General features: G+C 39.2%; 14 protein-coding genes across 35 annotated transcripts in view; 10 read left to right on the plus strand and 4 right to left on the minus strand.

Annotated features, from left to right (window-relative positions):
- The first annotated feature begins 30,872 nt into the window (after positions 1-30,872).
- On the plus strand, positions 30,873-57,417 carry tlcd4b (TLC domain containing 4b). The gene is made up of 7 exons (XM_036589466.1): positions 30,873-31,205; positions 35,996-36,148; positions 41,417-41,506; positions 51,438-51,496; positions 51,635-51,729; positions 51,878-51,951; positions 53,458-57,417. The coding sequence occupies exons 2-7, from the start codon at positions 36,003-36,005 to the stop codon at positions 53,786-53,788; spliced, it is 795 nt and encodes a 264-aa protein (XP_036445359.1). The 5' UTR covers positions 30,873-31,205; positions 35,996-36,002; the 3' UTR covers positions 53,789-57,417.
- Positions 57,418-69,000: 11,583 nt separating this feature from the next.
- cnn1b (calponin 1, basic, smooth muscle, b) lies at positions 69,001-82,504 on the plus strand. The gene is made up of 7 exons (XM_036589527.1): positions 69,001-69,315; positions 74,420-74,541; positions 75,408-75,474; positions 77,547-77,684; positions 78,544-78,660; positions 78,899-79,045; positions 79,780-82,504. The coding sequence occupies exons 1-7, from the start codon at positions 69,253-69,255 to the stop codon at positions 80,020-80,022; spliced, it is 897 nt and encodes a 298-aa protein (XP_036445420.1). The 5' UTR covers positions 69,001-69,252; the 3' UTR covers positions 80,023-82,504.
- Positions 82,505-84,630: 2,126 nt separating this feature from the next.
- Positions 84,631-88,096, minus strand: elof1 (ELF1 homolog, elongation factor 1). The gene is made up of 4 exons (XM_036589528.1): positions 87,969-88,096; positions 87,276-87,406; positions 85,257-85,327; positions 84,631-85,093 (listed from the first exon to the last, which is right to left on the minus strand). The coding sequence occupies exons 2-4, from the start codon at positions 87,389-87,391 to the stop codon at positions 85,029-85,031; spliced, it is 252 nt and encodes an 83-aa protein (XP_036445421.1). The 5' UTR covers positions 87,392-87,406; positions 87,969-88,096; the 3' UTR covers positions 84,631-85,028.
- A 2,553-nt stretch (positions 88,097-90,649) lies between these two features.
- Positions 90,650-96,322, minus strand: LOC118821386. Its single transcript, XM_036589969.1, has 9 exons — positions 96,218-96,322; positions 95,629-95,656; positions 95,458-95,525; positions 95,278-95,359; positions 94,963-95,188; positions 93,855-94,380; positions 92,006-92,079; positions 91,545-91,659; positions 90,650-91,410 (listed from the first exon to the last, which is right to left on the minus strand). Exons 1-6 carry the CDS (start codon positions 96,236-96,238, stop codon positions 94,203-94,205), a joined length of 603 nt encoding a protein of 200 aa, XP_036445862.1. The 5' UTR covers positions 96,239-96,322; the 3' UTR covers positions 90,650-91,410; positions 91,545-91,659; positions 92,006-92,079; positions 93,855-94,202.
- Positions 96,323-96,446: 124 nt separating this feature from the next.
- Positions 96,447-102,216, plus strand: tmem205 (transmembrane protein 205). Of its 2 annotated transcripts, none has more exons than XM_036589709.1 (4): positions 96,447-96,559; positions 97,898-98,006; positions 98,116-98,279; positions 99,472-102,216. In XM_036589709.1, the coding sequence occupies exons 2-4, from the start codon at positions 97,907-97,909 to the stop codon at positions 99,772-99,774; spliced, it is 567 nt and encodes a 188-aa protein (XP_036445602.1). In that variant the 5' UTR covers positions 96,447-96,559; positions 97,898-97,906; the 3' UTR covers positions 99,775-102,216. The 2 variants fall into 2 exon arrangements, with proteins under 2 accessions (XP_036445602.1, XP_036445604.1); XM_036589711.1 differs by having other exon boundaries at positions 96,453-96,559; positions 97,883-98,006.
- A 1,321-nt stretch (positions 102,217-103,537) lies between these two features.
- Positions 103,538-118,798, plus strand: rab3db (RAB3D, member RAS oncogene family, b). 4 transcript variants are annotated; one of them, XM_036589915.1, is made up of 6 exons: positions 103,538-103,742; positions 104,224-104,573; positions 107,972-108,211; positions 114,201-114,319; positions 115,887-116,011; positions 116,179-118,798. In XM_036589915.1, the coding sequence occupies exons 3-6, from the start codon at positions 107,972-107,974 to the stop codon at positions 116,364-116,366; spliced, it is 672 nt and encodes a 223-aa protein (XP_036445808.1). In that variant the 5' UTR covers positions 103,538-103,742; positions 104,224-104,573; the 3' UTR covers positions 116,367-118,798. The 4 variants fall into 4 exon arrangements, with proteins under 4 accessions (XP_036445808.1, XP_036445806.1, XP_036445807.1 ...); XM_036589913.1 differs by having other exon boundaries at positions 103,727-103,782; XM_036589914.1 differs by lacking the exon at positions 103,538-103,742 and having other exon boundaries at positions 104,012-104,573.
- A 2,006-nt stretch (positions 118,799-120,804) lies between these two features.
- Positions 120,805-126,804, plus strand: epor (erythropoietin receptor). The gene is made up of 8 exons (XM_036589858.1): positions 120,805-121,140; positions 122,051-122,186; positions 122,811-122,974; positions 123,160-123,311; positions 124,227-124,380; positions 124,665-124,752; positions 124,931-125,018; positions 125,175-126,804. The coding sequence occupies exons 1-8, from the start codon at positions 121,053-121,055 to the stop codon at positions 125,922-125,924; spliced, it is 1,620 nt and encodes a 539-aa protein (XP_036445751.1). The 5' UTR covers positions 120,805-121,052; the 3' UTR covers positions 125,925-126,804.
- A 1,077-nt stretch (positions 126,805-127,881) lies between these two features.
- swsap1 (SWIM-type zinc finger 7 associated protein 1) lies at positions 127,882-130,097 on the minus strand. The gene is made up of 2 exons (XM_036589859.1): positions 129,683-130,097; positions 127,882-129,035 (listed from the first exon to the last, which is right to left on the minus strand). Exons 1-2 carry the CDS (start codon positions 129,944-129,946, stop codon positions 128,436-128,438), a joined length of 864 nt encoding a protein of 287 aa, XP_036445752.1. The 5' UTR covers positions 129,947-130,097; the 3' UTR covers positions 127,882-128,435.
- A 405-nt stretch (positions 130,098-130,502) lies between these two features.
- Positions 130,503-144,701, plus strand: znf653 (zinc finger protein 653). The gene is made up of 10 exons (XM_036589962.1): positions 130,503-130,803; positions 131,921-131,961; positions 133,796-134,113; positions 134,462-135,000; positions 136,288-136,468; positions 138,662-138,737; positions 139,005-139,119; positions 139,534-139,648; positions 139,731-139,830; positions 140,437-144,701. The coding sequence occupies exons 1-10, from the start codon at positions 130,508-130,510 to the stop codon at positions 140,612-140,614; spliced, it is 1,959 nt and encodes a 652-aa protein (XP_036445855.1). The 5' UTR covers positions 130,503-130,507; the 3' UTR covers positions 140,615-144,701.
- Positions 144,702-147,084: 2,383 nt separating this feature from the next.
- LOC118821797 (tetraspanin-1-like) lies at positions 147,085-163,473 on the plus strand. 3 transcript variants are annotated; one of them, XM_036590524.1, is made up of 9 exons: positions 147,085-147,284; positions 147,624-147,687; positions 153,645-153,721; positions 155,354-155,569; positions 156,792-156,866; positions 157,013-157,120; positions 160,010-160,132; positions 160,385-160,477; positions 162,879-163,473. In XM_036590524.1, exons 3-9 carry the CDS (start codon positions 153,665-153,667, stop codon positions 162,936-162,938), a joined length of 732 nt encoding a protein of 243 aa, XP_036446417.1. In that variant the 5' UTR covers positions 147,085-147,284; positions 147,624-147,687; positions 153,645-153,664; the 3' UTR covers positions 162,939-163,473. The 3 variants fall into 3 exon arrangements, with proteins under 3 accessions (XP_036446417.1, XP_036446415.1, XP_036446418.1); XM_036590522.1 differs by lacking the exon at positions 147,624-147,687 and having other exon boundaries at positions 147,098-147,284; XM_036590525.1 differs by lacking the exons at positions 147,085-147,284; positions 147,624-147,687 and adding an exon at positions 152,487-152,531.
- A 2,228-nt stretch (positions 163,474-165,701) lies between these two features.
- LOC118821775 (tetraspanin-16-like) lies at positions 165,702-177,297 on the plus strand. The gene is made up of 8 exons (XM_036590502.1): positions 165,702-165,773; positions 166,049-166,243; positions 167,607-167,681; positions 168,177-168,284; positions 168,390-168,545; positions 172,723-172,806; positions 173,244-173,314; positions 177,003-177,297. The coding sequence occupies exons 1-8, from the start codon at positions 165,702-165,704 to the stop codon at positions 177,295-177,297; spliced, it is 1,056 nt and encodes a 351-aa protein (XP_036446395.1).
- On the plus strand, positions 177,104-205,557 carry zgc:158403 (tetratricopeptide repeat protein 39A). The gene is made up of 18 exons (XM_036589905.1): positions 177,104-177,398; positions 182,688-182,792; positions 185,097-185,228; positions 187,254-187,312; positions 187,526-187,593; positions 191,769-191,833; positions 192,202-192,301; positions 192,410-192,475; positions 194,383-194,491; positions 195,021-195,088; positions 195,267-195,326; positions 197,509-197,670; positions 199,009-199,100; positions 199,295-199,415; positions 201,166-201,277; positions 202,525-202,639; positions 203,347-203,463; positions 204,968-205,557. Exons 1-18 carry the CDS (start codon positions 177,364-177,366, stop codon positions 205,077-205,079), a joined length of 1,698 nt encoding a protein of 565 aa, XP_036445798.1. The 5' UTR covers positions 177,104-177,363; the 3' UTR covers positions 205,080-205,557.
- Positions 205,558-207,304: 1,747 nt separating this feature from the next.
- Positions 207,305-209,382, minus strand: gadd45gip1 (growth arrest and DNA-damage-inducible, gamma interacting protein 1). The gene is made up of 2 exons (XM_036589906.1): positions 208,966-209,382; positions 207,305-207,733 (listed from the first exon to the last, which is right to left on the minus strand). Exons 1-2 carry the CDS (start codon positions 209,352-209,354, stop codon positions 207,436-207,438), a joined length of 687 nt encoding a protein of 228 aa, XP_036445799.1. The 5' UTR covers positions 209,355-209,382; the 3' UTR covers positions 207,305-207,435.
- Positions 209,383-249,541: 40,159 nt separating this feature from the next.
- The window catches only part of nfixb (nuclear factor I/Xb), a 163,834-nt gene continuing 125,017 nt past the window's right edge, over positions 249,542-288,358 (plus strand). For 3 of the 16 annotated variants that reach the window (XM_036589740.1, XM_036589736.1, XM_036589744.1), the window contains exons 1-2: positions 249,565-250,409; positions 257,677-257,760. In XM_036589740.1, coding sequence (XP_036445633.1) covers positions 250,407-250,409; positions 257,677-257,760 — 87 coding nt within the window. In that variant the 5' untranslated portion in view covers positions 249,565-250,406. Of the gene's footprint in view, positions 250,410-257,676; positions 257,761-261,420; positions 261,773-288,358 lie in introns of those variants that run through there. The other 13 variants (XM_036589730.1, XM_036589742.1, XM_036589738.1 and 10 more) reach the window with 10 other exon arrangements.

The raw sequence follows: 288,358 nt of genomic DNA on the forward strand, positions 1-288,358 counted from the left end.
AGCTGGCTCCTTTTCAAGTTGCGTCTGTTTTCATAGTTCATAGTTTGCGATTTTAGCTTTGAAGAGCTGCAAGGAAAAGGATTCTCTCTCTTTCTCTCTCTCTTTGTTCCACGCATTTATTTTCAGATGAATGAAGGGAGACCTACATGAATTCTTCAGAAAAATGAGTTCAACTGGGGCAAGTCAGAATGAGCATGATGTCTGGATGAATACGCCAATCTCTTTCATCCAGCTCCCTCGTTCCCTTCATTCTCTGTCCGTTCTCACTCTCGACAGTGTGTTGTCTGTGTATCTTGCAACTCCCGGCTCTTCTGGACTGGCAGCCACCCGAAAAATGTGTGTGTGTCTATGTGTGTGTGTGTGTGATTGTGTAATGTGTGAGTTTGTGTGTGAGCCACACTCACAGCTAAATGCCAGAATAGTTGTTGACAATGCCTGGGGTTATGATAGTCGCAAACACTGAATTCTGGATGGCACAACTTTACTTGCGCAGTGGTTAAATATGCGGCAGAATTTAGCTCTCGCCTGCAGCTTCTCTCTCTCTCTCTCTCTCTCTCTCTTTCTCTCTTTTTCTCTCTCTCGCCCTCTCTCTGCCCACGAGAGGCTGCTGTGGTGCCCGACTGTGCCAGCCTGGCATCATGATGAGTGGGGGAGGAAGAGTGCTCTCCTCATCAGTTCTGCTGGTAGTAGGTGGCCACGTTCCAATCCCCACTCGCACACTTCCCTGCATCCCACTTCATAATCAGGGAACATGATGGAAAAGTCAGTGGACGTGGCTATCCTACAACTAGAGCTGCACAATATGGACAAAATGTTAGTGTTGCGATTATATTGCTACATTTTACCATTGTGATATGCTTTGCACTATATTAATGCAGTGGTAAATCTATGATGCAGCATGCTTAAAAGTTGTGCTGCATGCCAAAATAAACCTAAATACAAATAAACACATAGTATGTTTCCTTTTAGGAATTGCATTTCTGTCTGGATAACATTTAAGGTTCCTTTGGGTGTAATTCCGTGGTAAAAAAACAAACCAAAAAAGTCCAATCAAAACAAAATATAAAATTTGTTAGCATAGAATAGCAGTACTCATTAACCATGGGTTAATTAATGTTATTTGTGCAAATTTAAATAACATAATAGTGTGATAAACACAGATGAGCCAAAATATTATGACCACCAGTCTAATATGCTTTTGGTCCTCTGTGTGCCACCAAAACAACTTCGACCCACCAGGCCATGTTCCTCAAACCATTTATCAACAGTGTGTAGAGTGTGGCGTCCACATGAATGCTTAGACCCAGGGTTTCCCAGCAGAACATTGCCCAAAGCATCACACTCCCTCCACTGGCTTGACTTCTTCCTACAGTGCATCCTGGTGCCATCACTTCTCCAGGTAAATGGGGCACATATACTCAGTCATTCATGTGCTATAAAAGAAAACATGACTCATTGGACCAGGCGACCTTCTTCCATTGCTTCAAAGTCCAGTTCTGATGCTTGCATGCCCTTTTGACAGTGGATTGGGGTTACCATGGGCTTTTTGACAGGTCTGCAGCTATACCCTCCATATGGGCACTGTGTGTGTTCCCCCATAACTGTCATTTGTCATGGTCATTGCCCTTTTCTCAGTTCAGACCAGACAGGATAGCCTCTGTTGCCCTCATGCATCGATGGGCCTTGGGCGCCAAACACCCTGTTGTGGGTTTGTGGTTTGTCCCTTCTCTGACCACTTTTTGTGTGTACTCATCCCTGCTGACTAGGAGTACCCCATAAGCATTGCCCATTTAGAGATTCCCAGACCCAGTCAGTCCCAGACCCTTGGCCATAATGATTTAGCAATTGTCAAAGTTGCTAAGGTCTTCACACCCTCCCACCCTCCTGTTTGCTTACTACCTAATATATCCCAGATCTTGACATGTTATGAGATAATCGTTATTCGCCCCATCTGTGAGTGGTCATAATGTTTTGCCTCATTAGTGTACATGAAAACTACTGGGATAGGTGGATACCACTACCACCTAGCAGTAGTTTTGTCCAGTAACACTTTATTTGCCACATAACGCCAACATAACACCATGCCATAAACAGCAGCAGATGTCTTGTGCTGTAATGAGTTATCATGACAGATTACGTCCAGTAATATAACATTGTCCTGTTACCATTATGGTAATTGTCATAGCAGATGCCAGAAAGTTTGATATAATAATACTAATACTAAAGTATACAAAGCAAAGATTAGCATGTGATATAAGCTGTCATGACATTCAAACATTATGGCAATTGTCATCACAGTTAATGGTAATGGCAACATGACCCTGTTATATTACTGAACAAAATGCCATGACAGTGTATAATAACTGCCATGACATGTATAAGGCACTGTTATGTTAATGTTATGTAGTAGGGTTCAAGTAGAGTGTTACCGATTGGCCTGCATTACTTAGACCAAAATCATTTACTTGATTGAATTGCATGAATAGCTCAATTCATTAAATCACCGTAGAAACATTCTAAACTCACCACACACAGCAAGAAATATTGCGATTGGATTTTCATACTGCAGCAAAATGCATAGAAAATAAATAAACAGTAAATTTCCTGTTTAAAAAACGACATATTGTGCAGCCCTACCTGCTCCGCTCCTCATTCATCTATGAATGTCACAGCTTTGGATCTATGTGGGACTTTTTTTCAGGTTTCGTTGTTTGGTGAAATGAATATGTCAGTGAGCCACTAAGGGCTCAGAAAGGTACCCATGTTTTAGGGATGTAAAAGTTTGTCCAGAAAGTGGTGCTTAAAGTGAAGGAATTAAAGGAATTTTAGAATCAATTGATTATAAAATACAATATAGTGTGCGATTATTTTTTGTTTTGTTTTATTTCGCATATTGCACTACTGTGAAAAGTGATAAAATTTGAGATTTCCTAAAGAACTGTTATCACTGTAAGGTCAGAGATGTGCACAACAACTGTGCACCTTTTTAGTAAATCTTTTAGATTCCCAGGCTTATTACATCCTAAGTCTTATTATTCAGAAGAGAATGCAAACTGACTAAGTTATGGGAGCTATAAGAGGAATGGAAATCTGAATCTGCCTGTGGATCTTGGGAAATATCTATCCTTTTTTATAAGGATGTTGCTAGATATTTTAAGACATGGTCCCGCAGCTGTAAGTAAAATCACATAGAGTTTCCCATAAGGAAGCTCCCTCCTGGTTAAAGAAGTGCTGGGCAGGATTGATAAAATTCAGTATCATCTAGTTAAATTTTTGAAATATACCACAATATCATTTTTTATGATATTTAAGGTTGCAGTCATAAAGTTGATGAACTCATGCGTCCTGAGTACTGGCTGCAAGAATATCTCACAAACCTGACATCGCTTCTTCTGATTAAACAGTTTTCTTCTCTAACACCAGAGGGAATATAATACAGTACTGTAGACAGAAGGCACATTTGAATAAAGGAAATTTACTGTTTATTTATTTTCTATGCATTTTGAAATGTTCTTTCAAAACAATATGAATCAATAAGGAAATTGAAGTTCATTTAAGGGCCCATATCTACTCCTCATTTTTTAGAAATAAAAGACTTTGATGTTGTATGTAAAACATTGTTAAACCTTCAAACCTTTAAAACTCCCAGTACAGTCCATTTATGGAAGTATACCTGCAAAAACAGACATTCATTGTTTTTGTGACTTGGAAATCAGTGTATTTCCATATAGCCACCCTTTCAGCCTAGAGCAGTTTAGCCCCACCCATTCATGCTGACGTTATATGGAGTGTTTCATCCCAGACTGCTTTCTGAGTGAAGCACAATATAGGCCAAACAGAACAGAGCTCATTCAAATACATGAGTCTTAAATGCACAGTAACAAAAACAGTCTGTTTAATTCTTAGGCATAAACAGGGGTTGGAAAATGGAAATGAATTGTAACTGTTTTTGATGCATAAATCTCATGAAAGGACTTCAAATAATAAAAATCTAAGAATAATGTAGGATATAGGCCTTTAAAGGATGCTTCTTTAACCGTGCAACCTCAGCAAGATATCTTAGTTAGTGAGTTCAACATCATGTTAATTTTACAGTGCTTCTAAGGTATGAACTGCACTATTTGTCTCTTTTATATTCAGGATTATTTGTATTTAACACCAAGGAACCGCAGGCCTGCTTCTCACTCTCATAACTACCCAATATTAATTTAAGCTTCATAGTAGTTACTGAATAATTCATAGTAGTTGATAAATAATGAAGCTGGTGTAAATTGGATTAAGGATTTTGAAGGCTGGAAGCATCTTTGAGGTATTAATTCATTTAGAAATTGGATTGGCTCCTCCTGTTCAAACATCATATTTCTTTTTTCTTTTTATTTCTTTCAGGCCATGGATGTTGCTTCCAAATCCTTCATTCTCCCTGCCCTCCCACCATCTAGAGGAGTCTCAAGTGCAAAGAGAGAGGAAGGAAAAGTGAGGGATAAGAGAGAGATGGGAGAGAGAGAGAGAGAGAGAGAGAACAAGAGAGAAGAGATAGATAGAGAAAGAGAGAAGGTGGAGGGAGGGCGGTGGCCCCATTCGTGCTCCTGTCTCGACCACGGGTATTCTTGGGTTGATAATACAGATGTCGATGTTATTGCTTGAGAATACGCGTAGCTGAGTGGAAGCCATATTCACCTGATGCCTACTGTGGAATACGTGCTTTCTGAAAGAAACGCCAAGACAACGAAAGAGAAAAGCATCCAGGTTTTCTTCTTCGAGATGGGTGAGTTACATTCATAACGGGATGTGCAATTTCATTTTCTTTCTTTCTTTCTTTCTTTCTTTCTTTCTCTTTCTTTTCTGTTTTTTGAGACACGCACACTCATCTCTTTTACTCAAGAGTAGGTATTCGATTTCAAAAAATCAATTAAAATTACAATCTGAATGACTTTAGTGATTAGTTTGCAATTTAAATAATAAAGGTGTCTGCAAGTCATTATAAACTCATGTTTAGCAGATTCTCCACAAGGGGGTGCCAATTTGCTTCTACGTGCATCATTGAAAGAGAGGAAACCCTGACTAGTAACACATCTGTATGTAGTAGAATGTATGCATATATATACATTTTTGTCAGATGTATATATGTATATGTATGTGTGTGTATGCATAAAGTATTAAAGATTTCCTTTTTATCTTTTGTTTATTTAAAAAATGTTTTGGTGTTTTTGGAATCTTTGAAAGGCTCTGCACAGTATGATATTGTTCAGTTAAGCCTGTTTTTATTGTTTGGCCCTATTACTCGATTAATTGTCAAAATTATCAGCAGATTACTCGATTACTAATATAATCAGTATTGACTGCCCTACTATAAGTGCGTTAGAAAAAGCTTGGAATTATCCTGAGTTGCTCTGTCATTCTTTCCTTCTTTTTTCTTCACCCTTGAGTCTCTCTTTGACAAAGGCATAGGAAAGGCCTAGAATTATCCAGCAATAATCTTTCTTTCTTCTTTTTTCTTTCTTTCTTCATTTTTCTTTTTTCTTTCTTTCTTTCTTTCTTTCTTTCCATCACATTCATCTCTTTTTTTCACAAGAGCCTTGTAATAGGTCTAGAATGATCCAGCATTGTTATCTTTCTTTCTTTCTTTCTTTCTTTCTTTCTTTTTTCTTCACCCTTAAGTCTCTTTTTGACAAAGGCATAGGAAAGGCCTAGAATTATCCAGTAATAATCTTTCTTTCTTTCTTTCTTTCTTTCTTTCTTTCTTTCTTTCTTTCTTTCTTTCATTCTTTCTTTCTTTCTTTCTTTCTTTCTTTTCCATCACATTCATCTCTTTTTTTCACAAGAGCCTTAGAACAGGTCTAGAATGATTCAGCATTGTTAGCTTACTTTCTTTCTTTCTTTCCTGTCTATCTGACATATACATAATTTTTTGTCTTACTAAGGAGCATTTGAAAAAGTTTGCTGTTATTCAGCAATACTCTTTCCTTCCTTCTTTCTTTCTTTCTTTCTTTCTTTCTTTCTTTCTTTGTTTCTTTTCATTAGTGACAGTTCTTAATGTTACACACTGATTTTCAGACTTTGGGACACATTCACATCAAAACAATGATATCTAACTGCTCACCATGTGGCCATGAGGGACAGGTATGCAGTCTCACTTCCCGCTCTAAAATACAGGGGTGTGACTAAAATAAAAGAATATTGAAAAAAATGCAAGGTTTATTTTGGCAAGTTGAAAATTAGGGGTTAAGGTTTGAGACAGTCAGCTCTGAATAGAAAGCACCATTTAAATGATGATTTTGTATATATATTTAGCTCACTACTGTCTCAGTTCATGCCTCAGGTTTAAATAGATCATAATATGATCCTTGTAAATATCTATGGTCCCAATACTGAATGATCCTACTCTTTCTTTCTTTCTTTCTTTCTTTCCTTCTTTCTTTCTTTCTTTCTTTCTTTCTTTCTTTCTTTCTTTCTTTTTGACATGCACACTCACTCTCTCTTCCTGAAGAGCTGTAGGAAGAGCCTAGACTCATCCAGCATGGCATCATGTGTTTTATTGTGTGGTGATTGGGCCTGGAGTGGACAGGTGCCCTTATCAAAGCTTGTGGACCAGAGAGGAAATCCAATAAGAGTGTGTCTGTGTGTGCGTGCATGCATGCGTGTATGTGTGTGTGTGTGTGTGTTTGTGTGTGTGTGTGTAAAGAGAGTAGAGATGGTCCAGCTCCCCAGGCTGAGGTAAATAAGGTCACAGTGAAAGAGCAGCTCCTCCAGGAGCTGCTGCATCAGAGCCCAGAGATCCATCACAATGGCACAATCCCTCACGGCTATCCCGGCACAGCTCCCACAGCCTGAGCCCAAGCCAGGGGCACGGCAACAAAGCAGGTGGCATACTACCACTCCAGGAATTACTGTACCAGGAGAGAGCTATTGTTCATGTATAGAAGGTTATGCTCAATAAGATCCAGTGTGTTGTTTGGGATTGACTGAAGGCTTGGCCAGGAGCATTGTAATGAGAGTGACGGCTTCCTAATAGGTAAAGCATGGATTTCTTTTCAAATTTAGATAATGCCCCAATTAGGAATCAGAAGAGAACAATTTCTCTGTCAAAATGTTTAATATACACCACGAGCTCTGTTTGGTGATTTTCCTGTTCAAATACACCTGATTGAATTCATCAGTTAATCACCAGGGTTTGTATGCTTGCTAGAGCAGGAAAGTCACCAAACTGAGCTGGACACTGGCCCTCCAGGTCCAAAAATGGGCAGCTCTGATATACACCATTTACAGTTCTCTTTGCAAGTGGCTTAAACTCAAGTCCAATCATGTCCCAACATTGGCAATGTCTGACTAGGGTTTTAAATGTCTCCATACTGCTTTGTATAACTTTCACAGTTACATTAACTTAATGCTGTATTAAATTGGACTTATTTCTGTCCTACATGGAGTTAATGCTGTGCTATATTGTAAAATCATCAACATATTTGATTTCCATAGTGGAGATGGATGATACCACTTCTTTTCCGATACCAATGCCATTGTAGAGTATCAGTGTTAGTAGGTTTAAGTTAGATCAACATATTTTTGTTGAGTTATTATTGTGCTGCTGAGCTGTCATAGAATTACGCTCAGCAGTAGATTACATAGTAACTTGCACAGGCGGTTAACACACAAAAAGGGTGAGTAAAACAAGTAAAACAATTTGCAAATAGATGATGCCAGAAGCCAAAGGAAGAGATTACACTGACCAACAAACACTTATGAAGTAAATCTGACAAGTAACTTAATTTCATTGAAACAACACAAGTAACTCAGTTTCACTGACTTGCATGCATTTATTAATATTAACAAGAAAAAAACTGATTAAAATCAACAAAAAGATTTCTTTTGACTTCACTTCAGATCTAAAAGAAGGTTATCATGCTCAAACTGCTCAAACATTCTGCTACTCCTCAGGAAGAAATACACAGCTAACATCCTACTACACCAAGTGAGTGTGCGCTGTTTCCTGTTTCAGGTTAGATTTGTTACAAGATTGGATCAGATTTGATACTGATATGCAATCTCCATTTCATAGCAATCTAAAGTTGAGAACTGATTGCTAAATCAAATTGTGACCAGTTTTCTAACACTGATGTAGCAGCATTCTTGGAAAAAATGCTGACATCATGTAGGCTGTACTCAGAGGACCAGCTCATCTATTAGCAGATTAAGAGTGTCACATTTGGGATCTAAACTAGCAACTCTTTGAAGTTTGCAAAAGCTTCTAGTGTGCAGCCCAAACCACTTAGCCATTATTGCTTTCTCAGAGCAGAGCTAGCTCAAAGATGCCTTAGGCCAAATCTGTCTTGCCCTTGTCCTGTTAAAGTTAGACCTACATCATTGCCTTAAGTTATTACTTACGACGTAAGCTGCTTTTTCCACTGCATTGTACCGGCTCAACTCATCTCAACTCTATTCGACTCGCTTTTGGTACCAGCTACTTCATTTTCCACTGCAGATACCCCCTCAATGCAGCTGATCGTCGATGCCACATGAAACCGCTGCGACATGAAGAATTTTTGGGAGTTCAGACAACAAGATGATTGTGGTTGCTCAAAGGCGATGCAAGAGGGTACGCTAACCTGGTAGCTAGCCAACATTAGCATATGTGTTTAGGGTGATAGTGACGATTCTCTCTGTCCAATCAGTAGTCTGTAGTTTTTCCATGTGACCTTCTGCTGTCAGCTTAGCTCGCTTGGAATACCAAATACCTTGATATCAAAAGGCACCATGTTTGCTTAATGAAAAACCAAAAAAGGTGAGTCGAGTCAAGTTGAGCCAGTACCATGCAGTGGAAAAGTGGCTGTAGAGTCACGCTTAGCAGGTTACATGGTAACATTCTCAGCCAAAAGCCATGTGGCTAAGCGATTAACCATTGAGTTTAAGACAGATGTACACATAATAAAACCTAGACTGAGGGAAAGACAACACAAAAAGGCTGAGTAAAAGAAATAATATAATATACAAGTAGATGATGCCAGGAGCCAATGGAAAAGTTTGATTACAAGATTACATTGACTAAACAAACTGAAGTAAATCTGACAACTTGCTTAATTTCATAAAAACAGCACAACTAATTGACATACATTCGTTAAGTAATATCAAGGAGAGAAAACTAATTATAACCAACAACAGAGCAATTTTTGAGTGTGGCTGAAAAAATACTTGTGTTCAAAATGTGGGACATTGTCAGGTGAATTGATTATTAGATGATTATCAGATGAATTTTCTAAGATGCCTCTAATATAATTATTTGTGTTTTATTATATTATACTTTTTATAATATTATACTTGTGTTTTATTAACACGCCCCAAAAGCAGACAACAGTTGGCTAGAGAAGCAGTTTGGCTCGCTGTAAGGAGAAATGCAGTGTTAACTAATTAAGTGCATGGCTACTGCAGTGAATATAAAACAACATAAAAATGCCAAACACCCTAAAACAAGCATATATAGATCTTAAACATCTTTTATACTTCAGCTCTTTTTTTTCCCCAATTTTCTCCCCAATTTAGTACTCTCCAATTCCACCCACTTGTTAGTACTCCCCCAATCACACGATACCTCCAGTCCTAGGAGGGCGAAGGCTAGCACAGGCTTCCTCCTAGACCTGTGAAGTGCCACCGCATCTTTTCGAACTGCCGCTAACGCAACGTCATTGGACAGCTGAAAGCACCAACCGCCAGATCTGTTACATCACCTAACAGATGCCTGCGTGGACTAGCATCACACTGGGTGATGGCAGGAGAGGCGGGGCCATCCTGCCCACCCAGAGAGAGCGAGGCCAGTTGTGCTCTCCTGGACTCCTGGCCACGGATGTCTGTAGCATCACCAGGGATTGAACTCACGATCTCCTGATGATAGGGCCAATGCTTGGACAGTTGCGCTACTCAGGAGCCCACAGCTATTTTTTGTAAATCATAATCTTTTAATTTATTATTTTTAGTTGTTGTGGTTTAACAGTCCTGAAATCTGGGAAGCTGCAGCGACCTCAGCACCCCCACTTCCCTCATCCATGTGTCTAGGTAGTTAGTAATTCTATCCTTTAATACTGTCTTTTACTGTGCGGTACACATCCCTGAGCCATGTTTGTTGTCCATACACTCTCTCCATGAGTCTGGTCCACTTCAGTTATGTGGCTGAAAATGTCTCAGATTGAATATGATCCCCTGGGCTTAGGGGGACTGAAACGTGTCCCCCCCATTTGCCTGCGCTGTGCCTCTGATTGTGAGGCCAGTGTTATCTGTGGCGTTGTATTTAATGGGGTGTAATGCGATTATCTAAATCCTCCATTACGCTGTGAGAGGAGGGAGCATGAGGCCTGTGACAGCACACACACCCCTGCTTTCGATCCGGCAGGAGGAGCGGCGAAGAGGATTCTCCACGCTGTCCTCCGCCGAGAGACCGCACAAGTTCTGCCCGGCCGTGTGGCTGTTCATGTAGGACACAAGATATAGTACATGAGCAGGGGTGGAAAGTAATTCAGTGATTGTACTTTGGTTCTGTGCTTCAGTATTATTTTGAAAGATTTGTACTTTATACTCTGTTGTTCTGTTGAAATTGAATACGTCAAATCAATTTCATATCAATGTAAAATGGAAGTGCCCACAACTATGCTAACTTATTCTTGTGCAGTTCCAACCAGTAGTTACCACACCACTGTTAAGAAAGATGAGCAGGAGTGTTGTGTGTTAATACCGTTAGGAAAGTGTATGTGTATACATAGACACATTCGCACACATTTATGCATTAACAGCTAAATTTATTTCTACGTTGCTCTAAAAATTCATGCACATGAAGATAGATCTAAACATTGCTTTCGTGCGTAAAGAAACATTTCTTATGAGAGGTCTGATCTCATACTGGAAAGAGAATTTTCTGCTTGCACCTGTATGAACAGGACCTAATGAACTCCACTGCAAGTACTGCTAGACCCTCTTCCTCCATATGTTCCTAAATGCCACTGATCCCGCATAGAATTCCATGCATTTCTGAACAGCAGTGAAGACCACCAACCAGGTGATCCCAAGGACACCCAGAAAATGCTTAATTTTTAGCTTGAATCATTAAGAGCAAGCCTGAGATCTTAACCCTTTGAACCTCATGGGCCATATTTGGGCTCACACTATAATTCTTGTAACTACGTTAGTTACATATTAGTTACATAGTTATTACCAAATAATGCATAGTAGTTATTGAATAATAAGTCTTAAGATTAATAGCTGAATAATGAGCCTAAGGACAGATTAGATTTGACCAATGTTTCAAAAGCAATGTATTAATTGCCCTCCAAAAGTACATTTATATAAATGGCAAATATTGGATATCTGCATCGGCCTGCAAGTCCCATATAGGTCAATCTCTGAAATTTATACCTGACAGGGCCTGTGTCTTGGGATATGGGACGCTCATTGCTTTGAAAGATGAGGTAGGAGTGCTGGTATTGTCCTCTCACTGGCCACTTTATTAGAAACCTGCCTTGCTGGTGAGACAGTAACCATGCACATCAGTTATCAGTCATCACATGGAGTCATCCTCCAGTCATTCGTCAGTGGTCAGTTTCTGACAACATGACTGCTGATGACTGAATTCTACTTGGTTGGTGGTCCACTCTTAACCTAACAGTGACTCTGATTTTGCAACACAACAGTGCCTGATACATAATACCAGCACCACACACACTACCATATTAGTCTCACTATAGTGTGGAAAATGATCTGTCAAAAATAATATCTAGTCAACACTGGTCCTGTGGTCAGAAACTGACCAATGATGGATGGGGTAAAGGGTGGCTGACAAATTTTGATTGATCACAGATGGGCTACAGTCTAATTGCAAACCTATGTAGTGGATCTGTAAGGTGACAATAATAAGTTTCATTTATTTTGTGTCTTTTTTCAAATGTAAGGTTACATTACAGTGGTAACAAAATTTATACATTCATCAAAGAACAAAATATAACCCACAACACACACAGTTCCAGCTGGCAGAGGGACCACAGCTCCCCAAACCACAGCATAGAGTCACTTAGCTGGCCTGGAAAGAGTGGAGGCCTCAAGGTTGCGGTGTAGCATTGTTCAGGCAGCTGGTCCTGGAAGCCCTATAGGCTATAACGATTACTTAGCTGCAGGGGAAGGTCCCTCCCAGCCTGAGAGACCTCGTAGCTCCAGCGGAGCGTCGGTGAAGAGGCTGGCCTATGAAGCCTCATAACTCTGGTGTAGCACAACTTAGACGGTCAGCCTAGGAAGCCTCATAGCTGTGGTGTAGTGTCACTCAAGCGGCGAGCCTGGGAAGCCTCTTAGCTGTGGTGTTGTTGTGGCATCGTAGATACAGTGATAGCATCGCTCAGGTAGCTGGGCTGGGAAGCCTCGTAATAGTGGGGTAGCGCTGCTCAGGCAGTCGGCCTAAGTAGCCTCATAGTTGTAGTATAATGTCACTCAAGAGGCTGATCCAGGAAGCTTTGTTTTAGCATCATTCAGGTGACCGGCCTGAGAAACCTCTGAGCCTCAGAAAGTCATTCTTGGCCACCATCTTAGACTTCAAAGAAGGCATGTGCTGATATACAAATAAAATATACAAAAATGTAATATCACATTGATTACTTTTAATCATGGTTCACAATATTAGCACAATAGTATGTGAAGAAAATAATGTATAAGAAATTACATGCACAGACATGTAGTGTCCAGAACAGTTTTTTTAAATAGGAGTAATGTGTTGGTGGTTTTACATTTCAAGAATTTCTTTCTTTGAAAAAAATGCTTTTTGACAAACTTAATGGTCACTATGTCTTTGGTTTCCTGTAGATTTGTATGTACTTATTTTTCATTTTTTTGGTAGCACAGTAGGTATGAAAGGATAGCACTTTGGACCATTAGTGCAAACTGTGAAGGTGCTCAGACCAATAACACAGTAAAACAGCTGTACAAATATCAAATAAAGCATGAGATTATAATGTGAAAATGTAGTGGGAGCTTGTGGAACTAGAGGTAAAAAAAACTGCAATGTGTTTTGGCTAAAATGCAGTGACGGTCCACGATAACAATACTGGATGTATATCACGTTTTACCTTATTACTGAATATCGGCAGATGTCTAGTTTAAATACAAGGCCGGTGTTTCTGAGTGTCTGTGATGGATGTTGTTGTATTTGGGTTGTGATCTGCATGCTGTGTGGTTGTTATCTCGGTGTATACTACAGAGCAGAGTTCTCATATTTCCACCTGCTCTCCTCACATCCTCTCAGCCTCCGACTGCCTCCAGGCACGCATACACACGCGCACACACACACAAGCAGCAGCAGCAGCGTGTGTGAGAGAAGAGCCCCTGCTACTCTGTTTGTTTGCAATGCAGCAAGCAGCCACAGTATCCTATCAATAGGTCAGAGCACTGTAATTATCTTGTAGCATCTTGTGCCAGATAAGAGTGTGTCTGCATCCATGTGTGTGTGTGTGGGTGTGTGTGTGTGTGTGTGTGTGTGTATGTGTATGTGTGTTTGTGCAAATCTTTGTGGAATACTTCTCTCATCATAGTGCTCTTTATCTAAGAACAGGTGTGAACAGAGGCAGAAGGAAAGAGAAAGAGATGGATGAAATCAGAATGTGGGTGTGAGAGAAAACGCACACAGGGCCGCACCCTCCACATCAATACTGTTATTATAATGATAATCACTATTTGTCACCTGAGGATTCCATTTGTACCTTTTTACACAAAGCAGATACATTAGCTTGTGTGCGTGTGTGTGTGTGTGTGTGTTTGTGTGTGTGCATGCGTGCGTGCGTGCATCCGTATGCGTGTGTGCGTGCATGCGAGCGTTCGTGCTCACTCTCGCAGAATGAATAAATAGATAAAAGATATAAATAAATATATAAATAACGATTACATGCATAGCTCTGGGTGCTTGGCAACTGAATCCCTCGGTTGCCAGGGCAACGGGTGCTGCAGAATGGGAGGTGATTGGCAACTGTGACAACGAGGAGGGAGTGACTTTTGACCTCCTTCTCTGGCAAGGAGAAAGAGAGGAGGAATGGAGGGAAAGAAAGAGAGAGAGAGAGAGAGAGAGAGAGAGAGCACAACAATCAATACTATAAATATTCATTCAAAACAACCTCTCCTCTCCTCATACCTCGCCTCATTTGAAACCTCTCCCACTCTCCAGCGGAGGCACGTACACTCTCCTTCTTCAACTTAAACATACAAGTTTGGCACGTATAAGTGCACACGACCACACACACACACACACACACACAGGCAACAATCAGACACATGCAGTCCACGGGAGAAAAAACTGTCGCACACACATTTTTTATGATGCTAAACATATATGTATTGTATGTTGTATGTATGTTACTAACATTATGCAGTACAATTCCATGTAATAATAACCTGTATGTAAATAAATGTACCATATGAATGTGTTTGTGTATCTATACAAGCATATATTATATACTGTCAGCCACACTTTATTTGGATGGTCCCCTATAGATGCTCTACAGATGCTTAAATCATTAACAAACTTTCTGGTGATGTTCTGTTAATTATCAACAACATGATGATTAAGATTAGGAGTAGGTGTAGGTTTTGTCTTGAGGATAGCATTAAGGTTAGGTTCAGAGTTAGGAATAGATTTAATACAATCTTCCACACTGAACTTGTTTTTAGTTGAATGTTACTTAAAGACATACTGTGCGTTTACAAAGTATCTACAGTGGACCATCTAACGAAGGTGTTACCGTACTGTTTAACTGTCTATAACTAATAAAATGTCCCATGTGTAATATATATGTAATTACCTATATTTGACAACATGTCCCATATGTGTTATATATAGGCTATTCCCTACATGTAATGCCATGTTCCATGTGTATTATCTGCATATTGCCACCGATGTAATAAAATATTCCATATGTATTATATACATGTAACTAAAAGTCAGAGACCACTCTTCATTTATTTAATTTCCAGTCGAAACAACCATTAAGTACAATTTATTCATTTTTCAGCTTCAAAAAAAAAAGATGAAAACAGATTTAACAGAAAATTACACAGAAATGTCAGGAACTAGATGTAATATCATTTTTCAAGATTTAGTATGTCTATCCTTTGCTTCCATTTCTTTTGGATAACTTGCTATAAATTTTTTTTCTGCTGGATTTTTTTTCCACACAATCTGAAGTTCAGTCTATATTGGTTGCATTTTCTGCTTCTCACAAATTTTCAGACTCATAGCGTTGAGTTGTCTTCTCACAGTGGAAGGATGGACAGAAACACTTTTTTTTGTTTCAAGTCTGAAGCAAGAGTGGAGTTTGAATTTCTCCTCTCTAAGATGAAAGCTTTAAGTACTGTTGGAAGATCCAAACTATGGCCCAGTTTAAGTTTTGATTTTATTTCTGCTGGCTCTTGAGAAAGTCTGTGATACCATGTATCTGCAGAAGTTGTCCAGGGCCTTTGGAAGAAAAACAGCCCCACAGCATCACAGATCCACCACCATACTTCACAGTAGAGATTAGGTACTTTCTGCATGACTATCTTTGTGTCCACAGCAAACTCACCTCTGTTTGTTGCCAAAAACCTCTATGTTGGTCTCATCTGATCATAGAACATAGTCCCATTTAGTTTTATCTTTCAATAATTATACCTTAAATAAAGGTGAGATTTTTGATAATATTTTGAATGAAAGATCAAAAAGAATAAGTAAATACAAATATTTTTATGGCTCATTTTGCTTATGATTACCAGGAGTACCAATATTTGTGGAGAGCACTGCATATATACATTTATACTGCCATCCACACATATTGGATGTTTTGTCCAATAATTTTTAATGAAGTTTCTGTTAAAAGCATAGACTGTTTTGTTGGTCCTAAAGTTGGAAGGTAGTCTTGTTTTTCTCAGTTTTTCTGCATTTAAGATATTTTCATCCTAAAAATGTACGAAAACACACACACGCTATCTCCCACATGCATGCTCAGCAGTCTCAGTGATCTGTGAAGCATTATTCTCACAAATGTACTGTCTTTTCTGTCCCTTCCCTCCCTTACTTTCACACGTTCTCTCTCTTTTGCCTTAACACAAAGAGCTGGACCTATACTCACGTGCATGTTCTCTGTCTCTCTCTCTCTCTCTCTCTCTCTCTGCATGGCTAAACTAATAAGGATGTGATTAACGGTGTTGTAATTGCTCTATAATCAGTGTTAATTAGCAGTGAGATACTGCAGCAGGACCCAACAGTGGCAGCAGCATCTCAGTGGCTCAGAGTGGACCACTTCACCTCACAGTGGCCCCTTGGCCTTGGAACACCTCCAAACCTACGACTGCATAATAGACACAGACTGGGTGTGTCTGTGTAATGTGTAGTGATGTCCTGTCTGTGAATGCGCATCTCTGTATACTTTTACTGTTCTGTATTAGGCTTAGTTTAATTATTTATAAACAGATTAATAATTACAAATCCAATGACATTGGTAATATCATTTACCACTCTTGGGACATGATATACTACAGAAAGTTACAAAAAAAGTAGTGTCAGATGATGTCTAAACCATTGCATAGTTGCATTCAGAAGTGCGGCAGGGCTTTTCATTGGCTGTTTTGATGTTTTGATAACTTTTGACACTGTGATCTATCCACTGATGGACGAATTACGCTCACTAAACATTAAATGTAGTCAAAGACTGTAGCCCATTTGTTGATGCACAGTTTGTGTCAGCCATTCTGTAGTTAGTAATCAGTGGTCAATTTCTGACCACAGAACAAAGCTTGGCTGGTTATTTTAGGTGGTGAACCTCAATCAACACAGCAGTGACACTGTGAAAGTGTGTAAACATCTCCAGCTACATTGCTGGGCTAACCACTTCTGCACACTGTAACAGTGACAGTGTCACTGTTGTGCTAAGAGTGGTCCCCCACTCAACAGCAGTGCAGTGGTCAAAATCTGACCAGTGATGAATGGTGTAGAGGCTGGCTGACAAATTAAACATAACAACAGATGGGCTACAATCTGGAACTATGAGGCAGGTGGAACTGAAAAATATGTATTGAAGTCCCAACAAAACACATCAATGAGTGGGTCTGCATTGAAAACCACTGGAAGCAGGACCGTTTCTGAAGATTTGTGGGCCTCAACTGACATCCTACTTTGAGGAGCCCTCCACTCATCTCAGTCACATCATTTTCTTTGCAGATATAATCAATAATTAACACTTCATTCATTTTGATGGGAAAAAACATTTAACGAATGTTCTAGTAAGCACACTAAAACTATAACTGACTATACACAGGGCAAATATAATCTTTGAAAAACCAAAACCGACTGTACACATTGCAAATATAAATCTTTCAGCATACAGTTCTGTGCAAAAAAAATCGCATTTTGTTGCATCCTAATAACACACTTCTGCACATTTTAATTCAGCAAATTTTAATATAAATTACTGTTTATATGCTGAATTTAACATACTGGGGAAATAAGCATAACATTTGGTCTGTGCAAAAGTTATGGCACATTTTATATTTTATGTTCTATTTTTTTCAATATGTTAAACTTAAAAAATAAATAGGAATTGTGCACTAAAATTTGAAAAAAATTGTCATATTCAAGTTTATTCCCTGTAGAGGATGTGTTAACTTATTCTCACAACCAACAAAACATGTCATTTGACCAGGTATGCACAAACATTTGCGTTCTACTGTAAATAATAAATGTTAAATTAAATAAAAAAATAAACAAATAAAGAAGAAAATACAGTATTTATCAGTGAATCAGCCAATATCAGCCAATAGAACAACAGACAAAAACAATGTAAAAAAAAGTACTCCTGCTCACACCGCTTGTAGCAAGAAACGGCCCTGCTTGGGTAGACAGTGTTGCATCAACCCATTCGCATTTTGTCTGGAGGGTAGCATTATTATTACAAACATTACGGCTGATTACAGTGGCGTTAATATTCATGAGCGTTTATGTAAAGCTGTATACATATTTATATTTCAAATGCAATATTTTGCATGTAATAAGATTCTATGCAAATGCAACAGATAACGAATGTTTGTGTGCACAAGGGGAGGCTGCTGAAAATGAATGTTTTGCATTGTGGCTTGTGATGGAGTCTGTTTTAGTACGCATCATTTATCTGGAGTGTAAGTGAATTTCACTTCATCTGGTCTGATGGAGCTGAGATGGAGCCAGCCTCCGAGTCACGTATGGACCTGTTTTTGAGGGTGGAGGGATATGGGAAGAGTCAGCAGGTAAGCCCCTCTGACAGGTATTGTGCGCTGCAGCTGGCCTCAGGACTTCCAGCATGTGCTGCCTCTGTCATGCCACCGCTCGGCCTTGTCACTCAAACATCACACAGCATCATTGGCGCTCAGCTATCAAGGCTGTCTGTCAACTAGGACAGATGTTACAGACGGCTTATTTGGATTTGGTTCCACCTTTAGGCTGTAGCGTGAAATAAGCCTGATTGTTGCGATTCTTACTTAATAGGGATGTAAAAATACATTAGTGCATCCTTGTAAAGGTGGTCATTCAGGGGCATCATTTTACAACATTAGAATCGATGATAATGGGTCAGTGCCCGAGTGGGTAACTGGGGGAAATCCCAGTGGGCCGGTAGCGTGTTATATAAGGTACTGTGAGCTAATGCAATGTTACAGTTAATGCAGTTACATTCAGACGCCGGCACGGACAATAGCGTGTGACTGCTGCATTGTTTATGGTGAAACATAAATTCAAATAAGAAGCTGAGATCAGCCTCGAGCGAACAGTGTAAGTTTACAAAGGTGATGTGACAAGGATGAAAAAGCTACTTAAGGAGGATGAGGACATATCCGGGCAGGTGGACAGTGAGAAATGCTGATCTTAACTTACTTAGCTATCATTAGTTTGTCATAATTATGTCACATTTAAGACAAAGGCTTTCACCAGTGTTCATTTTATCATTAGTTAGCTATTTTGAGTATTTCAGTGTAGCATATAAATAATAGATCACAGTAAGAAATTATTAAGAAAATTGTAAGAAAATGTGCAGATTTTAGCAAAAAGTCATTTTCACAGAGGCAAAGCTGAGTGTGTGTGTGTGTGTGTGTGTGTGTGTGTGTGTGTGTGTGTGTGTGTGTGCGCAGTAGGAGAAATACAGTTAGAGTTTAGGGTGGGCTGGTTTGCATCATGCAACTTCCAGTCTGAAAACAAGTCCTACCTTGGCCCAGTAAGAGGTTAAACTGATACTTAATTGAATCAAATTGTTGTGAGGTCAGAAACTCACATCCTGATAACCTAATTTTCATTATACAGTACTTTGATAACAGATATCAAAATACAGTACTGTACTCGGCTAGGCAAACTCAAACCAAACGCCTACGATCTCTCACAGCTCAGTTGGAGGAACATCACTTCATTTATCGTCCTAAACTCTGAGGTGCTCATCAAGATGATATTGGTTAATGTTATTGTCAGATGTACATTTTTGATCATGCTTGTGCAAATGATAAGTGAGTTAAGTTATGAATTAAATGGTGTGTAAAATGTGCATTTGCATTTTAAAAATGCATATTGTAGGTATTCTGTGCATATACAGTGCAATACATGGTGAATAAATAAGTTTATATTTGTATCTTTTTAATATTTTTAAATAATGTTTACAGGCAGTTTTTAAAAAATCATGGGTTATAGTGGGTTCAACCAACAAATGGGGGCTAGTTAATGCTAGATAATTCATGGTACCTCTCAACCTGTTACTTCTTTAATCTGCATTTTATTCCCTCTGACAAACCTCTCTGCAGCCTTTACCAACAACATTTAGAGTATCAGTTTACACCCATCACCATAATGTTAAAAACACTGCAGCAGGTCTCATTCTGGAGATGCAGCTGACAGTGCTACCTTTTTGTATCATTTTTATCTTTTATTTAACTTAGTATTAAGATACTCCCTCAAGATTATGAGATCCAATATTCAGTTTTATTAACTTTAGACACCTCAAATCTTAGTGTTCTCTATGGCAGGCAGTGTTGCCAGGCCCAGCACACATCTCAAGCCCAAATTTTGACCTGGCAACCCTGGTGGCAAGTAGGTGTGTGCTGCGCAGCATAACCAATAAAAAGGGAAAGCACACGATTCTACATAAACACCTCTTCTGTAGGTGTGCATTCACTGCCCTGATCAGAACTTGATTGGTTTTACATGAAGAACCTCCATAGTGTGTGAATCTCACATCTGGATGGAATGAAATTATTGATGATCTTAAATCTTAGATCTTAAAGCTGCACTATGTAAGATTTAGGGTTTGGAGACCTCTCTGATGAAAATGTGTAATTGCATGCAATGTGCGAAAGAACGTTTTGCAACATTGGTTGTACGTTGGACCACTTCCCTAGGCAGATAAATCTCACAAAACCTGGTGAAGGAATGTCTTCTGAGGATTTAAGTGTGTTGTCAACTATTGTCATCATATCCTCATTTATATAATGTTGTTTTTGCACTTGAGGCCTAAATATTGATTATATCTTCTTTTTGAGACCTTCTTTCTGTGATGTGTAGCATGTTTTGTTTCTGCTGACTCAGTAATGCAACTTCTTTCAAGTTGAACAAAAAACTTGACATAGTGCTGTTTTAAGAGATCCAGAGCGGAAGGAGGAGTTATCATTTTTATAAGAGGGATGGCTTTTATCTTTTTTTGTTGTCTTTTTTTTTTGGACTGGTGGGAAGGCATCCAATTGCACTCCCTCCCCCCTCAAATAGAGCTGTTTATAGGCCTGGTAAAATAAACAGTTAACTATATTTTAATTACAGCTTATTGCTGTAAGTGTACAGCATAATACAGCTACATCACAGTAATCTTATGCTTCAGGATATTACAAACTCACAGTGTACAGTTGTTATTCTACCATTATGAAAGTAATGCAGTAATTTACTGTTATTTTACAGTGTCTGTAAAGCACTTTTAGATTTTACAAGCAAAAAAACAATTGCCATACAAATAAAGATTTGTTGTTGTTATTATTATATATTTTGCACAAACTTAACCGAGAACTAAGAAGCCTTTAGTACAATATATTTTTATTGGCATGATAGTAATTTGAAGCATCCAAAAGGCCAGTTTTCAATCTTTTTACTTCAAGACAAAAAAAAAAGATGCAGGATGCAGAGTTCTGAGTTTTTTTTTTCTTGCACATGGATATGCATTTGTACGTATTTAAATGCACCACTTTCCCCTCCGTGACTGTTTATTGTTTGCCTAGAGGAGAGAGGGCATAATTACTGCGAACTAGATGTAGATGTGTAAAATGTCATGAGCAGAAGGGGAGTCTTTTTTTTTTTTTGCACTGTGTAGGTGTTTTATGGCACAACGCTATGCATAGCACCACCAACAAAAACACCCCATGCTGATTTACACTCCTACACACACACAGACACATACACACACACACACACAGGCCGTGCTGAAACAGGGCTGCCTCTTTTCATGTAAGCGAGGAATTCAAACTAGATACAAGTGGACTGTTGTAGTCTTTTTTAAATATAGACTCAAAAGGATGTTTTCAGGTGTGGCTCTTGTTATTTAGCATTTTTTTTTCACTCAAGTAGACAGCAGTGCGCCTCCTGCATCAAGCATAATACAAAATATATCAGCATTTCATTTGTTCACTCTTTACTTTTGTGCAAACTCCTGCCGCTTTAACTCCTTCAAACATTCATACAAACAACTACCCAAGTTCACCTTAGCCACTCTACAAATTTCTATCTCATGTGCATCTAAAACAGCTAAAAGAAAAAAAAAAAGAAAAAAACAATATTACCTTACAATGTCAGGACCAACAAAACAGTTGTTTAATGCGTTTATGGTTTTAATAGCAGCTTTGTGTTTTATTTTGTTTTAACTGAAAGGACAAAACCTTTCACTTTTAATTACTGAGGATAAGGTTACGGTTTGGTTTGGAGTGGCTTAGACTTAGAAAACTCTTACTACCTTGAGATAGTTACATAAATAATACATGCATATACCACGCCATTTCCAAAAAAGTTGTGACACTGTGCAAAATGTAAATAAAAACAGAATGCAATAATGTGCAAATCAATATACCCTAAAAAAATATTTTACCATTTTTGCTTGATACAAGATTTCAGCCCTCAACAGTTTGTGGTCTCTTTTGTTGTATTTTCTGCTTATAATGCACCAAATGCTATCAGTGGGTAAAAGGTCTGGACTGTAGGCAGGCCACTTTAGCACCTGGACTCTTTTACTAAGTAGGCATGCTGTTGTAATACATGCAGAATGTGGCTTCATCTGCGTGGCTGCATATGTTGCTCCAAAACTGATACATCATTCAGCATCAACAGTGCCTTTACAGATGTGCAAGTCACCTTCACAATGTGCACTAATGTACCCCTGTACCATCACGGATGCTGGCAGATAACAAGATGGATGATCCCTTTCCTCTTTAGCCCAGAGGACCTGGCATCCATTGTTTCCAAAAAGAATTTCAAATTTTGATTCATCAGATCACAGGACACTAAATATGTGGTTTCTGCTTTTTTCTGATGCTGAAAAATGAATACCATTTTGGCCATTAAGTAAAATAAAGGGGGTCTCTGACTTTTGCACAGTACTGTAAACAGTGCTAAGGTTGGTTGCTACATGATAGGCCTAGTAGAGGAATTACAAACAGGATTTTTTTAGAAACAGACATTGAGTAAATAAATAAGATTTCTTCAGGTATGATTCTAATAAGAAACAGCATTCAGCGGTATCAGCATATACAGAGCTGAGATTGGTTATGTGGTGCTCTACATCATTTCAAAACTGTGCTGTTTCACATAAGGCTTATCACACAAACACGATTTCTGTTATGCAAGTTATTGGCAGGCTGCTTCTTGCGGATGCTGCAGCTGACAAGGCTGCCGCCTGGTGTTCATGTATTTAACTGCAGGCTTATTTTGGTCTTCGCACATGGTTTGGCCATTCAGTGAGTATATGTGGCAGTAAATAGCCAGCTTTACTGACCAGCTCACATTCATTCTCATAGTGACACAGATTCACCTCTTCTGCTGCTTTTAACATCATGATATATCACTGTGTTTCCTGTTTTCAAACAACAGTGATGTTTTCTTGTCATTTCTGTTGAACTCACATTTGCTTTAACATATTTGAATACATACATATGTACTGTCTAATGAGTGTTTTATAGTTATACAGATTGATTTCTCAGGTAAGTTTGATTGTACAGAGAGGGCCAAGTTCTAATTTTATGCGCTAAATGAAGATCTCAGATTGTACTGTAGGAGCCAAAAGATATTTTGGTTCCTGGGGGGAAAAAGGTGAAATGGAAGTGTGACTATGCAACCAGAAAAATAACGACCATATTTTATAACTGGCATTTTGTTTTGTTTGTGTGTTTTACTGTAAAAAGTAAAAGGAATATGCTCCATAAAACCAAATTAAAAACTTTTGAAGCAGAGTGCATCTATGCACCAATTTATGGGTGTATGTAAGTACACTTTGTCCAAAAAGTATCCAGACGGCCCTTCTAATCAGTCAATTCAACTACTGCAACAACAATGGAATCTAAATGCTTATCACGTGGCCATGAGGGACAGGCATGTAGTCTCACTTCCTGCTCTGAAATGCAGAGGTGTGGCTAAAATTAGGCTCTGCCTATGGACTAAAGCTCTGTGTCTCAGTAATGACATGAAAACATAGGACAGCATTTTTTTGAGTACATTTTTTATTTAAAAATTCAAGATAAATCAAAATCTTTCAAATGTAAAATAAAGATCAAAAAGATCTTTTAAGAAACAACATCGGAAAAAATGTTCAAATGTAGGGGTTAGTGTTTGGTACAGCCACCTACGGAAGAGAGGTTATGAGGTAATTATAATTTTCTGGATTGTTATCTTGAGATAATGAGTGATAATGATCTTGTGATCTCACGATAAAGTTATTATCTTGAGATAACGAGCTATGTATCTTGTATCGCAAGATAACAAAGGTGTTAACTGGACACAAAATAATTAACTTGTAATCTTAAGATAACAATCCAGAAAATTACAGCAACAGCTCATGGTCTCTCTGGACTTCAATAGCCTCCTCCCAATAGTACCTATGAAGATTGTGTATATATTAAGCTTATTACTTTCTCAGTTAATGCCTTTGGCTTAAATAGATCACAACATAATCCTCGTAAACATCTAAGATCTGAATACTTAATTGTTTGTGGGACTGCAGTTTGAACTAATTCGGTAGAATGATCCACATAAAAATTCTGATCTGCTTCTATAGTGGGTCAAAATGAATGAGGTTTCACTCATCTGCAGCAAAACAAGAACATATAATCCACAACAGGATTTGTCTGGACATAGAAACCGCGTCATAACGCAGCTCAAAGCGCAAAGTATGAAAGCAAAAAAAAAACTTTTGAATTTTTTGAATTTCTCCTGGGATTGCACTGTGTTTAACGTTAGGGACAGTTAACAGAGTTTCTGATGTTTTGAGGCGATAATGGCTAAGACAGAGAGACAAAAGAAAGAGAATAAAAACAATTAGGATTATTTATTTAGTCTAAAACACTGATTTCCCTTGACTTCATTACCCTGGAGCCACTGAATTCCAAACACTGGGTTATATTTGTGCTAAATGGTTACTTAACCCCTTAAAATCTCAGGCTTATTGCATACCAAGGCTCATTATTCAGTAACTACTCAGACTACGCTGCAAACTAGCTGAGCTGTTCTCATAGGTTATATAGGTTATAGAAGTATGTAGTACGCCTTTGGGCCTGCGGGTGGGCACTGGCCACAATGCTTAAAACACTACGTGACCAAGATAGCATTTAGCATTCTTGTGCTCACTCAAGTTATCAGTAGCATTAGTAATAATGAATCTGCTCATAGACAAAAAACTCTGTCCTTAAAGTAATTATGTAACGTCAGATCCTTTTCTGACTGGGTTGAAACCTTTAGGGCCAAAGGCTTTGTGAGAGGCTCAGAGAGTAACCAAACCTGCTGGTCATCTTCAGTCATGCTGCCAAGCTTGCAGTGGCAGGCAGGACACGACAGACCTGCAGCTTAACGCGGCCTCCCTCAACAAAGAAACAATAAGATCTCTGAGCAGGATATTTGTCTGAAGAACCATTTGGAGTCAAAGTAAGGTTTTCTGTACAGTATATAGCCTCTTTTGCTCTGAAGCAACATGTACATCCATTATTAAAGCAGAATTCCACAGATTTTTCACAGTTTAAATCATTGAATCATTGAGATTAAGTAATTTAGAGTGGTTTAATGTGAAATAGCAACCAAGATTTCTTTAGATTTCTCTACAGTGGTGGTGACAGAAACCAGGCATTGCAATGTCCACAACACAAGTACAGCCATTTTCTTTACTATACATGAAGGCCAGTGAACCTACATGTGTCTTCATACATTTTTTATACACTAACATTCAAAAGTTTGGAATCATTTGTCATATTAGTATTTTTGTTCGACTTAAAATAATAAAATTTGAAGAATTCTGTGGACAAGAATTCTGTAGACAGATACCTTTATCTATTTTTAATTAAATTTATTAAATTAGTTATCTGCCTTCTTTGGGGACTATCTTATCTTACAACACCCTTCTCTGCCATGAATGTGTTAAAAAAATATGTTTGAGGACAAAGACTTCTCCAAACTATTATAAAACAATATCAGGTATCAGGGAGTATTCATAACCATTTCATATAATAACTTCCTGTGAGCTAAGTTTTTGAGGCATTAAACACTGCAGATGTCTGGTTCCTCTCACCACCACTGTGAACAATTATAATGGAAACCATTTTTAATGATTTTGTTTACATCTTAAACAATTACTTATGCAGAAATTTTGAGAAATCAGTAAAGTTCACCTTTAAGACACTTCTTTTAGAAGGAAAGGGAAGGAAGGTTTTGTCTAACGTGCAAAGAAAAACATCAAATATGAGACATACTGTTGTCAGTATTCACCCTGTTGCTATAGTTTTTAGAGAGGTTTCGTTTCTTTGTCAACACTGGAATGCACTTTATTGTAAGCCTGTCGGCTGTGTCAGTTTGCCACTGCTGCCCTGAGCACAGAAGAAAAAGAGCAAATTACATCAACACTAAGATGATGACCCCTCAGGTTGGGCGTGAGGTGATGCTTATCCCAGATATTTTATCACATTAAGCCCAGGTTTTGTGAACGTAATCACGAAATCACGACAGAAAAGCAGATAAGCTTAAAGCCTCAAATGACAGAGAACTCTGTCTTTCTCCAACGTTAAACAAGACAAATTTTAAAAATTAACATAGAATTTTTTTTCTTTCATAGTGTACATTTTTTGTTGTTGTTGTTTTCTATGTCCAGACAAATCCTTTTGTGGATTATATGGTCTCGTTTTACTGCAGACGAGCTGAACTTCTTTCATTTTAACCCAATGTAGAAGCAGATCAGAATTTATGCAGACCACTCTAAAAAAAACTATTGAAAAACAATTAAGTATTCAGACCATAGAAATTAACAAGGACTATGACATGATCTATTTAAACTCAAGCATTAATAGTAGATAATAATATGCTAAACAAAATAAGTCATCATTTATATTTTATTTTTCTACAAAACATACTTTTGCAATTTCGTCCAATGTTGTTTTTTAAAGCAATCTCTTTGTTTTCTTTTAAAGTGAAGGTGAAAGACTATCATGAATTTAACTTTTAAATAAGAAAAACTTTTTAAAAATTCTGTTTCACATTTTCATGTCACTACTGAAACACAAAGAATTTTAGTTAATAGGCAGAGCCTTATTTTAGCCACACCCTGCATTTTAGAGCAGAAAGTGAGGCTGCCTCCCTGTCACTCATGGCCACATGGTGAGCAGTTAGATCTGATTGTTGAGAATGTGTGAATGTGTCCCTAAATCAGTGTGTAACAATAAAAACTTTCACTACTGAAATACATATTTTCTGCAATCAAGTAAACTTTTTGTGTTTAATGATAAATATTATGATTTTATGTGTGTACAGCTGTTCAAATCTGTGTTTGCTAGTGAAGTGCTGGCTAGTGTTTTTGAGTTCTCAGTGCTCAGCGTTAGCTAAAACTGTACTATGGAAAAGTTAGTACTGAAACATTTAGCAAAGTGCAAAATACAGTGGGATCTCCTAATTAACCTCTTGGACCCCCTGAGTGCCTCAAAATCAAAATTCTGGGGTCCGCTTCAAATAAATTTATGACGTTATGCTGTCCGTTAGGGGACAAATAGACACTAAAATACAAATTCAGGGAATGAACATTGTTTAACCTGCTTCACCCACAAAACTCTGAGATTCTGTATCAGTCCTTCATTGCCTAGCAACTGTAACTATGCTTGAGATACCTCTGAAAAACTTTACAATATGCTCTAGCTTATTTGCAAATCTGAAAACTTGCCCTATTTTCCAAGAGTTTGGAGGAATAGTGAATTGTTACTCATTTCTCAAACTGAAGACAGAAGATCTTAGTTAATGTGCTGAAGACTGCATTACCAAAATTGGAAAAAAGCATTTCCAAAAGAGGAATTGTTAAACTAAACATTTTGCTGCCACTGAAGCATCAACGCCTCTGTGGCGAGTGAGTTAGCATCCAACCAACACTAGAGTAGCCAGCCAACATGGCACACCCCTAATACCTGGGGAGTATTTTACACACTGACATCTGGTACAGTTTCAGTAGGGTTATGATTGTTTTGGTAGTGACTAAATGGAATGTTCAATCATTTGTTTTGATAAAATAAGCATAAGTAAAGTATAGCATCCTTCAAAGCAAAAGGATTTTAGTCTAAAGTCCAAGTCAGTTAAAAGTCTGAAATGTGTTTTGAACTCTGACTATGAACCGATTCGGTAAAATGGCCCATATGCATTTGAAGAGGCCACATGGTGGCTCACTAAAGTCAAAGAACAGTCTGTTTGACCTTAGTAGAAACTCACTAACCCATGAGTCAGTCACACAAAATTTATTAGACTAAGCTAAGTGATACAATCAGATTCAGAATCAAGCTTTATTGGCCAGGCATGTTCACACATAGAAGAAATTTGGTTTTGGTTACAGGAGCTCACAGTGCACAGTATCAGACAAACATTTACATGTAGTAAATAAAATAAAATAAAATAAAATAAAATAAAATAAAACAAGCATTCCCACCATCACTCACTCATACACACATACACATACACACACAGTTATACACAGTCACACATACAAACCACTGAAGTCCTATGGCCATACTCATATTAGGAATTGTCTATATTAGTGTCTATACTGTTTTTTGCTGTGACAGAAATGAATAAGACTATTTCAAAAACAGCCTTTATCATTCCCAGCAGTAAACAATAAGGTTCCGAAGCAAATACATTTTTTCCTGCTAATACTTTCCCTCCGAATGTCACTGGGTCCTCTGAACTATGAGGTGATATAGGATTCAACCTCAGCAAAATACCTTAAACAAACCAGCAAGGTTTGTCCACTGTGGTAGTTTATTATATAGTAGTGTTGAAGTTTAATAGTAGACTTACTTTCATGCAATTGATTATTATTTTGGTGCACAGGAGTGTAAACTTGCTAGCACAAATGTAGCAACGTTCACTTCAACTCCTTAAAAACCTCATTATTCAAAAGATTCAGAGATGTTTAATGGAAAAATGTATGTAGGACAACCATATCGGGTTTGGAACTTTTTTGTGTACAACAGAACACGATGGCAGTGATTTTTGAAATTCCTTTTCATTTTTGTGATAGTGAAATGTACCTGGAGTTCCTAATATGGGCATTGCATATTAGAATGACACAGACTTCAGTGGTCTATTGGATAGTCATTAGGGTCTCAGCTCATCATTATTAACATGAACATAAAGGATATCACCTCACTGCTTATGGGCTTATGATGATACTCAAGCATGACCTGTGACTATATTAGCAGAAATTGATGGGTCCCACCATGTTGTCACTTATTTTCCCATTTTAATTTAAATACTGTTCAAAAATGATCATGTACTGGATCATGAAATATTTTTAGGGGTTTTGGGTACAGAATTTCACAGATTTAAAAAAGCATCTGCATATTTCAGTCGTTATCATGTAGACAAAGTCATTTAGAGTGGTTTGATGTGAAACAGTGCACATTGTAGAGGCATTTATTAAGTCAGAATTCTTTATAATGGTGATGACTGGAACCAGGGGTCACAATGTCTACAAAAAATTAAAAAATGCTCAGTGAACCTGCACATGTTTTCATAGGTTGATATGTAATGCTTTTATATAAAATAGTGGTTAATGTAAAAAAAATATATTATTTTTGGGTTTACAAAAGCCTACACTTACCCCTCCTCTATTAATGTACCGTATTTTATATAATAATGCATTTTCGGCTAAAAGTCTCAGGCATCAGGCAGCATTTTCATAATCATTTCATGCAATAGCTTTCTGCACTCTCAGAAAAAAAAGGTACGAAACTGTCTCTGGGGCAGTAACCCCCTTGTCACTGGGGCTGTACCCCCAAGAGTACATACCTTTAGTCAGAGAACATAATTGTACCATAATCCACTGAAATTATATTTTCTAAGTTGTACTGACTCGGATCTTAAAACCACTGTTGTACCTTTGAGGTACATTTACGTTGTTTGTACCTTGATGAATAAAAAAATGCACCTGCGCAGAACCTTTATTTCTAACAGTGTAACAGAAGCATTAAACACTTCCGACATCTGCTTCCTGTCAACACTACCGTGAACAACTCTGTATCAGTAAGTTTCTCTAGAATGGTGCATTTGACATAAAAACACTCTGGTTTCTGATTTAATTATGTAAAAAATTTAAAAATCTGTGGAATTCCCCTTTAAATGAGCTACTAGCATCTGAAAAGGGTCTGCAAAACAAATCAATCTATGGGGAAAAAATGGGTTGAATCTTTAAGAACATACGTAAAAACATTGACAAAACATATTTTCATAAACACACATGATCAGCCATAACATTAAAACCACCTCCTTGTTTTTACATTCATTGTCCATTTTATCAGCTCCACTTAGGATGATGAGGTCAGGGCCCCTGCAAGATCACCACAGAGCAGGTACTATCTGGGTGGTGAGTCATTCTCAGCACTGCAGTAACACTGATATGGTGGTGGTGTGTTAGTGAGTGTTGCGCTGGTATGAGTGGATCAGACACAGCAATGCTGCTGGAGTCTTTAATCACCTCAGTGTCACTGCTGGACTTAAAATAGTCCACCAACCAAAAATATCCAGCCTACAGCGTCCTGTGACCACTGATGAAGGACTAGAGGATGACTGACACAAACTGTGCAGCAACAGATGAACTACTGTCTCTGACTTTACATCTATAAGGTGGACCAACATGGTAGAAGTGTCTAATAGAGTGGACAGTGAGTGGACACAGTGTTTAAAAACTCCAGCAGCACTGCTGTGTCTGATCCACTCGCGCCAGCACAACACACACTAACACACCACGACCACGTCAGTGTCACTGCAGTGCTGAGAATGATCCACCACCCAAATAACACCTGCTCTGTGGGGGTCCTGACCGTTTAAAGATCAAGGTAACAAAGTATAAGAGAAACAGTTGGACTACAGTGTGTAATTGTAGAACTACAGTGCTCATATATGGTAAGTGGAGCTGATAAAATGGACAAAGAGTGCAAATACAAGGAGGTGGTTTAATGTTGTGGCTGATCGGTGTTTGTTATGTATGGTCCTCTTTAGATGAATGTAACTGTTGTTGTTGTTGTTGTCAGTGTGGAGCGCCGCTGACAGAAGCCGCTCCTCTGTGTTTTTCAAGCTCGTGTCTTTGTTGGTAGGGGCGGGGCTGACGGAGGGGCGTGTGGTCGGGGGCGGGGCCAAGACTGCGACGGCGTCACCAGCTAGCTCAAGCTTTCAGCGCCCTGCAGGGAAAAAAATAGGCGAAAACTTGGTGCGTTGCGAATAAATATTAACTAAATCGGTCTTATTTTTGGAGGAGGAGCATGAGTTCGGTCCCCCGGCTCCTCCGCTGCGGCGAGTAGTCTGTGGAGGACGTGCTTTAGGAGAGGGGCTTTCGTGGGGGCTGCTGACTGTCTGCTAGCTGACCGGCTAGCTGCAGTAAGTTTGTGAAGTGAAGAGGCGGAGAGAGAGAGAGGAGACGGCAGCGGCGGAGCTACACCGACACTTATGCGACTGAATTCAGGTAGTGAGCATCTGCGTGTGCTCTGAGATGTTCACTTTTCTTTTCACGACCGTTTTTCCACAGTAAGCTGTCTTTATTATGTAAGTGAAATCTTGTGACGGCAACACGTCCCTGCCGTTACCTAATGACACTGAGAGAGAGAGGGAGAGAGGGAGGCTTGGCTGCTCCGCTCACTGAAGCAAATCAGCCTTAGGGCTCTGTCGTTCATAACCGAGGCGAATAGCTGCTTTTGTGCAACAGCTTTCAGTCAGAAACCCGCCTGTAGTGGCAGCGTGTGAATAGCTGTAAACGGTATGGCTGCCTTTTCCTCACAAAGCGCAGCCAGAGCTCAGAGCTCAGTGCGCGCCTTTGAGATGCTCCAGCTAGTTACGCATCGTTATTACATACAGTTCAGCGTAGAGATATGACACTGGAATGAGCGGCTGTATGTAAGAATTTGACCCATCTGTGCAGTATTATTCAGGTGAGCCAGGAGCTAAAGAGCATGAAGAGATGGGCGTCGAAGTCCCTTTCAATTAGATGGCATTCAGCTTTAATAGCCACCTGTCACAGTACGACAGGTATACCAGAGCAATTAGCCAGTCACCCAGCAGCTAGGAAAATATGCAGCCTATGTGTCGATATATAATTCATATTCTGTATAAAATGCAATGTGTATGTATAACATTGACACAGGAGTGGGCGATATGGCAAAAATAAAATATCACGATACTTGCAGACGTTATCACAATATACAGTATATATCACAATTAGAGCTGGGCTATATGGCAAAAATGTAATATCACAATATTTTTTATCTTTAAGATATTTTCGCAATAAATGATACACTGCGATATATTATTTTTTCCAGCATCTGGTCTGAATAGACAAAGTAGTGTAACATTGAAAGAAAAATACTTTCAGAAACCGTGAATCCAATGTTTTGTATTCAACTTCACACAATTTCAAGCACTGTGCTGCACTAAGTGCTGTTAAACAGGACTAATGATGCTCTCTCTGTGATCAAACATGTATTTGGAAAGTATTAAATACTGATGATATCCACAGTATGCTCAGAAGACCTCGTTTGACATATTGTGATGTAATTTATCACGATAACGATAAATGTCATTTTGAGGTTAAATGAGGTGTTATTGACAGAAAATCCTGTACTGACATAATTACAAAATACCGTTAAAGTCCATGAGTACAATCATCTTTATTCAGTGTTTGCCGATTAAACACCAATTATGCTCTTAGTAATGATACAATTCTTCTGTAAGATATCCCTAATATGCTCAGAAAATTATGACATAATTTATCATGATAATGATAAAATATCATATTGCCCACCCCTACATTGATATGTTTTTATATACTCCTACAGTGATTTTGAGGCCTGATGCTAAACTAATCTAGCATCTCCAGTGGTATACAGGGAGAATATGTTTTCAATCCAAGATGCCACATGATATCTTGGTAAACATGCCTAGTGGATGTGGACTGTCTAATTCTTCCCCAAGACGACTTCTATTACTGCTGGAGTCTGTTACAGGCAATAAGAAAGGAGTCCCACAGATTGGCTGTTATGATCGGCAGGAGGTTTTCCATGTGTAAATGTTTTATGAATGATGCTAAAGCAGCTCCCAGAAGCATGGTGGTGATTCTAGAACTGGAATTCTACATTCTGATTCCTCACATTCCTTCACTCTCCTAGTCCACAATTCAGACTGTCTTCCCAAACAAGAGGGGCTTGAGCAGTGTCTGGAAAGCACTTCGAAAACAGTAGTTACTGTCCATTGTTGCACGATTGTGGAATTTTAGGTTTATTTAGGTCATGTTGTTTCTTTTCACGTCTGTGAAACATCTCTCAGATGACTGTAGGAAACTCCATACAGTATCATGGTAATGCAGTAAAGAGCTGTCTCTACTGTTATTTTAGTAATCGAGTAATTTGATTGTTTTTGAGGATTATTTGATTAGTCAGCCAGATGATAAAATAAATTGAACAGTAACAAAACATGCATAGCCTTTCACAGTTTCCAAAATACGTCAAGGGGAAAAGATAGACTGGGAAGGCCGTTTCATTCTGCATTTTCTTGATCATCATGCAGACGGACAGCTTATCAGTCCTGATTCAATGAGATGAGAAATACCTTTTTAAAATTGAGTAAGTGAGTATATTCAAGCAGTTCAGACAGCCCTTATAGCACTAAAAAGTATCTCACTAGTTAGGACATTAGAGAAGCACAGTCATTACTGTCTCCACAGTATCTTACCAGTGTTCTGCTTTTGTGTCTTGTTGTATTGGAAAGTTCATTGTGTAAAAGTCATGGTGGACTTTTGTCTTCTGGGATAACACAGTGTCAGTTCTGTGATTAAGGGAAGAACTACATTGGGTTATCTCTTGAACTGGCAGCTAGTCACTTGATCGTTGGCCTTTCTGTACTGCTTTAATCAATGTCCTGTTGTTGCTGCATTGTCAGCTGCATACCTACCCGGATCAAATATTTAAACCTTTCTCAGGGAATAATGTATTCCCTTATGCATGCCCCCACTGATAATAGGATTAGGGGTGTTAACCACATTGTTTTACTGACATAACCTGATTATGTAGAGTTTTGAAACATAATACTTTGACCAGTTTGAGAGAAAGGGTTGATTGATGCTACACCAAGGTGGAAATATGCAAGCCTAGATTTGTTTTCCTTTTGTACCAGACCTAATTTGTGGGATTAGGCACTACTGGAGGTGATTGTATTTTCTGAAATGATTATGTCGGTGTATTAATGTGGTCGAGGTCATGAGATTAGAGGTTAGATAAGTTTTTTAGGCCTATAATAGAAATCTGATGATTGAAAAAAATCCTCATTCAGGAAATGAGTAGTTTTGTGATTAGGTCACAATTATTACTCAACTCTCTGTGTTGATGGTGGGGGTTTGGATCATTTGTTTTGTGCACATAATCTGACAGTTTTGCTTCTGGGTAAAGAAAAATTGTACATGGGAAAGTGTGCATATGTTGGCGCACATGAACGTATGTGTGTGAGTGTGCTTTGTGAACTCGAGAAACACCAGAGCTTTCAGCATAGCTCTGCAGAGTGTACTAAAAGACATTGACCCTACTCCTGTACAAACACAGTCATTTCATGTATCATTTCTTTATTCCTCCTCATTGGTCAGCACCTGCCCTTCTTTTCACATTTTCTCATAGTGTTTCACAGCATTTCACTCGCGCACAGGTTCTACTGTGTTCAAATATACGCACATACAGTACCGTGCAAAAACCATAGACCACCTTTTATTTAATTACTTTCCAGTCAAAATGGTCATCAAGTACAAGTTATTCATTTTTAGGAGGTATTTCTAAGGAGATTAGATGTACGAAAATCCTCTTGAAGATCAGAATCTCAAAGCGGCTCAAGCTGAGCCCAAACTGGATTACAAACGTCCGAGTTGCATGTAGAAGCACTCAAAGTTTCAGGTTCGGAATGTAGTGACGAAACCCTCTATGCTACTTTCACTTTTCCAAAATGGACAGTAGACCAGAGTCAGCGCTGTGTGACGAGCAAACGATATCAATTTGCACTTGAAAACGTTCAGCCTGTTTGTTTTGTGTGTTGTCTTGTGTGGAGCTTCAGCTACAAGAGCAGCTAAAACTGAGTCATGAAGATGCAAGCTATGAGTGGAAAAGCTCACCGAATTTAGCCAAAACTCACCCTTCTCCTTTCGCGTTTCCAAAGTGGAAAGCATCCTGCACAATGTCGCAATTTGCCCATTCCATAAGAAGGTGAGAAGACCTTTTGATAGATATTCTGTCATTTTTTTGTTCATGGTGTGAACAGTTTGTTGAAATTCCAAAAATAATTGCATCTGGTGTGTAGAGATTTGATGTGAAAAAATCGTCAGAATATTTTGCATTTTGTGTCATTTATTCGCATTACATTCAGTATTTAACGGCCTTAAGACCTGGTAGACCTCCAAACCCATCACCATCAGATAAACAACACTTAAAGTTTTCATCTTTCAGAGAGAGGAGAGAATCAAGCTCCACTCTTGCTTTAGGCCTGAAAAAATCCAGATGTTTCTGTCCATCCTTCCACTGTGAGAAGACAACTCAACACTATGTCTGAAAGGATGTGTAGCTGTTAAGAAACTCTTACTAAGAAAAGGAAATAAACAAAAATGAAGAACACATGCAAATCAAACAAAAAAACTGCTGGTGTTTTTAGAACAATGGACTGACCACCTCAGACCTCAGACCTCCTTTGAAAAGAATGGAAGGTGTAATAAAGGCAAAGAGACGACACTCTAATACTGAAAAAAAATAATATTATGTTTTCTATTAAATATGTGTTTTCTGTTGTACTTAATGGCCCTTTTGACTGGAACTTAAATAAATAAAGGATGATCTTGGATTTTTGCACAGTAATGTACACCCGCTAACTACTTCTACATTAAGATATGGCATCCTTTTTGCTAGATTGTCTGCAAGCTGCAGAAGAACAGCATAAAATCCTCTTCATATTAGTAGTGAATAGATGTTTTTGTCAGAGCTCTTTCAGCTACAGTTGCAGTAACATGTTCTGCTTGTGGAGAAGAAATGCTGGCAGAACCAGTTTGTGTTGTTTGCTGGAGAAAAATGGTCATTCTGCTCCATCTGGAGTAAATACTAGAGAGAAGAAATTCACATTTACAACAGTGATGACTGTGAGAGACTGTGAAGGAGAGAGTTCCTTAGGACAAAATAAACATGACATCTGTGCGTGTATGTGTTTGTGTGTGTGTGCGTGTGTGTGTGCGTTCCGCAGGTGAGTGATGGATACGAGAGAGTTGTCCGTGGTAGCCGGAAGCTTCATCGGGTTCCAGCTGTTTTTTTCTGGCATCAGCCCTCTAGTGTCATCTACCTTAACAGAAGGCTATGGAAAACTCCCACCTCATAAACTGAACGAGTGGAACTCCAGGTAGCGCACACACACATACAAACACAATAATGTTACATTCAGCACTCAGCAAATTATTTATTTGATTTATTTATTTTTTCAGTACTATATTGTGATTCTAGGGCTGGAAACATCGATGCAATACCACAATGGTAGCGATAACATATCAGCCACAGCCTTATGCATTTACTGCACTTACTGCCCTTTTTTTACATTTCTGTTCCTGACTAGATTAGTAATGTGGGTCTTGTGGTATGCAAATTGTAAGCAGGCTATCTAAACGTATCATTATACAAAACTAAAAGAGTGTCTACTGGACTATTACCACACACCGCTCCCCCTCGCCTGGCCACGTCACTTGATTCTTTCTATACCACGGGATAAAAACAAACCAATCATGAAATCATACATTCAAAAGAAAATTTCTTCTTAGACTGGTTCTAAAAAAAGTGTTTATGAATAAAATAGGTAAAGCCAAATATAAAGATCAGTTATTCATCATTTATATTTTTTCTATTTGCAGTAGCATCTAATGACATGCATTCCTGCTCAAATCATTTTTGAAGGTAGAGCTGGAACTAAAATGTATTGTTTTTTTCTGTCCATTTGGTATGCGTAAGTACTGTACGTGCTGATTTGCTGTCTGAAACTCCACAGAGAAAACATCAATAGAAACAGATTTTTCATGCTTAATTATAACTTTATGCTTAGCTGTTGTGAGATATTTTCATATCTACGGATTTAACACACTGAAACCTTGACATTAAGTCCGATGCGTTTTTTTAATTTAACAATAAGAATGCATGAAAAAGGCAAGGAGGAAGAAGAAATAAATTTTATGAGTAACAATTACGACAAAGTCGACATCATAGACATATATATCTAGCACCATAAGTTCCAGAAGCTCTGCAGCAAGGCTGTGAGTGTGTGATAGAGCCCGAGGTTCTGCTTCAGCTCACAAGTGTTAAAATGAGCTAATAAATTACAGGAGAAGCGATGAGTTGTCATTTAAAAAATTATGTTAGTGTTAAAGTGTGCAGTAATGTTAATCTATACGACACAGTGTGAAAAGGCCTTCAGGCTTTGTTGCCCTCTCAGGCGCAAATGAAAAGTGTCCTAGATATGCTGAATATAACCGTAATATACCCATAGTTTAAATAATTGTCACGAAAAAAAGTAATAATTTATCGAATTTTCAGAATTGCTTGAAACTGTCCTAGTTCAACAGTACTACCTTATAAATACTAGGGATTAGGGGTGGTGGGAAAAATCGATACTTAGATGCATCGCGATTTGGACGTGGACGATTCTGAATCGATTCACAAATGTCAAAAATCAGTTTTCTAAATTTTAATTGATAACATGATGACTGAACGCAAAAGGCGAAACTTGGACTTGCGGAAGTGCAGTACCCAGACGGTCTGTGGCGGCATGTAACAAAGACACAAATGGATGAGTGAGAAATCCGATCGACACCCTCTGCATTCAAAGCTAGGTCAGGGATCGGCAACCCAAATGTTAACAAGAGCCATTTTGTCCTTTCAACAGAAATCAAACCACCTTTTATCACCAATCACCAATTTTATGTCCAATATGTCTCAGTATGTGCTAATGTCCCCCTGAGCTAGTGAATGGAAGCACTTTGGCTTCTGTGAAGTTAAAGGGACAAAGGACCTGGACAGGAGCCATACTACATGCAGGTTTTGTCACACTAAAATATTTTGGAAACACGACAAACATGAGAAATATATTACATGTTTCCACCCATATTCCACCCGGTTGTACTTGCTCCAACCAGAGGACTATCGTGCAAGCGATGTCAAAGCTTCCACCCAGCTCGGAAAGGATGAAGCGAATTACAAACTCTGTCGCAACTTTTATTGCCAAGGATTTGCATCCATTCTTAGTCATAGTCATTGATAACCAGGGCTTTTGCGCTATATTGCACACTCTGGAGCCAAGATACAGCGTCCCGTCTCGAAGATATTCTACTGACACAGCGATCCCCCACTCTCTACAACTACACCAAAACCGAAGTTATAAAATCACTAAAGAAAACAGGTAGGGCAGAGCTGTAACGTGCTGCGTGGACATCCATTACCACAGAATCTTATGTTACTGTAACCGCATTATATCGCAGATGGCCACTCATCTGCGATATAATAGCCTGCGTCTGCGTCTTGTTTGGTGCTCTAAATGAGCAGTAAATGAGAGCCTTCCATTTCACTTGCCACATCACTTCAATTTGTTTTATTAATAAAAGATGTTGGAAGTAAATTCATTATGGATCATTACAAATACTTTGCTGTATATATATTGTGTATATATATATATATATATATGTAAAATATGTGTGTATATCATGGTGATACACCCAAAACATTGCCCCTATCATACTGATGTTATCTTGGATCCTTAACCAAATGCTTATATAACATGGCCTGGCTGACAGCTGCTTTCTCTTTGTTTTGCAAAGCGTTTACCACCCTCTTTCGTTGGCTTGGTACTTCTGTTCTCAACATCTGTTCTCAGATCTGTTCACTAGCATTTCCTACAACAGACAACGCAATAAAATAATAATATAATGTTAGATTAATCAAACAGTTCTGCACCCATATAGTCCTTTTATGCTTTTATTGGTGAATCATCTGTGTATGCACAGTTTGGTTAGCGTGAATACACATGTAGATCTGATATTAAACTCTTGGAAAGTAGACACATAATCACTGTATTGTGTGTGTGTGGCCTTCACAGCGAGGACAGTACTCGAACAAAGAGTGCATCCTCTAGTAAAGATGCAAAGGTCTCTTTTGGCTGTTGTGAAATGAAATGGAACACTGCACTCGGGCCCCTCCTGAAACCACAGTGCTTGCAAGGACACACATAGTGCTGAAAGACCCCTGAACACACTTGTGGTCTCAAAGGGTCTTTTAAAATGAAACCCCCATCTTTCTTCAACAAAAACACCTTTACTGTAATTTCTGGGCTAAAATTGTGCCTTCCTTATACTTCCATCAGTTTTACTGAGGCTGTAGTAGCTTGCCTTATTGCTTCCACACTGAGGAAGCAGGTGTGATATGACTCATATCTGCTGTTATTAAAACAAAGAATGGTTGTAACGTATTTCATGATTCAAATATCTGCACATTCAAGTAAATAAGATTGAAATATTTAACAGAGAAATACTTCATAATTCTGTGGACATAAAGTGTGTTGTTGTAATTGAGTCAGGTTTCGGTCTAAGCACCGTAAATTATCTGTCTTGGTTGTGATATCATTTATTAAGACTTGGTCTTGTCTCAGTCTTGGGGTAAGGTGGAAATTGTTCTCAAAACCAGGCGAGTGCAATGCCTCCGTCTGAGGTAATTATAGAAAGTTTTTGGTCAAACCTTATTCTCTTGCTCTTAGGGAGTTTTTTTCTTGCCACTGTCGACATTAGCTTGCTCATGGGGGCTTAGACCCAGATTTTTTTCTGTAAAGCTGCTTTGTGACAACAGCTGTTGTAAAAAGCGCTGTATAAATAAATTTTGACTTGACTGTTAAAGGTAAGTTTATTTTATTCAAGTGAATGCTAAATTGTTTATGCGACGCTCTGTGTATTTATACTACTACAATGTTAATATTACTAGTAGTACAGGGTAATTTAAAAAGATTCATCCGATTTTAAAATGATTTATTTCACTTGTAAATCATTACAGAACAATGCAGTAAATTGTAAATGGTTTAAGTAAGCATTAAGTTTATTATCTAATTTTACAAGAGCTCAATGTGACCTCCTCCAACTGTACGGACAACATCAACGCCATAGTCAAATTCATCCCATACTTGATTCAGCACTGTACTCACGGCTCTTTCAGTGTAATTTCGGAGGTCGTCCAGTGTTGTGGAACCAATGATGAATGCTCTGAGCTGTTGGAGTAGTAGCAATTGGTATGCGATTGGTTCCTAGGTGCCTCACGTTTGTAAAAACATGGTGCTTTGAAATTGGATGAATCTTTTTGAATCACCCAATAGTTTGTGGTGACAGAATACTTACTAAGCATGGACTATAATGCACTTAAAAGCATTTATATAGCTAAAATTCGCTTTTTCCCTACATTTTTTTCTACTGGCACCTCTTGAAGAACACCACCTGGCTAGTGGCCCCACGCTATTGGAATTTGAAACCCGTGCTCTACATGTATAAATAAAGTCTGCTGTTTGCTGCCTGTTGAGAACCTAATCGATCCATTATGTTATGACTTAACTGGGCTGACAACTGGTTTTGATTTAATAATAAAAAGTGGATGTATCCTGTATGATATATTCAATTGACTTTACTCTGGTGGTTCTCAATAAGTTTCATAGGAGAAGGAACAGAAAACAACCTCACCATCATTTGCTTCCATACATTACAACACAAAGCTGGACTGAGATTATAATATACTAATAATTAGTGATATTTTGATGCTGTATATTGTTGAATTTTATATTTTACAAGATATATAATAAAACATAATATTATGTATTAATGTATATCATGTATAATGAATTCATTTACAATGAACCACATACAAATTTCATTTCCCCCCCTTTCTTCTTTTTATTTTTATGTTCTGAAAAAATCTTAATCTAGTTTTAGTTTTGTCACAGTATCACTACTCCTGGTTTCTTGACATGGACTGTCCTCTAAAGGTCTTGACTACCACACTAATAAAGGGAAAACAGAAGGTATAACAATTTTTTTTTTTTCTTAGCAGCCTGTGTTCTAGTATGTTTTGTGGTTCTACATACACACGCTTAGTGAGTAACTATGAAAGAGATTTAAAAATAAGAAAATACACTCCCCCATCCGCCCAGAGAAAAACACATACACACACGGCCCACTGTCTGCCAGTTTAGACACACTTTGCCTTTTTAACATTAACCGATTAATTTAAATCACATATTATATAGTATAATAGTGAGTAATAACATTTTTAAAAAACTAGATCTCCTCTCGTTTTGAAAGTAGTTACTGTAAACACTCCTGCTGATCTGGGTTCATTGATGTTTCTTCCCTTTAAATAACTCTCACAAAAGTAACGTTCTGGAAATCAACTATAGATGCCTGTGGAAAACCATGAAGTATTATATTTTCAGAATTTTACAGCTCATCTGAACTATCACGACTCATAAGCTGTGTGAAAAATGCTGAGCTTTTTTTTTTTTCAGATTCTCACTCACTCTGCCCATCAGCTGTTAATTCTTGCAGTTAATTCTTGAGCTACTAAGACTTTCTGATTGATTGACTCTTCTCCATGTCTGCAGGCTGGTGTCCACCGTCCATGCTCTAATCGTGGGTCTTTTCTGCCTCTACATTTTGTGGTTTGATGACGCAGTCAACGCAGACCCTGTCTGGTAAGAGGAAGACAAAGAACCTAAAGGGGAACACTGCTTGTTTGCACCTTCATCTCAATTCAGTACACTGACCGTCATCCACAAAGCACTCTGAAGTCAAATCTGCTCATGTATACTGCCTGTCAAACATTTGGGGACACCTAGCTTTTCATTTTAATACAGTTGAACATGATTCCTTTGTGGGACTGCAGTGATTTAACATAATAACGGCCAATTTTGAATATCACATCATTTGTGACAGCACTAGCTTTGGGAATAATATACTCTGCATATTTTATCGGCTTGTTGTGATGTCTTCGTACACTGTGTGTTCAAAATTATGCAGAATTTATAGCAGATAGGATAGATTAGGGAGTTTGTCCCTCCCTTTGCTACAGTAACAACCTCTACTCTTCTGGAAAGACTTTACATTAGATGTTGGAACATTACTGTGAGGATTTGATTGCATTCAGCCATCAGAGCATTAGTGAGGTCAGATACTGATGTTGGATGATTAGTTCTGGATCACAAACATCATTCCAACTCATCCCAAACGTATTTGATGGTGGACCCTCACTTCAGAGAATGCAGTTCTACTGCTCCCAGGCCCAGTGCTGAGGGTCTTTATACCCTCTTCCCCCAGCTGACACTTGACATGGGCTTGGTGACCTTAGGCTCTGGTGGCCCCAGAGTGTCCCATTCTATTGGCAGTGCTTTTCTATGGATATTCTATGGAGATAAAACTTGTGTCAGCAATGGCTGCACAGTAATGTAACTGTAGTTGGACAAATAGTATATCAACACAGACACTTTGAACATGAAGCTGGATGCAAAATAGTTACAAAGTATTTACTATAAAAATCAAAGATTACCAAGAGAAATTCAAAAGATGAATTTCAGATTTTGACAGGCAGTGGAATATTTATAAAAGTCATGATTACCAGTTCTTTTCAATTTGCAGCTGAATGCCAAAAAATTACTATCAAATTGCAGTGATACAGTTCATGGTGTTTGTAATACTTCTGTTAAGAATTCTAAAAGACCCCTAATGTCTGAGTAGGTCAGAGTGCTATGTGGATCATTCAGTGCTTGGGGAATCAGACTAAACATGTTAAAATGAGCCTCGTTCCCCTTTATGTGAATGGCTGTGTTGGAGTGCTGCTGCATTGTGACATTGAGGCTGGAGTTTGGAGGTGGTCTTGAGGTGGTCTTGAGTTTCACACAGAACCGCTCTCATTCTTGTTTGTCCTCTTGTCTTTCTGTTCTTCTGTCCCTCTCTGTTTCTTTTCTTTTTGCCTGCTGCCTGTCTGGTCTGCATCTTTGCATCCTGAAAGAGAAGAATGGTAATGTCTCCGTTGTGGTCTTTCCTTCTAGCCCTCCATTTCTCCTTCAGTGTCCCTTTCTTCCTCTGTTGTGTCCTCTCTGTGTCCCTCCCTGCCCCTCTGCTTGTCCACTACCCCTGTTTTTTATACACTATTGCTTTAAGTATGATTGCTTGTTTCCACTATTCTCCCATCTATCTATCTATCTATCTGTGGCTGCAGGTTTTTGTTGCAACAAAGCAGGAGCTCACATGATCAGTTGTTTAAAGGCTGAGATTAACTGATTAAACGAGTGGAATCAAGTGTGCTCTTCTTGTTTGGAATGAAAACCTGCACCAACACTGGTCATTTGTGGATACGTTTGGACACCCCTGTCATATAAGAACCAGTTTTGGTTCTCTAGAGAACTTTTGCATTGATGGCTTCAAAGAACCACTTTTGCAAGCGCGTATATGTTACCATTCAAGTCCTTTTTAAGAGTCTGCGATTGTTCAGAAAACATTTCATTGCATGATAAAATCTGTTTAAACTGTTGTGGAATATAGACAGTAACAAAACACCAAGCTTTCTTTTGGGTTTTTTCATTTGAAAATTACATTTGAGGATAGCCAACTTTTGTACATGCTTAGCTGAGTCAGTTATTTTTTTATATATTAAAATTGATTACAATTGATTCTAACATTACAAAATTCATTCAGCCTAATCAGTTCAACTCCATCTATCTATCTATGTTAACAGGTATTTTCAAATTATGTCAAAAACTCAAAAATGGAGAAACAAGGTTTTCTTCCGACAGCAATATATTTATATATCCATATATCTGTGCATGTTTTCTTCATCCCTATCTTTTATGGCCGCGTTTATGGCTTACTCTCTGTCGTTTCAGTCATTTTTGGTCTCTCTGTCTTTCTCTTTTTCTGTTTCTCGTTCTGTCTCTCTTCCTCTGATCAGAGAATCAGAGAGCTCTTAGTTCTGCCAACAAGGCTCCTTTTCACACACACACACACATACACACACACACACACACACACACACACACACAGCCATCCTTTCTCTCTCTCTCTCACACACAAATACCATGTGACACTCTTCTATGCCCCCCCCTAACCCCCGCTACTCTTCTTTGTCTGATACTTGCTGCCTCTCCTTCATTGTCCGCTCAGTCTGCCTTGGCTGGCAAATGCTGATGAAGCAAAAAAACTGAAAGTGATGGAGGTAGAGATGCTGCATAAACCCCTTCACACCCCACCACCACCACAACACCATCAGTGAAAAAAGCTTGTCTTGTCATAGTCCTGAAGCTTTTGGAAAGCTTTTGGAAAGCTTTTAAAAGCATAAGCATATGCACACTCCCTCCTTTCAGCTGTCTGTCTGCTGCCAGACGCTTTTGTCATGCTTATAGTTTCTTCTTTTCTTTGTGTTATGCCTGCTGTTCTGATCTCCCTTTTTCAATTTTTTTTGTGAAACAGTCTGGTATAGTGCTCTCTCTTTACTGTCCTGTACCTCTCTGTATCTCTTCAGATTTTCTCATATCTTTACCATCTTCCTTTCCTCCCTTCCTTATATATATATATATATATATATATATATATATATATATATATATATATATATATATAATGTCAATGTACAGATTTGCAGAACCATTTGTACTGATGTAATGAACATAAATCAGGTTCTTTTGTTTATTTAAAGCGATTCAAGTCAAATTGGCACAATTTCCCCTTTCTTCAGATGTACTTACTACTTTAGTTTTGCACTGAAATTAGGGTGCTCACACACTAGACAACACAACGATGGAGCGGTAGACGTATATGCATGTAGATCGGTATGGAGCAGGGCTGGAGTTTGTAGGGTTCGAATTCCAGCAGGAAACAAAACATTTGGACCAGAAACAAAGAAATATGGACCATCAATTTTGGCAGTGGCCATATATTTAGCCAAACAGAGGACAGAAGTCATATAGAACAGGTAAAGAGTCCACAGTGTCACTAAGGATTAGCCTCTCCTCCATCTTGGATTTTCATTTGTCTTCTGCCTGTGCCCACCCATCCACGTTTTTATTGGTTGACATGCCCTCATGCCAGAATCCGTTGCAGTGAAAGATGAAATGGTTTGTACTTCTTTGATGCTCGTTGGAGCGCCTTTTCACTGCATACAGGCACGTTTGTAGTCTGACAGAGCTAATGTAGCATCCTGACTGAAATACATTGGGGGACTGCATTTCTGACCCTGCAGCAGCTTCTCATATGTAGGCACCCTTACTAGGCTAACATCGCTAACAAGTAATGGAAGCAAATGACCATATATTAAAAGAAACCACTTCAGATTATGAAGTAATCTCAAATGGACTTGCTTATATGGTTTCTGACACTGTGTGACATACTGTAATCTATAAAGATGAAGAAAGAGTATAGACTGTTGTTTTTAGCTATGTAACACTACTTTTGCCCATTCTGTAGATAACAAAATGACTTTTTGCATTATGTTAAAATGTAGCTTGCATAGTGTTTGCCCTATCTAGGGAAGTCACCGCCATCTATTGGTCGGGAGTCCAAGAAAGTGTAATTGGCCTCATTCTTTTTGGGGGCGTAGGATTAGAGGTAGGAGATATTTAATATCACGGTATTTCAAAACATTTTTATGACACACAGTATATCATGCTATTTTTTTGTCAATTAATAAGTAATAAATATTGTCAAAAACTATAAATACAATTATTTATATTCAACATTTTACATGGAAGGCTCTTATTGCACTCAACATGCATGTAGTCAACTTTGTAGTCAACATGCAGTTTGGAAGTGTTTTATAAGTACTGATGATGTTCACAGTATTCAAAGAAAAGCATGTTGTGACATATTGTGACATAATATTATCTTGATAACAGTAAATATTATCATATAGCCCAGCCCTAGGTCGGATGGTCCTCCCTCTTCCCCTAAGTGCTAGCCAAAGTGGGCATCTGTGAGCGGACATAAAGGAATTGGGGGTTTGCATTTTCATGACCTTGAAAAGATGTGGTGACACATCATGTATCTCAGAGGAATCTTGTGCTAGACTTCACACTCGCAGTTTGGTAGCATTGTGAGATGTGGGAAGCCTAGTTTGTCAAAAGCTAAGTGTACAGCAGCACTATCCACAATGTCCTCTATCAAATGGTTCCATATTGTAACATATTGCTGGAAGAATTGAGAAGATCTTAACATCGGGAATAACCTTTAAGGTGACCTCTCTAACTCATCTGTGGAACTCAAGCATTCCTGTTGAAAAACAGTGGAAATACTAGTGATGTAACAAGTCTGATTGCGACATATGTTTGTGTAACAGCCGTGGACATTCACAAAGTTCAAAATAATGTGGCCGTTCATTTCCTTTTGGGGTGATCTAATCAATACTCCTGTCTTAAACTGACTATATAAGGCATAATCAATGTCCCAGATCCTGTTTACTGTGTGATTGAAATTGTTTTACATTGCAGGCAGATTAAAATGCTGATCCCAAGCAGTGTTCCTCTGTTAAAGGGGCTATATTTGGAAAACCTTTCAATAAGTCATTAATCTGCAACAAGACCCTTATGTATACAAGCAAGGATCTGTGTCTGGGGCAAGGTTTAGAGTTGGCTTGCACACCTGTCCAGGAATTTGTCAAAGACCAAAGGTCGGCACAGAGTGTACTGTAAAAGTGGAGGGTTTTAGACTATTCTAGTTTTGCTTTCACAGAAATGTTGTTCAGTGAACCAAGCATGTGTAAATAGTGAAGTCATGTAGTAGTAAATTGGGCTTTTTGATAACAGTAGCTGTTGGCTAACGTTATAGGCTGCAGCATTGTCCAAGAAAATACTCAAGCATGCGATTTTCATGTAAGGACGCATTCTAAACCAGCTCTGCTCTTGAATGCACCTTCAGCATGTCGAAGTGTAATTTTTTTCCAAATGAGAACTTATAATTATACCCTCAGGGTGGGATTTAGTGTGAAATTAGCTTTATTATACAGCCATATTTTTTTTTAAAACAATGCTTTGAAAAATTCAGTAACAATTTGTCTGAAATGCCCATCTACAGTATGTAAAGGGCATTAGATGTCATCTTGTTAGTGTAGCAGTATTGTTGAGTTGCAAAAGAACAGCAAGCCTTTAGTATACAAGAAAACTTTACCTTTGTTTATCCCTATGATTCTTTAGAAATTTGAGTCACTCACAAATGAGTCCGGCTCTGAACACTTGCAGAGAACCAAATATAAACCACCACATCTGTTGAAACATTTGGTCCAGCCATACAGTGCACGTGCAATCAAGATGCAGTAGATCCTATTCACACTCACCCTGAGGTATAATCGACATCCTGTGAATACTACACACTATAAATAATAACCTTAGATATCCTGTGCAATCTAATAACTTTAGTCCAGTCCATTAGCTGAATCTGTTTAGCAGCGAGAGTGGGTGGATGGTAAAGCTTGCATTTAATTGAATTGGATTTGAATGGAATTGGTTTAACTGAAATGAAATGAACCTCAACATAGCTCCAAGGATGCGCCAAAGAACCTCAATAAGCTGAATCAGAACCGTTTAGGTGAAGTTAGGGGAGAAGTTTGCAGTCAAAGCTTTCTTCCACAAAGGCCACGGTTTACTTTTGACTTAAAGGTACTTTTATGAGTAACATTGCAATACTTAAAGACAATTCACAGTAAAATAAATGAATAAAATAAGATAATATCATAATGGACTGACATCCAGTCAGCTACTTGTTACTATACCGTTTATGCAGTTACTGTACACTGGTGGTTGTTGTTGTTGTTGTTTAGAGACTCGCTACAATTGGTCTAAATCTGTTTTTATGATACATGCAGTTCTTTAGTGTTCTGCAAGTACCAGCGATACCCATAAAGCATATCATGATGTAATTTACCACAATAAAGATAACACATCGTCAAATTGCCCATCCCTGTTGAAGTGCATCTACAAGGAGTGGAGTTTCAGAGCTCTAAGCAAGAAGTAATACACTTTGAAAATAATTAGGCCAAGGCTGGCTTACTAGTTAGGTGCATGGTTTAGTTTCATGTGTATAGTGAGTATAACATGTTCTAAGAAACAGCTGATAACCTTTTACGTGGCCAGAAAGACTTTGGAATGAACTTTTCTACCTGTCTGATATCACTGACTGATATCAGTCCATGCTGCGTGGAGGCTGGAAAGGAAGACAAGCAGATGGTACGTTAGTCTAAGTCAGTAGTGTAGATGGCCTTGAAGGCTCCAGATTAGCTTTTAGTGTAAAAGCACATGGTTAAATGTAGGTCTGCCAATACAGCATGTGTGTTGTCACTTACAGATAGGCGGGGGTAATTTGCGTCTGTTATGCTCTCTTATCTTTTGCTCACAGATAAACGGGGTTCTGCAGCTTTTTGCTGTAGTGAGTTATTACTGACTGAACAAACATCCAAATAAGGTTGAAGTTGTATTTTTTCCAGTAAACATAGATTTAATAGGACATTACACAGAAGTCTCAACAACTAAATATAATACGTATTTTTTACAACTTTTATTTCTTTGGGGGTCCTTTTAATCATTTTCTTAACTCCAGTTTTGGAATCTCAAATCTCCTCAGAATTATCTCCTAAAATATTAATATATTAATATATTAAAGGACATTTTGACTAGAAGTTAAGTAAATAAAGGGTGGTCATTTGCACTGTAGATTTATTATGAGAAATGGAGATTTAGTAGTTTGCGCTGTGGGTTAGAGGCGAGTGGTTCAATGTAGGTGTGTATGAGTGTGTGTCAACGTCAGATCTAGTGCAGTGAAGGCAGAGAGAGTTTGCTTGTTTGACCGAGGCCAATAGGCCAGTGAAGGTGACAGTGCTGCCATCCGGAGGATAACTGAGCCTCCTAGTACTCACTATGGAGTCTGGTTTCACACACACGCCGACACATACACCACCTCTGCTACTGGACACCTGCAATCGAGTGTGTATCAATTACAGGGTTACTTTACAATGATGGAAGAGCACAAGACAGACAGTGCACACAAGCAAAAATGAAAAGAACAAAGACAACACCATTAGAGTAGACTTCACATTTTAAAACTATAATTAGACAAAAAATATCTCATTTACACATCACTACTGCAGTGGGTCAGCCAATGCTTACACTATTATGTTGAAAAGTTATAGCCTGTGTAGGGAATTCAGCTACTGTAAGGTGTACCATTGATGGCACAGGTGTTGAACTGTGTGCACATATCCATATCTCCATATTAAAGCACTGCCAATGGAATGGGATGCTGTGCTGCTGCCACGCATGAGCCTAATGCTGCATTTACCTGTTGGAAAAAATGGAGGAATAAAAATAAAATGATGAAATAAAATTAAATAAATCACTTCACTTTCACTTTAAATTAAGACTAAGTTAAAAAGATATGTTTTCAAATGTCTCTTAAAAATGTGTACTGAACTCGACTGCCTAATTGAAAGAGGTAATGAGTTCCACAGTTTAGATGCATAAAAATAGAAAGAGGCCTCTCCACTGTTTCTATACATTATACAGAGTAGCTGTAGAAGGCCAAAATCAGTATCCAGTTTGCTGTCATCTGTCTACCGTCGTAATGTAAATGCAGTATAAGATTACCAAGTCCACTGCTGAGCATTGGCTAAAGGGGCCTAAAGCCCCCGAGCACTGGGCGGTGGAGCAGTGGAACTGCATTCTTTGGAGTTCTTTGGAGCTCTTTGGAGCTCCATCCAATACCTTTTGACAGTGTTTGTGATCCACAATTAATCATCCAACATTAGTAGCTGCCCTGACTAATGCTCTCATGTCTGAATGTAATCAAATGTTCACAGCAAGGTTTCAACATCTAGTATAAAGCCTTCCCAGAAAAGCAGAGGCAGTTATTGCAGCAAAGGGGAAGACAAATTCCCAATTAATTCCCCTAATTTCAGAAGAAATATTGGATAAGATGGTGTCTACAAACTTTTGGACAAATAGTATGTTTTGTTAGCTTCTTTTGTTTTGAGAAGCCAAATAGACTAATTTGAGGAAACAATTCAGGCTTCACGGTGGCACTACACTGTTTTTAACATACCTTTGTCCACTTTTATGTATATCGGACATGCAATTTACACAGTGGTAATTGGTGATGTGTGATCTTTTACTTTTTACTTACTAGCTGCATGAGTCTCATAGCAAATGTGTTGGCTGACTGGTTAAGGGAAGAATTGTGTTAAGTTTTTTTTTTCTTTTGGCAAACTTTCACTTTATGGTTGTTCACCTTTAGTGTAGATAAACAATCAACTTTATTCTTTCGGTTAACATACACACACCCCACCCTTTGCCAGTCACCATTTCTTTCTGGGTTAATATGATTTTTCTTTAGTAGCCGCTTAACACGTTACACAATAGTATTAATTGTTTCAGTTATGATTTCAAAACACAACATTGGGCAATTTGTTTTCTGTGCCTCATGTCATGTTCAACGACTTAGAGAAAAATAAGCCATATATGGCTATTGTTCTCTTGCTCTGCAAGACGTTAATCAGCTCAGGTATGGAGTCATCTGTTTTCTGGTCCTTTCCGTGGGTGGAACAGTGAATGGAGCAGCTGGTAGCCGAAAGCACAGTGTGACACATTGCCACACAGTACACTCGATAAACACACTCACACGCCCTGCCTTTGTGCTCCAAAGAGGACTGTCATCAACCTACTTGGATTGAAAGAGAGCTGTTCTGGGCTCAGTGGCGCAAGAGTAGCTGGTCACGCATAGTCTAATGTCGGTCACAAACTGACATCATGTGGTAACACAGAATGTTCATGAGCTTATGTATGTTGCACAAATAGCATTTACTTTCACATGCCATCCATCTGAAGGCCTCTCAGTGTTCAAAAAGAAATCTTATTGGTTGAAAGCCAGAGTAGGAAAAACAGTGTAATCTTTCTGAGGCAAGCTTCATCCCATGCACTGGTAATTTACTGATTTTCCTGAAATATATGCATAATTAAATGGTTAGGATGTAAACACCATCTTTCAGAGCGATTTGATGTGAAAGCTCCCTTCTAAAGAAACGTACCAACTCAGAATTGCTCATGGCGGTGGTGATAGGGACCAGGCATCTAAAGCATTTAATACCTCAGAAAGCTGCTTCATGGAATATTACTACATGAAAAGGTTATTAATATGCTGATGTCTGAGACTTTGTTTCATGATAGTGTTGAGATAAGCTTTTGGTATAAGATGTATTTTTTCAAATTTGTTCATGGCGGGGAGGTACATCCATGGTGCTATAAGGCAAAGTACCCCCCCCCCAAAAAAAATTTACCATTACATTTACCATTACTAATGTTACATATAAAAACTCAGACACATGTAGGTTCACTGGTCGTTTTGGATTGCAAATAAAATAACTATATTTGTATCAAAGACATTGTGACCCCTGGTTCCTATCAAAACTGTCACCTACACAGACAAAAATTTAATTTTATTGCATATTAAGATAAAGATTTACCCCTTTCAAATGTTCTATTAAGGAAGTTTTGCTATTTTTGTTTGCCTGTTTGTTTGTTTGTTTATACCCTTATATACCATGCATTCTATAACACTTATTAATGCAACTTTTTTTCTTTCTCTCTTTCTTTCTAGGGGAGACCCTAATTTGGTAAAGCTCAATGTTGCCATAACCTGTGGCTACCTGTTGTATGGTATGCATTTCACTGTAGCCTTAGGTTTTATCATTACAGAACTGAGTATAAAAATGCCTTGTTGTTTACATCTCTCTCTTTCTCTCTCTCTCTCTCTTGCTCTCTCTCTCTGTCACTGTCTCTCTCTTTCTCTCTCAGACCTTCTGCTGCTAGCTTGCAACTGGAGCACTATGGGAGACAGCTTTTTTGTGTGTCACCACTTGGCGGCACTCTATGCATATGGATATGTGCTGGTATGCTCAAGTCATTCAGTATGGAATGCTAAAATTATGGTCACTGAATGTTTGCTCGTATTCAAATATTCAGCTGTTAAATTTCAGACAATTTTTATTTTTGTTCATTAATGGTTTGCTCATTATTAAATTTTCTCCATTTTTACAGACACGAGGAGTGCTTCCATATTTCGCAAACTTCCGGCTCATTTCAGAATTATCAACACCGTTCGTGAACCAAAGGTGAAATATGACATTCTCTAAAAGCAGCAGTGATGGCCATGCCAATTATTCTCAGTCCTAGTTTTAGAGTACCCCACCAATTCGGTTCAGTTCAGTTCTGTTAAACTTTAATTATCACTGAATGACTGGTACATACATAACATAAAATAATAGAAGTAATAAAACCACATTTAAAAAAAAATACAGACCACCCAGAACATGATAATGCCATACAGCCATATAATACACAATATAGATTTCACTGCTGCTCAGTGAATTCTTCTGTTCCAGCTTTGTATAAGCAGGGATAAAAGTAGGCCTCCTGCAAATTATTTTACAGTAACAGCAGCGAATACACCGAACAGTGGCAAGCCATTCAAAGGCACCATGCAGGATATCATTAGCTTTCCTTAGAGTCTGCTGATTGCAGTATGTGAACAAGGAGCTGCACTGTATCTTAGAATCTTAGTACAAGTGTTCACACTCTGTTGCTGCCCCATTTTATCTTTAACATGTCTTTAAACCTACATATACAGGATAAAGCAAGAACACTCTCAAAAAAGGCCTAATAAAAAGTGCAGAGGATATCTTTCTTCACTCCAAAAGAGTTTAACTTCATTAAAATGGACTGCCTGTGGTGACATTTTTCTGTCATATCTGTAAATGCTTCAGTCTGTCATAAAAATAGTGCCCAGATGCTTATACCGATGTACTTATTCCACAATATCATCCATTAATGCAGGTAACATTCCTTTTAGGCTGCAGGTTGGAGTAAGTCACAATCATTTTCTTAGTTTTGGTAATGTTAAGTTGAAATCAAGCACTGTTACTCCACTTGACAAACTTAGAAAGGCCTGACTCTCCACACAACAGCAGGGCCACAATCACTGTCATCAGCAAATGTGTCATATGCATATTCTTGTGTTTACCTGCTTTAACACTTGTTCTAACTAATTAAAATAATTAATAAGCTCTTCCTGAGAGGAAAGTCTCCCCCAGGATCACGACTGGGATCACAACCTTATGCCATTTCACTTCTGTTTCTCTGTGAATGAATAACTTTTATTTATTGGCTCTAGGGATCCCATCATAACTGTGACCAAATGTTCAGTTTTCAGTATTAACATGTTATTGCTAAAATGTACTGAGAATGTTTAAAAAGCGCCTATACACACTAAAATCACTGCACTATTGGTATTATAATGATAAACTTTTCATTGACCCTCTTGTGTTTCTTTATAACATTAAAAAATTATCAAAAATAAATATAAAAAATGAACTCCTTTGACCATGTTTTCACAAACCAAGTTACCAAATTTATAGCACCTACGTTGTCCTTGTGGTCAGTTTGCAGTAAGGCTGTAGCAGTATCCTGTTTTGCCATGATTTTGTTTTTAAAAGATTGAATTTCTAAAATTTGATATCCTTTAATTATTAAATAATTATATTATTTAATTGTTTTATACTGCACTATATCATTAAAACCCATATATGTCCCATCCCTAACCAGCATGTTCTTTTCTCCAGATGGTTCTTCGATGTTCTGGCCTACCCTCGTTCTCACCGGCTGGTGGTAGCCAACGGCGTGGCCATGGCAGTGGCCTTCTTCCTGGTACGGATCGCCGTGATGCCCCCTTACTGGGCGAAGGTCTTTGGCACATTCGGCACTCCAGCCTTTGAGAGGCTGGGCCTGGGGGCCCAGGTGGCCTGGATCGTGTCCTGCGTGTGCCTGGACATACTCAACGTGGTTTGGATGTACAAGATTGCCCGCGGCTGCTACAAGGTCATCACCGGCTCAAGCGGCAAGAAGAAATGCAGCAAGGCTCAGCCCAACCATATGAACAACCACACAGACTGAAGCAAACAGGGAGAAGAGGGAGGGTGATGGAGGTTCGAACGGAGAGCCAGTGGTGTTATGGCCCATGGTTTTAGAAAAGTAGTCTCCCCTGCTGGATCAGGAAACTGCTGCTTATTTGCCATCATACTCTGAGATTAAAAAACTGAACTTCTTTGTTTCACTCATGGAGAGTGGGTGGAGTCTATGAATCCAAGCAGTGTTTTTCTCCAAGGTTCTGCATTGCTCTGATCACCTGCCTGGGTTGGTGAGCATCAAGTGGCGTATGGTAACAAACATCTACAAAAACATACAGTACAGAATCCCTGCCACTTCAAGCCACAGCCAAACGCCCAGTCCACTCAAGTGCCTCGAAACACAAGGACAAGCAATAGAACACAGATGGAGTTATACATATGAACAACCTGGCCATTACGTCTTTGGAAACTAAGTTCTCACTAGCTTCCCTAGTGAAGCTTTTTCCTTGTCTGTGATCCGGCAAGATGTGCCACCTTCTGTCAGAGACTGGCTTTTAAGAGGTCTTCCTGTTTCCTGTATACAATGAACATAGACACACCACTGTGCCTCTCACCCACAGGTTTTGGAGCTCTTCTCTTCAGACCTCACTCCAGCAGTGTGTTGGATGAAGCATGCTGTTTTCAGTAGCTTAAAGCATCCCCACATTTTGAAAGCTTCTCTGTTCGCATCTCCTTATCTCCCCTCCGCTGAAAACCACAAATAGTTTACATCTCATCTTAACTTCACACTACGTTCACGCCCCTGGTTTGATCCGTCCAATGCTAAAATCTCATCTTTACCTCTACTCCCCCCTCACTGAAGCTTCTATCAGTGTGGTGGTGGCTGCCAGGCACTGAAATAGACCCAGCAGGATCTCAGCATGGAGTAGTGTTCTGTCATTATCCGCCGACATTGATTCACCACCTCAAGTATTAAAACTCAAGTCTCGCTGTGACCACAAGACCACAGTGCACACTCAAAAGACCACAGTCGCTCTTTCATCCGTCTTCACATTAACGGGGTGTGAGAAACTGAAAGAGAAGCATCCTGCAGGTGCCTTCTCCAATGTTACAAGGTGCTGCTAATTTCACCATGGATGTCTCCTACAGGCGTGGAAGCATCAACGCCTGTGTAGCTCCATTAGATAATATTAATTCTGAGTGTAGAGTAGCTAAGGGGGACAGAAGCTTCTCCAAGCTTCGTTTTAAGCCCAGCGCTGTGGATCATTTCTCTCTGTTCACTTCAGTAGGGCATTACTGGATTTCTAGTTTTACAGAGTTTGGCTCTCAGTCTATTCCTCTGGAGCTACTCAAGCTTCTGTCTCTCTCTGCTAGTCTTCTACACTCGCTTCAGACCTACAAACCTATAATATGATCAGGAGTCTTCTCAGCTTCTGAAGAACCTGAGTTAACTCATAATCCGTAATCTCTCACATTCATTGTGTAATTCATTCATTAACTCACTGATGGACTCAGTAGGTGACATTTTTTTTAAATGTCAAGAAGAGAACTTGTCAGATTTTGCTTTGTTTGATGTCGAAAACGGCTACGATTCGTCCTCCGTGGTGCTTCTGTCTCACCAGCCAGTGCTTCTGAATGGTATGAATTTAAGGCTTGAATGCACAAACACAAGACTGTGTTCTTAATTTCGAATGTATTCAGTACGGAAGCACAGATAATCGGTATTTGCTTGTGTATATGCTAATACCGGTATTTTAGCTTATGTTACACTTAAGCATGAACATCAGCTGTAAGTTCAGCAGCTTTGCTGTGAAAATATTGCTATGACAACATGTATGCAGGTTGCATGAATTTTAAGTAATGGTACAAAAGCAAACTGCACACATCCTTAAGTATGTCCCCTCTACCATGATACGGGCTGATTTAACTCACCAGGATTTTGGCTTTATATATCAATCCAATTCATATGTTATTATTTTAAGATCTGTGATATGTATTACAAGACATTCCTAGTATTCAGGTCGTTGGACATCAGATCTCCTCATTGTGGACACTGGCCAGGCATGGCCCTTTCCGTTCCTGGGAATTTGGTACATTTCAGACAAATGACTGCCTCCAATCATCTTGATATAATGAACATATGTGGCATTACAGTATAGGACTGATTTTTTTTTTCACTCTCATAAAATTGCTGTTTCTCTTTGTCTCACTATTTAGTGCAGTGCTTTTTTCCTGCCAAGTAGGCCTATTACACAAGAGTCGATCCATGTTGGAGCCAGTATTTTTGTCTCAAAAACCAGGTAGAGCTCCCAAAATATTTTTTTTCTTTTTGCGTGTCCGGAATTGTACGCGACCATCCACTCGAAAAAAATGTGGTTAGAGAAGACCTTGATGCTTAGGGCTGAGGGTGGGCATTGTGGGAAATGTAGTTTATTGCCTTATGTCCACATCTGCCGCTAACCAAATACTTTCCCAGGCCTTCAACATTTTAAAGCTGTGACAAGAAAAGTGTATATTTTGGAACGTTTTGAGATGCAAGGGGAAGACGATTGGATTCTGCATGTGTAATTACAATGTAATTATGTCAAGTAATGCTGTCTGAAAGGAGTTATGGCTTGTGGTTCCTGTGAACAGAGGATGCAAGAAGGTTAGTACGCACAGTATAACGTCTAACAGCTGTGCCCTGAGATGGATCTGTTGCTTTAAGCCATGTACAGTTTTATTTTTCAGTGGATCTGTGGATGGATGAATAGCAAGTTGCACCACTTTGAAAATCACAGCGAATGACCACTAAAGATACTGTAACTTTCTGTGCAGTTATAGACAGTGCATCAGTGAAACAGAACCTTTTCTAGTATTTGGATTGTCGTATTGTTAGTTGTTTGTTATTTGCACAGGCATGCGGCTCTGTTTTTTTTTTTTCTTTTGGGAGAGTGATAAGTAATGTGATAACACATGGGCTTAGATAAGCACATGTTCCTCTGACTATCATCTGTAAGGTTAGCCTAATGCTAACATCTCATCTGTTTCATGGCAAAAATGGTACAACTAGCCTTCTATAGCTGTAAAGTTAGCACAGGGCTAACATTTACATCACTGCTTTTGACTTTACACATATAGTATGTTTTCAGAATAGCTACCTATCCTTTGTTTCCTCTGTACCTTTAGAAAGTCAATGAAATGCTGTCATGCTGCATGTATAGAACGCCTAATATACAATGAATCAGTACTGAGTTTGACTCGTCTCGTTGATTTTGTTCCAATCTCTTGGCCAGTCACGTTCCAGTATCCAAAAATCAGATTATGTATGAAATTGGAGGGGAGAGTATTTTGATATATAGGCCAAGTGTCAGGAAAAATAGACTAATGCCAGCAATAATAAAAAGAAACAAGTAATAATTAAGAATTAACTAATGAGAAGAACAGAGTGATTAATATAAAACCAATTAAATTGTAGCTCATTTTGCTTTCCAGTAAGTAACTCCTTTAATTTTGTCTTTTAATGGAATACTATGTATATTTCCCATTTGATTTTAATGTGAAAGTGTATGCTACAGTGGGCATTGCGAACCTCTGTCTCAACACTCATATAGCATGGCCACGACATGTCCTAGCAGCAGTTGAGTCTTACTTGAAAGTGTTGCTCTTCAATAAATTTGAGGGCATTGAAAACCAGTATGTTGCCTCTGTCTTATTTGTGATCAAGAAAGACGAGCCTTCAAATCCCTTCTGCCTGATCACACCGAAGAAAACTAATGACAGTTCTTGGGTTGTGTACACTTCTTCACTTGAATGTTGTCTCTAGATGTCAGTCAGGACTAAACCTCCTAGGTTTTGCTGCTGTTAAAGAAGTGATGACATTAATCAGTGTCTTAAAAGCAGCAGCAGAGCATTTTACCATCATAAACCATTTGTTGACATTTCTGCACTGTGATTGTTTATCCATTAACGTCTGTTTGCTTTACTAAAGCACAAGTCTCCAACATGGATCTTTAAGCCCAAAGTTTGGCTCTTTGGGTCCTTAAATGCTTCAAATTTCCTCATTAAGAGTGATTTAGCAGCACTCAGGTTGCAGTCAAAATTGAGATATTTGCTCAGTTGTGATGTTCATTGAAGATTCATTGAAATTAAGCAACTTTGTCAGCTGCTGTTTACTCTTTTCTGTGAAGAGATCAATTTCAGCAGACCAGTGATGCTGACTCAAACAATCTACAGGATTCTCCAGCCAAGTGTGTCACGTTTGCCATGGCCCCAAGCAATCTCGTACATGAGGACGGGTGTACAGCGCTGATGACAGGCAGTTTTGAGTTCCTCCAGCTCTGTAGTTGTTCACACCATCTGCAGCGTTAACAGCAAAACGGCCCTGTAGCCAATTTAGGACATGCACTTAATCCCTTGTTTATATGTCTGTGTCCATGCCCCCTTGTTAGCCTATGAATCAACAGGAGAGAGAGAGCCTTAAAGCGGCCCGATGACATCACGCATTCCCTCAGGTCCAGTCCTGAAGAGCCCCCTTACGTCTTCTTCTTAAACTCCTTTTGTAGACTTTTAACATGCCTTTAAACATGTAACATGACTAGCCACTAGCACATGTACTTCACATAGCTGGCTGTGAGCTAATGCAATTGCTACGAATTCCATTGCCTTTCTTTATGTAATACAGGCCTTGGGGAAAGAGGCTGAGGATTGGTTGTTTCTCCATGTTCACAGTGGAATCTCTTCAACAAGCTGCACTACCACTCAAAAGTTTACTGGTTTAAATTTTGAATGGGAATTCCACCATTCTTTTTCTGTATAATTAAACAAATCCATTTAGAGTGTTTTCCTCCATTCTAGAGAAACCTGTTGAGTTATAACTGTTCACAACAGTGGTGATAGGAAGTGTTTAATGCCTTTAAAAGCCACATCATGGAAAGGTATTACATGAAGTGCTTACAAATATGTTGCCAGATGTCTCAAAAGACATTATTGGTGGGGAGATACCTGCAGGGCATTGTAAGACAAAATAGTACCCAAAGAACTACCGTTATCAACGTTACATATAAAACGCAGAAGACCTGTGTAGGTTCATCATTTTTGGATAGTAAATAAAATGGTTATATTTGCGTAATATTTGGTTCCTAGCACCACCACTGTAAAAATCCAGGCTTGAAAGTTTCTCTACAATTGACCATTTCACAGCAAAACACTCTGAATATACTGAGAATATATATCTCAATTGAATTATGTAGAAATCTTGATAAATTGGTGGAATTCCCCGTTAAGTACTATAAATATATTTAAATATATATTCATATTTAAATATAAATAGACCAATTTTGAACAATAAATATAGCGCTAGTTCTCACAACGCTGAAATAAAGAAACTGCTGATGTGTCCAGAATGAAAAAGACCAAGGAAGCTGTATAACTTTAAGAAGAAAATAATCATAAATTATCCAGAACATACAGAATGTCTCGTGTTTGAAAAGTGGTGATCAAATCTTGAGGCACATAACAAGAACTTACTATAAATAGATAATTACAGTAGCATTTACATACATGACATTTAATAACATGCCAAAAAAACTTGGAATATGCAATAAAACATTTAAAAATAACTTCTGGAATTCTGTCTCGTTTATATTTCTGTTTTTTTCTGTCCAGTTTATAATAATCTATACTGTTACTATTCAGTAAAAAATACCACTTATTATGACCACTGATTCCAAACCTTTAAGCGGTAGTGTACCTGATAAAAAAACAGAGGCCCACCGGCCACCCACGGCTTTGTGGCTGAATGCAGTGGAATGCTAAGAGTGAGAGCGATAGAGAGAGGAAGTGAAGGTAAAGAAAGGAAAGATAGGTAGAGGGAGAGAGAGAGGGAGAGGTAGAAGAGAAGTGTGTGTGAGGTAGCGGCCAGGCCCTGATTGAATCCAGCCCTGTAAATGTGCGCTCCCGGTCAATGGGCTGGGTCAGAGTCGCTGTGCGTCTGCACTGCTTTTACCAAACATGGTCACATACTGTATCACAGTCTCAATGAAAATCTGCTCTGCCAAACACACACACACATACAGGCTCACTCCTACACACTAAATCCTTCACGTCATAGACCCCCAATATTTTCACAGTCAGAGCTGTTCAGTAAATCTGCTCTATGACACAGTGTACGCGTCATGTTAACTCGACATACAGTGTTTGTCACATTGCTTTGCCTTTTAATCCCATAGTTTGCTTTGAGATTAATATTTTGGGATAAAACCCTCAATCATGCACTTCAAATAAACCACATAACTGACAGTGATCTGATCTGAGCAATGCCAGAAGCTGCCAGCACTGAAGGATCACAGTGCATTTGTGCTTTCCATCACATTAAAAAACAGGAATTACACCACTAATCATGTCAAAAGTATTGATGAGTGAGGCTAAATGCAAGAGAAAGGGATCTTATTCATTTTGCCTTAAAGTGATGGACTGAAAAGGACCCCACAAGTATTTGGACACTTTAACAGTTGGTAAATGTTACAGATGTTCTTTAGGTTAATTCCAATAAAATGCTATTTGTTTCAATATTTCAATATTTCACTGCAAAATGTGCCTTGATGCACACAATATGTGCCTACAGTGTGGCTGAATTAAACATTTAATTTATTACGACTTCATTCAAAACAGCATATACTACTATACTATACATTCTGTACTAATGAATGACCTTCTAATGGTAATGTACTATTTTGACATACTATTTGATATGGTAGTAAGCTGTTTTGGACGCAGCTTAAGACTGCAGCTTACGCAAACTGCGTAGCTACACCCACTAACTGCTCATTAGTGAGGAGCTGGGTTTAATAGAGGCAGCCTTCAACAAGCTTGAGACAAAACACAAGATTAAAGTTCAGCGATGAACAGATAGTAGTGTTAATAAATTGTGGTGTTATTTTACTCCAGCTAAAAACACAGAGAAAAATTAATAACAAGGACTGTACAGGCATATTTTGGAGCATCATGGCACATTTTGTGCCATATCATCTGATCTCGAGAGTTTAAACAATGTTATTCTGATAGTAAATGTTCTTTCAGCACACGTTTGAGGCACATGCCTCTGTCTCTGTGTCTGCTGCCATTCTAAAGAAAGTCAACAACACATCTTTTGAGATTCTAAAGTAAATTTATGCCTGGTTTTGAAAGGAAAATCGCAACATTATCCTCTGCAAATTGCTCAAACTTCAGTAAATCAAGCAGAATATGTTAACATTGTACCAGGTTTTGCACAATCCTCCCATGTTTTGCATGGCCCTCCTTCAAATATATATGAAGTTTACCATTCACAAGGCCCATAAAGTGCATTAAGGTTTATGCACCAATTTTGTTCATAACACATGGGTGGAATGCTTCCGACTTGTGCCTGAAATTGGTGCAAAAGGTTTACAATGGGCCCTTTGTGTGGAGAATATCTAAATTCCAACCAGACTGCACTAAGGGTACTGTAAAGCATGGAAGAGCTGTTTTTCTTACAATGGTGTTGGTGATGGGGTCATGAACTCAAAAGTGCATTTGTCATTAACTCAAAAGTGCATTTTGGATGCAAACCTTAAAAAGCCTACAAAGCAATTGTTCAAACAATAATGATCTAAAACACAACAGCCCCCTTTTGGAAGAATACTTTGCCAAAAAGAAAATTACAGTCTTGGAATGGTCTTTGGAATTTAAAAAAAAAAAAAAGTTTCCTAACGATGAACTTCATACAGTTGTGAGCACAGCACAAACGTCCAAATACTTTTGGGACGACCGTATACGAGGTTATATCGTATTATAGAATGTATGAGGTATCACATTACATAATATTAAAAAATTCTTTTGCCAATTTACTCAAATGTATATATAAACTTATACATATATATATAAACACTAAATGTACTAAAACTGACTGCTGTGGCCCACATATTTTCTAATTATTTTTCATCCATCAGACTAAATTTACTTCTCCAGCCAGGTTGTAAATTAGTTCCATAAAGATGGTCATTGTTGTGAAATTAGCAGATCCTACAGTATTTGAGTTGAATTCATTCCCAGACCTGAAAAATCTGCATTCCAGACCTCCGAAAAGCTATAAAAAGTTCAGCTAACAAGCTATTAAAGCTTAACTCTGCTCTTTTAAGGATTTGACTTTTCAATCAGGCTCTTATCAAGAACTATCACAAAATGGTGTAGGCCTCTTGTGTACAGAGCTTAGCATTGGGTTTGGGGAAAGTGTGGGGGGGCATTGTTTGTGTTAGATCTGACATGTTTGACTGCTAGTTTGTTTGTAATGAGCGATATTATCACCTACTGTACGCACAGAAAACTTTAGCCTGAGGATTTGATGCTTTGAAGCCAGCCTACTGAATTCCACTGTGCTTTGTAGGTTGAGGGAGACTTCTACCATAAATAGCCAGGCAGACTAGCCGTAGCGAGGAGAGGGAAGGGAGGAGGTGGTTGGGAATCTCTGGAAAGGCCCCCTTAAGGTGCTGCAACAGCATTTCTCACTTTCTCAAGGAACTGCCATTCTTCTTGACCGTTCTCTTTGCTATGTGATATCCATACACCCTCACACACACTTTTCTCTGACCCCTTGCTACTGTGGTGTTAACTTTTGCAGCTATCATGAGGGCTTGCTAGCTTTCCCTGCCAAGCTTCATAACACATAACACACACTAAACAAAACAAGGTTTCGTCACTGTGAGTGTGATCAGAATTTTCTCTAATTTCACCTGAACCAACAAAATAGTTTGCTCTTCAGCTTTTCCATTCAAGGCGGCCAGTGGTCCAGTCCAGTACGCTACCTCAGTTCTTGAGACTTTGTAAATAAAAGGCAGTTGAAGGTTGTTTATTACACTGCAGTGGCACATTACACTTCAGGCATATACTCCATATTTATTAGCAACTAAAAAGTGACTGATTAAATACGCCTACAAGTGATTAAAAAGTGACAGACTGGAAAACTTGGCTACTTGACCACGATAGTTACGTATCTTTATCCAAATATATCAGCTTAAATGCTGCTAGATTAGTCTGAGTTTATTTGGATTTATGAACTTAAGTACCTCAATGATCCAAGCGTGAATATATGGACACGGTGTTAATTTAAGGCCTAAGCAGCCTGCTCCTAATGAGAGGCTGGTCCAAGTGGTGAAGTTAATTCTGTGGTGTTGATCTACGATAAGCCTCTTGGACTGTAACTATGCCTTAATAAACTCACATGGGTTTCAAAACTCTCTGTTGGAGGCTTCATGTCAAAGGTTTACAGTGGGACCAGCTTTTTGTCTTTTTTGCCTCCCAGAATGAGCTACTAGATACTCGGCCTCAGCCATGACCAAATAAAGAGTCCAAATTCCTCCCCTGCTTCATCTCGCTCCTCACAATGTTTACAAGAGCTTTGGATCGAGCTCTGGCTCATGCACTCACTGAGCATGTGCGGCTCTCTCAGTCTGTCAGAGAGCGTTTGGAGATGTTATGTAATCTGCTCACGCTCTCTATAGTAGGCTAGTTTGCGATGAAGTCTACAGAGGAGCAGCTGAGGTCAGCGAGTGCAGAGGTTTTCCGCAAAGACTGTCATTCACAAAGTCTACTACACTATGTCCAAGCGTTTGTAGAATACTTGCTTGTCAGACATTTCTTCTAAAATCAAGGGTGTTAATAGGGCGTTTGCCCCCCGGCTTTGATCTAGTAACTGACTCTACTCTTCTGGGAAGGTACTAGATGTTGGAACATTGAGGATTTGATTGCATTCAGCTACATTATCATTAGAAAGGTCAGGTACTGATGTTGGATGGTTAGCTATGGATAACAAATGTCACTCTAACTCATCCCCAAGGTATTTGATGGGGCTCCACAGTCCAGTGCTGGGGGGGCTTAATACCCCTTGAGCCAATGCATGGTATTCGTCATTTTCTATTTGCAATGCTTTTCTATGGAGATCATACAAGCTGTGTGTGCACAATTGAACACTTGACAACTTACAGTAGCTGAATTGACTAATAAGAATGGGTGTCTGGATATGTTTGGATGGGCCTCAGTATTAAAATATGGATGTACTTGTACTATAAATCTGAATCATTACTGTTTCTTTAAATATTTGATTTGTAGGCTCAGTTAGAATGTGTTGTGGTCATAAAAATGGTCAACATTGTCCCCTTAAACACTGAAAACACATTCAGAAGTAAAATTGAATTCTTAGTGAGCCACGAACACAGAAAAATGTGTAATAGCCAATTGCATAGCCTAAATTCATTCCCTGTGAATTAAGGTTATTTTGTCATATTAACTACTGTGTTAGTGTTGGAATAGACACCACCCTGTCTAAACTAAAAACATTCTTCGCCCACAACTGGCTAGACCTAAATAATTCTCTAGGCATCATCGTTTCTAACCTGGCTGATGAGATCAGAATCTAGCATTTAAAAACATTTATGGAGTGAATAAGTCTATTCCAAATGAGTCGCACATTTTTTGGCCTCACTTGCAACCAACAGCAGAGACAGCAGTGAATCTCAACTCTTTACATGCCTGTGGTTATTTTATTTAATAGAAGAATATAAAGGTGCTCTGAGTCAGCCTCCCTCTTCTGAACATGGTATGATTTTAATACAAAAATGAGTGATATTGTCCAGTCGACTAATAAATCAAGGCTACACAACCATCGGCCGAGCTACAGATTCTCAGGTCTCAAAATACTTTGTTAATCCATACAGTTGCTGTTGTAAGAAAACCTTGTGCGAAATGCTAAAAAAATGTTCTTGACTCTAACATACAGTACTGTGCAAAAGCCAGAGACCAACATTTATTTATTCAAAACTGCTATTAGGTACAAGTTAGGTACAGCATCAACAAAAAATGCAGGAAACAACAGAAAATGAAACAAATATTTCAACAACTAAATGTAATTCTAAGTTCAGTCTTAGAAATTGGTTGCATTTTCTGCTTGTCACAAACCAAGTAATCCTGAACACATTTAAAAATGCTGAGATCTGGACTCTGGGGTGGTCAGTTCATTATTTTGAAAGCACCAACAACTTCTTTGTTGAGCAAATTTTCATTTTTCATCTATTTCCCTTTTTCAGTAATGGCTTTTTGACAGCTACACATCCTTTTAGACTCAGTATTGAGTTGTCTTCTCATATCAGAAGGATGGATAGAAACATTTTTTGTGGATTTCTCACAGATCTGAAGCAAAAGCAGGTGCTTGATTTTTTCCTCTCTCTCAAAGATGAAAGCTTTAAGTGCTGTTTACCTGACTGAGAAAGTTTTGGTGGTCTACCAGGTTTTGCACTGTTGTTAGAGGAGTCCCAGTTTCTCTACAGCTTTTAATAGTTTTTTGAACTATTTTGGAATCTCCTGAATATCTTATATCTAATCTCCTCATAAATATCTCCTGAAAAATGAAAAATGTATTTAATGGCCGTCTTGACAGGAAAGTAAATAAACGAAGGGTGGTCACTGATGTTTGCGCAGTATTTCAAGTAATTTTGGGCCATTACTACTGATCTGCTTACATAATGTTGAGCATTACAAGATTTTCATATGATGATATTTAGGTTTCACAGGCACACACAGCATCTTCTACAAAGAAATGAATAGCATAATACATTGACCAACATTTTCAGATTAACAATTAAAGTAGTAGTTTTTTCATCTGTATTCACACAAAAAGTCAAGGTTAAGCAAATAAGCCATAGTAAATGAAGAGTTATCATATTATGTTATTCATCATCCCACTTCTGCCACAGATCCCAGTGAAGGGAGAATGCGAGCAAAGGAATGAGCTGAGCTTCCTGTGCAGCTGAACTCTTTATGGAATCTGACTTACCGACCATTTTCCACTTCTGACACCCCGACCAAGTCAGAGGTTATTCCAGGCAGGTCTCTCACACTGATGAAAATACTCTTTCAGTGACACCTTCATAAACGTCTACCCAGTATATCAGTCTTTAACAGACCCGACGGCACAGCGTTACCACTTCCTCTGCCATAAAACTTGCTGTCATATCGTGTGGCACATGCCCAGAATATCACCTGCTTTCCAGTGGTGCATGTCAAGAAACACTCTAAGACAGAGACAGGTTTTAATTCCATTTGGCTTGAGTCTTGCTAATCAGATTCTCCTCCCCTCTGGGACCCTGCTCTTATTCTCAGTGTTTGGCAGACGTGTGATCTTTGGGAATCTGATATAAAACACTCCATTCTTTGGCTGGGGTGAGGAAAGGTTAATTTATCTAACTGTAGTCAAAACATTTCCACCTTATTTCCTGACTTTTTGGGTCTATAATTGTTCCTCCATTTTGTTTCAAAGACAATATGGCCAAGACTATATTGTTCACAAACTCGTATACTATATTGTTCACAAAATCTATCATTGAGCAAAGTAGCACTGAGATCAGTCTCACAAGCCACACTTCTTCCTATCATTAGAGAGCCTGGTGCATTGAACATGGCCAAGGACTTTAACAGGAAGGGGCCGTTTGACTGACATGTAAAACAGCAAAACACAGACTGTCAATTTACCATGATATGTGGTAGCAGGTGATTTTCAAAATGGTGTTACAACATTGCAAAATTGCATTTCACATCGGGCTGATTAAAGTCAGTGCACATCGATGTGCAGAATGGAATGAACAAGATCTCGATAGTTGTGGCCAATGTAGTTTACTATAGATACCAAATACTGTCTGTCTGGCTGTATCTATGGTCTGATATCTTCAGTGGCCTTGTCTCAATTCCCATCTATTTCTATGGCTAATGACAATGGGCCTCATTCACCAAACATTATTAGGAAGAAATTTCTTCTTAAAATCTGTTTCTTCAGTTTTTATGATGATTCTGACATTCACCAATGTTTTCTTATTTGTGATTTGTTCTTAGGTGAAAACAGAATCTACACACACTCTAGAGCACAAAGGTGCAAGCAATTCTGCGGTTGAACAACATATCATGAATCTGATGTAGACTTTTTTATTAAGACTTTTCTGAAGAACAAATTTAAGAAAAAAACATAAAAAGATATTGGTGAATGAGGCCCAATGTGTCTGGCTGTATTGAATTGTGTACACCACTTTTGGCTAGTTTTACTCATCATCAGATAAGAGAAGAATAGCAACAGTTACCTGTTTTAAACAGAAAACAGAGGTGTCAATCTCACATTAGACTTATTTAGACTTTTTGAGTGTTCATTCATCATTGTGATTTTTTCTACAAAGCTAAGATATTGTCATGCTCTGCAGTCATTAGTTCTAAAATTCCCTGATGACATGCACTTGGCTCTGTCCCAGATCTTGCCCTAAGGCCTAAAGTCTGCCTTTGGTGACATGGATTTAACCCTTTGAAGTCTAGTCTTATTATTCAGTCATAAAGCTTATCTTATTAGTCAGGAATTACTATGAATCCTTCTGCAACTACTATGTGACTATTCAGTAAGTAATGCAGTTATGGAAAAGAGGAAGTGAAAGTCTTTAGGTTTTAAGAGATTAAAAGGAAGGAATGCTACATACTGGATAGATCTGTTATCCTAAGAAAAGTTAGGAATGTTGTAGGCAATTTTACTCACAAAAACACAAACCTCACAAAAATGTAGCTTAACTATCATCAGTTATTGAGAACACATTACAACCAAAAGAGGTAAATCAGTAAAACAAAATCATGACTGAATAACCTTTGACACTTTTTACACTCATCATAAACATTTACTTTGTAGGTCCACCTTGCTGGTGGTATACAGTGAATGACTGTAGCCCATCTGCTGATGCACTATTTCTGTTAGTCATTCTTTAGCTCTTCATCAATGGGCAGTTTAACCACAGAGCTGCTCTTGGCTGGACGTTTCTGGGGGTGAACCACTAACAACCTAGCAGTGACCAAAAAATCCAGCAATGTTGCTGTACCTGCACTGGGCACACTACCATGTCAATGTCACTGCTGTGCTGAGTATGGTCCACCACCCAAATAAGATCTGGTCAACAGTGTCCTATGGACAGAAATTGACCAGTGATCAGTGGGATAGAAGGTGGCTGACAAATAATGATAAATTACAACAGATGGGCTGCAGTGATACACACTAAAAAGATGTTATTTCAAGGGTTCTTTAGTAAAGGCAGTGGTTCTATTTGAAACCATGAGTCATATATAGAACCATTTCATGCATTCACCTGTTTTGCAGAGGGCCTACGTGTCCCGCAGGGATGGGATCAACTACTTTGGAAGGTCCTGTGAACGCAGTTTCTATTAAAAGAATATTTCACACTGTAGGATGTTCTGCTTGGATGTGGACTGAGTTTCCACTGCTGTATAGCACAGTAAAGTCGCCTGGTGGCTTATTTACACACTGATCATGTTCACTTATCATCAGTTCACTTTAGCCTGCTTTGAGCACACTCAAGCCTTCTTCATCCATATCTTGGAAGGCTTTACACAGCTAAATTCAATCACATGTGTGTCTGCCAAAGTGTTCATAGTCGTCAGGGGCTAGGGGTGTCACAAATCACAAAATTCAGAATTCGATTTAATACCATACAGCGGCGTCTCGTTCAATACATTTTTCAATACAGCAAAAATAAGGACTGGCTGAAAATGTGCCTTAATAATAATAAATATACTCCAGTAATATGTTAATTTTTCCATTTCCAGCTGATTAAAGCACACTTTCTCTCTCTTTGGTATTTCTTTTTAATTTGATCTGTGTTATTGCCTAACATGATTTTAAATTAACATTCATAGTTTCTTCTGTTACTGTTAAGCTTTATTACCTGTCTGTAAAGCTCTTTGAGCTGCCACGAGTATGAAAGGCGCTCTGTAAACACAATGTATTATTATTATTATTATTACTCAGTATTATACATGTACAATATGTTTCTCGTGTTCACAGCTTGTTCACTCCAAGCTGACACACTAATCTCAAGCTAATAATCGACTCAGTACTACAGCAGTCCACGCTGTGCTGTTCCATCCCTTTCAGCGCCAGATGTTGTATTTTCACGCTTCCAGAATCTCTCCTTTTTCTTTTCTCTTTTTCCCTGCAGTCCAGCGACCCCCTCGCCTGACCCGGTCTGCGTAAACAGAGCTTAAGAGAGCTCGGCTTATTTGAATGGGACATATAAGGGCCATCGGTAAAGCGAGTTCAAGGTGGAAAAAGTGACAGCGGCCGTTCTAATGCCATGCTGCTGACATCACCCAGAGCGCGACGTCACGGTAGCTGCGGCCAATCGGCGCGCGCTACGGCCACGCGCAGCTGGGAAGAGTTTAAAAAAGATTGAAAAAGTGTTGATGTGGTGCGAAGCGCTTTCTAATGCACATATAGCGGAGAGGAGGAGAGGAAAAGGAGGACAGAGGTACCTCAGCATCAGCGCCGTTCAGCGTGTACAGCCGTTGGGGCAGGTTAACTTTACTTCACGCCTTCAGCCGTTTTCCCACTTTTGACACCTCCTTCCCGCTCGCGCTCAGCTCCGCAGGCTCCGCGCTCCCTCAGGCTGGTTCAGCTCGACTCTGAGAACCGTCACCGTCAGCATGGCGCAGCAGCACTTCAGGAGCGGCCCGGCTTTCGGACTTTCCGCCGAAGTGAAGAGTAAGGTAGGGCAGGCCGCCTTCTCTTTCAGTTTGTCTGTCAGAGCCGTTGTTTTTGAGGGATGTGAGGGATGGGCGCGAGCGCAGGCAGCAGCACGTGAGCGCGCGCCGAGCTTTAAATGGGAACTTCGCCAATTTTTCGAATTCAGTGGTTGAGATGTCAACAAAGTAATTCAGAGAGGTTTGGTGTGAAGTGGTTCATTTGTAGAGAAATTTACCCACTCAGATTTCTTAACAGTGGTGGTGATGGGAACCAGAGTCGCCATGTCTTCAACACACATACAGCCACTTTATTTACTATCCAAAACCACCAGTGAGCCTACACCTGTCCACTGAGTTTAATATGTAATATTGGTGATGGTAAAATAGTCATAAATCTGAACAAAATCTGACTATTTTGCCTTAGAACACCCATCATATATCCCTCCACAATGATTCAAATAAATGGATTAAAATACATTTAAATCAAAACTTTATCACAAAACCACAATAAAACAGTGTCAGACATCAAGCAGCATATATCTACCCACTTCATGTATAACTTTCTTTGGAGGGAGATTAAACACCTCAGACGTCTGGTTCCCATCACCACCACTATAAACAATTTTGCCTTGGCAAGTCTCTAGAACAGGGCATTTCACACCAAACCACTCTGAATTACATATATCCCAGCCATTTAATTAAGTAGAATTTTTTAAAGATTAGTGGAGTTCCCCTTTATATGAGGAGGAGGCGGTGGCACAGTGAACGGACACTGAGGAGAAATAGGAACACACTCATATCTACACACAAGCCTACGTGGAAAGAATATAAAGTGGTGTGTGTTTGTCTGTGTGTGTGTGTGTGAGAGAGAGAGAGAGAGAGAGAGAGAGTCAGAATGTGTGTTCATGTGTGTAAGCTGTGTAAGTGTCTGTGGGGGCGTGAAAGAGAGTGAGCTTTTGGTAAATGATTGAGTCCTAAAAGTACTTTATTTTTCCTGCATAATTCAGTGGTTGAGATGTAAACAACGTCAGTCGGAGCTGTTTGATGTGAAATGGTTCATTTGTAGAGAAACTCATATTTCCTTACAGTGGTGGTGACAGAAACCAGGAGTCACAACGTGAACAATGAATATAGCCATTTTATTTACTATGAGTTTTCATATGTAATGTTGATAATGGTTAAAATCCAAAGCTTTCTTTGGGGACTATTTTGCCTCACAACACCCTGCATGTACCTCGCCACCATGAATGAATAAAAAAATATGTTTTCATTTACAAAACTATTGCAAAAGATTTCTGTGACGTTTCTTTCAGGGGTTTTAAAACTCTTAAGGTGCCTGGTTCCTATCACCCGTGAACAATTCTCTAAAATAACGCATTCTGTGTCCACATTCAAGCACTCTGAACAACTTTTACTACATCTTAACAATTTAATCATGCAGAAATGTTCAAAAATCTGAAATTCTCAAAATGCTATTATACTATAAAACGCTATATACAAAATGTTACTATATCAAAGCTGCTTAGGCAGCACAGTAACTAAATATGTTCATGCCACTAAAGCTTACTGAATCACACTGAAACAGACAGAACAAGAGGAAGACTGTGTGTGACAGAGACTTAAACCCAGTAAACAAAGCTGTTGTTTTTATGCCTTGTGCTTTAAGTGTAACTCGTGTAATTGTCTTAGGCCACGTCATGCTGAGATCTTGCTTCCAACTGTCATGTAGGATGGAAAATGAGAACAGGCTACTGATTAACACTTCGCTTCCACCTACCTGACACAGCTAGCAGGCTATCAGAAGGCAGCAACCTGTCAACTTCAGCTGTAGCCTGGAAGAGAACGAATATTTAGCCTGCCGTCTTGAAAATGAAGGGCCAGCAGCAGAGGCCACTTCACCCACATTTGCTGTGATGAATATATTTTGACATTTGACCCACAGCTCTGGCAACACATGCATGTATTTGTGGTGTGTAAGTGATCTTAAATGTGCATGGTTTTGTTTAAACATATTCCAAATGTAGTTTGTTTAGTCAGAGCACAAGAGATCTTGTGTCTCGTAAGTCTACGTGACTCTGTCTGTTTTTACTGTTTTTCATAATACGCTTTGATTTAGTGCCAGTCAAAATAATTAGCCTTTTCCCCATTGAACCAGCCTATCAACTTGTCAGCTTAAGTCTTTCCCAGTTTAGCAACCATATTATAGTCACTCATTTCATTATTTCCCAGCATACACTTTGGAATTATTTTCAGATAAATATAACCAACTTTGTTGTACATACTTGAAGAAAATGATTCTAATATGATGCTATTACTTTACATGAGTGGTCACCAAGCCCAGTCCAGGATATCTACCTTCCTGTGGAGTCTAGCTCCAACCACAGTTTGCCACACCTGCTCCAGCTAAAAGACTTCTAGACAAACATTTCAATAGGATGCATTTGTGTTAGGTGAGGAAGCAGGGGTAGCCTCTCCTGGAGGAAAGTTGGTGACCACTGCTGTACATCATAGGTTTCATATGTGTTGTAGGGAGCTGTAAAAAAAAAAAGAAGAAATGAGTTTAGATGTGTTTTAGAGCTGTAGTTGATTCTCTAATAATAATGACATTGTAATGAAATTAACTTCCAGAATGCCTAATATTTGTAAAGTGGTGATCAAATATAAAGACAGATAACTTGACAAGAACTTACAGTAAATAGATGAATAAAGAATATTATTTATCATTTAATAACTTCTTGCTCTTCCCAAAAAGCTCCATAAAACTTCTAGTTTAGAATATTTCTGTCTACACTGTGTAATAGTTTATAATATTTTAGTCTACACTGTATAAGTTATTATTGAATAAAATAACAACAATTATTAATATGACAAGTAAATCCAAATGAACGGTAGTGTGTTCTAAACCAGGACAGTGAGCACCACCATGAATGCAGTGTATATTAGTGATTTGGGTCACTGTGCCCATTTGAGTGACAGCCTTGTGGCTTACTGGTCCCCATATAAGGAAGAGGAGAGCTCTCTGTGTGTCTGCAGCCTGGGGAAAGTGGCTTATTGTAAACAGTTTGGGTTTTGAGGTGGAGCACCAACGGACATCCTAGCCGTAGAGAGGAGAGATAAAATACCACTGGGGAAAACCTTCAGTCCAAACTCAAACGAGTGCTCGTCACCTTATAGTTAAATCGGAAATCCAGTTTTCAGCAGACTGCAGAAGCAAGACTGTGTGTTTTCATTCTTTCCAAACTCAGAGATCATCTGGCAGTTTCGACACGGGCCGCCACACTGCCGTCTTTGTCAACACTGATTATATGCTCTTCCTACTCACTTCATAATCCTCTACTGCAAAGGGCAAGAGTAGATACGCTAAGCTAATGAATAGTTCACAGGTATTTGTAGCGCAATCATAAAGGGGGCCAAGCACATTACTCCAGCAGTTAGTTACTGTATCCCTGCTTCAGATAACCCGTATGGGCCCAGACACTATTTAGCAAGAGAGAGAGAAAAAGACAGAAAGAAAGGAGAGAAAATGGGCAGTGTTGATTGCATTCCTCATGTCCAGAGTGAGAAGGAAAAAAAGCCCAACAAATGGAGGCCCGAGCAAAATTCCTTGGCAGGAGACGACGGCTGTCCGTCTTGGCATCCTTTAATCGGACGTGGTTAGCATGTGCAGCCGCTTCGCTTTAAAAGGACAGGCCTTGGAGAGAGATGGAGGGAGAGAGAGCGAGAGAGTGAGAGAGAGAGAGAGAGAGAGAGAGAAAAAGAAAGAGAAGGGAATAGAGATGGAGGATAAAGAGAAAGATGAGTGGAAACCTGTAAGATGATGGATGGACAGTTGTTGGGGGGTGACATGGAGAAATGAGTGTGTATACATGAGAAAGAGACAGAGAGAAAGAGAGAGAGAGACAGTGAGAGAGAGAACAAGAGAGTAAGGCAGAGAGCTGTTTCTCCCAAGTTTGGTGTGCTGGAGTGGAAGCCAAGCAAACCCCTGCTGCTTTGAAATCAGTGTTATTGTTGGCACTCTTTCATTCTGCCTCTCTCTCTCTCTCTCTCTCTCTCTCTCTCTCTCTCTCTCTCTCTCTCTCTCTCTCTCCCCCTCTCTCTCACTTGTGTTGTCAGACTCAGGCAGCACAAACATTTCAGAAAGGAAGAAAGAGAAAGACTAGATCAGTTCCCCTTCAACACACCTCAACTTTCAGCTGTTGCGAGTCGACACAAAAAAATACAAGTAAAGTGAATATTACAGTTCTGTATGCAGGAATGTCCCCAGGCCTTTTTCATATTACTCCTGCTATTCCTCATTACCCCAGCCGCCCAGCCCGTCTCATAGGCATTATTTTGAGAAGTCTGCTGTTTCAAAAAAAGAGAAGGAAAGGAATGTCATTTATGGGGCTAGTAAAAAAGTAGCAGTAGAGCTTTGATCATATTTTGGTTTATAAACTATGGTAAATGCTGTTGTGCAACTGGATGCATAGTTTACATTTCTAGACAAATAGCATTTAGAATTTTTTCCTTTAATGAAATATTGGACGAAAGCTCTGGGTGATGGTTAAGGTTAGGTCTAGGGTTTGTCCTGAGTAAGTTGTTGTTAGTTTGCTTCTTTGTTCCATAAAACCTATTGTCTTTCACCATCTTTATGTCTCTTAAATGCTCTGGTGGTTTTGAGCGTGATGATGGCCGTCTTTGAGATTACCATATAACATTTTCAGCTTTTGGTGCCCTTTACTGTAAGTGAAAGATGTTTGCAATAAGTTTGTAAATAAGGTATAAATCTCTGTCATCATAATGATACACTAGTTGTTTTTAACTCTTTAAAATGTGGGCTTTACTGTTCCGTGACTATTGTTAATTATTCATTAATTACTATGACACTAATATGTAAGTATTTATAGGAGTGAAGAGTTAACGTGTGAGCCAGATACAGGCCCTTCCTGTCTAAAAGGGTAAATTTAACTGCATTGTCCCAATATAATTCATCTTATCCTGAGATAATAACTCTATTAACAGGAGCACATTTTGATTTGAGCCCATGCCCCATGGATCACGCACACTCCCTTGTAGAGAAAGAGTAACAAATATGATGTAGGTGTGTTAATGGCTTTCAGGTGACCTCTGTTTAACATCTAACCTCCAGCTGGCCCAGAAGTACGACCCTCAGAAGGAGGAGGAGCTCAGGCTTTGGATTCAGGAGGTGACGGGCCGCAAGGTTCCAGACAACTTCATGGAGGGCCTTAAAGACGGAGTCATTCTCTGCGAGTGAGTAACAGCTTCAGATGTTCAGCACGGAATTAACCCAGTTCTTCACAGAGATAACAATGACATTTTGTTTTATGGCTGAATGTTACAGTTCTGATAAGAATTTGGCAGAATTTGCCAAAAACAGCTTCTCAACAAGCACATACACAAGTTTGGAATCGTGTCATATTAGTATAGTTATTTTAAAGTAGACACCAGTTTTAAATGTTTTATACAATACTTATTTTTTGTAGCAGCAAGATGTTACTAAATGATTTATATATCGTAATTATCTGTTTATAGTAAGTTCTTGTCAAGTTATATCCTCAAAATTTGATCACTGCTTTTCAAATACAAGCCATACTGAATATTAATTTTATTATGATTTCATTCTTGATGTTATACAGCTTTCTCTGTGATCATGTTCATTGTGTTGGAAACATCTGAAAAGTCCTAAAACGTATGTCAGTATCATTTTATGTACTGTCCAAAGAAAAACGTGTATCTTCATGTTTGTAGATATTTATTTTTCTTCATCATTTGAACATGGTGGCTTTCCTTTACATTTTCTGTACATTTCATGATGAATGGACCAATAGAAATGCTCCAGTATCACATGGAATAAAATCTCTTTACATTAACTTGCATTAAAGGTTAAGAACATTTTTGCCCTCTCCTGTAAGGGTGCTATTTTGGAGATACTTGTTTTTCTTTGGATAGTAATGATATGCATCTGCAGCAAAATTAATTTTATAGCATTGAATTCAGAGCTTTTAAACCTTTAAAAAGCATTGTCTTTGTGCTGATCATATAGCCATGTGTTGTGCACAAGCTTTTTTAGTCCTGGAAATGACATCATTCTTTGTTCTTCATTCTTGTTTGTCCAGACTTATCAACGCTCTCCAGCCCGGATCTGTGAAAAAGATCAACAACTCCACTCAGAATTGGCATCAGGTGAACAGTACTATTCTGAAAACAGCGTACATCCCAGCAGATGCTTTCCTAAAAATCTCAGAATGCTCTAGAAGCCTGCGTCACACTGCGGCCCTCCCCGGCCACCAGGCACTCTGGAACGCCCCTGCTCTAGTGCAGCTGTTCGTCTCCCCCTGTCCGTAATGCAGTATAAAACCCAGCAGTAAGCCAACTTGCATGATTTAAGCAGCGTAAAGTGCTGTAACACATGCATATCTGGGTCAAACCTGCATCTGAGGATGTTCCCCCCCACTGAAACCATACTGAACTAATAAAAACACAGCTACACAATGAAATTAGGTAAGCACAGCATTTACTACTGTAGGCTGACGGCAGCCTTATAAATTAAGTCAAGACTGTTCAGCCATCAACATTAAGTGAACTCAATAAATGAGTGCTTACAGAATGTCAACTGAGACAGAATATTACTTGAGTGTAAATACAAAACTAAAAATAATATTTCACTTTAAATCAACTAGTTTCAGGTTTATAAATTTCATTAACAGGTTAATTTATTGGAGAACGTTTTATGTCAGATTGTACAATATTTCATCTTTGAAATTGTATATTTCAGTCAGTTGTCAGGTATTTTTGCAAAATAGGGATTCTTCTGTAGTATTCATATATTTCTATCAAACTTATGAATTATTAATTTCTTACAATTTCTATTTTATAAGCTGTTTCGACTGTGTATTTTCTTAAAAGAGACTAATCCTATTTCCTTCAAACTTTTTCCTGAATGCAAAATGTTGTGTCAGACTGACAGACAGAAAATGACAGATGTCCTTCAGGGTTAAATAATGTTTGAAACATTACTTATTTGAGAGATGTGATAGGTAATAATATGTAATATATAATAAAAAAAAAGTGTTTTAGTAGTTACTTCAAGCACAGCAGGTCTTTTGGAACTTTAATGGACTGGTTATAGAAACAGTGCTTTTATGTCAGAGTTTTTCTCTCTAGACTCTAAGTTCTAGATTAATTTGTGAGTTTGCATGTAATTTAGCTCTAAAAGACAAGCTGATTGGAGCTTTAAAGCTAAGCTGGCATACTGGTCGGTATTACCGTGAACTCTAAAACCTGCTACTGCTTTTATTTGACAGAAACTTAGCAAAATACTTGTCCTGCCTTCAATTCATCTCCAAGTCAGTGCAGTCCAATACACAACCTGCCAGTTCAGTAGCAGTTCGTTTAGTTAGCCGTGAGCGATGTGAAGGTTGCTATTTACATTCCATAGTGCTCCACCACTGAACTGTACTGATCTCATCGTGTGTCCACACCGCTCTCTCCTCCACCCACCCTAGAAAGGAAGAAACATTTCTATATGTTTAATACATCACTTCTCCGCTACAGCTGAGCTGTCATTTGAGCAAGGGCGATCAGATCTATTCTGTTTCACATGAAGATGGTATGTGGCTACTGGAACACCAGATAACACTGGAGGTTTTCGTGTTTGCTCTTTGACCATATGCCCATATGGGGTACATGTACAGTTCTGGTCAAAGCGTACAAAGTACACCTGCTCTTATGATACCAATGTTAAAGTTAAATGAACTTCTCTAAACCTGCCTATGTGGTTTTTATATTAGCAGATGATCGTAGGTGAGTTGTACTGAAGATTTTAATTTCTGAACACTTTTTTTTGGAAATCTCATAAATTCCAGTGAAATGATCATGTAAAGTCTGGGAAACATCTGGGAAGACTTGTTTCCCATGAAAGCCTGGACTGAATTTGTGTTCAATAGCAAAGGGTGGCTGTTTTAATGGTTGAAAAACAACAGTGATGTAAATATTATCAATTATGAAAAAAATGTCAAACGTTCGACCAGTAGTGTGCAGTAGTTCTGTTTTCAGCCCCGACTATAACATATGTTGTTTGGTTCGTTTGTCCATTAAGTGTAAGGGACACTGGTCATTACTTCCAGATTTGAATAGAATGTGTTGTGGCACAGATCTCATCCTGTAATTGAATGCAATACACCCATGTTTATAGATGGCTGTATTTCTGTTACCCAAATCATCAACCACAACGCAGTTTGCTCCTCTTTTCGCAGCTGGAAAACATTGGCAATTTTGTCCGAGCAATCCAGGAGTACGGCCTGAAGCCACATGACATCTTCGAGGCCAATGACCTGTTTGAGAATGTCAACCACACTCAGGTTCAGAGCACTCTGATTGCTCTGGCTGGGATGGTAAGTGAAATGCATGCCTAGCTAAGTACGCCTCCATGCAGGGTGCATCTGCATGCACATGTATTTCCTGAGAGCTGTCAAACATACGGGCTTCCACACTCTGCTAATCAGAAACAGTTGTATTGGAGTCTCAAAAACCAGATGAGCCGAATCAGAAAATCCACTCACTCGATGTGCAGGCCTGGCTGTGGGAATAAAGTAAAGAATGAAAGGCATTGGTCCCATAGGGGGGCTGTGGAGAACTCCAGTGTGTAACAAATTCCTCCTGACCATCAGCTTATACCAGACCAAAACAAATCCAGAGTTTCTAGAAGTGACTGAGCTGAAGTCCTTTTTGGCAGTTTTGGAGGGTAATAATATTTTTTTTGTAAAGTGCTTTTTCTATGTGAGTCATTGACAACTTTCACATAAATGAGATAAAATAATGAAAACTCCAAATGAAAAGACATTTTGTCATTTTGATGTGAATAAATTCAAAAACTCAGTTAGGTTCATATGTTTCTTATTCATTTTTATGCTAATAATAATGGAATACTGCAGTGGAAGACAGAAGACAAAATGCATCATATGCATGGTTAATAAAGCTTACAGTTATGGCAGAGTTGCTGTTTGGAAACTGACGCAAGCTGATGTAATGACCAGCACATTTATTTGCCATTAATAGTAGTTAGGCAGATGGGGGTTTTCTTTTAAGAACCTCAAGTCCATTAGTATCACAGTGATTCTATTCTTCAACAAGAATTTATCTAGTTCTGAAGCTGTTCTGAAGGCAATCAGCATTAGCTTTTGTGATAAATCCTCTTGTTGCATTGGTCTCCCATATAATGTACACTAACCCATATCCCTATACTATGTTCAGGCTAAATCCAAAGGCTTCCGTTCTAAGTACGATGTTGGGGTGAAGTATGCAGAGAAACAGCAGCGCAGGTTTGCCCCTGAGAAACTGAAGGAGGGACGCAATGTTATCGGCCTGCAGGTCAGTCCATGTGTGGGTCTGTCCCGTGTGTGTGTGTATCTTTGCTGTGTACAATTTTTAAAGCAAGTTTTGCAAAAAAAAAGTAATATTTAGTAGCTGAAGAGAATAGAATAAAAATGTTACAATGTTTTGGGTTTTTTAGGAAAATGTTTTTTAGTCTGTTTATAAGCTTGCTGTACATGCGAGGCTTTACCCTGTCATTCATGAAGGATTTTCCTTTTCTCGTTTTGGCACTTAGATGGGAACTAATAAGTTTGCCAGCCAGAAGGGTATGACATCATATGGCACACGGCGTCACCTTTATGACCCCAAAGTTGGCATGGAGAATCCCCTGGACCAGTCAACAATTAGCCTGCAGATGGGAACCAACAAAGGAGCCAATCAGGTGCTTATACTGTCTTTCCTGTTGTGTTCAGTTCACATGTGGTAAATGGTGACATATGTATCTGTATGTATATATAGAACAACAGAACTGTAAATTTAAAAAAAATGATAATAAACTAAAATAGTAAAATACTATAAAACAAGTATAAAATTAGCTAACATGAGGTCTGAGCTTAAGTCATTAGGCAGTGTTCCCCCATAGCAAGACCATAATGGCTTAAAGCACTTTCAGCTGTTCACTGTGAATATGACTAGAAGGCCAGTGCCTGGTGACCTGAGAGTTTTGTTTGATTTATACAGTGTTTGACATATATTCAGAATCAAAACCACTAAAAGCCTTGTAAACGTATACAAGTACCTTAAAATCAATTCGACTTTGGCTGGGAGACAAAAGGCATGAAGTAAGGATAGGAGCATTATGGACGGTTTCCTTGTTCCAGTAGGCATTATGAATAAGTTAAAGCATTAATATTGTCTTTTAAGGGTGTTCAGAAAAAAGAGTGTTAAAATAGCTTAACTGCCGGAGATGAATGCATAAATCAGCTTTTTGGCATCAGATTGGGTCAAGAAGCTTCTAATTTTGAAAATGTTGTTTAGATAATAAAGATCTGGTTCAGTAAGATTTGCAGTGTGAGTCTGAATATTAAGATCAACATCCATAAATCATATGAAAATATTTAGAGTAATCTGGGAAAATTTACATCTTGTTCAATAACTGTTCTCCTCGCTCTTCAGTCTGGGATGACAGCGCCGGGCACCAAGCGCCAAATCTTCGATAAGAAGCTGGACATGGAGAGCTGTGATACATCCATTGTTTCACTCCAGATGGGCACCAACAAGGTGGCTTCTCAGTCTGGCATGACCGTCTATGGCCTCCCGCGCCAAGTCTATGACAGAAAGTACTGCACCTACCCTGAAGACTACATGGACAACGGCCAGGACGTGCGGGAGATTGACGGATACCAGTATTCTGACTAAGCCGCATGGACAGCTACCCCGCACACTGCTTTTATTTTTTTTTTTTACATTCACCCTTTTCTTTTTTAAATTCACCCACTGTTTTCTTGTATTCTAAACGTCAACCCGCAACCAGAACTGTTAACAGGTGTCACAGCCATCAACCAAAGCTGAAAAGTAGGTCTGCTGACTTTTGAGAAATCTACGAAGAATTTTTGCTGTTTATTTTTTAATGTTACATTTTTTCTGCCACTGGCTATTCCTGCTTCTCACTCAGAATAGTACCTTTTTTATTTTATTTTTCGAGTGTAGCAGCATCTTATCACCTCATGTGCATGACATTCCGTTTACAGCAGAGGAAAGAAAACTGTGCTTCCTACCAGATATTACAGTGAAAAAAAATTCTTATTATTTCTTATGCTTCTATATTTATGATGCTTTATAGCTTTGTTTAGTTTAATTTAAGAGGAAATAGCCCCAAAAACCACTAATGCTGCAAATGATCACAAAGCTTGGGCTGTGAAGTTTGGTCAAAAAGAAAAGTAAAAATAGATATATTTAAAAAAAAAGAGTGTCCCACAAGGATGCTGTGCTACTAACCAACCACATCAACATGACTTCAGAAGCAGTGAACACTCACTAACATCTAACTAACAACCGCATCTGCCTTCTTTGATAGACGCCTCACTGCCTGTGAGGACACTGCAAACACATTAAGTTATTCCAGTTCGACATGCCGTTTTGATTTGGTCAGACTACTCTGTTCTCCTTCATGCTCGTTCCTACTCTTTCACTCCATAAAGAGCATCCGAAGACGGCTCTTAAACACATATCAGATCATCCAGCCGTGAGGCTTTAAATCAAGCTGAACTCCATAGGTACAGAACATGACCAGAGGAATGTACACTACTGCAGTATTGCATGGCTTTTGGAAGTGCGTAAAATTTCATATTCACGTTCCAATCACACTCTTTGCCTCGTTCTTAGTAATATGCAAAATGCCTTAACCATGCAAGGTAAGAAAATTTTAAGTGGCTTATGTGAGCTTATTATCAACGTATATGGTAGCTATATCCAAGTTATGGGTTATAGTTAATAGCAGTTGCAGATATATTTTAAGGAGTCAAGTCTGTTTGAATAGCCAGAGGTGCCTGATATGGTTAGAACTTGTATAGTAAGAAGCACCTGATGTAGTTTACAGAGAATGAGATTAGAATGAACGTGAGAGCTCATTGGAGACAAGCGGTGATTGTAGAGCAGAAGAATTCTTGGTGAAGTGGACGAAGGCAAATGCATCATCCTAGAATGCATCGTTCAGGTGCAGATCAGTCTTCAGCAAGGTGTGTAACTGCTGAGTACATGTGCCTCACTTACGAAATCCGATCCAGCATCCTCACATGCTGTTTTCTGGCTCAAATAGAATAGAGCATCCCAGTCTAAAAATGCATGAGGCAAAAGATTGCAATGATTAGATGTTCAAATATAACCACATGCACTCAGAACAGTGAGATCTAGGTTCAAGGCTGTTTTAACCTTTCCCCAAACATATGTGATCAGCCAAGACGTTTGGTGTCCGAAGTTTGCTTCTATAATGTCACTCAAAAAGACTTTTCAGCAGTGATGCTCATAACAAATCATTTGAATTGCTCAGCTGGAATCACATATCATTTACCGCCAGACACAAAAAAGTGAAACTTCGGTAAGATTAAAAAAGGGTCGTAATACCAAAATGTCAACAATGAATCTATCACATATTCAAAAACACTTTCCCAAACGATATTGACAAAAATGCAAAAAATCTCATTCATAAAGCTTTAATTTCATGTTAATTTCAGCGCTTTGTCAATTATTGTTTACAGAATCAGCAGGCCGCAAGTCATTCTGATTGGAGCAAGCTGAATCCAGTACGTGATAACGTAAGGCTTCCAAAAGAATTGAAATTTTCAAGATTGTTCAAACAGTCTAGCCAGTCAACTAAAGAAGCAAATGTTGATCACCAAACACGTCTTGGCAGACTTGATTGTGAGGCATTCCAAGTTTAGGCTAACTAAAGCTTGATTTTAACGCTACAGCAATTCATTTCATTCAGCATTTCATAAGCTACTTTGATTGCTTTTGCTCTTGCAAAAACAATGACATGACTGAATTGAAATGACCGATACACTCAAAGCCTGCATAGACCACTTTGTCTGTGGTACCACCCTACATGTGGGCCCTCCATGTCCTTCATTCTACAAGAGCCAGTGCGTAGATGAGTGTGAACACTAGGGCCCATTCAGACAAGTGTTTTAAGTGAGTGTTGCATCACCAATTATGAGGTCCGTAGGCCTGTTCTAGAGAGCCATCTAGTGGCCCGTTTGTGGTCTGACAAGAGAAAACTGTTGTGGTTGTAATCTGAACCTGTCTGTAAAACTAGATTTATGTGAGGTTTATTACATACTTCCCTTTCTATGGCATAGCTGGCACAGTAACTTTCTAAAGACAATAAAACGATGCCAAAGTATGTGTATACCAATGCATTATTAAGAGAGAAGGCGGTTATGCCTTGCACCTCGTAAAATGCAGCCACACACTTTTCTGTGTCAACCGTAAGCAAGCATTTGAACCATGCAACTAATAAAAGAGAGAGACTTCATACCAAACAAGACTGAATGTTACGTAAAGGGATCTAAATGCTGAGCTACTGTTTCTCTTGACACAAGGCATCAACAGGATATTATTTGATTATTGATTATTTATGTGGCTTACCATCAATGGCTGAGCAAGTGAAGGAGCATTAAACTACACTATTTTCAAAACAATGACTTTTTCTTCAGTTCTGGTGTGTTTGAGAAATACACATCACATTTACATATGGTTTACAATTACTATGGCTTACAAAAGTATGTGGACACATAACCATCCCATTCCAAAACCATGTGTCTGTGAGAACGTGTTCCCGTTCAGTCAAAATGTAATCAAAATATCAAAGTTCTGATTCATCCCAAAGGTATTCAGTGAGGTTGAAGTCAAAACTCCTGCAGGCCACTGGAGTTCCTCCACTCTAAACTTGTTAACCATGTCTTTATTGACCTTGCTTTGTGCACATGGGCAGTCACGCTGGAACAGGTAAAGGGTGTTGATGCCAAAAAGTTGGAAGCATGTAACTGTCTGAACTGTCTTTGTATGCTGTAACATTAACATTAGCCTTCACTGGGACTAAGGGGCCCAAAGCCTGAAAAACAGCCAGACCATTATCCCTCCTCCACCAAACTTGGTTGGCACTACACACTCCAGTAGGTAGCGTTCTCCTGGCTTTCGCCAATCCCATTTTTGTCCATCAGAATGCCAGATAGTGAAGCGCGATTCATTCAGAAAATGTTTTCAATGCTCCATTGTCTAATAGCAGTGTGTTTTACAGCGCTCCAGCCAACACTTGGCATGTATATAGTGATCTTAGACTTGTGAGCAGCTGCTCAGCCATGGAAACCCATATCAAGAACATCCTGAGGCACAGTTCTTGTGTTGATTTTGCTCCAAGTGGCAGTCTGGAACTCTGTAGTGAACAATGCAACAAAGAACAGGCTTTTTTTCCGCAGTACCTGCTTTAGTACTCACCGGCCCTACTTTGTGAGTTTGTGTCGTCTACGGCTTTATGGCTGAACTGTTGTTGCTTCTAAACATTTGCACTTCACAATAATAGTACTGACAGCTGACCAGGGCAAAAAATTCACAAACTGACTTGTGGCAAAGACTGATCAGTACAATCCAATGTTTGTCCATAAAGATTGCATGGCTATGTCCTTGATTGTATACACCTGTTAGCAATGTGTCAAACACCTGAACCGAATAATTAAGAGGGGTGTCCACATACTTTTAATCATATAGTGTAAGCAAACACTGTAGTTTGATAATTACAGATTACAGCCCATCTGTTTCTCTGTAAAATTTGTTTGTCCCCTTTTTTGCCATGTTTATCAATAGGACCCCCACTGTGCAAGCACTACTCAAATGGTGGTTCGTTCTCAGCACTAAAGTGACACTGACGTGGTAGCGGCATCTTAGTATAAGTGGTTTACACATACAGCAGTGTTACTTGAGCTTTCAAACAGGTCAGGGTCACTGAGAACAGACCACCAACCAAAAATACACCAACAAAAGCATCCCATAGCCAGAAACTGACCACTGAAGACATAATGATCAACACAAACCATAAAACGACGGATGAGTTATCATCTCTGACTTTATGTCTACAAGATGGACAAACAAGGTTGGTGTGTCTAATAGAGTGGACGGTAAGTGTGGACAAGTGTGTCCACACTTACCAGCACTGTTGTGTCTGATCAACCTGTCCCTGCTCAGAGATGGTCCTGACTTTGATGAAAGGGGTAAAAGGGGGCTAACAAAGTATGCAGAGAAACAGATGGACTACATTCTGTAATTGTAGATAGACAGAATGCATCTATATGGTGAAGGGACCTGAGAAAATGGTCAATGAGTGTACAAGGTAGACGTACCTAATAAAGCGACCAATAAGTGTACATGTGACAATTTCCCATTAGGGTTATTTGACAGTCACTACATGAAGCGGACTTGTAAAACTTGATGTGAAACTGAATTCAAAACATAAAAACAGAGTTCCAAACAAGAAACGATATGCAGATAAATTTATTGACACTGATTGCCCCAATCAATAATCATATAAAATCTAAATCAATAAGCAAAATGAAGACAAACTAAAAGTTGACAAGTTCTGAAAAGAAAACATTACATGTACACTGTGGTTACCAACTGTTAAATGGAACTCTAGATTCAGTATGTAAGAAACACTACATTTGTTTATTCACATTGTGTAACACTTAATAAAAGAAAACTGGGTGGTTTCGCATTTCGCAACACGGTCTGGATGATGTCCCATACTTCTATTTTCCCCATATGTGACTAAGTGAGATCCAGGATATTGATATTAGGTGATTTCAGGACAAAAGGATGCACCTCAGGCATTGGGACCACGCAGTCTTCCATGACTTCCGACCCCATATAATGAACTACTGATTTGCTGCTTCACAAGCATCTATCCAATCACTATACACATCCACTGGCTCTGAGAGATCTAGAGCAGAGGTTAAGGAAAAATTTTGCTCATTCATGCTTACTATTAATGTACTATAAGTTACTGTTAATGACAAAAATGCCAGAACATGTACTGCATTACAGCATGAACTAAATGCAGTTATTCAATGAAGAAAATAATTTTATGTTGATAGAAAGGATACAGGTAATGGGTGTCTGGAACTCCTCCAAGCACACAGAACAAGATATTATTCCCGTGTTCCGACTTCTCTCCCTAAAAGTGAACAAAAACAATGTCATTGCAGTACATGCATTCCCATTAACTGCTACAATGAGCACAACTATGTCTGGTTTATCAGACCCAGAATAAGCCTTAGCATAGAATAGACAGGATTCTTCACAGTGAAACATAATTGGTATTACAATTTCATCCAAAACCAGAATTAACCTTTGTCCAGGCAACCAGCCCCTAGTGTTTAGCTATGGAGTTGCTTAAAGCTATGGCACCTAGTGTCAATGTCTTTTTTCCCAAAACCTTTCAGTTACGTATTGAACTGTAAGAGATTTAGCCAGTCGTGGATCTAAATGTCAGGTATGTATTTCAAGTATTGTATTATGGAGAACTGCCTGGGTTACTTTCACTGGAGGTTATGAGTTTGGCTCCTACATTCATTCACAGAAATAATCAGTTTAGCTATATATGGTATCAATGGCAAATTTCATCTACATAAAGGTCCAGTAATAATGAGAATCCCAAATATCCAATGCAACATGTTCTCACTAACCAGCCAGAACTTGTTGTGAATTAGAAATCCTTCTTTTCTGCACTTCTGGGCTCATATTCCTGAGCTGTGTCGTTAATATTAATACTTAGCATTACTGAAGCATAAAAATACCAACAGAAATGCCTTAGCGGTGCAGGTGGGCAATATGACACCATATAACAATATCGTGATAAATTATGTGCCATTACGACACAATATGCTTTCCTTAGCATATCATGGATATTGTCAGTACTTTAAGAACACTGACCATCTGCAGGTTTCATTACAAAGAGAGCATAATTAGTTTAATCTGAGTGCAGTATGTGAAATGTGGATTTTACAGTTTTTAAACAGCAATTTTTAAATGTGGCATTACAGGTTCTTTATGCTGGTTTCAACTAATCGAATCTCAGGGAAACTAAACATTGTGATAATGTATTATGGATCAGAAAATATGGAGGGGAATTCGCGCCAGATTGACAAGCCATCGCCACAGTGGGAAAAAACGTGAAATGCAATGCACACAACAATACTTTTCTATAGTGACGTGAAAAACAATGCATGAGGATTGACAGTTTAAAAATGAAAAGCTGAATTCATTTCATAATATAGAAGACCTTGAAATGTAACAAAGGCACGGCTATCTTTCCATTTTGGATTATTTTCTGCATGTTACTGTTTAAATGCAGTCTCATATGCACATTGCATTTCACGGTTTTGGTTGCATTTCAATGAGTCAAACTGATTTGAATGACCAAAAAAGAAGTCAAGCGACATGAAAACATTTTGGCATGTATTCTGCATGTCATCTACGGAAAAATAATGTCATGTGTGCACTGCATTTTATGGTTTTCACTGTTATGTGTCGCATATCAATGAGGCAAACCTGCACAGTAGAAAAAAATATAGCTGTGCAAAATTGTATTCTATTTGAACATGAATTCAGCATTTCATTTTTAAAATGCAAGTCTTTGTGCATTGTTTTTCAGTAAAGAAGTCAAGCGATGTGAAAACAACGTAATCGATCAGAGGTGTACAACCTAATCCTCAAAGGGCCGATGTGGTTGCAGGTTTAAACAAGTGGGGCCAGGTGTGCTCCAACTTGTTTGGAGTGAAAACATGCAGCCATACCGGCCTTTTCTGGATAAGACTGGATACTCCTGTACTAGAGGGTTTGTTTTTCATTTTTCTACAGGTTACTATGGAAAAGTAATGTCATGTGTACATTGCATTTCACGTTTTTCCAACGTACTGATTGTTTTTTCAATTTGGCACGAGTTCCTCTGCATATAAATATGTCTTCATATTGTTACATTTTTTCTGCATTGTCCACCTCCACTTACAGGCCTACACAACAGCAAGCTACATTTGTACACGGTGACCGACCTCTTTAAAAACGAGGAAGAGGAGTTAATTAGCTAGCTTGCTTTCAGTAAATAGGTGCAGTTCTGTTCTTACATTTTAACATCGCAGGACTTCTCGTGGTTACAGAAAGGGCAGGTGAACTGAGTGTCCAGGTTCCCAGTCATTTTCTTCTTAGGAGGAGGCTTTCGCTTCGACTTTCTGCGAGCCATCTCTACCAAATGAGTCTGCAGAGAGAAATACGCAAAACATACAACATAACATTCACAAAGAGCCAACAGAGCTAACGACTTTACATACTCATACATCAGACAACATCTATTGTTTAGCTAACAAATACGTACTATAAGTTATAATCTCTTACCTAAACGACAGTTACAGAGTTACAGACGAAAAATATCGTTTATAGAACTTCACCAGCTAGCTGCTCTTACAACGGCCCTGAACAGAAGTTACCTGTTCAGACAGCTGTTAGCCAGATAAATACATTAAGAAAAGATCTGCCACTGGCTAGTTTGTACGCTTACTTTAAGTGTGATTCGTACGTTGTTTACATTAGTTCGCTAAATTACACATTCTTGTTCTTACGTGATAAGTAAACAGGTCACGCTTTGCTAAGTCGCTAAAGCTAACGTTACCCAACGGCGATGCAGAAGGCGCTGCAGATCTCACTCAGGCCGCGCTAACGCGAGCCAGCCAGACAGCTAAATTCGTCAAACCAGCTTTACACGTGTTTTTATCGTAAGCTGTAGTTCGTTAAGTTAAATGTGATCTGATTTAATGCCTTACTGTGTGAGCAAGAAATCCAAATAGCGCCGACCGCGGTTGGGGAACAACAACACCGAGTAAACAGAAAACAGCGAGCGAGGGAAACGTGGAGTGCCGTGGAGCGGCGCGCTACTGCCACCTGGCGGAAACAGCGGTGAACTACAGAGAAACTTTCAAGTAACAATGAGAATGCAGCCTGTTTTTCTCTGACGACAAACTTGTTCATGTGATTCATGTGTGAACAAAAATACATTTGTGATTGCTGTAAGTTACTAACTAGCAATCTGCTGCCATCTATCGCTTTGGCCTATTTTAGGGTGTCTTTGAACACAAATGAAGCAGAAATCAAATGGAGGTTAGTAGTCCATATTTATAAAGTAGGCTACTTTACTATTGCCAGTAATGGCCATTTGTACAGTGATAAATGATTACTCGGCCTTGATGGAGTGTTCGTTGTACCTGACTTCATATTCCGACTGTAAATGGGGGTTTCTGTTGTGATGCCCCTGGGTGGGAAACTATATTTTTTTTTCAGTAAAACGCATATCACATAAAAGAAGTGAATTCCACTGATTTTCAAAATGTCTGCATAATTAAATAGGTAAGATAAAAACACAATATGCAATTAGACATGGAACCTGAATAAGTTGCATTTTAAAAGCTACGTCACAGAAAGCTACATGAAGTGGTTACGAATGCTGCCTGATGTCTGACATATTTTTAATATAGTTCTGAGATAAGGTTTTGGCCTAAACGTATATTTCATCCCAGGTTCCTATCACCACTATTGCAAAGAAATCTGAGTTAGTTTCTCTACAAAGACCCATTTGACATCAAAACACTCTGACTTTGTTTACATATCAACTATTCAATTAGGCAATCCTTTTGAGAATTCGATGGAATTCCACTTTTAAAGCAGCACATTTTTGAGTTACAGTCTTAAAGAACTACTTTTTATTAAAAACCGAATTTTTGCAATGAAAGTCTAAGACATCGTTAACGTTTCGTAAACGTGCCGCTCGCGCAAACAGTCCATGTAATGAAAATAAGCTGCAAATACAGCCGGTTATGAACTCATCGTTTTGTAGTAGTTTTGTATAACTATAAACGTGCAGCAGTTTAGCCCCGCCCATCCACGCTTAAGTTATAGAGTGCTTCGGCCCGGACTGTTTTATGAACGCACACAACACAGGACCACAGATCAGTCTGTTTAGTTAAAGTGTTTTTTTAATTCTAAGTTCTGTATGAAAGGTACGGAGCCCCGGAGGGGACGGGAAAAAAATAATTAATTCGAGCGAACGTGTTGCAGTTCGTACGCACGTTTTCCTTTGTTCGTGGTTTTCTTTTAAACGTGCGCACGTTTTCTTTACTTCGTGGGTACGTTTTTTTTATTCGTGATCACGATTTTCTAATTCGTTCTCTCGTTTTCTTTTAATCGTTGTCATGCTTTATTTTTAACTGAACGCACGTTGTTTATTTTTTTGATTCGTGCGCAAAATCAGTGTTGTAGATACAGGTCGTGTTTTTTGTCTGGTGCAGAAGTAAATAACAGCTCCCTGACACTGTCTGACGGGTTTTGATGAGTTAGATTGATAAGATAAAGGACAGAGATGCTCATCAGGTCTGATTTTGATTTGGGCCGTTATGAGGAAACTGCAGCTCCTCTTCACAACAAACGGCCCACAGATTCATCAGTGCAGCTGCAGTTTGGTGGTGAAACGAAGGAAGACAAACTACAACCACAATCTTCACTAAACTGCGCTGTCTAATGATCATATTTAACAGAGATATAGACGCTTAGCGCTGTTTCTGCTCCCGCAACAAGCTGCGGTGTTCGAGATCATCACACAATTACAGGAAGAAATGATCAGCGTCAACTTTTCAACAAACTCAAATTAAACACACACAGAAACGTTCATGTGGGATGAGGTCAAATGGCAAGAAAGAGTTTAATAGATCTATGGATTAGATGTTGATATATTAATGTGAGGATGTTGAAACGCTGATCATTTCGTCTTGTAATTGTTTGATGGTCTCTAACACCGCAGCTTGACCGGGAGCAGAAACACCGTGGGTCTTTTGCTGTGAAGAGGAGCTGCAGTTTCCTCATAACCCCCCAAATCAGAATCAGACCTGATGAGCATCTCTGTTCATTATCATTCTAACTCATCAAAACCCGTCAGACAGTCTCGGGGAGCTGTTATCAAAACACAAACAACGAGCGTTCAGTTAAAAATAAAACATGACCACGGTTAAAAGAAAACGAGGGAACGATTGAAGAAATCGTGACCACGAATAAGAGAAAACGTGCGTACGAACTACAAAACCTTCGCTCGAATTATTTTTTTTTTTTTACCTCCGTCCCCTCCGGGGCTCAGTAGAAAGGAGCAGCTCAAATGGAAACGTAAAATCAGTCAAGACTGTTTTTGGCAGGGGTAGCCAGAACTTTTAGAATAGAGAAGTCAGGTAAGACCCAGAGATTTTATCAGAGTGGCACACTCCTAGCAAAAAAGCTAAATAAAATAGTGTCACTGTTTTAAAATTTCATAATAAAGTGATACATTGTTTTTACTCTGTACATAAATAAATTTGTCCATCATTTCCACAGAAATAAAACAGTACATCAGTACAAGTATTTCTGAAAATAAACTGAAAGGCAAACATATTTTAGTAAGCTATAAGGAGCATGTGAATCAAATAAATTAAATATACAAAAAGAACAACATTTCACATAGACAGACCATAGAAGTTACTCATTTAGGCTGCCCTCGCGACAGGTTATACATGAGTCTAACAAAATGCATTGATGCATTGTTTTTTACTCTACATAAATAAATTTGTCCATCATTTCCACTGAAATAAAATAGTACATCAATACAATTATTGTCTAGCTACTCAGACAACACTGTATAAAGCTGGCCTAACGTAGTACACATGCACATATTAATCTGTACAAAAATAAACGCTTACAGTTCACTTAAGAAGTAACCCATCTTACCATCACATAGCTTACTTTATAATGTAGCGCACAGAGCAGCACTGCTAAAGGGTGACCATTCAGTGCACATTCCCTCCCTAGTTTGCACAGCCTATCACAGCCAGATGGCAAGATACTCTTAACTACTAAATGCAGCGTTATCATACTCTTATAACTGAGTGGTAACCGCCCTGTAGCAGATTTTAACCATAAGCATACCTGATGGTTTATTGATGATGGTTGACTGCCTCACTTTCCAAAACTGGGGTGACCAAAAGCATGGCCATATTTCAGTCTAGGATGGCACTGGCCACCCCTTGGCTACACTTCTGAATAAAGACCCTTTAAAAACACGCTTTATGTTTTATACTGTGTGGACAATATATCAAACATGAATGAGGAAAAACTGTTGTTGCATTTTATTTTAGTAGTAATCTTCATGAGAAGATGAGATGAGCTGCCACATCCCTTGCAGTTCATTTTCTTCTAGACGGAAAACATTCACACTGAATTAGCAATCACAGTGTTCACAAGTCGTAGTCTAAGCAAAATATGTACAGCAAGCATTTTTATGTGTAAAATAAGAGAAAACAGAGCATGGAATCATTTTATGAAAATACCTGGCAGTTATGTCAACTGGCGCTTTGGCTTTTGCTGTCAAGTGTTGGGTATTTAAGCGTTCATCTGAGTCTGAGTTGGGCAGCAAAGGCCTTGGGATTGTTTTCATCCCACAACCTGGTACAGAACGTTTAAATATTATTGGTTACATGTCAAACATATTTTAACAGTGAGTGACTGATATGTCAATCATACTTTGTTTTGTTTTTTCTTGTTTGCATTCAAACTGATTACAATATTGCTAAAGAATAAAATAGATTTTTTATAACAGAGTAGAACCATTTAACCAGGTAAAGAACCATTTATGCATTCGAATGGTTATACATTTGAACATTTATTGTTTTATATGTAACCAATGTCTTTAATAAAGGACCCTTAAAAACACTATTTAAGGGTATATATTTGTTTTGTTACTCTCAATGTCCAGGAAATACAATGACATATACAGACTCTAAAATCCTACCTGTTTTCTTTGGAGCTTTTCCTTTGGATATGACTAGATTCTGAAGCTTGGTCTGGATTTCTGACACATTAGACCTGAGTTGGAATATAAAGTTTATTAAAACTCGCAAATCCAACATGACCAAAGACTTTCTATCATTTGAGAACTGTCTTTCTGTGTATAGTATTGTATAAAAGTCAGAAACTTTTTTTTGACTGGGAATATTAATTTCCATTCAAAAGTGTGTCCACCCTTTGCCTTTTGCCTTACAGTTTCCATTCTTTTTATGACACTTGCTTTCAGTTTTTTGGATAAAATTTTCCACACCTCCAAAGTTCAGTCTTAGTTGCTTGCATTATCTGCTTCTCCTGTTATAAGTAATCTTAAACACTTTCAGTGATGTTGAGGTCTGGACTCTGGGGTGGTCAGTCCATTGTTCTAAGAACAGCAGCAGCTTCTTTGTTTTGTTTGCAAATTTTCTTCTCTTCTCAGTAGGCTTTATCACACTGAGCACTTTATTGAAATTGTATTAATTTCTGAAAGGAATACTGCCATGGTTGTCCTTAAAGTGACAGTTCAACAAAAAAGTCTAATTTGCACAATTTACAATTTCAGCCAGGGCACGTTTGACATTCATAGTTTGCTTCTTTTGTTTCTTCTTTAGTAATCTGGCCTTTGTAGGGTTTTACAGTCCAAAAGTCTGAGACAACTTTGTAAATCTAGGATTGATTTCATTTAATCTTGCAAATAAACAACAGAAAGTTTTAGAATTTGGAAAAATGAAAACAAAGTTATGACAAGTAAAATAAAAAAGAAATATGGAATATTATCCACTAGTTCTAGGTCACTATTCAAATTTATGCAAATTCACAAAAATGGTTTGTTAAGCCCGTTATCCGAAAAGGTCTGATTTTTAAAATCTTTTTCCTTCTATTGAAGCTTGTGTGTAGGCGACTCTCTGGTGGATTTAATCTACTTATAAGAGGCTTTTGTCACTGTCAGTGATTAGAGTCTGTGCCAGCTTGAATGGACCCTGTCTGTAAAGCAAAAGAAATATACTAAGACTAACACTAGGAAATTCGTGTTAATATTGAAATACTCTTCTCTGCGCTCAAACTGTTATGCTGATAATATGAGTTGTAATGAAAAAACTTTGTATCAAATTAGAAAAGAAAAACAGAAGCATTTTCACTAGTGGTTTCAGACTTTTGGTCCCTATTGTATCAGTCCTTCACCCTATACCTGACTCTAACTGCATCATGCTGCCTCAGTAGCTTCTGTATGCTGATTTCCTGTGATTGGCAAGTGTCAATCAACCTCTCAATGCTCTACAAAAACACACAAAGCAAAATCATCTTCCTATTAATATGCTTAAGTATACTTAAGATTGTACCTATTATATGCATTATATGTTGAAGGGTTGATTCAACCATAAATCAAATTGACACAATTTATACACCTTTAGCCTAAATACAGCCAAACAGCCAAGATATGTTTGATATGTGAAGTTTGCTTCTGTAGTCTTAGAAGTTTGGCACTGTGTTTTCTATAAAAACAGACGTACAGAAATAATCCAAGCTTCAAGGTGTCTGCTTCTACTGTTTTAGCTCTGTGAACTTTTCCCATTTCTTAGGTAACATTAAGTCTGACATTGTCAGAGATCATATAAGCAACTATGGTTGAGATTGCTTAACAAAGTACTTTGCATGATACCAAACCGGTGGCTATAAGCCTCCATTATTGGTTTGCCTTGTAACTCCAGCGCAAAGCTAAAGAAGCAAACTCGAACAACACCCAATATGTTTTAGCCAATATAACACCCAATATAAAGAAAATGTAGGCGTGACCCAAGTGTCTACAACAGGCCTACCATGTCTTTGCAGTGTGACTCAGTCAGTCTCTTCAGGATGTCCTCCCTGTGAAGTTCTGAAGGCAAAGCAACATGTCAGATTCCCCTCACATCATCTTTTGATAACATTTGGGACAGTAGGTTTGGTAAGACCTGTGTACTTAAAGCAAGTATACTTGTAGTAAGTCAGCTAAGATACGTTTGGTGTCTGTGAACTATAAAAATGAACAAAACTTCACTTTGTAGCTGAACACTGAAAGCAGTATTAATAGAAAAAAGTTGACTGTGACTGTTGACAAAAATGTCTTGGTTGATCAACTACTTCTGAGGGAAAATTGTAGAAATTAGATTTTTCAATGAACAGTTCTTTTAAGGCTTCAGAGACGCTCTGCTGTCAAAGCACACTAGATTCAACAGGGTTGTGGTGAGGAGAAAATGGTTATATTTAAGTGGCAAAAAAGTAGGAAATCTAAACTTGCTGAGTTGGACTTGGATTCTGTGAACTGCTTTCCTCAGCTCTCCAATCTGCTCCCACAGGATTCTCCGACTACGTGGTTGAGAGAGAAACATGTAGTCACTAACTGGTCAATAGCATGACATTTACAAACACAAAAGCTTTTCTTAACTAGTGGTTTAAAAACACATCTGAAGTTGCCAGTCTATCTGCACTGATTTTATTAGAATCAAAGGCAGAGCGAAATTTTTATGCTATTATATACAGGTCCAAAAAAGCTTGATGTATTGTCCTATGATCTGTATTCCACTACTGTGTAAAAAATTCAACAGTCAGTGCAATTGAAAATAATTGTGGTGAAATTTGAGATTTTATGAGGTGTAAATTGCTTCCTAAAGAATCATAATTACATCAGATTGTTAGAGATTTACACCCCACTCTAGAGTTGTTCAATCCTGGTTCTGGGGATCTATCACCCTGAAAAGTTCAGCTCCAACATAACTGGCTGTAATCATCAGATACTCCTGAAGGCATTCATTACCTGGATCAGATGTATTAGATTAGAGTAGGATCGAAACTCTGCAGGGAGATCTTCAGGACCAGGATTGGGTACCCTGGTATAAGGTTTGGGTTAAATATAGCAAACAACACACAAGTATACTTTAAACGGCCTACCTGTGATAGAGCTCCTGGGAGATGTGGTTGATGGCGGCCTGGTTGCGGAGTTTGGTGGGGTGAAGACTAGAGCAGGAAGTTGAGGGACAGCAGGGGCCGAGCCCAGGCCAAGGCAATAGGAGGCTCCGCAGGTAATGAAGCTCAGTGGTCACCTCAAATCGAAGGGCTTCAAAACGCTTCTCCAGGTTCTGGCCCTTCAGCTGCCTGGCCATGTCGTATAGCCCAGCTGGGACATACAAAAGACAGTGGTACCATGGATTTATGGCATATGTTTAGGTTATTAGGGGAAGATGAATCAGTTTGTGCTTCACAGACCTTGGAGATGTGAGAGAGCACTGACTGTCTGACTTCTCTCTGCTTCCAGTACAGCTATGGTTTTACTCAAAGAATCAATGACCTGAAATACACATTTTCAGGCAATCTTTTAAAAATCTTTTTGAAGATATCAGCACATTTGTTGCTTTAGTTTTCATTAAGCCCATGGTACATCAATACCTTTGCTTGAAGGTCTATCTCTGCCCTTAGTCTCTCAATGTCACAATGGGCAGTTTGCTTAGATTCACCTTTTGAAGCAATAAATGAATAATATAATATAGCTTCATGTAATATATTTATTCCAACTATATATAGTACATAACTGTACAAAATAATAAAAAAGACCTCTACCATCACAAGCAGGAGTAGTATCCATACTCTGTAACAGAAAAGCATATAACTACATTAGTTGTCATTCACAGTTAAAGGAGGATTCTGAGTTTTCAAAATGTCTGCATAATTGAATTAATGATATGTAATCAAAGTCATTCATAGTGTTTTGATGTCTACTGGTGCATTATAGAGAAACGTACTGACTTGATTTTCAAGTGGGGTCACTATGTGTACAACAAATATGTAGCCATTTTATTGAGTGTCGCAAAGTTGATCATGGTAAAATAGTGCTATTCACCTTGAATGGATTTTTGAAAATATGTTTTTGATACACCAAAAAAGCCAAAACCTAATTTATCCATAGAACAATGTCTCAGGCACCAGGCAATGTATTTGTAACCAGTTTGTGTAATAGTTTTCTATGAGGTAGCTTTTAGAGGAATTAGGAAACTATTCAGACCTATCCCCACCACTGTGAACTATTCTGACTGGTTTCTCTATAATGGCGCATTTCCCATCAAACCAATCTGGATAATTTCATTCGCAGACAGTTAGAACAATAGGTGGAATTCCCCCTTAAACAAAGATCTTGATTATCTGAACTCACTGTATCTCCATCGTCATCCATTTTCTTTAGTTCAGTTGGTAACTTGGAGTAATGAGATAAAAGGAAACAACTCAAGAAACTAACAACTGAACAGATTATGACATTTTCCCGATGTCACAATTGAAGGCGGTGCATAAGACACTGTTCGGTTCTTCTTGGCTTTGATTGGATAAAATGTCACAGATGTATTTGAAAAAGAATATGATTCGCGGGTTTGACTTTGTGGGCGTGACAACACAAGAGGGCGTGTTTGGGTAATGAGGAAAATGCCTGTTCGCCAAAACATCAAGTTCGAAGATTAAAATCCGAAACCTAGAGCCGCCGACTTAAAGAATCAAACAGGTATGTGTTTAGAGAGGTTCATTTTTGATGTATGGCTTCAATAAATAATCAGGCAGTGTGGGTTGAGTAACACCAAGGTCCTGTTTATTATCGGTTTCATAACGTTGGAAATTGCTCTGCACCCTCGCTGAAGTTCGATAAGGACGTTAATGTGACGCGATAGACTCGATACAACAGTAACACTGTTTAAAGCGCATGCGGGTGAAGGTTGCTAGCATATATCACATTAGCTACAATAGAGCTGTGATATAGAAGCTGCTGTCAGACATAAAGGCTTCGATGGCTTAGCTGAGCTGCGAGCCTGTATGTTGAACTCCGAGGGTAACTGTTAGCTTAACGTTACATATTGACATAAGCGACGACACAGGCCTTTTTCTGTTATCAGGGCTAAACACTCGGCTTATCTTCGCTGAATGACTCCTGCAGTTCGGTTTTTTTTCTTAAGCTCCCTGCAATACAATAAAAACCTGTAGTTTTACTGTGAAATAACTGTTGATAAATGATTCAAGCTGTCAGCAGTTCACTAAATGACATATTGGCGACCAAACGGTGCGTAAGCTCTTGTAAACTCAGCACACTTGTATTGATTAACGTGTTTCCCTTAAAGGGGAATTCCACCGATTTTTAAAAATGTCTGTATAATTCAGGCATTGAGATGTGAACAAAGTCATTCAGAGGGGATTTAATGTGAAATGAGTAATTGTAGAGAAACTTGCCAAGTTAGATTTCTTCACAGTGGTGGTGATGGGAACCAGGGGGTCACGTTGTGCCCAAAGCAGAAATTGCCATTTTATTTACTATCCAAAATGGCCACTGAACCTACACGTCTTCTAAGTTTTATATATGCATGTTGGTAAAATAGTGGTAACCCTGCCAAAATAAGTTTTCCTTGTGGACTATTTTGCCTCACAACACCCGACATGTACTCCTCCACCATCAATGGCTTTTAAAAAAATTTTTTTTTTTTAAGTTTTTGGCCAAATCATTTCCTCAAAACTGTAGTAAGACAATGTCTGAGACATCAGGCAGCGTATTTGTTACCATATAATGTTGTAACTTTCTGTAAGTGAGCTTTTAGAGGCACTGAAGGCCACAGATGTCTGGTTCCTCTGGTTTGTTTACATCTTAACCATTCAGTTATGCACAAAGTCTGAAAAATCAATGGAATTTCTTAAGCATAAAATGCTGTGTATGCTTGGGTTGGATTTTGCTAATTAGTTTCTACTTCAGGAGCTGGTAGCATCCACATTTCAGAGGGTCCACATCTGTACTGTTGACAGCTACTGTAAGACTATTAGCTGTAATCTATTGACTTATATTCAGGTCACTGTTTCACAGGAGACTGCCATGGCCACTGAGGGGGACCCAACAGACCTGGTGAAGGTGCTTCACCTACTGGTGATTGCTTTCTCCTGGGGGATGCAGGTGTGGGTGTCGTTTATTGCAGGTAATGCCCTTTCCTCTCCCACAGTGCTTCTCACGACAGCTCCTCACTGGTGAGGCCATTCACGTCCATGTCATGTGATTCTTTATTTTTTTGTCTTGGTTTCCTTCAGGGTTTGTGCTGGTGTCCCGGGTACCTTTGCACACATTTGGCCTGGTGCAAAGTAAGCTCTTCCCCTGGTATTTCTACTGCCTGCTGGGCAGTAACGCAGTCAGTCTGGCAATATATGCTGTGTACCATCCCAGGGAGCTGCTAGACTGGCATGAGTCTATACAGGTGAGCTCTGTCCATACACTAGGGCTGCACCTAGTATTTTTTATAACTAATTAATCCAAAGACTATTGATTTGAGTTATCAAACCAGTAACCTCTTATTTTGTACCTGTCACAGCAGAGTCATCATTCATAGTACTGTGCAACAAGTGATTTCTTCTTTTATGGTGCAACAAAACAATCAAAACCATAGTTCCCCCAACACTTCCTGTGATTCATAGGTTACCAGCCCCTGTCCGGGGCTATGTTCAAAATAGCATACTGCAGTGTTTCCCATATATAGCCTGTACTTGGGCAGCCCCCAAGTTTATATTTAACAAATGGCAAAATATTGTTATGCATACAATATCAGCTGCTTGTGCTTGTTACAAGATAATGTACAACTTAACTAAGTTCTCTGTAATACTATATTTGTACTGTATAATTTGTACTGCATTTTTCTCCTTATACATATGCAGTGCATTATCCAGTATACCAAAATTACCATCATGAACCATGTACAGGGCAGGGGTGTGAGTAGACTCTACCGACCCAGGGGGCTGAGACTAATCCCAAGACCCATCTCATTTTCTTAACCCTCCAACCACTTTTTAGCCTCCATTGCAAGCTGATTTTACTTGTGTCATGGAATGCAGTATATAATAAAGATAGCTCTGGATGCATACTGGAATATTTGGCCAGAGTAGTACAACATCCAAGTATGTTTGGCATGCTGGAGAATTTCATATTTGTCACATACTACATACTGTTTACTCCTTTAGAGCACAATCAGTACTTGAGCAGTATGTAGTAGGCTGTTGAGACACAGCCCTAGGGTACCCCCTGTCTTGCGCTTCAACTGAGGAAGAGCTTGTTGATTAGCTCGATTAGTTAGAATCAGGTGTGTTGAGGCAGGGAAATCAGGTGTGTTGAGGCAGGGAAATCAGGGAAATGTGCAGGGGTAGGTGTACTTCAGGACAAGGGTTGGAAAGCACTGCTGGAATGTTTTGCAGTCTTTCAGAATGACTGTCTGTCATGAGTCTCAGAGCAATATAGATTATATTATATCCTTTTTGTTTTTACGCAAATGACTCATTTAATCATAATAATAATCATCATAGACAACTTATACACTTTGTCGCCTAACCATAGCAGTCTTAATACCCACTCACACACACTCATACAAAGTATCATATAACTGTGTGTTTCCCCTGCAGATGGCCTTATTCTTCGTGGCAGTGATCATGGCGGGGCTGAATGCACAGTGGTTCGGGCCAGCTGTCACTGAGAATATGCTGGTGATGAGGGAGATCGAGCAGGAGCATGGCCTGGGCGGGGAGGTGGGCTTTAGCACCAACAGAGAGCGCTATGCTAAACTCCGCGAGCAGGATCCTAAATACAAGGCTCACCGGAGCAGCTTCTACCGCTACCATGGCCTGTCCAACCTGAGCAACCTGGTCAGCTTCGCCTGCATCACCATCAATCTCATCTACCTGGCTCTTCATTTGGCCTCTATATAAGAACATTGTTGGCCTGTAGCAAGTATAGCAGACTGTCTGGTAAATGTTCTGGAACAGGTGTTGTCAAACTCTGGTCCTGGAGGGCCACACTACAAAATGTAGTATTTAACTTCCTCTGAAACACCTAATGTAGTTTTTATTGGGCTGAATTCATAACCAGTAAAATGTAAAACTAGGGTTCTGCAGGGCTGGAGTGAACACTCCTATTCTAGAAGATTCTTCAGTCTTTTTTTCTTTTTAAACTTTTTTTCTGTTAGGATTATTTTGGGTTCACTATTATGTCCTCCAGTGATTATCACTATGTTCACCAGTAGGACTGAACACAGTGCACTAATGCTGTATAGTTAATTGTACATTGATCAAATGACTCAGAACAAAATGATGGACAGATCGTAGCGAGAGTAGTCACATTAAATGACTAATCACAGTAATACATACTCATACTCTACTATGAGTTATTAAGGTATATAGTACACTTTTTTGAATGACATAAGGAACACCTCTCAGGCCAAGCTTCCAAACAAGTTCACAATATAGTAGCTGTTTGAAACACTGACTTAAATGCCTTCAATTACCACCTAGTGTACCTGAAGATTACTGCAAAACTATGATATTCTATTCATTTGCAACTGCAGAAACTGCAGTTTTAGGTTGTGCAGGACTAGTTACACAGCCAAAGACTTGCTGTGCAACTTGTTAATCACTAGTTGTGTTGAAAAAATGGCACATGCTATGACAAGATACTTTAGTAAATGGATACAAGGTGTATTTTTAACTCCTTTACTTGATGATGAAAAGATATTGACTGATGTGCTTATGTGTTATTTTTATGAATTCAAATGAAATGACTTGCATTGTGGCTAGGGTTATTCTAAGGCATTTTCTTTTCACAGTTGTTAATACTCTTGCTTATGTTATATATTTGTTTTTTCATAGTAAGCTGGTGTAAGCTTTTCAATTGTGTAATAATCAGTGTTGATTGGAAAAAAACTTTTTTTTTTCATTATCACAGTTACACAATCAACTGTGTACCTGTGTTCCCCAATAGATGGCGCTAGTTACGTTCATGTAAGGCCTTGTTTCTTTATCCTATCATTGCCTGGCACATGTGTTCGTGTTTGCTTTGTTCAAACAAACCACTTCAGCTCAGGAAAGGTGTGTGAGTTAGTTGAATACTTCAGCCAGTTGTGTCAGAGCAGAGAAAAAACTAATACATTTAATGCCAGGACCTTGAGAAACACAGGTATAAGTAACAATTGACTTCCACTGCTGCTGCTCCCAATGCTTTACAGTGCTCCTGCTCCTGATGTTTCATAAAGGCAACGTATCATGACAGAACATGATGACTCAAATATGTCTGATAACCGTACATTTCAGGAAATGGAGGCCTCGGTAGTGTGCCTTTGTCCCTCCACTATGCACTGGAAAATTAAGTTCCTAGCTCTATATCTGTGGCAAAGCATTCTGAATTTAATTGGATTTCCAATAGTACCATGTCATGCCATGTTGTTTGTACAGTGCAATGTAAACTTGGTTTCCTACAGAGCAACCCAACCCTAATTAATTGCCACCTGCTGTAGTCAGGGCACCCATGTCCCATGTCAAGTTTGACATCACTAAGGTTTAAGGATGTCATTGGTAGAACAGTTTGCTTTGGGTTATTATAGGTGCAGTTTTGGATTGTAAAAGAACAAAGTGGTAACCCAACCATTGGGTTTATTACAAAGCTGAAGCAAGGAGCTGCTGGTACACTAAATGGCCAAAAGCCTCTCAAATTTGGCTGTTTCTGCCATTGCCAACAGGTGCATAAAAGCAAGGCATTCTATCTCTATAAACAAATATTGGAAAAGAATAGATCATCTTGAAAAGCTGACTTTCAGTGTGGTACTGTCAGGATGCTGCTTTGCCAGCAAGTCAGTTCTTCAGAGCTGTGCCCTGGAAATGTCTGAGAGCAAGAGTTCAACTGCGAAGCAGCAGGCCACACAAGCTCACAGAACAGGACTGCCTAGTGTTGAAGCACGTAGCGTGTAAAAATGATCCGTCCTCAGAGTTCCAAACCACCCCTGAAAGCAAAATCAGCACAAGAACTGTTCGTCAGTAGATCCACAGATTGGGTTGACCTGATAAAGTAACTGCAGACAAGCCTAAGATCACCATGTGCAATGTGAAACGCCAGCTGCAGTGGTATAAAGCACACCATCTTTGAAAAAGCAGTGGACCAATGTTCACTGAAGTGATGGAGTTGGAAAACACTACCTGTCTGAATGCATAGTATCAACTTTAAGGTTTGTTGGAGGAGGATTAACAGTTTGGGGCTTTTTCATGGTTTGGTGTGGGCCCCTTAGTTCCGGTGAAGGAATATAATACGTACAGTGTAATGATACAGCATACAATGATATTCTAGGTAATTGCGTGCTTCCAAATAAATGGCAACAGTTTGGAGACGACTATTTCTTGCTTCGTTATGACAGTGCACACGTACAAAGCCAGGTCAAAACCAATCAAGTGTCATGGAACTTGACTGGCCTGCACAGAGCCCAGGCCTAAACCTCATTTAACTATTTTAGAATTGGAATACAGGTTTTATCATCCAACATCAGTTCCCAACCTCACTGATGTGATGGAATGAAAGCAAATCCCTGCAGTCATGTTCCAAAATCTGATGTAAAGCCTTCCCAGAAATGTGGAGGCTGTTATAGCAGCAAAAGAGAGGGCTGACTGCATATTAATATTACAGTAACCTTCAGTAGGAAAGCACAATTTTAATCCACTACATATTCAGACCAAGATCCACATATAACAGGAAGTTTACTATAATTTGTCACTTGGTCCACTGGTCTGTTTTGACATCAGATTATAATTCTCAAATTAAATTTTCCTATCTATTTTTAAGACCTTATTTGTGTGTTTACATAATCCATTAGGTTTCAGAAAAAGCATGCAAATATAGGCTTAAATCAGCCTTTAAAATAATCAGGTTCGACATGGTCAAACTTCATAGACAGATAGGCCAGCCTACTGAACAAACAGCTTATCTAACCAGCTTTCTAAATCTAGCATTTAACATCATTAGCAGTGATGCAGGTTGAGACTGGGAACAATCACTTCTCAAACCACAGTGACAGGCAATGGACTGGACTGCCTGCTCTCATCTCCATCAGAAACAATAGGGGCAGTAATGGAGAGATGGACTGCGCATGAGGCAGATGGCAAAAGGGGGGAGGTTACAAGAAAATAAACTGACTGACAGAGAAGAAACCTTTTCTGTATAAAATGAATGTAAAAGATAAACACACTAAATGTTCCTGATCATTCAAATCAGCAGCCATAAAAGAGATATAATTCCTTGACTAGAAGACTTAGAACCAAAAAGTTATTTGACTATATTTTTGGCACTGGAATGAGTTTTCATTCGAGAAAGGCACTTTTTGCTTATTCCTGTCATAATAGATACTAGGTCAGTTTTTCCTGTAGAATGGTCCAATATCCCATCCTGAATGGCTTAAAAGGTCTACAGTAGTCTAAGAGGAGCACCCCATTCTATTGGCAATGCTTTCTTATGGAGATTCTACAAGCTGTGTGAACACAATTGACTGCCTGTGTCAGCAATGGGTGCACCTTACAGGAGCTATATCCATTAATTATAAGGGGATGCTTTTGTGTGTGTGTATATATATATATATATATATATATATATATATATATATATATATATATATATATATATATACTAAGAAAAGCTCTAAAATCTGACATCTGACTCTATTATGGCAATACTTTTTCATGATTTGCTTGCCATAGTTACATCCAGTAAAAGAGGTGCAGTTAGACCAAAGTAAGCTTACAAAAACTGATTAGCTTCGCAGAAAAGCTTCTGACTGCTCCACTCCCCCACCAACACGCCTTTGGTTTCTGGACTATCTGAAAAAACACCAGGAAGTGTAAGAGAAAGGGATCTGGAAAGGAAGGTGGTGTATTCCACTCCAGGAAATGTCTGCCTACTAATCAGTAAAGAATTTGGAGTTATCTTTCAGTTCTTTACTAGTTTGTTCTTAGTGTGCCAGATGGTTCTTCAAGGGCTCTTTAGTAAGGACAATAGTTCTATTTGGAACCATGAGTTCTATATAGAACCATTCCATGCCTAAATGGTTCTTTGCATGGTGAAATCGTTCTTCAGAGTGATGAAGAATATGTTGTATATGATTCTATATAGCACCAAAAAGGGTTCTGCTCTTGTTGTATTGTCAAGCTTGTAACAGTAGAAGAAACCTTTTTGGTGCTATTTTAGCACAAAATGATTCTACTTAAAACTCATTGTCCTATATAGAACCATTGCCTTTCCAACACTTGAAGAACCGTCTTTTTTTAACAGTGTACAATGGACGTGTGCCAAATAGGCCTTCCCAAACAGTCACTGGTGTAATGTTGTGTATACATATTGCCACTCAGGTTCACTGGGCGTGTTGTCGAGAAAAAAAATAAGCAAAAAGTGAGGAACGAAGACAAGATGTGGAAATTGATCGAAAAGGTTCGTCCCCGCAGTGGGTGCCAGCTTCCATATGGCGCCATTTGGTCAAGCTGTCAGTAGAGTCAGGCTGTGATTTGATCCGTATTGAAGGCCGTGTGTGTTGGGGAGGTCGAGGCAGACAGGCTGCTCCTGTGTACACACTCCAGATCCGGGAGCTCCACAGCGCCAAACTCCGTGTGTGTGGAGGCTACATTCACCCTCCCCTAAGCGAGGAAAACACCGGCAGCTTAAACTCCAGCACCAAAGGGGATTTCACGTTCCTCAGGCTGAGGTAGGGTCTTGAAAACTTGTTTTTCTTTTTGCTGGTTTGCTGATACGTCGCGTGCAGTTTGGCCGTCGTGAGATTAAAAGTACCTCAGAAACGTTGGGAAACAGTTTTTTTTCCGGCGTTTTCTGCCCCTTTCCTGTCCGTGTGTAATCTCTCCGTGTGGCCAGTTTACACTTTTGGTCAGGTGTGCGAAGATTTTATCGGTAAAAGTCGAGACAGGCCCTGTGAAGAAGACCTTTCTGTCCAGTTTGGGGGCACCTGGGCACGGCGTCTTCTCTCAGGTAAAGCAAAGAGGTGAAGAGGCTGGGCTCCTGTGAAACTTCCGTGTGGTGTGCTGGCTTTGAAAAAAAACACTAGCAAAAAGATGAAAAACGTCTAAAAAACAGACCCGTTTGCAGAAAGATGCTCGTCTGTGAGCAATGAAGCTGTTCTTCGAAAGTGACACGGCCTGTTTACGAGTCCCTCGGTGTGTAATACCCAAAAATAGAGGTGTGGTTTGTTCTAATTTGATCTTGTAGTAAGTTATAATCAATAAAATCTATGAGCCTGCTGTGTTCATTTTTATTTCATTTTGCTATGACCTGAATGGGCCATTGTTTATTCAAAATATTCCAAAATAGGCATTAAATAATTATTCAAAAATAATTCTAATAAAAATAAATTGTTTTAGGTAGTTTTTTAAAACTGCCTATTTGCCTGAAATAGACACCAGGCATAATTTTTTTTTGTGTAACCACTGGCCCATAGATTGTTGTTGGGGATCAGAACGCAGACTATGTTGCAGTGCATGCTGGGGACTGTAGTGTGTTTTAGGGTGAAACGGGCTAAAAATAGAGAATTAAAATAATTTCACAGACCTAAATAGGACTGTGTCACGGGCCTGACTTGACCCGCATGCCTTGTGTTTGACACATGGGAGTTAGACCAATCAAAAGCAACCAAACACCTTTTCTGTGACCTTACAACCACAACGGAGGCACCACATTCAGTGTTCAAACCTCAAGCCAGAAAAAAATTATATTATTGGATTAAAAAAAATCTCTCTATATATAGACCTAGACAATTAGCACATTTTTAGTCGCAGTGACATTATTTGCCAGAAAAATCACAATTACATATTTCCCCTGAATCATTCAGGCCTAAACATTGGCCATAGAAACTTTAAAAAAAAGATGAACGAGTGCTTTGGTCAGACATAGATCTCGCTTCTAGGCTACTCAATTTCTCAACAGATGTCACATCTGCCAAGCAATCGATAAGAGCACTCCCACAGCACCATTCCACACTAGGCCCAGAGGCAGTGAATTATTCTCATGTCACACTAGGGCATTTGGGGTGTTTTGTGGCCTCTGAAAGTAATTTGGTTCAGGAAGATGATCTATATGTAGCTTTTCTCCCCAAATTCTTCATCAAACAGTCCACAGTTTAAGTCAGTACTTTACAGCTTGTCAGTTTTTTGTGGATTTGAGAGAAGGATAAATGAGCAATTTGGGCCAATTTCTTTCCCCACACAGGAAAAGCTCCCTCCGATTAGCCTCAAATATACGGTCATGTTTGTTGGGAAATGTGTTTTACCCTCCTCCTGGGCCAACAGATTTAGGATGTCTGTGAGATAGTCATCACTCAGCCACTCACAACGTAATAAGTCCAAGCTGCTACCCAATGGTCAGTTAGCTGTCAGTTCCTTGAGCTGTGTAGAGCAATAAAATGAAGGGCTCATGTTTCTAATGAACATGTCTACAACAACAGGCCGGCGTATGGCCTTTTTTTATGGTGCCTGTTTTTATGGTTTTAATTTAGGCAGACATCTGCCATGTATTTGAACTGCCGAAAAAAGGAATCAAACCAACAGACCACAATTAAATCATCTGTGTTGTCTTCCTGACAAGACTCATTGCTGGAAAGGTTTGGATGATTAGGCAGAACAGAAACTCCAGTTGGTTTGTCCTGTGCACTAATAATGGCTAGTGGTTTCTGTTTTGAAGACCTCTGGATGCAGGCTGCCCACACACTGGACATGTGACTAGGCTTTTTTGGAGGCTTTAAAGCTTTCCTGCTAAGACCTGCTAAGAAAACAGCATAAGATCCTTGTGTGTTTACAGTAGAAAATGAGAATTAAACAAGAAGAAAAATACAAGGACTTAGTAAGAAAAACCCTCCATGTTATATGAAATCTTGTGTATTATTGCCTTGACACAAATCTTATTGCAGTGTTAATATGATCCTATATGATCTGCTAGAAGGCTCTTCTGCAAAATGTTAGAGAGGACTTTTTCAGCATGTTTCAAAACTTCTCTCATTCTGCTGTCCTCTTCCTTAAAAGTTTGCAACACCTTCTGCGTTGTAAACCGCATGTAGACTTCACACTCGTCATGCAGTGTTAAGTTTAACCGTCAAAACATGCTCCTCATAAGGAACTGCTTGTGTGTGAAAAGCCTTGTTGCATACATTTGCCAAGTTCTTGTGAGAAGAGGTTTCCTCAACAAGCAGGTGACATTTAATCCATTCTCTTGCTTCTTTGAACTCCACTCTCACAGGCACACTCCAGTACTAAGGGCCTGTCCCTGCCCCCTCCTAAACACACATACACAGACCTGTTGCCAGAAGCATGCGTTCACACAGAGCTCGCATTTATACGAGAGCTCTCCTTCCCTTCGGAACAATAGCGTCCGTGGGCACTCTTTGTTGTGCAGTAATATGTGCACCTCTGGAGAGGAGTCGTGCTCAGATCGCTCAGGCAGCCCTCTAATGGGGTCTGCGCGTTTTGTTCAGGAGCCCGTCACCATGGAGACGCACCTCGTCCATTGCCAGAGGCTACCGTGTGGCCCTCTGACTGACCAGGAGGGGAGGGTAGCAAAGGGGAGGAGAAGAGTGGAGAGGGGAGGGGAAGATGGGAGGTTTTTCTCTTCATGACTTTGAGCACTGTGGTTAGTTGGGTCTCTGGCTTTTTTTTGGAGATGACAGACTCTGGAGGCTATGCTCAGAGGGTAACAAGATATCCGGCTTTACACAACAAAGAAAGTTACTGGGATTGTACAGTTGATGTGCTTACAAAAATGGAATGTGAACGGAATTCAGCTGCTGATTAAGTTTCATGTTTTTTTGTGTGTGTGGCTAGTTTCCCTAGTCCTAAACTAAATTGGAGTGCCGGTGGTAAATCACCACTGGAAATTCTTTACAGTCTAGGCTTGGGCTTAATTTTGGATTGGGAAACTGGTCCTGAGTGTCTGTGGTTTGTAAACATAATAGGCAAGGTTGTGTTAGTTTAGTCATAACGTATTGACTTGCATCTTGAAATTTGTGTCAAATGCAATTTAGTATATAAATTGGTTTTTGTTTTGCACTTTTCTTAATTAATCGGTCATTATGAGTTAACTGTCTTAACATCTCCTGTCCTGTAGATGGCGACGGTGAGCGACTCACGCTTGCAGCAACAGCCCTCTCAGAAGGATGCGGCTGATCAAAACTTTGATTATATGTTCAAGCTTCTCATCATTGGCAACAGCAGTGTCGGCAAAACCAGCTTCCTTTTCCGCTACGCTGATGACTCCTTCACTTCTGCTTTTGTCAGCACCGTGGGCATCGACTTCAAGGTCAAAACAGTTTTCCGCAACAACAAAAGGATCAAGCTGCAGATCTGGGTATGTTTGAATGATCTTTTGCTTTGTCATACAGATACAATTGAGCTGGTTTGAAACCACAGTCAATTCTCAGTACTGGAACTCACAGCATCCCCACAGTACGGTTATCATGTTCCCTGTTAGTGATTACGTAGCAAGGGTGGGCGATACGGAAAATATAACATCATGATACTTAGACATTTTCACGATACATGATATGTACCACATTATTTAGTTATTTTGAAGTTTGAAAAGTTGTAACAGAAAGAAAAAATACTATATATATATATATATATATATATATATATATATATATAACTATATATAGCACAATACAGTGATTTTTTTTTTTTTTGTTTGTGTTTCACGTACTTCGATGCACTCAGTACAACAAAACAAGACTAATTATGCTTTCCTTGTAATGACACACTCAGTCAGTGAGCGTTCTGACGATATCCACGGTATACTCAGAAAAGCATATCGTGGTGTAATGTATCATGATAATGATATAATATCGTCATGTTGCTGACCCCTATTTATCTATTTATCATGGACTGCTGTGGTGCTTTTCTGACTGTTCCTGATTAGTGCTTTAACACAGTGGTTCTCAGCTCCAGTCCTGGGAACCCCCCTGCACTGCATAGTTTCAAGTACTCCTTGCGCCAACATATCTGATTGAGCTTATGAAGGCCTTGATAATTACCTGAGGGGTTAATCAGGTGTGTTGGAGCAGGGAATACTTGAAACTGCAGTGTAGTGGGTCCCCTACACATCTGCCCATCCTTGATGAAGACCTGGATGTGGTTTGAGTGAGATGAGAGATGTTTTGGGGATATATTTTTATGGAAAATATTTGGGTGACTATTGACATGTAGTGTTTGTTAGCAACGCTAGCCTCATATTTGGACACCAAATATGTCTTGGCTGATCAAGACAACATCTGGGGCAAGAGGGATATTTCACATAATCATTTTTGTTGTTTTGTTGTTCCGATATTTTTCTTGACAGACATTAAATCTAGTCCCAATGAGAGGAACTGTCTAGAAAAATAGAAAACAAACCAAAATGACTGAAACCTTGGATTATTGAGTGACTCTGGTGTTTTTGAAACTCATTTGAAACCATTATTCTACAAATGGTGTTTCATTGAGGACACTCAGCCTTAGTGATAGCATTCTTGAAAAATCTCTCTCTTCATGTCTTATCTGCAAAAAAGTCATGTGAAACTTGACCTGTGCAGTTCCAATTTGAAACACATTTACAGGTCTGAACGCACAAATCTAAGCACTCAGAAGCAAAATGCAGATATGTTCTTATCGTTCACTGTTGTCTATGTGCAGCATTTTTTTAGGTCACTGTTTTGATTAGTGCAAGTGCAGAGTCTCAGAAAGTCATAATTATCAGGAAGAGCTCAGTATGTGCTGTACCAAGCTTCTAGAGCAAGCAGGGTGTGGGAGTCAAATCTGTCCACTGAATTAGTGGGTTCTCATTGCCTCCCAGCCACAAATAATCAGCCTTTTGCTCAACTGACTGTGTGAAAATTCTTATACCATACCCCTTAGCTTTTCCTCTGCTTCTCTAGCCTGCTCATGTACCGCTGAATCATGAACTTAGTATCTGCCTCTGAATGTGTGTGTCAGTTTTCTTTCTACCATTTTAAATAGCAGGGAAGCTCAGCCAGGAGGCTGTAGGTTAAAGTGAAGCAGCCATGGCAGGTAGGCTAATTGATTTGCACTCTCATAGCTTTGTGAGTGCGGGGCAGATGAAGTAGATGGCACTGCTTTCAGGCAAGAGCCTCCTTAATGTGCTCAGTGGCATCCATCCAAAGCTGAAATGGCTCCATTGTTTGCCTATGCTGGCTCCTCCAGAGGGCCTGGAGCATGGCTGGCACAAACCACTTCCTGGCAAAGCCACACCCCTGTCTATTCCTCTCTACTGCCAGTAAGTTGGTAAGTAAGCATGGTGAGGGGCATCAAATGATGTAGGAGCCTTGCAGTTAAAGGCACAATGACTTTCACTTTCTGTCACGGATCAGCAGTGTAAGCAATAGTTTAGAGTGCTTCAAGTGTGCATGCAATTCCTTTGCTATCTTAAATGGGCAGCTCTTCTACCACCTCTTTTCATATAATGATGTTCAGATAATAATTTCATTGGCACATCCCATGTTGACTTGTCAGACAATTTGTACCTACAAAGACAGGAACACAGGAAAACTTTTGGGGGGCATTTTACTGGTCCCCATGTTAAATACAAAATGTAACTTTAATTGAGAAACTAAAGCTGTAGTTGTTGCAACATCTTTGGTTACTAAGATTAAGATTCAAGTTTGTTTAAGTTAGGGGTGGGAATCTCTAGGCACCTCACAATTTGATTACGATTCAGAGGGCTGCGATGCGATTATAAAACGATTATCGATGCATCTCGATGCATCTTTATTTTCTATACATGATTTCTATTTTCTTACTGTCTGAGGACTTGGCACTTTTAAAGCTAAGCATTTGTAATGATCCATAATGCATTCATGTCCAATATCTTTTATTAATAAAACAAATGGAAGTGATGTGGCAAGTGAACTGGAAGGCTCTCATTCGCTGCTCTTGTTTGGAGACGCTGCTGCCACTCATATGTGATAAAATGCGGTGAAATAAGATCCAGTGGTAATTGATGACCACGCTGCACATTATAGCTGTCCTACCCATTTTCTTTAGTGATTTTATAACTTCGGTTTTGGTCTCGTGGTAGAGAGTGGGTCAGTTGTGTCAGTAAATTATATGCGAGATGGGACGTGTGCAACATAGCGCGAAAGCCCTGTTTCTCAACGACTGAGAACTCGCGTGCAGACTGCAGGTCACATAGCCAGACGAAACCTCGTTGCTAGTAGCGAACGAAAAAGGAAAAGAGAAAGACAGACGAACATTTGGAGACGAATGGACTTATTAGCATTTATAAGCAACGTAGTTGGTTTCCTAATACGTTAAATCTGCAACGAGAGACTGTCAAACACTGAACAGTTGCGAAGATGAAGTCTCTTCTCTTTCTAATTTTCCCGGTCCACCTTAAATGGTGCCGCATTTACCTTCGGCGCCTCAGTCAGAATTTGGTGGAACGGGAAAGTTCAGCAAGAAGCTGGCGAATGAGAAACGACTTCAGCCTCGTAAAACACCCGAAAGCTGAAAGACATTTTACAAGAAACTATTCAACTTTTGAGGAAAAGTTTTCTGGCGGAGATGGAAGAAAAGCGGCTGTAGCTAAATCTTAAAGCAGAGCAAAGTAAGTCCGCGTTTTCGTTTATATTGTTTAGTCTATACTAGGACATTATCCATGTGTTGTGTGTGTCCACTGGCTGCCTTTATTATTGTTTCCTTTTTGAAGACTTGCTTTCAGAGTAATCTGCAGAAATATTATCCTATACCTCCAAAATTCAGTCTTTGCATTTTCTGCTTCTTCTGATCCAAATCATTCCAAACTCATTCAGTGACGTTGGGGTTTTGAGTTTTTTTTTTTTTTACTGGCAAATTGTGGCCAGTAAATTGTTCTGAGAACACCAGCAGCTTCTTTGTTTTATTTGCAAATTTTCTTCCCTTTTCTCTATTACCCGTTGTTCTTTGCAGCTACACATCCTTTCAGACCTATAGTGCTGAGTTGTCTTCTCACAGTGGAAAGATGGACAGAAACACCAAAACTGGAGCTGGATTTTCTCCTCTTTCTTGAAGATAAAGCTTTAAGTACTGTCACCCTGTTTACACCTGGTCACTTGATGTGACTAGCCTCTGGATTGTATCCTGATAAGATTTTAGCCGCATGCATTTATACTTGGTAGTCATGCGTCTCTGGTTAGTCGGATTAAAATCTGATTGCTGTGTGGGACGGAATATGCAAATCCGCTCGTTATGCGGCTACCAGTTGTTTATCCGTTCAGCCTCTTCCTGTGATGGTTGCCGCCTCAAAATTCATCTGTCCATATTGCTGTTAAGCATTTCATTTCATCGGGTCCCCAACCATGTGTGTCCTTCAAGATTATCTTCCTCACAGACACGCTTCACATGCCCAGCGACATACTGCATGGTGAGGCGTTTCAGTTGTAATGGGAGAGGTTTTGGTTGTCAAATGTGTCTTGGAGAGACGGATGCGTTTACACTCCTATGCCATGTGGCTCAAATGCGTCTCAGACCTCCTCTTCTTGGGCGCGTTTGCACTTGCATTTATATTTATTATGTGGCTTGGTCTTATCCAGATATAATCCTGATACTCAAGATGCATAAAGTGACCAGTGAAAACAGGGTCTGTTTATCTGATGATGACAGTTTTGGTGGTCCACCAGGTATTGCATGGTTATTAGTAGTCTCTTGGGAACTTGTTTTTTCATATACTCTCCTTTTGATTTTCCTCTTCCTTACGCAAGTGGATCATCTTGTATCTACTTTCCTCAGAAATATCTCCTAAAAAAAAAAGTGAATAGTTTGTACTTACTGGCCATTTTGAATGGAAATTAAATTCATTAAGGGTTGTCTCTGCCTTTTGCATAGAACTGTAGTTATTTGGAAAAGTCACATAAAGATAGGGTTAGTGTGAGTGTGAACATGAGTGTGAGAGAGTGAGAGATTATGCTGACATAGGGTGAAGTGTCTCCTTCACAGTGACATACCAGATCTCTGGGAGCGGACCATCCACAGATGGTTACGCATCACAGCTTTGTATCAGCAGAAACAGGATGTGACACGTTTGTAAGGCCATGATGACGTTCACGCTATTGAACTCTCTGTCATCATACTGCTTTATCTAAGGAAGAACAAATGCTGTTTTCTAATTCTATCTGTCCCTTGTTCTTTTCTTTGTTTATTGATGATATCTGTTGTCAGCTAAGCTGTTAACAAAAAGCCACCAGTGTAGGGGACACAACTATACATTAACAGTGGGGCTAAATCATACATGAAATACACTGTCTTGAATGTTAACCAAACTGTTATGAATTGTTTTACAGTGACATACTCTTGAAAAAAAGTCAGTTTTCTTAAATCATATGTAATAATTATATTGTGAAATATATTTATGTGAATGCATATGCCTTAGAGTACACCACAAATATTTTCTTCCAACACTTAGTTTAGCACATAGTTTAGTAAAAGCATAGTTAGCACTTTATTTGTTTATTTAATTTATTTATTCATTCTGTAAATGGGTTTTATTGCAGCTCATTAGTTGAAAATGCACACACAGGCTTAATGGAACATATCCAACCTGAGTGACCCTTACGTTACCTGGGCAACCTCTCCCCTCCCTTGTTGATGATGTCAGGACTCTTATGCAAATGAGGGGACCAGGTTTCCAGGCGACAGAGGGATAGTTGCCGTGCCAACATAGCCCCTCTACCTGTTTGATTACTTCAACTCTTCCATTTTGTAATGACTCTGATGTAAGCTTTGGCCGAGTGATGTTGAATTCCAGTGACACACAGGCCAACCGGTCGTTGAAGTGTTTGCTGACCAACAGATAACTGATAACTGTTTTAGGCCTTATTAAAGTACATTATTAGGGAGTTAATGTCTGCTATGATAAGCCAGAAGTGTTAGTGTTACTTTCTTCCCTGTCAGTTTGAGTCAAAGAAGGATCTGAGAAATAGGTGCCCTCTGCTGGCTAGCAATAGCAATTACCCTACTAAAGGACTTTTGAGTTCAAAAAGAGTGAAAGTAAAAGTGAGACTTAACATTAAATGAACCTCTCTAAACACCGCAATGTTTTTCATGGTAAATGCTAAATCTACCTACCATTACATGGCAATGAGGAGGCCATTTCTTTATATACCCACCTTTTGATAGCAAGTAAGGGGGGGGGGGCATTGTTTGATATATACACCCTTAGGTGGCAAATGAGGGGGCCATTGCATAATATTCAAAAATATAGCTTACACCATGGGGAGAACACCCTCTGTTTGAGACATGTTCTGAGTCACAGAGCCTTGCATTGCATGGTACTGAATATTTAGAACTGGTATTTTGTTTGTTTGTCTTAGGACACAGCCGGACAGGAGCGCTATAGAACCATCACTACAGCTTACTACAGAGGAGCCATGGGCTTCCTGCTAATGTATGATATTACCAACCAGGATTCTTTCAATGCTGTACAAGACTGGTGAGTATGTGAGGGAAAGAGTGTCAAAGGCAAAAAGAAAAAGACATGCAGACATAGATATTTGTTTCACTATATGTATTGTACAACTCTGTATTTAAAAACAGAATGCAATGATGGACAAATCATTTAAACCCTATATTTAATTGAAAATAGTACAAAGACAGCATATCAAATGCTAAAAATGAGAAATTTAGTTTTTTGAAAATTATATGCCCATTTTGAATATGATGCCAGCAACACATTTCAGAAAAGTTGGGGCAGGGGCATGTTAAACACTGTGTTGCATCACCTTTCCTTTTAACAACACTCTGTAAGTGTTTAGGAACTGAAGAGACCAATTGCTGGAGTTTTGAAGGTAAAATGTTTTCCCCTTCTTGCTTGATACAGAGTTTCAGCTGCTCAACAGTTCAGGGTCTCGTTTGTCATATTTTTGTTCCATGATGTGCCAAATGTTTTCAATGGGCACCCAGACTTTTTTTACGATGGAGCCATTCTGAATGTGGTTTGGCTTTGTCTTGCTAAAAGAAGTAATGCCTTCTTGAAAAAGATCTCGTCTGGATGGCAGCATATGTTGCTCCAAAACCTGTATATGTCATTCAGCATTAATGGTGCCTTCACAGATGCATCCCCATGTAATGCACCCCCACACCATTACAGATGCTGGCTTTTGAACAGTGCGCTCATAAGCCGGATGGTCCCTCTCCTCTTTAGCTCGGAGGATGTGCCATTTATGATTTACAAAAGAATTTCAAATTTTGATTTGTCAGAGCACAGGACACGTGTCCACTTTGTCTCAGTCCATCGTAAATGATCTCAGGCCCAAAGAGGGCAGATACTTACTTAGGGCTACTTAGTTTCTGGATCCTGTTACATGGTTTCTTCTTTGCCTGGCAGAGTGTTTTTAAATGCAGTGCCACCTGAGGGCTCAAAGATCACAACCAGCCAATATTGGTTTTTGGCCTTGTCCCCAGCATACAAAGATTTCTTCAGATTCTCTGATTCTTTAAAGATATTATGTACCATAGATGATGAATCACCAAGTTCTCTGCTATTTTATGTTGAAAATGTTATTTTTGAATTGTTGCACTATTTGCCCTTGCAGTCTTTCAAAGTGTAGTGAACTCTTCCTCATCTTTATTTCTGAAACACTCAGCCTCTTTGCTATGCTCTTTTTATACCCATACATGTTACTGACCTGTTGCCAATTAACCTATTTACTTGTGTCCAACAGGTGTTTTATTTATTTTTTAATTTATTATTATTTTTTTTTACACAACTTTACCAGTCATTTGTTGCCCCTGTCCCAGCTTTGTTGAAATGTGTTGCTGGCGTCAAATTCAAAATGAGCATATAGATTTTTCAAAAAAAACATTTCTTTGTTTAAAAATTTTGGATATTGTCTTTGTACTATTTTCAATTAAAATTAGTGCTTGAATGATTTGCACATTACTGCATTCTGTTTTTTTTTTTACATTTTGCACATTTTCCCAACTTCTTTGGAAACAGGGTTGTACAATAACAATACACAAACTGCATGTCTTATACTGTGAATGTGTCTTGGTTTTAGGGCTACTCAGATTAAGACCTACTCATGGGACAACGCCCAGGTAATTCTGGTGGGTAATAAGTGTGATTTGGAAGATGACCGACTCATTCCAACAGAAGACAGCCAGAGACTGGCTGATGAATTAGGTGAGAACGCACACACACCAGATACATAAACAGCAAACAGAACACGCCTACATCTATGCACTAGAGCTTATGTAGGCATATCAAATTCCAATGAAAGTTATTATTTACACCCTGTACTTTTATAAAATAAATCTCACTGTATTCTGGCTCCGCCCCCCGTTTCACAGGATTCCAGTTTTTTGAGGCCAGTGCCAAAGATAACATCAACGTGAAACAGGTGTTCGAGCGACTGGTGGATGTGATCTGTGAGAAGATGAATGAAACTATGGAAGGAGACGGTGGTCCACTCGGCAATCACAAAGACCCCAACCTACAGGACTCCGTCGCCGAGGGACACAGCAGTTGTGCCTGCTAAAGGCCAACCCCCTCCACATCTGTTCAACTTTTCAGTCTACCCCTTGCATCCCCCTTCTCTTGCACCTATATTTGCACATTACAGATGGAAGGTTAAAATTTCAGGCCAGACTCACTGTGTGATGAACCAGTTAGTAGCGGTGAGGTTTATACTTGAGTATACTTGAGATTTGGGTTAAAGTGTGAATTCATGTTCAGGAAAAGTAAGAGCCCCTTCACGTTCTCCAGATACAAAGTAAATCCATGCCTTGTTTTTCTTGAATTAGCCAGTATCTGCCAAAATGATATACTGTAACTTTACTTCATTTGACAAAACAAGTTATATGAGTACAACAGTCAATAAGCATGATGAGACTTGTAAGAATTCCTTCTAAAAGAAAAAGGGGATTCCATTATCCACTATCTATTATGGATTTGGCAGGTGAGACGTGAGTTCAAAGTCAAGAAAATTATACATTTTCTTTGTACCCAGATAAGGCCCAGAGTGCCCACACTAGCCCTTAAACCTTCCAACCCTTTCTGCAACTCATTGTATCTCCCTTAGCATGAGTTGAGACCACTAAATAGCTACACCAAACCTAGATACGTGGCAGCTGCCAGAGGTCCCTGTGCTAACAGCTAGCAGAGATAATCATCCATTCATCCACACCCATCCATTCTCTGGCCATCCTGCACTCAACAACCCCTCTCCTGGGCTCACTGCCACTCCTCTCTATCCCTACACCCCCTCAAAGGCTGCATCTTGGGAGAAATCTGTGGCTTAGCCCACAATGGACATGTTCTTGTCTCGTGCTAGATAGCCCCATATTCAACTGTCACTGTCACTCTGTACCCCACTTGGCCAGTGTTATGTGTCTCTTTTGTCTTAAAATGTCGCTTTAGAGGCTTAAGATGAATGTGCACATACATGCACCAGTGATCTGGGAGTTGTTGGATTGCATATATACATGAGTAATATCAAGGAAGTAAAACATTACAGAGTAATATGATAATTTCACACCAAATGTTTGGAATGGGAATGGTAAAATGCACAAAATAATGGAATTGCTACATGTGACTCACAGGAATAATTAGGCATGTTTTTCGCTGAACCTTTGACTTACTTTCCTAAACTTGTTAACCTCACTACAGACTACCTAAAACTCTTCTTGTTGTTCTGTTTATTTTTGTCACCAAACTGTTATTACGTTTAATTTCTCTGGTTTATACTTGCCCTTTTACTTCTCAAGTATTGACCCTATTCCTGTTACCACATTATCTTTTAATAATGTGTTGATGTTATTATATATTGGTAAAAGAAACATGGACAGTTTGGTGAGAACATTGCTCCACTGTACCTGGCTTAGAGAGAGGTGTCCTAATTCAAGAACTAGTGGTTATTCAGTCTCTGGTCATCTTTACATTTGTTCAAATGATGGCATCAGTTTGGAAGAATGTACATATTGTCAGATACCATAACTTGTACTATAGCAAACATGGGCTTGTGTAAGGCTTCCTGATTTTGAGAGTGCTTACCAGACTTAAATTAAAATCTTGTGTTTCAACCTGGTAAGAGTGATAAGACTGAAAGTAGAGAAGACTCTGTACCATCTCATCCAATCCACACCCCTTCCCTCTCTCATTCTATCACTCGCTCCACATACAGTGCCAACTGTCCGTTATGACCAGTTGGTGCATCTCAGTAGAGATACTCTGGTCTAACGTGTTTTTTTTTTTCTTCCTATGATCTCTTTTAATTTGTTCATTTCCCCCCCTCTGACCTGATTCTGAATGTTTTGTGTACTGTACCATGAATGTTATTTTGGTGCCCTGTTAAGGTGTAAGAAACCTGATTCACTTTTTTGTTAACACTAGCTCTTTTATGTTTAGCCCTCTTTTTTATGCTTTAAAAACTGTAAAAGATTCTTAGAAGAGGTGTCATGTTAAGTATTTAGAAGAGTATCATGTATTTATTCAAAGCCTCTGTGTCTGCTATTGCAATGGGACACTTAAGTTTATATTCACTATTAGTGCAGTATTGAAGGCTGACTGTATATTGATTTCAGGCTCAGACACTGTGGTATCCCAATTCATGGGCTTCAAAGTCCAGTCCTGGAATTTTAGAGTCCAGCACAGTTTGGTGATTTCCCTGCATAAATGCACCTGATTAAACTTAGCAGTTAGTTACAAAGTTTTGGTTGTGTTTGAGCAAGAAAGTCACCAAACTGTGCTGGTAACCAGCCTTCCAGGACCAGAACTGGACACCCTTATCCTAATACTCTGATAGTGAAGTGTGCTAACCAGAGCAAGCTACCAAACAGAAGCACCTTGTATCTTGTATCCATTTGGTGTTTTAAACCAGAAGTTGTTTTTTTTTCTGGCCAGAGGTATTTAAGGAAGTGTAGAAATAAATGTATGGACTGTTCGCAAAATAAAAATTATTGTTGAGATTGAGATTTTTGTTGATAGTGTGCTCAGATGTTTTCATAGCAAAGAGAGAGAATAAGAAGTGGATTTGACAGCAGGCTCAGCTGGCAGAGGGGGTTGTCTTTGGTCAAGTAGAGTGGGGTGCAAAGTGCTTCTGATAGCATCTGATTTACAACTGTACACCACATGCCTGCTTGACACTTTTATCTAACTATGCAGAAAAGTGTGCACAACAAAAGGGGCTTCCTGCTGTTCAGTTTCCTGGTAGCCACCGGTAACCCACAACCTCCTGAAGAACAGAAAAACAAGAGTGCACCCTGTAATACACCTCTTTGTTCCATATAAATTCATTAAATATTACATATTAATGTACAGGCACATTTGGGCCACTGTGCTAGACAGAAATAAAGCCTACTTCATTATTATCACTGTACTCCAAGTCTGGAAGGCCACATGCTCTGGAGGAGTTTCATGTTCTTCCAGGACCTCAGCCATAACATTTAGCTAATGATCAAACCTCTCTTGAGTTGAATCTGGTGTGTTATAGCAACCGCAAAACTGTGCAGTGCACTTCGGGCCTCTAGGAATGGAGTTGAAACACACTGGCCTTCTGCTATGCTAAATTAAAAGTGGGAGTGCAGATTGTCCATTCATAGAAAACTCATTCTCACTTCAGAGGCGCACTTCAGTTCCAACTGGTTCTAAAACCAGTCCTCAAGGACCCAGATAGTCCACATTATTGCTTAGTCCCAATTCCCAACGCATAGGAAATGCCTGAGAACAGGTTTGAGAATTGTAGGGAATGGTGGAGAAGTCATGCAGTTGAAGATGTGCAGCTCTGTGGATTGTAGCTCAGATTCCCAATGGGCTGTAAAGTTTGAGGATCCTGCTCAATATAACCTAATCTCCCATCTTAGCAGCTTCTAGATCTCAGGGTCCATGCAAAGAAAGTGTTGCAAAGGTTGAACACAGGAGGACTGTGGCAGTGTTGGGGTGCGTTGTGTTAGGACTCCATCATACCTTATCTGCAAGACTAATACGCTCTGATAAACGTGTGCTGGGTTAAAAAAAAACAGGAGTGCTGCCCTCCGATAACAAGACCGGTTAGTGCAGCTCCACACAAGTGAAACCTTCTCTGCCTTTACCTCTATCATGTCTAACTGTTGCTTAGTTTCCTTGTGTCATCATTCACCAACTCACCTGACTTGTTCTATTTTGCCCAAACTAATGGGCAAAAATAATGAGCAATTGGAAAGGTGTTTTCATCAACACAGCAGAACAAAAAGAAAAAAGTCAAAAGAGGAATTAGAAACCAAGTGTGAGACTAAGACGGAACTTCAAGATGACCCTGATAGCAAAAACAGCATAGACCAGCATGGCTGGTCATCAACAAACCCAGCAGTGTATTTTTGAATGCTGGTATACTGGTCAGCAGCAATGAGCGATATTAAGATCATCATTTTTCACTTTTTTACATAATTTAAAAATGCCTGTTGCACTTTACATTTGTGCAAATTTCATGATGAATGCACCAAAAAATGGCCTGAATTTATTTGGATAAAACATTAACTTACATTAACAGTAACTTATGTTTTTCTTCTCCTGTAAAGTTGTTATTTTGGAGACAAGGTTTTCACAGCAGTGAAATGTTATATTTCAGACGCTTGTATGCTGGTCAACCAGCATGGCCACAATGGATGGCCAGCATTTAATGCATGCTGGTTTGTGTTTTTCCCAGCAGGGGAATAGCATCATCAAAAATACTATACTAATAAATACTCTACAAAAATAACTCAGACTAAAAATCTGTTAAGAACATATACGGAACTCAGTAAAAAGCAGATGCTTTTATCACATAAGGCTTGGATATTAGTAAAAGCATCAGATGATTATAATTTTTACTCAGTCCATCAAACCTTTGACTTCAATATGTGAAATCCAGTAAACGGATCTTGTTACTACACTTGTTACTACTCTGGCCCCTCCCACAGAAAAACTTCTGGCTATTTGGCGCTCCTGCTCGTAATTAAAAACACACAAGTAAACAATTCAGGACGTTCTTGAGTCGCTTATCTCGTACTCTGCACGTTGTGAGAGTGGCGCGAGATCCGCCGTATCTGCAGAACAAGCTGTGCACGAGCGAGCGAGAGAGGGAGGGAAAGAGAGCGAGCGATAGAGAGAGCGAGAGAAAGAGAGAGAGCGCGAGACAACGACAGTCGGACTGTTGGTCGGTATGCGGAGTAACAGCAATGTTGCTTTTGTTCTTTGTTGAGGCCAAAAAATGACAAATGTCAGAAGAAGCGTTTTAGCGATTTACGTACTTTCTTTGGCTTTTGCCTCAAGCGCAGGACAAACTTTTGAAAGCAAAGGTAAGAAGAGATTCTTCACCTGTCACTTCAACCTCGTGTCTAGCTCAACACAACCGTACCCTAAATTATATTTATCATATATTTTTCAGTTTTTGACACAATTTGAAAACGTCTGTTGCCCTTTACATTGTGTGTAAATTTCATGATGAATGGACCAAAAGAAATGACCCAAAATTACTTGGAAAAAATTCTGGTTCCATTGACTTACACTGAAAGTAAAGTATGTTTTTTCCTTCTCCTGTAAAGTTACCATTTTGGAGATTCCAACAACAGCGATATATTACATATCCTTGAACAGCTACTCAACAATTTATACTTGAATAGATGTCCTGTGCTTCTGTCTACTTATTTACGAAGGAAATGTTAATGTTAGAGCACATCCTTTACAGAAAAGTCACATATTCTACTTGTGAAGTGTGCAAAAACCACCTATTTACAAGAAACGACACTTTTTACACATATGAAACATGTAAACAGCACGTGTCTATTCACATGGTAAATTCATGTGACTTTTCTGTAAAGGATGTGCTCTGTCTGCTCCAAACAGTTGTATGTCAAACATGTATGTCGCTGCTGTCGGAAGAAAACCTCGTATCTCAATTTTTGTCACTGTTCTCAGTTTTTGACATAATTTGAAAATGACTATGACCCTTTACATTGTGTGTAAATTTTATGATGAATGGCCTAAAAGAAACGGCCCAAAATGACTTGGAAAAATGTCTGGTTCCATTGACTTACACTAAAAGTAAAGTATGTTTTTTCCTTCTTCTGGAAAGTTACCATTTTGGAGATACAAGGTTTTTACGACAACAGCGATATTTGGGTTCAACAGCTTTTCATGCTTGTAAAATGAACAACCTCCACCTGTTTAAGAAAAAGCAGTAATTGTGATGAATTCTCATTGTTGTAGTTGAACAGTTGCTTCATGACGAGCCGGAGAACATAAAATGTTTTACTGAGACCTTGAGGGACCTAACCTGCTTCTGGGATGAAAAGGAAGACAGGAATAGTTTCTTCGACCAGTACACATTCACCTACCAATACCAGTGAGTAACTATTGAGGATGCTGGGTTTGAGTGTCAGTCTCCATGCTGAACTTTAGTATTCATACTACATATAGTATTCAAGCACAGGATGTTGTAAGTGTGTGTCTAGTTATTCAAAAAGGGTTCATTATTGTTATCTGGATCTACCAAATGGCAACCTAGGTGACTGCCCATTAATAGCCAAAAAGCATTATCATTGTGTAATTTTAATGGATAGTGTCATCAATGTGGGATTGTTTTCATTTTGGTATCTTATTTGACGTACATTGCGATATTATTGACCTTCAAGAGCATGCTGATGCCTTCTCTTTGGCACAGCTGACTGATCTTTCCAAGGCCTTAGCTGAAGAATTAGTTCTGGCTAAGTTTAGAACCAGCTCAACTTCAGCAATACCTTCCTGGGACCTTTTAGGCAAAATTATATATTATCAATTATTATCAGAAACTTATTGTCAGTGGGTTTGTTCGGATAGGACACCATAGCTTTTGGGCCCAGGGGCACCAAAGGGTCTTAATCAGGCCCTGACTATTGTGTATCTACCAATAAAAATGCAAAAAGTACTGTTGTTTTCATTGCGACTATGAGAATATGAACCATGCTAACGAGTTGTTCTCTGTGTTCAGGAATGAAAACAGCAGCGTGTGTGCCGTGTCTATGCTGGGAGCAGCTGGAAAGCAGCTATACCTCTGCAGACTGTCCCGAATTGAGTTCTTCGTGCCACTCCACCTGAGCGTGTATCAGGGGGGAAGGGAACTCTACAACCGCAGCCTCTCAATTGACCAAGTCTGTGAGTCCACATAGCTTTAGAAGATGTGTCGTGTTTTCCAGAAGTAAACACTACAAAGCCAATGCTTTCACAAGATCCCAATATGACCTAGATACCGACCGATACTCATCAATGGTACTTTTTTCTACTTCTTGTAGAAATGTTTGTTGTGATGCATACTGATGCACTTTCTCTGTCTCGTTTAGTGCTATTGGATCCTCCTGCCAATGTTACTGTGGTGAGGACAAGACAACAGGGGCAGCTGAATGTCACCTGGCTGCCTCCAGCCCTTAAGTACATGGACGACAGTATGATGTACGAGGTCAGATATGTCGTGGAGGGGAGCCCCATGAGAAAGGTACACACGAAATGGTTTTTTGAACGATAAATTAAAAATCCATTTCTAAAATACTGCAAACTTCAGTTAGAAAAAATTAGAAATAGTTAGAACTTGTTCCAAAAAGTTACTCATCATAATGCTCCAATAAAAATTTACAAGATACAGTGGCTCAGTGGGTTACAGATTAACACCAAGAACCATAGTGGACCTTGAGACACCAGAGATATTGAGTAGAGGGCTAGAGCGTCAACTGTCCTTCCTCCAACTACTACCATTGTGTCCTTAAACAAAGCATTTAGTCTCAAGCTATTCCAAGGATGTAACTACATGGTACCCTGTTTTAACTTTCACCCACTCAAAACTGCAGCCCTGGAAGTAAGCGAGAAATATTCAGTAGCCCTAGAACTCTTATTCACTGAAAACTGTGACGGACATGGTGCTGAATCAACAATTATTTACGACTTTAACAAGCCAGGTTTCCATCCAGCTGTTGATTTACGTTTACGCAAATAACTGAAATGTCACCCAAAAGTAAGAAGAAGTTTTCATAAACTTTGTACAAAAAAAAGTTTTTATCATGTTCATTAATTCTAGAAAAACATGGACTGAGTCTAGAAATCTTTGATGTCGGCAAACTTTTCTTTGCTGTTTAGATAAATGTTATGGCTATATTTTACATCATAAAAGCATGGTGACTAATGGCAAATGGCTTAAGAAATGTCTCAAGAAAGCAAGCACACAAACTATTATGCAAATTTTGATATTAACATGACAGTAAAAACTGATGGCTGACTGAAGTTGAACTGTTTAGTGCTTCTCCATTTCAAGGCAATATTATCACAGACACAGCTTGTATTCATGTTTGTGTTGACTGTGAATGTAGATGGTGTAGAGTACTGTTCGAAGAAGTAAGTTTTGTTTTCTTCATTTCAGGAAATAGTGAAGGACAGCACAAAGCTCACCCTGCGTGGCCTTCAACCAAACAGCAAGTACAAAGTGTGGGTCCGTGTCAAACTTGATGGCATCAGCTATAATGGTTACTGGAGCGCTTGGTCTGATCCTGTGTTTGGGACTACTCCCCCAAGTGGTAAATTGATTTTTTTTAGACTAATTAAATTATCTCAGCAATATGCAGTAAAAGCACTAATGTAACACTACAGGCTAAATACATGAACAAACCCTTCCATCATAACATCTACTTGGACTATTCACCAGAAAGGAATTTTATGGACTGACCTCAAATCATTCCTTGAGCAACGCTAATCTGCTATTGTTCCAGAGTTGCAGCTGTTGAATATCAATTTGTGAACATTCTGGCATAATGCAGCATCTTTGCTTAAGGGTAATTAGGTTCCTTTTGTCCTCTTATAGACTTGGACCCATTGATTTTGGTACTGGTTCTCATCATCTCTCTGATCCTCATCCTGCTGTCTCTCACTGTTCTTCTGTCCCATCACAAGTTCGTAAAACACATTGTACACTATGAATTGATTCATATTATGTATGATAAATATAATTATTACAGTTTTCATCATGCAAATTTACTCATACTCCCTCCATAGTGGATGTTTGAGTTCTAACATAAAATTTTGTGAGCATGTAAGTATGAGTGTCTTATAAAGTCTAATCCATTACAGATTCCTGTTAAAGAAATTGTGGCCCAATATCCCTTCACCTGAGCGCAAGTTCCCAGGTCTCTTTACTGTCTACAAGGGAGACTTCCAGGTACAGCGAATTCAGTGCAATATTCTTAATGTTAGGTGTCCATACATATGTGTTTAGGTTGTACCTAGTAAATCAAATAAAGTCTTCTTTATTTCTGTCCGAAAGGAATCTGAAGAGAACTCTGGTATAACTTTTCTTTTCCTTTACCTACCTTAGGAGTGGCTTGGCCACAATAATGGCAGCACGTGGCCAGTCCACATGTACACCGAGGAGCTTCCAGCCCCTCTGGAAGTGTTGTCAGAGGCAAGTCTGCCAGCACCACTTCCCAGTCACATACCTAACCCGAGGCCAGCAGCCATGCCTAGAGCAGCTCCCTTCTCCAGAGAGGAGTCAGACACCATCGAAGAAGGGGAGGATCAGTTAGCGACAAGGGGCATGGTTGCAGGTTTGCTTGACAGATGGCAAGAACCTCGTCACACCCACTGGTTGATGGAGCAGCTAAGGGCCCTTCAGGAACATCCGGAAGCCCTATCTCAATCATCACTCCTTGAATCGCAAGACACATACGTGACTCTCAACCAGAACTCTCAACACACCAAAGAAGATGAGCAAGGGGACGATATCTTGGAGGAGTCACTGCCCCTGCAGGCCCTCTTCGCCAGCAGAGGGACCTCTTTGTCAGCTGCCTCCCATTCCGATCTCGGCTCCCTCCAGCAAAGCTCTGGGTCAGGAAGACTGTCTTCCCAGTCGAGTTTCGAGTATCCAAACCACACATGGCCGCCTAAAGGGCCAGGATATACTTACATGGCTGTGGCAGACTCAGGAGTCTCCATGGACTACAGTCCAATGAGCTCCAGCAGAATAACAGACATGGGCAAAGGTGTCATCTATACCAATGAGTACAAGAACGACATTCTTGGGCACAGACAGCCACTCTCTGGCCAACCAATTCACTCTCAGTACTGATCGAAAGACTGCATGGTGCATAAAAAAGACAGATGTTTTACAAAATAATGCCAAAAAGACATCATGTACTGTGCAGAATATTCCAAAAAAAAAGGACATTTATGTCTAGGACAATAAGGAGCAGTGGAGAGAAGTTCACAGCCAGGATATTTTCACTGCTAACTTTTAAGACATACAAGACAACGTAACACTTGAGGAATCTAAGAATCTCAGACAATTGTACTTGGATAACATAAGCTATTCCTTTGATCTCCTACATTTTTGTGAAAATAAAAACTTTAACCATGGCAGCTGTTGAAGTAAAACAAAGCCTGATATTTTGATATATTTCTGTACAGTACACCACATATCACAGGCAACCTTTAAAAAGGTTTTTATTTTTTACACTTGTATTGAGTTAAATGTTACTGCAGGAGGTTGATTAAGTTTGGTCTTCCAGAAAAGCTTATCAACAATCCCCATATTTTAAGGTTGTGTGTCAATGTACTCTGTTTTGTGTTGGTCACCCTGAATGTCACAAGGGTTCAGCTGTTGTAAAGACTGTAGGTAACCTAATTATCATACCAGGTGTAAATAGCATTGTTGTTTCAACATAACGTGCTTTCAAACCTTTTAGTATTTAATTATTGCATCTACCTGTCTACTCATATAAAACGACTCTTACATCAGTTTTGTAATTTAATGTCATTACGTTTTCAGCATAATGTAAGTGTTATCCAACTATGCTCTATTGTAAAAAAATTCCGAAAACAATTTCCATAACTGTTTACTGAATGTCTATCAAACACTATTTTAAAGGCCTGTAACACCTTATCAGCATCACATTTTTCTTAACAAATAACAAATATAATTTTGCAGAATAAACAGAACCTACTCAGTACTACTGAATAGTGTAATAGTCTTTTTTTAATAAAGAGTCGGTAAATTTATTTTGTTTGTTTATTAAAACCTTCCCTGATTTGATTTTTTTTTCCTGTGCCAGTGTCAGTTTTAATGTTCAGGCAACTGAGGAATAAAAATATATTCTAAGATGTTAATGTTTTTTTTAACAAGCCACTTTGATGTGTGAACATGAAAACTTTAATTAAACATCAGCATGTTCTTCTTACCATTTCTAAATTAATAGCTATTCATTTACCAATAGCTATTGGTTGTAAATTTTCTATGTGAGTGAAAAATAACTTTTTCTTTTGTTTTCTTTTTTGCTGTATGTCATGAATCTCAAAAAGCGTTGGTTCGACAAACATTTATTCAGTGCACATGGCTGTCATCACCTTCTCTACATATTAAATAGTCCTGGTTAAAAAAAAAAAAGAAAAAAAGGATCAACTTCTGATGAATGTTAATGAATAAAGTAAATCTGCATTTTTGTTCTGTCCCATTAGGAGTCTCTTGCCCTACTTGGTTGGAGGGGTGGGTGATCTGAGAGTATTCATGATATGTTATTTATGATATGATAGTTAAGATAAATTGTCACATTACATCAAAACATGCTTTAGCATAATGTTGATACTGTCAGGACTAAACAACAGCATGTCTCATTAGAAAGACAGTATAATTATTTATACAGGTCAATTGGATTTAGTGCCACATCCCTGGACAAAACAATATGCATAATTTCTTCTCTAATACTTGCTGAAGCATCCAAGTTCCTTCATGACAGCACCAATATTATCAGGTGAGAGTTACATCAAATTTATCTCTTGAGATAAATTTGTACTTCTGTCCCAGCAGAACAGCCTGACTGACCAGCACAATCACCATACTTCAATTACAATTCTCAATTTGGGACAGCAGGTGAAATGCTGAAACAGGCACACGTGAACTCTGGCTAAACTGTGCACACAGTTTGTGAAAGAGTGTGCTAAAAGAGACAGGAACTATCAGGAGGCTAGTGTAATTCTTACCTGATAAGACTGGATGCATAACCAAGTAGGATGGTTTGGACTATGTTTTTGTCCAGTGTTTATGTGAAAAGTAAACATTGTTTTGTATTTTAAAAAAATACATTTTTTAAAATTTTGCAATACTGGTGCTTTTTCTGTTCCAATCTTAGAAAAAAGAAACATTGCGATATGTATCATGAAAATTCTCAAGTATTGTGATGTTATATTTTTGCCATGTTGCCCACCCCTATGGTTGTGGCGTGTTTGTATAAAGATTTGAACAGATATCTTATCTGAAAAGCATTGAAATAATATATGCTTTATTATATAAAGCAAAATGTTACATTTCAAAATGTATTTTAATATACATTACTAAACTTACATTAGAATGTATTTTTTACTTTATAAACCTGTAATCCCAAATATTTAAAACAAGCAATGTTCTACATATTTTCTTTCATGTTTTTGGCATATAGTTGTTTTTTATCAACTTTATTTTTGCAATCTGTAATGCAAGGGAGAACAAAAATAAAGTGCATAGTTTATAAAAAGAGAACACATCTGTGTACTTTTCAATGGTTGGTTTCTTATTAGGAATCTGTGATTGCGAGCGGCACATGCATGTTTAAACTCTCTGTGTCTCATTGTTCACTTCCACAGGGTTTTGTCCCTGTGGTGTCTCCCCTTGTTCTGGACTGACTGGACAGAACTCCAGTGCCCCATTAGGCTGCAGCACTACATGCCACCGCAGTTGTTCCTCTGCGTTATTATCCCCATCAACCTGCAGCCCTGGACCCGAGAGACAGAGAAGCCACTTATTTGGCTCCTCACCCATCCTCAACTTTTCTGAGGTGCACCTCACCTGCAGGTAGCGCTCCAAGACCAAAAGGAGGGGGTCCGATGTTAACAGGTCACACCCTCCTACACCTTTCCATTCAGGCTGTATGGAGACGATGACCCTGCACTGGGCCTCGTTCCCTGATCTTGCCTCCAGGTTCCGGGTGAGGAAAGCAGCCGTGTCATGCAGAAGGGCCACCACATGAGCTGCTGCGTTTTGAGTTTCCTGCTGGGGCCTGTTCTGCGCTGCTGGGCCGCATATGTACCGCTCCAAACCGTCCACGATGACCAAGGAAGGGAGCGCTGCAGCCTCCACCACCAGCTCATGAAGGGATGCCACATCATCCAGCAGATCCTCTAAGGTCTTGGGGTATACAAATCTAATTTTCTAGATAGATAGATAGATAGATAAGATACTTTATTGATCCCGAAAGAAATTTAGCAGCCTGTAGCAGTTACACAATACAGGACAGTTTTTTATGTGTGTGTGTGTGTGTGTGTGTATATATATATATATATATATATATATATATATATATAGATAGATAGATAGATAGATAGATGCATATAATAAGAGTGATACAATATAAAAAATATATATACAAAAAACCTATCTACAGGCATATATACAAATAGAAATACAGAAAAATATGCAATAAGATCTATCCTGATAGTGAGAACATAGAGATGAAAAAAATGATAACATTTGTATGTGGTTTGACAATATTTTTTCAAAGCAATCTATGGTAGAAATAAAAGCCTACATAAAGAGTTATATCCTTATCAAATACTGCCATCCAGCACTCTAGTGGAATAAAGTTAACTTATATTACTTTCATTGTTCTCTCAATGGCAGACATGCGAAAGGGACAGAGAGAGTTTACTCAGCTGGCCTTTTCTGTTATGTCTTTTATAACTGTAGAACGGCTATTTTTATTGTTCTCTCAGTGAAAGACAGAAAAGAGAGAGGTCTTACTCGGCTGTCCTTTTATGTTATGTCTTACATACTGTGAAGGTCTATTTTTGTTATCCTACCTTCAGATAGTCAGGCTTCAGGCCACTGGAGGCGGATCCCTGGAAGGTAACTGGAAGGCTCTGAATCTGGCTTCGAGTGAAAAACAGTACTTTGACTCCTAATTCTGAAGCTGCTGTTACAGCTGCCAGGAACAACAGGGATCTGTTGATGTTTTCATCTCCTATGACCAAAACGCCATTCTCCAAAGAAGACACTTTTATGTTACTGGATACATGGAGTTGTGAACTAAACTGTTTAAAAACGATACCAAGGATATCGACCATACCTATTCAAGTAGCAAGGCAGAAACAGATATAAAAATAAAAAATACACAGCTTATTTGTTTCCCAATATCGCCAAGTAGCCGTTTAAGTCGGAGGTAAAGCAGATAGCTAACCTAACTAGCTAACTTCTAGCTTACGAACACCACTTGCTTCTCCCGCGAACGTAAGAGTCAACGCCCATTGCCATAATGATTGGATGCTCAAAAACATCTCTACATTTTGATTGGCCAATATTGGACTCGTAGAAGCATTGCTCCGTTTTGATTGGTCAATGCATGTGTCTATCAAAAACACGCAAAACGATTATCTTTCTGCCTCTGTCAGTGTTGCTTGATGTCTTACATTCACCGCGCGACACGCACACACACACACACACACACACACATATATATATATATATATATATATAAGAAATGTAAGTAATAACTGACTTTTTATGCGTAAGCATTTCACGTTCTGGCAAAAAAGAATTTCGGCTTCCTTTAAAGGCGCGTCCCGAACTTCCGTTCAAACCGAAAATCCCTTTAAGACGAGCCACAACAACTCACAGCTGACAGCAAGATGGCGACCGTGTGTTCGGATAAGACGGACAGTCTGGACTCGAGCGGCTCCGGGGACCAAATTAAAGCTGTTTTACGGCGATGCAGGGGTCGACCCAGACTGTCGGACTCAGACAGAGCTCAGAGGAGACTCGAGTCGCGAAAGAAGTACGACGTCCGGCGGGTTTATCTCGGAGAGTCGCACAAAATTTGGAGTGAGCTGCGCCGGCGGACCAGCCTGAGCGACGCCGGACTGGCCGAGTATTTAATCCTGCTGAACTCGGCCTACGGAGAGAGATACCAGCAGAAATACGGCGCGTACGTGGACCGTCACCTATTCAGCCAGTCGCTAACACAAAATACATTTTAAGTGTCGGCAAACGGTTGGCTTAACTGGTCTGACAAAGTTGCTAGCCACAACTTGAAATAATACAGGTGGCTAGCTGGCCACAACTTCTCATGATGTCCAGTAAAGTCAGATGAGTTTTTTTGGCATTTGCTAACGTTATCGACAATGTAGTTTGTTTCAAATCTCCCAGGCATGAAGTGGTTACATGCTTAATGTTTCACTACATATGGCTGTGATGATATCATTTACATATTAAAACAGTCATGCACACTTAAAGATGGTAAGTTACTTCACGGGTTCTTTAGTAAAGGCAATGGTTCCGTTTAGAACCATTAGTTCTGTATAGAACAATTTCATGCTTAAATGATTGCATGGTGAAATGATTCTTCAGATTGATGGAGGATGTTGTTTATTGTTCTGTGTAGGACCTTTTTAAAAATGTTTCTATATAGCACCACGAAGGGTTCTGCTATTGTTATGATGGCAAGCTTGAAACAATAGAAGAACCCTTTTTGGTGCTATATAGAACCACATACAACACGTTCTCCACCAATCTGAAGAACCATTTCACCATGCACACAACCATTTAAACATAAAATGGTTCTATATAGAACTCATGGTTCTAAGTAGAACCATTGTCTTTACAAAAGAATCTTTGAAAGTCATCTTTTTTAAGTATGTAATAAGGGAATGAGGCACGGTTTATGGCCAAAGTTCAAAATCTGTGTCTTAAGGCCAAATTTGAGGCACATTTATGTTCAGTTAAATATTAGAATGGGAGGAATTTATTACAGTAGTTGTTATTTTAAAATTCATGTTACATTTCATATTGATGCAACTGAACAAGCACCAAAAATGTAATGTAAGTGCAAATATTGTGGTGAACATTTAGTTTGTAAGGTCCTTTGAATTTGACTTCACTATGGAAAATATCCACATTGACTGAAGTATGTTAAAAATAACCCTTCCAGCTACGTAATATCCAGTCATGTCAGTCGTTTTCACCACTTCTTATAGGTTGGAACAGGTTACATTTTATAGCATAACATCCATAGTTTTGTGATAACTGTACTTTATCACTGACAGGAAGAAGACCACGCCAGAGCTGTGCAGAAACCAGAAAAAAGGTGAACGCATTCAAAAGATGGAGATATTTTCATAGTTCCATGCATGTTAGTGATCACCACATTGATTTGATCCTGTGTCAGCCAATGCTTGAAAGCCCTTGAAAAGAAGATTCTTTCATTTTCATGCTTAAACTTGCCATCAGGCTTCTTGATGCCAGCAGTCAAATCCACAATGATTGGCTTCATTGACTCTTGTTAGCCTGAACGCAAATTTCATATAAGAAAAATGTGTAGATTCAGACAAATAAAGCATCTTGTGTGAAACTGGTGATTACAAAATTAACATTAGTTTTGTTTGATTTAGCTAATGGCAGCTCGAAGCCAGCTGCCATTAGCTAAATACTGATCTGCGAAAACATGAAGAAAGAGGCTCCTTAAAGGGTACGTTTACTCTGTTAATGGAGAGGTCTGTATGTTTTTCAGGTTTTATTTAATAGTAGAGATGGAAACAAAGGCATTCAGAGTTTTGTGATGGGAAATGATACATCATAGAAAAACAAACTGAGCTGGGCGATAGAAATGTATATCCTGATGTACTATTCAAAATTGAATACAGTTATTTTTTTCAGTTGTCCTACGTGGCGCTACATCCAGTTAAACAGGACTAATTATGTTCTCTTTTGTAATGAAATGTGCAGTTGGTTGGTGTTAAAGTACTAACAATATCTATGATTCGCCCAGAAAAGTATATGATGTAATTTATTACGATAGTAAATATAGTTGGGGGCTATAGTGTTGCAATAGTCTTAGGTGTTGACCCTATTGTCAGGAGATTGAGTTCAATCCCTGTTGATGCTACAACCATCCGTGGCTGGGAGGCCAAGAGAGCACAACTGGCCTCGCCCCCTCTCTGGGTGGGTAGGATGTCCCTACTTTTCCCCATTGCTCAGCACAATGCTAGTCAGCACAGACGTCTGTTAGCTGATGTAACAAAACTGGCAGTTAGCATTGTCCTGCTAGCACGTTCAGCTGTCCAATGATTTTGTGTAAGCGGCAGTTTGAAAAGATGCAGTGACTGGCTTCACTTGTCTCAGAGGAATTTTGTGTTTGCCTTCACCCTCCTAGTGCTGGTGGTATCACGTGATTGGGGAGGAAATTGGGGGGAAAAAAATCTCCAAAAAATATATATAGTCATGTTGCCCACTTCTACTTACTGACTCTTAAGAGTGTTAGTGAAGGGAACCAGTGTCAATAGCACAAATATAGCTATTTTATTTTCTATCCAAAAACAAGCAGTCATTCTAGAGTTTTTTATGTGTAGTGCTGTTAAAGGTAGAATGGTTTGAAATCAAATTCATGTTTACCTTGGGTTCTGTTTTGCCTTACAATGCCCTGCATGCAATTCTTTGCCATTTTTTATAATTTTTTTTTTCAAAAAATACATTTTAGACCAGAAATCTAAAACAAGTGTAACAATGTTCAGTCATCAGGCAGTGCACTTGCGTTAATTTCATGTAGTAACTTTGTTTGGAGGCGTTAAATGGTTAATGTGTCTGGTTCCTATCAGCACCACTGTTAACAATTCTGACTCACTAAGTTTCTCTAGAACAGAGCATTTCATGTCAAACCACTCAAACATCAAATAATTAATTTATCTATATCTTAATTATGTAATTATGCACAAATTTTGAAAAGCCGGCAGAGTTCTCCTTTAACATGATGAAGTGTATTAGGCCAAAATGAGACATAAATCTTGGCCAGGTTCTCTTGATGGTAGTTCAGAACATTGGAAACTCAAGAATATTAATGCTAGAGACAAAGCATAGCACTGACGAAACTAGAGGAACATGCTTGTGAAATTTAGTGAACCGTTACTTTCTTTTCTTTTTGGTAGGGAAAAAGGTGGCTGTCACCAGTTTGCACAGCTTAGTGAGCTGGTACCAGGAGCACTGCCAGACGTGTCCTCATGAGCCTGAACTGCGCGCAGTGGAGCCAACACTGGGTCTGTCCACCTCTGTGCTGTGGCAGTGTGATGCTGAACATTCTTTTGTACAGCACATCTCGTGGGCTGCAGGAGGTGCTAGTGAGTCTGAGGACGAGGACGACGCTAGGGAGGAGCCTGAAGAAAAAAGGGCTGTTGAGACTGCTGCAACAGCTGGTGGCCTCAGTCCCAGGGCTAGTCAAAGAGCGCTAAACCAAAGCCAACTGTCAGGTGTGATTCAGTTATAAATCAAAGATCAGAATTCCCTAAAGCACAGCAAAAAGCAACTTATTTTGGTATGGTTATGCATATGTGTCCTGTTTAAGCTCTTCTGCTTTTAGCCACTTGAACTATAGGCTTGTTATTCAGTTATTTTAGACTAAGTATGTTAATTTGTTAGATTAACTACTATGAATTATTCTGTGATGAAGTTGTATAGTCATGTAATTTAAATGATTGATTAAATGATTCCATGGAGGGGTGAACCAGATCCTGAGTGGCATTCTGTTGTATTCTGCATTGAGCTGTCATAGCCATAGTAGTCATCGCTGGGACTACAAATGCCTCTTGTTTGTTCAGATGCACCAGACGAGTTGGAGAGTGCCACAGCACAAGTGTCAGAAGTGGCCCGTCAGATGTGCTCCACAGCTTTCAGTCAGCTCCCAGGAGCTCCTGTAGCTGACAGGCTCTCCATCACATCTTCTCAGTCACTGGTGAACCAGGCCACCTGGGAGGTGGGCGTAGGACTAGAGGGGGAGCCAACTGTGTCTGAGTCTGAACACATAGCTTCAGACCAGGACCTGGCAACAGAAAGATTTCCTACCGAGGCAACCGACCTGAAGACCGAAACTGCAGGAAGGGGCAGGGCCGTGACAGAGGATTACGAGTGTGTGGTGGTCACAGCATCTTTAATGGACAACCTGGAGGGATCAGATGGGGACAGTCATGTGAGAGGGGGTGTGGAGGAAGGCGAGGCCCACACACTTTCAGAAAGCACAGGTCACACACCAATGGCAGCTGCCCCAGTGCAGGGGGAACTGTTCGAGACCCAGGCGCTTCAGAGTGTGGTGGGCAGCTGTGAGCTGCCAGACCAGCGGGCCACATTGGAAGGATCTCAGGTACGTCACATGGAGACATGTTAGAGCTTGTTTACATACAATCAAATTATGTTCGCATTATTGCTCAATTTCAATTTTTTGCGCAGATCCACTTTTTCCTGTGTGAACACACTTCTACCCTGAAATGAACCGCACTCACACAATTTTGTAATCAGTAATTGCTGTTGCCACAAATAGCATTGTTGAATGAATTGCATGGTCACACAAGATTTATCTGTATTCAGTACTGTTAGTCATAGTTGTTGTAATGGAAACAGCAGATTGTCCAGTAGCCTCCCCTAACTATGAAAAATACATTTGTTTATTTTATGTAAGGTAAAGTCCCAGAGAACATAAATCTATTAATATACATGTACTGTGTCCTGTGACACCCTGACTTTTCTCAGATAGGTCTAAGTGATTAAGCTATATATTTCTTTTCATTTTGATTGATGTATTTAATTTAACATTCATACTATAACACTTTTAATATTTTTAATATTTTATCTTTTATTCCTTTGGAATTTTCAGGTATCTGAATTGGTATCAGAACAGAGAATGCGTGATTGGTGTATCCCTGTTGACAGCATTGTAGCAGTTGTTTTTTTGGACGCTGCTTGATTTCAGTAGTTTCCTTCCAGTTAACTTTTTCCCCAAATATCGAGCAGATCAGTTTTCCACAATTTTGCCAGTCAACATACTACCACTGGATAATGACAGTGACTGCATCCTATGGCTAAGTAATTTGGGAAAAATATCTAAGTGCAGTTTTTATAATTAATATTATGATTGTAAATTAAATTCAGTTAATTACTGTATAATTAAACTACAAACCTGTTTTCTTCAGCAGGAAGACGAGCACATACGTTTTTTTCAGACTTGAGGCTTAAATGCTGAATGTAGTGTGACAGACTGACAGTTCACAAGTTGTGTATTATTAGGATACATTTTTCAAATTAAGACAACATTAAATAATGTAGGATATAATTAAAATTGTAGCTCTTATGAGTTGAAAATTGCAGCTTTTACAACTTGAAAATTGCATTCTTTCTGCTGCATGCATATTTATGAATTCTAATCTGACCAGTTTCACTGTGGTCGCAAGGCCACATGTTAAATTTGTATCTGATCTAGGACCACAGAGGAAAGTGACTCAGAGTAGGAGCCACCAAAATATTGTGTGCTGGTAACAGAAATTTGTGTGCTATTAAATGATCAGACTGTTAAATGCATCCATGTAACCTTTTTTGATTTACTTTTTCTCACTCACTCCCTCGCTTGCTGTTTTCTACTCTCTGCTCTTGCTAGCTTATCATAATCACAGGTCCCAGCTATGAAGCTCTAACATCTGAAGGCATTCAGCTCAACATGGGCAGCGGAAGTGTGGAGGAAGTCACCTGCACAGTGATTGATGGTGTGGCCTATAACCAGATGTGCCAATCAGGAGCAGTGCTCCGAAGCAGCATACCAGAGACTGATAACATCACAGGTGTGAGAAGTGCATTGTGCTTGAATCACTTAAAGCAGTGGTCTCCAAACCTGGTCCTGGAGACCTGTCTTCCTGCAAAGTTTAGTTCCAGCCTGTGTCTAGTAAGCTGCCCTGTCCCTTATTTACCTCTAATGCATCTGATTCAGCCAATCAGGGATGTGGGAAGAGGTTGATTTGCTGAAGCAGGTGTGGCAAATTGGCCACAGCTAATCAACCTCTTCCCAAGGCGGGAAGGTAGCTCTTCAGGACCAGCATTGGAGACCACTGCTGTAAAGGTTTTCATTACTCTCAAGTAGAGCTCAGTACTAGAGGGAGTGAGGGGGTATGGATTGGCAGAGTGTTCCTTTGTGGGTGTGGAGGAGGTGCAGTTGCCAAAATGTAATATTACAATGTTTGGACTCTTGGACATTTGTCTGTATTGTCAAGTGAAGATCACAGTCTGTTATGGTGGGGCAACCTTTTTTCTCTATGGTGGGGCAACATTTTTAATAAGTGGTTTAATGGGAATATATGTAACAGAATGAAAGCTGTGCAAGCCTGGTCACCTCTACTGTAGTCTGGTAGTTCATTGCACCATGCACTTGCAGTGCTAAGTTTATACTTAAAGGGGAATTCCACTGATTTCTGCAAAATTCAGCAGTTGAGATTAAGGCTGCAACAACTAATCAACATTATCAGTAATATCGATAATAAAAAATAGCAGTGGATCAAGTTATTGCTTAGTTGGCTTAGTGGCATTTGTGCTTTTCATTTACATCACTTGGTTGAAAGAGGGAAATGCAGATATTACAGACTGCAGTTCAAAGACTGTATGTGCTGCAGTTCAGGGTCCCCAAATGTTTACTTTTGACAGAATACTCAGTAGCTCTATAAATACCAGACATATGTTAGTACAATACAAAGTAGTTCACAGACTGCAACATTCCAAGTTCAAGCTTCATGATATATCCCAACATCGCTCCTTTATGTGATGTGTAAACAAGAGACCAGAAAACCTACCCATCAGTTCTGGTCCTGCCCTAAACTAAATTCCTTTTGGATGCTTATATTTGACTATAGATCAAAATCTGTTAATAAAACTATTGCACCAGATGGTTGCTATTTTTGGTTCAGCAGTAGTAAGTTCATGGATTAATAAATATAAGGCCAAGCCATTTCTGTCTGTACGTTATTGCCTTTATCTTGCTGCAGTGGAAGTCAAAGGCTAGCCCTCTATTACAGCAGTAGCTTAGGGATCTCGGGAACGTGCTGCATATGGAGAGATTTCGCTATAAGTTTACTAATAGAAACAATATTTTTGTGGCAACCTCTGTTCTATACATGGGCTGCTGCCTGTGATAAGGCTCACATTTAGATTGCCACCCCATGCCTTTGAACACTGTAATATAAGATTTTACTGTCTGTTAATCAAATGTATATTGAAGCACATTGTGCATCATGAAGGCTGGCAATGTTTTTAGCATCGCTTATGCTGTTTTTTTATTGTCATTTTGTGTTTAACCTTTTCTTTATGGACCTTTAAGGATGCGGGGTGGGAGGGTGGTGGGGAGGGTTGTCCCCTTAAAGAAAAGAAAAATGGAAGGAGAAACAGTGCTTTAATTGTACATTGGGGGAGACATTCTTAGGCCAAAACTATTGTAAAACAAGCTCGTGTTTTCGTAACCAGGTCATGTAAGAGTTTTCTGTGAGGCAGATTTTAGAGGCATTAAACACATCAGACAACTGGTGCCCATCACTAGCACTGGGAACAAATCTGACACTGTAATTTTCTTCTCATTGTGAAAAATCAGTGAAATTTCCTTTTAATGTAATTACTAGGACAGCATAGCTTGCAGTGCCACACAAATAGACTGCATTAACTATCAGAAAACCGTACCTCTTAAAACTGGGGTATTCAGCTAGTAGGTCTTTGTCCAGCACGATTTGATGAATTCCCTGCTCAAAAACACTCCCTAACCCTGGCAGATAACAACAGAATTAAATCAGGTATGTTTGGGCGGAGAAATCATTAATCTGTGCTGCACATTGGCCCTCAAGGACTGGAGCTTTTACAACATGTTTTAAATAAAGTACGTTTTAAATTTAATTGACAAGGTATTGCTTCCCCAAAATACAGTGACATTTTTTCCATGTGTAAGTTAGCAACACATATTGATTGTCAGTCACTCGAGTGACAGTGTTATTGTTTTGCAGATCTGAGTGAAAAGCAGCTTTTGGAGCCTAGTGAGGAATCACACACTCAGAAAGATTTGCAGCGCTCTCCCAACAGGTCTGTGTGTGGAGTACAGTTGTGAGGTTGCATATTGACTCATCTGTGATTGTTGAGTTGTTGCCTTCATAAATAAGGGTTCCTGTAAGATGGGCTTTGTTCCTCATGGTGCTGTAGCTCACCGTGGAAGTGATTGTGTCTCTGAAGATCTGTTACTATGGCAGCAGTTAGCAGATTTTGAGCAAGCTTTAGATATGGAAATTATTTGATTCTAAGCCAAAGAATAAAACCAGTGTGAATGAACTGAAAATTTGCCACACACTCCAGATCTTCTAAGAGAAGTCGGCGGGGTCCTGTCATTGAAGCGGATGGCATGCTGAAGATGTTTCATTGCCCATATGAGGGCTGCAGTCAGGTGTATGTGGCCATCAGCAGCTTCCAGGTGAGGACAGTTGACACCACCCAAGTTCTACACATGCAAAAACAGACAACCTGAGGTTCAAATGTAAATCACTGCTTGCAGTAGTGGTGTCTACATTCTATTAGTCATTAGTCTTAAAAGTGCAAAATGCAAGTGTAAAAGATTTATTAGTGAGACTGATGGATTTTATTGTTATTTGTCTACAGGATAAGGTCTAATGCCTTCTAGACTATCTGCGGTATAAATTACTTTGCAGAGCATAGCTTATAATATTTCTTAGGCAGATGAAGTGGGTTTGTGTGCACACTGATACATCAGATCTTTTGCTGTTTGAAAATCGTTTTATAAGTCTTGTAACACTGCCCCTGAGATATTTGTTGCTTTTCTTTGTGAAGCGGCTGAATAAATGGATATCTGTAAATCTGTATCCTGCAGAATCATGTGAATCTGGTGCACAGGAAAGGCAGGACAAAAGTATGCCCACATCCAGGCTGCGGGAAGAAGTTCTACCTCTCCAACCATCTACATCGGCATATGATCATCCACTCAGGTGCTTAATTTTGTGTGCTTTTACTTATCTTCCATAAACTATGCTTGTAGAATACTGTTGACTAGCCTCTTTGTCTTTTCAGGAGTGCGAGACTTTATATGTGAGACATGTGGCAAGTCCTTCAAACGCAAGAACCATTTAGAGGTGCACAGGCGCACTCACACAGGCGAGACACCGTTACAGTGAGTCTGATTTAGTTCTAACTTGGGTAAAGATTGGCAGTGTGGCAAAATATGATATGTGGTACTTGAGCACATTTTATGCTTAAATGCTTTTTAATTCAGTGTTTAAAAAGAAATATAATAGGGTTACCATGGATGCCTAAAAAGTCTTGGGTCTTAAAATAGATTTAAAAAAATTAAGATGATAAAATGTCTGACAGTGTCTTATTTTTTGCAATTCAAGGTATTAAATTATAAGACAATACCCAAAGACTGGGTTTAATTAAACTAATTTAAAGTAGCCTGCCAGCCATACATATCCAGCTCTGTGGTGAGAGAATTGACCTCTGTTTGAATAAAATGGTCATTAATATATGTCATATTTTAATTTTTGTATGTTGTGTGGTAGGAATGGTACTATTTACACTGGTTGTTGTAGTTCACAGGCTGTCTATTATTGGTCTATTATTGGTCTAAAACTTTCTTTTTTATGGTACATGTTTTTGTTCAGCGTTCTAGAAGTATTGATATCTTAAGCAGTAATCTTAGCATTTAATTGTTTCAATAATTCATTAATGGACAAATTAGTTTAACTTTGTGGTTATGTTGTTGGCTCCATCCCTGCAGGTGTGAAATCTGCGGCTACCAGTGTCGGCAGCGGGCCTCCCTCAACTGGCACATGAAGAAACATACACCCGAGGCTCACTACAACTACACTTGTGAACACTGCGGAAAGCGCTTTGAGAAGCTTGACAGTGTCAAGTTCCACAAACTCAAAAGCCACCCAGACAAACAGACTACCTGAGAGGAAAGGCAAGACAGATGGATTTAGAAAAGGGCTTCTGCCAGTGGCAGTTTTAACTAGGCCTGTGGTTGATGGTCAAAGTCTCCTGTTTGTGCACTTAGTTTTGTGTGTGGTAAAAGTTTAAACATGCTGATGACTATTTATCAAGCCTAAATATTGGCTTGAAAAGGAAATTGTTGCACAGAATGACTGGAATGACTGAGGCATAAAGCAGGTCAGGAACAAGGAAAGCACGAAGGAAAGACCTTAGAACCAGCAAGTATGGGTCAAAAGAGCTTAATAAGTGAGATTTAAACCAATGAGTTTGTATCCTTGTTGTACGTATGTGTTGTTTTTTGCTGTGCTGGACGCAGCTTCCATGGTTGAAAGTTCCGCCCTGCCCAGCGCGGGGTGTCGGGTATTTTTTTCATGTCTTTTCGTATCATCATTTACGTTGTGTTTTGTCCCACTCTGTGGCCCATCATGTAATCTTTAGTGTTGATTGAAAGACAGATCCTCAGAAAACCTCTCAAGATGGTTGTTGGAGACTGCTAACCCCAAGCTGCTGTATTCAAAATGTACCATCATAGATACAGAGAACTATGTAAGTAATTGGAAAGTGACCTTTTTTATCATTTTGGCTCTGTATGTCAGTGTGTTGGATTTTAATGAGGTGATGACTACAAGGTTAAAGTGCAGAGTGTGTCAGCTTCAAGAGTGCTAGCATCTGTACTGGGTGTACTGTTTTATACTTACGGGCTTAAGTAATTGGCTGCTCACTTGTTTTGTCACTAGCTGTGTGTCATATCATTACTTCCTGCACATCAGGGCTAATAGGTGTGGGGAACTGATTCTAGGTCTGGAGCCTGTTTGTATTGGCTTTCAACTGGCCAATGCCAGTAAAGCAGACTGAAAAATCATACTAAATTAGTCAAACGCAAAGCCAAAACACTGTTTTAAAATCAGCTCTACTTTAAGCTACAAAGACATCACACTGGTGAAAAACATGTTAAATTGTCCAACTTTTTATGGTCCCCTGAAATGTGGAGAAGTATGTATAAAAAGGGCTGCATTTCTTTTATGTATTTACTATAGTATTCATTCAGCATAGTGCTGTTTCCAAAATGGTTCATTATACACTAGATAGTGTTTGAACTGACTGGAGAAAGACAATGGAATAACCATAAGATTTATCATTACGAATTCAAAAAATGCTGCTACATGGCTGACACACTATATAGTGCAATGTTTCTCAAATGGGGACCCGTTTCAAAGAGTTCAAATGTAAATAAGCTTATGTTAAGGCTGACATTCTGCACTTTTAACTTTTAAAAGAAAATGATTACTCACAAAGTTAAATATGCTGGAGTAAACAACACACCAAAGCAAAAGTTATAGCTGTCCAAATGCTTATGACTTTTATTGACTTGCTGCCCGTTTCAACACTATTTTTAACAAGCCCTTGCCAACTTGGCCTCATCATTTACCCTCTGAGAGATCCCTGGCGCCATCTTAAGGGCCGTTCCATTTCTATATTAGCACAAGTGGAGTTTCAAATGAGCCCTTCAGTAAACACAAGTGTCGACTTCAGCAGTAGAAATTGTAAAGAAATCATTTATTATGCAAGTCATTTCCCATTTTTGAGTCTGAAAAATGACTGACAAAGCTGTTTATAGCAATAAAATAATTTAAATGCTAAAAACATTTAAAAACTATAACATTTGATTTGCTATGTTTAAACTACTCTTTCTATTAGAAGTCTATCATTCTGATTCAACTTTTGCTCTGCTAGCTTACTGTTTAGCTAGCTAAAGGCTACACCGCTAGCAACAACAAACAATAAAGGTCATATACTAGTTAAAAAAAAAAAGCAAACATCACCAAACAAAGCAGTTTTTTACACAGTGTATGTACATTATGTTCAGACTTCTCAAAAAAAAACGTTCTGCATTATAAAGTTTGCATGGCTAGATAATTAGCTCACTGTGGCTAACCTAGCCAAGGCAAGGTCTTTCTAGGATAGTCTGTCCATTTGCTGGCCATCTTGGCAATGCCCCAAGCAGCATGTCCAGTCATACAAGACCAAGGGCTGTGTTATAGACACATCTTAACTCTGAAATATTATCTGTTTAGTTACCATGACAACTTTAGACTGAATTTAGGACAGCTATTACGGAACAGCAGTTCTTAATCTTATTCTAACTCCAGGTAAGAAAGCAGTCTTACAGAAACATCCTAACTAGACGAAATTTCCTAAATACTGCTCTAACTTTAACACAACCCCAGAGCTGGCTTAACTTCTGTTTTAACCATCCGTTTCTATTGTTTTTAGGCAATTGTTTACTATAATTAGCATAATGACGTTACATTCATTTACATTTCAAAATGGTGCTTGTGAGATGTTTTGTTTTCTATCTCTGCGTTTTAAAAATCACAGACACTGCAGACACAATCTCCACCGTCCCCTCTTATCACCTTCTTGTGTTAATGTTGATGAGGACTTCTCAGATAAAATATCACAGTGATGGTGGTGAATAATGAGGAGACAGAGCTGAACCTGTGTCTGTTTATTAGCAGGAATAACGTTAACATGGTTGGCTAAAGCGTCTGAGAAATGGAAACTGAAACTGGGGTGGCGGTGCTATGATAAACAGCAGGGGGAGCACTCACAGTATTCTTAATCTCTAGTTTATTGCACTTCAGTTTTGTCCTTTTTTAATGTCAGTGACAGCAGCTGTAACTTACATTTTTAACATTATATTTGTTACGTATTTACACATCAGTTGTGCGCCTGTTGTTGGTTTCTAGGTAACAGACATGATAGTTGATTGTCAACTTTGATCAAGTAGGTTAGGATTTCCTAACTTAAAATGCTGTAAGATGAGAAGATTTGCTTCTGTAATGCAAATTTGTGAAAAAAACGTATCTTGAGCTGTCAGATTTTAAGACAAAGGATAATACAGCCTCAGGTTCCTGTCTCTTTGAATAGGGAGAGACCTATAAACCCAAAACTGAAAGTTACATTACTGTTTCAAAACATGTTTGAAGTCACTGGCTGCTATGCATGCGCATATCTCTACGACTGAGGGCTTTTCCCCACTTGCTGCTTAACCAGTAAGCCCCTTGTTTGTTTCCCTATACACAGACAACCATGTTGAGCGTTATAAGCTTCCCAATTCATTTTCAAACCTGTGAACTGTCGCCTCCTCCTTTATGTCTCTAGCCAAGGGCAAGTATTGAAACAAGGCCTAACAGTGAGCGGGGCTTTCATTTATTGTTATCAGTGTTAACATTTCAGCATAACCCCTTTAAGGAATTGGTATTTATATAAGATTGTGATCTAAAATTCTTTTTAATTGAATTCATTGTGCTTTCAGGAACTTTAGTGTATTCTGGCCTTTTTAGGCACTTGTAGCTCCTGAACAGAAGCTGTTGAAGAGTCTCATTTAGACTACCTTACCTTAATAGTGACTTAATGTATGGTTTACACCCTTTTTAAATATACACTAAAAATATAAGAAGGCCGAAATATTGTGTGTTCTCCAGGGGTGAGAAGCCTCTTGCTTTTCCTTCAGTCTTTTGCTAGGTGTGACACTGTTATCCATGGCCCCTTCAAAGTGTTGGATTCATTTACCTACAATGATACACTTCTCACACACGTCTCATTGTTACACCCCTGCAGAGCAGGTTTTCTATTCTATTCACAAGAAAGCCCACATTTACCTTTTTACTCCCACCAGTTCCCAGAAAAGGATCTGTATTGTTGACCTCATAAGGAACTGACTGTATTAAAATACAATGCTCAGGGAAAACAGTCTCCCACTGTTACTTTACAGTGTACTTTCTTTTTCCGGATCCTTCAGTTTGGATCATACATCTGAATTATTTGTGCTGTTTCTATGACGGTTTTAAAATGCACATCAACTCATTTTTAGAGCAGAGTTGGTAGTTTGCAGTCAGTTAACTTTTCGGTGTATTATTTTCCGTTATGTTAGTTTACAATGGAAACTGTAAAATATTCTGTTAAGAGATGATGATGATGCTGATTATATAATGTTAAAAGGAGCAGATTTGTTGGTGACAATGGAAATAAAAGGTATTGTTGACTGGATAGTGTTGACCCTGGACTTTTTGAAGCACCATACAAAACAGTGCTGACGTCAGTGTAGTTAATGCTTTTGCTAATATGGGATAGAGTTCAACACTGTAGTCGTGTTCTAATTCAACAACGTTCCTTAGAAAAACAGCCTTACTGTGACTTCTTGATATTTTCATTAAATGTGGTTGAACAAAACTTTATCCTGGCATGATGCTTTACAGATTTCACAGCATAATCTGTTCTGAAGAAAGGTGAAATAGAGGTTGTGCTCTGGAAAAACTACCTTTATCACCTGCTCTGTCGTATGACTTGACACATTTTTTTTTTTTCTGCTATATGATATCTTATGTGTTGGTGTGGTGACGGATCCAAATGCCTTGTAGTAATAAGGTTTCTTATTGGAGAGCCCTTTTCGAACAGGATCTATGGCTTAATAGGCTACTGCTGGACACAAAGGGAGCTAGATTTCTTTTCTTTATTCACATGCACAGTCATACGCCTTTTCCAAAGCAACAAATGGAGTATGTATACAGTGTGCGTCGGTGCATACAAATGGGTGTAAATAAATTAATTTGCATCGTTGATATTGCAATGCATAACTAGCGCTGGAATATAATGGAGTGCTTTATGGTTTATTACTGAAGGACGTATACTTGAATAAGTTTGTTATGAACAACTTTAACTTCTTCCCCATGCTATAGTAAGGGTATATATGTCTGTTACAACACTTTCTCAAATGGATGATTATATTTATGACTGCCTGCACCTATAGCAACTTTGCTATCATTGCTATCCAGTCTAAATTAACATGCTCGTAGTGGGACTACGTGGAATGTGGAATGACACATTTTTATCCAGCCGTGTCGCTTATCTTCACAGCATATGTATCTATTGCATTTTAGTGTCTAATAAATACAATTGATCACCTCGGTTTAATCTATAAAGGGCTGCCAGGTTACACATTTGTATGGGCTTTTATTTGTATGGGCCCATTTCATGTATATAAGAAATGACTCAATTGAGAGGAGCACATAGATGTAGAATAAAATTCCATCTATATGTCTTGAATAATACATCTTTATTGAACATGATAACTCATTCATTCCTCTTACGTGTGGTTACATAAACACATAGTGTGAAAGTCCTGACTATGAGTCAGCATCATCATGTAGTAATATGTGGGCCTGTTTTCATAACAAATCTTGCTGATACCAGTGCTGTTTTTTGATAGCCACAAGTAAATTCTTCCAGCCCAAGGTTTCTGGTAAGACTGGTTTGGGTTTTGGACGATACGTACACTTTTAAAGTTGACTTCCACCAATTTTTCTGAAATTCTGCAGAATTAAAGCAGCATGTGAGATTTTTTTTTGTTAAATTCAAAAGAAGTATTACTGAGTCAGGAGAGAAAAAAAACATATTTAAAAATGCTGTTTTTGGACCACGCCATGACATGTTACCATCACACTCAAGGGCTCAAAAAAGAGGTCCAGATTGATGTTTAGGTATCAAATGTAAAATCAGCGTTATACTAATGAAGGTTTGATGACTATAATAGATAATTAGTTGATATCCTCAGAAAACATGTCCTTCACCAAGTTTGGACTTTGAATACTCTTTCGACATGCTCGCAATCATCAGGTTCATCCTCTTAGGGAAGGGGTCCAAAGTAAAACTGATGAAACAAAATTTCCGTTGTGCATTGAGTGCAATTACCACCAGTCTCCAAATCCAAAAATCTTACATAGTGCAGCTTTCAACTGTTGAAACGTAAAGAAATCATTCAGAGTGGTTTAATGTGAACGTTCACTGTCCAAAACGACCTGTGAACTTACATGCATCTTCTGCATTTTTATGTGGTTTATAGGTAAGGTATTGGCCTAAAATGATTTTTTTTTTTTTTTATTCTTTAAACAAAAAAATCAGTCGGTGAAATCCTGGAGGTCTAGAATTAAAGCAGAGATTGTAGAGGAAAAAGATTTCCAAGGGAAAATCTTTCAGAGTCCTTTTCAGCCAGGATCCTCCTGGCTTTCACTTCTCTGACTTTGATGTTTAGTTGAGTTTTTGAATAACTATAATATGGAAAGTATTTTTTCTGCCTCATACAGCCAAGAGATAAAGTCTTAAATTGGAGTAATCTGAAAAAAGATAAAAAGGCTTCCTAATATGAAAATGTAGTTATCTTGTCCAGTAATTCTAATCATTTGTTTTTTTTTCCCTTCTCACGTACCTCAGCTAATTTGTGTATTTGCTTTATCTTCTACATTAGCTTCATGCGGTTTGGACCCAAGTTAAGTTCCAGTCATTGCCAGTAAGTAGTTTGTTGTGTGTAAGTGCATGTGTGCATGACTTTCATATCGCTGTGGCAACCAGATGCGATGTACCCCCTCCCCCTCAGGTGGGACTTTCTCCACAGAGGATAGAGAACAGAATAGTCACTCCCGCCTGCTCTCCTCTCTTCTCTGCTCCTCTTTTTCTCTCTCTTTACCAAGCAAGCACTAACCTGCTCCAGACGAGGCAGCGTGAGAGAGGCTTAAAGGAAGAAAGACGAGCCTGTGCTTATTTTTACAAACACTCAGGGATCTTTTACTTAAGGTAAGAATCTCTCCCACTCTTTGTTCCTTTCTTTCTTACCTAAAATCGCATTAGACAGAATAACTCAGGCTTGTTTTAACCTCCTTTTCTGGACTTCTTCCACCGACAGACATAGTATTAGAAGGTAGAGTGTCTCTGTCTGGCTCCTAGTGCCAAAGAATATGGGGTATTTGTAATGCTATACATTGTTTAAGACCAAATGATGGTGTTTTAAACAAAACTTCTTAAATGGCCTTCATAAAGAGATAGATTTGGCTAAATCTGGCACATTTACTTTATGAAACGATGATGCTGATTAGTGTGTCCCTATTAAATACATATTTAAATTTCCATCTCAAGGGTTCCTTAAGGGTTTTCCACAGGTTCCTCTAGTTCCATCTCTCCAGGAAGCGTCCGTCACCAGGTGTGTCCATAACTTTTGTTCAGTGCTCCTCAGAGAGTGTGAAATACTGCCAATTAGAAAGTCAGAGAATGAAAGAGAGGGATAGATCCAGTGAACCGTAACCCTAATGATTCAGTTGGACAGCCTAAAAGACAAAGCGCTCTTTTTTATGACAGTGCTTTGGGCTCTTTGATTCCACCGATACTTCAGTAGAAGTCTAGAGCATTCAGAAATGTCGGGTAGTTGAGTATCATGTTTCAGAGATGCACATGCAGATTCTGTCAAATAGGAAGAGAGTTTTTTTTAGAAAGAGATGTTTGCCTATACAAAACACAGGCCTTCATTGTGAGATTGCATCTATTGGCTGTGGGCTGTGATGTATCGGAATACAAGTATTGGGAATACGAATTCAGAATACAGATTTTAATCTGTATTTGGTCCAAGTTATATTTTATAAAGGCAGTATTCAGAAAATAGATAGTTACTTTGTACATTTTTAGGAGAATACTTTTAGAATAAATACCCACCCATTTAGAAGTATGTGTGTGTGTGTATGTGTGTGTGTGTGTGTGTGTATGTATATATATATATATATATATATATATATATATATATGTGTGTATATGTATATATATGTATATGTGTGTGTATATACTACTTATGTGTGTATATACTACTTTAAAAGCAGCGCACAGTGTGCAGTGTGTAAAGATGTGCAATAAAGAAGAACTCAAAACAGCATCTTTACAGATACTGAAGCTCCTACTAGAGCTAGAATGTGAGGATCAGTTAATAATCTCAGCATTACTAAACTTTGAGAGATGATCAAACTTCACAAGAGATGAGCTGAACATTGTATGTATTGTACTGGACTCGTGCATTCATTTCGTGGCAAGTTACACGTCATTAACTGAAAATCACGTAGCTACTGTACGTAATGGAATGTTACTGAATGCATTCAGGACAGTGTATTCAGTATCTAGCCATCATTACCCTTTTCAAAGTATTCCGCCTAACCCTGTGTATAACATAAAGTCTAGCTATTAGAAAGGAATTTGAGATTCAGGCTGTCTTCATATGACTGGATTGTTAATAGATCACCAGCTAGTCAAGTGTGATGCAAAGGTGAACCGCTGACAGCTTGCAGTATCTGTGCATGTGTACATGATGCACACTAGGCATCATTAGAGGGGAGTGAAAAAGCAAAAATCTCCAGAGATTACAGCGCTCCCCCATGATTGTGTGGTTACTCTAGTGCTAAATAAACATTGACATAAATGCCTTCCTGCTCACAATAGTCTCTGTGTCTTTTGTAAAGGGATGTTCAGATGACTTTATTATGATATCTGATATTTGTCTGTGAGTAATTTAGATCACTATAATTAGAAAAGAGCTGTGGATACCACCTAAGCAATGATCTGCTTGAACGGCTCCTAGAATGCGTTTGATCCTAGACGGTCATTGAGCAAGACCATTGCTGCTAGCAATGTACATTACTGCCATTACTCATGGATTGAATGTAATTTTTTTGTCATATAGCTTCTTCAGAGTGATATTTGTAAATAAATAGTTGTCCTCTATGATTACTTTTTATTATTTTTTTATTTACTTATTTTACCAGTATCTTAGATTTTGCCAAGAACATGTAAACCTATGAGCAGAGCTGTACAAATAACATCTAATATAAAAGAAATTTCAACTGAGAATCACTAAGCATTGTTTTGTGAGTCACAGAAAATGACCATGTTGAAAAAAGGAGCTTTGATGAAAATCTGTTCATGCTTGCCTTTTTTTAAAGAGTCTTTAAAAAGACACTGTTGCAGATTTCTAAGGTCAAAACAGATTAATATCTAGACCTTCACGCTGGTCTAAATTTACTTGTGTGTACAATAACAGGCCTGATGTCACAAGGTTAGTAAACTTAAGCTGCTATTTTCAGAAGCTTTCTATTTTCAGAAGCTTTCACTTTTAGTCCATATATATATATATATATATATATATATATATATATATATATATATATATATATATATATATATATATATATATATAATCACTGCTGTCAGAACAAAACCTTCTATCTCCAAAATGACAACTTTCCTGGAGAAGGAAAAAACACTTATTTTTAATGTAAGTCAAAGGAACCAGACATTTTTTCAAATAATTTTGGGACGTTTGATTTTGTCCGTTCATAAAATTTATGCACAATTTAAAGGGCAACAGGCATTTTCAAACTATGCCAAAAACGGAATAATCTGAAGACTTTTTTTTAAATCAATTAAACCACATAGCTACAAAGTGTTTTTTTCTCATTATTTGTTTTTGTTGTTGTTGTTGTTTTTTAAGTCAGTGAAAATTATTTCTGCACCATAAATATTGAGACAAATATTATTTTTACACAGTAACTCAAAATATTAAAAAAAAGTCATTATTTTGAGATGAAAAATCAAACTTTCAGCATACAGCACTGTGCAAATATCAGAGGCCATCTTTCATGTATTTAATTTTTTGTCAGAATGGCCATTAAGTACAAGTCAAATTATCTGACTATATTGGCTATAATCACTTAAAACAAGTAGAAATGTCTAAAAACAACTTAATCTCACAACAAACTTAAGAAAACTTACAACAATCTCAAAATGAGAAATATTAGATATATTGACTAGATCAGATAATTTCTTCATATGGTGGAAGGATGGGCAGAAACACCTGTTTTTTTTCTGATCTGAAGCAAGAGTGGAGCTTGATTTTTTTTTTTTCTCCTTTCTCTCAAGGATGAAAGCTTTTAGTGCTGTTAATCTGATGGTGACAGTGACAGTTTTGGTAGTCGAGAAGGTCTTGCACGGTTGTTTGGAGTCCCATTTACTCTGTATCTTGTAATCATCTTTTGAAATCCAGTTTTTCACTCATTTTTCTGTGACTTTCTCTTGCCTTATGCAAATGGATAATTTATATATCTAATCTCCTCAGAAATATCTCCTCAAAAATGAATAACTTGTACTTAGTGGCCATTTTTACCGGAAATTAAACGAATGAAACTTTACCTCTGACATCATGCTGCTATAAACAATATCAGGGAAAAATCGCCAAAATGAACTTTTAGCTATCCACCACCCAACCATATTCAAAACCCCACAAAGCTTTCCAAAGAGGCTCACAGGCCTGAACGAGGCGAGATGGTGGCCTGTAACACATTCAGGCCAAAAAGGAGGTGCTGACTGTGGTCAGAGTTGTGACTATACAAGACAGTGACCTCTTGTTCAGTAAATGGATAGTGTGATTTTCTTTATCAATGTGGGTGTAGCTGTTAACATCTGTCATTTAAATTTGCCTCTAGAAAACCACAGTTTGGGCTCTCCACAGTTCACCTCCCTCACTATAAAGAAGCATTCAGGCCAAATAAAAGCCCTTTCTTATCACCTCTCTTGCATTAAGATCAAGATTAATTTTAACTAGCAAGTCAACAAAATTGCGTCTAATTAAAGAAGCACTTCATGATTTTTAGAACAGCATGATGATTCTACCACTTCCTTTGCTCTAAAGCTGAAAGATGTGGTTGGAGACTTGTTGCCCTCGACATATTCATAGACAGCTCCAGATCCAAGAACCACCAGTGAGCGACCTGAGGAAATGACCTAAACCTATAACTGTCGTTTATGAATATTGTGACTCAAAGGCCAAGTGAGATGATTTCACAGCAATGATTTTCAACAATAAACCTGAAGGCATCATATAATGTAAAGAACATGGCTATAAAAATACTTCGGCCTGTAAAAATATGTTTCTGCTATGTTTCTGCTAATAAATGCCATGAATTGACCGGTCTGTGCTCTGCCCACAAATGATGCTGCTATGTTGGACAAGCTTTCCAGAACATTGTCAAAAAACCCAACCTAATGAGAAATTGCAGCACCCATTTTTTTTTTCTTATTTTTGTCTTTTTTGTGTTTTGTTGGCGTGCAACAGCTATGCTAAAAAAACAGCACAGACCAACATGCCTTCCCTCTACACTGATCTGGTGCTGGCCACCCAGCAGCGTCATGTTGGTTGACCAACATACCAGAATCCACAGTACAATTTGTTGGTTTTGCCAGTGACCAGCCATGCTGGTAATGATAATAAAAGGTTCTGAACGTTATCATAATTTAAGCATAGTAAAGGTCCACGTGTGCTTGGACTTTGTATTTTTATATATTATGTATATGTATTTTCAAAACCTGCATTAGTTAGCACTATATCACTTCTATCACTTAATATATATATTAAAATAGAGAGAGAGAGAGATTTAAGGCAACAATGCAGATAATTTAGCTTTTTTCAAGAAATAATGCCTTAATAATGGAATGGAATGATACTCTTTCACTACAGACTACAGACTCTTTCACTGTAGAGACTCTAGAAGTTAAATATCATAAAATTCTTACAACAGTCATTTTAGATACAGTTGAATGCAAAAGTTTGGGCACACTGGTTACATTGCATGTTTTGTTGATTATGTAATTGACACATCCTCTACAGAGTAGTTTAGTTCACACTTACTGTTCATTTGCTGAATTCAACATATTGGAAAAAAATAAAAAATGTAATATGTGCAAAGGTTATGGCACATAATCTGTTTTAAACTTAGCAAATAAATAGAAATTATGCACTAAAATTAGTAGTCCAGGTCACACTGTGGAAGCAAACAACAAAGCTACATTTTGCATATCTTTTATATGTTTCAGCATCGCTCTGGTAGGTATTTAAATGTAGGCTCCTTGTCAGGCAGCTTTAGACCACTGCTTTGCATGATACTGTCAGGCAGGGCAGACATAAAACGTAAGATAATAAAGCCTGGGCGTCAGGGTGATGTGAGGCTCATACAGGTAAATTTGCTTTTCTCTTGCTCTTTTAAGCTCCATTTTATTGTAGTCTACAATAAAAATAATGCATAGTCTATAAATCTCAGCTTGTGGTCTGAGCTTGTTTTATCCATGTGTAATCAAATATGGAAACTGAAGTAAATACTCAGTGGAATAGTAGAGTAAAATACTAAATTAAATGACACAAAAAGCTACAGTGCAGTCTCTGTGTGGTTAATACAATATGAATGTATATATGTAAATAAAAACTGTGCCCTAATCCTTTTGCACTGCACTGGATTTAGTGAAGATAAAGGACAGAACTCAATTCGAACAATTCCAATTCTAGAAATCTGAAAAAAGCGTTCATTGTGTGAAATTTAAACTCAACAAATAAATAGAAATTGTGCACTAAAATTAGCAGAAAAAAGATGTATTTAAGTGCTTTCTCTATAGCGGATAATTTTTTCATAGAAAATTTGAATATCTGTGTTCAAACATTTGCTTACGACTGTAATATTGATTTTGCTTTTGAGACATAACATCAAGCCGGACTGTCTTTTTGAGCTTGTGTGTGTTGACGTTAATATGCAAAGACGCATGACATGGTTTTTCCGTGACTCACTAATACTACTTACTTAAATTTTAACAAAAAATCTTACATAGTGCCACTTTAAGTTTAATCTGTGTCCATGTTATTCCCCCGCCCAGAAATGGCTGTGCATGTGCCTGTTCAACCTAGTTAGATATTGAACAGGAAATTCATGCTTTTGTCCATAGAGAGGGAGTAAGCCTATGGACCATGAAACCAATGTTTTGGGTTAATGATACTTTCAGTTAAATGAGTTTCCACAGTGATGGTAACTGACATTTGCTTCCTGCTGCAGAGTCTTTTGGATCCCTTTCAAAGTACTTCACCCTTTCTATGCTATTAAAAAAAGAAGCATAGACTGAGCAGTGGGGTGTTTACTCCACTGACTGGTCTAGGCCGAGATAATTCTCTACTGAAAATCCTTTTTAGTTTAAATCTGGGCAGATTATGCTTGGATAACTGGCCTTATTACAGACGTTGTGCCTCTAAAGCTATTGATTTGTTCTTGTGTTCTCATTTTTTCTCTGAATTTGCGCTTGTCTCAGGTGCAGCAGATATCCTGAAGATGGGTTGCTTTGGATTTTTGAAAACGATGATGTTCCTTTTCAATGGCATCATCTTTGTAAGTACAGTAGTTTTACTGTTGATAAATAGTTATACAACACATTGGGGATATGGTATGAAGCTGAAGTGATGCATGATATATGATTAAATGTGTAGTGACTAAGAAACCCTTCCAACAATGCAATACTTTACTTGAAATTACAACAGTAATAACACCTTGTATTGCCAGATAAAGGCAAAACAATATTATTTTCTGGTTTAGGCTATTTATTTAACCTGTTATCATGTTATGCATTAGGCAAGGGACAGACTGGGGCAGCGTTGACTTTCATGAAATGATTACAAATTACTTATTACTTCTTAATCTTTTTGGCCATAACAACTGTAGCCCTCTGTGTCTTTGAAGAAGCACTGAGCTCAGATGAACCAAACAATATTTATTCATTTCGAGGGCACCTTAAATTGGAACCGCTCACAAACCAAAAAGGTTTAGCTTTTTATGTCCCCTTTTTGCATAAAGGAAGGTTAAAGTTCCAAAAACACAAATTAGTAAACTCAGCAACCAAATATGTTATCGCTTTTAGGAGGGATTAGTTTCCTGGTTTACTTGATCTTCACCTCTCTATGCAAATGTCTTGCACTCATCTCCAACATCACAACTACACATCTACAAGGGCTACTGCATTCCTGCTTCTTCTAATAACCTTTCCATTAAAATACAATGACGTGAATGCCTCATGCTAAAGCTAAGTGTTGATAAGTGTGAATAGTGAGGGGATAAACGACGACAACAACAAGATACATCAGACATCCCCATGTGCATTTGTATGAGAGAAGAAATATAATAGTGCACTATTTAGGTTTGCTATGGTCTAGAAACTATGTTGAGGAACATCCAATCTTAAAAACATGCAGTGCACCACAGTAGGTTTTATACAGTGTACGATAGCGGATGGAACACCCATAAATGGACTGTCATGTGCAAAGGAATTAAGGAGTTTTTACTGTTTACTGAAGCACTAATGGAACTGGGTTACTTTTACCATAGGAGGTTTGGTAATGTAAATTAAGGAGTTGACTGGCTGATTCATACGGGACAAAGTATCTCTACAATTTCCTCAAATGACCATAGATTACCTGGACTGAAATGACATAGCCCGGATGCGCACATTGTCAATACATGACAGGTGCCACACTCAATAACAAGACAGTGTAAGGCTGCACTCTGAATCCCTAACCCCCTATTAGAAATAGTCCATATAGTGTGGCAGCAGCATTATTTGAGTTTTCAATGCTAAATCTTTTGGTCGGTCCATGGCGGAACCCCAGTCATTCACTATATTGCAAAAGCTGTGTATAATAGTGACTAAGTTGATAAGTGAACCATACAGGTTTTGTTATTACTGTACCATGAGGTCAATTTGAACAGGACTACTATTACTGAAGGAGCTCTGGGTCCTCTGACTTACAGTCACTTTGGAATTATTACTTCTTGGACTAGTAAAAAAAAAAACTACAGATATTGCAGAACTGTACTGCATTCAAATCACAGCTCTCATCAGTAATCAATTAAATTACAGCACCTTGCCAGATAAAACTACCCCAACTTAAACAGAACTTTAGAATCACAAATTTTATTCTCTGTAATAGTGTTCTGTATAGCACTATTCTCTCTCTCTCTCCTGCAAAGGTGGCTGGAGCCGGTGTCCTAGCAGTGGGCATCTGGGTGAAGGTGGACAAAGGCTCTATCCTGAGTTTTCTGCAGAACCTGGAAGGCGCACCATCTGATCTGAACCAGGTGCTGAATGTGGGCTACCTGCTGATCGCGCTGGGCTCTGTGCTGCTGTTGCTTGGTTTCCTGGGTTGCTGTGGCGCAGTGCGGGAGAGCAAGTGCATGCTGCTGATGGTAGGTCTGCTGTCACCACAACAGCTGATAACATAGCACTGCTAGGCAAAATGGTTCCCATTTAAATGTAAAAGCCTTCTTTTAGCCTTTTGAACTCATTATTAATCTTAAAACTTCCTGAAGTTAAAATGTGCTTTTTAAACTGTTTACTTCTCTTGGATGGATTATAGTGAACTGATATCAGTGGGGTGCTATGTATGAGCTAACAATGTATGAGATACCAATATACTAAACCATTGTAATTAGAAGATACTGATGTAACCAGTGTTTATGACCTAACTTCGCTAATATTAGCAATCTAAGTTGAGCCTGTGAACATGGCACAGTGGAAACTGAGAGTCAAATACTGTGAAAAACTAGCAATTAACCATCTAGCTGTCAATATAGTACAAAAGTGCAGTTAGAGTAGCAAAGAGCATGTCAGTATCTAACTAAACTTTCTATTCTGATACTTTTTATCTTGGCAGTAAGTGTGCCACTAAAACACTATATGGATCATTCTACTGAGCTGATTCAAAGTCGGAGTTCAAAACATATTTGGATTTTTAACTGACTTTAACAGACTTTAGACAAAAATCTTTTGGCTTTAAATGACCTTATACCTCAATTATGTTTATTTTATTTAAACAAATGATTCAACATTCCATTTGCCACGAACAAAACTATCATTAGACTACCAAAACTTTATCAAATGTTTCAGTAGTGACTATTTTGGTAGTAACAATTTGAGCTAATTTTGAGCAAAACTCTAGCCAGTACATGACTAGCAAACACAGCTTTCAACAGTTGTACGCACATAATCATACAATTTTCAGATTTTGGGATACATTTACTTCAAAACAATGGGATCTATGTAATTGCTCATGGCTTAGAAATGGTTAACTCACCAACAGACACACACAATGAAGTTCGAATCCACAGGTTGTTTTTAACCACTGTTGCCTTTTTTTAAGAGGTTGAAATGCAAGAAAAAATGAATATAACTTTAAAAGTAATACCTCTCATTCCAAATGTACATCAATTTGCTTGTTGTTAATCATAATATTAGTAGGTAAATAATACTAATACTGTTATTATATGTACTACTAGTTGGGATCAGGTTTTGTTTAGTTTTCTTTCAGTTATACTATCTGAAACTGGCTACTTACAGAATCGAGCTAAGTAGTTTCATCTCTTTGCCTCCTTTTCTTATTGTTCCTGCTTTTTCTCTCTCTCTCCTCAGTTCTTCACCATTATACTGATTGTCTTCATTGCTGAGGTGGCTGGAGCGGTTGTGCTCCTAGTTTTTAAGGGACTGGTAAGTCAACAAAAGTGGTCTTTTTAGGTGCAGATGGCTGCTTTAAAGCTTAGACTGCTTAGAAAATTGCAGTGCATATTTCACAACAGGACAGTTTACAGCACTAATGCCAATATTGCAACTAATTTTTATTCTGCATCTCTCAGATTCAAGGTGTGATCAGTCAAGTCGGGGTCAAGATAGTGGAATCTGTCAAAAAGGATTATGGAGCTAATAAAGATGTTACCGGCCTTCTGAATGCTATCATGGACACGGTTTGTAACCTATGTTGATAACTGCAGAGCATTGTAGTGCAATTTTTAAATCTGCATGTTAAAGTTGTCATTATTATTATTATTATTATTATTATTATTATTATATTGCTCACTCCTCTATTTCATTTGATGTGAAATGGTACATTATAGAGATGCATACCAACACAGACTTCATTACAATGATAGGATGTCCAAATATAGCCATTTTTTTACAGTCATAAACAACCAGTGAACCTACATGTCTTCTACATGAGTATTTTTTTGTTTTTCATGTAATGTGGATAATGATAAAGTAGTGGTACATTTTCTTTGGTTGCTATTTTGCCTTAAAACACTCGCTGAGTATCTCTCCACAAAGAGTGTGTTAAAAAAAATAAATAAAAAATTAATCTCTCAGGTATCAGGTGACATATTTGTAACCAGTTCATGTAATGTTTCTGTGAAGTAGATTTTAGAGGCTTCAAACAAGGGGATGGGAACTCCAGTCCTGAAAGGCTGGATTCCTGCACAGTTTGGTGATTTTCCTGCTTAAGCACACCTGATTCAACTCATTGGCTAATTACTAGGGGGGGTCGATTCTTAGATGCATCTATGACGTAATGTTGACGGAACGCAAAAGGTGGAACTTGGAAGTGCGGAAGTGCAGTGCCTGGACAGTTTGTGACGGCACATAACAAAAACACAACCAGAGAACTTGTAGAGAGGAGAATTACTGCTCTGCAATGTCTTCTGGTTTTCTCAAACGCTAGAGGGCGCTCCAGAGTGAGTCCAAAATGAATGGGTTGATATGGAGCATTTGAGCAAAATCATAGTTTATAAATGCTTAAACATTTTTAAATGTAAAAGAATGCAATCGTTTCCTGAACAATGAATATCATAAAACATTTTAACACCGCTGTTATATTTTTAAGAACTTGTAAACTCGAGTTATAGGAGTTTAAAACGGCGCCTCATGTATGTTCATGACGTCAGGGAGCGCGAACAGCCAATGAGCTGCTCCGCTCGCCAATCATTCACGCTGTAATACCCGCCTTCTGCTGCACAAAACCCGTTCGCGGTAGTAAAAGGAAATGTATAGGTAAGATTTCTTTTGGTTTTTTTTAGTAAAATACATCTTTCTACTTTCTAAAATCAAAGAAACGTTCTGTTAAAGTGATTAGAAACTATTTTAACTCTTCGTTTTTGCCCGTTGAGCGCCATTTACTCACATTCATTGAGGACTCACTCGTGAGCGCGATCTGCTGTTTGGCAGCAACTGGATGAGCGAGAAATCCGACCGGCACCCTCTGCATTAAAAGCCAGGTTAAGTCAGGAGTCACAATCCAAATGTTAAGAAGAGACATTTTGTCCTTTCAACAAAAACCACCTTGGGAGCCACAACATTATATGTCCAGTATGTCTCAGTATGTGATAATGTCCTAGTATAGGCTAAACAATATAAACGAAAACGCGGACTTACTTTGCTCTGCTTTAAGCGTTAGCCGCTTTCCTCCCATCTCTGCCAAGAAACGTTTCCTCAAAAGTAGATCTGTTTCTTGTAAAATGTCTCTCGTTCGACTGTTTTACGAGGCTAAAATCTGCTTCTTACCCTCCAACTTCTTGTTTGAATTTTCCCGTTCCACCTTAAATTCTAACTGAGGCGCCAGAACGTAAATGCGGCACCGTTTTTAAGGTGGAACGGGAGAATTCGAAAGAGAAGCTGACTTAATCTTCGCAACTTTTTACTGTTTGACAGTCTCTCGTTGCAGATTTAACGTACCAGGAAACCAACTGCAGTGCTTATAAATATGAATAAGTCCATTCGTCTCCAAATGCTCGTCTTAAATCTGTCTTTTTGCTTTTTCGTTCGCTACTAGCTAGACGAGGCGTTGCTGTGTGATTTGCAGTCTGCGTGCTGATCTTCAGGATTATACGGTGGTGAATTAGCTGCGTTTAAGAACATCTATTGTTGAAACGGTATTAGAACGATTAGCAGAGCTTTATTTTACTGCAAAGGCGGATTATTTTATTTGTACCTAAAAATCTAGTTAATTCTGATGTGGAACCGCATCAGGGCTATAAAAGAGCCGTTTTCGACCCTTGAGCTAGCGTATGGGAGCATTTTGGCTTCAAGCCATACTACATGCAAGTTGTGTCACACTAAACTAAAATATTTTGGAAACGACAAACACGAGAAACCATATTACACGTTTCCACCCATTTTCCGTCCGGCTGTACTTGCAACCAGAGGACCATCGAGCAAGCGATGTCAAAGCTTCCACCCAACTCGGAAAGGGCGAAGCGAATTACAAACTCGATCGCAGCTTTTATTACCAAGGATTTGCGTCCGTTATCAGTCATTGAGAACCAGAGCTTTCCCGCTGTGTTGCATACTTTGGAGCCGAGATACAGTCCCGTCTCGAAGATATTCTACTGACACAGCGACCGAAAAAAGATGCATCAAGATGCATCGATAATCATTTTATAATCGCATCGCAGCCCTCTGAATCGAATCGAATCGTGAGGTTTATAGAGATTCCCACCCCTACTAATTACCAGGTTTGGTCGGTCTGCTAGAGAAAGGAAATCGCCAAACTGTGCTGGACTCAGTTCCCCACCCCTGCATTATACGCCTTAAACATAGCAGTTTCCACAACATGAACAATTCTGACTCTAAGTTTCTCTAGAATGAATCACTTCACATCAAACCACTCCGAATTACTTTGTTTACATCTTAGCAACTTAATTCTGCAGAAATTTTAAAAGATTGGTGCAATTCACCTTTAAAGTGTCTATTTAGAGGAGGCAGTAAGCTAATTGTCACAAACAGCTTGAAGTACATGTATTTAAATTCTAGTAGTAATTTTGTCTTGTTGAGTAAGATTTGATACACTTTATGTTCTCTTATAGCTGAAGTGCTGTGGATTCAACAACTACACAGATTTCACAAATTCACCTTTTAGCCAAAACAACACCTACCCATCCCAGTGCTGTACGGTTAGCCCCTGCTTGAAAGTCAACGCCACAGCTGCGGTAAAGCTTGATGATTTTAAACTTTACTTTGTAGATTGAAACTACAAACAGAATCTTCTCGATTCAATGTTCTTTTTTTAATCAGGCAGTGCTACTCACTTTTCTGTTTTCCTGTCATGTTTTATATCCTAATTATAGCTTTTTTACATTTCACACAGTTTATAAACTTTTTTTTCAAAGCCTAAAGTGTTAACGTAGCTCAAATTTCCTTTTTCCCACTTTCTAACATGGTTTTACACGTTTTCTTCTCAGAATGTTACTGGGTGTTTCCCGGCACTGGTTAAATGGTTTGACTCAAATTCAGTTGTCATCATAGGTGTGGCTCTGGGAATTGCCGTTCTCGAAGTAAGTTATCTGCTGGCCTGTTTTTAAAGTCTGACTGCAAAAAGCAAACAAGCAGACCAAGGCTCTGTTTGAAATAGCCTACTGCATACTGCACATGTACTGACTGTGTCCATAAGTCCTATACAGTAGGTGATCAACATGAATTTCTCCAGTATGTCAGAGATACCCGGCTATCACCAGTCACACATTCCACATTCAAAACCACACAGTACTATGCTATACATGTTACAATAATGGAAGGACTTCTAATGGTGGCATACTATTATAGTGTTCAACTCAACTCAGTATTGTGAAGTCTGAGCTTGGAATTGCGTTCAAGCTTCAAAGTAGGGAAAAATATGGACGCCTCCATAAAAGTGAGTATTGTTAGCAACCAGCTAGCCAGCTAACATTTAGTGATATGAGTTATAACTTTAATGTTCATGATGTATTTACCTTCTCAAAACATAAACTTTCAGTGTTATAGATTTAACCAGTTGCTAACGTCTGTATGTTAACTGATCTAAAGCATTTCTCATTTAGCTTATTTTCAGTTGGAAAATGAACAAAACGGGTCATTTACTAGGAGCGTTCAAACGTTTACGTTCTACTGTATGTAAATAGGTTGTTTTCTGTGACATCACAAAAACCGTGAATTGAAAAATGGGCTGTTTTTGCAGCTTAGTTATGGAAGGCATGGACTCTGAAGTGACCATACATTTTGAAAATTTAGCAGTGTTTATATACTACAGGAGAGTATTTTATTTCATAATACTAGGGAAAATTATTTTTTTCCCCAGATATGAGCCCTTTAAATGAAGTGTTGACATTGCACATAAGCTGTACACAGACAAAACAAAATGGATATCGCCACATGAGAGAATTGAGCCAACTCATCAGAGCTTCTCTTGCCAGAATTTAAAAAAGGGCTGTGCTGTAATAATCAGATTGTCATTGGAGACGAAACTTTAGTTTCTTTGTCGCTCATGGCATGAAGATGCATTAGCAAAGATACATTTACTCCTTAATCTCAAAAGAGACATTTTATTCTGGCAGCTTTTAGCAAAACAACCTCCTCTCTCCTCTCTCTGTCTTTGTCTCTGATTGCTTGTATGTGTATTTAACTGTGTGAAAAATACATGTTTTGGTTCTGTAATTAATAATTTATACAATTACCAGAGGAATAAATCACCATAAAGATAATCAAAACGTGTTACATTGCTGTTGTTGCTAATGAGTTAAAAGGTAGAAATGTAGGGTATCAGTGAATGAATACAGTTTGGAAGGGTTACTGTCTCCAGAGGTTGACACCTATGGGTTATGTCCTCCTGAAATGACTGTGTTGCATTTCTGGATGCAGTATTTCACAAAAGCTGCATCCAAAACTGCACACTACCAGACTAGATTGTATATCAAACAATATACTGCTCAGTGTACAACGACAAATCAACATAGTTGCTCACACAGTCAACAGTAACAAAGAACCACTTCTCTACTTTTAACGCATCCTCTACAGGGAACAAACCTTTGCACAGACCACATTGTGTTTTATTTATTTTTCCACTATGTATATTTTATATATTTGTCCACTGCAGCAAATAAACAGTAATTGTGCATTAAAGTGTGCAGAAGTGTGTTTTCAGCAGAGAATATATTTTATTACTTATTTTGACCATAGGCACTCAAAACTTTGAATATGACTATATATCTGCCTATTCAGTCTACAGCAGTTTAGCTTCACCCATTCATGTTTACGTTATAAGGAATGTTTCAGTCTGTACTGCTTTCTGAATGAGAGATGATACAGCAATCAAAACAGAGGGTTTTTACTCATACCGATTAGCCCCTTCATTAAGAACAACACCTTGTTTTTACACTCATTGTTTGTTTTATTGGCTCCACTGACCATATAGGTGCACTGTAGTCCATCTGTTTCTCTGTATACTTTGTTAGACCTCTTTCACCCTGTTCTTAAATGGTCAGGACCCCCACAGAGCAGGCATTACTTTGGTGTCAGATCATTCTTAGCACTCTGGTAACACTGACGTGGTGGTGGTGTGTTTGTGGGTGTTGTGCTGGCACAAGCGGATCAGACACAGCAGTGCAGTCCAAATCCAGTTAATCAGGACTAATTATGCTGTTGTTCAGTCTTTTCTTTAAGTACTAATGATACCCGCAATATCAAGTCATATTGTATCAAAATATATCATGATAACGATAAAATATCACCATATTGCCCACCCCTATGTACTCCTACGAGGAGTAGCATGCAGTATGCTGGTGCAGTATGCAGTATACATTAGGTTGTATGCTATTTTGAACGCAGCCCAGGTCTGCCTTTGCAATTGAAGAAATACTGATGTCAAGCAGGCATTTTTGTCAAGTTAACCTTTCTCCTTTTTTGCATTTTGTTAACTTTTAGCTTTCTGCCATGGTTGTCTCCATGACCCTGTATTGCCAGATAAAGGCAAAAGGTTCCTGAAGCCTGAGGAAAAGAAGATGCTTCCAGACATTTCACAATTACAGATATACATTCAAAGGAACCTTTTTTTATTTTAAATAAATGATGCTGAATTGAATGTTTTTATTAATTTGCATTTATTAAAATAAACAATGTGCTCTATGTATGATAAGATTATATTCTATAAAGGATTTAATGTTTAATTTGTTACTTATGTTGATTTTAAAATGAGATACCCAAAAGGTAATGCTTTGTTAGTAATTCATTCTAATAATCACTTTACCTTGTTGTATTATGTTTGTTTATTTAGTCATTTGTTATGTCCTGTCAAAGGCAAAGTGATTAAGAAGTTGATATATGAATGGATTCATGACCTGTAAGTTATCCTATAGTGCCCTTTACAAATATTGTCAGCCCTACTGAGCTTGAGCAAAATCGGCTGTAAAAACGTTTTTGCTGTGTATCCTTTTGGTCTTTCATTCATTTTAACAAAAATCTAATATTTGAGTGAAAGAACCTATCTTTTATCATGAAATAAATATTCTTCTCAAATCAATATGTGCCACGATTGTTGGCACCGTTCCATTTAATACTTTTTGCAGCCTCCCTTTGCAAAGAGTCTTCTCCTCTAGTGCTTAATGAGACTGGAGTACATGTGGTCATTTCTCCACACAGAATCTCTCCAGATCCTATAGATGCAGAGGTCCACACTGTGGACTGTCCTCTTCAGCTCATCCCACAGGTTTTCTTTGGGGTTTAGGTCAGGGAACTGGGAGCGCCATGACAAAACCTTAATTCTGTGGTCAGTGAAATAATGTTCTGTTGATTCTGAGGTGTGCTTTGGATCACTGTCCTCTTGGAAGGTCCAACCATGGCCCAGGTTAAGCTTCCTGGCTGAGGCAGTCAGGTTTTGATTTTATTTCTGCTGGTTCTATTCTGCTGAGTGTATGATGTCATGTATCTGAACAAGTTGTCCAGGGCCTTTGGAAGAAAAACAGCCCTACAGCATCAAAGACCCACCACCATACTTTACAGTCAGGATTAGGTACTTTCTGTATGGCTATCTTTATGTCTACGGTGAACTCAGTTCTGATGTTTGTTGCAAAAAACTTTATAAAAGCGCAATAATACAGAAGAACTACAACTACATTTACGTTTAGAAACTAACCCAAGCAAGGAACATATTAAAGCCTGTATGTATTTGTAAAAAAAAACTTTATATTAACCATTATTTACATTATAAGTACCAAAGAATTTTAATAGTCCTTTTGTGCTGAATTCAAAGCAAGCTGTAATAAGCTCTCAATGAACAGTCCCCTCAAAGCTATTTTTGAAATCATACAGTTTACATATATTTTAACCTAATAATTATGGAGTGTATGTTTTAATAATAAGAATAAAAAAAATGCAGAATTTAATTTGTTGTTTGTCATTTCTCATATTTCTTTGCTGGCTTAAAGAACATGGGCTATTCAATTCCGGATTTTTTATACTCAATGGATTACTATCAATCGATTTGTTTTCCCATTTGTCTATAGTAAAATACAGCTGCGCTATCGATGTTGTGGAAGGATATAGTTTTCAGACAGACGCTCTAGTTGAGTGACAGCAGAACATCTCACATTCCGTGTGGGTAGAATCGAGTCCAATGCTTTGAATCGCGGAATCGATTCTTTTTGGCATCGACTCCAAAGAGCCCCAAACACGGCCGCTGTTCTGACGAATTGTGCGACCTTGTCGAAATGTCCTACCGTAACACACATTTACAGGTAGATCCCTGAATTAAACTGTAGATATGCTATTTTGATAGCCTAAATGTCCTTAAAAATGTTACCGGAAAATGTTACGAGCATTAAAAGCATAATTGACCTTTTGATGACCTAGATCACCTAGGACCTGAGTAGTAATATTAAGCCGAATCTGTACTGAATTAACATTAAAAACACAATAAAACGTTCAAAACACAGTTACCACGCTGTGCTGATGATGTGCGCATGCTCGGTAGGACCGCTGAAGGGACAAATTGTTAGAACACCTGTTACTGTGGCAACCAAGGCGCTCCGTGTTTTTCTAGTGTTGTAACCGTTGTGCTCTATTAAGCCGCTATAGCGACACCTACTGTCTGCTCACTGGCCACACATTTACATATTGTGTAAGTAAAGAGCATAATTTTGTTGTTTAGCTAGTGTTTTTCTTTACATTAAAGAGAAAGAGTTTGACAGGGAAATAAATCTGAAAACAATATAAAACATTAACGAACGCAGTGAGCTAAGGTCTCGTGTAAATAGCTAGCTCTCCAGCTAACGTAAGGATCTCGCTATCAAGATAACTAGGTTAGCTAGTTAGCTAACATTAGCAGGCTTTAAGCTACGTTCCGTGTCCAGACCGTCAGGTGTTATTCTAAAGTCATACCTGTAGCTAGTGTACTCGATAGTTAAGCTATGTCTACAGAATGTACAAGCTAACTACCTTATGTCACTTTCTTTATGTTTAAGACTAGGTAGTAAGGTAGTTCTTGTGACACATTACTGTCTAACTGGCTGCATTTCTGTGTTCAAAGTTATAACATGGCAGTGAACTGAAACTGTGTAAAATGATATGTGTGTCTGATTATTACAGCACAGCCCTTTTTTTATGCGTCTTCATCTCAACATTAATCTTATGTCTATGTATTTACCACTCAGTTTCCAAGTCTGGCTTCGCATCAAATCCTTGTAAAGCTGCTTTGTAACAGTGCTCATTCTCTTTGGTTTTACTAGATGCTGAATACCGTTACTGGAGAAAATGGCCTGTTTTCCAAGCAGGTTGTATGAATCGATGAGATACCTACTGTTAGTGCTTTGTACATTGATTTTTGTAAGTACCTCAATTTTTTAAGAGGCTCACTTTGACAGGAAGTTTATCCATGATGCAGTGTTTCTCAAAATGGGATTTAAGAGCTAGCCAAAATAAACTGAGTTGAACGTTACTGATTAGTTTTCCTTCTTCAAAAAAGATTGAGAAGCCTTGATGTATGGTACTAAACAGCCATAATAAATGTCACTTCTGTCTGTGGCACACTGAATATCTTTCTCCCTCTTTTGTCTTTGTAACTGTCTGTCTGTCTCTTTCTCTCTTCCTCTCTATTTCAGATTAGTGGCTTTGTGCTTGTGGGCTTGGGTGCATGGATCATTTATGGAGCCAGCACCTTGGTGTATGCCCTGGGCCCTTACTCAGTTCAACTCAATATGAGCTACATCTGCATTGGCATGGGAGCCGTGCTCATTTTCACCAGCCTCACTGGAAGTTGTGGGGCTTGGAAAGAGAACCGCTGCTGCCTCATGCTGGTGCGCCATTATTTATAGGTCATATACAGAATATCTTGCTTAATACATTCTAAATTTAGGCAACATATTTTAGTTTATTTAATTTTCAGTCAGAACAGTCACAAAGTACAGTTATTAGTAAGTTATTCATTTTTCATTGTCAGGGGAAAAAGACATAAAACGGTAATATATATTTGATACAGGTAATATATATTTAACAGATAATTACATAAAGCTTCCAGCTCTAAGTATTATGTCAAATATATCAGTATTTTATTTGTCCAGTACTTACTTTTGTGCCTCTTTAACGCTTCCATCCTTCCAATTTTTAAACCGAGTTACAGCTGTGTCTTTCTAACAAAAGATGTTTCCAAAACTATCACTGATATTATGTTGACTTTAAGAGACCCTAACATTCACACAACTTCCCAGACACACCTTAACTGCCTTACAGATTTCTCTCTTATGAGCATCTAAAATGGCTAAAGGAGATATTTATCAAAACAGGAGATTAGATATAAGACAATCCTCTTGCGTAAGAAGAGGAAATGACAAGGAAAATAAGTGAAAAAAAAGTTTCCAAAACTGGAGTTCAAAAAATTATTAAAATGGGATTAAAATGGGACTCTCTACAACTGTGCAAAACCTGGTAAATCACTTGAAGTTAGTCATTTGTTTTTGATTAAAGACATTATGAATGCTGATAAGTGCAAACAAATTTTAATGCATTATATAATACCCTCTGGAAAACTTTTGATTTGAAATTCATTCTGCAGCAAGATAACAACCCAAACACGCTGCTGAGAAGATCAGCATGTCCGTATCAAAGAAGCTTCTGTTGTTCTCAGAACAGTGGACTAGCCAGACCTCAACATCATTTAATGTGTTTGGTATTGCTTAGCAGAAAATGAGAACCAATCTCTAACACTGAACTTTGGAGGTGTGGAAAATGATCACTGCAGATTTCTTTGAAAAACTGAAAGCAAGTTTCCTGAAAAGAATGGTGGCTGTAATAAAGGCAAAGTGAATACTGAAAAAACTGATGTTGTATTTAGTTGTTGAAGCTTCTGTGCAAATTTCTGACTTTTTTTACTCACAGTGAAAAGTGCATGACTTTTACTTAATTTGAATAAATGAATAGGTGGTGGGCCTGGGTTCGATCTTACTGTGGAGATTATTAAGTGGGGTGCAGCAAACATAAAAAGAAGACAGGCATTGCCCGATGCCTTTGCATTTGTAAAACTGCTCTACATTTAGGAGTCTGGAAATGTAACTATAAGAATATAGAATGTCATCATTTAAAGACTTAATTTTCCCAAATCTCATAATTTTAATTTTCTGACGATCAGTTCACTTACAATTCTTTCTTATTCATTTTCCACAGTTTTTCTTCATTTTGACAGCTGTTTTTGTCGCAGAAGTGGTGGGCACCATTTTTGTCTGGGTTTACAGAGAATTGGTAAAAACCGTATTTCTTTCATGTATATTTGTGATGTCTCATGTATTTGTAAGATGGCACCAATTTGATATCTGTATCAGGCCAATATCAGCAGAAATGCTGGATCATATATCAGAGTTAAAAAAATAATCCAGTTACATCCTGTAACAACTATCTAATCCAAATATATATATATATGTTATACTGAAATAGCACACGCTCACAATGTATGATGTGATGTGATGTGATGTTAGCTATGTATTTTTCCCTGTAGGATAGGAGAGTGTTTGAGTGGTTTGAGCATCATAGCTTACTTTTAGATGCTCATCTTAAGTAAAATGCTTCAGTAAAAAATAGTTAACTCTAAAGCTTTAGAAGAAATATTGGATTGGTATTGGCTGATACTCAGGGTTTAATATTGGCATTCTATTCTGTATTCTGCTATTGCTAACATAGTCATATTGATACTAATTTTAGTAGAGCAGTAGCTAAACATTTTATGCTTTGTATTCAAAGGTGGGGCTGGTGGTGTGGCGGGCCACTAAGGAGTCTCTACAGAAGCTGTATATGGGCCCAGCTGCAGCAGACCCCATCTCTGCTGCATGGAACACCATCATGATCAAAGTGAGAATGAAACTCAGAATCAGTTTGCTGGCTCAGCAGAACAGGGAGAATCAGTTTTTATAGGAGCACAGCTGTTTGTATTGTCTCTGTCTTTTATTGTCTCAGTTCAAATGCTGTGGTTTTGAGAATTCTACAGAGGATTTCACAAATTCAGCGTTTAGCCAGGCCACGGGACTTAATTACCCTAAAACGTGCTGCATCGAAAAGACGTCGCCAGCCTGTGATGGGTTAAACCTAGCACCTGATGTCATTCAGCCTCAGGTAAAGCATGATTGCTGCCTCACGTTTCACTGAATAACAAGTCGTTTGTTATACATATATGTATACACACAACCCCATTTCCAAAAAAGGTTACTAGAATGCAATGATACGCAAATCATGTAAACCATATTTTTAAAGGAAAATACTACAGAGACAACATATCAAATGTTGAAACTGAGAAATGTTATTGTTTTTTGAAAAATATATGCCCATTTTGAATTTGATGCCAGCAACACGTTCCAAAAAAGTTGGAAAAAGTTGGGAAGGGGGCATGTTTACCACTGTGTTTCATCACCTCTTCTTTTAACAACACACTGTAGGCATTTGGGAACTTGCATACAGGGAATTCTCTGAATCTTTTAATGATATTATGTACCGTAGATGATGAAAAGCAAAAGTTCTTTGCTATTTTACGTTGAAAATGTTATTCTTGAATTATTGCACTATTTGCTCATGCAGTCTTTCACAGAGTGGTAAACTCCTCCCCAGCTTTATTTCTGAAAGACTCTGCCTCTGCATTTTTAGACCCAATCATGTTACTGTCCTGTTGCCAATCAACCAGGTGTTTTTTTATATGTATAATATATATATATATATATATATATATATATATATATATATATATATATATGTATGTATATATTATTTTCATTTTTCAGCTGTTTTTGTGTGAAAATTTCATGATGAATGGACCTATAGAAATGCTCCAAAATTGCTTAAAAAACTTACATTAAAAGTAAAGAAATTTTTGCCTTCTCCTGTAAAGTTACCATTTTGGAGATACTTGTTTTTCTTTGGACAGTGACGATATGCATCTTCGTTGTATGCACATACATTTATTGGCCATTCTCTATGAAACACCTACCATATAAATGCACTTTGTAAGGCACTTTGCACCATGTAAGTGCTTTACTGACTTTAGACTGACTGTAGACTGTAGACTGTTGCTTCACAGTTTGTCAGCCACCCTCTGCCCCATCTATCAGAGAAAAGGGACAACCAAATGACTGCCTCTGACCAGGTATTATTTAGGTGGTGGGTCATTCTAAGCACACAGCTGCATCCTTAATTGTTTTAAAGCTAATGTCGAAACCTGACATGTTGCAAAAACATACATTGGGAAGTTTTTTTTAGAGAAAATCATATATTTACACATAAATTTAGCATCATTTAACAAATTTCCCTTACTTGCCTCTTACAACAAACACTAACAGCATGGTGGAGAGGTGTAGCTGCACTGAAGAAGAGATGAGAGCTTTTTAAAAAATTGCTGCCACTTTGCAACTCTTACAGAGAGAGTATACAGCTTTACATGACAGAGAAACATGATCTTTCATGTAGTGGTTCAGATGGAAGAAAAAGAACTATAATATTAAATACATAAAATAAAATAAATAAAATGTCCTTATCAGTGGGTTATTGGGACATCAAGGAAGCCAAAGGCACACAAGTTGTGACATATATAGACATATGCAAATGATTGAGTGACCCTGGTCAAATTACTTTTTATGTAAGTAACTACACATCTTCCACAGAGAACACATGACTGCATATTTTGTAGCATAAGTACTGTTTAGAAAAAGAACTATAATATTAAATACATAAAATAAAATAAATGAAATGTCCTTATCAGTGGGTTATTGGGACATCAAGGAAGCCAAAGGCACACAAGTTGTGACATATATAGACATATGCAAATGATTGAGTGACCCTGGTCAAATTACTTTTTATGTAAGTAACTACACATCTTCCACAGAGAACACATGACTGCATATTTTGTAGCATAAGTACTGTTTAGTTCCTGTTTAGTACTGGGGAAAAATAAAACATAAAACATGGCCTGTGCAAAATGTATGTAGTTTGCAGAAAAATGCCATATTTATTTGTGTTCTAGGGCAGCACGGTGGAGCAGTGGGTAGCGCTGTTGCCTCACAGCGAGAATGGCCTGGGTTCGATTCCCGGCTGGGCGACCAGGGTCATTTCTGTGTGGAGTTTGCATGATCTCCCCGTGTCTGTGTGGGTTTCCTCCGGGTACTCCGGTTTCCTCCCACAGTCCAAAAACATGCAGTTAAGCTAATTGGACATGCTAAATTGCCCCTAGGTGTGTGTGATTGTGTATGTCTGTCTGTCTGCCCTGTGATGGACTGGCGACCTGTCCAGGGTGTATCCTGCCTTCCGCCCAGTGACAGCTGGGATAGGCACCTCACCGCAGCACCCCACCGCAACCCAGAAGGATAAGCGGTTTAGATGATGTATGTATGTATTTGTGTTCTCTGTAGAGGAAGTGTTCACACGATTTTCTCTTAGAAAATCAACAAAACATGTAATTTGACTGGGGTGTTCAAACTTTTGCATATGACTGCGTGAAATTAGACACAACGTTTTTATTCAGAAACCAAGACTTATGTGACAACAGTTGTTTGCAGGGAGTGACATCACTACGCAAAGCTATTGATAGTGGCATGGTGGTGTGTGTGTTGAGCTGTTGTAAGAGTATCAAACAAAACGGTGTTTCTGGGGTTTTTGAACACCTCACTGTGACTGCAGCCAAAAATATCCAGCCAAAAGTAGTCCTGTGGTCAAAGGCTGACCATTGATAAAAGGCTAGAGCAAGGGTCTCAAACTACTTGCCAGCTTATGGTGGTCTGTCACATATGTACAATTCTTCTTTAAATCTGGCTCAGTGTTTTTTTTTTTTCATTTTTCTGCAGCCAGATATTTACATCTTTTTACTATATTTATATTATCTATATTTACAGGTAGATTTGCTTCACCCACCAGACACTATGGCTGGTTAAATTAATTAAATTAATTCTTGACATAGCAGAAGAAACAGCGTATCAAAATTAAGAAAATAACTGAATTATCAAATTAATCCACTGACAGTGCAGATTTAACTGCTCATTGTGTCAACACTTCTGCTGTGTTCACAACGACAAAACTCATTCAAATGTGAAAACTGCTAGTGGTTGCTCTTCTTTTTTGTAGAATGAAGCAAAAACGTGTTAGTTTTAATCAAACTAGTCACTGTTGTATGTAAGCATACTTTTGCGCTTTGCCATGCATTGGAACCTGTTGTCCATTAACACATTGCTCTTAAGTTTACTTGATTTAATTAAACACTAAAGTATTTATTACACTATGTATTTATACTACTATTACTGCTACTACTACTACTACTACTAATAATAATAATAATAATAATAATAGTAGTAGTGGTTATTATTTTTATTGTTAGTAATAGTGGTTGTCGTATGGGGTGACTGAAGAATTGCTAGTAAACATTGCCTAAGATGCCCTTACATGAATGTTTATATTTAAAATTCACAGTTGGAAAAAAAATATGGGACATTTTTTCAACCTGCAACCCTTGGAGAAGACCACCTGGCCAGGTGATTTGAGTTTGAGACCCTAGAGGATGAGTAACACAAATTATGCAGAAAATGATTAACTACAGTCTCTAACTGTACAGATACATGGTGAACAAGCAAGATATGTGTTTTTTTTTTTCAAAAAGTGCCTAGTATGTGTGCATAATGTGTGCCAACCCAAGCAACACATCTGCACATGATACACTCATACCAGTGCAACACACATTAACATGCCACAACCATGTAGGTGTCACTACTGTGCTGAGAATGATCCACTGCTCAACAGTGATACTATGGTGGTCCCTTTCCAATGATGATGGGTAGGTGGCTTACAGCAACAGGTAGGTAACATTGTTAACCTACAAAATGCGCCTATCTGGTAGGTGTACCTGATAAAATGGCCAATGAATGTAGGGACAAGGCGGAAAGTACCTAATAAACTGACAGCTCAGTGTGTATGGACTTTGCTTTTACACGTTTGAACAGATAGCACATTTAAAGCCATCCCTAGATGATGTCTGCAGTAGCAGAGTAGTGCAGCGCTAAGTCAAGACTTTAGGCTAAAAAAACATACTTACTGCCCCCCGATGGCCATTTCAGAAACGGCCTCCGACCTGCTTCAAGAGGCTGTAGTGATTTATAACAAGAAAAATCATAAACCATCAACAGTGTGTTAAAAAAATGTGATAATCACATGTACCAAATATATGTCTTTAAATTTTCTTTTATTTTTAAATGTATGTGTTCCAAGAAACTGACTGCACATGTGACATGACTAAGTGTAAACTTTGTGTCTGTGTTTACAGAGCTGCTATAAGAAGGTGATATCAGTAATCCGAGACAAAAGTGCAGTTCTGGGAGCTGCAGCAGGCACCATATGTGTAATTGAGGTTGGTTTGACAAACTGTCTTGTGCCTCCTGTGTTAATGAAAACTTTATACAACAACGAACGTGTCACGGCAGCCTAGCATTCCTTATTGTTAATCATTCTCTCATTAATAATTCATGATTCATTAAGTTAAATCAGTTGTGCTGTTTCGCACAAACCTTTGCAATGTCAGGAGGGACTCGAGAAGAAATCAGGAACCAAACCTCTGTCCTTCTAAGCAGCTCAAAAGATATCAACTACTTTTTTTTGAGAACAAGAAATTCTTGTAACTTTTTGTCCTATTTATGTTTCTTTGAATTTATTCAAGTTATACATGGGGGCTGTATAGGCAAAAATACATACATTAGCCAGATAAATTATTTTTTGTTTAGGTGCCTAAGACTTTTGCACAGTATTGTATGTTTGTTTAGAATTTTTGCCTGTGTTTCTTTGTTCCAGCTGGCCGCTATTATTCTCACAATGCTTCTCTTTGTGAAGTTGGGGGTGATGCAGAGACAGGAGAGAGACATGTAAGATGAAAGGGTTCGGTGTACTTCTCAAAAGTCCTTCACTCAAACATAAAAACATGCCCTTTAAAATACAGTAATTGGTTTCGTTTCGTCGTTTTTGTTGTATATTTGTTTCCATGAATTTCATGTTAAAGATACTGACAGATCAAGATACATTTGTTGACTTAAATGGAAAGATCTATTCTAACTATTCTGTGTACAGTTCATAGATAAAGGTATCACAGGTATATTCTCAACTCTTTTATATAAACAAGATCTGTGCTGCCATCTCCTGGGAGAATTATGGCATGTCATACTGGGCATTCTGTAAATCTAGGATCTTGGATGATTTGGAAGCTTGCATAAACTATAGGGGTTCCCCTAGTAACCCTATAGTTTATGCAGGACTGATGTAGTTTTAAATGGGCATTCCACCAATTGTAAACATTTCTGCATAATTAAACTGAGTCATTCAGAGTGGTTCGATGTGAAATGCAGGGGCAGTCTTTGCACTAGGCAAAGGTAGGCTGGCACCTAGGGCTTCTGTTAGCCAAAGGCCCCATGAAAATGCTAGTTAAATACCCTGCACCTGTTAATGTTATATAACCTATTCTGAAATACATATACATTTTAAAAATAGCTGTTATTTGCTATTATAGCGATTATTTTTTTGTCATTTCAAAGCATCGCCACTCCCCTTCCATGGTTTGAAAGGACTGTTGCATGTTACATGATGAAACAACTGCATAAAGACTGGTATGAACAAGACAATAAAGCAGTAATCTGTCCTCATTTTGGAAAGCTGGTTCTTTGGAATGATTTTCTGTGTGTTGAAAGGGAATCTCAAAGTTATCCAAGTGCAGCAGAGGAATGCAAAAAGAGAGAAGAAATCAAAAGTGTGTTGCCTTACTTCCAAAGCTAATGTCAATTTATCAGAGCAGAGTGCTTCACAGGCTCAGCATACTGTACATTATGCAGTAGCAGTAATGTTCGTACAGTTAGCTAGTGTTGGGGTAGTTACTGAAAAAAAGTAATCCATTACAAATTACTTCTCTCAAACTTAGAAATATGCTTAAAACAAGCATCAGTTATTTCCCAAGGATCTGCCAGTATAGTGAGATAATTTCACTTAAAAAAATTACTTAAGTAAAAAATTCTAGAAATACACTACGGACAAAAGTATTGGGACACACCTCTTAATCATTGAATTCAAGTGTTTCATTCAGTCCCATTGCCACAGGTGTATAAAATCAAGCACCTAGCCATGCAGTCTGCCTTTACAAACATTTGTGAAAGAATCAGTCTTTCTAAAGAGCTCATGGAATTCGAGCGTGGTACTGTAATACTATGCCACCGTTGCAACAAGTCAGTTCACAAAATTTCTTCCCTCCTAGATATTTCGCAATTAACTGTGAGTGGTATTATTGAAATGTGGAAGTGTTTGGGAACAACAGCAACTCAGCCATGAAGTGGCAGACCACGTAAAGTTACAGTGCGGGTTGCCGATTGCTGAGGGGCATAGTGCATAATAGTTGCCAACACTCTGCTGACTCAGTAACTGCAGAGTTCCAGACCAAGCATAGCCAAGTAGCTGCATGCAAGCCTTACATCATCAAGCACAATGCCAAGCATCAAGGGAAGTGGTGTAAAGCACTGGACTCAGGAATCACACTTCTCTATCTGGCAATCTGATGGACGAGTCTGGCGAATGCCAAGAGAACGTTACCTGCCTGACTGTATTGTGCCAACTGTAATGGTTTGGTTGGGTTAATTTGGTGTGGAAGAACTTGCTGGCCCACGCAGAGCCCTGACCTCAACCCCATCAAACACCTTTGGGATGGACCAGAACGGAGACTGCAAGCCAGGCCCTCTCATCCAACATCAGTGCCAGACCTCACAAATGCTCTTCTGGATGAATGGGCAAAAATTCCCACAGACAAACTCTAAAATCTTGTAGAAAGCTTCCCAGAAGAGGGGAAACTGCTATAGCTGTAAAGAGGGGACCAACTCCATATTAATGCCTATGGATTTAGAATGAGATATGATCAAAGCTCCTGTAGGTATAATGTGTAGGTGTCCCAATACTTTTGTCTATATTGTGTAGTCTTATAATATTCTTGTAACAATTTCAATGAAACATATTAGATATATTGACTAGATTTAAGATTTCACTTGCCAAAATGTTGCCAAAACTTTGTTTACATCTTAACTATTTACCTGTGCATTTTTGTTTCTGAAAAAATCAGTGAAATTCTACTTTAAAGATGTGCAGCAAACTGTAACTAATTGGATACAGCCACTAAAAGTACATTATTTAGTTCAAAACCAAATCATAATCAAGTTAAAGTAAACTGACAAATATCTGGAAAAAGCACACAAGCATACAAACCATGAAAAAATCTTACGTACAGTCGCTGCTAGAGCTGACTACATGGAATCTTCAACTTTATCCAGAGTTTAGAGTTTCAGATCAAGCAGGTTTCTCAGATATCTACTATTGTGTTGGTCTCATTGTTACTCACTGACCAAGCAAAACCGATCTGGAATACATTTTTGTTTCATTTTGAATGAGTAATGAAATACAAAACCAACATTTAAAAAAGTTCTTGTTTATCATAATACTAAAACATTTGTACTAAAGGAGGCATTTCTTGGAGAGCTTTTTGGTTTGCGAAAGAAACACACTTTAACAAAACCATTTAAAAGGTTAATAGCCATGTTGTGGGTGTGTGCCGGTCAATGAAACAGCAAAGGAATTTCAATTTGTTATTGTATGCAGTGGCAGCACATTTCAAACCAGGAAATGAGGAACAGTTCTTGAAATTTGATGCATACTGACATTGAAAGGCCTAAAAAAACACACAATTACAGCCAAAGCCATAAAGAAAAGAAAATGAATACCAGTGTGGGCAGTGTAAGAAATCTAATATGTCCTTTTTTTACCAGGGGTGGAAAATATTTGGGATTCATACTTCGTTATTATATTTAAACAATTACCTTTTTACTTTTATATACTTAAGTGTATAAAAGTAAATGCAAACGCAGTTTAAATGCAGATCTTTTTTCCTTTAAGTATATTTTGGCTCCCTACTTCTCCACTTCTTCTGATCTTTTTCCACCAGTCTTTACTCTGAATGGGTGAAGAATGTTTCTTTTAAAAAGCTACAGGAAGCCTGCAATCATCATCTCCTGCACCCAACTGCCCTTCACAATGCTGTTAAAGAATTAACACATTATTCCACTACAGATGTCTCCAGAAGTGCACAAGAGCATGCCAAGAAGTGAACAATTATTAAAGTCATTAAACCCACGACAAGTGAGATAAATGACAAAGGCAGGGATGTTGAAAGAAGTGATAAAGAACTGGGAGAAACGTTGTGTTTACTTTTGGGGATGTAGCTACATTCTTTCAGTCCTCTTGCGTATTACGAGTCCGTTTACAACACAACAGACTTAACTGACCAGACTTTTAATAAAAATGGCCTTTGAGAAGAAAAAGAAAACGACGACGGCTGGTCATTCTACCGAGTAAAACACCTACAGTTAACACTTTATCCCCCCCTTTAGCCCTCTAGAGGCGCTTTCCTCACGGTGAGCCATGAAGACACGCTGGGGGGTTAAAATGCTAGCACCGAAGCCGTGAAGCCTCGTACGCTAGGTGGTGGTGGTGGTGATGTTTAAGCCAACATCCTGTCCACATCCTCGCAAGTTCGTGGCAGAAAACCAAACGCCGGCGACGCCGAGGAGGAGCCAAAGACCTTTTCTTTTTCTGTTCCCGGAGAAACGACGACAGCAGCTTGAGCAGTCACTGGACAAGCCCCGCTGGACACACACCAGTCCACACCTTCTTCTTCCTCCTCCTCTTCATCGTCCAAGTAGTTCGCTCTGTAGTCGTCGAGAAAACCCCTCAAACTCAATGCGCCTCGTTTGTTTGTCCACGGGAATCATCGCCAGCCCCGTTCTCTGAAGGCATCCGCGGTTTGGAGAGCGACACTCCTTTCTGACAGGTGTTCGGCTGGACACACACACACACACACACACACACACACACGGCACGGAGGGAGAAAATCATGTCCAACGGGAAAGACACACCTGGGACCGCCAAGTAAGTGGCCTCGAGCAGCAGCTGCTTCGCTTCATCCTTCCCACGCGCTAATCGGAGCGTTAACTGACTAGATGTTTGCTGTAGTAAGCCTTTATAATGGGAGAAATACAGCCTGTTGATGTTTACGGGTCCTACCGTAAGATTTAAACATGTAACAGTAACACAACAAAGGGGCCCACTGTTGACTTTAGTTTCTGAAAAGTGTGGAAAAGCGGGTTAGCTAGGCTGCTGTCGAGCTAATTTAACTTCACACTGACAGAGCTGCAGTTTAGTTCTCAGCCAAATTAGCTGATTCAGTTTGCGGTAAAACTTGCAGCTTGTTCAGTTTAGTGTTTGTTTTCACATCTCTCTCTCTCTCTCTCTCTCTCTCTCTCTCTCTCTCTCTCTCTCTCTCTCTCTCCCTCTTCCTTCCTCGTTGTGTAATGTCTTGTGTGGAGCTAGTTTCTGTAACTGAGAGTGGGGGTCACACTGTGGAATGGATTTTAAAATGGGGGCAGCAATATGACGATATTTATTACTGTCATGATAAATTACGTCACATTGCGTCACAACGCGCTTTTCTCAGTGTGTCGTGGCTGTGGGGCAGAGGTGGAAAGTTCCGGTGCAGAAAGTAAAAATTCTCCAGGATTTTGTTCCCACTGCCCGGACACATGTGCTGCTGGTTCGAGTTAATGAGAGAAGGCAGTGAATTGGAACAAAACCCTGGGGAGGATTTTTACTTTCTGGACCTGAATTTTCCACTTCTGCTGTTCGGACAAAACCTCACATCTCTAATTTTGTTTTTGCCATTTTTCGTTTTTTGACATAATTAGAAAACAGCAACGACCCTTTACCTTGTGTTAAAATTTCCTAAAGAATGGACCAATACTGCAGTAAATCAGTGGTTCTCAAACTAGTCCTCAGGGACCCCCAGACAGTCCAGAATTTTGCCTTATCCTTATGTGTTGTGATTCAGGTTGGAGCAAAAATCTGAACCATCTTTGGGTTTCCTGAGGACCTGTTTGAGAACCACTGCAATAAATAACTGCTGTGTTAGCTTCAAATAGAAGTTGAGTGTGCTTTGCTTCTCCTGCAAAGCTAGCATTGTGGAGCTAAGAAGTTTATTGTGGGCATTGCCTGTACTTAGGTCAGTACAGTGGATCTCAGATGGTTTTAGTCTAAGCCCCCCTTTTGTGGATAGTAAGTACCACAGTGCCCCCTTCTGCCTTCCCTTCAATCTCCCACCCCCTGGTTCCTGGTCATCATGCTCACTTAATGAATAAGGACATTGACAAGATTCCGGTCCATTTTTCTAGTTATCGCTGACTTGCTTGTAAAGACATGGCCCTGTTCTATGATGTTACAAATAACTTCATTTTAATAATGTTTAATAATATCTGGGATTTTTAAACTAGTTCCACAATTTTAGATATGGCTTAATCAGATTTAATAAAGTGACAACATTAAAACGTACTAAGTTTTGATACAACTTCAAAGATTTCTCTGCAGTCCCCTTAGCAGCCCCCAGTTTGAGAAAAGCTGACCTGAAGAACACTGACCAACTGCATGTTACATTACAAAGAGAGCACAGTTGGTTCTGTTTAACTGGATTTAGTGAAATGCAGTATGTGAACCGTTATATAAAAATCATTGTACATACATTGTGGCATGGCTGGCGCATTCTGTCTGTTCCAACTTATACAATCTCAGGGCAGCTAAATCTTGTGTATTGTGATATTATCTTTGTCCCATATCAAAGACCCCTGTTTAAAACGGCCTGTACCATGTAGCTGTATGTTGTGAGAACAGTAAATCTTCTAAAGTTCTCAGGGTAGCTGCATAGTGATGGCAGCTATCTGGCATTATTCATGTGAGCACCTGAGTAATAATTTGTCATGGACTGTAGGCTAGTTACTCAGAGCAAACATGAGACACCTTACAGTGTGAGTGTGTGTATGCCTCAGCTGGGTGACGTTGCCCAAAGTTCTCCATGTGACAGATTTCCCAACAGTTCCCAGCAGTGTATGTGTGTCTGTGGTAAAGTAGCTGGCGAAGATACTTTCATTTATAACGGTTTACAATTAAGACTGGTCAAGACTGACGCTCTTTTGGGTCCTTAAGACCAAGTGTGTTTTTATTCACTGTCCCCTTTATTAGGCATGCCTGCTGTATACTTCCACTCACAGGACACTTTGAGTTTCTCACACCTAAGAGGTCCACTGTATAGATGTGTTACAGACTGTAGCCCTTCTGTTGTTCTGCACAGTTTGTCAGCCACCCTCTCCCTCATTCATTATTGGTCAGTTTCTGACCACCAGACTGATTATGGCCAGGTATTGGGCCATTCTCAACACAGCATTGATGCTGACATGGTAGAAGCATGGTGGTGTATGTGGCCCTGGTACAAGTTTATCGAGCATGGTGGTGTCACTGCTTGGTGAAGGATCGTCCAGCGCCTAAATGTTTCCTGGCAAGAGGCGCTCTGTGACAAGAACTGGGTACAGTCCTGTGCCAGTGTTGGAGACTATCCTTCGTTTATTTAATGTCCAGTGAGAACTGCTCTTCAGTAGAAGTTTTTTTTATTTTATTTATTTTTCATTAGGTATTTCAGAGATTTGATATAATGTAATACATTTGCATTTGGAAAAAGTGGAAAGTCACAGGAAAATAAGCGAAAAAACAAATGTTTTCAAACTTGGAGTTAAAAAAAAAAATAATAAAAGATATCGAGAAAAAAGAGCTCCTAACAATTGTGAAAGACCTGATAGACCAAAAAAACTGTCTACATCAGATAAACAGCACTTAAAGCTTTCATCTTTGAGAGAGAGGAGAAAAAAAATCAAGCTCTGCTCTTGCTTTAGATCTAAAAAAATCCACAAGTGTTTCTGTCCATCCTTCCACTGTGAGAAGAGAACTCAACACTCCAAAAGTCCAAAAGGATGTGTAGCCATCAAGAAGCAGTTACTGAGAAAAGAAAACTAGGAGCCCCGGAGGGGACGGAGGTAAAAAAAAAAAAAATAATTTGAGTGAACATTTTGCACTTCGTTTATAATATAGGGCCTTGTAGTTTATTGTCTTCCTTCATTTCACCATCAAACTGCAGCTGCACTGATGAATCTGTGGGCCGTTTGCTATGAATAGGAGCTACAATGTCCTCGTAACCCCCCCAAATCAAAATCAGACCCAATGAGCATCTCTGTCCTTTATCTTATCAGTCTAACTGATCAAAACCTGTCTGCACAGGACAAATAACACGACCTGTATCTACTACATAAATTTTGTGCACGAGTATAAAAAAAAAAAAACAATGTGCATTCAATTAAAATTAAAACGTGAACATGATTAAAAGGAAACAAGAGAACAAATTAGGAAATCGTGATCATGCATAAAAAAAAACATACCCACGAAGTAAAGAAAACATGTACACAATTAAAAGAAAACGAGGGAACGATTTAAGAAATCATGATCACAAATAAAAGAAAACTGCAAAACGTTCACTCGAATGAATTATTATTTTTTTACCTTTGTCCCCTCCGGGGCTCCGCAGAAAACAGACAACACAGAAGAAAATTTGCAAATCAATCATAGAAACTGCTGGTGTTCACAGAACAATGGACTGACCACCCCAGAGTCCAGACCTCAACATCAACTAAATGTGTTTGAGTTGACTTGAATCGTGAGATGCAGGAAATGTAACCAATTCTTAAAACTGCCTACTTTTTCCCTGACATTGAAAATGAATAAGTTGTTATTAAATTGTACATGACAACAGTTGTGCAACAGCACGTGTGTCAGGCTCCAGTCCTCACGGCCCAAAACACTGCAGACTTTAGCACACTGCCTCATTAAACACACCTGTTTCAGCTCAGCAGTTAAATAGCAAGGCTTTCATGAACTGAATTTAGGGTGAACACATCTCTGTAGCACTTTGGCCCAGAAGCTCTAAGGTGGGCCTAAAAAGTCAGTGTTTTGAGTAAAATGGCCAGCAAGTGTCTTTTGCATGTTGTATGATGTTCATAAATTCCTCTCTGTAATAATTAATTGAATGTTATGAACATATCTACATTTGCTGTGTTAATTAACACTAGATCTGCTAATACACAGTTAATGGTTTGGCTTTTTATAGCACCCGCCAGGCTATACTGTGTCATAAGGGATGATTCATAATTAATAAAGGCCAGTGTTTCAAAGGCTAAGAAGTTGCTGATTAATTTTTTATCCTTTACTTATGCTCTGTTTGTCTTCATTTTCTCTAACATTCTTCTGTATATGATGTTTATAATATAGGGCCTGACCAATATGACAATTTGCCACAGCTAATTTTAATGAGCTGTAAATTCCAGTAATTGATTAAACACAAACAAAATTTAAACAGACTCCAGAAGCAGTACACTGCAAAAGATGTTGATCAGTGAAAACATCCTGAATCTTATCCTTATATGTAAAATCTATCGTTCTGGGATTGTTGTAAGGATATGCAAACATAATTCAACTTTTAATATTACTTACTATATGTTTTTTTTTAATTGTTTTAAGTCATTTTATCCAGAGAAAGTAACTTATTCTATTGGCAGATCATTTGGTTATTTCAAGCAATAATGCTAGAAAAGCAAAATTATCTACCGACAGAATAAGATTCAGTTAATAGAACAATTTTAAAAAAACAAGTGAAACTTGAAATCTTTACAATATTCTTCCAACAGTCTCAGAATGAGAAGTATTAGACACATTGGCTAGACTTAAGATGATTTCACTAGCCAAGAATTTATTTTAGTATTTTGCCTCATTACTGCAAAACATTGACAGCTATTGAGGTTTTTTCTTTTTATTTTGTTCTCATTGGTAACATTTTTTTTTTTGCTTTGATTTACCTACTTAGAATTTGCAAGGGAAACATGAGAGTAAAGAGAATCAGTTAAAAATAATACATTTTTAATTTTTTAATCACTTTTATAATAAAAAAATGTGATAAATACCGGTAATGAGAAAATGATATGGGGGACACATTGTGGTAAGAAGAATTAAGGTATAATATGCCAAAAAAAAAAACCCTATAAAATAGAAGAATTAAGAATTTTGTTTTTTGGTATGCCATATAAAGCTCCAGTTGATCTACTAAATCATACAAATGTTATTTATCTGTGTGATGATTGACATTCAAACATTTATGGACATAAATGGTTTGAGGCTGTTTTGTGAGAATGATCCTAATATCAGATTTTATTTGCCAAATGGTGTATCGGTCGCACCCTAATGTGAGTATCATGATCTTTTTATACTCTTTGTATGTGTGTCTACGTCTCATTACAGCTCCACACAGACTTCCTTACGGACATGCCTCGAGGAATGCATGGAGGCCTTGGATCTGTTTCTCAACAACCACTTCAACGAGAGTCTGGACAAACTGCAGCCACGGTGAGAGCAAGTAGTTCTACCTGTCTGTCTGCTTTGCTCTTCTTCTCATTTACATTCACAAACGAAAATCTGCTCACCTTCAACATCTGACTTAAGCATGATGCTGCAGCTGACCTTGATACAGGAATCATTTGACTTTGTCACAGGCAAAGGTGACTTGGAGAGCAAGACGTAATGTTTGCTTAAGGTGCGGTTACTGTAGAGCTGCTTCTGTATCAGTGCTAGTAAATGGTGTGTGGATCTTTAAATGGCTAAAACGGTTTCTGTAGTAACTGGTATTATCTTTAGCTCTAGACAGCTTTCTAACATCAGTGTGCTGAAATGTTTCTGTATCTGTTTGCTCATGTGCGTCATGCTAAACTCCCTTGACCAGGATGTGAGGTATTTACCTAAGCGCACACCCAAAGACGCATGCACACATTCACTTACATTCACGCATGAATGAGTGCGAGAGGTGGCATAAAGCAGGAAACTAGGAAAACTTAGAGGGTTTTCCAACCAAAAATTAGGCATTGTCAGGCTTGTTTGTTGCTGATGAAGAAGGTCTTCTGAAAGAGAAGAGCTTGATTTCTTTGTCTGAGTACATCCGGGTTTAGAGGGTCCCGGACATTAACCTGTTTCCCTGACCTGGATTAAGCCTAAATTGCGGTGCCAGTGGTGAATTGCCATTGAGAATTCATTTTAATCTACATTTAGGCTTAATCTGGGGCATGTGAAACTGCCACTATGTGTCTGACTTTTCACTAGGAACGTTGTTGGAACATTGCTGTGAGGATTTGATTGCATTCAACCACAAGAGCGTTAGTGAGGTTAGTTATTGATATTGAATGGTTAGTTCTAGATCATTCACACCACTTCAGCTCATCCCGGTGTTGATTGGTGCTCCATCACACTCCACGGGGCATGGTGACCTCAGACTCAAGTGCGGCTGCTCAAGAGTGTCCTGTTCTATTTTATTGGCAGTGCTTTTTTATTTCACACTGCATGTTACATCCATTACATTTTCCTCCATTTTTTTTTTCTTTTTTAAACTTAAACCTAGGCTCCTTATTATCACACCCCACCCTTCTCACAAGAAACAAAGCCACCCTTCCCTCAGCATAACCTTCTTCACCATGAGACAGTCTTCACCATGACAAAGTATTAGTCAGCTGTAAATACGCAATCGCATTATTCAGGCAACCCTATCAGCAGATCTACGAACACACAGGTTCAAACATATGTATATCATCGCTGTATCTCCATTTTTGTCATATAAAGCAATATGACACATTCTGGTTGATGTAAAGTTAAAAAAATTCAAATGGAAAAAAGGCAAATAATTTGCATAACATCAACTTAAAACACCTTCCCACATCCCTAATTAAATCTTGGAACAAATCTAGCATTAGCACACACTCGCATTGTGTGATGTGATGTAATTTGCTGTGTATTTCGTCCTGTGGGGTAGAAGGAATAGCTCGTTCTAAAGCTAAGTAGTTTTTTTAAAGAAAAAAAAATCAGATCTTTGTCTGTATTGTCCGATACTCAAAGCTTCAGTAGCGATATCGGTATCGGAAGAGTGTTATCATGCTATCTGTAGTTAAAATGATTTAATTTGCAGGTAGTTTTCTGGTAGCTTAACTTGCTACATGTTCTTATTTAGCTTGCCCAACACTGTTGAGAGATGTGATTTTTTTTTTTTCTTGTTTTGGGGGTTAATCTATGTTGTTTTGCTAGTTTTTTGGAAAATGCTAAATATCCCCGCTCAACAGTCGCTACATCCTGTCTTTGCACACTTCTTTGCAATGCATGGCCTAATGTGCATTTTCAAACATGCTGAGAGGGTGGAGGCCAGCAGAAATCAAGTATGGATGTACTCTTTAACTAAAACTATTGGATTCTGTTTAATTTTTGACTGACTAAGATTATATCGGCTGACAGCAGTCATCTTTATTTACAGATCCTTAAAATTGGTATCAGTGTCTGATATAAGGCTAAGTTGTCTGTATATAAGGTAGAAAGGAACAGGGTGGAGCACTGGGATGATTTCATGTTACCTTGAACTGAGATGATTAAGGGAGTGCATTGCCAGTTCCAGCCTGGCTTGTGACCAGAGCTGACTCAGCTACTCCAAAAGCCATGTGTGTTCAGTGGGTGCCAGTCTAGAGCGGAGAACGCCAACTGGCTCTCGGTGTAATTTGCATCTTTAGCTAGGTCAGGGTTTCTCATGTCAGGGTTTCCTGTAGTGTGTGTATATCTGAGAACCTTGAGTGTGTGGGGTGAATGTGTGCATGTTTAATGGTGTGTCATGTAATGTTGCAGGTCTAAAGAGAGCATGTATCATGCTCTGATCTATGCGACAGTGTTAGAGATGCAGGCCATGATGACCTTCCAACATGAGGACCTCGTCAGCGCTGGAAATACGATGAAGAGCGCTCAGGAGGTGTGCCAGAGGTACAGACACACACCCACCCACACACACACTGGGGCTGCATGAAGTATCGTTTGTTGATCATGATTTTATTATTGACCATTACAGTACTGATATTGGAGAAGGTTGCAGCACAATGCGCCTCTAATAAATCAGTGTTCTGCTGTGTGTTATGAGTCAGACTGGCACCATCAAACAAAATGTATATATATCAGGCCCTGTTTCTTACTGTAAGAGGGACCAGTAGGAGAATTTAAAATATGCATTATCATGCAACTGCTATTAGTCTTTGATAGTGTATTGAAGGTAAATTTAACATTTTGTATTTTTTCAATTGTCATTCACATATCAATAATTACGTTCAGTTAAGTAATTGCAAAAAAATCTGAAATTAATTTGGAACAAATGGAATGAACAAAATAAACTTGGTCAACAGAATGCCAGTAGTTTTTAATAGGAGAGAAGCCCCCAGCAATAGCATGTAACCTATAAGCCCATTTGCACTTTTATTGTGTTTTTATTGTGATTTTTTTTTTTTTTATTATTTAAAAAAATTTAAGTGTAAAAAAAAAATCGGTGCATCCCGTCCACTAAACCTGTGGTCCCCAAACTTTTTGTCTTGGCTAGCCAAGTGCAATCTTTGTAGTGGGCCAAGGGCCAAAAAGATAAAATATGAAAGAAATAAAGAAGGTAGGTATTAGAATTCAGATTTGATACGAAACGAGGGTGCCACAATTTAATACATTTTTCAATACAGCAAAAGTTGTGCTAAATAGTTCCCAATTTCAGTGCTCCAGACACAAGCTAATATATTAACCTTAAGCTAACACTATAGCGAAAAGCTAGTCACAATAAAACGATATAATGTGATACCATATGTGACGTGGTTCAATATAACACCATATGTTGTATGTTGCATCCCTAGTAGGTAAGTTTCAAATGTACTTTTTTTAGCATTATCCTCTTTTTTGGTATTAAAACACTTGAAAATACAATTTTAAAAGGAAAATGAGAATTTAATTCTAGTCCAAGTTTTATACAAAGTACAAAAATCTGTGCTCTGATTGGGTGAGGGGGTGGGCTTTCTGACAAGCCTCACAGACCATCCTTGACTCGTGGCCTACACTTTGGGCAGCTGTACACTAAACATCAACATACATTTCATCTTTTGTCCCTTGCTTTGGATTTTTCATTAGTTGATATCACTAAAAACTGTAAAAACCATAAGAACAATACATTTAATTAGATTTAGGTGGGCTTATTGGGGCTTTTACTTTATATTTCAAGCCATATTAATATGCCAATATCTCGCAGCATTAATGCAATATGATATTTTGTTCATCTTGTGCAGCCCAGACTTCCCCACCCCTGAATACACACACACTTTTATAGTCCTATTTAGACCTCTCGCCAAGACCTTGTGACCTTTAGGCAAATGGAGCTGGTTCCATGTGAGCCGAGGCACTGTGCTGCTAGGTGATTTGCCTTGTGTTTGCATGGGGCATGAAGCACAGGCCTGTCTCAATAGCTTTAAATGGTGGACAGCTGATCATGCCTGATAACAGGCTGCGTATTCGACTGTAATTTTGCCTTGTGGTCAGAGAGAGGCTCTGGGTTAGAGTAGCATGTGTGCTGTCTGTGCTCTCAGCAAGTACTACTTCAGTTCTTCAGGATTAGTGAAGTACTGAACTGTTTTATTCCTGCTTCATTTAATCAACATTTACAGTCTGTTTGCACTAATATATTGCAAAGCAGTTTGAAAGCCGAAGGGCAAGAGTGCTACCCTGAGATCAGTTTTTGCTTTTTGTATCCTCTCATATTCAGTTATGTGAATGTATGCAATTTGCAGTTGTATGGAACTAAATCTAGATCAGTTCTGCTCCTTTGAGAGGCCTGACAAATGTGGACCTTGGCTCTTGTCATCTCTATATCTACATTATGTGTGTGTGTGTGTGTGTGTGTGTGTGTGTGTGTGTGTGTGTGTGTGTGTGTGTGTGCGGAGATAATGGATAATGAGAATTTGAGTGCTCTCCTCTGCTACTCCACAGGTTTCGTAAGAGGTCTGGTAGTCTGGCAAGCAGAGCAGCAGGAGATGAGCTCACTGAAGGTAAAATGTGTTGATAGAAGCCATAATGTTTTTTTTTTTTTTGGGGAATATGGGAAATGTCATAATAGGTGATGAATATCATACTTTGCTATTGTGTAATATTTATGTGAAAAAAAGCATTTCTTCTTTCGTTTTCTTTACAAAGTAAGTGCTTTTTTTATGAGGAGCTTTGAATGTTGCTTTCTCATTTTATGTGTGTGCGTTTGTTTATAGAGGAGCTCCATGCTGAGGCGTGTTATGCTGAGTGCTTGCTACAACGAGCCGCTCTCACGTTTTTACAGGTTGGGCACAGATTTTAAGCCTCATGTACATAAACAGCCATATAACACACACTTATAATACTGACACAAACACCTACACTCATCTTCCCACACGCTCATTACTGTCTCTGTTCAATCTAATTCATAACACAGAAATTGTGCTTTCTTTTTATGTTTCATAGACTTGGGGAGAATATCCAGACTATATAATATAACATCTCATCCTTAGTAGTAAATCACAGGATTGAAGAACTGATTGCTTTTAGAGGTGTAATACATATATGTTATATATGTATATAATACAATATGCGATACACATATTGTTAGGTTTGATGCGATTTTCAACTCTAATGCTGCATTCACATGTTTGCAATTAAGAAAAACGTCATTCTATGCCTCATAGCGGTACGTGACCAACAGCGGCATGAAGCAGCGCAGTGGTTGCCATGGTGATAGTGTTATAGGTGAAAAAGGATGATTGTCAGAGGAGAGCTTTAGCAGTGTCAGTTGTTTATTATGACCAAAATCATCATCCAGTTTATTTTACTGCTGGTCGATGGTAAAAGTTAGGAAAAATTGGTCTTGAAAATATTTGGCTCTGCAATCCCTGCTTTACTAAAGCTGCTCTTTACTTCATTATTTTCTTGTCTGGCAAGTAATAATTAATCATTTTCAAGTTAGTCGTTATTCTGACATACTACATCAAAATATTGAGAAAAGGAGTAATTATTTCAACCTGATGGGTCAGAGGTTGAACCTGTAACTTTTTCTATCTGGTGTAAACGAGCTTTCATATAAAAAGCATGCGAGCCAGACTCATGTTATATTGTGCTGTTTGCAAGCTAACTATGAAGTGGTGCCTTTGTTCATTTGCATGGAAGTTTTTTTTTATAGATAACCCACTTAATTGCCAACCCCATAAATGCAAAGTGTCAATAGACGGTCAGTAATTTCCACCTCTTTTGGTAAATCTGCTCTTTTATATTTTAAAAATATAATTTTTTATCCAATAGTTCTCAATCAGAACTTTTTCACTGTGTGCAGTGCCCTGTAACAAAATAAGGCCGATTGCGACCATTAGAGTTAACCTCTAGAGTTTGTAAGCAACTTCAGAAAGGATGTGTTTATATTACAGTATGCTCAAGAAATGTACGTCATGACAAAGACTTCTATTGTGAAGGCGGGATTAGCTGCTTTTGTGTTTATGCCCATACAGCAGGAAGAACTAGTCAGTCAGAACTTGAATGCAAGTGAGTGCAGAGCTGAGCTAATGCTAGAGCTAGCTGTTAGCCTTGCTTTCTGTGTGATGTGGCTGAGGCCAACTGCAACCTTTAATAAAGCACAACAACTTGTGCATAAGTTGTGTGTCTCCTTTAACAGCGGTAAATACTGAAATGTTATTTACCCCAGAAACGGGGACTTGTCAGATAAAACAAATCACTACTTCACTCAAATAACAAGCTATTCATTGCAAGAAACCTTTCAGTCTGATGGACAGAATTGAAACACTACATAGTGAAGACAGTATTTAAGGAAAGAGGAAAAACTGTTAGCTGGCATATTTTGGGTATCAAGTGTGCTGGCTAGCACACTAGCTGTAGTTGTCAACTACGCTAGCTGAAGTTACGGATTACATTCCTTTAAAACTTGCTAGCTAGCTTATGTACTATATGAACTACAGACCAACCGACCAAAATTAAGTGTTGTCTCTTATCTTAAAACGCCTTATTAATGTGTGTAGAGCAGTTCGGTACGTCAGAGAGAAAGGTTTTCTATAATGAAAGGCTGGTTATTTAAAGCTGTGTGGGGCCTGACAGATTTTAATTAGGCTTACTTTTGTACAGTCCAATGCCTGCAGTTAATAACGAGACTAAACTAAAATGCTTTACTAAAACTTGAGAATCAGCTCAGACTCATGCATCAGAGAGTCGACACTCAGACCCCAATGACTTAAGACCCGACACCGGCTTGCATGAATTGTCTTGTGAACATATAAGCCCCTTCTCCTGCAGCCTCTTTTCTGTGATAAGAGCCTTGATCACTGACAGTGGTGTCCATGAAAGATGGCAAACTAGACCATCAGAAAAGACTTAAAGAGTGACAACACACAGGGGTGGTGCCACACCTCCAAAAAAATGGCTAGCTGAGAAATAAAAGGGAATTAGGCCACTGACTAAAACTACCTTTCATGTCATGCTAATAGCATGTCTCTCTAAATCCATTCATGAACAGTGTCTGCGTTGGTTTTGACCCTGCACTTCACTGGGTTCAGCCTCAAATAGCAAACTCTACTAGTTAATATCTCTGAAGAACATTAGGCTGTTTTTGTACCCAGGTTGTTTTCTAAAGTCCACACCAATTTAGCAGGGAAGCAAGTGCTCTGCTACTCTGACATTTGCTACCATGAAAATAGAAAAAATGGAGAAAAATCATAATAGTGATGCATCATACTTGATATCTCCATCTTTATGATTGGTTTGTCACTGTGAATGTAAGCAGTCAGGTCACTGATGCTTGGCTAAAAATCAAATGCATATCTTCGCTATTCTGTTGCTCATCTTATCGTTATTAACAGCAGCTCAAGCTGCAGCATGATGTGAACATTTGTAAAGAGTAGACTTTTAAAACAGGTGGATTGTGCAGACAGTACAGCTCTGAGGAAAACACGCTCTGGTGTCGAATTTAGTATTAAACTTAGTATTAACAAGAATTAGCCTGATTGCAGCGATGGTCATTTCTGGTATAAACAGGTGAAAAAATCATATTACATTGGCTCACTTTTTTCAGATTGTTTGTGTAATTTGTTGTGGCAGTTTCTCACACAGCTAACCTTGTAGGAGAGTGACAACAACCTGGTTTATTTATGATCAAGGATTATAAGCAAGGATGGGTCAAGGCTCACCACTTGCCAAAAATGCATCAGCAAAAACCGCAGCAGTTTAAAAATACTGTTTTTCAACCAGAGATTGCAAGGATTTAGGTATTCTATCTACAATGCATAATATCATCAAAAGAGTCAAAGAATCCAGAAAATACTATATAAATCCAGAATCCAGAAAATACTATGCACAGTGGAAGTCATATGTCAACAACATTCAGAAATGCTGCCAATTTCTCTGGGCTCGAGCTAGTCTGAAATGGATAGGTGCACCATGGAAATGTGTATTGTGGTCTGACGAGAGAACCTTTCAGATTGTTTGTAGAAACACCAGAGTCTGTCATGGTGTGGGGGGACATATTAGTGAGTAACTTGCACATCTGCGAAAGCACCATTAATGCTGAACACATTTTGGAGCAACATACTCTGCCTTTTGGCACCCATCTTTTTCAGAGAACTTCTAGGCTTATTTCAACATGACAACACTAAGCCACATTCTGCACATTACAGCAGCATGCCTGTATAATCGGAGAGTGTGGATGCTAGACTGGCCTGTCTAGAGTTCAGAACTGTCTCCCATTGAAAACGTGTGTTTTATGAAGCTCAAAATAAGACAACAAAAACCCTGTATGGTTGCGCAGATGAAGACTTGTATGACAGAAGAATGGCAAAAAATTTGCTTTCAAAACTGGGTCAGTTTTTGTCTTCAGTTTTCAAACGATTGTCTAACACAGTGGTAAACATGATGCTGTGTTGCTGGAATCAAATTTAGAGGGAGCTTATATTTCACAAAAGACAATAAAGTTCATTAGAGAAAACATCAAATGTTATGTTTTTGTACCGTTTTCAGGCAAACAGGCAATAATAATACAAGCAAAACAGAATGTATTAATTACTGCTTTATGTTTTTATTAGCATTTCACATCCTGAACTTTTTGGAATTAGGTTTGTATTTCAAACTCATATTTCAGCATAGTGGAAGGCGACCAACGTCATTTGGCGGTGAAATTGGATGACTGGCTTATATCTATTCATATAACATATTTACATATTTATATATGTAGATTTGAATTCTAATGAGCTACGTCTTTTGTGCCTGTAGCAAAGTTGGACCAGAGGGGGTGCTACAGACACTGAATTGATCACAATAATTATCTTTATTTTATATATATATATGTTATTAGTATAATATTAGTATATTTTATATACTAATGTTATTTATTATTACAAATTGATATATTTGTTTTAGGATATAATTATCCTTTACATTTTGATGCATCTCATTTTTTCAAACTCTGGTCTGTTCTTTTGTTCACAGGATGAAAACATGGTGAGTTTCATCAAAGGAGGAATCAAAGTACGCAACAGCTACCTCATATACAAGTAAGTCTGGAGCAGGTGTGCTGGGAGCAGAGGAGTAAGTGGAGGAGAAACTTTAGCTTTTTTTCTTTTTCAGTGTCATAAAATTATGCAGCAGAGATGGAAATTGGAGGGTTTTTATGTAAACGTAATTGGAAGAATAGCCATTTCTGGAAGTAGAAAAGCAATATTGACTGCAATTTAGTCCAAGATGCAAACTATGTCATTATGTTAGAGTATTTTATTTCCAATGATGTGAAAACTGAGGGTCATTTAAAACCGCATCAACATCCTTTAATAGGCATCTATTCAAAAAGCCCAGACTGCACTGATCAATCATTGACTGCAATAATCTCATGCTGTGACTAACCTGAGTGTTATTTTACACGCAGGGAGCTCCACTCCTTTTTTAGGTCTCACAGCTCTTTTAAAGGGCCAAACCACAAGCACCTGGAAGGAGGGGTAGCGTTTGGAATCGGTGCTTTCAACTTGGTATGTTCCACAAGCATCTATAATGGTTTGTACGTGACTCAGTGAAAACCTGCTAATCTGACTTGTTCATCAGTTTGTCTCATGCTGTCATCCATGGTTATCTTGCAGACACTTTCTCTGTTCCCTCCCCGGATACTCAAAGTTTTGGAGTTTGCAGGCTTTTCTGGGGATAAGGTAAAGAACTTTGTTTGGGCTTTACTTTGAATGCAAGACATCCGTGGCTTTTGAGATAATCATTGTGCAAAAAGTAAAAACTAAATATGTTTTTTGAGATATGATCTTCTACGTTTGAATTGTTGTCCAGATGCATATTTGTATGTTATCTCCTCTCACTTATGAGTATATGTTCAGTTGTATGCCAAAGTTTGGACACTCCTGGCCAAATGACATATGTTGTTGTTGTTTTTGAGGTGCACAACCTCTGCAGCAAACTATGTAATAAAATAATAATCTTGCAAAGGTTAATGCACAGGAACATTTAACATGAATAAAGGAAAAATGAAAATAGTAATTACGGCATGTGCAAAAGTTTGGACACCTATTAAGTCAGTTCCTACTAACAAACCCCTTTGGCTGAAATCACAGCTTGCAGAAGCTTTTTGTAGCCCTTTAGGAGTCTTTCTATGCAATGTTTTCTGTGACACTGGCTGCCCCACGACCCCAAAGCATAATAGATCCACCCACAGTTGACAAGTAAATATGTTTACTTGTTAAGGTGTTCTTTTCATCAAACGCTGTTCCTTTTTTTTCCAAACATACATTTGGTGATTGTGGCCTAGGAGTTCAATTTTTACATTAGTCCACAGCACTTGTTTGCAAAATGACTCTGGCTCACGTAGATTTTTTGTAACATCTAAATTTCATGACTCCTCCATGCAGATCATGTCTGTGCAACAATGCCGCAGAGGCAGAACAATGCACCACCACTCCTGTGTCAGCTAAAATTTTTTTTTGGACCGCATAAGAGCAGTCCTGGCTGAGAGTGTTTTTAGTCTTCCAGATCTTGCCTTGACTTCCACAGTTCCTCTTAACCTCCATTTGTTAATAACATTTCAGACAGTGAAACTTGCGAGCTGGAAGCTCTTGGATATGTTTTCTATGGTTTGTAGGCATCAGTTGACTTTAGCCAGCTACATAAAAAGGAGCCCATGGTTGTTGAGTGTTAGCACAAGGTCAGAGTTTATTACACTCTGCAACTGTCATCAGCTGACATTTCCTATTGACAATTCTTGACCTGCTTAACTAGTCCTATAAATCAACTATGGTCCTACAAGTCAGTTAAGTTCTGAGACTTTTTAGCTGGAAATGTGTCCAAACTGTTGCACGTGTCACAATTACTATTCATTTTTTTCTGCTTTTTAAGTTAATAGAACATAAAGTAACTATGCAGTTGCTGAAAATGTTGCTTTTAAAATATTTAGCTGTAGATTTGTTTACTTGTTTTCACTTGAAAAGTTAACACATTTATAATATGGCCAGGGATACTTTGCAAAAGGCAAAGATCTGTTTTTATTTCTTCCAGGCAAAACAGCCATTAAGTACAAGTTATTCATTTTTTTCAGAGTCAGGAATGAAAGCAGAAAACATATTTACTAGTAAATTACACAAGAGCCCTAACAACTAAACTTCTGTCGTAGTTTTTTTTGTTTGTTTGTTTTCTTTTTCTTCTTGGCTACACATGCTTTTAGACACATAGCGTTGAATTGAGTGGAGCTTGATTTTCTCCTCTCTCTCAAAGATGAAAGCTTTAAGTACTGTTTATCTGATGGTGACAGTTTTGGTGGTCTAGCAGGTCTTGGTTGTTAGGAGTTCCATTTCCCTGTATTTTCTATATCCTTTAGTAATCTCCAACTTCAGTTCTCCAAACCTTTATTTTTTCACTTATTTTCCCTTTTCTTATGCAAGTGGATTGTTTCATGTCTAAAATTTTATGTCCTTAGAAATACATCCTGAAAAACAAATAACCTGAACTTAATGGCTGCTTTGAGTGGAAATTAAATAAGTGAAGGGTTGTCTCTGACATTTGCACAATACTGTACGTGTGTGTGTGTGTGTGTGTGTGTGTGTGTGTGTGTGTGTAGGAATATGGACTTTCTCAGCTGTACGAAGGGGCCACATCCCATAACCTGCGCTCTATGCTGTGTGCTCTGCTGCTGCTTTGCTACTACACCTTCCTCTGTTTTATTTTAGGTAACAGCCACACTCCTCCCCTAGTCCTGCGACACATGATTAGATTAGGTTAGATTAGATTGGATTTATTGCCACATCACAGTATAAACACAGTATAAAAGGTACGTGAAGTTATTATGTGCAAAGCTCCTGGCAACACTTCAGTATTAAAAAATAAACATCACATAAATGCGCTACTGCTGCTGCTACTGTTACTACTACAACTATTAGTGCTACCACTGCTAGTACAACTACTACTACTACTACCACTAATAAAAATAATAAGAAGAAGAATAACAAAGTAGAACACAGTAATTATGATCCAGTCTACATTACATGAGCATTGCATGTGCAAATGCAATGCATACATGCAAAAATACTCTGGAATTGGAAGCAATCTTGCAGGCTGTATGTAACACATCACTGGTTACTTGGTTTATTTGCATTTGCCAGTGGAATTCATTAGAATATGTACTCTCTATAATAATAATACAATAATAATGTGTGCACTATAGTTCAGTTTGAATGTGTACTGTTCTTTTCTGTGCAGGGACAGGAGAGGGGGATGTAGCTGACGCTGAGAAACTGCTGAAGCCTTTTCGGCTACGGTATCCACGTGTAGGTCTCTCTCTCTCTCTCTCTCTCTCTCTCTCTCTGTCTCTCTCTCTCTCTCTCTCTCTCTCTCTCTCTCTCCCCCTCTCTCTCTCTTTTTAGAGATTTTAAATAGGACAGCTGTGACAGTACTCTAGCAATACTTTTGGAACTCCCTTCTTCCTTCCCTCTCTCTCCTCTCCAGGGGGCTATTTTCCTGTTCTTTGCAGGCAGAGTGGAGGAGATAAAAGGCAATGTTGACGAGGTGAGTGAACAGGAATGGCTGTGTGTAGGGAATTGGGGCAGGAATATTATCACTGTAATTTAACCCCCACACACAGTTTTCACGTTTTGTGTTGATTAGAGCTTTTTACATTCATTACACAGATTGTCATACCTACAAAGAAAACGGACCTATTCGTTTCAGGTCCATTACCCAAAAATGGCATATACCGGCATTACCTCCGCAGCCCTGCTGTTTAACATTAGAGCAAATTTAAAGGAGCAGTTTGTAAGATTTTTAGAACATTTTTAAAACACTCCATAATTAACTGAAATTCTCAACAGAATGTGAAGAAACATGAGTTTTGACGTTATATCAAAGACATCTGTGTACTGTGTAGCAGAGATATCTAATGAAGTTAGCATGCAAACCAGCTAGCTTTGGCCTGTCCTGTCTTGTGATACCACTTTGTGCCTCAAAAGGCGATAGTGAGTCACTGTAGTGTCAAGTCCGACATTAGAGGATGCAAGGAAGTAGCAATGCCTGCTCCGGGCAAGAAACCACGAAGAAAGTGACACAAATAGAGCAAAACAAGAGTTGAGACTGGTGTTGCTTTCCACCGCTGGAGACGGGTCTTGGCAAGTAAAGGGATAAAGTTTGATGCTGAACTTGTAATATTTCTTCTAGACTGGTAAGTAAACAGAGGGAAGAGTTATTCAACAGGTTGAGTCATCTTACATGTTGCTCCTTTAAAAGCTGCAAGTAATATAGGCTGGTGTCCTTGCTGATATCCCAGGACAAGTTTACGAGTTTTTTGTGTTTGAACTCCATCATGGAACACCAGCAGCTGAACTTTACAGCAGTAGTTTGGCGAAAATGTACTCAGAATGTAGTTAATTAGCTGAGACATGTTTGCTTCTTTGTCTTTGTACTGGACCTATGAGGCAAGTATAAATTACAAATAATTGAAGCTTATGTACATCAGTTAGCATTATGCAATCTAGGGCTGCATTGATTTAGTGGATAAAATCATTACATTGATTATTTAAAAAAAATGGAGATTTTAATTATTGGTGTCATTTAAAAAAAACTTCAAATAATGTTAATGTGTGTTAATTCCGACAGATTTCAATGCACTCTGTATACACAGGAACAATGTGGTTTCCCAAATTCAACTAATTTGTGGCAGAGACAGAAATCTAAATGATGGCAGCTGCAAAGGAACATAAACTCAAGAAAATAAGACCCACAAAAGTCATGGCGTTGTGCAATGCACAGTCTGCAGAGTGACTGCAGCATTTCACAGCAGCACAACAATGATGCACAAATGAAGTGATAGCATCACAGTTCTAACACATGGCTCTTGTCAGCCTAGTGACATTAGGTTAGCTGATTGTCTAATGGAAGAGAGGTGATGTTGAGGAATCCCATAATGATGTAGCAATTCAGTAATAAAATGATGAGGCTTCGTATTACCATGGAGGGTAGACATGGGGCAGAAGAGGATGTTAAATCTGTTTTAGGCTGGTTTTGAGACAACAGCATTACAAAGTTGAAATTTTAATGCAGAAACCTTTTGCCAGTGATGTATCTGATGTTGCCTAGGCGTCTAGACATACCTCTCTGAGACGCATGAGAATGGGGCCAAAAATAGGAAATGGCTAAATGATTAGAATCTATAACCGAGAAAACAGGAAAGGTATGGTTTTTTGTACTCAGTCATACTTTTGATTCAGTGAACAAAAGCTGTTTATCATTTGGTATGGTGAATTTTAAAATTTAGGTTTCGTGTGCCATATATTTAAATTTACTTCTCACTGAAACAAGAACATAATTATTAGATTTGTCAAATAATTGAAAAATAATTGATAGCTAACAATTTTTAGAGGTAATGTTGCTGCAGCTCTAGTGCCTGCATTATTACACTTGGTTAAAATACACTTACTTTCTCCAAAATAGGCAGAAGTGCATACAAAACTTTAGGATGGTTGCTACTACAGTTTCTATCTATGTACTTCTGTTTCTTTTTATTAATAATAGTCTGCCATTCTATGTTGAAAACACAAAAGAAAGTCTGTTTTAAATTATTTAAAAGCTTGACATGGTTTGGAGCCTATTAGCTTGATGGCTACACCATTTACAAAAGTGTTTTTTCATTTCAAGTCCCATGAAGGACAGCAACAATAACCACGCTCCCCTCAAAAAAGAACTTGTGTGTGTCCAGGCAGTGGCGCTGTTTGAGGACGGCTGCAAGGCACAGCAGGCCTGGAAACAGTTCCACCACATGTGCTACTGGGAGCTGATGTGGTGCTTCACCTACAAGAGGCACTGGAAGATGGCCTACTTCTACGCCGACCTGCTCAGCCAGGAGAGCCGCTGGTCCAAGGTCAGCCAGCCAGCCCTCCTTCTGTAAATGATACAATGATGCAGTGAAAATACTCAATATTAAAGCAGTGTTAATATTAAGCATATCTGCTGATTAGCCACGTGTGGGGTGAGGGGAAATTTGTGTTAGTTTTTTTTCCAAGCTATTTCTGTATTATATTAGATATAAGTGACCCATACTCTAATGCGTTTTCTGCGTGAACATACAATGGTACTATAAAGTTTGAGAAACCTTTAGAATTTTTCTAATTTTTGATTAATCTAAACTACAATTTAATCAGTGACCATATAATACAAACAGTTATACAATTTTTTTTATACATTTATTGTATAAAGTGATCCAGTATGTAATGTCTTTGTTGGCAAAAGTATGTGAATCTTTGCCTACAGAAACTGGTGTGACTCCACCTGAGCAGCACTGACTTTGCTGTAACTGTTGATCAGTCCCACATACTGACTTGGAGAAATTTCTCCTTACATACTTCCTTCAACTTAGTTATGTTGGTGGGTTTTCTTGCATGAGCTTCACACTTCAGACCCTGCCACAGCATTTCTTAGATTAAGGTCTGGACTTTGACTGCCATTCCAAAAGGCAAATTTTCTTCTGTTTCAGCCATTGTCTGGTGGACTGACTGGTGTGTTTAGGGTTGTCATAGACAGATGCCCTGATATTCTACTGTATTTTACTGGTACAATCCAGAATTCGTAGTCTCATTAAACTATTGCAAATGATCCTGGTCTGATGGGAGTAAAACAACATGTTTCACAGCTGAGATGAGGTTCTTAACTGGAATGCAGGCCATAAAGGTTTATTATTGCTTAAACAACTTTTTCTTTTTTTTTTTTTTGAGATTGCCTTAACATGCTTAACATGCACTCATAAGCATATGGTGAAGACTTTGATCGTGAAGACTCAGATTGATATTTTACAAAACAGGGCAGGGTCATCCTTATACTTGATTGTCATCTAATTAGTTGAACCTCTTGACTCTAATTATCCCTCATATTAAACTGATTCCAGAGGTTACCATATTTTTGCCAGGAAAAAAAAAAAATAATATTGGCTCGTTTTGTTTACTAAATGAAGAAAAAAACTGTTTTACTGAGTTCTCTTTATCTATTCTATCTATACTTATTGTGACTTACATGAAGATCTAATCATATTCATGATCAAATTTCTGTAAAAATTTAGAGAATTCTAAAGGGTTCAGAAACTTTCTAGCATCACAGTAGCAGCTGTCTTCTATGGAGTATATTTACATGGATATGCATTGAGCACAAATCATTCAAATGAATACCTAAAGAAGGTACCTTGCATATCTGTTTCTGTCTTTCTCAGGCTATGTATGTGTACATGAAGGCTGCTTATCTCAGTATGCTGCCTGAGGGGGAGGCGAGGCCATTTGGAGAGGATGAGGTGGAGCTCTTCAGGTAAACACTCTTACACACCCTACTGTCAGCCACCATAAAGACTTGCCATGTCAGTATCTTTCTAACATTTTGCATAGTGTTTTTATACACAAAATGACATCTGCCGTCAGACTTTCAGTTTTGTGTAATGGTTTATTTCCTCTCTTTGTCTCTCTCACTCTCTCCCTCCTCCTTTCCCTCTCTCTCTCTCTCAGACAGGTGCCAACCTTCAAACAGAAGATAGCAGGGAAGTCTCCGCCCACAGAGAAGTTTGCCATCCGCAAAGCTCGACGGTACAGAGCCAGCAACCCCGTGCGACTCTCCGTACCCGTGCTTGTAAGGCAGCAAAACACATCAACATACTTAAGATGCTGAGCCCTTATACAGTCATATACAGAAAGTGAAAATAGGTTAACTCATCTTCTACAAAGAACAAACTTTTTAAATTTAGTGCCTAATTTAATTTTTTTTTTGCATATAATTTTTTTTTGAGTATAATGTATCATAAAAAATAAAACATAAAATATTAAATGTGCCATAACAAGCCATTATTATTTTCTAATATGTTAAATTCAGCAAATAAACAGTATTGTAGTAGTGTGCATTAAAATGTGCAGAAGTGTGCTTTTCTAATTTTCATTTAGAAAATCAACAAAACATTTCATTTGACCAGGGTGCCCAAACTTTTGCACACCACTGTATGTACACTACCATGTACACCACCATGTACACTACCAAATGCTTTACTTTGAGTGAGGTAATATGTTTCAGTGTAGTTGTAATAGAGCCGTGCAAATGTAAAAATCTATTGTAATAATAAAGCTATTCTACTACAAGTTTACATTGAATGAGGTAGTATAAATATAAGATATTTATAATAGAGCTGTGTAAATGGCATTGTAAATCTGATGGTGGTAGTAGTGGGGGGGGCTGGTGTAAGTGAAGGAGTAGTGTTCAGTGTATAGTCAGGTTCATGTGGGTAGCAGCTGTTTCTGAGCCTGGAAGTATGGGCTCCGAGACACCTTTAGCGCCTACCAGAGGGCAGGAGGGGGAACAGGCTGTGGTTGGGGTGGGTGGGGTCTCTGCTGATGCTGAGACCTCTGCACAGACAGTGTTTATGCTAGATGTCTTTGGCTGGGAGCTGGGGGTACCAGCGATATGCTGGGCTGCCTTTGCGACCCACAGCAGGGCTTTCTGATCTGCTAATGTGCAGTTACCATCCCCAGATACAGCTGGTTAAGATGCTCTCAGTGGTGCAGTGGTAGAAGTTGGAAAGTGTTTTGGGAGATAAGCGGTCACTCCGCGGCCTCTTTTAGAAAATGCAGGCGTTGTTGGGCCTTCTTTACACAATTTCAATACAGTATTGAAAAATCAAAAAAAAAAAACGAATTGAAGTTTAAACCTGTATCACCGATACGCCCCTTGGTCTCTTCTGAAATTCTCTTATTTGCCATTCTTAGTGGAAACCTCAACAACTGATCAAAACTATGTATCTGAAGGCATCCTATCGAAGTAATGTTGGGGAAGAGGGAGTGGGGCTTATGCAATACACTCACTAACCCATCCCCCCCAAGTCTTGACCTATGAAAAAAAAAAAATTATCATATCTGAAAATATGTGCACAAGTAGGTATTTTAGATATCTTCCGTCAATATTACAAATTTCATTTGGAGAAAAAGATATTAAATACCAAATAATATACTGTAACTGTTTATGGTCATTTCTTGATGAGTTATCTTCCCCGAGATTTGTTCAGTACTTTATTCTAACGTCATTCTCAGTGATTATGAACTTATCTGAAGTTCTGTTGATTTATTCTGAATCTAAAATTAAATTTTTCGGTTAGCTGATACCTACATATGAAGTTATGGTGTACTACCATCACATTAGAATAATTTTATACATAGATCTCCAACAAAACTGGTTTTATGTTATTGAATAGTCATTGTAAATGCTAGGAAAATTACATTGCCACTTATACAGGCACAAACACTGTAGTCGTTCTGATCAAACCTCCAAATCAAATATTAACAGGATTTTTTTTATGCTGAGTAAATACGATAACAGATTGTGCTGCATGTTTCAGGAGATGATGTATATGTGGAATGGGTTCTCAATGATCAGCAAGCGTCCAGAGCTGACGGAAGGCATTCTGGAAACACTGCTGGAGGCAGAGCGCACCCTGCAGGCTGCACCAGGTATTGACCCCACAAACCACCCTTTTAAGTAGGTGTTCTGACGAATTACTCGGGCAGATGGCTGAGTATCTGAATAACATAAGTTTTCCCATATCCAGATTAAGCCTAAGCCTAGACACTAAAAGCATTTCCAATGTTGATTGTCCAGGAAACCAGCCTATGTTTTTTCAAGAAAATAATGGAACAGATGGTGAAAAAAAGTATCTTTTACACAATTTTCCTCTTCCCCTAAACAAAGAAGCCAAGATATGTTTGCAGTCCAAAGTTTGCATCTTAAGTTTTATTGGAGCTACATAGTTAATGTAGCTAACAAGTAGTGAAAGCTTATACCCCACCAATTAGCATCATGAAAACTCCATGCCCAAAAAAAGAAATCAGCAAATCTAAATGAAAGGTATTATGAATGTGCAAATGTAATTTAAACAGATTACTAGCAGCCATCATTATCTGCATTAGCATTTGGTAACATTTTATTTTGATAGTCCACTATAGATGTTTTCTAGTTGCTTAACTTGTCTGTAACTTGCACTCCCTTTAATATTGGGAACCGATCAAGACCAAAACTGGCATTGTTTTATTTTTGCTTGTTGTTGTTGTTCTTTAACTGTTCTGTGCTGCGTATTTATGATGTAAATAATGTGAGTCAGATAAGGGCACTCACGCTGAATGCTGCTGCTTCATCTGTACTAAAATGTCGTAGCATAATTATTCATGACTCTAAATAGGCAGTTATCTCTTACTTCTGATGTTGCGCTTTATTTGATTCATGTTCTTTAAATTCAGCCATCTAAATCTTGAGTTTAAAATGCCTGCTTGACCCATTAAAGCGCACATAATTCACTCTTTAACAGGCTATGTCCTTTTTTGAAATTCAACTGTAAAAAAATTGGCCATAAAAATGACCATAAAATTCCTTGATTGGTGCTTCTCTAACATCCATTAATATTACCTTAACTTCTCCCCAGCCTGAAACTCATTGTCATCCTAGCCTTAATCTCAATTTAAGACCTAGCACTAATCCAAACACTGTTAAAAACAAGCTGAGATGTTAACTAACTGATCATTTGCTGATATTTTACATAACTAAAGCCATTCCCGGACTTTTGAATGTCATTTTTAATGTCATTATTATTAGACAACATTAATTCAGTTACATAACATGATAAATGAAAAGATTCATTGTTTTTAATGGATTTGCCAAGTAGGAGACAGGCATGTAAAATAAATATGCTGTGTGTGTCCTGAAGACAATGAGTACACACTGGATGACCGCTGCTTGATTCTGCTGCTGAAGGGTTTGTGTCTGAAGAACCAGGGCCGTATGCAGCCTGCTGAGGAGTGCTTCAACAAAGTTTACAGCAGGCAAGTGCAACGTACTGTCTGTTACAGTTATACACAAGGACCTTTGCTTGGCTATAAAAGTGAACCTTGTGACAGGGTAGTTTAATTATTTTTATTACTCACAAATGCAAAATATGTTTTAAAAAAAACATCAAATAGCTCACAGTAAATTCCCAGTGCACATAAAGTATCTTGAGCTATGTTACATAGCTCAACAGAGGGGCCAGTCTCCCAGACCTGGACTAAGCTTAAACCCACACTAAAAAGCCAGTGCTTCATTGCTGGAGCAGTTTAGTACAAGACTAGGTGTAATCCATGTCCAGGAAACCAGCCCATTATGTACTGTAAACTGGCTTCTGTTTCCATCGTCCAAAAACATTGTATTAATTTGTATTGTGTACGTTTTTAAAACACCTGAAAATGTTAGCTGCTATTTACATTCTGTGAACGGTCATTCTATTGATGACCCTTAGAAATATTGCAAATGATTGCGTTCAGATTTTTACCAGGCTTTGCCAGATAAGACCTTTTTTTTTTCTATTAAGTTAGCATTGTAGAGATATGAGCTATTCTTATGACCACCATGATTTGCACCCTCTGGGTAATATGTTACTCTTCCCATATGAAGGATTGTAGTGTATGTAGATGGTTAAATATGGTGGCATATGAAAGGGTGTGATTTCTCATTCAGGTCGTTGAATGTGTCTGTTTGTGTTTGCGTGGACCAGTGAGAAGAAGCTGAAGTTTGACCACTACCTGATTCCTAACTCTCTGCTGGAGCTGGGCCTGCTCTATGTTGACACAGGGAGGAGGGAGCAAGCCATCAAACTACTGCAAAAAGCCAAGTGAGTAGAGCCGAGCCTGGAGCTGAAGCCTACAATTCAGCACTCATTGGTCCTTTTTATTTATGCGTTCTCCACTGCTGTGGCACTTCATTACAGTCCTGAGAGATTATAGTTAGTGGTGTGAAAAGAAACTGAAGGTGGTGATTCAACTGCATCAATTTTGGAAGGCTAGAATTGATTACAGCATATTATAATAATATTTAATGAAGCATGCACTCATTTTTTTGGCCAAAATAAAGTTCTCTTTGCAAACGTAAACATCCAAAGAAAATAAGCTTGTTTATGGTTATTAATGTCTTTAGTTCCACTACAGTGTCAGTAGTAGTTTAAGTTGTGTATTTTAAATAAACAAAATAAAATATCATAATCATCTTGAATCATTGTGAGTTCAAATTTACACCCATAGTTATAGTGATGCAGCGAGGCTGTATGTCCCTAATAGCCAGCCTTAGGTGGCACATGGCCATTTGCTCCCAGATAGCAATCTATATGTTAGATCTTAAGGGGACAGTTTCTCCTCTAAGAAATTTTGAACACAGAAACATGGGTGATTATAAACCCATCTGAGAACATAGAACAGACTTTTACCGAGGTGAATTTTTCCCCCCTGCTGTTTTTTGCAAATGCTAATGTATTTTTGAAGAAATCAAAGGAAGTCCTTAGGCAAATGGCAAAGGTCCAGTCTGTTCCTGAATAAGCTAAATTTCCCAGTACTGTCAGAAAAAAACACTGTCACAGGGATGGTACAATCAAGGGTATGTCTTCACTCTTTTTAACTTTAATTTAACTGCACAGTATCAGGGCTAGATACCGACCAGGCCGGAGCTCAAGAGACTGAATATAAAATTGTGTACACATAATCACTAAGTAAATGGAGTAAAGGCCCCTTAACCCAGACCCTTCTTCTGTATTTAAAATAATTAAAAGCCCCTAAAACCAAAAATATGCAGAAATATAATTGTGCAAGAAAAGTAGCTGTTGCACATTAATTGATAATTAACAATTTTGTTTGTTTCCATTATATTGTTACAAAATTGTTCGCAGAGAACATAAACAAGGGGAGTTTTGGGGACAGGGGCTTTAAAGAAGCTTGTGCCCAGAAACCTCTTGTAACCATGATGGACAGTACCCTTTTTTCTGACAGTGTAGGTCAGGAAAATAATGGATTTTTGAAGAAAGAAAGTAATCACCAACTCTGGTCCAGGGGATCTACCTTCCTCGAAGTCTAGTTTCCACTGCAATTTGTCACACCTGCTCCAGTTAATAAACTTCTTCAGAAGTCATTGATTGGCTGGATCATGAGGGGCAGGACAGCTTGTTAGATCTTGTTAGATGCAGTTGGAACTAAACTCTGCAGGAAATTAGAACATAAAGAGTTATAATCGAAGTGAGATTAGTTGGTGTGTTGCAGGGAGGCTTTATGTCCCTAATAGCCAGCCTTAACTGGCATGCGGTTGTTCCTCAAAGATTTTTTTGATTATGATTTTTTTTGTTCTCCTCTCAGGAATAACTACAAGGAATACTCGATGGAGTCCCGCACTCAGTTCAGAATCCATGCAGCCTTGTCCAAACTGAAGGCTGACACAAGCGACCAGGAAGAAATAACAGTCCTGTAACAGCCCAGCTGAAGTGCCTCGTTTAGGACTGACCCTTTCAGTCAACTAGCAAACCAAAGTGACTCATCTTCCGCAATGTTTCATCCCTCAGTACTGCCCTGCAAGGTTATTTATAAACAGGCCTGGCCCAACTCAACCCACCTTGGGGGGGGCATCACGAGGGACACCATACTTGTAGCCTACTAACACATGTTGAGTATATTTTAGGGTAAAAGGTTAGAGACAAGTAATAGAAGAGCCACCTGTGAGTTGGACCTTAAACATTCAAAAGAGTATTAAATGGTAGAACATCTGCCTGATGCTGCAGTCAGTATGTTTGGAAAGGAGTTATTTTATGGCCTTTTCAAATTGCAGTTTTTTGTTTGGTTTAGGTGGATGAAGTCTGCCATCTTACTAGCCATTTTTCACAAAATATTTGTTTTCTCCACAGCATATTGATGGGTGTTAGGTAACATAAAAAAATTTTTGTGACAAAAAGCCAAATATAAAGCAATTAATGGTAGATCTCAATTTGATAGCAAGTTTCTTCTAATAGAAATTTTAAATTCAGCATATCGAGATTGCAAAGCCACATGAGAACACAGCACAGACTTTAACTGTTTTTTTTTTTTCCAGCTGTCATTTGCAAAACTACTGTGTGCTAACATGCACTATATGTCCAAAGGTTTATAGACACCTGCTCATCCAGCCTTTCTTCTGAAATCAAATGTATTCATGGTGAGTTTGTCCCCCCTTTAATGCAATAACAGCTTCTACTCTTCTGGGAAGGCTTTACACTAAATGTCAGAACACTGCTGTGAGGATTTGCATTAGTGAAGTCAGATACTGATGTTCAGTGATTAGTTCTGGATCTCAAACGCCACTCCAACTCCAAAGGTATTGGATAGAGCTTTATCACTCCAAAGAACACAGCTCCACAGTCCACTGCTGGGGAAGCTTTATAACCCTCTCTAGCTGACTTGGCACTGCGCATGGTGACTTTAGGCTCACATGCAGCTGCTCCAGAGCGTCCCATTCTATTGGTCAATATATTTTTTATGAATATCGTACAGCGTGAGTGCACAATTGAACACTTGTCAGCAATGAGTGCACCTAAAAGTAGCTGAATTCACTCAGGGTGTCAAGACACTTCAGGACATATCTGTTTCTAAGAAATCAAAGGAAGCCTTTAGACAAGTGGCATGCTCTTGAATAATGGCTAAATTTCCCCACTAGGAACTCAAAAAATATTCCAAGAAGGACTAAAGCTTGTGTAAACACCATGGTGGCCCTCTTCTTTACTAGTTAGTTCATAATGTTTCTATTTTTGTCATTGTAAAATGCATACAACACCACAGGTTAATTTATGTGATCTAGAGCTAATAAGGTACTGTAATTTTAATTAGGTTCTGTGTGAAAACCAATGGTTCTTGCTGCATAATATCTGAAGGTTATGTCTTATCACTGATTGAGGAAATCTACTGGAAAACTGACACTTTATGGATCCACCTTTACAAAACAGCATATTGTAAAGAGAATAATGAGTATCTGAATGTATCAAGTTATGGGATTATTTAACTGTCGCTGCTTCTGCTTAAAGCAGTGTCAACAACATGCTGTGTCATGTACACAATAATGTGAACACGAAAATGAAGTTTACTCAAAAAAAGAATCTGCTTTTGCAGTTTACAATCAAAGCCCATTTGTTGCTGTCCCAATGTGATAAAGCAGAGACAAAAGTAAATTGAGGCAGCTGATGAGCAGTAGTTCATTTGTTAATGATGGTAACTAAAGGGGTGCACTTGTTTACATGCCGTAATATTCCTATAAATTCCAAAAATAGGGCAACACTGTCTGTGTTTTTTGTTCTCAGTATCTGTCAGGATTATTATTATTATCATCACACTGCCATAATTGAACCACAACTGAAATATTACTGGAAATTACCTGTCATTTTATAAAACTTAAACTATTTTCTTTATGGCATTGATTAAATAAATCCTAACACAATGTGGGAAAATCAGCAATGATGAATACAGTTATACAATGAACTGAACTGCACAAGATTTTTCTCTCCCTCTTACTTCCAGTTGCTGTGTCGAATGGATTTCTTGAACACATATGGGCTTAAATTACTGACATTTTACAGTTTTTGCTTTAAAAGCCTATAGGTTAAAGTATCTAGTAGGTAAAATAATATATTTATGGCCTGACGAATTTCAGTTTATTATAGAAATCAGTGCAACTTTCTGGTTTTAACAGTTTAATTCAACGAAAGGGAAAGAAATGGTGGGTCTTTCAAAAGGTCTGAAGAAATTGCCACGTTTTAATGTTGCTATGTACAAAAAAGTCAGTGTATTTGATTCAGCCAGTGTGTCTAAGCGGATTCTGCCACCGCGGGCACTGAAGGAGCCAGCCCCTGTTCCTCTTCTTTCTTTCTCCGTTTCAGAAGCTTCCTCTTCTTTCTCTCCTCCTTCTCAATCTCAGCGACCATCTCTAGGAACTTGGGGCTGCGGGGGTCCAGCGCATAACCAAAACGCTCCCGAGCCTCGGCCAGCAGCCGCTCCTTTTTGGCCTTCTCCTCCTTCTTCTTTCTCTTCATGTCCTGCTTCTCCTTCCTCCAGTCTGCAATCATCTTAGGCATTTTGGCCATGTTGGCAGCTATCAGCTTCTCTCTGTGGAGGGAGGAAAAAAGATAAGTATATATTTAAAAAAATATATATCTTATAAACAGATTGGGTTTATAAGGTCACCACAGTCAGACGCAGTAAATGAACTTTCTGAAAGGTGTTTTAGGAAAGCTAATACCATCTATGATGGTGCTGGTCACCACCCTACTAAGGCACTCTGAACTGACCCTTCTCTAAACTCCTCCCCTGAACACCAACCATCCAGTTGTAGCTTAGCAACTGTAACTATGCCTGGGCACAAATGGCAGTCTTTTAGGACTTTAGCAGAGTTTGATGCAAATGAGGCCTCACAGCTCCTAAGAGCAGCTGGAAGAGGGCTAGAGATTGATTTATCCCTTCTACAACTACAATCCTGAACCTGTGAATACATCCACATCCTTAGGATTATCTAGTCGCTTCCTTGCTTTTTTACATGTTGTACCATCAGCATTTTATCCAAATTGCACAGAATATTTTGGCACCCGTTCAGTTCAGTACTTTTTTTGTACCCTCTTAGCGTCAGCCCCTATTAATATCATCATCATCTTTAACTGCTTAATCCAGATAGGCTCACGGTAGCAGTCGGAAAGCAGAGAATCCCAGACGGCCCTATTAGAGGGCTAACAGAGTACGCAGAGAAACAGATGGACAGTCTGTAACTGTAAAACTAGACAAAATGACCCTACGTGGCAAGTGGACCTGATAAAATGGACAAAGAGTGAAGATACAATGAAGTGTACTTAATGAAGGGGGCAGCTGGTGTATTCTTTCACCCAGCATATAGCATTATGTGTTGCTATTGAATTTCTGGTATCAAAAAGTGAATTAAAAGCTAAGAGGGCTTTCTAGATACGTGTTGTTGCCACTGGGCGAAATAAATAACAAAGCCAGTTATAACCTCCCCTTCAACTCCTACAGCTGTGTGGAAGCAACTAAACCATGACTTATCATAGACTCAGAACCGCATCCATCTCATGTATGTATGTATATATACATATACACGTATATATTAGATACATGTAACGCAATATAAAGCGTTATTTAGGTATATATTATTTTGGACCTACACAGTGCACTACATAGGCAGTAAGACGCCATTTGAGATTCAGCCTTAATGTAGCCCTGAAAACGCTAACACGGTTAAAGGTGAACGGAAACCAGCAGGTCATGAAACCCAAACCCATGATGTACGGACAGATAACGAGACCAGTGAGCCGGTCAGCTAGCGTTAACGTTACCTCGCAAGCCGTTTAGCCGCTCTTTCCTTCTCTTTCGCTGCGACTTTCTCCAGCGTCTCTTCGAGCGTAGGGTGCCACTGTTTCTCCTCGGCGATGATCTGCTCCAGCTGGGCGGGAGAGGGCCACAGCAGAGCCGGGCTCACTCCTGACGCGCTGCCGTACCGAGCAAACACCTTCCTGTCATAGCGCTCCGTCTTCTGCCACTCGGGAGTCTTCTCACTGCTCTTATCCGGAATGTAGGGGTCTTTTAGGTTCAGCCTGAGGGGTCGGGGGTTATAGCCAGCTATCTGCTGTAAGACACCGGTCTCCGAAAGAGCGGGCAGAAAAGACTTTAATGTAGTAATGCTTAACAGCGAAGCTGCCCTCCTGCTCAGCAAGGAGGCCGCCATGTTTCACTCCGTCCTTCAGAGTGTGCGGAGAACGAAGCTGAACTGCAGCGGATCGCCTCCTGTCTGCAGGAGGCTGTTACTGCAGCATGCCTTAAAGGGGAACGCCACCGTTGTGTCAGAATTTCTGCATAATTCAGTCTTTAAGATGTGAAGTCGTTCAGAGTGGTTTGCTATAAAAAAGTTCCATTCTAGAGACTTACTCTCCGAATTGTTCAGGTACCAATCCTGAACAATACCTGAAGCTACTATGTGAAATAGTTACTGATATGCTAGTCAATTCCTGAGTCATTATTTAGGTAGTTTTGAGATAAAGTTTTCAGTTTTTTGGTCGAGTGGTACATACACACACACACCTTCTAAGTCGCTTCTCCTTCTGGGTCGCGGGGGGTGCTGGAGCCCATCCCAGCTGTCATCGGGCAGAAGGCAGGATACACCCTGGATAGGTCACCAGTCCATCGCAGGGCAGACATACACATTCACTCACACTCAGGGGCAATTTAGCATGTCCAATTGGCCTGACTGCATGTCTTTGGACAGTGGGAGGAAACTGGAGTACCCGGAGGAAACCCACGCAGACACGGGGAGAACAAACTCCACACAGAAAGGGCCGGGGAATCGAACCCAGGCCCTTCTTGCTGTGAGGCAACAGCGCTACCCACCGCACCACCGTGCCACCAAGTGGTATATACATAACATTGTAAGGTAAAAATGTACCAAAAGTAAACCTTTCTCTGATTTGTCAGTGTTTTATCAGCATTACTTAAAAAATAAAATAGCTGTATTTGTGTTGCAGACATCGCGACCCCTGCTTCTGTAAAGAAATCTGTTTCTCTACAATGAACCATTTCACATTGAACCACTATAAATGACTCTGGTTACACCTCAATGACTGAATTATGCAGGAAAAAGATGGAATTCCTCTTTAATACTGAAATGCAATTTTTCTCACTTTTCAAAAAAATAATGTACATAAAATACAATAAAAATGTAGATATGAATGTAGAATATGGTCCCTTTAAGAATTCTGTAATTACAGAATTTCTTACAACCTTTAAAAGTCTGTTAATGCCAGCTCACTGTAACTGTTAAAGGTCTGCATAATCACTAATAATGTTTATAAGTCTAAAATGAAGACTACTTTGTAAGACTACTTTGTTAAGGCTCTGTTAAGGAGGCCTCACATATAACTGCGCCTTTATCATTCTAGCACTAGCTTTTCTGTTCCCATATGGAAGTTATTTTTCAATGATTCGCATTGGCGTAATGCTGACCACATTGACCACATCAAAGGGAAAACGGTACCAAAAAGGCATAAAAGAAATTTTAAAACATGAACAACTATGAAACAGTAACAACAAAGACAAGACAAAATGTTGAGCATGAAACACTGCAGGTCGCCATTGAGCAGTGGCCAGATACATTCACTGGCAGAGAAGTGAGGCTTAAACAGCTGACACTTTCACCCTAAACCTCTGGGTTTATAACTAAGGGCAGACTTTGCCTGCAAAAATGTAAGAATTTTGCCTTCTAGTCTAAGATAACCTGAAATAAAGTCTGATGTGGTTTAACAGAGTCAAATATAGCACAGAATGTGGCTGCATTATAAAGAACAAATATAGTAAGCATGAACATTCATTATAACACGCATAATATGTGTCCTTGTTGGCGATGAAATTAATTAAGTCAAGTGTGAATGGAGTCTATGGTGAGCCTATAGAAATTCCCCTGGTTTTGTTGCCATAGTTGCCTTTCACACATAGAAGAATATGTGGCCTACTTTCCTTATTCCTCTCATTAATCTAAACATGTTGTTTTCTATGGGCAGATGAGCTGTACCAGGAGCACCGGAGCAGATAGAGGAGCAGGAGGAGGGGGTCCTCTTTAACACCTACTTTGAATTTTTGGAATGCTTTATGGGGGAATTAACCACCAAACACACTCGGAGAGGAAAAAAAGACCCTTTGTTTTAACCCCTCCATCCATCCCTCCCTCTTTAAGCGCTGCCCCCCCCTCCTTCCGCCTCTCTTCTTTTTATTTTTGATCTCTTTTCAAGAAGGAAAAGATAGGAACAAATGTGCAGCTTTTTGGAGTGCGGCTCTCGGAGAGACAGATGTCAGAGCTTTTGTGTCATGTGGAGAGAGGAGAGACCCTCGCTCGTCATTAAAGATGTAACGTTCCCATGGCGGGTTGGTTGGGGGGAGGTGAGGGTGGGCATGACACAGGGCTTAATTTTGGCACCAGCACTCCCGTGCCAAACCAAGAAGCTTTAAAGACAGTTTCTACATCAGTCACTGGTAAACGAGACTGGAGTTAGCAGTGGATCAGGTATACAGAGCCTGCTGATGGAGCCAACTGTGTACTTTAACCCCTTAAACTACAGGCATATTATTCAGCTATTAATATTAAGACTTGGCATTTAGTAGCTCAGCATTCATTGGTAACTGCTGTGCAGCATACAAAATAAGCTATATATAATTTGTTACACATTAATAACTTAATAATAATGTATAATAAATTACACAGTGAATAGTTCCTGGTAGTTACTGAATAATTAGTCTTAGAATAAATTAGTCTGTTAAAAAAGTATATATATATATATATATATATATATATATATATCCGTATCTCCATTTTTCAGTTTTTGACATAATTTGACAAAGCATGATCCCCTTTACATTGTATGTAAATTTCATGAAGAAAAAGGCTGGTTCCATTGACTTACAGTGAAAGTAAAATATGTTTTTTCCTTTCCCTGTAAAGTTCTCATTTCGGAGATACGAGGTTTTGTTCCGACAACAAGAGAAAGAGAGAGGGGATGTACAGAAGCATTAACATTTTCATGCGCTTAAAAACAAGATGACTTGTCTGTAAAAAAAATCTGATTAGCAGAGAAGCTAAATCCTATTTAGTCTAGTCTTAGGCCTAATCTGAGTCTGCAAACAAGTTAGAATTGGTATAATACCACACTATTGTTACGTTTAATGCAACATAATACAACAATATTTACAATGATAAACAATTTAAGAAAGAACAAGAGGAAAAAGATCCATCGATAAAAAGTGAGATGATGTCGTTATGGCTGGCATCCAGTCAGCTACTTGTCACTATGTGGTTTGTGCAGTTACAGCACATTGTTATATACAGCGTTTCTATAATTAGTGTAAAGCTGTCTTCAGGATACATTAAGTTAGAGTTCATTGTTCTAGAAGTTCTGATGATGCTCACAATGTTGTGACTTATTGTGATTTATCATGATAAAAGTAACTTATAGCCATCCTGCCCTTCACTAAGCAGTGATGGTAATTAGTCTGTGGCATCACTTGTACAGCAGGCAGGATGAAGTCTGGTGTTTTGCTCTGGCAGGTGGGAGATAAGAGCAGTGTAGTGGTGTTTGTGAAAGCCCGGGGTCAGATGGCCTGTAGAGAGGAGAGGTGGGATTATATGAGCTGTGGATTGACTCGCTCTGTGTCAGAACCCCATTGAGTATACCCACCGAGCCCATCCATATGGCCTTATGATTAAAAATTTACATGCCTCCACATTTCCACCAACTCATGACAAATTCATGGAAAAGTTGCAATATGGATGGTCCTCGCTGCGCCACCCCCCCACCACGCTGACTTAAGCCCTGCATTTAGGAACAAAGAGGACTCTTACAGTCATGTAGTGCACAGTTTATCATTTCACCTATTTCTTTTTCATCTGAGAAAAAGAAAAGAGGTGTGGTCATGACTTGTGGTCTATACCAGGACTATCAAACTGGTGACCTTCCGGGTCAAAGAGCTGTGGATATTAGCATTTACCCTCATCTAACACTCTGACTTCAGTTTATGAAGGCCTTGTTAATTAGCTGATGAGCAGAATCAGGTGTGTTTAGTGAGACAATGTACTGACGTCTGCAGTGTTTTGGCCTGCAAGGACTGGAGCTTGAGACATGTGGTCTATACGTTTGGTTTATATCGTCACTGTTGGAAACAAAAACCTTGTATCTCCAAAATAGTAACTTTACTGGAGGAGAAAAAACATTCTTATCTCTTAAGTTTTAATTTTGCAGCATTTCTATTAGACCATAAAGTCCAGCTGGCATTCTCAAATTCATAAAAAAATCAACAACAACAAAAGAAAAAACAGCAATGTTCATAGAAGTTTTCAAAGGCAAAGTCATCTACAGTCATTTCTTCGTCTGTTGTCATCAATGGATTTGATGTACTGTGCCTTCTGTATTTTCAGTACTTCAGTACAGTAATATGAACTTTTAAAAAGTGGCTTTTACTTTATTTGTCATTCACATATGTGTGAAAATGAATTCTGCAAAATAAGCTGAGAGCTGAAGACACCTTTAAATAAACAGTTTGACCCAAAAAAATGAATCTACCCAAATTCCCAGATTGCAATGGAGCTATGGATCAGCCAAGACATGTTTGGTGTCTGAAGTTTGCTCCTTCCATTTTGCACTGGAGCTATGTGGCTAATGTATCACTGTAAAATAAAGAAGTAGTTTCACTGTAAAATGTAATGGTCAATACATGTTTTTTTGGGGGGGGTGGGGAGTTAAATTCATGTAACTCAACCATACACATACTGTATTTTAACACTGTGGTTGTTAATTTACAGAAATAGAATGCAAACTCACACAAAAACAAATGATCATCTTCATTTCACAGACATTTGTGTTTATTTTAATGCTTCTAATAGTGTTACTGTTATTATTATGGTAAAATACTGTGTTACAGAATAACGATTGAATTAGTTTAACTGTTCATTGACAGTAAAAGGCAATATTTCTAAGAAATGAAATGAATGATTGAGAAAACATACTTTTACTGTTAATGAACAAGTTTTTACTGCTTTTTTAATGCATTGCTAACAACTAATGGGAGCTTCTCAAACTATTCCAAACCTGTTGTGGGGTTTTAAAAACAAAAAATTAAACAGAATTTCTTAAATATTTTTTGACACTGTATGTTATCTATGAAAATGGACAAAAGTACAGAAGAAATTCATGCTTTTATTGTTTTTAGCTATGCAGAATAGTTTTGTCCACCTTTATCCTTGTAGCTCCAGAGCAAAACAAAAGCAAACTGTGGAAAAATTTGGCAAATCTTTTTTCCAAACTATTCCTTTAAGCAGGCCTTTTTTAAAAGATAAAACCCTTTACCTTTGTGTGGTGGTTGCAAAATAACAATGTAGCTAATGCTGAGGTGCTAAATGTAGCAGTTTAAAGCAGCTGTGTGGTCATTTTAACAGGCTAGGTAAGCAGTTTTTCCCCCAACCCTCCCAAGGTGTTGCAAAGAAAAGAGACTGCAAATAGTTCTTAAATGTTGTTCATAAACAAAGAAAAGAAAAGCGTTTGAATTGGAACCATTAAAAGGACTTGGCTGTGAAAAGCCTGTTCAGTGGGAAGTCAGATAAACGAGTCCAATGAATGAAAGCTAATAATAGACCTTTCCTGCAACAATGGGCCATAAAAAAGCAACAAAACTTTAAATAACCCATTATAATTGCCGCATTAGCCTGAACATTTCTGTGAATTTGTGCGTTAACTGGGCAGCTCTGCTGTTCTTTAGCAGCCACTAATGGTGGTCTAGTTTCAAAATTAGCTGCAGAAACAAATCCATCTCACAGGGGTTGGATAAAGAGACAGTGGTTTAGGAGACAGCATGTTTACATGGTCAGCACGGTCAGCTTCACGTGTGAAGGGCCTTCAATAACTGGAGCGTTGTAAGTATTAGGGACTTTAAACAATGATGGCTGGAAATAAAGCTGCATCAGCAGCACAGCCATGGAAACCAAAGTCACTAAGCTACATCTCTAACATGACAGTGTCTTTGCTTTGATGACATATTTTCAGAAAAAGAGAAAAATCAACTAAATGATGCAGTGTCCTTGGAAGCTTCGCACCAAACTTTTTGAAGTGTCTTTATTTAGAATAAATACAATTTTAATTTAATTTAATTTTAAATTTTCAATTTTAAATGTGAAATTAACTTAAACCTCACATTTTAGCAAGGGCGTCAAACATGTTTTTGCCATAGTCATCTCTGCTACCATCATTGCTTAAAGTCTGTATCATTGCCAATTAGAAACACCTCAGACTGATGTGTCAGAATAGTTTGAGTACTATTTTTAATAGCTGACACTTCCAATTGAACTGAACTAATAGTGCTATTTGTACAGTCAAATTACATGATTTGTTGATTTTTTTCTGAGAGAGGTTAGGTTAAGAATCCTCTACAGAAAACAGACTTAAATATGACAATTTGAGTGCTGAATTCAAAATACTGGAAAAACACATGTACCATAATTTTGCACAGACACATTTTCTGTTTTATTTTTTCCCCAATATGTTCAATTCAGTAAATAAACAGTTAGTGTGTATTAAAAATGTGCAGACGTGTGTTCTCTTGATAGGATGTGTTAACTTAATTTAACAAATCAACACAATATGTGGTTTGACCAGGGGTGGCAAGACATTTGCATACGACTGTATTAACACTTTGTTTAATTTAATAATTAATTTAATAATTCATCAAAGTTTAACTGAACTTTGGTTTATTTAACAGAAAATACTGGAATTATGCAATAATGTTTCATGTGTTTATTTAGCCATGATTGTTACATTTCTCGTATATATATAAATATGTCATATTTATGAATATAAAAATAATAAAAAAGGTATGAGCCACGGGAGGCCATGTATTACAGTGATTTTGAGACATTGTTAGGCATGAAACAAAGCAGCAAATGCAATATGGTATTTACAAAACATACCATATATTTACTGTATTTTACCACAGCTGTTGTCAATTTACAGAAGTAGATTATTTTAATAGTTGTTACTAAAATATGGTGTGTCAGAATAACTAGTTGAACTAGTGAAAGTGTTGAATTACAGTAAAGGGCGATATTTCTAAGAAATTAAAATACTGTAAGTTTATTGATTTTTGCCTTCATTAAGAAAACATACTTTTATTGTTAATTTAAACAGGTTTTGTCTGCTGCCAGACTCTTTACCGCTTTTACCGATTTTTTTGAACTGCATAGCTAACACGTCTCACTGTGTGAACTAAATGAACACACTAAACATACTAGCACATTTTTTAGCATGGATTTTGTACCATGATTAGGGGACATTGTTAGACACAAAGAAGCAAATACAACATGATAAAATATACCAATGTTCAACAAATAATTTAATTGATTATTAATAATAATAGCAATAAACAATTCTTCCACGAAATCATGTAGCTTGCTAACATTAGGGTATGGTGGCTATTATTAATTGATCTCTGTATCAATCCAAATGTTACAGTACTGGCCTTCTACATCCTGGTGTCAGATTAGGAAGTCACTATAGAGATACAGCTCTTTTGGATGACTGTGTTTATACGACCACCCCTCCACACACACACACACACACACACACACACACATACACACACTCCTCATTACTAATGTTCGACTTGGAACGAGCCCAATCAAGAACCGCAGGCAAAAATGATGTTCAGGAGGGGGGATATGAGGAGGGGGGGCGTTCAGCAGGGAGTGGTGAAGTGGTTTATAGTAATGGATGTACCACATGGTGCTGTAGTTAGTGATGTGTTTCTGTCACTGCGGGAGACAGCAGAGAGAGAGAGACGGAAAGATGGAGAGAGTTTAGGTGGGACAGGAAGGGCCCTGGAGAAGGCTTTTATTTCTGCTTGCTTTGCAGCTAAAACGGCATTAAATGTGGGGCTGGGACAGAGGGTCCCATACTCGCCATTTAATTTACTGCTCCCTGCGGGACCACTGATATGATTTAACCTGATTACCCACACACGCTCTCATGCACTCAGGATTCCGGACTCCTGCATACTTTGACTCCTCTTAACTTCCATCCTTTATTCACGCCAGGATAATCAGCACTGATACAAAATGCTAATCACATATTATTTAGGCAAAGTGTAATTTATCTGATGTGATATTAGAATGTTATAAAACAGCGTAATGGGAATTGAAGGCTTCTGCTGTTGGTATTTTGTGGAAATAATTCAAAAGGAAAATAAAGAGTAAACCACCAGCAAGAGTTCAACATACTGCATAATGTTTTGTACAAAGTTTGGTTGTCTAGACTGTTAATGACACAAAGTAGGAAAATTGATGCAGAGGGAAAAGAAGAATGCGCCTAAGCTGCAGATAAGATAATCCACTTGCTTAAGGAGGAGAAATTCAAAGTAAGATGAGTGAAAGAACAGTTTCCAAAACTCAGTTCAAAAGGTATTCAGAATTGTAAAAAAAAAAATAAATAAATAAATAAAATGGGACATCTGCACAAGAACTGGTAGACCACCAAAACTGTCACCATCAGATAATCAGCACTTAAAGCTTTTATCTTTGAGAGAGAGAGGAGAAAATCAAGCTCCACTCTTGCTTCAGATCTGAAAAAATCCACAGCTGTTTCTGTTCATCCTTCCACTGTGAGAAGACAACTCAACACTATGAGTCTGAAAGGATGTGTAGCTGTAAAGAAGCCCTTACTAAGAAAAGGAAATAGACAAACAAAGAAGCTGCTGGTGTTCTCAGAACAAGAGCCTGACCACCACAGAGTCCAGACATCACTGAATGTGTTTGAGATTACGTGGATCGTCAGAAGCAGAAAATGCAACTGTGTCATGTGCCCATCCCCTGAGCCCCGCCTTCCTGCCGGCTCTCGCGGCCGTCATCGGGGCCCAGGGGATGGACACATGCCACAGCAACCAATTTCTAAGACCGAACTTTGGAGGTTTTGAAACAACATCCCTTTAGATTTCTTTAAAAACTGAAAGCAGGTCTCCTGGCTAGAATGAAAAAAATAAAGGCAAAAAGTGGACACAGTAAGTAGTGAGATATTTGATATTATATCTATCTGTTGAGGCTTTTATGTCATTTTCTGTTAATTATGTTTTCAGTCCTCTTCCTGACAGAAAGAAGAGAATAACTTGTACTTAATGGCCATTTTGTCTAGATAATAAGTGAAGGGTGGGCTTTTGTGCAATACTGTATAGCTATGAAAAAGCCCATAATAATTTACAAACTGTTATGAGCAAAATAAGTCCAGATGCAGTATTACAGGTTGTCAGCAGAGTTGGCAGATTCCCTCATTAAAACTGTGTAGTGGTGCAACAGTCTTACCATTGACGCTACTGATCAGAGATCATGAGTTTGATCTCTGATGATGCCACAGCCATCTGTGGCCCAGAGTCCAAGAGAGCTTAACTGGCCTCGTTTTCTGTGGGTGGGTAGGATGGCCTTCCCTCTGCCTTCAGCACAGAATAAGCAGGTAGGGTCCTCCTCCAAGCATGATGACCTGAAAAGATTGGTTACTGGCTTCATGTGTTTCAGAGGACACATGTGCTAGCCTTCACGCTCCAAGCTTGGAAGTGTTGTGTGATAGGAGGAGGCCTAGTTAGCGAGTGGAACTGGCCACATTTAAATTAAAAAAATGCATAAACGTGAGCTGACTAAAAGGTTGTATCGCATCATAACATGTTATACAAACAAAATTATGTGAGAGAGTACAGAAAAGCACAGAGAACATTCAGAGCTATTGTTTATATATAAATCATTGTACCAAGCAGAAAACACATTTTGAGCTTTTGACCGACTTCGACGAAAATCTTTTTGCTTTGAATGACCCAATACCTTAATCATTTTATTAAAACAAATGATTTTATTGTAACAAATGATTATACCTTCCATTTTATCGCCATCCAAACAATTATAACACTTCATCAAATGTTTCAATAGTGACTGTTTCAGTGGTGATAGTTTTAGCTTACTCAAAAACACTAGCCAGTACTTGACTACTGAACACAACTTTGAACAGCTGTACACACATAAAATCATAATGTTTTTCATTAAAATGCAAAAAGCTTTACTGAATTGCAGAAAATATGTTTCAGTAGGGACAATTCTTACTGTTTCACACTGATTTTCAGAGTTTGGGGCACTTTTACTTCACAACAATAGAGGAACAGGGATGCAGCCTCACTTACTGCTCTAATATGCAGGGATGTGGCTAAAATAAGGCTCCGCCTACAGACTAAAACTTTCTGTGTTTTGGTAGTGACAAATTTGTAAATATCTAAGGTCTGAAAATTGTAGGATGTCAGTTTAAACTAATTCAGTAGAATGGTCCATATAGATCATGATTACTGATAAATCTATAGCTTAAGCAAAACACTACACGTCTTTTAAATTGATATGTTGGATGATATCACACAAGATATGATGTTGATTCAAAAATCATTTGGATGTTTGGATGTAAGACACAAATAAAAAGATAGTGACCTACACCCAAGGAAAAATAACCTGTAACAGATTTCAGTGTTTCGGTTAAGGATGATTGGACTTTTGGTTGCGTTTTTGTTCCTAGCAAGGTAGCATTTGCGTCCGGTTTTTTGCTTTCATTCTTTGAACCATTTTAAAATATAGGCCTACAACAAGATGTTTGTTATTGTTCTGAAATCCTATACATACAATTTCACAAGTAACCGATGCTTTTGCTTCCAAAGTTAAAGCTACAGTGGCATACATTATTTAATGGTTTTTATATTATGGTTCACAATTGACTTAGAAATCATTGCAACTTGTGAACCAATTTCCAAATTTCAACACCACACTATTTCAAATAAACAATAAAAATATATATATAAACATTATAAAAGTAGTAAATTTTCAGTGCTTCGCTAGTGCACTGAGACGATCACTGTTATGCTGCTTTGATGGTTCCTGACTCAGTCTTTAAATGTACAAACTCTTGCATGTAGGACCTTGAATCTTACATGTTCTCAAAAACCTGTCAGAAATGCAGCTTTCAAATGTTCAAGCTTTATAAAATATGTAACTGTTGTGCCTTTACAATGTAGCCCGTAATATATTCAGACAGAAAATTGGTTTCTTTGAGAGCTGTGAGAGTATAGTTGCAGACAGCCCACAGTAAGGACATCCTAAGCAGCCTTCCACACAAATCAAGAAGTTTTTACGGCCTGTAGTAAAGATGCCACACTTAATAAAGGATACGTTTTTAGGGCTGAATATATCAAAAGCACTCGTGTAGCAGTCAGCTTAACTATTAGAATGAATGTTCAGAGTTGTAGCTTTTTTCAAAGATCTTTGGCCTATGATGCTTCTGCAGAACGGGGTCCAGAGCCTTGGTGCAGTGTTTAGGTACATAGGAAGTCTATGGAAATGAAAAAGAAATGGCAAAAATGCATTGTTGTTGCGTTCCTCATGTATCAGTGCAAAGAAAGAAAAAACATATTGTTGCTGTTGCTCTGAAATGGTAATCTTTTAATAACGAAGGAAAAAATACTTGTAAAGAGGCATTCCAGCCTAAAACTAGTATTTAATAGAAATTCACTATTTTGTGTCCATTTGTGTTTAGTTCATGTTCTGTCTAATTACCCAGCATGCATTACGCAATACATCATAAATTGCGAATCCTCTCCACAGTGATAAAGAAATGCATTGATGAAGAGGCTAATAAACACAGACATGATAGTTGGCTTCCTAGCAGTAACACTAGCTGTCTGGTATCCTTCTGCATTAGCCAGATAGAGGGGAAAAAAAAGGAAATTCAAACAGCCTACCTTCCTTTTTCCACCCCAAAGCAGTTATTGTTTCTCAAAAGTTCCTCCCACCTTCAAGATACATCATCAGAAGGGGGTCTTTAAACTGCAAGATCTCACTCTAGAGACTACTGCAGCAGTGCTGTAGGAGGCAAGTAGGCATGTTTTCAGCAGATGTAGTGATAGTGACATTTTTCAGTTTAAACTGTCCCTTTAGTGAAACATCTGTTATTGTAGCTTAACTCTTCCTCACAGCACCCATACTATGCAATTTTCACCTGATTTGATTCTTCAATAATGTTGAATGGAATATATTTGTATGATAGAACTGTGTATAGTTTACAAAATCCAGTGTTTACAGTTTACCCAGTAAACTGGGTTTTTATCTTTGTAGGTGAGCAAGAAAATCAATGTTCTAAACGTTTTTATTGTATTTAAGTGCTATTTTTTATTGCGGCAGTTGTATATGATTTTTTGATCTCAAGAAAGCTGCTGTTGTGCTGTTCATTTTATCTAAACACAGTCGTCTTTGTGGAGAGGTATGAATTGTTTTTACACAGCAGGGGGGTCTCACCCCTCCCCTTTCACTTCTCATTACTCACTAGCAACTCAATAGAGTCACAACATTTAAAATACAGTGCTCTTTTCAAATTTGGTATGAAGTTTGTGGCTCCATCACAGGGAAGTCCAAACCATTTTCAAAGAGGCCCAGATCGGACCATGTTAAAGTAACTTAAAATATTATTTAAATTATTTAAATATATTATGTTTTTAAAATATATAAAACACAACCATGTAGAGCACTTTATCGAACTGATCTTGCTTGTAATTTATTCAGAGAATTTGGCAATGACCCCATAAAGATGTGTAAATCTGCCACCAGAGGAGTTATGGTGCATGCATGTTTACAGTGGTCAGTAAAACAAACTCACTTTTCAAAAATATAATTTGTGAAATTTCTATGAATTTTGAGTTTTGTACTGTCTATGCTTTGATTCATGTTGAGTGATATAAAATTTATTACAGTTGTTTGAAACATGCAGCACACACATTTGCTGTGGTTCTTGATAGGAAAGTATATAAATTTCCATCTTGCCCAAATCGCGTTTCACAGTGTTAAGTTTGAGCTTTATGGCTGTAGTCTCGGCTTCATATTGTTTAGTAAATGAAGCTGCAGGTCCAGTCAGAGAAGAAAAGCTTTTAAACTTCAGCTAACTAGGCCACTGCGCGGCCCATTACACTGTACTTTGACAGCACTGCTGCCACCATCAGGTGAAAGGATAAACTGCAACATGCTGGCTGGCCAATTAAAATCTGTCCGTGGGCCGGATTTGGCCCTGGGGCTGGACTTTGGACACCCTTGATCCATCATTTAAGCTTCTGCCATCACATGAATTACTAACAGTTACTGAACACCTCAAAGAGAACACACTGAAGACAATGACCAGCCATGTTCTTGTGAGTACACTCTGACAAAACACCACCCTACATTCGCTGGTACTACTGTTTGCTTCATCATCAGTGCTCAGCAAAGCTATAGAGTATCTAGGAACACTTACTCACGCTGTCTCCCCAAGAATGGGCCAAAAGTTCCCAGTGGACAGGGAGAGGCGCAGCTAGCCTCGTCCCAACTCCTTAATGAGATGATGAATGGAGAGTGAGAGAGTGAAGGAGGCTCTAGACTCCTGGGGTGGCTAATTTAAGCAGAGATTTATCAAAATGCTGGGCTTAGTGAGGACTGATCTGTAAAAGGGTGCCCACAAGCCTCCATTAAGATGGATGGGGTAATTACTGCCAATATGCCTCCCTCTCAAACCACCAAATTGTGCTATACTTGGGTTCTTTATGCCTCAGGAAAGTTTAGGATGCAATGAGACATTTGGTAACAAGTTGAAATGTAACCCTCGAGAGATATTACGTTTAAATTATTCTAATGTTTTCATGTAATTACATACAGTACTGTCAAAAGTCAGAGACAATTTTGCATTTATTTAATTTTCATACAAAGTAAGTCAGGTTATTCATTTTTCAGTGTCATGTAAAAAAGGAGAAAACACAATGAATAGAAAATTGCATAGACACCTCAACATCTAAATATAATATCCAAATTTTCAGTATAAGGATTTTAAATTTTCACTTTACCTTTATTATAGTGTTCTTCCTTTTCAGGAGACTTCCTTACAGTTTTCCAAAGAAATCTATAGGCATATTTTTCCACATCTCCCAAGTTCAGTCATAAAAGCTGGTTTTATTGTCTGTTTCTCAGAATTAAAGTAATCCCAAATACATTTAGTGATGTTGAGGTCTGGACTCTGGGGTAGTCAGTCCATTGTTCTGAGAACACCAGCAGCTTCTTTGCAAATTTTCAGCCTTTCCTTTCTTTTTCTCAGTAACAGCTTCTTTACAGCAAATACATCCTTTCAGACTCATAGTGTTGAGTTGTCTTCTCACAGTGGAAGGATGGACAGAAACACCTGTGGATGTTTTCAGATCTGAAGTAAAAGTGAAGCTTGGTTTTCTCCTCTCTCTCAGAGATGAAGTGCTGTTTATATGGTGTTTTGATGGTCTACCAGGTCTTGCATGGTTGTTTGGGGTCCCATTTTTCCGGTATCTTTTATTCATTTTTTGAAATCCAGTTTTGGACACTCCAGTTTTTTCACTCATTTTCATTTTGCTTTCCTCTTCCTTATGCAAGCTGCTTATCTTATATCTAATCTCCTCAGAAAAATCTCCTGAAAAAATGAATAACTTCTACTTAATAGCTGTCTTGACTGTGAATTGAATAAATGGAAGTGACTTTTGCATAGTACTATATACAGTGAGTTTGTACTTTCAACACCTTTTATTTTGTTTTAATGTTTCAAGCAAAAATGTGAAGAATGTCTATTTTCTGCAAAACAAGACACAAACCACAATACAATATCTTCTTTTGCACTGGAACCAGTGCTTCTGAGAGAATGTATCTGCTTGTTTCAGTAAGCTACAAGTGAGAAATAATAAATATCAATTACATTACACTACAAATTGTGAGAGTTCATTTCAACCTTTCAAATTTAATTTGTTCATTTAAGACAGTGAAACATCCACTGTCAGTATTCAATAACGTGTTCAGTATTAATAATGGCAAGTTTCCTTTGCTTTCTCTACCTTTGAGAGCAGATTTTGTCTCGTACGACGCTGGCTGTGTGTGTCCACATTAATGAGTAGTTTGACATTTCGCTAACTTGCCTCCTGCTCTCTGTCTGCTTCGCCCTTCATCGCTTGTGCCTCCAACCACTGGGAATTTGGCAGGCCTTGTCAGCCAATCGGACACGCCACCGCTCGCGGAAAACAACTGCATTGCCAAAGGCGTTAAATACTGTTAATGGTCAATAAATGAATTCAAATGTCACCATTGTCTGGGTATCTTCCCTCTGGAGGTCTAGAAATCAGCTCACGACCCTTTAATGTTTCCCTTTACGCACATCCCTTTAATTCGTAAGCATATCAGCTCTAATCAAATACGTGATAACATTGCGAATGTGCATGCGCCTGAAATACATCAAGATAAATCTAATAGAAACTGAAAAAAAGGAGATATTGGAATGGTCAAACAGGGTGGAGATCCATATAATGGCTTCATAATGGAGTAATCCATCTTATATGCAACAAAGATACACCCCATGTTTTGTTTCCCTGCTGTGTTCAGAGAATCCAAAGGTTGCACCTTTCCCCAGAACCCAGTGATCTCTTAAAGCTGAGTCATCACCCACATACATACACAAACAAGTGCGCACTCTCATGCCATGCATGCCCAACACAGCACATCCTATCAGCTCCATTGTGGAGGGTATTATGGAGATGGGGACTGGCAGAGGGGTGCAGGTGGCACTGGGCTGGCGCAGACGCCGTCCCGCCGCTCCCCGCGCCTGTGCCACAGCCATCTGTCATCAGCCCGAAACATCTGCAAACCCAAGGTGCCCTTGTCGCCCACTGTTACTGCAAGCCGCTTGGCGTTTCTATTGGAGGGCCGCTTGGGCGCCAGCTTCGCCAAGCGTAGTGCTGGGTCCTCCACACCTCAAACGAGCAAATTCACCTCTGAGATGATTGCTAATCCATGTACTGCAGTGGAATTAGGGGGTGTTGGAACCCCCATTTAAGAAAAAGCTGCTTTTTATGTTGTAACTACATGATATATCAATTGATCATCATTATTGCGATATTCCCCATTGCAATATCAATACTGCAAAGAGCCCTTGATAGCCACTCTATGTACAGGATTTGGGGACCCCTCCTGTGGAAATGTGTAATTGCACGCAACATACCAAAGCACATTTTGGAACATCGGTTGTGCTTCGGACCCCTTCCCTGAGTGGATGAATCTGACTATTGCAAGCATGTTGAAAGAAAATTCAAAGAGAACTCAAAACATGGTGAACGACATCTTGTAAAGTGAATTATCTACTATCATCATCATATTTTCATCATTATAACGCTGACATTTACATTTAAGACCTAAACATCGAGCTGGACTTTCTTTTTGAGTCTGTGCATGTGACATTAATACATAAAGACGTATGTCACTCCTGCAAAATCCAACCCGATGCCTTATTTCAGGTTTTACAGGGAAGCTTACAGCAGCACACACACCTTATTTTAGCATTATTTTTTCCCTCTGACTTCTTCTTTCAAGTTTAACAAAAAATCTTACAGTAACTTTAGTAACTTTAACAAATCATAAACTTTGTTCAGGCTACCTGTGTGCTAGGATTCTTACCAATCACAGATGTTTCATAGGGGTTCCTACAGGGTGATGGACTGATCTAGCTATGCTCCACAAATGTACTTTTTTGTAGTAACTTTTGGTGAAGTCTTACAGAACACTGACAAAACTTCTGTTCAGCTTTGTGAAATTGCATGTTAAAATTCAGTGTTTGTCAAAATACCTACATTTAGTATGCATAACTAATTTCAGTTTAGTATTAATTTTTTTTATTTGTGAGAAAGGCCACACTGCTAGAACAGATCAGACGTGTTTTGGGGGGGGGTTTGTTGGTCACGTAATTGAACTAGCATTGACATGGAAACATATTATATGCCGTTGTCATTTTCAACCTGCCTAGTTTTGATAAGCCACAACAACATAGTCCAAGTGAGTGGCATTTTAAATGAGAATTCCACCAATTTTTCACAATTCTGCATAAATTATACTGTAAGACATAAAAAAGTCTTTCGATGCAAAATGGTGCATTGTAGAGAAACTTAGCATTCAATGTTATTACTGTGGTGGTGACAGGAACAAAGGGTCGCAGGATCTACAATGCAAATATAGCCATATTATGTACTAATCTAAAATAAGCACTGAACTGACACATGTCTTCTGAGTTTTATATGTAATTTTGATAAAAGTTAAAATAAAGATAAATCAAAAAAGTGTTTTCTTTGGGTTTATTTTGTCTTACAACAATCTGCACACACCTCTACACCATGAACGCATATTAAAAAAATATGTTATATGTCAAAAACGCCAAAAATCTTAAAACAATGTCTCAGAGAATGTAGACACCTAGTTCCTAACACAACCATTGTAAACAATAATAATGCCACACTATTGGTTGACAACAAATGTGCGTTTTTATGTATCGTGAGGAATATTGCAACCACAACATATTGTTCATCCCTGTTTTGCACTGACCTGATTTGAACTTCTTTTCATACTTTTTTTCGCTGTTCCTTTGGGAGATGGTCTGAAACTAGTCTCATTCCTTTTTTACAGCTTCTTTTCCTCTTTCTATAGAAGTGGATGAGAAGCTAGACCTGGAGCAGTGTCATCAGTTAGATTTTCCCTGGTTTTGCTATGCTTCTTGTTGCGCCTTTTCTCAATTTATTTTCCCTCCTCTCCCAAATCTCACTACAGACAGATGGCCGCCCCCCCTTCATCATTTCGCTTTGCGTCCTTCCGATTGAGGCACATTACTGAATATTGAGGGTGCAGTATGTTCAGGTAGCCTTCAGGAGATCCAGGGCACCATATTGCGGCGGACGGTCTTGGCGATGCTCCCCGGGTCTTCCATACACCGTGCACTGTATGCTTTTAACGAGAACAATACAATTAAAGACAGCTTGCCAATGTTTGCGCTTAAATACCTTAAAGCAAAAGCATGACCCAATCGGGTTTTTCGGAGACATTTTTCTGACAATTTAATGTTGTGTGCAGGGCTGCCAAGGTCTGCTGCGGCTCAGCGCCATGTGCGCATAAGCACTGCAACACAAAGCGAGCTTTGTCTGCTGCTGTGCTTCAGGATGGATTACAACGGCCATTTAACGAGATGATGTAGGGCAAACCCTCTAGAAAGTCTGATCACATAAAATCAATAGGCACTCAAAGTGAGGTATATGGCGCTGGCTTGGCTGGGTGCTGGGCACAGAGGTGTTATGCGTGGACACACGCGGTGTGCTTGGTTTATTGAGTTCATTGACGGAGGTAGTGATGACCACCCTGTCCAGTTAATCATTGCAGGCCTCAGCTGCCGACTTAAAATGGGCCGTGAAAAGAGTGCCAAACCGCAAGGAACATGTTGTGCACCACGTCCGGCTCACATCATAGGCTTACCACCTTTAATAGGAATAAAGCAATTAGCCCAAAGCTCCTTCTCGCTTCTCTTGCTTGGTTTGGCTTTGGCACACTTTAACATTGACATTGTGACAAACAGTGAACAGCATATTTTATACACAGAACAGTTTTTGTGCTCTACATTTCTATTACCATGTTGTTGACGCCAAATGGCGCTCGATCACGTTCAAACGATCCCCCCAGCAGACTCAAATAGGCTACTTTAGTGGAAAAGCTCTTAAGTATACAGCCTGAAAAAGGTGATTGTTGTGGGAGAAAAAAAGCAGAAGTACGCTGTGAAAAGAGAAGACATAAACAAACGAGACAAAATGGCACCTAGAGCTCGACAAGCCTCGCCAAAACTTGTCTGGCACACGGTTCGTCTTTAGAAGGAGCACCTGCGCAGTCTTTTCCTTCACACTCTTTTAAAGAAAAACCCTGCTGCTCAGAGCCCATTTGGCACCTCATCTGCTGGCCAAAAGCTGCCCAAAGCTGCCCACACACACCGTAGCGATAGAAGATCGTCCTCGTTCTAGCTATAGTCTAGAGCTGAACTAGAGACGCCATCTTAGGTCTAATGAACACAGGCGCCGTGCTCCAAATGAGGCCTGTCACCTCGTATTAGCTAAACTCGCCGGTTCGCCTGAAGGAAAATACAGTCTAAGTCTTTGCCCGGAAAAGGGGGTTATTTTGACGGAAAACATTTTCGAATTTGAGCTTTGCATTGAACTCACAGCCCTGGAATGCGGAGCAGAGACCGAATTCCCGTGGAGGAAATACATGTGCGTCTCTTTGTATTGGGCTTGATCGCTCCTCCAAGCTAAAAAGAAGAGCTATGGAGCATGAAGTTTGAGTCTTCTCGGGTCTTCCTGTGTTTGGGCTCTGGCTACAGCACGGCCCATATCCCTCATGCCTCCACAGGTGATTTATGGAGCTGCTCTGCTCTGATGGGGAGGGGGGTTGAGTTCATTCAGGGACAGACCCACTCAGCAACTTCGTGCTACCCTGCAAAAGCGCTTGCCTTGAATCAGACTCTTGAACTAGTGATCATGTGATGAATTCTTTAGCAGCTTTTACTTCTTCTGCTTTGTCCCTTTCATAACTTTACAGCTTGCACCTATATGAAATTCAAACTCTATTCAAATAGTCATGTCTTTTTCCTTCTCATGCTGGCGCACCAGCACAAAGTTGCAAAATCGTGCATTCTTGGGTCACGCTGCCTTTGTATCCTATGAGTAAAACGCTTCCTATTCCTTCCAGTTGCCTTCAAGTGTGGAGTGAGGAGCCTATGGAGCAGGCAGGGTTGGTGGTGGTGGTGTGTGTGGGGCTATACAGGCCTATGTGTGTACGAGAGAGCAGAGAGGAGGGGTGAAACTCAAAGCAGATGGTTATGCTGGCACCTGTCTTGCTCTAAAATCTGTTTGGAGCTGTTTTCCACATGTATAAAACAGGCGAGGCCTCCTTGTGCCAAGACAGGGGGAAAAAAATCTCAGGTTTAACCCTCCAAACCCCTTTATTCCACCATCTATGCTCAGGCTAATTGGATATCTCCTTTGTATGGGGGTATTCAGAAGCTGCTTTAAACCCGCAGTGCTTCGTCTGCTTTACGTAGGCTGAATTTCGTGCTACTGACCATCCAGCAATGCATCTCAAGTGTACAGGCCCCAGAGCTCCCAGTCAAAAACCCAGCTCCCAACAGCACTTACTTGTAGGTGAGTTTTTTAGGCTACTTTCTTTTGTTCTACGGTTAAGTCCCATGAGCGTCTGATATTTCATTCAGGCCTTTCCCCTCCTCCCTGCTCTCTGTTAGGCTGGATGATGTAAATGCGTCTTGTGTGTTATTATTCATAAGTCTAAGAGGTAGGCCTGCAGTTTTTACTGGCCAAACGCAGAGCTACGATGCACAACGGAGCGGAGCAGCGTAAGGCAAATCTTTCACACCGCGCTGGGGTTTTCCGCAGTTTCAGGCAGAATATGATATTTCGCTCATGTCAAATAGACCATGATCTAATTTTGCAAACAATGGTTTGAAGGCTTGTTTGAATAATGGTTTCATTGTTTAAGACAAATTGTTAGAACAGAGACACGAGGCTACCTCTTTTCCTCAGAGGCTAGGCTATCAGTACTCTGCAGGCCGAGCAGTCGAATGACAGTTCATTAAAAATGCGGGTTAGGAGTCAGAATATCAGGATATCAGATTCTAAATGTGTTTTCACGTAACATGTCTTCAAACTACGGTGACCAGGGCTTGAAAGATGCACACTAAGCCCCTTTTACTGCGAAAAGGGGACCAGCAGAGGGCGATAAAGTATTCACTTACGTCCATTAGCAGTTTCTCACTCCTGACTCTCCATTTTCCGCCTGTATTCCGGGAAGCCCCGCCTTGTGTGCGCTGCGATTGGACAGTAGTTTAGACTAACAGTCGTCCACCAATAGCGCAGAAGTCTGGATACTGCTAGCCAATCATAGCGCAGGAGTCTGTGGTCACTTGTATGCAATTTATTAAGTGAATTTTGACCTGAGTTTTTTTTGCATAAAATCTCTTCAGGGAAAGTGACAAGTGAAAAAACACTTGCTGTACAAGTACAAACAATGTAAATAATGTACGCTTAAAGGTACAAAACTGCCCTTAAAGCCAAGTTCAGCTTTCATTTTCCTTGGTGAAAGCAATATCTGTACATTTTGATAACTTATTATTATTATTATTTTTTAATAAAACAGTAAAATAAAACGCCTGAAATGAAGACATTATGAACGGAGGCAAGACAACCTAAAAACAAAATTCAAACAGAATATGGTGCAATTATGTTGCCTAACTAAAACCTCAGTGACGGTTTATATTTTTCTGTAGGTTTAAATTTCATTTGTGAAGTTAAAGTTTCAGCACTTTAGTTCTTGACAGTTACAATATCTAAACGTAAATCGCCACCTTTAAATGTGTGACGTATTTAGTATTTAACTGTTTTATTCAGAGTGTTGTAACGGTAAACGCTCGCGCGGGAGGCGGAGTCCGACGGAATACAGGCGGAAAATAAATCAGCGTTTCCAGGTTGTTCGAGCTGCACCGTTCACCGCATGAACCCCACTGAAGATAAACTCACACCTGTCCGGCGTTATTGTGTCGTGTTCACTTCAGTATTCATTCTCTGACCCGTAAGTTTATCTCTCCCTCAGCTCAGACATTTGAGGGGAACCACAAATTGCTTCAGTATTTCTCACACAGTAACTCGTGATTCGGGGGCTGTAAGCAGAAAATCCAAACCGGGTGCCTCCTCGCTGCTTCTGTTAGCTGTCTTCCTCTCTCTTTTATCCAACGGATGACTCCTTTTTTCCTCTGAGCTTTTTCCGAAAGAATCTCTTCCTTTAACACCGTTACTTCAGGCCTATGAGGAGAAATTTCCTCCTAATTTTGTATGAAACAGACTACAGTGTGTGCAAAGCCTAACACAATATTAGCCAACGCTACCAAACGATAACAAACCACGACTGTGTAAAATAATTAAGTCCAGAAGTTATTTCTGAATCATTTATAAATTTAATTCTTAACCTACTTATTTTACCTCTGTTCTGTTGTTCTGTTATTTCGAGTTTTCCTGGTCTTAGTCAACAGTTTAAAAAAATGTATTTCAGAAAACAGGCATTTGGGCCATTTGCTGCCTTTGCTTTTTTCCCTTTTTCTTTGGCTCTTCCAGCATTAAGGAAAACATTACAAACTGCTTATTCACTGTTTTTCAGGGTAATAAACTGACATGGATGTGTAAGCAGTTGTGCAGGTATGTGTTATTTTGTGGTTTGTTTTTCTGCTTCTGGTAATTTAAACAAGACCTGGAGGTGCTGTGAGGCATTAACAACTGTAAAAACCAAACAATAACTGTAACAACCCAGGATTGACTCTGGTCAGGCCTTGGTGAGCCATGGGAGAAATTTGGTGAAGCATCTGAGAAACTAAAACATCTTGCCATTTGAGCCTTTAAGCCTTCCTTGAATACTAACAACCTCACCAGAATTGGCTGCCTGTGTGGACAGTGTTATTCATGTTGTTAGTATAGATGTTGTAGTATACGGTGTTGTAGCCCTTTATTGGGTCTAATTCCAAATCAAGAAATCAACTTAAAGATTAAAGATACAAAGAACATTAAAACCAAATATATAATATTAATGTAATTATTGAACAATGCACATTTTTTAATTGAACAAGTATATCGTTAGAAAAATGAAGATGTATCTGGTTTTTATTTTCCACTAGTCAGTAGCCTGAGCCACTTGCAGGATTTTTGGCAGAAAGTGTCATTAAAAAAACATACACATTTTAAATGTGTCATGAATTATGTGTTTTAACCAGACAGTGTAATTTAGATTTACTCCCTTTAATTCAGTTTGAATGTTGCTTTATGCTGAGGCTCAAACATGCTTGTATATTTGCTTTAAATGCTATGATGGTTTCTTTTTATTGTTTTAATAGGTTCAGTCGTACCAGTGTTTTTATGTTATTTCTGTGTCTGTCAGACAGATTCAGGTAGGTGTATAATCTCATATCTTTTCTGCTCTTAATTAAAAAAAACACCTAAAACATCATCATCATGATCATCATCATCAACAATGAGAACAGCAGCAACAAATGTAATAATAATAATAATAATAGTAATCGTAATAATAATAATCATAATAATAATCATAATAATACAGGTAAGTAGATAATGTCATAACTATTAATCTCATAACAACAATAATAATAATAATTATTATTATTATTATTAAGTAATTGTTATCATTATTGTTACAGTATTATTATAAGGATTTATAAACATAATTTTATATATAGGACATGATATATGACATAATAATCACAACCGGATTCATCAGATATTATGACTAGGGCTTTTTTGTCAACAGATCAGAATAAAATAAAAATCTCTTGTAGATAAAAGCCATTAAATCTCTCCATGTAAATGAATACACATGTTAAAGGAGTTACTTGGTAAAAATTGAATGTGCACAGTTTTCCCCTTACCCCAAAGTGTAGTCGATGCAGCGGGGTTCTCTATCTATCTCCAATCCAGGATTACATTTTCTGCTTGATTTCTCTCACATATGCAAACGTGTTGATATTGTTAATAGCATAGCAAGAGCTCAATCAACTGAGCTTGATGACAGGCCTCTCCAGTATCGCAGGTGAAAGGGGCAGCCAGTGACATTTTTGGAGACGACCGATAGACAAACAGACTGGCAGGCCGGCTGGCCGATAGGCAGGCAGATGAAAAATTTGCGTGAGAAAGAAAAGCAGTGAGATGGTGTGGATGAAAACCAGGCTGGCGTCAGCAAGTGCCCTTTAGTATTTAGAGGATGCAGGCATGGCATTTGGGCATTTAGTGTGGCATGAGCACACACACACACACTCACCAACCCCCAACAATGATTTGCTTTATGAGGTGCCCACCGATGCCATGGTAACCTTCTCGTCCTGGGCAAGAAACGAGCAGTGGCGTGCCAAAAAAATGCCTGGTAACTTCTCTCTCGCTTTTTTTTTTTTAACCCACGTTGCCCAGAAACCTTTGAAACTTAATAAGTGAAACCAGTGGCTACACAAAATAGGCCAGGCAAGAGATTCAGGGTCTAGCCGAGAGAGCGAATAAAATAGTGTAGCATGTTTAGATGCACAAATTTAGTCTTGTTTTAAATGGACCTGAGGCACTGAGTGGACATTAAAGCAGTAATAAAAGCATATTCATCAGATAAAGAATTTTACCCAGACACGTATGGCTTCTAGGCTCCAACCCGTTTCATCCTCCACCACCTCTTTCATTGTTGATCACAAGCCGTGAAACTTCATCATACTGCCCATGACTCTACACCTGTGAGACTATATGATAAAGGAACATTAGCATACATGATGTTCCCTTATCCCAAATGTAGCTGGTCAGCTAAAACAGGTTGGGTGTTTAAAGTTTGCTTAGTGTTGCACTGGAGCTTTTGTAATGTAGCTAACAAGTAATGGAAGCTTTTACCTCACCACTTAAAATTAATGAGCACACACTTGCCTCAAATCATGAACTGAGTTGTTAAGTAATATCAAACAGACTTGCTTATGTGGTTTCTGGAACTGTATGACATTCTGTCATATAAACAAAATACAGTACTGTGCAATAGCCAGAGACCACCCTTCATTTATTTAATTTCCAGTCAAAACGCCCATTGAGTACAAGTTATTCATTATTTAGAGATATTTCTAAGGAGATTAGACATAAGATAATCTACTTGCACAATGAAGGAAAAAAATAAAAAAAAAACAAGAAATTCAAAACTGTTTAAAAAAAATGATTGAAATATACAGAGAAAAATGGGACTCCTAACAACCATGCAAGACCTGGTAGACCACCAAAACTGCCCCCCTTCAGATAAACAGTACTTCAAGCTTTCATCTTTGAGAGAGAGAAGAAAATCAAGCTCGACAGGTGTTTCTGTCCACCCTTCCATTATGAGAAGGCAGCTCAATGCTGTGGAATGGCTAGCTGTCAAGAAGCCGTTGCAAAAAAAAAAGGGAAATATACAAAAAAGAAGAAAACGTAAATAAAACATAGAAGCACCATCCCACCCAGGTCCAGACCTCAAGATCATTGAATTACTTTGATCGTGACAATGCGAAAATGCAACCAACTTCTAAGACTAAACTTTGGAGGTGTGTAAAAGTATCCCTGCAGATTTCTTTGAAAAACTGAAAGTCTCCCAAAAAGAATGCAAACTGTAATAAAGGAAAAGGCTCAACACATTAAATACTGACAAAATGTATATTATATATAGTTGTTGATGCTTTTGTATAATTTAAGTATATGTTTTTTGCTTTTTCTGATGCTGTTTTATATCTAATCTCCTCAGAAATATGTCCTGAATAATGAAGGTTGTACTTAGTGGCAGTTTGACCAAAAATAAAGCAAACTTCAGACCCCAAATGAAGCAAACTTAAGACCCCAAACATGTCTTGAGTGAGTGACTACATTTGGGCTAAATCTCAGTCTTTCTGTAGGTCTAAAGCAAGAATGTGCATATGAAGTCCATTAATTTCCTTGAACAGTTTTATAATAATGTGTTGAACAGCAGGCTGGGATGGCCCATGAGTGGGCAGTGCTCATGGACTACCAGCAGGAATACATTTACTGAGTTTGTCTGTGTGTGCACATGATATAGCGAGGAGTCTCCACTCTGCAGTATGTCCCTCCCACCCGCTGATTTCCATATTACCCGGGGTCATCTAGGCATTGAGGCGCTTCCCTCTGTTAAGGTCCCTCTCTGAGGCCGTGCCAGCTCAGTGCCAGCTCTGAACGCAAACAGGGTGTGTGTATGCCTGTGTGTCGGTGGGTGTGGGGGGAGCAGGGTGCACAAAGAGGTCCCGTCTAGCGCGTTTTAATTCCCTCAAATTAGGGAGCCGTGCCAATTGCGGCTCCAGTAACAGCCATCACACCATAACTAGGCTTATAATTACCCCTCATCTGACACCCAGGGTCCCTCTCTACATCTCCCCATAGACCGCATCTCTTCACAGGCCCACGGTGGAGCTCTCATTCACCACACACATGGCTTTTTACAGACAGTACGGGTACATGAGTGGACCGGGACACACAAAAATATTCTGCAATTACCTTAATACTTCTTTCAGCCATTACATCAGCTGGAACAGTGTATATACGCATGTACAGTATTCATGTGCACATCCATCCATCCATCCATTGCAGATTAAGGTACCAACCAGTACACTGCTAATAAATTACAATTGTCTCAAAGTCACATGTACCAAAAAACATACAACATAAAAACCCCTACAAACACCCTTACAGTCCCACCCAGGCAGTGTCTATAGAATATCAATTTATCTATAATTTATATACAGATAAATAATAAATAAATTAACAAATCCAATCAGCAAAATATCACTGTTGGAAAAGAACCTTCTTTAAAAAGCACCTTTACAAGAAAAGCAAAAGATATTATTAACTTTCAATGTAAGATTTTATTTTAGTCATTCTGCAGCATTTCTGTTGGTCTATTTGCCATAACATTTTGCCACAGTGTAAGCGGCAAATAGCATTTTCAAATTATGTAAAAAATAAAAATAACAAAAATAGAAATACATGGTTTTATTCCGACAGTAAAGAAAGGTCACTACTGAATGTGTCATTAAAATCTTCTTTTCTGAAAGTCTGAAAAAAAAAAAACATTTCTGAAAAAAGAAATAGGTTTTGTTTGGCCCACTGTTGAGGATCTTGGGCCTTGCTGTTGAGCAAAACTGAGAACTTTCTTTCTTACATTTCCTGAATGAACTGTCTCAGATGCCACAGGAGAACTACTATTAGTTCCCTAAAGAACATTTCAGTGGATTGTTTTTCAAATGTATACCCTGGAGTTTTTAACATATTTTGGTTTATTTTATTTATTTGACAATGTTAATAGAAATAGATAAAATGCAACACGTAATGTATATGCAGCCTCTGTCCCTGGTTAAGCTTTTAGAACAGATAATAAATAAAACAGCATGTAGCTACAGTAGAAATTTAAAATATGCATGTTTATATTTTTGTGTGTACCCATGCAAGTATGTGTACCTGACTAACTTTGTGTAAACAAATGTGAATGTAGGTTTCTGTGTGTAGATGTTTAATGAATCAATGAAAATTCCCATAATCATCGTTCAGATTTGTTTTTAAAGGTGTCTCACTTTTGTATTTAAAATGTGATTTAATATTTTTTTGTGTTTTGATTTTTGATGGTAGGACATTCTATTACTGTATGCCTTTTACTACTAAAGATGACTGACTGAAGGTTCTTCTTCATACTGGCATTCTACAGTTGTTGGTTACTATTTTTAAAGTGACAAAGTATTTCTGTTGTAAGGCTATTTGTGCACTTAAAAATAAGCCATAGACATAAAATGTATATAAAACGTCAAAGCTTTGTTTTAAATGTACAGTGATGCCAGCTCATTTGTTGCAGTCCCATTATTTTCAAAGCCTTATTTGTAAAACACTATAGATTTAATTACTGTTTAGTAGGCTCAGTGAAAGAGAGTTACACAATAGGACATATGTGACAAAATCATGTGCATTACATTGAACTGGAATACATTGTCATGTCAATCAAAACAAGTCTTAAACAGTATGTATCTTTATTTGTGCATCATGTATTAATTGGGGATCCAAAGTGACTCAAACTTCTAAGACTTTTTGTCTTACTGTAAAGCACATACAGACTTTTGGTGTGGTTCAGAGTCAGATAATTATTTTTAAGCTGCTGAGAAACACAGGTCATTTGCATGTTTAATAATTCTGCTGCCATCCATTGAATCCCAAGGAGTATCCCTTTAAAAACCATCTGTTGAAATGTTTGTGTGCTCCTTCTATGGCATTGCTTCAAATAACCCTTTAGGCACCTTTATTATTACTATTTGTTTAGTCCTGCGTCACATATTAAGTTGTGTAAGCACTGTATGTGTTCACATTTGACCTTTTGTCAGTGGCCAAGCTGTTTGCCAGCTATTGGTGTTACTGCCTGCTCTGCCAATGAAAGTGAAAATACACACGGATGGAAAATGTCTAATGAAATTAAATGGCTGAATGCATGGATGCTTTTGGGGACAATTAGGAAAAGCTTCAGCATACCATTTCACATGACTGAAAAATTGTACGCAGAGAGGCACAGTAGGCAAATCGCTTGTCAAAGAATACTGTCAAGGTTTATTTTTTCAGACCCTTTTTTAAAATACAGGTAATGTCGGTAGCTGTCTGCTTTGTGTTTTGGTCTCAAATACATTGATTTGATTTGACTGATTTGTACATAATTTCTATATGAACAAAATATATTGCGTCAACACATTTTTTGTCTTTCAGTTGACTTTCAGGGATGGATCGTGGTCTCAGGAGACGCCTGGGCACTGGTGTTTTTGGAGGTCCTTCTCCCACCTCCATGATAATGCAAAAAAATTATGAAACTAGATCCAGAAATGTCTTTAATAAACATCATGTCTTTGTTTATGTGCTGAGAAAATAAATAAAAAAAGAATTCCAGTTAATGTGCAATAGCCTGTTATTTTATTCAGTTATTTTCCTGCACATCTTTTGTTAGGGGGGGTTCAATTATTAAAGATTTTTTAACAATACAAAATACAGAACATACGTAGAAGACTAAGAGGTTTGCTGTTCACTCATATTTCACTCATATTTGTAAGAGGTATATGGGCTGAGGGGCCTGAGTGCATATACTGTTTCTTTTTTTTTGTTCATTTAGATATTATGATTCAAGGGCTATATATCCAACTAATTTTAGCATCAATGGACTGTCCCCGGTCTTTGAGCTCCCTCGGGCCTTGTGGTATGAGGCCCCCAGAACCCCCTGGCAGTCAGAGGCCCTTAGGCACAGGCCCCACTGGCCCGGTCAGTGATCCATCCCTGCTTACTTTTGGCAATAAGTGTGTTGATGTAATTTTATTCATGTGGAAATGATGTACACATTTGAATCAAGTCAATTCAATATATCGCTTGTGTTTGGAAAGTTGTGGAAAATGTGTAGGAACAGAACAACAGTCTCCCTCAGAGGCCGATCTCTGTTACACACACACATACACACACAGGGATACACATTTATACATCAGCACATCAGCAGTATTTCATTCTCAACTGCGAATGCACCCCTCAAAGTAAATATTTTGCTGTCGGCAGAAAAACTCCCTTCACACCCAGAGAGCCGTGCGTTGGTTGGCTGTTTGGGCGCTGGTATGTCTGTAAGCCTCGACATGGCAAGGCAACTTGGAGCGGCTCTGTATGGCTGCAGCTGCTTGGATAGCGCTTCTTGGCATTTTTCTGTGTCAATGTCCTCTTTCCCTCTCTGCTTCTCTCTCTCTCTTTCTCATACACACACACACATCTAACACACTCTCACGCATGCAAACACAGGCACGCACGCTGCCCGCATCCTACTAGCGTACTCTTTCTGATTGGTGCTCGTTGAGTGATTTTCCTTTATTTATTAATTTTCTGCCATCCAAGGAAGAGGATTCTTGTTGTTGCCTTTGGTTTTTTTTTTTCTTCTCCTTCTCTTTTTTTCATTGGCGGGAAAGCGCGGGAAATGGCGGTGGACAGACAGGCTGACCCAGGGCTCAGGTGGCAGCTGTGTTACGACTTCTCTGCCAGGTCGTGGCTGATGGTATGACCACTCTTCCTCTTTCTCTTGTTCCATCCCTTTATTTCTTTCTTTCTTTGTTACTTTCATGATTTCTGTATGTTACTTTCTCTCTCTGCTTTGCCAGCCTACAGTATCTTTGGTGATAATTTGTGTGATATGAGTTGTGGTTTAGGATAATATTGTCTTAAGATAATTCTTGCTTTTCCTGTTTTGGGGCAACCTGATTGACTTGAGTGGTCACAGTTAATGGTGCAAGCTGATAACCAATACAGTTGTTGTTTACCTATATATTAGACTCCTTTCTAAAGTCATTTTTGGGCAAAATAAATATGGTCACTCATTCATTGTTGATAGGTAGGCCCATTTTCTCTCCACAGTTTGTTTGTACTTTGTGGTAAACAGGGAACAGGATATTTTTTGATCATTATGCCATTAATTTTTAGTTACTTCCTACGTTTTCTGACTAGGCCTACTTACACTTTGAATTAAAGATACCTAATTTCTCTTTTTGTCATAATTAATGTACTTAAAAGTAATTACATTTTTGAGTTGTGCTCGTAATTGGATGACACAGTAATTAATTGCAAGGTCATAATACATTCTGCTTTACTTACAACTTGTTTAAATTCAAATTTAAGCAACATTTAGGAAAGTGTTCCACAAACATACCCATTTTATTTACTATTAACTGTCAGAGTTGATGTTGAGAATTTCAAACACTGCATCATATATTAACTGTGTAATACAGGCACTTTTTTGTTGAGCTATTTCTTTTCAATTAAGCCTAATTAATTAGGGGGAGAGGTACATGGGACAGCCCCTAAACCCAGTTGGCCCTCAGATGGAGGATCTGAGAACAGGCTGTATATGCAGGGTCTTATCAGGGGAGCTGACATGCTTCAAGCCCCCAGAGGCTGCTGAACTACTGGCTATGTAGGGCAGCACAGACGCGGCCGTCCCTGTGTGCGTGTGGAGTGGTGCTACCCAAAATTGGAGCCCTTTGAGGTTGGGTTTGGGGGGGAGGGGGCTGTATGTGAGAGTTTAATTCTGTAAGATGGAGAGATGTCAGAACAGAGTGTAAGTTGGAAGCGTAAGGGAAATGAATCACTGAATTTGTCGCTTTTCACTGGAGGCCCTGCAGCTAATCACTGCTGTCATAAGAACACAAGCTTTCTTAACTTTTGATGTACATTAATGTAATGAGATTTCATTCCAAATAATTTTGAACTATTTATATTGTTGCATTCATCAGAAAATGTAAAAGGTAACTGATGCTTTCAGATGTTAAAATATGTATACATAAAGAAAGAAACAGGGTTTGATATGACAGTGATGTAATGCTCATGTGAGAACAACCAGAAGTCAGATTTACGTGGTTATAAAATCAAGACCCAACCTTACAATAAGAAATGTTGCTGAATTTTTGGATACAGTGAGAACTGTTACAGTGTTTTTAAGGTATTCCTTCAGTCCTGTTTATTTTATCTTGGGTTGGCTCTGTTTCATGGTCATATATCTTAGCTTTCTGTAAACTCTAAATGCCCCTCTCAATTTGACCTTGTTTTTCTCTTTACCAGCGTGAGTCCACTAACTGCCTCCTTTCTCTGCGCTCTCTAATCCTTCTCTGACCTCGAAGTCACACACGGCACCTTAACACTGCCCTCACTGTTCACAGGCTACTGCTACCCTTCACCTGCCCTGCTCCCTCTTTCTCGTTCTCTCTCTCTGTCTATCTATCCATCCGGCTGTCAATCTCTCGCCACAGATGCCCACACCACTGCCCCTCTCTCCCTCTCTCTCTCTCATGCTCTCTATCTTGCTCTTTCTGTGCACAGATGCCTGGCTTGGCCTGCAACAGCTGTCCCGCCATGTGCTGCTACCAAGTGTTGCCGTGGCATTAGGGAAGGGGAGGGGGCTGGCTCATGAATATTCATGTTCACTTGGACCCAGTCTACCAAACAGAGCCTGGAACTGCCAAGGAAGCCCCTCCCCTCGGCAGGGTGGGGTGGGGGGGGTGGGGTATGGTGGAGAGAGAGCGTAAAAGAGAGAGAGATGGAGGGGCGAGTGTAGAGCAGGCAGACCAGATTCTATGGCCCGATTCCACCAAACAAGACTCTCATCTTTGAGGTGTGAAAGAGCGCAGGAAACTGAGAGGGAGAGAGAGAGAAAGACAGAGTGGTAAAGCCAAGAGAAAAAGACAGAATGATGGTACCATAAAGTGTCATGATTATTCTAGAGCAAAGAGATATTTGGAAGATCATCAAAGCGACATGAAATGTCTGAATCTGAACCAAAATCTTCATTCACTGAGACAGCTTTTGGACTAATTCAATTTATGATTCTCACATTTAACTGACACAAAAATGGTCCATCAATGAGCAGGGCTTGAGGCACAGATTAGATGCTGGAAAAGTGCTCATTCTGACAAGGGGAAGAGGATGCAACTGCTTGGATGTGATGGTCCTGACTCTAGTGGTTGTGAGGGAGGCATTTAGAGAGTTGCAGAAGAGCGAGCAATCTCACCTGGTGGACCTCCCAGTACCACTGGCATTAGAGATGTAATTGTAGGGGTTTGATAAAGGTTGTTTTTTGTAGAAAAACACATACATGAGGAGATATTAAGAAGACCAAGAATAGTGTTTATAAGATGGAGTAATGAGGAAAACAGACAGAGAGATAAATGGTCAAAGCATAACAAGGATGGCTGGATGAGAAGTGGTAACGGGAGCTACAGATTAGGCTGAGATGGGAAGTCTTATGCTTATGTTTGGAAATGAATGGATACTGAAGATGGACAGAGAAAGAAACAGTGAGAGAGATAACAGATATAACGAAGAAGAAAACAGAGTGGTAAAGGGAGCTACAAGTGGATGAGGGGGTAGATCTAAAGCTTTTGTTTGAGAGTGGATGGATGGACAGAGACAGTGAGGCTCTGAATGGCTGAATGGATATTAAGTGATGATGATGGATCTTGACTTAAATGTACAGTTCTGGGAAAAATCTTCTACATTATGTGGAGGTTCTTCAAACTCACACATCTCATTACCAAAATGGTTCTTCAAAAACTATTGAAAGATTCTTTAGGGAACCAAAATGGGTTCTTCTTCTTTTTGATTGTGGTTAGAGAGATAACGGATGAGGATGGCTGGATGGACAAGAAGTGGAAAATAGAGCGGTAAGGGGATGAGTTGGGTTTATGATTGCGGTTGGATGGATGGATGAAGAGAGAGAGAGAGGTAGAGATAGATAACAGATGAGGATGGCTGCAGTTGGGGGAGCGGTGGATCTGACAGGCCGGTCTCTGGTCTCTGGTGTGTCCTCTCCACTCTTTCATGGGGAGCCAGAAAAGCAGATTACAGCGGGCCTTCTCTCTCTCCCCTCTTTCTCTCTTTCTCTCTCTCTCTCTAGGGGAGGACAACCCCTACTCCCCCAGATACCGCAGCCTTTAAAGCCCCAGACCCGCCTGGATCCGGCCCAGACCCAGCACTGCTGCAGCAACATCACACACTCACAACCATCAACTTATACACACACATTCATGCAAGGCAGCCCAGCATTTCAAAATACTACTTCAGACATTTGATACATAATTTCATAGTGTCTTCATCTCATATGTATCAAAAGTTGATACTTGAAATATGCGTTTAATCGAGCGAATTTAGTTTTTCGAGCAAATTTAGTTTTGTTTCTTCAAGAATGTAGAAATGCTTCTCATAAAGTCAAATCAAGCTTGCAAAGAAAACAATTTTCAAGACATTGTATCTGTAATATGTAAGCTAACTGAGGCTGGTACATTTGTAAGTGTTGTATTACACAAGCTGGAAGAGCAGAGGTGGAAACTGGCCGGTGTGTGAAGTGTGTCGATGTTTTCCAGTAAGTCGTGCTCTGTTCATTTCAGCTTTTGCGCCTGAAAGTGCCCATATCATGGAAAACTTAATTTTCCTCATTTTCTTTCAATAAAAGAGTTTGATGTAGTATGTAAACACTGTTAAAGTCTCAAAACATACAATTCAACTCCGCTCCATACAGTGCTTACAAGGAAACTGAGCTGCAGAAAACAACCCATTTTAAATGAATTGTTTTTGTGATGTCATGAAAATTAGTGCATTTACATATATCCACCTGTACAGCAGTTTAACCCCTCCCATTCTTATTCTCATAAGGAGTGTTTCAACCCTTCTTTACTTCTTTTTGAATGAGGCACAATAAAGGGCAGGCAATCAGAACAGAGGTAACTTACATATATCAGTCTTAAAGGGGAAGTCCAACAGTCATTCTGAGTGTTTTGATGTGAAATGGTTCATTGTAGAGAAACTTATCAACACTTTTCAGTGGTGGTAATAGGAGCCAGAAGTCATGATGGATAGTATGACGATATTTACTATCCGAAACAACCAGTGAATCTACATATATAGTCTGAGTTTTTATATGTAATATGGATGACGATGAAATAGTGTTAAATCAGAAAAAATAAACTTTCTACGGGAACTTTTTGCATTACAATGCCCTGCATGTACCTCTTCACCATGAATGCATTTCAAAAAATATGTTTTAAGCCAAAACCTTTTTGCAAAACTATTGGTAAAACAATGTTTCAGACATTGCGTCTGTAATGCATCTGTAATCATTTTGTGTAATGCCTTTTTGTGATGTAGGTCTTAGAGGCTTAATGCTTCTGATTTCCGGTTCCTAACACTACTGTTTTGGATCATTCTAACTTGGTAATTTTCTCTAGAACAGTGCATGTCACATCCAACCACTCTGAATGACTTCAGAAATTCTGACAAATTGGCAGAATTTCCCTTTAAAGACTCCAATACAAAAACAATCTGTTTATTTCTAAATGATAAAGAGATGTTGGGAAATGGTCATATAAAATGAATTGTGACTGTTTTTGGTACATGAATCCAGAAGAAAATAAAACAAGAGAAAATGTAGGATATGGGTAGTTCAGTATGCAGATACATTTAGAGAAACATTCACGGTACAATCATATTTAAAGATTGGAGATGCACAATGATATCGGAGGATAATTGCTTAAAAAAATCGGACAGATGTTTTCATACCAATATTTGCTGATGTATTTATTGTACTTAGTAATAGCAGAATGTTTGCACTATACGTTGTTGTGCTAACTTTTTTTTCCATTTTACTGCATTTGTAACCATTAAGAAGTAGATGTCATATTTCCCTTCACTGCTAATCTAGGTGGATCAATCCAAATCTCCACATTTTATAAATATTTATGTATCGGTATCAGCAGATATGTACATGAAAAATATCGGATATCAGCACAGTCCCGTATCGGTGCCTTCCTAGTAAAGATGAGCACACATATGTACACCCTAAAATATAAAGCTTTCTCTCTCTCACACACACACGCGCGCACTCATGCACACACCTCTCTGTCCATCTCTCTCTCTCTCTCTCTCTCTCTCTCACTCACTCACTCTTAATCAGACCCTCCTTGCTGCTGGTAGATAAGCTGAGTGCTCGCAGGCCTTCTCTCTGGAGGCTGCTCTCCTGCAGCAGTGCTGTGCGCGGCTCTGATAAGGTGGGCAGGACCCCTCTCTTTGCTCCAATCCCGATGAGGCTGCGCTCCGAGCGTCCAATCACAGCGCTCCCCGCGTTGTTTAACTCACCGCCGCTCTACCTGCCGTGGCTGAGGGGCTTATGTCTTTGTTACGGCTCTCTGCTCATATATCTCTTTCTCCACGCTACACGCGAACTAAGCCCCTCGAGTTACCTTATAGTGAGTGACCATGTCAGACACGAGTAGGCCCACTAACTCCTCCGCAGCGGGCCAGGTGTATCCCAGCCCCCATTACGACCATTACAAGAAAACCACATCATTAAAGGGCGGCTTAAACGCAGCGAGAGCTTAACCAGATGCGCCCCCGTCTTATCGGGCTAAGTTTGATTAGGCCACTTTTCTTTCAGCGCGTTTTCAAAAGCCCACTCATGTGTCTGCCAAACGAACTGAAGCCTATAGCCCCTCGGGAAATCGAAATGTAGGCTATAGCCTACCTTTAACATGAAAGCCACTTTGAAAATTTCAATTAGGCCAGACTTTCCAAGTTTAAAGGACTATTTTTTACGAGAGAGAGCGGAGTTGTTTATTCAGGCCAGGCTAGTTCAGCACTGCTGTCGTTCTGGCAGGTTTAAGTAGTAAAGGTGAACTCCGAGGCTGCTTGCTGGGCTCTTTAGGTCAAACAGCACAGTTTCCTCGAGTGTTTAAGGTAAAGAAAAGGCCGTGCGCTTCGTGATTCGAGCCGCTCGGCCGCATTCCTGGCCGAGTCGTTGCTTAGCCGAGTCCCGGTTTCACGCTCCTCTTTTCAGCTCAGTGCTGTTTAGAGTAGAGCCGCTGGACTAAACACGGGCCAGGCAGCGGCGGCTTGAGCCAAGAAACCCAGCAGGCCTGCAGCACATTCAGTATGGACTGCACGAACAAGGCCCTCCGTGAAAAGACCACAAGGCCCTGACTGGAAAAAGAGTCCGCACTGAGCGCTGCACCTCGAATATTAAAATGAGGGAATTAGACTCGCTCTGAGACCTGGGCGTGTTGGTAAGCCGCTCTGTCCCTCAGAAGAAAGGCCATCACTCTCTGTTTAACTTTATTTTTCTTAAAGAAAATCCCCTCACTGGGTTAGCTTAGCATAAACGCTTGTTTATGTTTTCCAGCATTCGCCTAATTAGCTGCGCGCGCGCTGATTGGTGGAGGAGTCCCGCGCGCTCTGGATGCTGAAAGGCCTAAAGGCTGAAACTTTAAGAGAACTGGCACGTTAAAACGGACGGAGGCTGTTTTTAATCTGCTTTATTAGCGCTCGGTGTGGAATAAGTAAGAGAAGTTTAATATGTGCTGCGTGGCTGCTGTAAACTACGACTGATTAATATGGGGACAGTTTTGAGCAGGTAGAGCCGCGCTTTGGTTAAAAGCGCTGAGACATCTGAGCTGGTTTAAGCTAAGAAACAGAAGTTTGGTGGAATCGGCCAAGGACCTGTCTGTTAGGAGGCTTTAGTGCCAGGAGGTTTTGTAACAGGCTAAATTTTAATGTGTTTCACATAAAGTACAGACTATTCTGCGCTGCTTAAAGGCGGCAGGCCTCATCTACACTGACCCGGGCACCTCAACACGGCACCACACGTCCTCACAGAAAAACAGGAAAATATCATAGACTCATATACACTTACAGAAAAATACGTATTTATCAGTTTAGAATTTAACACTGACATTACAATGAGACACATGATTCACATTTATGAATGTTAATTGTAGTGTAGTTATAAACCGAAACTTAGTTTTATCATAATTTTATTTAAAAAGGGGGAAAATTTAAGAAAGAAAAAATACATTGCTTCTTTTCATATGTATGGATAAGACACTTTATCCTTTCAATTTGTACATTTTTAATATTTCAAACGTTAATATTTAAACATTTTAATACTTTTACACGTTTTTAAATGTTAAAACTGTGCTGCAGGGCGAGCTGAGCCCCGACACACACAAGAATGATGCAAACCGGATGAAATCCTGTAAATTAATATTTTATTGTTTATTTAAAGTGTCCAAACTGTAACAGCCTCACACACACACACACACACACACACACACACACACACACTGGATCAGTTCAGTGATCATTCTGAAAAAGGAAACGATTCCTCATTCTCACTGCAGACTGAGTGATGATGATGAGTTTTACCTGCAGGAACATTTTATCAAAATAAAGACTCTGAACCTTCACATGTCACAAAGCTGAAAAAGTGTGTTTCTGTATTAATCACTCTGAACATTTAAAATATTTATGAAGTCTAAAGATTTAACCATTTCATCTGTGCAGCAGTTGTGTTAATGATATTTGTGGTGCAGCTTTTTAATCATTCTTACAGTTATATGAAACAATTTCGTTTGATATTAATTTAATTCTCTTTAATTCTGTAATTTAATTGTAATTCAAGCCGCAGCGACACAGAAAAAGTCGCATTTTTTCATCCAGAAATCTTAGACACCTGAAATACAACAAAATAATGAAGCTACACAAACGAGCGGACAGAGACTTATTTGTAAAAACAAACCAATAAATAATATAAATAGTGGATTATTCAATTATTTCAGACTAACAGTATCTAATGATGAGTTAAAAATTAACCATAATACATTTCATATTTGTGTTATGGTTTTTAAACTTTCATTAAACATAAATCTTATATATAATAATATATTACATATATTATATAATATATATAATGCGTGTATATAGTCTAAAAAGTGATAATATTAAATAACAACCCACTAATTGTGTAACCCATTTTAACACTTTTTGTGTCGTGTTGTTTTCTGATTTAACACATTCTATGTTAAAAGTAACCCAAAATGTGTTATTCATAACTGGGTGTAGAAGTATTTCCATACATTTTGTGTCGTCTCCAGCTGAACACACTGATGTGTCTAGTTAGAGACAGAATGTGTTGTTTTTTAACATATCTGTTTTAAGAGTGTTTATAAGACCCACAAATGATAAATAAAAACAACCAATGTCAAAAAGTGCATTTTTATTTTACAAATGAAATCCAAATATATAAATATAAATATCATAATATTACTGAATTTAAAAGGATTTCAACACTGTACCAAACAGGTTAAAAGCTGTGAGGAGTCGCACTGTTCATCCACACTACCTGCTTTTATAGAAAATGAGAATTTCAAAGAAAATATTTCACTTTATTTAAAATCTTGCACTTTATTTTTATACATTTAAAATTAAAATGCCTTTAAAATCAAATTTAAAACGTGTTTATTACTTTATTAGATTATGAATTAGATTCTAATCAGATAAGATTTTTATTTTATTCTTCTGAAATGAAACCTCAGCTACATTAATACATTAAAAGATCTGAAATGAATTTTCTAAGGCTGCAGCTACAGGTTCCTCACCTGCTAAAGCAGCCTTCACTTCACCATCTCGTCCACATTACACAGCTCTGTTTAACACCTTTACCTTTTAAAAACAGTCCCTCTGCATTAACCATCATTTCCACAAAAATTACTTATTCATAGAAAAGAAAGTCCTGCAGGATTATTACTGTCAGTGCACAGATTAATGTCATAAATATTTACAAAACATATGAACATTTAGGGTTTTGTATTTTTCTTATCCACTGTAATTAAACAGGAGAAAAATATATAATAGGATAAAGATATTTATATGTTTATAATATAAATGAAAGGAATGAATAGTCAATCCTGGTACCGTTTAGCTGCTCAGTGAAGTTTAGATATGATGTTACTGCACATTTGAACTTGTTTGAACCAAAAAAAATCTGTTTAAGTCAAATTGGGAAGAAACTTAAACGAGCCTGTTATGAATACTATTTAATATTGTTTAATATTACTAGTAGTATTTGATACAGACTGGAGAGCTTTAATGCATTTTCAGTTGTAATAGATGTGTTTTTGTTGAGGGTTCAGGCGAACACGAGCTTGCCCGGTTTTACCAAAGCGAATAGGGGGTCTCCGGGGTACTGTCTGAACAGAGCAGACAGTCATTCACTATAATATTTAAAAGAATCATTTATTTCATATCATGAAAACGCTGCCTTTCAGTAAAGTGTCCTCTCACAGTCTCTGTTAATGCACTGGTTAAAAAATAAATCAAAGCTATTTAAAATAAGGTTCAGATTGAAACGTATTCGAAAATACTCAGAAAAGTGCACAGAATGGCCTGAATTAAATTTATAACAGTAAAAAAAAATCTACAAAATCTTATGTGCTTGGGTAAACGTGGAATCCAAATAGCCTAAAATTCAAGTAGATTGATAAATAAGTAAATATATGAGTATATGTGTCTAAAATATGTCTGTTTATTTATAAGGTATGGCACTTTATTTCCGTCATGCTTTCTCGAAAAATTTCACAATCTCTCCTGCAGCCACTGGTAGAAAGCGCTGCAAGAGCACTGCAATTAAAAAAAAATCCTCCTGGACTTTTAATATTTACACTGTTCTCTGACAGAAAAGAGTGATATACCTCTATATACATATATATAGGCCAGTGAGCTAATTATTTACGCATTTTAACACCCATTAAAACTGTCTATAACAGCCAGACCTCATTGTGCAGCACCACTCCCAGCGAGCACTCTACGTTTTGCAGTGCCGTTTGATTTGGCTGGACTGAGTTTAAACACAGTCCTGCAGTGGCTGGTCATTTTGCTCTAGTCAGCACCACACCCTCACGGAGCTCCAGCTCCAGGAACAATCCAGAAAAAACACTCAGATCTAGAAAACAGTAGTTCAGTCGTTTGGTTGAACAGACTTTTGTGTTTTTAGAGTTTTAAACTCCTCTGACTGGAGCAGATTCTGAACTTTCCAATTTGAGTCTGGTTCAACTCACTGCCCTTAACGCTAACCACCTGCCATCTCAACATGCTGAGCTGACGGTCTCCGGCAGCTTCACCGTAAAAACGGTTTATTATGTTAAAGTAGAGTCGGTCACGTGGTTGCGGGACTGCTTATAATTTACTGAATCATAAGCACTAACCGCCCGGTGACCTGAGCTCCACTGATGAATATACATCGACCGGACGTGCCAGAAAAGTGATGATAACCCAACACAAGTGCAGATCACTGTAATAATGCTCCTCAGCGGAGCCCCACTGGGATCTCATGAATGGGAAAAGTGCCCGCGTGCATGTTCAAACCTCCATCCAAGCTCGTGAGTTCACCTCCGCGCTTACAGTTCGCTTTAATATCTTGATCACGGGCTAAACGCCATTCACTGTATACACAGACACACATCTCTCTCTCTCTCTCTCTCTCTCTCTCCACCCTCCCTCCCTCTCTCTCTCTCTCTCCCCCTCTGTGCCATGTTGTTGCCGGTGCATGGTTAATCCCCCTGCCGTCCGTGCTCCACTCCATGCCCGTCTTTAATTCCCCCTAAAGCCCCCCAGCTGCCCTCCTGCCTTCGCACTCCGCGCGACAGAACGCGAGCCGTTCGGGCTGATTAATAATTCACCGGTTAGCAGCGCTCGCTTTCCTCTGTTTCTTTTATTCTGGCCCCCGAACACTCACTCACTCCGACTGCAGCTCAGCGCCGCGCGCCTCGCAGAGCCCGCCGCTTCTCCGCTCGCGCTCGTTTTTGTTTTTACCGTCGACTCGAGTCCAAACGGTGAAGGAGAGAGAGTGAGAGAGAGAGAGGAAGAGAGTGAGAGAGAGAGAAGGGATGGAGACGAAGCACCAGACCGCCTGAAGGTTCTCGGAGAGACGCAGAAAAGTTGGTTCTCCGCGCTCGCGGGCGCCGAGCTGAGCCGTCAGCCGGGAAACACTTACCTCAGAGCGGACTGAGAGACGAGCGAGGGCCGGTACTCTCTCTCTCCCACACACACTCGCAGACACACACACTTTCACACAGTGACGGGGGCCGCGAGCTGCCCCGCCGGCTCGGACAGAGTTTCTCTCCAGCAGCCCTTCTCATCCGGAGAACGGATACACATTAAACAGACATTTTCTGATAAAAAAGACGAAAAAAATGCTCGTCGTCTCGCGATAAAAAAGCTGCTTTTGGTTTCCGATAGAGGCGAAGAACGAGAAGTGAGCGCGCGCTGCCTCTCCTCCACTTCTGTGTTTTTTTTCGGGGGTAAACTTTTTTTTCGGAAGGAGGAAAATGGGTCTTTGAGACTGTTGGCAGGCAATCTTCCCCGCTCCACAATGGTACGTGCTGTGTAAATCAACAGTTTTGCTCTTTTCTTCCTTTTTTTCGTGATGTTTTAAAAAATGTTAGAGAGCAAGAAGGAAAACGAGACACATTATTACGACGACTGCAGCCGTCAGACTGATTTAGCCAGTTTACCTCACGGACTGTGAGGAGAAACGTCTTTCTGCTTGCTCACAAACTCTGTAAAACAGCACGAAAAAAAGTCTTTGTCCTTTTCTGTAAATTCTGAGAAAAGTCTGTTTCAAACTCAGGAAGAAAAAGTCTGTCGTTGGGGTTCAGAGTAAATGTTTTACATTCTCTCAGTTAGCAGGCAGTGTGTTTGGCCTGTGTCTGTTGAAGAGGAATCGTGGTTTAGCTTGGTTCTCAGGCTGGTGAGATGTGAGGCTCTTCTGTCAGTACTAGCAGAGTAGTTTTAAGCGCTGTGCTGTGCTCGGGTCACCTGCAGAAAGCTGGTCCACAAAGTGAACTGTTGGCCGCCTAAGGTGTCTGGTTGGAGCTACGTGACCCCCCATAACAGTCTGACTGTTTTTGACTGTGTATGAGTTCATACTGGCGTGTGTTTACTTTGCTCCGTTCTCCAAAAGCAGTTAAAAAAGGCTATAAAAAGATCTTATTTTAAAATCTCTCTCCTGTCGGACTGTGATTAGTGTCCCGTCAGCGCACTTGCTGTGTTGACTGCTATCTCTCCATCCTCAGCGCTATCATGTGGGCTGATGTGCCTCATGCACTTGCCATTATTTGCACTGGGAGTGTGGCACATGGAGCCTGCCGTAGCTGAAAGGCCCGGGGTGCCAGTGACCGCCCACCTCTGCTCTGTCAAAAGGCAACAAAGCTGTGTGTGCTGGAGACTTTTTATTAAAGGGACAATAGCGCTGGGTGCCTTTCATTCATTCAGAGCTGTCAGTCCCAACGTTTCTGCAGCATGTCTGTCACACGCTGGGTCGCATTGATCTTTTTTATTGAGGATATTTATTAGCTCTTAAACACTTATAGAGAGCCGTGGCCACACACACACACACACACACACACACACACAAACAAACACACAAAAAAGGTATTCCTCATTAACTTATGTATTACTGTAGTTAGATAGTAACCAAATAGAAATCTCTCAGCTCTTTTATGTAGGGATGTACAATGATATCAGAGTCATACCGGTATCGGATATTTGCTTAAAAATATATATCAGCATCAGATGTTTAGATCTGACCAATATTTCAAACCAGTATGTGTTGTGCTCCAGATGAGCAGAATGTTTAGGCAATGCTGGGCTACTGTACTAAAATTATTTATTCATTTTACTGCATTTATAACCCTGCAGAAATAAATCTTTCATTGTTCTCTAATGTTCAGGCAAATTTTGGCCCAGCTTCTACATTTTTTAAATGATTGTGTATCAGTATCAACATGAAACAAAAAAAATTAAATGTTAAATTGGATATCAGCCTCGGTGTCTTGTTAAATAATCAATTTTTATTAAAGGAGATCAGACAAATGTCTGCTAAACACTAATATTTTCCTTATCATCCTTTTCGGACTGAAATACATGACCAATTCTTTTGGCATATCTCTAATTAGGTTAAATTATTAAATCTTAAAATTGTTAAAGTTATTAAATCTCGTTCCAGTGCTGTAACTGATTTATTTTCTATAATAAAATTTCTATATACCACAGGTTTTGGAAAAAAGGAGTTCGGATGACCTGAAATCTTTTCCTCTCAGACAAACTAAAGAGTCTGAAATTATCCTTCTCTAAAATGTAGGGTTTTATTTGAAGCTTTAGATCAGTTTCTGTTGATGCCAGATTTTCTTTGTCCCATATACAAAGCGATCACTGATTAAAATCTTGCCTGTGCTCATTTTTTAAAAAGTTCCTTTACGCAAGCGGAGTTTCTCTGAGGAAGAGCATTTGTGCTATTTCCCAGACTCATGGGACTAATTGTTGCCTCCATGTTGAAAGAGGCATCCAGATTTTGGAGGTCAGAGTTGACCTAAGATTGACCAAAATTCTTTCATTTAGAACTGTGTGAATCATGCTATTTCCAATTAATACAAAATGTCAAATGAAAATGCCAGCGCTTCAGTGTCTTTAAGTCGTAATGACCTTGAACTGACAATGTGTCACTTGGCTCCTGATCTGTCTCGAATGATTGGATTGCCCACATCCGACTGGGTTTGCTGATGAGATCTAACCTTGAAGCTGCAGATGATTTCCATGCGGGCCTGTATATCAGCACATTAATATGGATAATTATTTGTTTACTTGCTTTTTTAAATGGCACTGGCCCAAATAGGCCACCCTTAAAGGAAGTGAGGGAATATATTCGGTGCTCAGCTCCGCTTGGGATTAACGTCTTCCCTTTAAAATCGAGGACTGAGCTGCCTTTAATTACTTGTTTCCAAACAACAATCGAAGCTACAAACTTTTGATAGTTGAAAGCTGACAGCTATTGTAGTATTGGACGCGTGTCAGAGTGAGCTTCGAGCTGGCACAGCCGTGTATACCATCATCAAACAGCCTCACTCTCAATTTGTATCTCATCTGAATGTGTGGGAACTCAATAAATTCTACTTGTTATTCACTTTAATATATAGACGCTACAAAAATCTGAAGATGCCATCTGCATCTAAAATACTGTTTCTGAGCTACTGTGGTGTGCAGTAGAAGAGTATCCATTTTGGGTTAGAAGTGTTATCAGTTAGTTTGATGGAGCTTTTTTCATCCAATTTAGAGTCTGAGTACAAAGAAGCTAAAGTTAAATTCATTCTGTGGCATCTGTGGCAAAAATACGTTTATGGAACATTTGGAGGTTTATAATATCTGTTTAAACTAGGTGAAACGTATCTTTTACTTTTTGTTTACTCAGAGTGGATGCAAGACAGTCACACTAAAAGAGGGAAGAAACATAGGCCCTGCTAGCGCCCCCTATGGTGCAATGCTTTATTGCGTTAAATTCCTCAGCACTAACCTTCTGTTCCTGGGCAATAAACGTCATATCCTTGGCCATGGAGTTATATAGCTAAGGCTATTCTCATGCACTTAAAAAGTAATTATCCCTTCACTTGTTCCTGCTTTCTGGTGCCATTACACTGGCAAACCACCAAAATAAATAAATAAATAACAAAGCACTAATGAAACAGGATTCCACAAGAGCTTTTGCACATCCAATGCAGTTTATTTATTCTACATAATAACCCATGATAGGAAATTACCGTTACGTTAGGCCACAATGCCTATAAAGAAGGCAATTGTAGCTGCATCTACAGCTTCAACAGCCTTGCCAACAAACAATAAGCAGTCTCCCACCTACACCTCCCCCTTTCTTTTGCTATTATATCCCCCCCTCCACTCATTTTCCTCTCCCCTCTCCTCCAGAGATGCAGGTATGAAATATCACATTTTCCAGCATTTTTCCCTGAAGTGGCCCTGGCAAACGTTCACACGGAGTACATTTCTCCTTTCATATATTTTTCCCCCTGCCATTTTTAACAAACAAGTCCGTCTCCCCCCTTTGTCTTTGATGTGTTTGCCATATTACCCAGGTTTGGAGAGAGTTAATGGGTATGTAGAGATCCTGTGAATTCCCAGTCACCCTCTGCAAATGTGCTATCTGCAAAGAGCGCAAGAAGAACACAGTAGGTCGCTGATTGTTTTCGAGTTGATGATGATGGTGATGGCGGTGATGAAGCTGATGATTTTATGAGAGAATATTCCGAAAGAACGAGGAATATTTGTTGTCATTGAGGTAAAGAGTTGCTTGCTGCTCCCATGGGTTGCTGTGATGTGTAGCAAGACCACTGCAGTGAAGGATTCGTGACTAAATGGGTGGTTTTGCAATATGTGTGCTTGTTGTGGTTTATCCAGTGCCATGAGTAAGTGCCAGGTGGGCCATTCAGCAATCTACATACATTCAGTTTAATGTGAATCTGTGTATATGAGAGACAGCAAGCTTGCTAAAACAAGATCATCCACAATTCAATAAACTTTTTTTACATTGTTTGCAAACTGTTAAAAAGCACCATCACAGTCCAATGTGAGGAGATCCGAGAAGCCGACTTGATTACTTTTGTCGACATTCTTTCACTGGGCTCTTTGAATAATCATTTAGGTCACAGGGCCTTTGAATATGCATTTGTTGCTTCTAATGTGTTAATTAAGAGAGACCATTTTTGCTCAGGGCTGGCCATATGGTATTGGGCATATGTTGCATATATGTAGAAAAGGGTGGTATATATAATTGATACCGTGCTCCACAAAAAATCTACCGAGAGGGAAAAGCAGGCCAGTGCTACAGGGAACTACATCAAACAATCAGCGCAGACTCAAACAAATGATGCCCCTTTTAAGTGCGAAGGCAATTGAGGCAGAGAGAGGGAGAGGGAGAGTTGTTTACAGTCTTTCAATCTAACTCTATGACTGTCCATTGTCACTTACTGAGACATCCTTTGAGCAGGCTGGCCTATCATAATGTGAATCTAACTCTAGCTGACGTTTTTCACAAATGATTTCAAGAGCAAATGAAAGTGCAGAAAAATATGCCATCTATACCAAGAGGTATCTTGCAGCATGCATGAAATGTGCTATATTAAAAGAAAAGTGTGACAGAATTTTCCATCTACCTCAAGTTGATCAACGCTGCTACAAGCAGCAGAACCTAATCAGCATGATGGAAAACACACACCAAAAACATTGCACGATTGCCAAAAATGACGTCAGATGGATTGTCTGTGTGATCATTGACACTGTAGCCAGGGCCATTTCTAGCTATAAGCAGGCACTTAAGGTCCCCAAGTATGTACGTACTTATGTATGTATTTATTTAACATTATTTGTCAAAAATCTCATTATTTCTAGAGACTTTCCTAAATCTTTCACTGTCAAGATTAATTAAGTATTAATTCTCCTATTATTATTAACTTTATTCTCACAACAGTTAGGATGTTACTTAGGGCCCCCAAAGGTTCAGAAATATCGCTGACTGTTACTTTTTTGTTACTATCAAAAGCATTTACTTGTATACTGTAACACGTAGCCATGACAGTGAAGATAAAGTTTGTACACTGCATAGTTCTGTAGACTACAATCTTAATCAAATCAATGTTCCTTAAACTCATGTATAGAGGCAGTGTTACATGACCCAACGCACATGGCTTGTAATTTTGATTTTACTTGGTAAATGACAATAGAGTGAAAGCAGACAAATGGCCCAAGATAATTAATTGTGATTTAGATGAAAATGCAGTTATGCTTGCAATGACACTCTGGCTTTTTTACAGCAGTGCTTGAGCAAACAGTCAAACTGTTCCTTTAAAACTGCACTTTTTATTCATGCTGTGTTCTAAAAGAAATGGATAATGATTTCGGCATGCAATTTGCATCATGCTAATTGGTGGAAATTAGCCTTCACTACTTGTTAGCTATGTGCTCTGCTTTGGTGTAATTGTAAATAAGCAGAGTAGGAACGCCAACCTCTTTTGGATGACTGACCACAGTTGAGGTCATCGGAAAATCATGCAAATTTGATTTTTCATCATATACTTTCTTCAAAGGCAAATTCAGAGTATGCGTTGCAAGATGTGACGCTAATTTTAGATGATCTTAAAAAATTGGTTTGTGGGCTCCATCGAAAAGCTTCTGGAATTAACCGAAGGAAGTAAAGTCTGAGCTTGGGGCTTGTACTGTTGATCTCTAAGTCAAACTCAGATGGCTGGGATTGGGAAGAACACCCTACTTCCACAAGAAAATGACCATTTGTACACAAATGGCTTAGCTTTTTGAACTGGAGAACATTGTGATACACTTTAGTGTAATTGAGAAGTACTTCAATGTTATAATATACCAGTGCAGTTTAATCAGTTTAGCCTTCTAAGGCATGTTTAGACATTTTGAGGTCTGTAGAGGGCTAGCAAGAGAGAAAGGGAAAGGCCAAGTAACCACTCATTGCTGTGGATATGAATAGCTTGTGTTGCAGCGACAGCTCGGTTAGCCAGTGTCTGGGACTTATTATAGTGCTGCTTGTGTGTGTGTATGTCTGTGCGCATGTCTGTTATTTTAATGTTGTGTGTATTTTTATACAAGTGTGTATAGGAGAGGGCTAAACATTTGTATGTGGGCGTTCATGCTCAAGTTTGAATCAAATGCACATTACCTGACTGGTTGAGCGCTTGCATACGATTTCAGTCAAGGAGTGCTGACCTGGGATGACTTTCCTATCATATAACAGTGACTCCATGTCCAAAACCCAGAAAGACTGGTCTGGGAGCAGCGCTCCTGCTCTTTAGACCCTGAGACGTACTTTATATCCTGGCCATGGCTTTACTCCCTGCTTTGCTGTCTGATTTAACGTTATTCCACTAATGACTGAAAGTGGGAAGGGGAGCTTATTCAGCCCCTCGGCCCCAGCCAGGCTCTTCCTTGGCATACAAATGAACCGGCATGAATGGGGTCGACACTCAGGGAAAACACAAACTACCTTGGCGGCCGTGTGGGGAGAAAGGGCCTGCTGTGTGAGCGGTGGGTGCCGAATAAGTCATGGCTATACTGGAAAGTCAGCAGGTGCGGACCAGGACCAGTCGGAATCTCTGGTCTGGCTGTGCGTGGCACACAGAGCGGTATTGAGGAGGTACTGGGGAACCCACTGAGACAGATTATAGAAGCCCACACAACACCTGGGCTGTACAGCATAAAGCCTGCTTACACTGCCATGTCTCGTTAGCTGGGTGGTTCTTTTCGGCCAGGCTATTTAGTAAGGCTAGCACGCGACCACGTTGTGTACAGAAATAATGCAGGGAAATGTCTTTTTTTGCTAGTTATAAGATAATAATGGTAGAACTGTGCTTAACAACAGCATTTGACAAGCATTTTCCTAGGATCTGTATGGGCAGATGAGTAAATCATAAATATTGTTGCTGTTATATCAAAACCTTAAAATTTTTGTAAATGCAAGTACATGCATGCCCTATTAAATTGGGTGAACACTTCACAACAAATTGACCAATAGAAATTGATTGTGAGCAATACAATCTTGATACATTTATGTAAAGCAAGAGTATTTTTTTCCTTTTTTACATTTTTTTTTCTTTTTCTTCATTGTCTCCTAAAAGAAAGGATACAAGGTTTTGTTATGACAACAATACATAAACCACATTTTGCAGTGTTTTTTGATAATACCCAGAATAATGTTAGATATAATTATGATTAAGTAAGCAATGAGTGAATGGAGTTGAATTGATGGTGTGTGTGACTTTTATATTACATTTCAGGCCACCGAAACCTTTCTGGTGAACGAAGACCCATCCAGAGGTCCTGGGATGCCAGAATGCTTTGTAGTGTCTGATTCCTACAGGGTATGCCTCATTATTACTATTATACTTATTATTGCAATTGTTATTATCCTTATTGTTGTTATTATTGATTTGTTACTTGAGTCAGCGGTAATTACAGCGATGGATAGTCCACTTTCATGCTCTTGATAATTGCACCACAATCATAATGTCATTCACAACTCTCTCTCCTCAGCTGCAAGCCATTACCATCATTATTTCCACACACACTTTGGGGGAAAAAAAAGAAAAAGGAACCTTACAACTCAGCCGAAGCACTGCTCTCTCGTGGGAACGAAAATTATAACGATAATGTGCAGCACACTTGTATAAAATGAGAAGGACACAGGGAGGAGGGAGGGAAAGGGAAGGAGAGGTGAGCATTTTAAAACTACACACAGTTTAAGAAGAAGAAGAAAAAACTGGTGCTCGGCTTTTAAAATTCCGCCCTGCAAGCTCATTTGGGTTTACAGCAATGGGAGTTAAATAAAATGGCCATAAAAACAGAAGGACGGGATGAAGAGATGGAGGGATGGAGGGCTGGAGGGACGGAGGGATGGTGCTGGGAGTCCGTGGATGACTGAAAATGGGTTTGTTAATGAGCTGGGAGCCGGTTTTCTACTCTTTGTTTCTTTTTGTTTCCAGCGCATGGCTTTTGCCAAGTTTCTCAGAGAAAATCTGGGTTGCTCCAGCATATCGAGTGTCTCGGGGTGCAGAGACTAGCTGAAAACGGAGGGAAAACGGGAAGGTGCCATTGGTTGGAAAGTAGGAGTGGGGGCGGAGACTAGAAATGGCCATATTGGATATCAGGGATCAGTGAGTTTGTGGACGGTCTGAGGAGAGGGCCTGGTGATCCGGCCTACAGTCTCGCACAGGTGTAATATGGTGAATAGCTCAGAATAAGGAAGTTCTAATTCAGGTCTCATATCTTTTGTCAATCTAGTGGTCTCCTTTTAATGAAAACTCCCAGGATGGTTGGCTCGTTGTTCTCAGATCAGCAGAAGCTTTTCAAGCTGCCAAGCACTGAGTCATTCTGGTGTAGTTTTAGCCTAGTAGCTAATGTGTTAGCACTCGTTGCATGAACTCCAAACTGCACATCCGTAATACAGAAGAGTCAAGAATAACTTAACGCCTTGCAGATGCTGGCGACTGCCGAGCTATCACAGCTTAGTGCGCAGCAAACGCGTGTATTTTAGCCCTGTGAGAAAGATGGTTGCTCGCTCCTAATCTAGCCCCAGCATATGGTTCTACCATGTGTTAGCTTCATCCACTCTGACCGCTAAACGCTGGGCTCATTTAGGGAGTGATGCTACACAAGTTCTCCTAAGTGCTGGGTGAAAGTTGTTCTTGAGTGTCAGGAAAATTTCTTTCCTTGATACCACTTTAATAAAAGCCACATTCTGGCTTAGATTTTTTTTGCCACAAAAACAGATCATCATTTAGAAGAAGCAAAGTCAATGACACTCTCGCTCAGCATTGTAGTGTGCTTGGAACTTCTCACTGTTTTGAGATTGTGCTCCCTTATTTAGGGATACATGCAATCTCAAGGGTCATGCATGGTCACTCCAGCTGCCAGTGACCGCTCACCAAAAGCGACTCTCATTAAGTTACTGTATCTGCAGATGGTGCGGTTTGACATGACCCCATGTCACATGGACACACAAACACACACATACGCTCCTTCTGACTCTCCTGCCACTAACCGAGCGCTCCCTCCTTCCTTTGCTCCCTCTCTCTCCCTTGGCTGTGTGCGGTAATTGGCCACACAGTGCCGGCTTCACTCTTTGTTTCCCCTGCAGTGGCTTGCGGTGGTGCTGTGCAGGCAGCAGGCCTCATAAATCCTGAGGCCTCGGGTGTCAGCTCCAAAACTTCAGCTCCGCTTCCCCACAATGACTTCACCCCCACCAAGCCTCCCCACCCAGGCACAGACTCCAGAACTCTCCGTTTACCGCCTGATTTTCCTTTAATGCACACTCCTAGTCCTGCTATGAGCACTCAGAATTTGGCTTTTGGAATCGGCATGTGCATGTTTGTGTGTATGAGCGCAAGACAGGATTCCTATCTGTCAATGTCTGACAAATGCTTGTCATCACTTACGTAACTTTTTTTTGGTTGACGACTACTAGAAGTGTCATCTGTTCTTATCCCTGAATAGTTTGCCTATTGCATAGCATACATAGATGTCTGAGATGTAATCTTCAGTCTGATCAGCAAAGTGTTTTTTTTCTTTTCTACGCTCAAACACTGGGAGTACTGTTTCACATATTATGTATCTTGTGAGCGCAGTCTGTGTTTGTAAAATGATCCCAAACAGCTTGTACTAGTGCATTACATGTTACACTGATACCTACCATATAAAAGCAACAAGACATGAGAGGCCATGTACGACAGTGATTTTACCAAGGTCAAGCAAACATGGTTAGGCCCAACACAAAGCAACTAAATAAAATACATTAATGTTCAGTAAATATTGTAATATATCAGTAATAATGATCACAATATGTAGTTGAAGGATTTGGTTCCCAAATGCATGAAATACTATTTTCATCAGTTTTTGTTTTTAAGTGAAAGAAGTTGTTGAGGATGAGAACACACATTTCAGTGCTATACTGTGGCTAATTCCACTGTTATTAAGGAAATGTGTTATTTTTATTGTGATAAATGGGTTTTTGATTACAACTTAGTGTAATATGAGTTTTTCCACCAAGCAATGTAATTAGTTAACAGTGGGCTGTGGTTACCAGACAACATAAGGATACAATGTTATTCCATGAACAGTACAATGGTTTGAACAACTTAAATTAAAACAGAATTTGATTGATTCACTGAAGCATTATACATATATACATTCTTTATTTTATAACATGGCTCAGCCAATCAGATTTCAGAATCTGTTTTCTAAAAAGATGTTTGTGTTTGTTTAATGAAAGTGTAACTATTTAATTACCACATGGAGAAATGGAGAAAATGAGCACTAAAAGCATCAAAATTAAATCCCTCTGCCTCCTCTGAGGATCTCTCATTTGCTGCCTTTTGAATGACCTAGTGGTTAACCAACTCATTTAGATTTGAAAAATGGCAACTTAGATATGAAAAATGGCAACTATAGTTGATGCTCGTTGTCAGACTCAGTGTAGATTTTGCATATATTTTTACATATTTTACGTTGTTCTTTTTTCAGTGTTATGAAAAAGAAAAGGGAGAATATATGAAGTTTTTTTATGTGGCAGTTTGTGTTTTGTACAGCTAGTTATATCAGTTGCACTGTTTAATAAGATCACTATTTTGCAGTGTTGTGTTTTGTAGTTTTCTGAGCGGATCTGGGTAGTATACAATCAGAGCTCTGCACCATCAGGACATTTTAACACATAACATATAGAATGGAATGGAAATGATTATTCGACTCTTTAGAAAGTTTGTTAAATGGTAATATTAAAGTAACACGAACGTTATAGACCTAAACACTTAACCTTTTTACTTAAGTTAGCTCCGAGTTTTTCTTCAACGTTCAATCACGTTCGACATGTAGAGACTGCGGAACCGAGGCCTTCACTACCGCTCACTCACTGACAAGACACACAACACAACACACCTTGTGCTCGGCTAGCACTGCCTGATCGCTACCTGACTTCACTTTCTTGTGTTTTCCGTGTATAGCTTAGCATCCTTAGAGCCAAACATAGGAGCCGTTGAGTGAAGCGTCCTCCGAGCTCGTCCTGAAGCAGAGGGCCGCAGAGGAGAGCGAGAGCTGTCGAGGCAGTTTCAGAGGGAGGGAGATAAAGTTTTTTTTTTTCCTCCCTCTCTCTTTCTCCTCCCTCCTCAAAAACTTTTTGTGGGAGCTTTCACTTCGAGCTAGGCGGGGTTAGCACTGCGAGCATGGAGTGAGTGAATGAGGGGAGTGAGTGAGCGGCCGAGGCGAGAACAGCGAACGACTGCAATGCAGCACCACAGCGACCTACCATCCAACTCCAATAAGCTCTCCACTTCTCAAAGCTAAAGCTAGATAACCATGTACTCCCCGTACTGCTTGACACAGGTAAAGACTCTTAACCGTTCTTTTATCGCTTCCGTTACACCAACGCTGAACTGCTTTTTTGTTGTTTGGTGCTTCCACGCTCACTCGCTCGCACGAGCGGGTGGCACTTTTAACGACCTGTGTGTTGTGGCTCGTTTTCGCTCTGCGCTGCTTCTCCGGTTCAGCTTAAACTTAAGAGTTTACTGTTTTTTTCCAGCTCACTTTTCGCTCGCCGCCTTTTTTCGTTGCACATGGTTCGGAGGGGGAAAATGGCGCTTCGCTCGAATCTGTTTGATATAAAAGGAGGGAGAGGAGGAGGAGGAGGTGGTGGTGGAGGAGGAGGAGGAGGAGGAGGCAGAGCGCGGACACAGACTTTGGACTTCAGTTTAGGAGTTACAGCTAATTTTTACGTTTAACTTGTAACCAGTCTCTCCACACAGGAGCGAGGCTTTGGGTGCTCCAGGGGTTCAGCTGTTCTGGAAAGTTCAGACTTCAGAAACCGAACAGAAACGCTGCGCGGTGCTGAACTGTTGAATGCGGCTGCTTTCAGTCCAGCGCGTTCAGCGCCTTAGATACTGACCGAGTCTTATTTTTCAAATTAATTAATTATTTATTTTTGGACAAGGCAAAGGTCACCACCACTGTAGGTGAACGGAGCAGTCCTGCTGTTTCATATAAATATTGAGCTCGTGGCAGGCGGCGGTGATGTGAAATCATTTGCTGGTGTTCATCTGATCTGGAAGTGCTGCTATTCCGGAGCTATGAATTTATGTAGGAAATTTTGCAGCAATAAATATTTTAGGGAACATTTTGAATGAATGCACCAGCAGTTGAACTTTTTGTGGCACTTGTTGTATCCAGATCTTTCATATTTTGGCAAGAAAATGCCCATTGTGTTCTCCAAGACTGATTACACATTTTGAACATTTTCAACAGGACATGATTTCTGATTTATGAAGTTCAGATGGCTGTTCAAGCCCACCTCACCAGATAATAGTGTTTTATTTTCCCCATAACATTTAATGCAGTTACTTTCATTTGGTTCTACACAGACAGCTTCCTATTAAACCAGTTGCTTACATGGCATGGTTGCTCTTGGCTTTCTCAGACTGCACTATATAAATATATACTACATTTATTACAGAATATAAATGCAATTGTGTATGTCACAAACAGTTCTTGCTTTTAAAATGGCACTTAATGGAACAAACTTCATCTCTTTTAAAAATGTTCTCTCCTGTTTTTTTCGTCCCTGGCTTCGTGCCCACACAGAAAACTTTGCTTTTTAATAATATTGGTGTAGCCAAGTTTAATACATTCCTTATGCACTTCCAGTAAAAGGTTTGTTTGTGTTGTCTCAGTCCATGTTTTTGTGCATAAAAGTGTCACAGCTATTTTACTGCTATTGTAAAGCTGAATATGTTTGTTATTACAGCAGAATAACATGTCATATTGTTCGTTTACACTTCCCGCTCCATGCAAATCCTGGCACCATGTCATGTCCATTTTCTACAAAAGAACTCAAATCAAGGAAGAAAAGGTACTGTAACTTTCTCCTGTATGTTTAAAGCTATCACACAAAATTGTGTTTCTGTTTCACTGAACAGTGTGGTGCTTTTTAGATTCTGTGAGAGTGATCAGGAGTTTTCTTTAGTTTGGCAGAGGGCTGTGCGTGTGTGGGGAAGGCAACGCGGCGGAGGTTTACACGCGGACAGACCACAAACTGTCTGTTTTTACTGAGAAATGCCGCAGTTATCCAAACGCCTCTTCGCTGTGTCTTCATTTTACTCCTGTCTAGCACAAAGAAGCTCTCCCCTTCATCCACTTTTCTAAACTCACACTTTGTCAGGGTTCTCACCGCCAGTAACAGAGTTTACGTTCTTGTGTTTTTCCTGCCCACCTCTAGTGGTTCTGTTTCTTAGTCGTGCCAGAGTGGAGCTCTTCAGCTCACATATTATCGAAGTAGTACTAGTAGTAGTAGTATTTATCTTGCCCAGCAAGTGAGTGACAAATAGTAGCCGCCCTTCGGCTCTCACACTGCTGTTTCCTGCAGTTTGACCGCACGGGTTTGGGCAGTCGTTCTGGGTGATGGCGAAGCTGTTTATCCCTGGGCAATGGCGGACGAGTCGGCTGGCAAAGTCCGTGTGAAGCGTAATTCATTCCTGATTTTACAGTGGTTTTATTAAAACAATTTCACTCCCTTGCCTCTGCCTCTGGTGTGCAGAATGAGAAAGACTGTGTGTGTATGTTCTTACTCAGGTTTTTTCAGGCTTGTGGTCTGTTTTCCATTTTGAACACTTGAACAATAGTTACCATTCTCACAGTTTATTCTGTAATTGAGAGAAACAGTGTAATTTAGTGTTTTTTTTTTTTTTTACATGGCCAGTATTGGTCTAAATGAATACATAGCAGTACTTGCAGTTAGCAGTAAAGTGCATATCCTTTTCAAAGCTTTGCTCATATTTTCTCTGACCATAAATCATAAAAGGTGCAGTACCATGTGTCCATGGGTGGCTTATAGGAAAACGACAGTCATGTTTATGGAGACGAACTGTCTACAGGTTGGACATTTATCAGCTACATTTTAGTTAGTTTGGGGGATTTTGAAGGCTCGGGTAGTGTTTCTGTAAGCAGATCAGGCCAGATTTATCTCCTGAGTCTGAAATCCACATATTTACCAGCTTAGGTTGCGCTGAACCCTTGCGTACCTCCGTTCCAGATGAAACAGCATTAGTGAGTGAAATGCAACTGGAAAAGCAAATATACAATATTATAATATTACAGAATGGCCTCCGGCTTGTGTTGGCTTGGCCAGAGCTATTTTTTTTATAAAGGATGTAGAGAAAATTGCTGTGCAGGCATTTTTTAAAAGGTTTTTTCTTCTTTCCTTCTCTCCCTCAACATTTTATAGCCTTGAGGTTTTCTCAGTTCAATATAAAAAAGCTATATTTGCACGACCTCTGGAATTAATAAGTGTTGGGATTTTTGTCTAACGCGTCTCTGCAGCAGTTTGAACGGTACAACCAACGCAGCTCGCATTCAGCACGTGTTCTTTCCATTAATTAAAAAATAATTGATAACAGAACCAGCGGCCAAACGCGCACGTGGCGCGCACACGCACATGCAAGTTGCTTGTGCGCGAATAAAAAACAAAATTTAGTTTTTCTTTTTTCTTTTTTTTTCTTTTTTTTTTTGAGGGTCTTGCTGAAGTTGTCTGCAGTGGAGGCTTCTGTCCGGGCTGCGCTGCAAACTTTTGTTGTGCACGCGGCGGAGCGAAAGCGCGCGCTGTAGAACGTTCTGACAGCAGAGCGCTCGTGAATTAGAACCCCTCAGTGCAGCAGAACGCTCGTGAATTAGAACCTCCCCCGTGCAGTAGAACGCTCGTGAACTAGAACCCTCGTCGCAGCAAAACTCCAGAAGGCTCGAGCGGCAGAACTCAGGCGCAGCGCTCGCGCAGCCTCGCTTTGGAATTCCGGGGCTTCGTGCCTGACAGACGCGTTTCACATTATTGTTGTTTGTTAGTTTAATTACGGTTAATAATTAAAAAAATAGATCGGCAAAGTCAGGGATGACAACAAGTGTAAACAATCAGATGAATAATTGACAGTGATAAAAGCTTTCCTGGAATGGAGTGGCGTGGTGTGTTTAGGGTTGCGGGGGATGGTGCGGAATGAAGTTGAGGGAAAGCCAAATTTCAAATCCGCACAGTTGAGGGGCTACAGAGGAGAGAAACTTCCCTTTGTTGGGATGCTAGAACATCTGAATACAGTTTTAATCCAGGTAAACAAAAGTCATTATAGCTTGTAAAAAAAGCCATTATTGCTTATAGGCTGCAGTTCCCTATTATTGTTTTATGCCCCCAGCGTGTGATCTTCAGCGCTCTTACAGATATTCTGTAAAATCAGCCTATCCGCTCAGCTCTTGCTTACCTTTTTAATGAACAACCTAATACATAGCCTCGTTTGTTTAGTTGTTTTTTTCTGTTGTGCATTGTTTGCCTGAGGTTTAGAGCAGGTTCTGCATTTGTCTAAAAGAGCTTCCTAACTGCTCACTGTTATAAAAAAAAAACATACATCTAAAATACAGCTTAGTAATTTGTTTTGCTGCGTTTAAAAGAAAAAAAGTAGAAGGATCTGCGAGATCAGGTCAGAAAAATGCGCACCCGTATAACTTTGGCTAGGACTTAACTACAACAGCAATGAGTAATAATTTTTCTTTTTCCTTCAGTAATTCAGTAGTGACTAAATGTAGTAAATAATAATGTACAATGTGTTATCTCTGTCATATTATGTGGGTCTCACCAGACTCGCTATTTAGGCCTAAACATTAGGGCTACAGCTTAGTACCAGTAATACCGATGACGTTACATTTGTTAGCCTAACAGATAAATAATAAGCATAATTTCTGCAGTTTATTCGTGTAAATTCGTCTGGCAATCACAAATGTAGCCCTTTGACCCAAATAAGGGAGAGCCTGCGTGGAAAGAAGTGCGCTGTTGCTGTTTATTCTGTTAGGACGGCCTTTGCAGCTGTATGTATTCACTTTCACGTTAATGTTATGTAGAGTAAGTTTTGTGCTCTTCACGTGCGCGCATGGCGCCAGTCTTTCTCCACGCGCGCGGCAGTTTTGACCCCACGCTAACTTCACCACAGCATTTACCTCACGGGGTTCGGTCTTTTTTCCTTTGTTTTCTTTTTCGTCCTTTTCCCTAACGTAAAAATCGTATTCAGAATATTTTCTTCTAGTTTACGTTATTGTAAAGGGCCGTTTGAGCTCTGAGGAGATGCTGTGTCAAGTTAAATGAGTTCAGGCTCCATGAGCTCCCCTATAGGCCCACGTAAACAACATGCACAGTTGTTTGGTCTTGAAATGATTAGGCTACAATTATCCGTGTTTTTCAGAAATATACGGGCTTTTTATTAGGCTACAGGCTGCTAATCTACCGTAGCCCACGAACGAAAGTTTTGTAGGCTAATTAGCCTGACTAAAGCTAATGCGCGTTTTTCAGTATGGCATAGCTCCACATTTGGTCATCATTCAGTGGAGACGACACTTTTTAATTCTATGTTTAGGTTATTGACTGTATTGTTCTGAATTAAAAATAAAACACACAATTTCTATACCGGGCCCTTAATGTAGAATAAAGGCTGTGGTTTAAAACTCAGTCCAAGAGGAGATGTTGGCCTGTGCGCCATGCACTGAGTATAGTGTTATCGCAGCTCAGATGGATGTTTTCAGCTGAGGTCATCCAGCTACTATATACTTCACCTTCCTCTGAAAACTACATTTAGTCATATTTTGAGAGGTGACTGTTCGGTGTATATCCAGCAGCCCTGCTTGCGCTCTCTCGCTCCCCAGGCCTGGAAAATGAGTTGGAACAGCTGTTCAGGGGATTAAAATCTGATGGAACCACAGTCTGAATAAACAGAATTGTTGGACATTTTGGAATTAAAGGCACACGCACACACATGGACACTTTTACCACAAATCAACCCGCTCACAAATTCATTCATTCACAGTATAGTAACTTGATGATTTTAAACATTGCCTCACTTATTCATTTACTCTACCATGCTTTGCATTTTTACTCACCTTCACTGTTTTAGACACGCACACACAGACACAATCACAAGCAGTAGTCCAGAGCCTTAATGCAGATTAGGCCCATGTGGCATTATCACTGGATTAGTCAGTGTTGCAGGATCTTAGTTTTTAGGCTGGAACGGCAATTACATTTTACCCATTCAGCAGTGCAGCTGCAGCCACTGGCTGTTTAAAACTGTAAAATCAGTCTTAGTGAGCCTTGATAGTACATTTTGAATAGGACAAAAAAGGTTTTGCAGGCTGTGTTTGAAGTTATTGTGTTACAGTATGTTGTCTGATATTTAATAATAGTATTGTGTGAAATGTAAAGCTTATTAGTGCACTACGCACACATGTATTACATATTCAGTGAATTAGTGATGTATGTAAGTTTACAGTGTGACTATCCCATCCATTCATTTATTCATTCTTTTATTCATTCATATCTGATTTTGAAGTAGAGTCTAAACAGACTAATTGTAACTTCATAACATTATTTTTGCTTTAGAACAGAATTAGGGAACGTCTTGTTTCACTTGGGAAGGCCATGACATCACTACATTGTGCGTTTGTGTGGACAGGAGGCAGGTACTGTAATTGGAGCCAGTGTCTCAAGCGTTATCCAGAGGTACCGGGTCGGGCTCGTTTCACAGAGCTGTAACGGGGCCGCAGGCCCGACAACAATGTGAGCCCCGCAAAGGGACACTGTGTTCCTTTTACTTATTCATTCCTGCCAGGCCTCTATCGTCTCCTCTACCCAGCAGCTCAGGCTCTTGTTCACTCTATCCAGAGGGTCAACAATAATAAAAACCTGTAAACAACAAGCTATTATGGTGCTCTGTGGTCTCAAAGCAACCAAGTTAAAGACACTTCTGTGTGTCAATAAGGCTCTCAATTTGAATTACTTGTTAAAAATGAGGTGAGAACGATTCATTTCCTCTTAACAATAAAAAACAAAACTGCTCACGGGCCCTTAAAAATGGACACGTCTACATCTAGCTTGTTAGAAGGCAATACAAGAGTACGTTTTCAGCACATAGTCGGGTAATAAATCCCCCAAAGAGCTTATGCTGTTTTGCTATCAGTGTATTAGGTGATGGCAGAAACAAAGGCAGCCTGAATTGGATGTGAGTTGGCAGAGGGGAATATAGCTTAGAATTAAACACCATGTAGTTTTTTATCTTCAGCCGTATACAGAGAGGACCGAATCGATCGCTCCTCATTTGCTATCTGCACAGCTGTCCCAGTATCCGTGGAGAATGGATTCCTGCTGCTATTGCCATGGGAGTCTCCAGCCAAGAAGAATAGGAGGATATCCAGTGTGAGTGAGTGTGTGTGTGTGCGTATGTGTGTGTGTATCCTCCTCCCTTCCCTTTCGCTCATGTCACTCCTGGCATGGATTAGGCCTTGGCAGAGCCCTGGCAGTGCCCGTAGCTCCACTGCGGCTCTGCGGTTGCTGATATGTTGTGCTGTTGCCATGGTTATGGAACACACACTCGAACACAAGCGCAAATTACATAATTGAGCCTGCATATACATAAGCCACGAAACATATTTTTTCTCTCTTTTTTTGGAAAGGAGGCAAGTAAACGATCAGAGCTGATCAGAACCAAGATCTGTGGGAAAACAGAGTAGGCCTCTTCTGAGAGTGCAGGCAAAACATCCTCTCACTGATACACGTGAAGGGCCATCGGTAAAGCAGGACGAGACTGCGTAGCTCATGTTCATCTGATTAGCTGTCAATGCAAGCAGTCCGAGGCCTTTTCACGTTTGTTTCTCGCTCTTGCTGTTTGGAGTCTGTATTAGGTAGTTAGCCTGGCCATGAGAGGGCAGTCTCTAGGTTGGAGGGTGTGGATGGTTGCAGTGGATGGCTCTGCCAGGCTTGGCGTTGGTTTGGCGAAGCTTCGGCGTGTTGCTAGGCAGTTTTTCCTGCTTTGGCTTTGTGCTCCAATGGTTCCGTCTTTGTCTTAGGCGATCGGTTTGCTCTTTGTTTTCGATTAGCACACTTCTCTGGGCCAAAACGGCACACTGGAGGTGTTCAAAGCGTAGATTATGGTGTCTGCAACCACTGTTTTAAGGATTTCAAGTCACCGTAAACACCTAGCTTCGTGTGTAGTGATGTTTCTATTCAGCAGTATGAGAGGAATGATTAGAATAATGATAGGAAAGGGTTTTAATGAGAGTGTAGGTCTCTGCCCTTGTTGTTATGTTCCAGAGAGATGGTCCTGTATGACCTTGTTGCCAGTAATAAAGGTGTACACTGTAAATGCCTGACCTATATCTGATACAGACTGATCCCAATATAGCTTCTCCATCACAGTCAGTGACACATGGCAAGTGTGAAATCTGAGAACTCTCTCTCTCAGTCTGTCTGTATCTCTTTCTCACTCTCCTCCCTCTCCATCATTTAAACAGACTCATTTAGAACTGTCTAGCCTCATGCATAATGCATTTGAACACGCACACTCCTACCTCTCACACCTGCACACACTTAAGCACATGGGACGCAGGTGTGCATTCTTGACTCATCCGTGTCAATCTGGTGGCGATTGTAGACATCACGCTCAGCACTAACGGAGCTCTATGTGTGTGCGTGAGGCAGAGTGTGTGTAAGTGTAAGAGAATTTGACTGAAAGGGGATGGCGGCCTGTAACACTGCCAGCGTGCCACATGTGCCAGAGCCTCGGCTGACTCTTAACCCATATGGCAGTACGCTCTGACCCCTGCAAACTGTCTGACTGTCCAAATGCATTGCATTAGCACGTTTCCCCTGCACCTGCCTGCACCCGTAATTAGGTATGTGCTGCAACACAACAGCGCTCAGCATTACCAGCAGCAGCGGAGACCATTGGTTGTTGCTGGGGATGGTGTGAAACCTGATTGGTTGGTAATGCTGTAGTGCAGGCCTGTCCAGCAGTAAAGCTTGTATGCTCATTGTGTATTATCCCATTTTTCCTTTGTTTTGTAAATAGTGATGCATGTGTAAGCATTGTCTGTCCTGAAGCGGCACCGTAACTTTAGCGGTTCTCTTAAAAAGCCTTTTAGAAGTTAGCCAAAAGTTGCAATGGCTCCCATAGGCGGATCTTGGTTCACATTATTAAGCCAGAAACATCACTAACTTGATGACCATGGGAGGAAGTCGTATATTTTTATTCCTCACTCTTAAGTGTTTATCCAGATACAGAGAGAGAGAGAGGAAGAAAGAGTGAGTCAGTCTTTGGGAAGCCTTGTCAAGCATCTTAGGAGTTAACCACACAGCAGGGAGAGAGTTTTCCTGTCTTGGGGCTTGCTGGGAGGGTGCAGGGGGAGAGATGAGGCTGTATCTATTTTTTCCCTTTGGGTGGGGGTGTCTATTAAAGTACCCCAAGTCTTAGTGTTTTTATCAGAGTATATGAAAGCAAAACAACAACCGATCACTAAGGTGAGAGAAGCAACATGTTGCATGATTCCTGACAGTATGGCATGGCGTTGAGGAGCCGGCCCGATATGGCAAAGGAAAACGCTGCTTGCTGCCGGTGGGAACAAAAGCACGGACTACTCTCGTCTTCTCCCTTCTTTTGCTCTCTTTCTTCGTGCAAGCAGGAAGTTGGCTCAGGGCCAGCGGTGGAAAATCTATACGCGGTTGCATAATATAGCATATCTTTACCTCACATGAACCCAGCAGAGGCTCGGCAGCTGTGAGCAAACAGAGAGAGAGGACGAGGGAGGGTGTATGTGTGTGTGAGAGAGAGAGAGAGATTCCTGTGAGCGTTTGCTGGCTGTGGTTTTAGGCCACAGGCTGTAGGCCTTTTTGAGACAGGCCCAGTGTAGTGTAGCACGTTGGAGAACAGGGATCAGTTTCTGTCTGTTCACCAGACAGTTCAGCAGTGAACACTCTGCCATAGACCAGCAGCTGTCCCAAACATTCTATCAAGAGTTTCAGAAATGTAAAGTCAAGCATATTTGCAGTAACTGAAGATCTCATACTGAAACTGCACTAAAATTCACGGAAAGTACAAAACCTTTTGTCTTTTCTTAAATACTTTGCCCTTCATGCACAGTTCTTGGATAAATTTGTTTGACTTTCCTTTTACAAATCAGCTTACCGGTTACGGCCAAGCCCACACTAACTGCATGCTCATGATATCATTGAGCGAAGAGGCCGTGTGTTAAGATACCCACAGCTCACTTCACAGAGAAAAGCCCAGCACTTCAAACGGGTTGGCTTAAGAGGCAGCCTGTGCCTCCGCTCCCAATTCAGCCATTTCACACGCAGCTAATAAGACGCCCAGCCGCGTTTATTCCACCTATAAGTTCTTTTCAAACCATCTTCTTCTCATTTCAGACCTTGACGGAGAAACAGTGTGTTCCAATATTTCATGGCACCCCCTCCCTTTTTCAAGACCATAGTGAAAGGTGGATAAGTTGGAGAAGGAGAGAGAAAGAAGTAAACTCCTGTAGGTTTAGACTATTTCAGTATTCTCCGAAGACTCAGAACGTTTCAAGAATAACATTATGGAGTCCAAACACACAATCGCTGCAGCGGCATAACTCCGAGTGACATTAACCATGCGTGCCGAAAAATCCAAACAAAGAAAAGACCAGTCTCTCTGAAATGAGCAGGGATATGTCCATCCCTGTATTCTTGCACATTTGTTTTCATATGTCACTTTCTTTTTCCCTGTTCGTTCTTACTTACTGAGGTCTCTGCTTGTCCTTCAGTCAAAAAAACTAAGCAGCGGTTGCCCTCGAATTACATATAGAAAGAAGTGGAATTACGATTCGACATGAATTTGAGCTTTTTGAGGTTCAAGTCATATCCCATGTATTGACTCGGGCTCAAGTAAAGCGCAGAGAATGAGGTGGCTGCAGGAAGCAGCTGGGTGTGTGTTTGTCCTTATGTTTACATGCCAGGACAGTAATGCTAATTTAAGACTCCTCCAGGCTCCCCCTCTCTGGTGTTGACGGTGAATTTTGTGACAGAGTGGATTTCTTACAGCTCATTGAGCAGATGAGAATACAGCCGCCGGTGATTAAATAGGGCCATGGATTTGTTTGTGCAGATTTGTTATTGGTTGGATCATATAATTCACTCTCTCTCTCTCTCTCTCTCTCTCTCTCTCTCTGTCTCTCTACTCGCCTATCTCTCAGCCTTCCTTGTCGCCGTCTTTCTCAGGCTTCCTCTGCTCTATCTTCCACTGCCCTCTCAATCAATCTTTCTTTCTCTCTCTCCCTCTTTCCCTCTCTCCATGTTGTTTTCGGTCCAGCTGCAGAGCGCCTGACGTAGCTCTGATGAATACGTCTGGAATAGAAGCCATATGTGATCTGAGAAAATGCACACAGCACAGAAACAAGCGGGCTTTCAGAAAGTCACTCTCAAGCTTCAACCAAGTGAGCAAGTGCAACGGTGACTGCCTTAAAATCTAGCCTTCTCATCCATGCTTAAAGAAACGTACTGGTGTATGTTCTTTAATTAATGTTTCCACTCAGAATTTTAAGAGAAACCTCCTTTACTGTAGTTTGCTCTATTCAGAGCCATTTGGCCTGCCATGTGACCAGCAGCAAGCCAGTTTTTTGTTACAAGAACTATTGTTAATTTCAGTTATTTTGAGACAAAACGTTTGCTACAAACATGGTTTCTTTACATACCTTCTTAGAGGACATTGTTTGCCCTCCTCTTAGAACAACATGCTACATATTTCAACGGGCTCCATTTGGATAAGGAAAAAAAAAGAACAGTTTTTTTGTACAAGGCTATTTGTATTCTCCTCTTTCTTTGCCCTGGAAGCAGCATGTGATTAAAACAGCCGATACAGGCATATTATATTTCCTCCAGGACTGGAAAAAATGTGAATGTATCATAACCATATTACACCAGTTAGAAATCACGCACTGTGCCAAGATAAGGGCAACGTGAATACCTAGACCCACAGACTCCCCTCCCATGCGCTCTTTTTCAGTCAAAACAAGAAAACGGCACAACAGCATCTAGGACCAAAAAAAAGAGATGCCTTCCTCCTTAAAATACATTTGTCGTGAGCGAGGCATGTCGCTGGTGGGACTTTGGCCGGTACAATCCTTCTACTGTTAAAACAATGATGCGGTTGTGCTCCATAACCCAATTACTCCCCTCCAGAGGGAGAGAGAGAGAGAGACTCCGCTACCAAATCCCATAGTTAAGAATCCTGATCTGGGAGCTTAAAGAAAAAGACCTTATTCATTTCCCTCCTGCAACACTGCCCGCCAAAACCTGCGCTTTACGGCACAGCCCCTGCTCCAGTTTGCAAATGGCTGGACAAAAATACTAATGCTCAGATGTTCTGGAAATATAGAGGCACCTGATTGGAATTGCAGGTTGAAGTGCAAGGAGTGGTGTGGCAGAGGCATTTTGGGCTGTGCTTTTCCATTTCTTAACATTTTTTGTGTAAAATATAAACCCCATGAGTGCATTCAGGGGCTTGTGGCTGCCAACTCGGACCAGTTGAAAAAGAGGCGCGTCTATGTGGTTTCCTCCAACCAGTGAAATCTTTTGATTTTTAAGGCATCCCATTCACATTCTGTGTCCCCCATTGGCTGTGGGGCTCCTGAAGCATCGCCATGGGGATAGTTCAAGCCCTGGATTGGCCGTTGGCTTTGTTTTGTTTACCCCTCCTGCTGCTGTCTGTCGTCGGCTTGCTGGTTTCCTGGTGCTGCAAGGTTGCTACATCTTTATTAATTCAGTGTGAGGAAGTTTGCTCAGGAAGAGGGGAAAGGGATGTGGGCAGTCATATTTACCGATAGGAAAAGGGTGTTCAAGAGCACCGCTCACCTCAAAACACCCTCACTGTGTCCCGCATACAGCATTTTTTTTTGTCTCAGGGCGGCTTTTTTAGCACGTCTCTTAAAGAAGCTGAAGGCGTTGTAAGTTAAAAGCACATGTTTGCGTCAAGTTACAAACTTCTCTCTAATGATCTGCATTCTTCATTCTTCAGTCCTCAGTTCAGTTATTAACTCCTTGAACCCAGAGCTTATTCAGTTATTAGTCATAATTAATAAGTTGGTCATAATAAGTAATGTAGTGATGAGAGTGAGGAGTTTAAGTGCGGATCCACGTAGTCCTTAGGGCTTAAGGGACTAGCTACACATATGGCTATATAGCCATTTGAAGAGATGTCTTTGGAACATGGCATCTATTGATGTCAAAGGGAAATTCCATTGATTTAAAAATTTTTTCCATAAATTTGTTAAAACGTATACAAAGTCATTCCGAGTTGTTTGATGTGAAATGGTGCACTGTGAGAAACTGAATTGTTTACAGTGGTGGTGATGGGAACCAGACATGTGAAGTGTTCAATGCCTTTAAAAGTACCTTACCTAAAGTTATTGCATGATAAGGTTTCGAAACCTCTGCTTGATGCCTGAGACATTGCTTCATGATAGTTTTGCCATAAGGTTTTGGCCTGAAATGTGTTTTTTTAATACATTCATGGTGGAAAGGCAAATGTAAGGTAAAATAATCCCCAAAGAAAACTTGATGATTTACCATCATCAACGTTAAATGTAAGAACTCAGAAGACCGGTGTAGATTCATTGGTCATTTCTGATTAAAAAAATAAAATGGATATATTTGTGTTAAAAACTTTCAAAACTTTCACTTTGTGCTGTTTACCTGCATGATGGTGTGTATGCTCTCCAAAATTATTCAAAATTTCATAAAAAAGTCCTGCACTTAACTAGTGACTAAACAAAGACTATAGCTGCTTAAACTATTCTCTTTTTTTCAGCATGAGCTGAAACACATCTGCCTTAAAATAGAAAAGAGAATGGTTTAAGCAGCTATGACTTCTTGCTTAGTCATTAGTTGAGTGTGGGTTTTCCTGAAATATATTTACGTTGTAGACGTGACCCTGGGTTCCTATTGCTACCATTGTACAGAAATCAGAGTCACATCAAACCAGTCTGAATGACTTTTGTTTACCTTTCAGTGATTGAATTATGCATCGTTGGAAATCCCCTTTAAGACAAGTTTTCTACATATGCTCACTCATGCTAGCCCGCTCTGTTGCTGTGTAGGACGGAGTGTGCAGATCTGTGTGAATTCAGGCACAGACATGTCTGTATGTTAGTCCTTTTCTGTGCAGAACTGCTTGTGTGTGTGTGTGTGTGTGTGTGTGAACTCTTAGGGCAAGAGGTGACGCTGGCCCCTTCCGTCTAGGCCGTGGCGACGGCAAAGGAAACTATGTTTGACTGTTTGTCTCTGTTCTGTCTGTCTTTGTTTTTCTTTCTCTCTCTTGCTCTCATTTCTCTTACCCTTTCTCCTACATGTAATTACTTTCTCTCACACTCTCTCACTCTGTCTCTCTTTCTGTCTCTCTCTCTCTCTGCTTGAACCTAAATGTTACTTAGTGCACTTAACTACAGAGTGCCATACATGTTAGATATGCACACTAATATGCACACAACCTCTTCTCTGCCAGATGAGCAATGTGCTTTATCAGACTCGTTGTGGACACACCTAAGGGACAGCCCATAAGCCACACGCCCCGTTACATTTCCCCACCAAGTACACCACCATCTTTCAGATCCTTGCAACCATTTGAGCCTAAAAATTCATAGCCAATGAATCTCATGACCAGAATTAAGAAATTGTGGCCAGAATTAATGAAAAATGTTTATCGTATGTACTGTATATTTACAGTTAATATTCATCAGCACCACAAATGAGTCAGGTATTGATTTGAAAAAGGAAATATTTATTTAAAACTTAACATAAATAAGAACAGTGCGGTTATGTTATTTATCAAGATGGTTCCAGTTGGCAAATTCTGACAAAATGATTTAATGCAGTTAATTCTGTGTCCGACTAAATCTGATCTTCCACAGGAGGAAGAGAAATAGTGGTTTTGTTATTAATGGATATTTGTGAATGTGTGAAAATTCATCTGGTTTGGTGGTTTATTTAAAGGGAAAAAAGTAAAAAAAACTATGGCAAGTGGCCACTTTGGACACAGGGTCTGCATTTTTTGTGGCCAAAATGTGAAATTTTGAGTCCAGTGGCATCGGGCAGTCGGCACTGTTGACCTCTGCAAAGGCTACACATATCTTATATGCTGAAAAAACAAAAGCTACACAGATATGATAGACAAATAGTTGATTTCAAGGGTGCTATAGTGAAAACTGACAATGAAAAGATGCAAGCAAAGCAAGAGAGAGAAGGAAAGGAAAAAAAGCGACTGTATGAAAAGCAAGAGAGTGTGGTGCCCAGGCATGGCAGAGAGGATCAGTAAGGGTTGTGAGTTCTTGAAGATGGTGATAAAGAGTGACAATGAAAGGGTATAAGAAAAATGAGAGGAAAAAAGGAAAGAGAGAGGGAGAGAGCAGAGCAGGCACAGCATAGAGGAGACAGTAAGGGTTGTGAGTTGGGGCCGGCGCTGAAGCATTTGCATAAAGGGCAGGGCAGAGTGCCCGGCGGTGGAAAGGGTTGGCACCGCGCCTCGCAGACTGGCAGAGGGGGAGACTGAAGAGAGAAAAATAGTAGAGCGGGAGAAAGACAGAGAAGGAGGGAGAGAGGGAGGAGGAGGAGGGGGGATTTAGTCAATAGTGCATCCCTTGTTCTGCGAGAGGAGGGCCCGGCTGTGTTGGCAGAGGCGATGGGGAAATCTCTTGTTTGTGTGCTAGATTGCCCCTTTATTTCTTTGATTGCGGAGCGTTCAACGCTCGGCAACTGTACAGTCTGTGTGAATCCATGTGCAGGCCGGGTGAGAATCCACATGGTCTGGGAGCTGCGCTCCGACACTGTCATATAGTACGCCAGGGGTGTAAAGCTTTGACCTCACAACGATTAGTTTTGATTATGATTTTTTATCAAATGATGTGGTACATCATGAAATCTGATTTTTCATCAAAATTCAGTTTCATTCTTCTGGCACAATTCATAGTTATTTTTAAAAACTCTCAAGTCTGGCTGGTGGAGCTATTTACACAGTAGCCAATATACAATACAAACAATACACCAAACCTTATGTTCTCAGCTAATTTATTTTCAAGAAGTGCCATATTTCAATAAACCCAGCCAAATAAGTTTAATTTTCAAATTTAAAAAAAGAGTGCGTTCAACTGGACATCGTTGTAAATGTTTGTCATTGATTCTAATATTTCAAAATAGGGATGCAATTTTTGACAAATTCTGTTAACCAATAACTGACTATTATTAGTTGATGATTAATTGTTAAAATCAATGAGGTAATCAATCAAAATGTCAGTTACAAAATGGAAACTTCCAGCCAGCTGACAGGCTGAGATGCATTTAAAGGCTTTGTGAAATACTTGATATATGCATACTTATGAGTGCACACATCAACTGAATGCTGAATTAATGCACTGAGATATTAAAAACTGTTGGACCGTGGCATGTAGTACTGATAGGTGTGGCCAGGCATAAGTGTATAGCAAATAGCCCGAAACCAAATCAAACACACGCGACGTAAGAAGTCGGTTTTGTTTAATCTGAGGGCCTAACGAGGATAATATGTTCATGATTAAATGACCAGTTACTAAAAAGTTAACGCAGTGACTGCAGTGTATAATTATGGGCTGCTGAAAGTTCTGTATTCTACAGATTACAGTTAAAAGTTATATTTATCCCTCATTACTAGGCCATGTTAAAACGAACATCAATGTGAGGATCCTGTCTAACTTTGGCTCAGTGCACTTCAGTAACTCTCAAAACCTGCTGTCGTCCACCGTGTCCTGTTTACACATCCAGGTGTGAATCCACTTATTGGGGTAACTGTGGTTCACATCTCCTTTTTGAAAACATGGACTAAATTGTTGTCTGTCTTATCGCTTGCGGATGATTGTTTGCTATCATTCTGTAAAAGAGTGGTCCTGAACACCACTATTTTTAATTGCACATTTAATTTTTAGTAGGCCTGTCTAGTAGACCCAGTTGCCAATTTGGCGGTCATGCCCTCCTCAGTTTGTCTATTCAAGCAGAAACTGTTGTTTTATGTAAATAAACTAAAATTCCCTTTTTTTAAACAGTTGCGTTGATCGAACAATTGGTTAACGGTCAGTCATGTACATCCCTCTTCCAAAGTCAGTACAATTGAATCCAATTGCCAGTTGAACTCTGAATTATCATTTGCATTGTGCTGCATTTTTACATCACTCCAATACAACCTCACCCAACCACCTCAAATTTCACCAAACACCAAGCTTGCAGTGGGCCCTGCTATGTTTATTCTTGCTGCCCACATCTTCCTCCTGCTCTCCACCATATCATTGCCTTCTCCCTCTGTTTGGATATTCAGTGGTCAGAGTGATACCGTACACCAAAACTGTGGTGTGTGATGGAGCTCTATGTGAGCTCATCCACTGCTGCTTTCTTTGATGTCATGGGCACGTTTTGGACACTGGCCAATCGGTTTGCCAGAAGCTTCTCTTCGCCGGCCAATGAGAAAGCTCTGGTCGAGTCGAGCGCCCACCCCATTGTGACTTTTTCAGGACAATGAAGTGTGCAATGACCACAAAGGGCAGTTTAGATGTTCCACTACATAACCCATGTTGTGAAGTGCAGAATATGGTTAGTTAAGTTTAGGGGTAAGAGCAGGGGTTAAATACAGGCTACAAATGGTGAAGGTTAGAAGGTCTGGGAACAGTTTATACATGGTGTGGCCCGTCCTTTGTCCATTCAAAAGCAGTGTGTAGCAAGGCTGGCGTAGATAGCTGATGTCAGAGCTCTGCTGACTGAAAAGAACAGAGATGGTCAGTGTGGTAGTAGCCGACCCTAGACGCTTGATGCAACGCTTTGTTTGTCCCCGACTCAAGCAGTGTGGCTGCTTCTTTTTTCGTCATTATATGAAACCAGATTTTAAAACAAAGACCTCTTTGTATGCATTAAAGTATTGCGCTTTTTTGTTATTTCTTTTTTTCAAGGCACCTCAAAGTAGCATGTCCATGTGTGAATAAAAAAGGTTGGTGCTGATATGTGCTGCTAATTGCACTTTCAAAGGTTTTCTCTCCTCACCGCTGTTCTCTACAGGCCTGACAATGCTAAGCCTCGGCTTGAATCTCAATGAACATGAAAATCAGAGCAGTGCCAGCCGCGCGCATCGGCCCATGCAGATAACTTTGTGGTATGTCGAAATCAGACCCAAGTTAAGTAGGCTCGAGATTTCCGATAATGCTGCAATAACAATGCTATCGGCACATCAAAGCAACTCGGCCAGAAGGGGAATAATAAACAGCCAATAAATTCTACAACTGGAGTTTTTTTTTCTCCTTTTTGTCCAGATTTAACTGTGATCTGCGACTCATCGTGGTACAAAAGATTTACCAGTGACTGTTAGAGAGACTGTGAGCAGATTGTATTTGGAAAAAAATAGATATTTAACAAATGAAATTAAGCAAAAGGATTGCCAGGACATTTACATAAAGATCCCCTGCTCATCTTTTTTCCCCTGTAAGTCTTTTATTTTTCTCTCTTTATCTATCTACAGATCCTTTTTTCTGTTTTAGCTCTTGCATCTCTTGCTCTTTATCCGCCGTTCTCTGCTGAATAAGTGGTATTGTTGCGGCCCCTGTAGTGGCCCGAAGTGCTGTGGTGAATATTTTAGCCTGATAGTGTGACCCAGGACCACAGAGCTTCACCCACAGTGAAAAAACAGGCTTGTTTAGAGCGTTGTCTGCCTTTCACAGCACAGCCATCCGCCAACACACACATGCAAAAATTGAATCTTCTGCCTAGTACACACATGGGGTGGTGGCACAAAATTGTTAGCCAGCAGTAAGGTAGATAGATTAGGGACATTTAGTTGGCATCAAAAGTTTTCATTGCAGGCAGTTGGATGTATCCTAAGGTTAGAAACTCTTTTCACAAAATGAAAATCTCCAACCATTTTAATAACAGCCGATCCAGACTTAATCAAACACAGGTTTCTGGGTGGCATTTTTCCTCATCTCAGTTTTAACAAGCCAAGAATTTTTTTGTTTTGTTTTATAAATCATTTTGCAAGCTATAGCTGTGTTTACATTGCATTGCAGCCTTTACGCACATCCGGTTAGATAAGATAAGAAGGAAAAAGTGCAGGCATGCATGGTATCATAGTAATGTTGTACAGCATAACATTAAAGTGCTGTTAGCTGTTGATCATTGCACGGCCTGCTCAGCCCTGGACCAAGGTAGTATAGTTGCATCTCACATTTAAACATTTGTGAAACAGTGGGCCAAATTTATCAGACTGTTCTAAGTACGAGGGCTTAGTATCACTTTTTTCTTTTCACTTAAATTTTTTTTTACCTCTTGAACCCTAGACTTATTATTCAATTATTCAAGTTCAAGAGTGTAACAATAAGACGTATCATATTGTATCACCTCACAGTTCAACAATCGAATGATACAGACTGAAGTAAATAAAGGAATAATTTTACTTCAAGGTTATATTGCATGAAGTATAATTAAAATTAAACAAGCGATCACACAATGAGGGCAGATACTCCCTCCTCTGAAAACGTTGCTTCCTGTTTAGCTTAATATTCAAGAGCAAAGAGGAAAAGTACACTCCTCGTAAGGGTATATTAGCTCAGACTATTATTGTGAAATATTGTACTTTTAAAATGTTGGATGCTCTAATAATCTGAAAATGATCTTGAATTGAGACACCACCTTCTCGAATCAAATCAAATTATCCGTTTTGTGAATCATTACACGCCTATGTAAGTCATGTAGCAGTGACAGTAAGGAACTCAAGTTCCCACAAGTGAGCCACCAGGATTTAAGGGGTTAACAGAGGTGAGCAGATTGAGGATCAGCATTCTTGATAAATATGTACCAGTGTTCGTTTAATGCACTGATTAGCTGTCTGGTATTAAAGCAGTACCCAGGTGTGCTATGCAGTAAGTACAGCGCAGCATAGTTCAGGTGTGATCAGCTGGTGGAGAGTCTCTGGAGTCAGTATGTCTCCAGGGGAGCTTGTGAACGCGGTGTTCGTTAATGCAGTGCCGGCAGTGGGGTTGGAATGTGCCGTTACGTGCCTGAAGGCTCTAAAGCCCCAGTGCCTTTCGGGGTCCGCTGGGACACGGCGCGATGCTGCGCTGAGCCTCTGCTCCCTCCATGGCCACAAATTGCTTGCAGATTTTTCACACATAGTAACGCGCCGGTTTGTAAACTGGGGTAATTACAAACAACGCCAAGCGCTGCTTCAAAGATCTTTCCGCATCACTGGCTTGCGCACGATCTGTGTGTGTGTGTGTTTGTGTGTCTTTCTTTCTAGTGAACTTCTTGGTCTTACTTTATTATTCCTGGTGTGGGCTTTAATAAGGAGCTGGGTTGAGGGTAGTGATTACACTGATTACCAAAGGGACTTTTACAAGGCTGCTCTATAGGAGAGTGGAAGAGGGCGAGGGTACGGATTGGCAATATAAAGATCTATTTTTGTTATCATAGGCCTGTGCTGAACTGTAGTGAAAGTTACTGTGTGGGTTATGGTACAGTGTATTTGTTGCAGACTTCAGGGTTTTTTTCTTTGCTTTTTTTTCCCACAAAGTGTTTAGACATAGCTACAATAATACGGTAATAAGAACAACAACACTTTTCCTTCTGGTTATTTTGTGACAGTTCCTAACACTGGAACAGATGTGGGAGCAAACACAGTGATAATATTAGAACTGAACCTAATAAATCTCAGTTCAGTAAAAGTTGTTTTATGGTATATTGGCATCTTTAATTTTGCCACTGCACTGTAATTAATCTAGTGAGAAAGAACCGAATTATCACACAAGCTTTACTGTCCACTGTAAGGCTGTGGTGTCTCACGCCTTATGGTTTTTGGCCATTTTGCCAGATGTCTAATTGTACAAGACCTGAGATACAACAGTGTTTTTTCTCGAGATCCGGAGCCGTTTTATCTGATGTCTGAAACCTGATGCTGTGGCCTGACGATGTCCTAAAGTGTACATGCCAACATAGGTGGCTTTTTGTACAGTCATGATATCTGCCTGCCCCACCATCTCTATTTTTACTAATTGTTTGTCTATATTCTTAAATAGTTTATTTTTTCAAACATTCAGTCAAACTTGGTACATTGTAGCTTGTCACTTGCATTTTTTTAAATGTGCTGCATTTTGTCCATTCCAACTTGTTTGCTCAGAAAAACTACATTTTGTGATAGATATAGCGTATCATGAAGTATAATGTGCCATACTACATATTAGAAGAGATGGCAATAAGATGGAGGGAAAGAGCGGGTATAGAGGTGTGGACCAGAGGAAAGAGAATCAGACCCCAAAGGGAGAGTGGGAGATGTGGGAATTACTTTGTTTTCATCTGATACCCAGATTTCCCTGAACTGACACTTAGGTATTTGGAGTTGAATTGATACTTGGACAGATTGTTTGCTCACAAAGGAAGAGACTGTGCTGTAATAGATGGACTGATAATACTGGTTGTGAGACTATACCGTTGGTGTGGGTGGATTGACTCATATGATATCACGGTAGGATAAAGAACATTAAGTGTTCATATGCTTAAACTGGTATGTACATTGAAAAAAATAAAGTTTTGATTCTAACATATACATCATATCCATGTGAATGAAATATATAACATCAGCACAGTTTGTCTTTACTTACATTTGGCTTATTTTTGCTGTGATGTACAGGTCAGTGCAGAAGTCAGAGACTACCATTTATTTCTTTAATTTACAGTCAAAACAGCCATTAAGCACAAGTAATTTACTTTTTCTCTGTCAGAAAAAAAAAAACAGAAAACTACAATGAGGCCTAAAAAACTAAATACATCAAAATTTTCAGTATTTGCTGTGTCCACTTTTTGCCTATCACAGCTTTTATTCTTTTCAAATTTGCTTGCAGTTTTTCGAAGAAATCTGCAGAGATACTTTATCTCCACAGTTCAGTCTTAGAAGTTTGTTGCATTTTATGATCTTACGATCCAAATATTCCCAAATGCATTTAGTGATGTTGAGGTCTGGACTCTGGGTGCTCAGTCCATTGTTCTGAGAACACCAGCAGCTTCTTTTTTTGCATATTTTCTTCATTTTTGTCTGTTTCCTTTTCTCAGTAGCAGCTTCTTGACAGCTACAAATACTTTTAGACTCATAGTGTTGAGTTGTCTTCTCACATTGGAAGGATGGACGGAAACACCTGTGGACTTTTTCAGATCTTAATCAAAGGTGGACCTTGATTTTTTTCCTTAAAGATAAAAGATGACAGTTTTGGTGGTCAACCAGGTCTTGCAGGGTTGTTAGGAGCCTAACTTCCATCTTTTCACTTATTTTCCTTTAACTTTCCCCTCCTTGTGCGAATAGACTATCAAATCTGCTCAGAAACATCTGAAAAATCTGTAAATTGTACTTAATAGTTGTTTTGACTGGAAATTAATTAAAAGAAAAGTGGTCTATGACTTTTGCACAGTACTGTTTTTTAGTCGTGGAAATTATCATTGAATGAAGTCAGTTCAGTGCATTACTTTCTGTGTGTCTGTGTGTGTGTGACGTCACTCTGCTGCAGTATCGTGTCTGTCTTAGCCCTTTTCTTTTATCGTTCCTGACTCATCTGAGTGCCTGACTCTCTGTCCGTGGAGAGAGCAAAAACAGACGTGCAGCAGAACGTTAGAGGAGGTGCAGACATGCCTGCTGCGTATTACCTGTGCCAACACACACTCGCACACACACCTGCTCCCTGCCTCACACCTCTGTATAATCATAATCACAGACAATCTCTGTCTCAGGGTGTCAAAGGGGCTGTGTGTGAGTATGCATGCATTGACAGAGGCATGTTCCAGTCTGACAAACTCTCAGAGACAGAGGAGATGACCGGCTCGGTTTTGGGTCTGCTGTCTGTGTGTAGCAGAGTGTTTTCAGTGCTGGCACGCCGGCGTGTCTGGGCTGGCATCCCCACGCCACCATGAGCACACGACTCTCCTACTCACACCCTGCTCTCTGTCTGCTGCCTCACCACTTCTCACTTTTACACCGTCTCACACTCTCACTGCAGGCCCATCCCGCTTTTCTGTTTTTGACGTAAAACAGAACTCGTAATCTCAGAACAGTAACTTTATAGGAGAAGGAAAAAAACATTGTTAAATCGTGAACCTTGACAGATCTATCCAGACTCCCATTCCTGTCTGCTGTAACTTCATAACTCAGACATTTTGTATTGTTTTCCAAGCAGTGACTGGATAATAAGTCTCAGGACAGGGGTGCCCAAGCAGTTTGTCTTGGGGGGCCAAAGTGCAATGTTTGTGGCCGGCTCAGAGCCAAAAAGGCAAAACGATACACAAATAAAAAGGTGGGTAGGTTTCAAATAGAATTTTTCAAAATGTATTTTTTAGGAGTGCATGATCGGAATCTGCCAAGATCGGAATTAGTGTGTTTTTGTGCCAAACACACAATCAACGATCGGCAAACATTTTTTATTGTGCTAAATAGCCAGTTGCCTCTTACTTCATTTGACTGAGTTATTTGAAATTTAAAATGCTGGTTTGGTCCAGTAAAGTGTGAATAATGTTATTTATATTGTGACCATTGCTAATGGAAAGTACTAGAAATATGCTGGTGTGTTTCATGTGTTTGTATAGTCCACACAGTGTGAACTACAGGTTAAAAAAGGCTAATAAAAAATCCATTAACTGATTTAAATTGGCCGTAGAAATTTATGATCCATGTATCCCAAGTATTTTTTAACATTACACTATATGCTAAATATACAAAATATACTTAAATACTTGAGAAAAAATATTTTAAAAGGAAAATGAGAACTATATATATATTTAATTATATATAGTGTAAAAATTGTTCTCTCATTGGGTGAAGAGGTGGGGTTAGAGAAAGTCAAACATCTGTGGATCACACTGTGGGCAGCCCTGCCTTACAATGTTGATGAATAAAAAAGCATAAGAGGTTAGCTTTAAATCTGTTAACATACATTAAAGGGGAATTCCTCTCAAAAAATATGTATAATTAAATGGTTAATGTGTAAACAAAAATATTCAGAGTGGTTTTATTTGAAATTCTCTGTTCTAGAGAAACAAATCAGAATTGTTCACAGTGGTGCTGATAGGAACCAGACACCTGAAGTGCTTAATGCCTTCTTATTTTTTCAGATCTACCACTATTTGACCATGATCAACATTACATATAAAACTCAGAAGACACATGTAGGTCCAGTGGTCAGTTTGGATAGTAAATGAAATGGCTATATATGATGTTGTGTGCATCTTGATCCCTGGTTCCTATCACTACCGCTGTAAAGAAGCCTGAGCTGGTAAGTTTCTCTACAATGAACCATTTTAATCCTTTAAATATGTGTACATTTTGAAAAATCAGTAGAACTCCCCTTTATGAAATCATGGAAAGTTTGCTTTTTAAAATTTCTGATGATCTGTTCATCATACAACTGCAATGTAAAGCACAGCTGGCATTTTCAGATGGGCTAAAAAAAAAAAACTTTACGAGGTTTCTATAAGAACAATGATTTCCTTTTCAGTTTATTTTCTGAACAAGCATCTCTTGCTTTTTCATTGCTTTTTCCTTTGTTTTTTTTTTACACTTAAGCCATCTCTCTCTCTTTCTCTCCCTATCTCTGTATCTCTGTCTTTCTCCCTGGCTGGGGTGTGATGGTGGTGTCAAAGGGCGAAGTTAGTCGGCTCGGCCCAGTCTTCTCTTCCCTGTAGGGTGTCGGGGTCATGGTCACCCCCTGGCAGGGTCAGGGACGCACAGCGGGCCGCCCCCAACCCAAATCTCTCTAATTAAGGCCTCACGCAGCTCAGATGATCCAGACATCCTTACAGAGACAGAATCACACTCTTCAACCGTGTGTCGTGGCAGAGGGAGACTCAGTCATTTCGCCTTTATAAATATAGGCGCCTTCCTTTTTGGTTCCGGCCCAATCTGACTACATCCACGCTAATAAATTTGGACGCAGCACAGCTTCTGTGTTGTCATTTTTAATGATGTGCTTTATAAATATGAACGCACACTTTTTTGTCTTACAAGCCAGTGAGTTTTGCTGCTGCCAACTTTCTCTTTTTTGCAGCAACTCCGTAGGCCGTCCAGCAGGACAGATTTAAGCTTTGCTTCGGCAGCTTTTCCATGAACAAACCCACAAGTCTCTCGGGTTTGGGTGGAACGCTAGGCTGTGTCCAATTAGCCTACGATATGAAGAGGGATACCATTCTGAAAACCCAAATTAATTGCTCGATACTTTGTCATTAGCTCACCATTTTGACCAAATAGACATTAGACTATTCTGCATTCATTTTCAAATGCAGTAAGTTAATGAATTTTGGTTTTATAGGCCTTAGACACACAGTCATTGCGAAAAGAAAACACTTCCACATGGAAATGTGGAAAACATTTCACATGAGGATTTTTTTCTTTCATTGAGAGTTTGAAGGGAACCAGTCTGGGTCCAGATATTCTGCTGTTGTAATTTAATGCTGCCATGGGCCCATGCGATGGAGCTCCTTTTGATAAATTGCCTTTCTGTGATTATCATGCTCATCTCATCTAAATATTTTATCCCTGAAGAGGATCCTCTCCTCGCCATCACTCCATAGCAGAGGTTTCCCTCAGGCAGATCCATTTCATTGTGTTTGAGTGACATGTTAAAGGTACAGAAGATTTACTGGTCAGTGGCAGTGCTCCTGACCTCAACCTGTGGGTCTCCAGCTGAGGAGTGTGCGACATCTTCTGCACGTCCATTAAACAAACAACCCAGACCTGTTTCTGAAGCAAAAAAGTGTGTGTGTTTGTGCTCCGCAGACTGAGCTGGATCTTAACACGCCAACCTGGCCTGTTTATGCGTTTGGAAAAAGCTTAATTTATCTTGTTTGAATTTCAATAGCACATTTAAATAGCACAGCTTCTGCCAAATGACTACTGAAATGCAGGCAGCCAAACTTTAAGGGAAATGGTGGTAAGTATACAGAGGCTCACAAAGGTAGTTCTTTCTGTGATGGATTTCTATTTATTTATTTATTTATTTGGACAAATAAAATTTCTATGGATGCATTTTGACTCATAGGACACAGTTTTACTCAAGGCCTATTAAAGGAATATTTCTTGTAGTGTTTCTTTCATATGTGTGACTGGAGACCCTGTAACAGTGGACAAATACATGATGTCTACATTATATATTACAATATATTATAATGTATATTACAATACATTATTCAGCTTGTCTGTATCAGTACATGGTCCTAAATAATGTAAAGCATCTAGTGAAAAACCTAAAGTGTAGTTTAAATTGAAGCTAAGTTTTTTTCTGTGAATTTATGGAAACCTACTATTAAGAAAACCTAATGAAGTGTGTCACGATGCTCAGACATTGCTGGAATGCCCAAATACATCATTATGTAGCAGTACATACTAAATCGACTGAGCGTTTTTACGAAATTGTAGTTGTATCAGCTGTTCGTCTCCTGTCTTTAACAGCGTGAATTTCACTTCTGTGGAGCACACAGCCGCACAGCATGACCTATTACGTGTTCGTGCCTGTCTCTGACCTCCTTTTCTCTGAAAGAGTTAATTTGCTTCTTGGCAAAGTGTGCTGAACTGTGTTCAGGCCTACGAGCCCAGAATGGAGACAAAGCGACATAACAGAGCGCTTCGTCTCAGACTTCACTAAAGAAAACAGCTTCTAGACTGAATTACAGCTCAACAGCCTCTAAACTTCAGTAAAACTTAACAGCTTCACCCTCTTCAGCACAAGCGCGTAATTATTTTTCATTTTTTCCATTTTTATTTTAAACGGAACCACTCATACAGCTAGACTACTGTAGCTACGGACTTAGTAGGACTGTGTGCTGGAGGCCGAGTGTCTGTTCTGTGCTGAATAATGTACTCAGTTTCGGTTCGGCTCACGGCTGTGAAGCAGGTGAGGACAGTTTAGAGTCACAGTGACCACAGTGTCTCTCTCTCTCTCTCTTTCTCTCTCTCTCTCTCTCTCTCTCTCTCTCTTCATCTCTCTTCATTCAGCTACACAGTTTAGTCATTTAGTTCAGCTCCTGTTTTCTCATCCTGCGCGCTGCACTGCACGTGCGGTTTG

Source organism: Colossoma macropomum, unplaced genomic scaffold, assembly GCF_904425465.1.
Source record: "Colossoma macropomum unplaced genomic scaffold, Colossoma_macropomum, whole genome shotgun sequence".
Taxonomy (NCBI): domain Eukaryota; kingdom Metazoa; phylum Chordata; class Actinopteri; order Characiformes; family Serrasalmidae; genus Colossoma; species Colossoma macropomum.

Coding starts and splice junctions, on each gene's coding strand:
- tlcd4b (XM_036589466.1), top strand. CDS start 36,003: ATGGATACGAGAGAGTTGTCCGTGGTAGCCGGAAGCTTCATCGGGTTC. Junction 51,497..51,634: donor CTGTGGCTACCTGTTGTATG/GTATGCATTTCA, acceptor TTTCTCTCTCAG/ACCTTCTGCTGCTAGCTTGC. Junction 51,952..53,457: donor ACACCGTTCGTGAACCAAAG/GTGAAATATGAC, acceptor TCTTTTCTCCAG/ATGGTTCTTCGATGTTCTGG.
- cnn1b (XM_036589527.1), top strand. CDS start 69,253: ATGGCGCAGCAGCACTTCAGGAGCGGCCCGGCTTTCGGACTTTCCGCC. Junction 77,685..78,543: donor TGATTGCTCTGGCTGGGATG/GTAAGTGAAATG, acceptor TACTATGTTCAG/GCTAAATCCAAAGGCTTCCG. Junction 79,046..79,779: donor CCAACAAAGGAGCCAATCAG/GTGCTTATACTG, acceptor CTCGCTCTTCAG/TCTGGGATGACAGCGCCGGG.
- elof1 (XM_036589528.1), bottom strand. CDS start 87,391: ATGGCTCGCAGAAAGTCGAAGCGAAAGCCTCCTCCTAAGAAGAAAATG. Junction 85,328..87,275: donor AAGTCCTGCGATGTTAAAAT/GTAAGAACAGAA, acceptor GTTCACTTTTAG/GGAGAGAAGTCGGAACACGG. Junction 85,094..85,256: donor GTTCCAGACACCCATTACCT/GTATCCTTTCTA, acceptor CCTCTGCTCTAG/ATCTCTCAGAGCCAGTGGAT.
- LOC118821386 (XM_036589969.1), bottom strand. CDS start 96,238: ATGGATGACGATGGAGATACA. Junction 95,189..95,277: donor TGCTCTCTCACATCTCCAAG/GTCTGTGAAGCA, acceptor TGTATGTCCCAG/CTGGGCTATACGACATGGCC. Junction 94,381..94,962: donor TCCCAGGAGCTCTATCACAG/GTAGGCCGTTTA, acceptor TCAACCACGTAG/TCGGAGAATCCTGTGGGAGC.
- tmem205 (XM_036589709.1), top strand. CDS start 97,907: ATGGCCACTGAGGGGGACCCAACAGACCTGGTGAAGGTGCTTCACCTA. Junction 98,007..98,115: donor GTGGGTGTCGTTTATTGCAG/GTAATGCCCTTT, acceptor GGTTTCCTTCAG/GGTTTGTGCTGGTGTCCCGG. Junction 98,280..99,471: donor ACTGGCATGAGTCTATACAG/GTGAGCTCTGTC, acceptor TTTCCCCTGCAG/ATGGCCTTATTCTTCGTGGC.
- rab3db (XM_036589912.1), top strand. CDS start 107,528: ATGACAGACTCTGGAGGCTATGCTCAGAGG. Junction 107,558..107,971: donor CTGGAGGCTATGCTCAGAGG/GTAACAAGATAT, acceptor CCTGTCCTGTAG/ATGGCGACGGTGAGCGACTC. Junction 108,212..114,200: donor GGATCAAGCTGCAGATCTGG/GTATGTTTGAAT, acceptor TGTTTGTCTTAG/GACACAGCCGGACAGGAGCG.
- epor (XM_036589858.1), top strand. CDS start 121,053: ATGACAAATGTCAGAAGAAGCGTTTTAGCGATTTACGTACTTTCTTTG. Junction 123,312..124,226: donor AGGGGAGCCCCATGAGAAAG/GTACACACGAAA, acceptor TCTTCATTTCAG/GAAATAGTGAAGGACAGCAC. Junction 124,753..124,930: donor GTTCTTCTGTCCCATCACAA/GTTCGTAAAACA, acceptor AATCCATTACAG/ATTCCTGTTAAAGAAATTGT.
- swsap1 (XM_036589859.1), bottom strand. CDS start 129,946: ATGGTCGATATCCTTGGTATCGTTTTTAAACAGTTTAGTTCACAACTC. Junction 129,036..129,682: donor TGAAGCCTGACTATCTGAAG/GTAGGATAACAA, acceptor CTATCTATCTAG/AAAATTAGATTTGTATACCC.
- znf653 (XM_036589962.1), top strand. CDS start 130,508: ATGGCGACCGTGTGTTCGGATAAGACGGACAGTCTGGACTCGAGCGGC. Junction 139,649..139,730: donor GCATATGATCATCCACTCAG/GTGCTTAATTTT, acceptor TTGTCTTTTCAG/GAGTGCGAGACTTTATATGT. Junction 139,831..140,436: donor ACAGGCGAGACACCGTTACA/GTGAGTCTGATT, acceptor CCATCCCTGCAG/GTGTGAAATCTGCGGCTACC.
- LOC118821797 (XM_036590524.1), top strand. CDS start 153,665: ATGGGTTGCTTTGGATTTTTGAAAACGATGATGTTCCTTTTCAATGGC. Junction 156,867..157,012: donor TCCTAGTTTTTAAGGGACTG/GTAAGTCAACAA, acceptor TGCATCTCTCAG/ATTCAAGGTGTGATCAGTCA. Junction 157,121..160,009: donor TGAATGCTATCATGGACACG/GTTTGTAACCTA, acceptor GTTCTCTTATAG/CTGAAGTGCTGTGGATTCAA.
- LOC118821775 (XM_036590502.1), top strand. CDS start 165,702: ATGGCCTGTTTTCCAAGCAGGTTGTATGAATCGATGAGATACCTACTG. Junction 165,774..166,048: donor TGCTTTGTACATTGATTTTT/GTAAGTACCTCA, acceptor TCTCTATTTCAG/ATTAGTGGCTTTGTGCTTGT. Junction 168,285..168,389: donor GGAACACCATCATGATCAAA/GTGAGAATGAAA, acceptor TTATTGTCTCAG/TTCAAATGCTGTGGTTTTGA.
- zgc:158403 (XM_036589905.1), top strand. CDS start 177,364: ATGTCCAACGGGAAAGACACACCTGGGACCGCCAA. Junction 195,327..197,508: donor TAAAAGGCAATGTTGACGAG/GTGAGTGAACAG, acceptor GTGTGTGTCCAG/GCAGTGGCGCTGTTTGAGGA. Junction 203,464..204,967: donor AAACTACTGCAAAAAGCCAA/GTGAGTAGAGCC, acceptor TTCTCCTCTCAG/GAATAACTACAAGGAATACT.
- gadd45gip1 (XM_036589906.1), bottom strand. CDS start 209,354: ATGGCGGCCTCCTTGCTGAGCAGGAGGGCAGCTTCGCTGTTAAGCATT. Junction 207,734..208,965: donor GCGGCTAAACGGCTTGCGAG/GTAACGTTAACG, acceptor CTCCCTCCACAG/AGAGAAGCTGATAGCTGCCA.